The sequence below is a fragment of the Ranitomeya imitator genome, chromosome 9 (genome assembly GCF_032444005.1).
Source record: "Ranitomeya imitator isolate aRanImi1 chromosome 9, aRanImi1.pri, whole genome shotgun sequence".
NCBI classification, from domain to species: Eukaryota; Metazoa; Chordata; class Amphibia; order Anura; family Dendrobatidae; genus Ranitomeya; species Ranitomeya imitator.
The window spans coordinates 8,614,549-8,902,060 of NC_091290.1; the positions used below are offsets into that span (position 1 = coordinate 8,614,549).

General features: G+C 47.7%; 8 protein-coding genes and 2 non-coding genes across 39 annotated transcripts; 6 read left to right on the forward strand and 4 right to left on the reverse strand.

The window, feature by feature from the left end:
• The first annotated feature begins 23,229 nt into the window (after positions 1–23,229).
• On the forward strand, positions 23,230–78,009 carry LRP4 (LDL receptor related protein 4). Its single transcript, XM_069738839.1, has 38 exons — positions 23,230–23,699; positions 56,890–57,036; positions 57,190–57,306; positions 57,538–57,651; positions 58,722–58,838; positions 59,777–59,905; positions 60,056–60,175; positions 61,278–61,403; positions 61,737–61,862; positions 61,939–62,073; positions 62,647–62,772; positions 63,260–63,490; positions 63,999–64,155; positions 64,263–64,480; positions 64,568–64,744; positions 64,845–64,967; positions 65,708–65,916; positions 66,227–66,308; positions 66,533–66,638; positions 66,750–66,951; positions 67,054–67,243; positions 68,079–68,210; positions 68,303–68,443; positions 68,541–68,627; positions 68,731–68,902; positions 69,018–69,180; positions 69,565–69,790; positions 69,889–70,192; positions 71,145–71,363; positions 71,455–71,589; positions 71,692–71,800; positions 71,922–72,066; positions 72,147–72,260; positions 73,027–73,147; positions 73,245–73,309; positions 73,398–73,485; positions 73,845–73,986; positions 76,934–78,009. Exons 1-38 carry the CDS (start codon positions 23,648–23,650, stop codon positions 77,264–77,266), a joined length of 5,700 nt encoding a protein of 1,899 aa, XP_069594940.1. The 5' UTR covers positions 23,230–23,647; the 3' UTR covers positions 77,267–78,009.
• A 21,805-nt stretch (positions 78,010–99,814) lies between these two features.
• Positions 99,815–144,955, forward strand: CKAP5 (cytoskeleton associated protein 5). Of its 9 annotated transcripts, none has more exons than XM_069738921.1 (45): positions 99,815–99,931; positions 122,728–122,817; positions 123,786–123,979; positions 124,191–124,397; positions 124,478–124,649; positions 125,237–125,363; positions 125,445–125,548; positions 125,641–125,754; positions 125,834–125,938; positions 127,525–127,614; positions 128,109–128,273; positions 128,365–128,493; positions 128,700–128,882; positions 128,956–129,060; positions 129,139–129,249; positions 129,406–129,498; positions 129,597–129,782; positions 129,855–129,949; positions 130,046–130,103; positions 130,175–130,300; positions 132,688–132,827; positions 132,923–133,097; positions 133,169–133,282; positions 133,630–133,758; positions 133,842–134,036; positions 134,144–134,279; positions 136,034–136,119; positions 136,249–136,338; positions 136,688–136,813; positions 136,945–137,094; positions 137,634–137,837; positions 138,513–138,648; positions 138,724–138,917; positions 139,043–139,212; positions 139,547–139,720; positions 140,393–140,513; positions 140,590–140,769; positions 140,854–141,041; positions 141,144–141,219; positions 141,437–141,625; positions 141,701–141,838; positions 141,951–142,034; positions 142,809–142,968; positions 143,041–143,195; positions 144,294–144,955. In XM_069738921.1, exons 2-45 carry the CDS (start codon positions 122,761–122,763, stop codon positions 144,540–144,542), a joined length of 6,180 nt encoding a protein of 2,059 aa, XP_069595022.1. In that variant the 5' UTR covers positions 99,815–99,931; positions 122,728–122,760; the 3' UTR covers positions 144,543–144,955. The 9 variants fall into 9 exon arrangements, with proteins under 9 accessions (XP_069595022.1, XP_069595024.1, XP_069595025.1 ...); XM_069738923.1 differs by having other exon boundaries at positions 144,297–144,955; XM_069738924.1 differs by having other exon boundaries at positions 141,954–142,034.
• On the forward strand, positions 136,457–136,563 carry LOC138649895 (small nucleolar RNA SNORD67). Its single transcript, XR_011315400.1, has one exon. It is a non-coding gene; the product is annotated as a small nucleolar RNA SNORD67 (small nucleolar RNA).
• Positions 137,876–137,983, forward strand: LOC138649896 (small nucleolar RNA SNORD67). Its single transcript, XR_011315401.1, has one exon. It is a non-coding gene; the product is annotated as a small nucleolar RNA SNORD67 (small nucleolar RNA).
• A 1,686-nt stretch (positions 144,956–146,641) lies between the features above and the next one.
• Positions 146,642–176,325, reverse strand: F2 (coagulation factor II, thrombin). Its single transcript, XM_069738959.1, has 14 exons — positions 176,198–176,325; positions 168,318–168,478; positions 167,697–167,721; positions 166,682–166,735; positions 160,599–160,704; positions 159,856–159,992; positions 158,693–158,995; positions 155,377–155,481; positions 154,853–154,979; positions 154,208–154,375; positions 150,739–150,912; positions 150,465–150,643; positions 147,091–147,161; positions 146,642–146,878 (listed from the first exon to the last, which is right to left on the reverse strand). The coding sequence occupies exons 1-14, from the start codon at positions 176,292–176,294 to the stop codon at positions 146,744–146,746; spliced, it is 1,842 nt and encodes a 613-aa protein (XP_069595060.1). The 5' UTR covers positions 176,295–176,325; the 3' UTR covers positions 146,642–146,743.
• Positions 176,326–182,562: 6,237 nt separating this feature from the next.
• ZNF408 (zinc finger protein 408) lies at positions 182,563–234,048 on the reverse strand. 3 transcript variants are annotated; one of them, XM_069740128.1, is made up of 6 exons: positions 233,913–234,048; positions 202,068–202,134; positions 191,648–191,846; positions 191,517–191,563; positions 189,402–189,871; positions 182,563–184,152 (listed from the first exon to the last, which is right to left on the reverse strand). In XM_069740128.1, the coding sequence occupies exons 3-6, from the start codon at positions 191,840–191,842 to the stop codon at positions 182,606–182,608; spliced, it is 2,259 nt and encodes a 752-aa protein (XP_069596229.1). In that variant the 5' UTR covers positions 191,843–191,846; positions 202,068–202,134; positions 233,913–234,048; the 3' UTR covers positions 182,563–182,605. The 3 variants fall into 3 exon arrangements, with proteins under 3 accessions (XP_069596229.1, XP_069596228.1, XP_069596231.1); XM_069740127.1 differs by lacking the exon at positions 202,068–202,134 and having other exon boundaries at positions 233,913–234,046; XM_069740130.1 differs by lacking the exons at positions 202,068–202,134; positions 233,913–234,048 and adding an exon at positions 195,722–195,834.
• ARHGAP1 (Rho GTPase activating protein 1) lies at positions 195,951–228,629 on the forward strand. Of its 2 annotated transcripts, none has more exons than XM_069740132.1 (13): positions 195,951–196,019; positions 202,777–202,923; positions 203,758–203,850; positions 212,220–212,307; positions 213,042–213,173; positions 214,727–214,813; positions 215,566–215,664; positions 222,232–222,339; positions 222,416–222,495; positions 223,743–223,820; positions 224,267–224,395; positions 226,782–226,885; positions 226,967–228,629. In XM_069740132.1, exons 2-13 carry the CDS (start codon positions 202,785–202,787, stop codon positions 227,144–227,146), a joined length of 1,317 nt encoding a protein of 438 aa, XP_069596233.1. In that variant the 5' UTR covers positions 195,951–196,019; positions 202,777–202,784; the 3' UTR covers positions 227,147–228,629. The 2 variants fall into 2 exon arrangements, with proteins under 2 accessions (XP_069596233.1, XP_069596232.1); XM_069740131.1 differs by lacking the exon at positions 195,951–196,019 and adding an exon at positions 196,058–196,146.
• Positions 232,777–239,400, reverse strand: LOC138649599 (SPRY domain-containing SOCS box protein 3-like). Its single transcript, XM_069740133.1, has 5 exons — positions 239,143–239,400; positions 237,862–238,034; positions 236,307–236,438; positions 235,972–236,162; positions 232,777–234,950 (listed from the first exon to the last, which is right to left on the reverse strand). The coding sequence occupies exons 1-5, from the start codon at positions 239,178–239,180 to the stop codon at positions 234,750–234,752; spliced, it is 735 nt and encodes a 244-aa protein (XP_069596234.1). The 5' UTR covers positions 239,181–239,400; the 3' UTR covers positions 232,777–234,749.
• A 9,187-nt stretch (positions 239,401–248,587) lies between these two features.
• ATG13 (autophagy related 13) lies at positions 248,588–267,603 on the reverse strand. Of its 16 annotated transcripts, none has more exons than XM_069739179.1 (19): positions 267,461–267,568; positions 262,250–262,331; positions 260,812–260,892; positions 260,605–260,724; positions 259,658–259,704; positions 259,049–259,189; positions 258,824–258,864; positions 257,722–257,818; positions 257,431–257,529; positions 255,715–255,805; positions 254,601–254,699; positions 253,291–253,401; positions 252,774–252,901; positions 252,580–252,700; positions 252,159–252,236; positions 251,699–251,806; positions 250,646–250,771; positions 250,312–250,350; positions 248,588–249,553 (listed from the first exon to the last, which is right to left on the reverse strand). In XM_069739179.1, the coding sequence occupies exons 2-19, from the start codon at positions 262,316–262,318 to the stop codon at positions 249,476–249,478; spliced, it is 1,674 nt and encodes a 557-aa protein (XP_069595280.1). In that variant the 5' UTR covers positions 262,319–262,331; positions 267,461–267,568; the 3' UTR covers positions 248,588–249,475. The 16 variants fall into 16 exon arrangements, with proteins under 16 accessions (XP_069595280.1, XP_069595285.1, XP_069595282.1 ...); XM_069739194.1 differs by having other exon boundaries at positions 249,327–249,553; positions 251,699–251,821; positions 267,461–267,546; XM_069739184.1 differs by lacking the exon at positions 254,601–254,699 and having other exon boundaries at positions 267,461–267,597.
• Positions 267,604–268,411: 808 nt separating this feature from the next.
• HARBI1 (harbinger transposase derived 1) lies at positions 268,412–273,067 on the forward strand. Of its 4 annotated transcripts, XM_069739196.1 has the most exons (4): positions 268,412–268,534; positions 269,174–269,395; positions 271,334–272,065; positions 272,659–273,067. In XM_069739196.1, the coding sequence occupies exons 3-4, from the start codon at positions 271,396–271,398 to the stop codon at positions 273,030–273,032; spliced, it is 1,044 nt and encodes a 347-aa protein (XP_069595297.1). In that variant the 5' UTR covers positions 268,412–268,534; positions 269,174–269,395; positions 271,334–271,395; the 3' UTR covers positions 273,033–273,067. The 4 variants fall into 4 exon arrangements, with proteins under 4 accessions (XP_069595297.1, XP_069595298.1, XP_069595301.1 ...); XM_069739197.1 differs by lacking the exon at positions 269,174–269,395 and having other exon boundaries at positions 268,426–268,534; XM_069739200.1 differs by lacking the exons at positions 268,412–268,534; positions 269,174–269,395 and adding an exon at positions 270,148–270,275.
• Positions 273,068–287,512: the final 14,445 nt, after the last annotated feature.

Here is a 287,512-nt window from a genome sequence, read left to right on the forward strand (position 1 = left end):
GTAATTTTTATCGTACGTAGACTTCACCTGCGAGAGACAGAATCTAACAATAAAACCATTAAATCACATTGTAGGATTGTTACATAATTAAATTGCATTTTATTGCATGAAATAAGTATTTGACCTCCGACCGACCAACAAGAATTCTGTCTCTCACAGACCTGATAGTTTTCCTGTAATAAGCCTCCTACTCTGCACTCATTACCTGTATAAAAGACACCTGTCCACACAATCAATCACACTCCAACCTCTCTACCATGGTCAACACCAAAGAGCTGTCTAAGGACAACAGGGACAAAATTGTAGACCTGCACAAGGCTGAGATGGGCTACAGGACAATAGGGAAGCAGCTTGGTGAGAAGCAACAACTGTTGGTGCAATTATTAGAAAATGGAGGAAACAAGATGACTGTCATTCTTCCTCAATCTAGGGATCCATGCAAGATCTCGCCTCGTGGGGTAAGGATGATTCTGAGAAAGGTCAAGAATCAGCCCAGAACTACACCTGGAGCAGCCAGTGCCAGGCAGCAGCTGCCAAGGCAATCAGGATCATGGGGTGCATTAAAAGAGGTCTGGATACACATGATGAGAGCATTATACTGCCTCTGTACAAATCCCTAGTTAGACCGCACATGGAGTACTGTGTCCAGTTTTGGGCACCGGTGCTCAGGAAGGATATAATGGAACTAGAGAGAGTACAAAGGAGGGCAACAAAATTAATAAAGGGGATGAGAGAACTACAATACCCAGATAGATTAGCGAAATTAGGATTATTTAGTCTAGAAAAAAGACGACTGAGGGGCGATCTAATAACCATGTATAAGTATATACGGGGACAATACAAATATCTCGCTGAGGATCTGTTTATACCAAGGAAGGTGACGGGCACAAGGGGGCTGTTGTGAGTTCTGTTTTTGGGCTCCCTCTGGTGGTTACTGATGGTACTGGGTGATTTGTGTTCTGCTGTCTCTGGTGTCCACCTGTTCTATTAGGATTTGGGAGTTTCCTATTTAATCGGGCTTTCTTGTCATTTCCCCGCCGGCTATCAAGGTTATCAGAGTGTTTTGTTACCTCAGCTTCTGGCTTCAGTAATCTTCAGGACAAGCTAAGTTTTTGATTTTCTTGTTTCACGTTTTGCTTTATTTTTGTCTTGTCCAGCTTGCATGTAATTGTTTCTTTGCTGCTGGTTGCTCTAGTGGGCTGTAATTGCTCCTCATGTTCCATGAGTTGGAACATGAGTTCAAGTAATTACAGGATGGTTTTTTGAAGGGTTTTTTGCTGACCGCGCAGTTTTCTTTTGTATCCTCTGCTATCTAGTTTTAGCGGGCCTCATTTTGCTAAATCTGTTTTCATACTGTGTATGTGCCTTCCTCTCATTTCACCGTCATTATATGTGGGGGGCTGCTATTCCTGTGGGGTATTTCTCTGGAGGCAAGAGAGGTCTGTGTTTCTTCTAATAGGGGAAGTTAGATCTTCGGCTGGTTCGAGACGTCTAGGATCAACGTAGGCACGTTCCCCGGCTATTGTTATTTGTGTGTTCAGGTTTAGGGTCGCGGTCAGCTCAGGTTCCATCACCCTAGAGCTCGTTGGTGCTTGTCCTTTTGTGATTCCCTGCCACTGGAATCATGACAGTATAGCCGGCCCAAAAATGTTTGGGCTGAAGTAGGAGGAAAAGTAGTCTGAGGAAGTTTTTTTTTTTTTTTTTTTCTCTCCTCTGAGGTTGCTGCCTAGCCTTAATTGCAGCCTGGCTGATTTTTTTTTTTCCTCCTCTTAATCTTTGAATGGCTCTGACCTTAGCTGTTTATCATGGACGTCCAGAGTTTAGCTTCCAGCTTGAATAATCTTGCTGCTAAGGTTCAAAATATACAAGATTTTGTTGTACATGCTCCTATGTCTGAACCTAGAATTCCTATTCCAGAGTTCTTTGCTGGAGATAGATCTAGTTTTCTGAATTTTAGGAACAATTGCAAGCTGTTCCTTTCTTTGAAATCTCGCTCTCCTGGAGACCCTGCTCAGCAGGTTAAGATTATTATATCTTTCCTGCGGGGTGACCCTCAAAATTGGGCATTTGCATTGGCACCAGGGGATCCTGCGTTGCTTAATGTGGATGCGTTTTTTCTGGCATTGGGTTTGCTCTATGAGGAACCTAACCAGGAGATTCAGGCTGAAAAAGCTTTATTAGCTCTCTCTCAGGGGCAAGATGAAGCAGAAATATATTGTCAAAAATTTCGGAAATGGTCAGTGCTTACTCAGTGGAATGAGTGCGCCCTGGCTGCAAAGTTCAGAGATGGCCTTTCTGAGGCCATTAAAGATGTTATGGTGGGGTTCCCTGCGCCTACGGGTCTGAATGAGTCTATGACTATGGCTATTCAGATTGATCGGCGTTTACGGGAGCGCAAACCTGTGCACCATTTGGCGGTGTCTTCTGAACAGGCACTTGAGACAATGCAATGTGATAGAGTTCAGTCTAGAAGTGAACGGCAAAACTATAGGCGGAAAAATGGGTTGTGCTTTTATTGTGGTGATTCAGCTCATGTTATATCAGCATGCTCTAAACGCACAAAAAAGGTTGATAAGTCTGTTGCCATTAGTACGTTACAGTCTAAGTTCATTCTGTCTGTGACTCTGATTTGCTCATTATCATCCATTTCCGTCGATGCCTATGTGGATTCAGGCGCTGCCCTGAGTCTTATGGATTGGTCATTTGCCAAGCGATGTGGGTTTAGTCTTGAGCCTCTGGAAGTCCCTATTCCTTTGAAGGGAATTGACTCTACACCTTTGGCTATGAATAAACCTCAGTACTGGACACAAGTGACCATGCGTATGACTCCCGTTCATCAGGAGGTGATTCGCTTCCTGGTATTGTATAATTTACATGATGTTCTAGTACTTGGTCTGCTGTTATGTTTGCTAATGACAGGTGTTATGAAGGCAATCCAGAAACACAGTGTGCTTAGCGATCAGAGCGCACACAGTGATCTGACAAATACCCAAAAATACAAGAACGAGCTCTGAGACGTGGAAACTCTGTAGACTGCACACCTGATCCTATCCTAAACACAACTAAAAGCGGCTGTGGATTGCGCCTAACAACTACCTAGGCAACTCGGCACAGCCTAAGAAACTAGCTAGCCTGAAGATAGAAAAATAGGCCTGACTTGCCCCAGAGAAATTCCCCAAAGGAAAAGGCAGCCCCCCACATATAATGACTGTGAGTAAGATGAAAAGACAAAACGTAGGGATGAAATAGATTCAGCAAAGTGGGGCCCGATATTCTAGGACAGAGCGAGGACAGTAAAGCGAACTTTGCAGTCTACAAAAAACCCTAAAGCAAAACCACGCAAAGGGGGCAAAAAAAAAACCCACCGTGCCGAACTAACGGCACGGCGGTACACCCTTTGCGTCTCAGAGCTTCCAGCAAAACAAAAGACAAGCTGGACAGAAAAAAAGCAACAAAAAAACAAAAGTCACTTAGCTATACAGAGCAGCAGGTCACAGGAACAATCAGGAGAAGCTCAGATCCAACACTGAAACATTGACAAGGAGCAAGGATAGCAGCATCAGGCGGAGTTAAGTAATGAAGCAGTTAACGAGCTCACCAGAACACCTGAGGGAGGAAGCTCAGAAGCTGCAGTACCACTTGTGACCACAGGAGTGAATTCAGCCACAGAATTCACAACAGTACCCCCCCCTTGAGGAGGGGTCACCGAACCCTCACCAGAGCCCCCAGGCCGACCAGGATGAGCCGCATGAAAGGCATGAACAAGATCGGAAGCATGAACATCAGAGGCAAAAACCCAGGAATTATCTTCCTGAGCATAACCCTTCCATTTAACCAGATACTGGAGTTTCCGTCTAGAAACACGAGAATCCAAAATCTTCTCCACAATATACTCCAATTCCCCCTCCACCAAAACCGGGGCAGGAGGCTCAACAGATGGAACCATAGGTGCCACGTATCTCCGCAACAACGACCTATGGAATACATTATGTATGGAAAAGGAGTCTGGGAGGGTCAAACGAAAAGACACAGGATTGAGAACCTCAGAAATCCTATACGGACCAATAAAACGAGGTTTAAATTTAGGAGAGGAAACCTTCATAGGAATATGACGAGAAGATAACCAAACCAGATCCCCAACACGAAGTCGGGGACCCACACGGCGTCTGCGATTAGCGAAACGTTGAGCCTTCTCCTGGGAAAAGGTCAAATTGTCCACTACATGAGTCCAAATCTGCTGCAACCTGTCCACCACAGTATCCACACCAGGACAGTCCGAAGACTCAACCTGTCCTGAAGAGAAACGAGGATGGAACCCAGAATTGCAAAAAAATGGAGAAACCAAGGTAGCCGAGCTGGCCCGATTATTAAGGGCGAACTCAGCCAACGGCAAAAAGGACACCCAATCATCCTGGTCTGCAGAAACAAAACATCTCAGATATGTTTCCAAGGTCTGATTGGTTCGTTCGGTCTGGCCATTAGTCTGAGGATGGAAAGCCGAGGAAAAGGATAGGTCAATGCCCATCCTACCACAAAAGGCTCGCCAAAACCTTGAAACAAACTGGGAACCTCTGTCAGAAACAATATTCTCAGGAATGCCATGCAACCGAACCACATGCTGAAAGAACAAAGGTACCAAATCAGAGGAGGAAGGCAATTTAGCCAAGGGCACCAGATGGACCATTTTAGAAAAGCGATCACAGACCACCCAAATGACTGACATCTTTTGAGAAACGGGAAGGTCAGAAATGAAATCCATCGAAATATGTGTCCAAGGCCTCTTTGGGACCGGCAAGGCCAAAAGCAACCCACTGGCACGAGAACAGCAGGGCTTAGCCCTAGCACAAATCCCACAGGACTGCACAAAAGTACGTACATCCCGTGACAGAGATGGCCACCAGAAGGATCTAGCCACTAACTCTCTGGTACCAAAGATTCCAGGATGACCAGCCAACACCGAACAATGAAGTTCAGAGATAAGTTTATTAGTCCACCTATCAGGGACGAACAGTTTCTCTGCTGGACAACGATCAGGTTTATTCGCCTGAAATTTTTGCAGCACCCGCCGCAAATCAGGGGAGATGGCAGACACAATGACTCCTTCCTTGAGGATACCCGCTGGCTCAGATAAACCCGGAGAGTCGGGCACAAAACTCCTAGACAGAGCATCCGCCTTCACATTTTTAGAGCCCGGAAGGTACGAAATCACAAAGTCGAAGCGGGCAAAAAATAACGACCAACGGGCCTGTCTAGGATTCAAGCGCTTGGCAGACTCGAGATAAGTCAAGTTCTTATGATCAGTCAATACCACCACGCGATGCTTAGCTCCTTCAAGCCAATGACGCCACTCCTCGAATGCCCACTTCATGGCCAGCAACTCTCGATTGCCCACATCATAATTATGCTCAGCGGGCGAAAACTTCCTGGAAAAGAAAGCGCATGGTTTCATCACAGAACAATCAGAACCTCTCTGTGACAAAACCGCCCCTGCTCCAATCTCAGAAGCATCAACCTCGACCTGGAACGGAAGAGAAACATCTGGCTGACACAACACAGGGGCAGAACAAAAACGACGCTTCAACTCCTGAAAAGCTTCCACAGCAGCAGAAGACCAATTAACCAAATCAGCACCCTTCTTGGTCAAATCGGTCAATGGTTTGGCAATGCTAGAAAAATTACAGATGAAGCGACGATAAAAATTAGCAAAGCCCAGGAACTTTTGCAGACTTTTCAGAGATGTCGGCTGAATCCAATCCTGGATGGCTTGGACCTTAACTGGATCCATCTCGATAGTAGAAGGGGTAAAGATGAACCCTAAAAATGAAACTTTCTGCACACCGAAGAGACACTTTGATCCCTTCACAAACAAAGAGTTAGCACGCAGGACCTGAAAAACCATTCTGACCTGCTTCACATGAGACTCCCAATCATCTGAGAAGATCAAAATGTCATCCAAGTAAACAATCAGGAATTTATCCAGATACTCACGGAAGATGTCATGCATAAAAGACTGAAACACAGATGGAGCATTGGCAAGTCCGAACGGCATCACTAGATACTCAAAATGACCCTCGGGCGTATTGAATGCAGTTTTCCATTCATCTCCTTGCCTGATTCTCACCAGATTATACGCACCACGAAGATCTATCTTAGTGAACCAACTAGCCCCCTTAATCCGAGCAAACAAGTCAGATAACAATGGCAAGGGATACTGAAATTTAACAGTGATCTTATTAAGAAGGCGGTAATCAATACACGGTCTCAGCGAACCATCCTTCTTGGCTACAAAGAAGAACCCTGCTCCCAGTGGTGATGACGATGGGCGAATATGTCCCTTCTCCAGGGATTCCTTCACATAACTGCGCATAGCGGCGTGTTCGGGCACGGATAAATTAAATAATCGACCTTTAGGGAATTTACTACCAGGAATCAAATTGATAGCACAATCACAATCCCTATGCGGAGGTAGAGCATCGGACTTGGGCTCCTCAAATACATCCTGATAATCAGACAAGAACTCTGGGACCTCAGAAGGGGTGGATGACGAAATCGACAAAAATGGAACATCACCATGTACCCCTTGACAACCCCAGCTGGATACCGACATGGAATTCCAATCCAATACTGGATTATGGGTTTGTAGCCATGGCAACCCCAACACGACCACATCATGCAGATTATGCAACACCAGAAAGCGAATAACTTCCTGATGTGCAGGAGCCATGCACATGGTCAGCTGGGCCCAGTATTGAGGTTTATTCTTGGCCAAAGGTGTAGCATCAATTCCTCTCAATGGAATAGGACACCGCAAAGGCTCCAAGAAAAACCCACAACGTTTAGCATAATCCAAATCCATCAGATTCAGGGCAGCGCCCGAATCCACAAACGCCATGACAGAAAACGACGACAAAGAGCATATCAAGGTAATGGACAGAAGGAATTTGGACTGTACAGTACCAATGACGGCAGACCTAGCGGACCGCTTAGTGCGCTTAGGACAATCAGAAATAGCATGAGTGGAATCACCACAGTAGAAACACAGACCATTCAGACGTCTGTATTCCTGCCGTTCAACTCTAGTCATAGTCCTATCGCACTGCATAGGCTCAGGTTTAACCTCAGGCAGTACCGCCAAATGGTGCACAGATTTACGCTCGCGCAAGCGTCGACCGATCTGAATGGCCAAAGACAAAGACTCATTCAAACCAGCAGGCATAGGAAATCCCACCATGACATCCTTAAGAGCCTCAGAGAGACCCTTTCTGAACAAAGCTGCCAGCGCAGATTCATTCCACTGAGTGAGTACTGACCATTTCCTAAATTTCTGACAATATACTTCTATATCATCCTGACCCTGGCACAAAGCCAGCAAATTTTTCTCAGCCTGATCCACTGAATTAGGCTCATCGTACAGCAATCCGAGCGCCAGGAAAAACACATCGACACTACTCAATGCAGGGTCTCCTGGCGCAAGAGAAAATGCCCAGTCTTGAGGGTCGCCGCGCAAAAAAGAAATAATAATCAAAACCTGTTGAATAGGATTACCAGAAGAATGAGGTTTCAAGGCCAGAAATAGCTTACAATTATTTTTGAAACTTAGAAACTTAGTTCTATCTCCAAAAAACAAATCAGGAATAGGAATTCTTGGTTCTAACATAGATTTCTGATCAATAGTATCTTGAATTTTTTGTACATTTATAACTAGATTATCCATTGAAGAGCACAGACCCTGAATATCCATGTCCACACCTGTGTCCAGAATCACCCAAATGTCTAGGGGAAAAAAAAAAAGTGAACACAGAGCAGAAAAAAAAAAAAATGATGTCAGAACTTTTTCTTTCCCTCTATTGAGAATCATTAGTTTGGCTCCTTGTACTGTTATGTTTGCTAATGACAGGTGTTATGAAGGCAATCCAGAAACACAGTGTGCTTAGCGATCAGAGCGCACACAGTGATCTGACAAATACCCAAAAATACAAGAACGAGCTCTGAGACGTGGAAACTCTGTAGACTGCACACCTGATCCTATCCTAAACACAACTAAAAGCGGCTGTGGATTGCGCCTAACAACTACCTAGGCAACTCGGCACAGCCTAAGAAACTAGCTAGCCTGAAGATAGAAAAATAGGCCTGACTTGCCCCAGAGAAATTCCCCAAAGGAAAAGGCAGCCCCCCACATATAATGACTGTGAGTAAGATGAAAAGACAAAACGTAGGGATGAAATAGATTCAGCAAAGTGGGGCCCGATATTCTAGGACAGAGCGAGGACAGTAAAGCGAACTTTGCAGTCTACAAAAAACCCTAAAGCAAAACCACGCAAAGGGGGCAAAAAAAAAAACCACCGTGCCGAACTAACGGCACGGCGGTACACCCTCTGCGTCTCAGAGCTTCCAGCAAAACAAAAGACAAGCTGGACAGAAAAAAAGCAACAAAAAAACAAAAGGCACTTAGCTATACAGAGCAGCAGGTCACAGGAACAATCAGGAGAAGCTCAGATCCAACACTGAAACATTGACAAGGAGCAAGGATAGCAGCATCAGGCGGAGTTAAGTAATGAAGCAGTTAACGAGCTCACCAGAACACCTGAGGGAGGAAGCTCAGAAGCTGCAGTACCACTTGTGACCACAGGAGTGAATTCAGCCACAGAATTCACAACAGTCTGACATGGTTACAAACTCATAATCCAGTCCTTGACTGTAAAACAATGTCTGTGTTAAGCTGGGGATGTCAGGGGGTTCATGATGATGCACCTCCGATTTCTATCGCTTCATCTACTCCTTCTGAGGTTCCTGTATTTTTGTCTGATTATCGGGATGTTTTTGAGGAGCCTAAGCTCAGTTCGCTTCCTCCTCACAGGGATTGCGATTGTGCTATAGATTTAATTCCTGGTAGTAAATTTCCTAAAGGTCGTTTGTTCAATCTGTCAGTGCCAGAGCATACTGCTATGCGGGATTATGTTAAGGAGTCCTTGGAAAAGGGACATATCCGTCCATCTTCGTCCCCTTTGGGAGCAGGTTTTTTTTTTCGTGGCCAAAAAAAGATGGGTCTTTGAGGCCTTGTATAGATTATCGTCTTTTGAATAAGATTACCGTAAAATATCAGTATCCTTTGCCGTTGTTGACTGATTTGTTTGCTCGCATTAAGGGGGCTAAATGGTTCACTAAGATTGATCTTCGGGGTGCGTATAATCTTATACGAATAAAGCAAGGTGATGAGTGGAAAACCGCATTTAATACGCCTGAGGGCCATTTTGAGTATTTGGTAATGCCTTTCGGACTTTCTAATGCTCCTTCAGTCTTCCAGTCCTTTATGCACGATATTTTCCGTGAATATCTGGATAAATTTATGATTGTGTATTTGGATGATATTTTGTTTTTTTTCTGATGACTGGGAGTCTCATGTTCAGCAGGTCAGGAAGGTGTTTCAGGTCCTGCGGGCTAATTCCTTGTTTGTAAAGGGCTCAAAGTGTCTCTTTGGAGTCCAGAAGATTTCTTTCTTGGGGTATATTTTTTCCCCTTCTACTATTGAGATGGATCCCGTCAAGGTTCGGGCTATTTGTGACTGGACGCAGCCTGCATCTCTTAAGAGTCTGCAGAAGTTCTTGGGCTTTGCTAATTTCTATCGTCGTTTTATAACTAATTTTTCTAGTGTTGTTAAGCCTTTGACGGATTTGACTAAGAAGGGTGCTGATGTTGGTGATTGGTCTCCTGCGGCTGTGGAGGCCTTTCAGGAACTTAAACGCCGGTTTTCTTCTGCTCCTGTGTTGCGTCAGCCTGATGTTTCGCTTCCTTTCCAAGTTGAGGTTGATGCTTCCGAGATTGGAGCGGGGGCGGTTTTGTCACAGAGAAGCTCCGATTGCTCGGTGATGAAGCCATGTGCGTTCTTTTCTAGAAAATTTTCGCCCGCTGAGCGGAATTATGATGTGGGTAATCGGGAACTTTTGGCCATGAAGTGGGCATTTGAGGAGTGGCATCATTGGCTGGAGGGCGCTAGACATCGTGTGGTGGTCTTGACTGATCACAAAAATCTGATTTACCTTGAGTCTGCCAGGCGTCTGAATCCTAGACAGGCTCGTTGGTCACTGTTTTTCTCTCGTTTCAATTTTGTGGTTTCATACCTGCCAGGTTCAAAGAATGTGAAGGCGGATGCTCTTTCTAGGAGTTTTGTGCCTGACTCCCCTGGAAATTCTGAGCCCACTGGTATCCTTAGGGATGGGGTGATTTTGTCGGCCGTCTTCCCAGACTTGCGACGTGCTTTGCAGGAATTTCAGGCGGGTAAACCTGATCGTTGTCCGCCTGAGAGACTGTTTGTTCCGGATAGTTGGACCAGTAGAGTCATCTCCGAGGTCCATTCTTCTGCGTTGGCAGGTCATCCTGGAATATTTGGTACTAGAGACTTGGTGGCCAGGTCTTTTTGGTGGCCTTCCTTGTCGAGGGATGTGCGTTCTTTTGTGCAGTCTTGTGAAGTTTGTGCTCGGGCTAAGCCTTGCTGTTCTCGGGCCAGTGGATTGTTGTCACCTTTGCCTATCCCGAAGAGGCCTTGGACGCACATTTCCATGGACTTTATTTCGGATCTCCCTGTCTCTCAAAAAATGTCCGTCATCTGGGTTGTGTGTGACTGCTTTTCTAAAATGGTTCATCTTGTACCCTTGCCTAAGTTGCCTTCCTCCTCTGAGTTGGTCCCTCTGTTTTTCCAGAACGTGGTTCGTTTGCATGGGATTCCGGAGAACATCGTTTCTGACAGGGGATCCCAGTTTGTGTCTAGATTTTGGCGGACGTTCTGTGCTAAGATGGGCATTGATTTGTCCTTTTCGTCTGCATTCCACCCTCAGACGAATGGCCAGACGGAACGAACTAATCAGACCTTGGAAACTTATTTGAGGTGTTTTGTTTCTGCTGATCAGGATGACTGGGTTACCTTTTTGCCGCTGGCTGAGTTTGCCCTTAATAATCGGGCTAGTTCTGCTACCTTGGTTTCTCCTTTCTTTTGTAATTCGGGGTTTCATCCTCGTTTTTCCTCTGGTCAGGTGGAGCCTTCTGATTGTCCTGGAGTGGACATGGTGGTGGATGGGTTGCATCGGATTTGGAGTCATGTGGTGGACAATTTGAAGTTGTCCCAGGAGAAGGCTCAGCAGTTTGCTAATCGCCGTCGCCGCGTGGGTCCTCGACTTCGTGTTGGGGACTTGGTGTGGTTGTCTTCTCGTTTTGTTCCTATGAAGGTCTCTTCTCCTAAGTTCAAGCCTCGGTTCATCGGTCCTTATAGGATCTTGGAAATTCTTAACCCTGTGTCGTTTCGTTTGGATCTCCCGGCATCGTTTGCTATTCATAATGTGTTCCATCGGTCGTTGTTGCGGAGGTATGAGGTACCTGTTGTTCCTTCGCTTGAGCCTCCTGCTCCGGTGCTGTTGGAGGGAGAATTGGAGTATGTTGTGGAGAAGATCTTGGATTCTCGTGTTTCCAGACAGAAACTCCAGTATTTGGTCAAGTGGAAGGGTTATGGTCAGGAGGATAATTCTTGGGTGGTTGCCTCTGATGTTCATGCTGATGATTTGGTCCGCGCTTTTCATAGGGCTCATCCTGGTCGCCCTGGTGGTTCTCGTGAGGGTTCGGTGACCCCTCCTCAAGGGGGGGTACTGTTGTGAGTTCTGTTTTTGGGCTCCCTCTGGTGGTTACTGATGGTACTGGGTGATTTGTGTTCTGCTGTCTCTGGTGTCCACCTGTTCTATTAGGATTTGGGAGTTTCCTATTTAACCGGGCTTTCTTGTCATTTCCCCGCCGGCTATCAAGGTTATCAGAGTGTTTTGTTACCTCAGCTTCTGGCTTCAGTAATCTTCAGGACAAGCTAAGTTTTTGATTTTCTTGTTTCACGTTTTGCTTTATTTTTGTCTTGTCCAGCTTGCATGTAATTGTTTCTTTGCTGCTGGTTGCTCTAGTGGGCTGTAATTGCTCCTCATGTTCCATGAGTTGGAACATGAGTTCAAGTAATTACAGGATGGTTTTTTTAAGGGTTTTTTGCTGACCACGCAGTTTTCTTTTGTATCCTCTGCTATCTAGTTATAGCGGGCCTCATTTTGCTAAATCTGTTTTCATACTGTGTATGTGCCTTCCTCTCATTTCACCGTCATTATATGTGGGGGGCTGCTATTCCTGTGGGGTATTTCTATGGAGGCAAGAGAGGTCTGTGTTTCTTCTAATAGGGGAAGTTAGATCTTCGGCTGGTGCGAGACGTCTAGGATCAACGTAGGCACGTTCCCCGGCTATTGTTATTTGTGTGTTCAGGTTTAGGGTCGCGGTCAGCTCAGGTTCCATCACCCTAGAGCTCGTTGGTGCTTGTCCTTTTGTGATTCCCTGCCATTGGAATCATGACAGGGGGCATTCTTTGCGTCTGGAGGAGAGAAGGGTTTTCCACCAACATAGAAGAGGATTCTTTACTGTTAGGGCAGTGAGAATCTGGAATTGCTTGCCTGAGGAGGTGGTGATGGCGAACTCAGTCGAGAGGTTCAAGAGAGGCCTGGATGTCTTCCTGGAGCAGAACAATATTGTATCATACAATTATTAGGTTCTGTAGAAGGACGTAGATCTGGGGATTTATTATGATGAAATATAGGCTGAACTGGATGGACAAAAGTCTTTTTTTCGGCCTTACTATGTTACTATGTTACTATGTTACACGGGAGGACCTGGTCAATGACCTGAAGAGAGCTGGGACCACAGTCTCAAACATTACTGTTAGTAACACAATGCCGTCATGGACTAAAATCCTGCAGGGCCCACAAGGTCTCCCTGCTCACACCAGCACATGTCCAGGCCCTTTTGAAGTTCGCCAATGACCAACTGGATGATACAAAAGAGACATGGGAGAAGATCATGTGGTCAGAAGAGACCAAAATATAACTTTTTGGTATTGACTTCGCTCGCCGTGTTTGGAGGAAGAAAAAGGGTGAGTACAATTCCAAAAACACCGACCCAACCGTAAAGCATGGTGGAGGTAATATCATACTTTGGGGGTGATTTTCTGCAAAGGGGACAGGACTGTACTATATTGAAGAGAGCATGGATGGGGTCATGTATCGCACGATTTTGGCCAACAACTTCCTTCTGGATCTGTGGATTCTACGCACTTCACCACCGGAACGATCATTGGTTCCTTTCTCCAAGTGCACGTCCATGTCCACATCTCCAGTAATATGCACACATCTCATGTCGAGGGCATGCATGTACCCGAGACCGGCAGCAGATACCATCCCCATTTGGCACCCACAGAAATATTGCTTCCCCCATTATATCACGGCCGTCTATGCTGAAGGCAGTTATTCTCCCTGTTCCTTATCTTAGTTCTCTTCATTTTGTGGCATTTACCTTTTCGGATTCCCCCAAAACGATCCCTGTGCACTCCGCTAATTAATATTAGGAGGGCATGAATACTTTTGTAACGGATTGCTTCAATGCATAAAGAGACCACAGCTTATCTGCGTGTAACGAGCATGAGAAAATTGGTGTCTGCCGGATTGGAATGTGGTCACCAGAGAGTGGAATGGGCAGCTGTGGGCAATAAATGGGCCGATGTAGATGAGTGACAGGGCGAGGGACTGACAGGGCGGGGGGGCTCCCACGGCAGTGGGGGCTACAATGACAAACAACTGTTTTCTCCTGATCTCTTTGCGTTTTGATCTTTGTGGATCATTTACAGAAATCATCTCCGCTCACAATCACTATTAGAGACAGGAGTAGGATTCCATTTTTTAACAGTTTCCCTGTTTGTGTTAAAACGCCCATATTAAAAGCTACACCCGTTTTTACTCATATTTTACTCAACCACAAAATGCAAGTAACAGTAATGGAAAGTAAAGGCGTTTTCCCCTTCTTGCCCCACCCGTAGATTCATTTCAGGTCTTACTGCCTCCTGTCCAGCACAATTTGTCCCAGTCGCTGACAGTCACTTCTTTGTATGGTGGAGGGTTTAAAGGATTTTTTACAAGTTTTGAAAATTAGCACTAAAGAAACCTGCTCAAATTGGAAAGGACGAGCACCCATCCATCTGTCACCTCAACTGTCTACTGGACCTAATCTCTGGCCTCAGCAGCAAAATAACACCCCACCAACACAATACTAATAACACTAATATTATCAGAAGTGCATAGGAGCCCTGTATATAGTATACAGGGTACAGGTAAAATAGTAACTCACCAGTGACATTATACAGCAGCTCTGTATATAGTGTCATTGTACAGGTAATACAGTGATCACCAGTGATGTTATGCAGAGGAGCTCTGTATATAGCATACAGGGTACAGGTAAAATAGTGACTCACCAGTGACATTATACAGCACCTCTGTATATATTGTCATTGTACAGGTAATACAGTGATCACCAGTGACATTATACACAGGAGCTCTGTATATAGTATACAGGGTACGGTAAAATAGTGACTCACCAGTGACATTATACACAGGAGCTCTGTATATAGTATACAGGGTACAGTAAAATAATGACTCATCAGTGACATTATACATAGGAGCTCTATATATAGTGTATAGTGTACAGGTAATTCAGTGATCATCTGTGACATTATACACAGGAGCTCTGTATATAGTGTCAGTGTACAGGTAATACAGTGATCACCAGTGACATTATACACATGAGCTCTGTATATAGTGTACAGGTAATACAGGGATCACCAGTGACATTATACACAGGAGCTCTGTATATAGTGTCAGTGTACAGGTAATACAGTGATCACCAGTGACATTATACTCAGGAGCCCTGTATATAGTATACTGTTATGATCTGGTGGCCTTGGAGCAGCATGAGACGTACTCTGGAGAAGGTGGTCCCTGTACTGACCGCAAACCCTGAACCTAGCAGCGCAACTAAAAGCAGCTGTGGGGGGTACCTAACACTCCCTAGACCCCTCGGCACAGCCTAAGATCTAACTACCCCTAAAGACAGAAACAGGAAACCTATCTTGCCTCAGAGAAAATCCCCAAAGGATAGATAGCCCCCCACAAATATTGACTATGAGAGGAGAGGGAAATAACATACGCAGATATGAATAGGAGGCCATACTAGCTAAAAAGAAAGGATAGAACAGAGTACTATGCGGTCAGTATAAAAACATTATACAATATCCACCGCAGAAAATACGGATCACCACATCTGACTAAAGACATGGGGGGTATATCTGCATCTCCAGAGAAATAGCTAGGCTGCAAAAAATCCTTCACAGACCAAGCTGGACAAGACAAAAACATGAAAATGCACAGAACTATAAGGTCCACTGCAGGTGGACAGCAAAAACAAAGCCAGGACTTATCTTTGTAGAAAAGCACAGCAAACTGGAAAGACCAGCAGGGAAGTGAATCCTTCAAGAACAATGGACAACTGGCACTGACTAAAGGATCCTGCAAAGCTATATACCCCAGTCAGTCCTGCAATTAGTAGATACACATGTCCACTCCTGCAATCCAGGCACAACTGCATTACCCTCTACAACCACCGGAGGGAGCCCAAAAGCTGAATTCACAACAGTATACAGGGTACAGGTAAAATAGTGACTCACCAGTGACATTATACACAAGAACTCTGTATACAATTTCATTGAACAGGTAATACAGTGATCAGCAGTGACATTATACACAGGAGCTCTGTATATAGTATTCTGGGTACAGGTAAAATAGTGACTCAACAGTGACATTATACAGCAGCTCTTTATATAGTGTCATTGTACAGGTAATACAGTGATCACCAGTGACATTATACACAGGAGCTCTGTATATAGTATACTGGGTACTGTAAAATAGTGACTCACCAGTGAAATTATACACAGGAGCTCTGTATATAGTATACAGGGTACGGTAAAATAGTGACTCATCAGTGACATTATACACAGGCGCTCTATATATAGTGTATAGTGTACAGGTAATTCAGTGATCACCTGTGACATTATACACAGGAGCTCTGCATATAGTGTATAGTCTACAGGTAATACAGGGATCACCAGTAACATTATACACAGGAGCTCTGTATACAGTGTCAGTGTACAGGTAATACAGTGATCACCAGTGACATTATACACATCAGCTCTCTATATAGTGTCAGTATACTATACAGGTAATACAGTGACCACCGGTGACACTATACACAGAAGCTCTGTATATAGTGTCAGTGTACAAGTAAAACAGTGATCACCAGTGACACTATACACAGGAGCTCTGTATATAGTGTCAGTATACAGGTAACACACTGACTTACCAGTGATGTATGTAGTTTACATGATTCTTTTCACTTTTCTTCTTCATCCAGCACAGAAAGCTTATCGCTTCAACATCACATTCTCCACTTTTCCCCGATTTCTAAACTTGATGAAAAAAAAAAAACGATATAGCGCCATCCTGCACAGTAACAGGACCCCCTCTCATTGAAAACAGCATCCTCAAAAAAACAAAACTACAGTACATCACAGCAGTAATAATATCCTTTAATTAGTCACTAAAGTACAGTAATGTCCCTCATACTGGCACCTTCCTGTAATAATGTCTCTCATCCTGGGCCACTTTTTTAATAATGTCCCCTATCCTGACCCCTTTATGTAATAATGTCTCCCATCCTAGTCCCTTGTGCCTCCAATCCTGGCCAACATATATCTTTTATCCTGGACCCCACGTCTTCCATCCTGGTCCCCATGTTTCCTCCATCCTTGTCCACATGTGTCCTCCATCCTGGTCCCCATGTGTTCTCCATCTTGTTCTCCATATGCTCTCCCATATTGGTCCCCATGTGTTGTCCATCCTGGTCCCCATGTGATCTCCTTATGTTCTGCCATCCTGGTCCACATATATCTCCATCCTGGTTCCCATTTGTTCTTCATCCTGATGCGCATATATCTCCATCTTTGTCCCCATATGTCTCCATCCTGATCCCCATATGTCTTCACCCTCGTCCCCATTAATCTCCATCTTGGCCCCATAAATCTCCATCCTGACCCCATATAGCTCCATCTTGGTCCCCATATGTTCTCTCATCTTGGTCCCATATACAGGTGCTTCTCACAAAATTAGAATATCATCAAAAAGTTAAGTTATTTAAGTTCTTGAATACAAAAACTGAAACTCATACATTATATAGAGTCATTACACACAGAGTGATCTATTTCACGTGTTTATTTCTGTTAATGTTGATGATTATGGCTTACAGCCAATGAAAACCCAAAATTCATTATCTCAGTAAATTAAAATACTTTATAACACCAGCTTGAAAAATTATTTAAAAATTTGATATGTTGGCCTACTGAAACCATCACTGATTGTGGAGACTTCACACTAGACCTCCAGCAGCTTGGATTGTGGCCTCTCCACTCTTCCTCCAGACTCTGGGACCTTGATGTCCAAATGAAATTCAAAATAATAATAATCTTTATTTTTATATAGCGCTAACATATTCTGCAGCGCTTTACAGTTTGCACACATTATCATCGCTGTCCCCGTTGGGGCTCACAATCTAGAATCCATATCAGTATGTCTTTGGAATGTGGGAGGAAACCGGAGAACCCGGAGGAAACCCACACAAACACGGAGAGAACATGCAAACTCTTTGCAGATTTACTTTCATCTGAAAGCAACACCTTGGAGCACTGACAACAGTCCAGATCTTCTTCTCCTTGGCCCAGGTAAGACGCTTCTGGCGTTGTCTATTGGTTATGAGTGGCCTGACACAAGGAATGTGACACTTCTAGCCCATGTTCTGGACACGTCTGTGTGTGGTGGCTCTTGAAGCAATTACTCCGGCAGCAGTCCGCTCCTTGTGAGTCTCCCCAAAATTTTTGAATGGCCTTTTCTTAACAATCCTTTCCAGGCTGCGGTTATCCCGGTTGCTTGTGCACCTTTTTCTACCACACTTTTCCTTCCACTCAACTTCGCCGGCTTCTTTAGCAATGACCTCTTGTGGCTTCCCCTCCTTGTGGAGTGTGTCAGTGACGCCTTCTGGACATCTGTCAGGTCAGCAGTCTTCCCCATGGTTGTGGAGCTACTGAAACAGACTAAGGGACCTCTGTAAACGCTTAGGAACCCTTTGCAGTTGTTTTTTGATAATTATTCTAATTTACTGAGATAATTACTTTTGGGTTTTCATTGGCTGTAAGCCATAATCATCAACATTAACAGGAATAAACACGTGAAATAGATCACTCTGTATGTAATGACTCTATATAATGTATGAGTTTCACTTTTTGTATTGAAGAACTGAAATAAATTCACTTTTTGATGATATTCTAATTTTGTGAGAAGCCCCTCTAGAGTATTGTCCAGTGTGCCCTTAAGGCGATTAAATATATAATTTAACTTTGGGCTACTCTTTTATCTCGATCCATGAACACACGTCCGTTTCTCGGTTTAACTCTCTATGCTAACTGGGCTGGTTTCTGGCCCGACATAATCATGTTAACGGACCAGGTGTATATCTAATGAGGAACTGGTACCAGGCTGGCAGCTCTCTGTTTCACTGGGGCTAGTGAAAGAGGCCTCTCAGCCTGTCAGGGTTGTGAGCGAGTATGAGCCTCGTCAGTGACTGTGTGGGCCACATCCTCTCACTCTCCGTGCCTCCCTGGACCCATGTGGACAGGATGCGTGTGTGTGTAAAACTGCGCCAGGCTGACCTTACGTGCGCCCAGGGGGTGCGGAACGTCACGTTGGTGCAAGTGAGGAGACCATACCACATGATCTTGCTGACGTAAGAGTGATGTCAGGCGGGGTGGCGAGGTGCGGGTTCGTCACATGTGGTTTCAGCAGAGGGATTGTGCGTGATCTCTCTGGTGTCATTCTTCACAGTCAGCATCTTCAAAAGCAGAAATATCACGTTGATAAACAGAACAAAGAACAAGATGGTGAAGGAAGTGAAGTCCTTCCTCATATCTATTTGAAGGATCCTTTGGACAGAAATCAATTCTAGGTTTCATCTGCCAGCCCTTTTTATATCTCTGTGGGAATAACATCTGACAGCATGGCGACAGATAAAACAAAGGCTATAAAGATATTTGATCCGATTTCACTTTGACATTCCGCATTGATTGTTTATTATGTGACAGTAAAGTTAATTCTTACAGGTTAAAGATTAAGCGCAATATAAAAGTTATAGAAACTTAATTCCAGTTCACCTAGTTGCTCTATGCTCATACCTCTGGGGCTCAGACACCCGCCTCACCCTGGCCTCACATCAAGGAAAATAGAAAAAAATTGGAGTCCAGCTCAACAGGACTGGATTTTCCTTTTCTTTTTCAAAAGAAAATATGGTGCATACAAAAGAAAAATTTACATGGTCAACATGACCCAGTCGACGCGGTTTGACTGCACTAGACAGTCTTACTCATGACTCTTTTTCTTTTGTATGCAAAATATTTTCTTTTGAAAAATAAAAAGAAAAGGAAAATCGAGTCCGGTTGAGCCAGACTCCAATTTTTTCTATTTTACACAATATAAAAGGTCTGTGTTCATTATACTGCGGATTGCATGACCTGTATTAGAGAACTACCAGGACAGAGAGCGGCGCGTCTTTTATTGTAGAGCCATCTGCAAGACTGGATCAGTGCCCGTGACTATGCGTGGCACCAAACTGAGATGTGGCGCTACATAGTGTGCCATATCTGGCGGCAGGAAGTCTATGGGATGTCACATTGTAGTTACGTCAGGTACACCCCAGCATTGCGGTCGTCCTAGTCATTAAGAAGATAAAAAGGCTGTGACAATCCGTCAGCTGCATTTCCATGGTCAGGCTGGCGATGGTCACTCCACCTAGGGGCATACTGGTTTTCACACTTATACTGGGATCTGCTGAGTAGCTTCTAGCCGATGACTGGTGGAAGAAATTAAACAAGCCGGGATTAGCACCAGAGTGTTGGGGACAATGACAAAATCAGATCCTAATGCCTTCAGGTCTTGCCAGATCCGATCGTTGCTGGATCGCGGACAGGTGATTATTTGACATAAAGGGATCAAAACGCACTTTACAAACGTGTCACCGTCCGGCTTCATCCACCGGCTCATGCAGAACAATGGCTGAATTGATTTGCAGGTTATGTCCTATTAGTTGAAGGTGAATCTCAATCATGTTATATTGATTCATTCAGTGCAATCAAATAATAGGAAAACAACAAATCGATCCAGAACTTAAATGGAGCGATGACCCCAAGAGTCGTTGTAGCCTGGCTGCTTCCTAGCAGTTATAGATTACCTTCATTTACTAAGCAACAGAGATGAGCAAATCGATTTGCAGCAGCTTCGTCAATATACCGTGGCAATGGATGGGATGGGAGTCTTGACTGTTCTGGATCAAAGTCATCGATAAGATTGCAATACAGATCAAAAGAGGTAGCGCTCCCGTCCCTGCGGCCCCAGACTATTGACATGGCTGCTGGACCAGGATCCTGTGAAGCAATTTGCTCATCTCTACTAAATCGTGTACAACTTTCATTCTGAAGATGCGTTTATAGCAGAGAGATGTCATATATCACATCATACAATGCGTGACTACACGGACACATTCCCTGAACAGTGTGAGGACAACAACGAAACATCCGGCTTTACACACCTACAAGACGTTTACTCGACAACCAGGAAGAAACTTCTATAATTGTGGACACAACACTAATAAAAATAACTGTAGAAAAGCAACAACAAATGAACAATACAAGCAGTTAGGTTTGGTGCAGTGACACTAACATTTTTCCTTTTTCAGGTCTATGAGAATACAAGAGGATATATAGTTACACGGTCAGCACTGGACTCTGGGGGAGCCGTGTTCTGTGCAGTGACGGATCACACTTCTCTATCTGCGTCTGATGGAGGAGGCTGGGTTTGGTGATTCCAGGAGGACGTTCCCCCCTGACTGCATTGTGCCCCCTGTACAGATGGTGGAGGGGGATAATGCTATGGCCTGTTATATTTGAATAAAAGAATAATCATTTTCACCAACCTTGGAGGGCCTGAGAAATCCTGTGATCCTTGATTTTCTATGTATCTCCCCAGGCAGGTGTTCGCCATGTTCTGGGGATCTCGGAAATATACGTGATGTACGGTTAGGAATAGTATCTCCATAACCCCTTATGGAATGATGTTTCTAGAATGTTTTTTGGCAGCTTCCATATGACTCTATATTGCAAGCCAGCCTTTGTCCTGCTCCGAGCTGATCAAGGTGTGATATCTGTCACTCACAGCCTTTGAGGCTTGGCCCCCCTGAGGCAGCTAGCTGCAAACTGAATGGGGGTTTATAATCTCATGCCACATAGGATGCAAATGATATCTCCAATATTCTTCACACTGACTGACCCTAAAGAAAATGTTGTTTATGTGCACAGTTTAGAGAGGGGATATTTTCTCTTAATGAATTAAATAAATAAATAAATAAATCAACAACCATACTCTCCATGGAAATGGGAACTGACCCTGGAGCCTTTTCCAAGGATGGTGGAGTTGCTAAAAAAACACCAGTAAAACTGCTTCAATAACAGGATTGCCGGCTTTTTCCTGATGCAACTTCACCTATGAAAACCTCAGGGAGTGCGCTGGCGTCTTAAAGACTTAGAGGAATACCCTTAGAGGAATTTCGAAGTCAGATTTGCTTCTGGCTGCGTTGTTGTTATAAAAGTCTTGTGCGATATTTGATAAATATGGGAAATCTTTAAGACATAACACTTCCTGCCTAGAACTAGTTTTCCGATTTTTTAACGCCACCTCTCTTCTGGAATAATTATATGACATTTTGATCGCCGTTTAAAAAAAAAGTTGCAGAAACATGAGTGAAAGTATAAGAATCCCGGGATCCACATCTTCTCATTCCTCAAAATAAAAGTGATCAACTTGGCACAAAATGTTTTAAAAATGGCGCAGAATTGTTATTGGTGTGACTACAAAATAAAAAAAAATAACTGAGAGGGGATTTATTCTTTCCCTCAATACCAAAAAACTGTTGTTTGAGGCTACGTTCACATTAGCGTTTTGCGTGTTTGCGTTGGGCGACGCAGCGGCGACGTATGCGTCATGCGCCCCTATATTTAACATGGGGGACGCATGGACATGCGTTGTGCTGCGTTGTGCGACGCATGCGTTTTGTTTGCCGCAAGCGTCGGGCGCAGAAAACGCAACAAGTTGCATTTTTCTTGCGTCCAAATTTCAGCAAAAAACGACGCATGCGTTGCAAAACGCAGCGTTTTTGCATGCGTTTTGGTGCGTTTTTATTTGCGTTGTGCGTTGCGTCGCCGACGCAGCGGCGCACAACGCAAATGTGAACGTAGCCTAAGAATAATAAAATGAGTTGGCAGTGGCATTGGCGCCTCTTTGCCCTTTTGGTGCCGGCCCAGTGGATTTTCCATCAGCATAATCTGCAGTGCATGCGCCGAGGGTGCACGATCCCTTAGGACAGTTATGACCCTCGGATTAGGCTGAGGATGTGGCCGCAGATTTGTATTCTTTCTCGCGCCCGTATACCCAAAGTCTGATGGAACATGATGCTACTTATCTTTTGGTGGATTTTCGTGGAATCTGGGTATAACAGGAGGATATGGTGGGGGCTTATAAAATGTAAGTAGCACTATTATTACAACCAGGGGTCTAGTGATAGTGGATGCAGGGGTTGCAGTCGTACCTGTGACCTGGGTCTAGGGGCTATTGGGGGCCCAATCTATTAAAGACCTGTGATAGTTGAGGGCCTCCTCCTTTGCAGCAGTGCACAAGCCCTTACTTTTGCTCACATCCATAGGTGGCTGTGCTTTTGGAGACAACAACTCTTGATCTGTGTCTGTCAGGACATGCTGGGGGTTGTAGTTTCCAGCCATCACATATGTGCCTCCAGTGTGTCGGATTTCATTGCTCTGCCTCTGCTGCAGTTATGGGCTGGTTCTTTACATGGCCCCAGTATGTTTTTCATTATTACAAGCCATTGTGTCCCATTCACCTAGTCTTTACAAGTTTGTAAAAAGATCCAACAGGAGGCTGTGGCACTTCAGCCTCAGGTGAGTGAGCACTCACCCTGCCAGCATGGCACAGCCCCTCTATTGTGAGACCCCTTCCCTTATTATTCCAACCACTGAGCTGTCACTCATAACTTCCCTGGAAACCCACCAGCCACTTGGTGCTGACTCCAGGGTTCATTTAGGAAACGAATGGGAAGTGATCCCCCCCCTGCTGTTGTCTCAGTTGGTTTGTTCCACAAGAGGCTTGGGAGGCAGTGAGGGTAGAAGGACACAGAATAAAGTGAAGCACAGAGGGGGAGAGACAGTGCAGCAGCAGAGTCAGGGCAGGCAGTAAATCAGGGGGACAGCAGAGAGGGGGCTGAGACCGGGGAAACAGCAGCAGCAGCAGAGCCAATCATTGCAGCAAGGTACAGGGGGATCCTGCAGTGATCCTTGGCCAAACTGGGGGATTCAGGACTCCAGCAGCCAAAACTGCAGGGCACTGAGGACAAGGGAGCAGGCAAGGCAACTACTACCATACTACATGTGCACTGGAGACACTGGGAGCTGCTGGCAATGAGAGATCCAGGAGGATCGCTGGTCTGTGGGATCACCCGGTAATCACTTCATGCATCCTTGGATCTGAGAGAGTCACCTGCAGCAGAAAGGATCAGGGTCTTCTGAGAGGACAAGTTCTGGGGGGCATTGGGAATGAGGCTGCTGGAGAGCTCTTATCTGGCTCTGCTGCTTCTCTATCTGCCAGGTGAGCGCATTGATACATTGTTGCCATGTTTATTTATAAGTTCTGTGTATTGTGCTACATTGTCGCCATAGCAAAAACCCTTTGTATTCCCCCCCCCCCCTTACAATATGTTCTTATTTGTGAGTGGTACAATTTATGATGGGATGGAACATTTAACCCCTTGTGTGCTCGCGTACTGGTCATGGACATGACATTGTTTACTTCGTTATTTATTAAAGAGGTCCTCGCTGCGGTTAAATCCGGATACAAGGTTAAGGGTATGTGCACACGATGCGGATTTTGCTGCGGATCCGCAGCGGTTTCCCATGAGTTTACAGTACAATGTAAACCTATGGGAAACGAAATCCGCGGTGCACATGCTGCGGAAAAAAAACCGCGCGGAAACGCAGCGTTTTATTCTCCACAGCATGTCAATTCTTTGTGCGGAATCCGCAGCGTTTTTACACCTGCTCAAACAGAAAACTGCAGATGTAAAAAACGCAGCGGAATCCACAATAGAAACCGCGATAAATCCGCAGGAAAAAAGGCAGCGGTTTTGCCCTGCGGATTTATCAAATCCGCTGCGGAAAAATCCGCAGAGGAGCTTTCTACGTGTGCACATACATAAAGATGAAGCCTGCGTTTCTGTTAGGCCAGATACTATCTGCATGGAGGTTGGTGTTGCTCATGCATCGCTGCGCTATTGCCTATGCAGGTACCTGCGGAGTCTGTAACCGGTGGGACCTGACTGTTTACATTGACCATTGTGATGAGAAATGAGCGTCTTTCTCATTTTGTTCCTGACCAGTAGTGTTCGTCCCTATACCCGGCTTCAGCCCTTGCTCTTGAATCCAATGTGGGTGTCAATATCCCCCTTCCCTTTAAATAGGACTTTGTGTATAAGAATTGGGATTCCACTTGTTGACGCACCGCTGTGCCTATTTTTCTGTTCCCAGTATATCTGTAGATCTACTTGGTGCTTTTTGCATTCGGATCTGCTGTATTATGGCTTTCCATGTGCGTAGATACCTGATGTTTATTATTTCTGTACCAGCACGACTGTAGATCTCCTCTCCTACGTACGGTGCCCGTATTTGCAGGTCTCATCACTAGACTGTCCAGTGCCGGGCGAGTTCCTCTGAGCTGGACAAGTGCTATAGACTTGAATTGACTTCATTATTTTGTGCATTTACCCCGTGGGACTCGGACGCGTGCAGGATTACTTCTGAATGATATTATGTAGTATTGATAAGGAAATCATATTTTCCCTGCAATCGTAGCTTTTATTTTGGGGGGAAGGGGGGGGGGTGAGAAATGCCCCTGGGCATTTTTGCTGCAGTGAGAATGATTCTGATTTGTGGCAAACAACATTTTTGTTCATGTTGTGACTTATGGTAACAGTTGGTGACTAATGGAGAGGACGCACTTGTCTTCTGAGCCATCGCAAGGTGTCGATTACTGAGGAGCTAATTTTCATCTGTCAGATTAGACCTACATGACCTTCCTGTAGATTTCCCACCAAGGTGCCAAGATCTGTTTTACTCCACAGTCCTAATCAGAAGCCATTGATTGACTTTTCTATTTAATTTTTTTTGCATCATTAAGGCAAACGATAAGTAATAAGCGGCAACTCAATCTGTCGCACTGTAGCAGGATTGTCTTGGATCATCAGTCCTATATCTCTTATACACATTGAGCCATTTTCTAAGACTCCACTTAGGTGTGTATATGACGTATGAGAGAAAATGGGATACCTGGTGGAAACCTGCAAACATGGGAAACTCCGTACAGATGGTTGGCTTTGGACCAAAGAACCAAGAGCAACAGTGCGAGCCACTGAGTCAAACTGGTGCTTCTTGACAATCTTTCCATCAGTCAAATGTCTAAGGTCCAGACTTAATTATTATTTAAGGGCCTTAGGCTTGATCTCGAGCCATGGCAACTTGATAGATCAGGGGTCCCCAACTCCAGGCCTCGAGGGCCGCCAACAGTGCAGGTTTTCAGGATTTCTTTAGTATTGCATCGGTGGTAATGTGATCATCTGCACAGGTGATGATTCCAACCCCTGTGCGATACTAAGGAAATCCTGAAAACCTGCACTGTTGGCGGCCCTCGAGGCCTGGAGTTGGGGACCACTGTGATAGATGATCGATCTTCCTACAGATAGGTCCACCAGGGTCTTCCCCACGGTTATCTTAACTGTACAGAGCCATCAGGTTGCTGGTCTTCCTCTTCGCCTTATTCCTTCTATTCTCCCAACCTTGATGTCCTTCTCCAGGGATTGATCTCTTCGTATGATGTGTCCAAAGTAGACAAGTCGTAGCTTGGTGATCATTTCTAGTGACATGTCTGACTTGATTTGTTCCAAACTTGATTTGTTTTTTTTCTTCTTGCCATCCTTGATATTGATAACATCCTTCTCCAGCACCACATTTCGAAGACGTCGATTCTCCTGTCTCGTTTCTTAGCGCCCAGGTTTCGCATCCGTATGTTACCAGAGAAAAGACCAAACTATGTACAAGCCGTGCCTTCATCGCCAGTGAAATGTTCCTCGATTTGAAGACCTGTACTAATAAAGTGAACGAGATTTCTGAGAAAAAAAAACAAAAACGCATATTTTACGCTGGAGGTAACCTGATTTTTGGTGCCGCAAATACTGTGTGCACAGACCCTTCAGCTCCCAATGACCTATTAACCCTGTATCTGACCACCAAATGGTGTCGAGGACTTCACAGGATGCTGTAGCCCGTTGATTTTTGTAATTGTTGGAGGGATCATCTTGTCACTGGTGGACACAGACAGGAGAGGGCCTCTGTGCAAGAGTAATACCAGGGCCCTTTGCAGTCCAATAGCCCCCAACCTACTGTCTCCTTCCCCATAATCCTGTAGAATGTAAGCTCGCAAGGGCAGGGTCCTCTCCCCTCCGTATCAGTCCGTCATTGTTAGTTTGTTTACTGTAAGTGATATCTGTAACTCGTATATAACCCCTTCTCATGTAAAACACCATGGAATCAATGGTGCTATATAAATAAATAATAATAGTGCACAATAGTGGAGGTGGTAGTGGCCCCATAACGACTTAAGCCCTGGTGCGGCGGCACAGATGTCACCGATGATCTGTCCGCCCCTGCGTCTCATGCCCCTCTATGTCCTATAGCTTCATGCTGATGGATTCTGCTGTAATCTTTTCTCTTCTTGGCTCAGCTGATAAATCAAATATATTTTTTTGCAATAGATGACCTTTTCTTTTTGGGTCCTAATGGCGTCAGTCGACACTTCTCCTTATATCTCGTTCACTATAGGGATGATAAGGAGCTCGCCAGTGGGACACTGCTTGGTTTCTGAATTGAATCGCTCTACAGTGCATAGATTGCCCTTCGGCAACCTTGAAAATTCCCAAGCCTCCGTCCTGCGTTAGCGAGAAACAAAACCGGCTATTGAAAGTCCACGTAATGGGGAACGTTATGAGAATGAACAATTCTCACATCTCTTTGGGCACAATGGTCAAACATAAGATGTCAGTGAGTTATGTGCCATCCAAAGCATAGAAAAGAAAGCCAAAATTGTGTGGTGCCACTTTGGGCTGATGGGCATCTGACTCCTCGGTCTGTTGGGCCAATGAGCAGCTTATCTGTATAGCGCCCAGAGCATCTACCGTACCCGATACATGGTGCAGGCCTCCATCACATGCCAAGTTATAGCGGTATTTACTCCTAATAATACTTCTCAGGGAAGCGCCATATGGCGACACAAAATGCCTACAGGTTTGTGTAATGCGCCTTAGGGGGCGCGGATTGAAATTGTCGAGGGTGAGGCCTTCTGCACCTTCTCGCAGTGATGACTGATGATTCAGACCTTCAACGTTCGGATGATTTCATTTAATAACGTGGCTTTCTTCACAAGTTTTAGTTGACATTCTTACAAAATCTAATTCCTAATACTGTAGGCAATCCCGTGTGCACGTCCTACAGGCAGGATTACGGCAGCCGCCCCATGATGTGACCGTCCATCGGCTACATGTTTGGCGGTTGTTTCATAGTCTGTGTACTTCCAATGTAACAGATCGTTCTGTGCGCAGACCGTGATGGTTCTCGACAGCACACACTGATGTGCTGTCGAAAACAATGAAACTTAAGCAAATGTAAAAATAATTTCACCCTCAGAATCAGGGCTGTGGAGTCGGTAGGCCAAACCTTCAACTCTCACTCCGACTCCTCAATTTCCATGACACTGACTCCGACTCCACCAAAATGGGCTGTGACTCCGACTCCACGGCCCTGCTAAGAACTGAGTGTTTTGCTTGTTCATCAGGTGATTGTCAGTCTCTTTACACTGGACAATTAGGGTAAAACCACTGAAAGACAATTCTTATAATAAGAGATTGTGTCTGTCCAATACTGGTCCTGTGGGTTCCAGGCCCTTACTGTATAGACCTGATACTGTTCGTCATAGCTGAGATTTTGCTCCACTTGCATGCAGTTTGGGCAGGGCTCCGCAGGGTTATGGGTTCCCCCATGGCCGTATGATGGCTACCTGCTCCCTCCCTAGTAGTTCTATGGGGCCGTACTGTACCATGTATGCCTCCAAATCCACACGGGAGCTTATGGAAGTTTTTGTTAACCTGTTGTTTCCACCTGGAGTCTGACAATAAATTATGGCTCATTCTTTATTACTGCGGTAAGGAGAATACTTCTGTATGACATGAGGACTTGTAGTATCGGGATGTTGTGAGTTTTTGTGTACTTTTCTATCAGAAAAATTCACATGTGAGTAAAAAAAAACCCAAAACAAACTAAAACATCACGAGAATGCCCGGTCCTTAGCCCTGCTTGTGTGTTTTTTTGTTTTACACTGATTTTTACAGTTGATCTGCTTCAAAACCTCTCATCAGATCAGCTGTGAATCCTTTTAAGTGTGAACTTTGAAGCTGATCCACATCAAAATGTGTGTTAAGACTCCATGTAAAAACTCCCTCATACGGGATGTTACTATGACGTGAGTTTCTGCTGAGAAAAATCATCAAAAACCTCTGCCAAAATTCTGTTTACATCTGAAAAAAAAAAAAGATCAAATACCTGACATGATGGCACTAAATAAGAAAGCAGAAGAAAAAAAAATGCAACGTGCACTATGGGGACAATGTCTAATTTTAAATGAGTGAGAAATTGTTGGTGGTTTTTATTTTTATTCTCGTTTTTTTTTCCTTTTTAAATGTGGATTTTGCCTCAAATCTGTTACGAAAACCACGTGAGTAATGCTCCACGTGAACATACGCTTACACTGGCTCTCCAGACACATAAGTGGCAATAGACGTGCCTGGCCGCCGCTTTATTCGCCATTGTGAGCCTTGATGATGGTCAGTGGACCGTTAGAGGATTGGTTTTGATCTCGTCAGATCCTTGAAACCATCTGAAGCTTTAAAGCTGATTGATAAATGAATATCCATAATCGCTGACCGAGTGCAGCCGTCCACGTGTGTGATGGCAGTGATTCCGTGGGGTTTGGTGTCACGTTGTTGGTTCTGAGTGCCCGCTACGTTCCAATTGATTCAGGTCTAGTCTGAAGGAGGCCGGATTACCCGTGTAACGTGGGATTGTTAATTTGCTGGCTGTATAGGTAAGCACATTAAACGTCCCTGATCCCCCGTCAGATGGCTAATTACGCCATTTCATAATTAATGCGAAGATCTGGAAGCCGCTTAGTCTCTCTGCACTGCGAAAACCTCTTTAATTGACCAGATCTGGCCACTAAATTCAGGAGCTTTCGCTCCAATCCCGAGGGAACCTTGGCAAGGCGACATTTTGGGAATTCCCCAAACCGATATATTCCATTGATATGTAAAGCGGGCACATTGTCCTGTGGACTAATTGGTTATTCCTGAAATCTGGATGCCCTCAGGGTTGGGAACGGAGGATGTGGCTTCTGTTATTGAAGGGTGGAATCCATTCTTAATCCGTTTAGTGCCTGAGGGTAGAAGGCGTCTAAACTGGGCTGAAGCACAAAGGGTTAATGGGCTCCGGTGTTTCTGAGTGACAGGTGGGGGGCACTTGTTTAGGATCAAAATGAGGGGGGGGGGTGTCTTTTTTGGGACAGATGGTTTAGCTCCTTTGACGCATGCTAGAAATGGCTCTTAAAGGACCGACCTGTGTGCGAGGACGGTGGTCAAGAGCAAGGTTAATTATATATCCGATAAAGGTCTATGGCAAGCGACATAGCTAATCAGGGGAACTACACTACATTTCTAATTGGAGGTATTTGCTGTTATTATTCTTTGCTTATACAGCACTATCATATTCCACAGTGCTTTAGATATTATCACTGTCCCCATTGGGGCTCACAATTTACATTCTTTAGCAGTATGTGTTCTGGTGTGTGAAGGAAACCGGAGAACCCGGAGGAAACCCACGCAAATATGGGGAGAACATACAAACTCTTTGCAGATGTTGTACTTAGTGGGATTTGAACCCAGGACCCCAGTGCTATCCACTGAGCCACCATACGGTGCTAACCACTGAGACACCGTGCTGTCATAATAATAATAATAATAATAAATAATTAACATAATCCTAAAGCACCAGCATACACTGCGGCCGAGAGCGAACATAGAAAGCTCTCCCAAAACACCCCAAAAGTGTCAAGTCAACCAGACAACTCCCAAAGAGAGAGCCAAGAAAAAATGGAGCACGGATGTCCCAAACAATGTATAATGTATAAGAATCCGGAGATAAAACAGAGGAGACATGACGGTATGCCGGGTTAGGGGAGGACGACAAAGTTCATCCCCGGGATCCAAGCATCTAATGCACCATTCATAAATTCTCCCACAGGCCTTCAATAGTAAAAATCACAATACATCAATATAATTTTAGCCCAATAAACCCCCAAATACTTTCAGAGATGAATGCTTACTAATGATGAGTGAATATACTCGTTACTCGAGATTTCTCCAGCACGCTCGGGGGTCCTCCGAGTATTTTTTTTTTTTAGTGCTCGGAGTTTTAGTTTTTAGCGCCGCAGCTGAATGATTTACATCTGTTAGCCAGCATAAGTACATGTGGGGATTCCCTGGCAACCCCCACATGTACTTATGCTGGCTAACAGATGTAAATCATTCAGCTGCGGCGCTAAAAACTAAAACTCCGAGCACTAAAAAAATACTCGAAGGATCCCCGAGCGTGCTCAGGAAATCTCGAGTAACGAGTATATTCGCGCATCACTAATGCTTACCCATTAAAATATCAGCGGAGCGTCCCTACCTCGCCCGGCAGCCCCTGACGCGCGTTTCGCGGTACAGCTTTTTCTTTAATAATAAGAACATAATATTACACCGTCTACATATTGCTATTATCCAGGGAGATAGTGGATTATATCCGAGCTGCCAGACAACCATATTTTGTATTCTGAGTTAACGGATGATGGTGGTTTATTCTACGCATTTCAAAGTCATCGGGACTTCTTCTGCAGGAATTACCACAAAGACAGACATTTGCGCTCCTTGTTTTCCTACAGTTTGCACTACCGTCTACATATTGGGATAGGATCTCAGAGATGGGAATACCCCCTTTAAGTCATGAAAATAAGAGCAGGAACGTGACCCACCTTTGAGATGGGGCCTTTGCAAAATCTATAGGAAGGCCTCAATCTACTATGTGCCACTTACAATACTGATGTTCATATGTGACGAGTCGGAGTCCCAACTGGGGTCTATATCTAGAGGACCATCCTGCCGGCCGATTTCAGCCCATCTATTTTTATATATTAATTATCTGGCGCTTATTTACTGACCAGTTCACATTTGGGCTGCAAAAAAAAAAAGAAAAACCAACTACTGGGTTTACCACATTCTGTACCAGGTAGCTCGCCACCTGCAGTGCAACTATAGTGGTTCAATGGTTTGTTCCTGGAACCTACGAGGTCCAAAAAGTCTTTTTGGCCCAAATGAGAAAATCAATACTGTTAAAGACTAGAACTGTTGGAGATTTTCCATCCATTAGACTCCAAATACGCCACTGGCAGCATCAGCTCTGCTCATCCGTCAACACACTGTCTGCTATGTCATGGGGCGATCAGTGGTATCTTCACATGGTCCGATAATGGTGAATTAAAGGGCCTTAAGGTTGTCCATGTAAGGCCCAATATCTCACCATAGTTGTGTCACGTGAGGGGTCAGGATTGGGAGGCGACATACTTACCCTCACCCCATAAATCTTTGGGAGTATCTGCAAATGGCAGCAATCTCCCTGACCCCCTAAGAAGTTGGGAGATCTCAACGTCTCAGAGGCTTCAGGAGATCCACAACATTCATTCATGTGCATGTGATAGAGATATGGAAGGCGCACGGCTAAAAGGAGAACGATTTGCACGGGATCACTTCCCTCCTGAATGGGAAGGTTGTTGTTTTTATCATCCCTCAGCATTTCTATTTAAGGTTGCAGGCTCATGTATACATATTGTGAATTTTATTTTTTTTTTTCACTATATTTTGCAAAATATCAAATTTTTATGAAAATCATGGAAAACAAAATCACAATCTGGCCATAATACAGACGCATGTACTAAACCTGTATTCTGCTAATGGCGTAGACACCGGATTACTGGGAAATGACTGTCAATCAATATCATTGTATTAGAAAATTGCTTATAATGCACTTCCCTCATAAAAACCCGCTGTGTTGATGCCATGAGATACGAGAGACAATGGCGCGGAGCGATGGTTTCCATCCGTTGTACTTCTTTCTTTTTTCTACTTTTGTGCCGTCGGTCTTGACGACTCGGTGACAGTAATTATTGGTTCGGCTTTTTGTTTCTATAGTAATTATGGCGGCTCCTTTAGTTAAACAAGTAGGTAATTAGCCGAGTTCTTGCATTTTTGACACTCCTAGCTTTATGGGAACGCATCCCTGCTTGTTTTTCCACCATAAACAATTCGGATGTTTCGTAGCACTCGGCTTTCTCATTGTTCAGGTGCTCGGGGTCAGAGGTTTGGCTGCAGTAGGTGCCGTCAATCCTGGGGGGCACAGAGGACCATCTGCCCAGTAAGAAGACACATGATGGTCTGAGCTCCTGTTGGGTTCTGTTCATATGTTGTTGTTTTTCTTAGCAAATCTACTTACTTTAAAAAAAAAAAAAACTGGAAACGTTTTCCTGAAGAGGTTTTTTTTTCAAAAGTGCTTGTCTGAACTCTGCAGCGGATCCTGGTGTACCGGTAATTCTCTCCTAAAGACCAAGAGTCCAATCAGAAAGTTGCAACAGACACTAGAAATGGAGATTCTTCTAGGATTTTGGAAGCGTGTCTTGCTGCATTCTGCAGTTACACCGCTCCCATTATGGCTGAGGTTGTACACCTGTGATTCTTACCCATCTGTTGGGGTTTAGTGCATATTTGAAGACCAAAAAACAGCTCTGTCTCCATCTTTTATGCCTTAAAATCCATGACGTCTGTCAGGATCTAGTAACAAGAAGATCCGGCATGCCTGCCTTGGCTCCGTATGACGTAAGTGTGAACAGAGCCCTACGATCACACTTGCCCTAATGCCTCCCTTCCGTCAGGTGTATGGAGGTACTCTCCTCTAGAAGCATTGGTCCCAGGGTATCTCTGTACATACGGCGCCTCGCTGAGCCTGTACGGCCTCCACGTCGGGCGCATAGGACCTAAGGTTATGATACTTGTGGGTCTAGTCATGGTCAAATCTATTACCTTCCCAAAGAGGCCACCAAATGTGGACTCACCAATAAGGGGTCTCTGATCATACTGGATCTGATGGTCCTCTCATATTAAATGGGCTATCCAGGATCCGAAACCCCCCGCTATGTCCATAGGATGTCTGGTTTTAGTGCTCGGCTACATTTACTGGAATAGTATGAAATGAAACCTGTGGACTGTGATGTAAGGCAAGAAAGCCACCATGTTGTTCTAATCCCAGGCACCCTGCTGTGCCTTGGCCAGGGCTGGACGGGAAAGGTCATGTCCAGAGGATCTGTTGTACCCCACCCTCTCGGTCCTCGGGCACAATGTGGGGTTCCGTTTTGCCCGACGAGTTGGCGCACGGGTGTTCTATTCTAGAACTTGTAGTTTGGCTTCTGCTGGAAAGATGCCACAGTGCTATCCGGATATTTGTGGAGATGTAAGAAGTCATGTAAGGACTTCTTTTAATCAATGTAACTAATGTTATAACGTTTTTTGAAGTGCTCCTTGAAATGTTAATTTAATTAAATCCGAGGCCTCCGGCATATTCTGCTGATATAATTAAAAGCAAGTGTTCGGTGGGCACTCCCTCCGCTAGGAGTCTTGTTCGGTAGATTGGGAGGTGTTTAGAAGTTTGCAAAAATCAGAACAAGCTGTAGATGTTGTAGATATCGGGGTATAGCCGGCCGTTGATATATCAGGGGGCATAGTTGGCGCATTCGCCTCGGCGGGGGATGATTTTCTCTGTAATCCCTTTTGCTATGAATGTGTATGCAGATGTTGGATCTGAACGTGGAAGCACAGACTTATTATGGCTGTTGTGTCCAGCACTCGTCACATCTGATGTTGGCGGTGGAAGTATGGACCACGGTGCCCTGGATATGCCTTTTGAGGCTTGTTGGATTTGGGTCAGGAGACCTTCCGTTCCCCCACCCCAGGGCCAGCACTGGACCCCATGGCACCAAAAAGGCGCTGCCACTCGGCATTGTGACACAGCTGCTGTCCATGTATAGCCAATGCTGGTATGGCGTGGCAGTGTGTGCCAGGGTGCTGGGGTATGTCACTGGGGTATGTGCCCCTGACATCTCTTACAGGTGGGTCCGCTCCATAACCTGCCTGGGGAAAAAAAGCTCAAAATAAATGCTAAAAAGAAAAAGTAAATTGACACGCTCTTCATGTTCAGATTTCCAAAGAGGTTGACAGAAGTCACCCTGACCATTCTTGGGGCGGCGCTAAAAAAAACGACCAAAAAGACTCTTCAGAAAAAAAACAACAACATTGGAACCTTTTGAATCTTCTTCCTCCGCAAAAACAGGCCAGGTGGACACGCATCTAAAAGATCTGGTGGGCACATACCCCCCCCAATGCCCGGGTCTGAGTGCTCTGATCACAGCAATGTAACTCTAAGGTTCAGCGTCATTTAAGAGTCTGGAAATGGGGAAAGATCCTGACGGACGTCGCCCCCACCTCCACAAAGTTACTACCACCCCACTTTTTTTTTTCTATAACATCAAATCTTAAAGTAACTTATTTTTTCTAGTTGAGCGGGTAACGACTAAACTAATATTTATCCCATAGGGTGAACGCCAAAATGAAGAATGGAGGTTAAGAGGGAAATCTGCTGCCTGAGGGGCTGCATGCACCTGGATCCCCCAATATAAAGGACACTGTATTCCGGTGATAAAATAGAACTATACTTTTTTTTCTTTGCCTTGAGTGCGGTAACAGGCGGCTGGTGCCCCAGGACCCGGCGGCTTTTGGACCGATTGTGTAATAACTTTTGGAAAGTTCTGTAGTAATTGCATCCGATGGTGTTGCCAGCAGCGGGCATTGTCCTCCCACTGCCATGTGTGACATTCACAGTTCAGGTTTTCACGTCTGGAGGTCTGAATTTAACAGGAAACATGTAAATATTTTTACTTTAACTTTTTTTTTTTTTTTTTTAGAAAAATGTGGCTGCCTTGTATAAGGCTATGTGCACATGTTGCGGATTTGACGCTGCGGATCTGCAGCTGTTTTCCCTGCGTTGTACAATACCATGTAAACCTATGGAAAACAAAATCCGCCGTGCACATGCTGCGGGAAAAAACGTGGGGTAACGCAGAAATGTTTTTTCCGCAGCATGTCAATTCTTTCTGCGGATTCCGCAGCGGTTTACACCTGCTCCATAATAGGAATCCGCAGGTGTAAAACCGCAGGTGGAATCCGCACAAAAACCGCGGCAAATGCGCAGTGCGGTTTACCCTGCAGATTTTGCGAAAACAGTGCAGTAAAATCCGCAGTGTCTGCACATAGCCTAATAAAAAATAAACACCTCGCTGGTCTGAGGGATGGCTAGTATTTCTGCTCCTGCAATATCATATAGAACCCATGGACGGGCGAGCTGTGGTTTTCCGGTTTTTAGAAGAAACCAGCCATGTTTAGTTCTTTCCTATGTTCAGAGTTTTTTTTTAGAGGTGTTCAAAACCACGAGTGGAAACTTTTATTTTTTTTATTTTTTCTGAAGAGCTCTTAGAAGCTTCTCTGTGATTGGACAGCACGTAGTTTGGAGCAGATTCCATCGCGATCTGCTTCATACATGTAACCTGCAATATTCAAAAACTATTTATAGGGGAGAAAAAAAGGCTTTAAGAAGATCCTCACATTAACAACTTGGTGGTTTTCCTATTGAAATTAATAGGAATAGATTGCAGCGCATTTTTAAAGTAGTTTTTGGAGCAGATTTGCCAAAAAACAAAGTCTGAACATCTCGTGATCCCGACGGAGACTATGATCCCTCTACCGTGGATCCATATTCCCTATGGCCTGAGGTTATCTAATGGGACTATCCGTTTTTGGCGCTAATCAGATGACTGCGTTTTACTTTCCTCCCTCCATAAATCCGCCAGCTGATTGGTTAGTATTAGCGGCACGTCTGCCATTTGTCTGTCCTGGCTATAAATGAGGTCCGCTATGTTCATCGCTGTCGTCCCTGGTAATGTTGGAGAAGTGACAGAATACAGCAGGCAGTGTCCTCATTATTGCCGCTCGTGTACCAGTTCCCATGGAAACCATAATTGGCCGCAGTTTTTGAATCTATTAATATGAGTCAGAGGGAAGCAGGATGGAGGAAAAAATAGCAAAAATAGAGATTGCTGCTGCTTCTTCTGTATGTGGAATTTTCCACAGCGGACTGAGAATTATCGTGCAACATTCTGGGCCGCTTTATGGCGGCGTGGACCGACCGGCCGGCCACATCGCTCCAGGAGCAAAGTTTATAGCACAACCTAAAGTTTGGTGTCTGTGCTAAAGTTCTTGGTCAACCTGCGCTAGAAATCCAACTTGTCGGGAACGAGTCTACAGTCCGGCTTCTTAAAGCTGCCGGTGAGATCGAGCACATGGCAGAACTATGTGTCCGGTGCGGCCCGTATGGGAGCGGCGGCCACAGATTACATGGGGCCCAGACTACCAATGGGCGGAAAAGCCGTGTATTCTGCCCCATATAATGGCACATGGGCAGCCGAAGGGCCCACAATACTCCAGCCGCTGTGTATTTTTTGGAGCAATTTGTAACAGAATTTTGGAACCAAACTTCTTAGATCGTCTTTCTAACTAAACTTTTTGTTGAAAAGCCCAAAAGTGTATTTTGTCATTCCTGATGCATGATCTGTTTTGTTTTGTTTTTTTGTTAGCTTTTTATTGTGTTGATAGGAATTATGATAATCTAATAGAATTACCAGAAGGAAGAGCTTTTGAATTTGGCAAGAATGGGACCTGACGCATTTTTGGGCATAGAACGGTCATAAAAAAAAATAAAAAAAAAAGCCTAAAAAAACGCTACTTGAACAAAGGGCCATATTGTTACTGTATCACTGTCGAACCACAAGATTGCATAACCTTAGGTATCTATGGTTACGACCACTCCTATAGTGAGTCAGTTGCTAGTGGTCGTAACCATGGAGACCTGAGCTCCTGCGATTCCTTGCACACGGTTAATCAGGAGAACTATACTACATTACTAATTGGAGTTTTTTTGCTATTAATAATAATAATTATAATTCCTACTACATATTGGGATAGCACCGTGTAATTGAAGCCATATCAAACTCTGCATGCATGGTGACATGAAAAGAAGAAAAAATAATTACACACATAAAATACTACCGGTAATTTCTTTTATTTGATATATTTTCTGGTGCAGTCTATAGAAATAAGCCTTTGTTTTATTTTTCTTTCGTGCAGGTAATCCCACTTGTTGGTCAGTTGCTAGCTCATTACTACATTGTTTCTTTTTTTCCTACAGTGTTTTTTCCTATTTTATTGTTATTTAAAACTTCCTTTTTCCCTCTTTTGATCCTTTTGATGTGTGGACTTTTCATGGTGTGGGGGACTGACAAGTGTTGCATCTGTGGATGAGCAGAGCATTGTTCTCAGGGGGTCATTAGGAGTCAATTAGACCCTTTGTGTAAACACTAATAACCATTGATTATAGGGCCACTGGGGCCTTGGTCATTGTTTCTTGTAGACACTGGAGATTTGAGAGCCAGGACATAATTACACCTAATGGATCTCTAACCGATAGCGTTTACATTATTTTATTTTTTACATTTTTTTTTTTTTTTTTTTTTTCCAACTTCTTTCCGGATTATTTCCTCCGTGACAAATGGCCGCCAGGATAGGATTGAAAAGATTTCTGTTACATTAACCTAATTGTATACAAAATAGTCTTTTTTTTTTTTTTTTTTCTCTCGGCCTCCCGGATGTCTGGACACCCGGGGTACACCAACAATACGACTATGACCTGTTTTAAAAATGGAGGCACTCAATTACGGGAAAAGCAATGGAATCAGGGACCCGTCGCTCTTTGGAAAAAGATGAAATTAGGTTCTGGGACAACAAGGAGTCAGCATGGGCTGGCACAGGTGGTGGCTACAGGGGGAATAAAGGGGATTTCACGCCCTGGGAAGTTAAGGAGTACTGTGACTAAATGGGGGGGGGGGGGGGGATGGGAGGTAGGAATGTTATGGTGATGGGGGGAACAGAATGAGGAGACCCCATACTGAGTAGGGAATAGTTTCTGAAAATAGATTGCTTTCTGTGGAGACTGGTGACCCTCAGGGAGCCCCCTCTTTATTTCCTTTGGGCAATTACATTTATCTTATAAGTACTTTGACACTTGCTTCATTGAAAAGCACCCCCTTCCCAAGTCCGGAATTGTCTACTAGATGATAAATATCATTCCCCCCTCCTTCTTATAAAGTATCTGAAGAATATTGCAGCTGTCTTAGGATATACGAGTTAACTAGGTATATGTCCCTTCAACGAGTCTGGGAAAGCTGGGTGAGAACGGTGTCAGCTCCCATGCCGTACATCACTTGGCTTTCCCAGGAAAGGATTAACAAAAGTCATTCTACATAGATCCATCACCAGCAGTACATTTTATTTTTTTTCTGGTTTATAAAACCCATTTTTAATTTTTTTTTTTTAATTATAGAATTTTTCCATAAAATAGAGGGTCTCCCATTCAGGGCCATTCTTTACTCTGTTGCCTGAGGAATAACTAGAAAGTGTCGCTTTATGTGAAGACTTGACAGATCAAGTCCGCCCATTGGTGTTAAAGTGTCATTTGTCACCTCTTCTCCCCATGGTGGTGCTCCAGGGCAATGAAATCACTGGTCAGAGATCCCAACAGTAAGGCCGTGTTCACATGTCCAGTAATCCTCCGTTAGAACCGATCCAGCAGCAATCTGTTGGTGAAGAGGTTCTACAGGCACAACTTTTTTTTTTTTTTTACACTGAAGTCTATGGAAAACAGATCTGTTAAATACCGTAGCCATGTGTTCTTCCATTTATAACTGATCCTGTAAGCAAAAAAATTGATCCTTTTCAAATAAAATAAAAACATTTTCCATAGACTTTAATGTAAAAAAAAAAATGGAACCAGTTGAAATCCAGTTTGAAAAAATAAATAAATTGACAAAGTTGTGTCTGTAGAACTTTTGTCAACGGATGATCATTGGACATGTGAACATGGGCTGAGAGAGTTTGGACAAGTAATTTTACACTTGAACATAAGAAGTTGGAAACGATGACCTCAGTCCGAGGCCACTTTGACCAGTGCTGTGGAGTCAGTCGGAGCCCGGACTGACTGGGTCATACTTCTCTTCATCTTTATTTTTCAAGAATGGGAACAGATATATTCTTAAAGGAAAGCTGCAAAGCAATGAATCCAATTGAAAGGCAATGATACAAAATATATATACATGAAAATTGTACAATCACACTGAAGGCATCAAAACTGTGAATTAACACGTGTGGAATTATACACTTAATTTCAGTTGTTTCACACTTTTTTGTTATGTCTTATATTCTAGGTTCTTCAAAGTAGCCACCTTTTGCTTTGATGACTGCTTTGCACACTCTTGGCATTCTCTTGATGAGCTTCAAGAGGTAGATGGATATATTTTTATTTGAACTTTATAGTGCGTAGTGTCCCAGCACCTAGCACAAGTCATCTCTTATCCCGGCCAGTGGAGGCATGGGGCATGAAGATCTCCTGGCTCGGTGATGTCCTAAGTATTTTGGCCTAGGTTACAGTATGGCAGCATGTAGGTGACGAGGATTCAGTACATGCCTTGCTCATCTCGTTGATGGCGCCCTCTTGTTCTGATGCAGCGTGCCATCTGCAGTCATCGGTCCCCGTCAGGCTTCAGGTTATATTTGGAAATGACTGTCTCCGCAGACATGTACGGGTCTATTACTCTCCCCCTGGCAGCCTGCCATTTAGGAACATTCCTACATTGAAGAGCTTTGTCAACAGCCCTCTGTGTTCTGTCCTTCAATCTTTCATTGCTTTGTGCGCTTGAAAAACAAATGATGGAGCGAGACACCGGGCCCAATTGACATCTCTGAAAATGCATTGGAAAAGAGGGGGGAATATTTCTGGAGAAATACCAAGAATGTGATAAGGTCGTTTATTATGAGCTTCATTAGACCCTCAGACATTACCTAAGAGCTAACAATCCCTCCTCGGAGACCATGAAAGGTTACAGATCCTTCTGTGCCCATTGATAACTTCTGAAAAGAGAGAGCGATGGCAAATCTCCTGGGCACCACCCAATCGTCCTAAACCCTACCAGATGGTCGCGCTCCTGAAGTCTCCCATGCTCCATCAACAGAACGTTCATGGGATGAGAATGGCCTTTAAACATGGAGTGTGGGTTTGACAAATTTGGACTGTCCGGCGCTGCCTCTGATGAACACTAATGTTTCAGTCGTTTTCTTTTTTCATTTGGCTGTTGGGCTACAAGATGCTTGGTTTATTAGTCTTACCGTTTTGTGCCTCCATTTCCTACGGGCACCGGTGTGTCTATGTGATCCTGCAGTCGTAAAGCCCTATATCAATATATCAGTCTTTCTCCAGTTCCTTCTAATCTTCATTTAGTAGGTAAAGAAGCAGAGGACAGATGGAAGCAATGTGACCGGAGGATCAGACTACAGCCGGTTTATTTGTTGTCTGGTACCACGGTAACCTAAATCTGCGTAAGAGTTTTTGGATTCCAGACAAACTTTTTAAATGGAGGATTTTTGGAAAGTTGTTTCCTTTTATAAATTGATGTATCAACTGATTGGACATAGCCCAGGGCCTCTTAAGAGGATATCGTGGCGGGCAAGCCATTGGGGCAAGGGCCTTTCCATAAGTCTAAAATAGTCTGAAAGTGAATTTACAAGTACACTCGATTGTGATTTTTGACATGTGTAAACCTGGCTGTTCTGGGTCGATAAATAAGGAAACGGTCCAGACGCTCAGCTGAGGATCCTGAAGACTCGAACACCGTTTGGTCGCTGGATAGACATTAGGGTACGTTCACATTTGTGTCTTTGGACGCAGCGTCGTCGGCGCAAAACAACGCATGCGTCATGCGTCCCTATCTTTAACATTGGGGACGCATGGACATGCATTGTCATGCGTTTTGTTTCGCGACGCATGCGTCGTTTCGACGCACCTGCGACGCAACATGTTGTATTTTTTCTGCGTCCAAAATTTTTTAAAAAACGCATGCGTCGCACTTGCGTTGCACTTGCGTCGTTGATGCGCCAAAAACCCCATTGAAGTGTATTGGCAACGCAGAAGACGCAAGTACTTGCGTTGTTGTGCGTTGTATGACGCATGCGTTCTTGTATAGACGGTGTCTAGACACTGAAAAGACTATATATATATATATATATATATATATATATATATATATTTATATTTGAACGCATGCGTCAAAAAAGCCTGCGTTTTACATGCGTCTTTCGTGCGTTGCGTCCAAAGACGCGAATGTGAACGTAGCCTTAGTCTGCCGGTTCTGGTGATCCAGTGTGCGTGCAGTACAATGCGGCCTGCATGCTCGCATGTCTCGCAGGACTCGATTGTGTTGTATCCTTTGTGGTTTTCTGTAAACATTGTGTGCACATACCTGCTGGCCGTGCCCTCGGGTATCCGGATGTTTGGCACAGGGTGGATTTATTTGGTTATTTACTAATTGGGCAGAGCCATGTGAATCGAGTGATGGGGTTAAGGATGGTACGCCGGCCCGGTGCCAGGTTCTGGAAGGTCTCTATACTCCATATTTGTATTACTTGAGTCTTTTTAATTTTTTTTTTAAACGGGCCGACCTGAGGCAGTAAATGGCTGCTGATCATCTGCTTGTTTGCTGGTCGGCCTGTTCACCCATCACAACCGCACTTCAGCTGTGCACCGAAAAATCTGTAATGGATCATTCAATGCCCATAGACTATCATTGTTCTTGGTCGCACGAGTCCTATGTACACCAGACCGATTCCTTCCAACGACGACGATCTTTTGTGCAGCACAAATGAGCATTGTGCTTGTGTGACGAGCATGCAGCAGCACGATTATCCTGCAACAAACTTTTCTAGGAAAGCTGCTTTACGATCATATTGCAGTGTAAATGGACCTTTTAAGCAATTTGGCACATCTTTAAAAGGATTGTCCAGTATTGAATATAAGATCTCTGGTGTTTCCAGAAACAACGCCACCTGTGGTAACTGTCTGACATTGCAGCTTATCTGTAGTGATTGGGGCTGATCCTCCTGGGGTGGGGGAGTTATCAGGATGTATCTACCTAATACTGGCCAACCTTGGCATAATATTGGTGTCAAACTGTATGTTGCTTGCTAAAGGTACAGAGGGACTCCCTAGTTCCGATTTTTCTCTAGCTAGTGGCTCTATTGATCTCCCGTATCTTTCGCTTTTTACATATTTGGGTGCTGTCAGGAGAACTCTGAATTATAGCAGAAAAGTTTAGAAGTTATTTTGGATTTTAAGTTCCAAAGAGAGTGTAACTTGTTCTCCCATTTAAAAAAAAAAAATAAACAAAAAAAATACAAACCAACATTTAGTCCATATTATATGTATGTGATGGAATTCGCCACAGAAATAAGGTTGCGGCCTCATTCGGGGTGTCTCTTGTTCATGAACATCTGTGTTTTTAGAACGAAATGAGTGTCTGCAAAATAAATAAATGCAGGGTGTCAGGGCTGTTTTTGTTTCCAGTCACTGATCAAACTCGCCCATTCAAATTAATGGATCCGTGGGAAAAACTGACGGCGCACGGATGTCATCTGTGTTTCATGCACCTGCTTCCAGGTTTTTGGGGTTGGAAGAAGCTTGGCTTTTTTTTTTTTTTTTGGCATATGACCGCTTTCATATAGATGACAAGTGAATCCAGCACATCAACAGAAAAGGTTTTTTTTTTATTTACATATCAGAAGCCTTACACTCACTCTCATTTTTTGCACGGATGTGCAATATGAGGTCGTGCTTTGGCCTCAGTCTGTGTGTGTGGCTACTACTGGCCACGGCTTGCACTTAAGTCAGTGGATTTAAAGCCTTTCCCATCCATGGCCGTATGAATGGCATCAGCAGATTCCCCATCAAAAGACAATGAGAGGCGGTGGTGTTCACACGGATATTGGCACGGAGAACAAGCCAGAAGCCATGTGGATGAGACTGAGAACTTACTGGTGGTCTTCAGGTCTTGAAGTGATGACCCTCTAGCCAAGACTAATGTTGGCGCTGGTGATTATTAGAGGTGGGGTCGGGCTCCAGGTCTCATACACGTGGTTCTAGTGTTTTGGAGTCATAATACTGCCCCTATAAAGGTCTTCTGAGCCGCACCGTACCGGCATCTGTCTCTAATTTTCACACTTTGGCCCTGTACCACACAGATCTTTCAGAGGCTTTCACATGGACTGCCATAGGCTTTGTAGTACAGAGATGCGGGGTCCCGCATGCACGGTCCGGACTCAATCTGCTCGGCCATGGTTTTTATCCATTTTCTCTCCTGCTCTTCGTTCTTATTAGTATTTTGTGGATCCACCATCGTCGCAGATTTATCTCGTGTTTCTCGATGGCAGGGCAGCACGTCTAGCATGTGCCTCAGCGGGCCAGCTGAAGACTGGTATGCTTGCAAATACTTGTTCTTCTGTAGACAATGATCCTGGCCTCCCCTCCCCCGCCATACATAACTTTAAAGGGAGGGAGTGTAGACACATCTGGAAAACTCTTAGATGTATTATTTTAAAGATGTCAGATGAACAATACGCTCAGGATCCCAGGAGTCCTGCCTGTCAGAGCGTATGCCCTGTGTCGGCTCGGATAGACTTTCCGTACAATGGAATGGATGGTTCCCTTTGCTTTGCATTTGTGTGAAATCTAAGATCCCGATCATTATTTCTGCAGACTCGTCCTTGTCTCGTATGGCTAATGACGTGGGCAGTATGGAAACTTTGTCGATTAGTGGTGGCCTTCCAATATGAGGCTGGATGGCAAAGCTGGTGGTCCGCGGCCCACTCTCCGACACCGTAACGGGTAACAGCTGCTCTGTAAACTGAACTCTTACATGGCTTTTGTTTTCCTGGAAATGAACGTTCTTCATCCAGGAATGAATTGTGACTTACATTATAAACTGCAGGAACTGTCCCACAACGGTCTCCAAAGACCCCAGACAGGCACCATTGGCCACTTTCGTATTTTCATCACCATAAAAAGTAGCGTAAACTTGAAAGACCCTTTGTAAAGTGAATGGGGCCCCGCTGTATCAGGATGCATTCAAAGATGGGTCCATCATGACTTGGTCCAAATGGATGCCGTGATTTGGCTGGTGTGAACAGTGGCTGTAATGATTGCCAAGTGATGAGAGCTTGTACATGGAGGTAAGTGATCAGCATCATCCTGGCCATCGGTTTGGGCGGCATCCCAAAGTGGGCACTGAATACAGACGTCATGTTTGCAGCTGGACAATTTATTCCAAACTGAGACGGCTTCTACATCGCACATACGTCATGAAATTATCGCTCCAGCGTCGTACATTGTAAAGTGTGACAGCAGTCTACGATGCTGGAGCGATATTGTTACGACGCTGGAGCGTCACGGATCGTGCCATCGTAGCGATCAAATTGCCACTGTGTGACGGTACCCTAAGTCTCAAATCCAATCAAGTACAAAGTGGGTTTCCTTCCACACTGCAATGATAGACTGATGCAAACGGAACTGTGACTGTAGCCTCTAGATCTTCTGCATTCCGTAGAAATTTACTAATTTAAGTCACATGCAAATTAGTTGTTAGGTGCTCTCACACCCAGTGCACTTAAAGGGGTTGTTCACTACTCGGACAACACCTTCTTCTCAATCCCAATGTTTTCCCCCTCCGTAAAAGAAGCACCTATAATCCCCCCTCCGGGGGTGTTCCAGCGGTGTCGAAACTTTGGCTTTTGCTAGACATAATCAGTGCTGGCTTCACTCTCCCATCGGACATATGAAAAAAGTTGGCTATGTACCTGGGGAAGTGGACAGGACGTCTATGAAACGCGTAGTTTTGTATCCATGAATAAAGTATGCAACTCTTCTGAACTCTGTGATTCCCTTACCTGATTTTTGGAGAACTGTGGAATTGTCGGCATCTCGAATATTCAATCCAGAATGTCCGTAGAGGAGAAGAGTGAAGTGTGTTGTGCGGCAATCGCTGTGGATTTCAGGTTGAGGCAACCTGCCGTGATCACCCAGTTGTGGCCCTGCACAGACTGGTCGGCTGGAGGAATCTGCCACTAGAGGGAGCTGCTTACTTCATAGCCCGTCTGCAGGAAGCTCTTGAGCCCCCCATAGTGGTGGCGGTAGTCGGCTTGTTTTTATAATTGGGTCTATGCTCGGAATGTGGAGCTATAAATGAGAATAATTGAGCTCTAACAGCTGGTATTAAAGAAGTATATACCAGTTTGGTAGTGGAGGATGTCTTACTGTGTTGTGTGGCAACCACTATGGTTTACAGGCTGAGGCAACCTGCTAAGATCACCCATTTGTGGAACTACAATTACCAGAAAATCGGCTTTGCTGAGACTTCTTAGTAAGCGGTTGTCTTATTCAGTGTCCTTGTGTGGAGACTTGTGAACACTGCGGCTGTTGGCTGACGGGAACGTGTGTGACTCCTGACTGTGCTGGGGTGAATCGATAGTGCGCATTTCTCTGACGTGGGCCGCCTGATTATCTTTTTAGTCGTAGATGACAGTGCAGAGCTTCATACACTCCTCACTTGTCTCTCTCCTGGGCGTTGTATGTCAATACCTTAGTTAACCAGCAAGGCAAGATGGATATTTCTGCAATCCAGCCCCCTCCAGCTTTCTTGTGACCCTGTACGGCAGTTCTGCATAGTGCCACCATATACATCCCTGTATGACCTGGCACATTTCCATTCAGGGATGTGTAGCGATTGGTGACAATCCATGCTTCATACGTTGCTGATCGTTACGGAATTTATGTGCGGAGTCTGCAAGAACAATGAATAATGATAAATTCATGTAAAAGGGGTTTTACAAAACTCTCAATGTGTCCGCTCTACCACAAACCATCTTCAGTAGCCAGTCCAGAACATGAAAAGATTACTACTATTTTTGGTTTTTAATGTCCCTTTGCATACTCTGAACTTGGATCTGATGTTTAGAACCAGTTCATTCATTAGTTTTCTGGCTGTACAGTTAAATATACTGTACAAGTTGGGCGAGTCGGTAACTTGCTGCCCCACTGACCACTTACAATTGGGTCCTGATCAATGGTTACAGACGTACCTGCTGTTCCTGTGCGGTCACCTCCACATTATTCTCACTGGTGCGCAGCCGTATGTACAGAAATAAGTCAATGATGGGAGTATTGACTCGGAAATCAACTATTAGATTTCTGCTTGAGATTTACTATAAATGTAGAATCTACAGTATCTGCATCTGTCTTAGGTCAGGCAGTGACTGTTTTTCTGCAAACATTGACTGTCATTTGTAAACTGCATTACTTTATGTGGCCTACACTTATGAGCTATTTGGGGTACAAATTGGCCCATTTGTGAGCCCTCCAGCCACGGGAAGGCTTGTAATTAGAGAAGTGTCAGACAGCCATATAACACGGACGACGATCGCAGCGCAATCTCGGACTGGCCGTTGGCTTTCCTGACCTGACCGTGACACCGAACTGTGAAGCTCTGGTCGGGAGAGCTGCCGGACAGTCCGTTGGGATCCTCATCAGAGTTATACGGCCGTCTGACTCTTCCCTTAGGGTCCAATCACAGAAGGGTATCTCACTTGCCCCTCCTGAGATGAGGCCTACAAATTTAAGGGGGCAGGTAGGATCCACCATAACCTAAAATGGGTTTAGGCCAAATTCAGACGTCTGACACAGTCCGAGTCCGGACCTGCGAACTCAACAGCCTCCTAAAGGCCTATGAGACCGAGCTCAGGTCTGGAGACTTGCGTCCAGTCCGGAAATCATGGTCCTCATTTGGACAGTTTGTTGTTGATGTCTGATGGGAGGAGTGCACAGCCAAATCTTGCGGTCCTTACCGGTCCTTACTCCCCAAACAAATGCAACAAATCTACATCCTTTCTTGGCCCAGGAGAGGTAAAATTGAAAGACTCGTTTACCATCGACAGGGTTCGCCTTGTCTGCAGCTGGTTGGCCAATTTCTGTGCAGTTTCGGTCTATGTAGCAGTAATGCAAGTTCAGCGCACGCTGCTGCTTTCTATAATCTGAGTGTATGGCCGTACAGCACCTCTTGGGGGGCTGCCTATATATGTGTGACCCTATACTGTAACCTTCTCATGGAGGGACTCGCCCGCAGAGCTCGCAATCTGATTGCAGCGACCCGGATAGAACGCCCCCTCCCGACTAGATACATTTTACGTTCTTTTAGACTCTCCTTTGTTTCATCCCATTCACAATCTGTTACTTTATGGTTTTGTCTCTAGTTTATTTGTATCCTTTTGTTAACCCCGCGTTGGGGATGACAGTATTATATGGGTGACCGCTTTTGCCTTTGTATGGAGGTGGTTGGGGATTGGTAAACTTTCCGTCTGGACAGACCAGTCTCCCAAGTAATTCTTTTATTTCTATTTATTGCACAAACATGCAGCCCCCCCCTCCTTCCATGGCCATGTAATTCCCCCTCTGCTCTCTTTTTGTCCCCCCCCCGCTGTGTATTGGGGCGAATCTTCCCCTGCAGGGGATTGTGGGAATGTTTCAGTCCTCGCTCACCCCTGGAGCCGGATAATAAGCGGCTTCAGAAAGCAGACCCCAGGAGCTTGGCTATGTAGGGCCGGGAACAGTAGGGGATTCCTTGTGTTTCTAAAGGGGCCTTGCACAATTCTTCCTTATTTTCTTCTCTCGGGAGGGGGTTCGGCTGAGGGTTGGGGGGATCGTTGACATTCATGGATGAAAACAAGAAACACTTTTTGCTTTGTGCGTGTTGTGCGCGGCGATGCCGCCCCTGTTGTGTGTTTTTATTTTTGGGGTTAGGTTGTGTTGTCCATCTAGTGCGCCTCGTTGTACAATGGGCTCTCGGCACCTGCGGCGCACTTTACAATGAGCGACCTTACAACCCCTATATCTCGCTGGGGGCCCCTGCTGGTTTTTTTAGAACCCCAGCTCCTTGCAACAATAATTTAGCCCAAGGACTGGCACTGGTTTTTGGGCAAATATTTCAAACCTTTTTTTTTCTTTCTCTAATCCATTCTTTCTAGGCCAGAATGAGGCTTTTATGTTGTGTTTTTGTGCTGTTTTTTTTTTTTCTTGTTCATCCCGATAATGGGGAACTTTAAATGCACAGTAAAACCTGCAGCGCCACCATCGGCTTCAGATTCCTGCTCACCGTGCTGTGAATAATTTGAGGGATTATTTTGGGTGTCACCAAATGAAATGTCTTTTTTTTTAATCATTTTCACTAAGTTTGGGTGAATGTTCTATACATGCAATTACCATCTGTGCCCCGACGTACTCGGGATTAAGCTTATGTTGTGGACAGGATGCATTGCACGGGTTTTGTACGGAAATTCTGGCAAGAAAATTACCGTAGCTGGAAATCTCTGCAGAATCCCCTACCCCCAGAAAATGATCTGTGGTTTTAAATCCTGAGCAGGCAATTTTATTTTCAGAGCATTTGCAAATCATGGGGTGGAATCCACAAAATCTGCCTGATGCGGCATAATTCGGAGATTTCGATATTGAGGCGTCGCAGACTTCACCCTTTGCAAATTCCGAAACAAAAATTGATCTATTTGCAGATATTACAATTCACCTCACTCTATTTCCACCTGGAAAATATCCACAATATGTAGATTGAAGTTACCGTAATTTTTTTTAAAAATCTCATTTTAGCCGCCATTATATTCCACTCCGCATGTGGAGAATTCACAGCAAATCTGCTGTGCGCAGGCACACAGCCCGCCAAACCCCACCGATATTGTCGGAATTGTCCAACCGTCTAATGTGCGGGGGGCTTCCTCTGTCTTTGGGGGGGGGGGGGGGAAGAAGGATTCAGCATGTTGGATTTCCAATGATGGACCCCTTTATTCTCTGGAAGGCAAGCTGCTGACAGAAGTCTGAGGGTCTATCTTCACGAAGACTTCCGCACTTAGATGAGCCGTTCCTGTATATGCGGGTATCGGGATCTATCTGCTATCCAATATGTCTGGGGGTCCTTATCGGGACCTTAAGGCGATCTGTATTTCTGCAGTGGACCTCCCTCCGCAGAAATGTAAGTGAGATTTCATGACATCGCACTCACAATTCTGCTGCTGTAACGCTGCGCATTCGGACTGTGTATTGAGAGAGATTTCAAGAGAGAAATTGCATTGAAAAGAAAAAAAGATTTTGTTTTTAAGGACTTTGGGTTATAAGTTTTATTTTGTTTTATCTGAACTTCTAAATGATAAAAAAAAACAAAAAAACCCTGAGGTCTAAAATGTCTGCGACTGTTGTGGAAATCTCTGGGCTACTGAGTGATTCTTCCCTTTTCACATAGTAAACAGGGCTGAGCCCCCCGCTGTGCCTGTGTGCAGCCCTCCTGGCACAATGTGAGGGTGCGGACGTCTGAGAATGAGGTGTCTGGGACCAGGTGCCTGGGGTTTGTGGTTCACATCCGCATTGCACCCTCAGTCCTGGAAGAGAGGTCGCTGGGGGGGAGACTGAGCATGGGGTGAAATTGCCCCAACAACTTGTGGCCTATTAAGGCATTTCACAGATACATTGCGTAAAGGGGCAGCTCCTGGCGACATGTTACTGCTTTGTGTATGTAATATATAAGCGTTTCTCCTAATCTCCAACTTGGGGCCCTGGAAGGTCAGGTCTATATAAAGTTGGGTACTGTAGGGTTGGAATTGTCTAGAATTGTAGAACAATGGTTCATCCTGATCTTTTTAATTTGTGGTTATTGGAGGCAGCTATTGGGATATTGGCAGAGCAACACTAACAAAAAAAGGCTCCAAACAATGCAGCACTTCAGCCTAAAGTACCTTTCATCAGAATCTCATTTATTGCATCTGACAATGGGCCAGAACTTGTGCTGAGCAGTGATACGGAGAGTTGCAACATTATATCCCAGATCCTCCCGAGTTACACCAATATGACCAGTAGGAACCGGTTGGTCACTGGATCCAAGGCCGGCTGAAACCACAGACACCCCCTCCTCCTGCCAGAGGGCATTACTCGCCCATAAGGGGTCAGATCTTCCTCCTCTTCACCACTTTCCATTTTTCAAGAGTGTGACTGTTGATATTTTGCCTGTGATCAAACTTTTTTATGAAGACCACTCAGGGTACCCGTACCGCTTCAATGGTGGTCAGCCGACACGTATTCCTCCAGAATCCCCCCCCATGCAAGCATTAATGTGTCCAGTGGTGGAAGAGAAGTAAGTTAATCCAGACCCTTTTCTTTTGCCCCCCTCCCATCTAAGCCGATCTGTACTCTTGCTCCCCCTTGTACCCCAGGCCCCTCTGGTTCTTTTTCCGCCCTTGTATCCGCACCCACCTTCCTTCACATCCATACCCCGCTTGTACTACAGTGTGGCCTGTGACTGGCCTAGGTTTCTCTTTCACTATCTCTTGCATACTTGCCAGCAATCTTCTTCTTTTTTAAAAAATAAATAAAAAAAAAATCCCACTGCCGATCCATAAAAGATGCAGATTTTATAAAAAGTGGGTTTTCCTATGGCTTTGGGGTGATGCGTTAATAAATAAATGGGGGCATTGAACTGTTGGTAAGTTTAATGTCTCTTGTCAAGGTGCGATGTAGTTTGGCTTTAGGTGTAAAGTGGAGATGAGCCCCCTGACACAGAATGATCTGGCGAGACGTCCTGGTGATGATCCTCCTCTGATCACCAGCTATGTCTATTACGTTCCCACGATTTCTGAGCATCTATAATTTACCAAATACGATTCGTCCTAATTTGCTTTGTACAAACATTTGTGATTTATCTTTAGTACTTGCCTAATTAGAGCGTTACATTATTAAAAAATGTGTCAATGTGCCGATCACAAGAGCTTGCAATCTACAGATGCTGCAACTGCGTTCATATGTAATTACTGTTTCACAGTGATGAGCGGTTTGTCGGCATTTTGCTTATTTTGTATTGATTTTTTTTGAGTTTTTATTTCTTTTCTACATTTAGATTTTGTCTTTTTTTTTTTTTTTCACCATTTATTGAGATTTTCCTAATGAAGGGCTCAAATCCTGGATCGTTGACCCTTCCCATAGTTACCAAAATTAGTGCTGGTGATTTGGGGATGTTCTGAGTCCTTCGCTTGGCACCACCCCCACCAGAACTTTCCACCAGGTTCTGTACGGTTTGTATAAATCCCCTCCATCTTGGCTCAGGATGCTGGTGATTTTGCCAATGTTCCCCAAAAACTGTGACACACTGGCTGATTCGAGACGTATGGCACAGACGGTATGGCACAGTGCTGCCAATCATCAGATCAAGGGGGCAGCGTGCTTCAACTGAGTGGGGCTGAGTTGCACCAGCGGCAGAGCTGTATGTATGAGCAAAGCATTGCGATAGGGGTAATTGGGTTGATCATGACTTGGTGGAATAATTGTATTTATTTTTAATTATATATTAATATTGTCTAAAAGTAAACCTGTCATTGTCCTTAGTGCAGCAATCCTTTTTTTCTTTACACCACTCCGGTAAACAGTGATTGGTTGTTATAGGCCAGTTGCAGTTGTACTAAATATGCCCAAGTGTTAGTGCCAGCGTGTTTTTTGTTTGTTTTGGGTTTTTTTTTTTTTTTTTTTTTTTTTTGCAGCGGTCATTCATTTTTTTTTTTTTTTTTTTTATTTTATGTTCCTCATTGTTGCTGTGGTTTGGGTGTTTGCAGATGTTTTCAGCTGATCCACCTGTGTAAATGTGCTCCAGCCGCTCCCAAAGAAATGTTACATATGCCTAAATCTGTTGTGCAGAGTTTGCAACATTTTTAGTAGAATATGACCTAAAAAGATGTAAAGGTAAAAAAAATCATATATATTTATTTAGGTCAAAACTCATGAACCACAAACCATATTGGTCCTCTGTACAGTATAGTTGCACCCATCTGGTCCTCCGTGTAGTATAGCTGGACCCACCTGGTCCTCTGTGCAGTATAGTTGGACCCACCTGGTCCTCTGTGCTGTATAGTTGGACCCACCTGGTCCTCTGTACAGTATAGTTGGACCCACCTGGTCCTCCGTGTAGTATAGCTGGACCCACCTGGTCCTCTGTACAGTATAGTTGGACCCACCTGGTCCTCTGTGCTGTATAGTTGGACCCACCTGGTCCTCTGTACAGTATAGTTGGACCCACCTGGTCCTCCGTGCAGTATAGTTGGACCCACCTGGTCCTCCGTGCAGTATAGTTGGACCCACCTGGTCCTCTGTGCTGTATAGTTGGACCCACCTGGTCCTCTGTACAGTATAGTTGGACCCACCTGGTCCTCTGTGCAGTATAGTTGGACCCACCTGGTCCTCTGTGCAGTATAGTTGGACCCACCTGGTCCTCCGTACAGTATAGTTGGACCCACCTGGTCCTCCGTACAGTATAGTTGGACCCACCTGGTCCTCTGTGCAGTATAGTTGGACCCACCTGGTCCTCTGTGCTGTATAGTTGGACCCACCTGGTCCTCTGTACAGTATAGTAGGACCCACCTGGTCCTCCGTGCAGTATAGTTGGACCCACCTGGTCCTCTGTACAGTATAGTGGGACCCACATTATAAATAAGCAGATACCTCTCCCCGGGTGTCCCACTGCTCAGGTCTCTGAAGCGCGTCTTCCGACCCTCTGCAATGCTCAGCACATTTTGTCCAAAATGCACAAACTCTCCATGCACGTCAAGGGCCTTTACAGTCTTGAGTCACTACACAAAGATCAAAAGCAAAAGGATGTTAAAAAATAAACCACTTTTTATCGTGGGTTTCGTGTGACTCGGGGACTTTGCACTTTTTTGACCCATCATTGAGGTGCGAAAACTACTGGATTCTTTTTATGGAGGTTCTGCTGTTATTGGACGATAACTTCTAATCAAGAGTAAGGCGGAAAGGTTGGAGTCTCGAACCATAAACTGCCGGCGGCGTTGTCGCCTTTCTATCTCCGCTTTCATTCACCGCTTTCTGTTGTCTGTATTGTTTGCCAGTGGAAATAATTAACCCCGTATAACGCAGAACGCCTGTTTCTCCGTCCCTCCCTGTCACTGTGATCGGGCCGGATGGAGGTTGAATATAAACGGGTCATTGTCTCTGGAGAACAATATGTGAGTGTGCGACGTGTGGGGGGAGGGGAGTTTGCGTGATACGGGGTGAAAGAACGGAACGGATGGACACGTGAAGTGGGTCACTCTCCGATGTGGACGGTTTGATATAAATGGACACAACCAATGGGCAGACGGGGCGCTGTTTATGGAGGAAAGCAGCCGTGCTTTTACATTTTGGTCTGTTCCTGACAGTTGGTTTGTTTGAGGCTTTAACAATTTGGTGTCGTTTTCATGGTTTCCTGTTCTGTAAGGTGGTTTTGTTTTTTTTTCTTTTGTCCTTTTACATTGTTTTCATACAACTTTTCTGGAAGAACTGATGTTTGGTAGAAGCTTTTATCCTCTGAACAGCTTAAGTTCCTCATTGCCCAAATCGTCCCTAATCTCTCCTGTATCTAATTATTTATTCTCTGCGTCATTGGCGAGGAAAAGTAGGAATTAATAATTATTATTTTTTTTTTTACCCAGAACATAGATCAGACAAACCGCTTGTGTTAGTGACTATCTTGTTCCTCCTATCTGAAACTTCTCTGAAGAGCATCTACAGCCCCCAAAATGACATTTGTTAAGTCTTTGTTTCATGCCGTGGTATCCTCTGGTCATGCAAGGAATTCTTGTTTAGTTGGATTTTCTTCCGTTTTGTGTATTTTTATCTTAAGTCTATAACTGTGCAGGCAACAGACAAAATACTTTATAGTTTTGGCATGGCCCTGCAAGTGGTGCAGCAGAATTTTGGGGCAAATTCTGAGGACTCCTCTACAATTGTATGCGGGCAGCCTAGTTCTTCTGATATTGTAAAGGATCTCACTCCGTTTTTTTTTTCTTATAGTATCATCCTCAAAAATAGATTTTGTTGACTATATATACATGCAAATTCTATAGTCGAGATTGGTTTGTCAGAAAAGTCTCTATCTTTCTGATGAAAATCCGATGCGTTTGCACCCTTATTTGTTACTTATGTGATCATCTGTTCCATGAATGTGGGGATGGCTCATCAACCATTGTTGTCCATGAGATCAGCACAGCGCAAAGTATTTTTCCTTTTAAACCCTACTGGTAATAATCCTTTACTTGACTCCCGAGACCAGCACGGTGATAAAGTAATCACTTTTCTATTTATTTAACTGCCTTCGGCTCAATCTCGATCCATGGTGACGTGATGGATGAACGCTCTGTAAAAAGATCGATCTTGTACAAGCCTATATAGGTCCACCAGGGTCCGTCGTAGTCAGTGGGTATAGAAATTGATGAGGGTGTCTATTTTGTGTTAGGACGACAAATGTACTTATGTTGACCAGTAAGAGCCAAAGCTTCTGCAGTCCTTTTGGCTTACACAAATTTTGTCCGTTTTGGTTAAAAATATATTTGACTTTTTTTTTTTTTCCAATCTTGATTGGATCCATCAACAATTGGGGATTCGGTATCTGAGTCCTTGGTGTGGATTTCTTCTTCTAGTCCCCAGACTGGCCGTTTTTAGGGATGAGTTTAGATGTTTGGTGACACGCAGTGCACATGGTGGATTATTAGATGTTTCCCCCAGCGAATATCTGATGTCACTGACTGGGTGTAGTCTTACAATAAGAGTATCTTACTAAGAACCTTAATAGAGGATGAATCCAGAAGGAGATCTTGTAGAAAATCTGGATTGATTACATTTTTTCTCATGGACCTGCTCGTTATTGGAAGACTCTTTCCAAAAATTGTCATAGCATAAATAGTCCAGATAACTATTACCCCAATTAATGGCAAAAGATAAGGAGACCCAGTTGTCCGTAGTTCAGTGTGCTACAATCAACTTTGATTGGGATCAGTCATCTCATCACTAGTGATGGACGAAGGTGCTCGCTATTTGAGTTTGCATCGGTGCTCGGGTCCGCACCGAGTATCGCAGGTGCTCGCATTTTTCATGGCTGTTACAGCAAAAAACAAAACAAAACAGGGATTACCTGCCATACACAAAAAATGCCCGCGTGTTTTTCGGCTAACAGCTCCAAAACATACGGGGCAGGGACTCGAGCATGTTGACCGAACACCCACGATACTCTGTGCGTACCCAAGCATTCGATGCAAACTCGAGTAGTGAGCCCTTCCACTTATCACTAGTCATCACGTTATATGTGTGTGTATATCTCTATCTGTCTATCATGGCCGAAAGTGTTGGCACCATTGACTTTGTTCCAGAAATTGAAGTATTTCTCCCAGAAAATTTATTGCAATTACACATGTTTGTTATACATGTGTTTATTTCCTTTTTGTGTGTAATGGAAAAACACAAAATAAAAACATGAACAGGCAAATTGGACATAATTTCAACACCAAAATTGTTGGCAGCTTTCCAAAATTGTGGGTAAACATTGTTTCCAGCATGTGATGCTCATTCAGACTCACCTGTGGCAAGCAACAGGTGTGGGCAATATGAAAGTCACACCTGAAACCAGACAAAAAGGGTGATGTTGACTTAATATTTGCATTGTGTGTCTGCCACACTAAGCATGGAGAACAGAAAGGGAAGAAGAGAACTGTCTGAGGACTTGAGAACCAAAATTGTTGAAAAATATCAATCTCAAGGTTACAAGTCTATGTCCAGAGATCTGCAGATGGACTTTTTTATTTTTTTAAAATATATTTTTCCAGAATAGAGCTAATGTCTATCTTTTGGCCTTGAAATGACCGCAATCCATGACGGCTATAGTGAGCATACACAGGCAGATTTTTTTTTTCTCCCCATAACAAGTACTGATTGGCACTTGTCTAATTCTTAGTACAATGCCCAATGCAAATTATATGGGAACGCACCCTTTACTTGTTTTGTCCAGTTTACAAAAATGTGGTGTGCTCTCCAGAACAATACTAGGTCTCATAGACCAGGGGTCCCCAATTCCAGTCCTCAAGGCCCACCAACAGGTCATGTTTTCAGGATTTCCTTTGCATTGCACAGGTGATGCAATTATTACCTGGGCAAGACTAAGGAAATCCTGAAAACATGACATGTTGGTGGGCCTTGAGGACTGGAGTTGGGGACCCCTGTCATAGACAATCTGGCCAGTTAACAAAAAAAATTTGTATTGCTCCTATATTTTGATAAGTGTCATGTCCTCACTAATTGAGTGTCTGCCAAAGGGGATTTATCTGAACCCACTGGTTTTGGTGGGTTGCGCTGACCTATTTAGTGGCCTCCTAGCTGTCCCCCCGATGATGGGCACACATTGGATTTCTACTTGCATTCATGTTATTGGAATTAGTATTGGAGGAACGGTTGTTGGCTGACCACCCGTCCCATGATTTTGGCTAGCGTTTTTCGATAGACTACTTAGAATCCCACTAACACAGAACATTGAAGTGTACGGTACGACTTGGATATCCAACTTATGATTTGCTACTCTTATTACCAGCTGAACATTTGAGAGTTTTCCTCCTTTTTTTTTTTTTTTTTTTTCTTTCCTTCAGGGTTTTCCAGTACCTCAGAGTGTGCGTGTGGACGAAACCACTTCACGTGTGCGGTCAGTGCGTTTGGAGAATGCACGTGTATCCCCGCACAATGGCAATGTGATGGCGATAATGACTGTGGCGACCACAGCGACGAAGATGGCTGCAGTAAGTAGTATGACTGTGGAGTAAAGAGTCCGGCTCGGTCACAGCTTTACTCCTGTGATTGAGGCTCCTGAATGACAAGTGGCCATCATGGACTTTCCTGTACGGCGATCTGTTGGACATAGATGATCTATTCTGCATTTTTTACCCTTCCAGTGCTTCCCACCTGCTCTCCTCTGGACTTTCACTGCGATAATGGAAAGTGTATCCGACGCTCTTGGGTGTGTGATGGGGACAACGACTGCGAGGATGACTCCGACGAGCAGGACTGTCGTAAGTATTCTTTGTGAAGGCTCCATTCTTTATCTGGTTCTAATATTTTTTTTGATCAGTTCAACCAGGTCTTTTAGGAAATACATTCAACATTGTGTATTCTTTTCTTTGGTTGCCTTTAGTTCTATGTTGGATAGGCTTGTTGGCCATGTCTTGTTGGATGATCCATGTTGACCATGATGTGATCTAGGATATAACTGTGCATATTTATAGTGGTGTCTGTCTTTGCAGCTCCCCGTGAATGTGAAGAAGATGAATTCTCCTGCCAAAATGGCTACTGTATCCGAAGCCTGTGGCACTGCGATGGGGACAATGACTGTGGAGACAACAGCGATGAGCAGTGTGGTAAGTCTGTGCCGGAAGATCTATATGGTCTGTCTCCATTATGTAAATTCGACCTTCGGCACAGGTGATGCAAGAATGACAGATTGGTGGTCGCTCACGTAACGGTGGCGGAAAATACTTTTAATTCAACACTTGGTCCATATTTATAGAATACCATTGAATTTCTTAGTGTAGGAGTCATCAGATCTGATATACACGTAAGAGGTCCTGGGATCAACCAACATATTCCTAAAATGAATGGTCACGAAAGTAGCTAGAGAATGGTAAAATCTCCCGAACGTCTGATTACCTGAAAGCTTTTCTTCCCAACTATGAGATTCAGAAACATGGGTTCCTAATGAGAAGAATAAGCCACATTTCTCACAGCAGATTAAGAATTGGGCATACGTAAAGTCAATATGCCTTATCCCTCTTTCCCCCAACATCTGCCTTAAAGGGAGAGTGGAATATTTGTTTGGCCGGCGTTCCTCTGTTTGCGGGCACCTTACATTTTTCTCCGACAGCGCATTAAATAAGTGCAGTCGAGAGCAAATAGGTTGTCAACTTTATCACCAGCATGATACAGGCTTAGTTAATGAAATGTTCGGGAAGTAATGGAGTGTTATCCAAATATTTGCTTACCATTCAAACTAAATTTTAAGGTCATTCAGTCTGTTTTCCGGCTTTTGTAACTCAATGCAGGTAATGAGAAGACCTTCACATGTGTAATATTACAACCACCGCTCTATTACTATGGTGTTTCTTGTTTGCCGTCTGGCATATTTTTCCATTGACCTGGCATCTGGTTGTTGCTTTTAGTCTCCTTTGGTTAAAGAGTAACAGTCGTCTTAATTTTTATTTCATTAAAAAATGTACTTCTTTTTCTGCCAAAATTGATCAGTCGTTATCCAAATTCTCAATCTTGAAGTAAAATCTAGATTCCGTGACTCCCATTACTGAGACAGGAGATGGCGCATGTAGCTCTACCTCCTCCGTCTACATAGAAGCTCATCAGTACGACCTTCCATCTCCTGTCTCAGTAATGGCAAAGTCTTAAATTTTTTCTTCACCCCGTCTTCTCTTCTTTATAGATATGAGGAAATGCTCAGAGAAGGAGTTCGGTTGCTCTGATGGAAGTTGTATTGCTGAACATTGGTTTTGTGATGGAGACACCGACTGTAAGGATGGATCCGATGAGGAATCTTGCCGTAAGTATTTGCGGACATCTGGCAAATTATTACCGGGGAGAGCTGTAATGGCGTCAGGTGGTGATGAAGACTTGTACTAGGCCCATCAAGAGAATACATGTGCTTTCTACAAAATTGGAATTTAGGTTGAGTCTTCAGGAAATCTCGCCATGAGGAGTCAAAATAAAAGTGCAACATATTTTTCATGTTGCATTGCAAATTGTCTCTTCAGAGAGGAAGAGAGCTAAAACTCTAGTGCCACCTATTGGAAGGTAGCAATCCTACAAGTCAATGTCGACCCTTTAACGAGCCTTGTCGCATGACTTAGGATAATAGCCAAACCAGAATCTCAGTTTTCAGACACTGTGTTTCGGGGTACTGCCCCTCGTCGGTGCAAATCGGAGATCTGGTTTGGCTGTGTGAGAGGCGTCCGACTGATATCCAAGAAGTATTGTTTGTCCTTGCGGCTTTAAGTCTCCTCATCTCGGCATGCTTAGCATGTCCATCTCCGCAAGGAGAAACCATACTTCTTGGATATCGGTCGGATGCCTATCACACAGCCAAACCAGATCTCCACTTTGCACTGACGAGGGGCAGTACCCTGAAACAGTGTCTGGAAATTGAGATTCTGGTTTGGCTATTATCCCAAGTCATGCGACAAGGCTCGTTAAAGGGTCGACATTGACTTGTAGGATTGCTACCTTCCGATAGGTGGCGCTAGAGTTCTAGTTCTCTTCCTCTCTGAAGAGACAATTTGCAGTATTAGCATATTACCCAGAGGAGCATTGCGGCTTTAAGTCTCCTCATCTTGGCATGCTTAGCATGTCAATCTCCGCAAGGAGAAACAATACGCATTGGATGTTGACACGTTTCCTCCCTGAGGTGCAGTAGACATTTGTGGTACCACCATGGGGAAATGGTTTGGTGCTGCCACTGATTTCTTGTGTCTTCCCCAAAAGCCTCTGATGTTCCAGCACCCAGCTGCGGCTCGGAAGAATTTCAGTGTGCCTATGGACGCTGCATCTTGGACATCTACCACTGCGATGGTGACGATGACTGCGGAGACTGGTCGGATGAATCAGACTGCTGTGAGTACAACCGCCTCTCCTGTCATGTCCTCCCAGTTGTCTCTGCTTTCTTCTCATGCCATGTGTTTCGTCTTGTGCCTGTTCTTTGCCCTGACCCTCCCTTACCTACGCTGCTCTTTTCTCACAAACCCTTTTATAATAACTTTGCAGCATCCCACCAACCGTGCCGCTCCGGAGAGTTTATGTGCAACAGTGGACTGTGTATCAACTCCGGCTGGCGCTGCGATGGAGACGCCGACTGTGACGATCAGTCAGATGAGAGGAACTGCAGTGAGTATATGGAATCCGTCCTGGGCATTGTTGGATTATTTGTACATTTCGAAGGGGTTCTCCGCTGTTTGCAAACTTTTGTCATTCGAGTCTCCTTAAATTAAGTGTACGGTCCTAGGTTGACTATCTGTTCGGCCATCAGCTGAAATCCGTGACGGAAATTGTAAGCCTGTGTTTAATGGGAAAATTGAGAATTGCATGGTGCCCATTAAAATCCATGTCATGTCTAAGGGCGCACTTTGTTTGCCTGATGCGGATACGTGCTTTCTAGCAGATCTTCACTAAGCTCATTGGTAAAAATGACAGATGAGGGATCGGGTTTTATAAATCCTACAACTGCATTGTTTGCCATGGACATCCAGTGTTCGCATCCCCCTTTATTGAAGGACGTTCCTCTGTAATTTAACAGTGAGGTTTTGCAGTTTTCTAATCCACTGCTCCCATTAACTCCATATTTCAAGATCTGCAGTTGCCGTCAGTAAATGAGAATAATGATTCCAATTTATTGTCCTGCTGATATTCGTGAACGGCTCGTTAGTCACCGATATAATCTTTATAAATAAAAACTAATATTAAAAGAAACCCGTCAGCATGTTTTATACATATGGAACTGGTGTTGGCTCTTGTCCCCCAATAAAATTACTTTTTTTGTTGTTGTTGTTGTTTAGATGTTAATGAAGAAATATGCAAATCAGGTTGGATGTCCGCTGGTGGCACGTCAGTGCCCTTAGACCAAGGGCCCCCAATGTAGCCAAAGCATGATCTCCATATGGCTTCCTCACTAGATTTCTCACGATTTTCACATTGGATCTATTCTGTACACACTAGCTCAGAGACAACTGAAAACTAAAGCCTCCAGAGGGGAAAACTAGGGAAAAATGCACTGGCCAGAAATGGTGGTACCATACTCCTCATGTTCACACGTGACGGCTTATTATGAAAAGTTGGATACTTTAGTGTATCTGAGCGCTCTAGTTACAGCCCCGTAACGATGTGAGCTGGATTAGCTGGCATATCGACCTCGTAGGTTCGGCGTGGGCTTGTTGAACCATTAGTATTGTGTCCACTGTAATGGGAGTCACATTGTGTGTAACCCTCACAGCGACCTCGGTGTGCACAGCTGACCAGTTTCGGTGCGGCACCGGCCGGTGTGTACGACTTTCCTGGAGATGTGACGGTGAAGATGACTGCTCGGATAACAGTGATGAGATGGGATGTGAAAAAACTGGTAAGTTCTAAAGCGACATAAAAATACTGGGGAAAAGTGTGTGGAATTATGTGGTTTAGGGTCGGAATGAGAATGTAAGGGGTCAGATAGAAGAATGCTGCAAATGTGAAAACTAGGGTCACGGCAGCCATTGAAGGTCAGTGTGAATGGTCCGGTCAGACATGGAAGGCAAATGCAAGAGGTCAGGCCATGCTGGGAAGGTGAGTGTGAACAAGGGTTACTATGATGCATACTCTCACCATTAGCAACATTATTTATGTCCGGATTTAATTGCAGTTATAAACCCTTCCCCACCAGGCGGCTCATTCGTATGTAATGTCTCCTCCATGACAGGAGCTCCACAATGTGCTCCGGATCAGTTCTTGTGCAGTAATGGCCGCTGCATCGGGCAACGCAAACTGTGCAATGGAGCCAATGACTGTGGTGACGGCAGTGACGAGAGCCCACATCAAAACTGCCGTGAGTATCGCTCTGCCAAACTCCTAACTTTCCAGATCAGCGATACATTCTCTGAGAATGTCTGTTGCTTTCTCAGGACCCCGCACGGGAGAAGAGAACTGCAACCACAACAACGGGGGCTGTGCCCAAAAGTGCCAGACGGTGCGGGGGCTCGTACAGTGCACTTGTCAGACTGGTTACAAGCTTATGATGGATGGTCGATCGTGCCAAGGTAAAGAAGTGAGACTTGTATATGGCATGTGCCTGTTTTTTTTTTTTTTTTTTCTATTATTGAAATGGCTGAGTTTTAACAAGAGAACAGGGGTAGAATTGATTGGGAGAATGTTACAGGTGGTTTTTCTGGACATGCAGGTGTATTCCAGCTTCAAAACAATGATTCCATCCAGTGGATAGGTGATTACTTCTGGGTCCCACAAACGCTGGCGGCAATACTGAGGCTGGGAGGACTTGATTGAGGAGTAAAGTCACTTGTGCGGTGGTGTGACGCTCTCGACAGGCCTGATACCTTGTGATGAAACCCTAAATAGTGGAATGAGTCGATCATCAAACTTTTTTTTTTTTTCCCCCCATACCACCTTTTTAGACACTACCACTCTTTCCCATGCCTCAACTGCAATACCAGAGAAAAGCTCATGGACGAGGAGGCGCTCTCTCAGGGAAAACGAACCCTAATCCAAGCCTGTTCTTAGCGTGGCAATAAATAGAACTCATAGCAAATAATAATCTACCTGTAATGTGAAAGATTAAAAAAAATGCTGTATTGTTGTATTTCTGTACCGCACAGATGTAAATGAATGTGCAGAGGAAGGATATTGTAGCCAAGGCTGCAGCAACACAGAGGGCGGCTTCCAGTGCTTCTGTGAGTCGGGATATCAACTACGACCAGACAAACGGAGCTGCAAGGCTCTGGGTAAGATCCTTGCCCCTAATCTGTAAACCCCGCTGCCTCCGGAGCTCATAATTTACTCTGAACAACTGCTAAAATTTATCTTGGCCTAAACATAATAAGCTGCAGGTGTCTGAGGTGGTGGAGGAAGGAGCTGGGCACAGACACACACTCAGCTGCTCCTTTCTGGTGTTTTGTTTCTCAAGTCAGAGCTGGATTCACAGCTACACTGCTCAGTACGGCTCTTTAATGTTTTACATGCTGCTTCTGGACATGCGCTACAAAGACAGGAATCCCTTATGGCTGTGTATAGAAGTCATCATAGCAGCTAATTACCAATTAGCCCAGAGACAACAGAAAATTAGAGATGTAGTCTGCACTTTTCCTCTCCGCAGACCCTAAATCCTGATATTCCTCACATACACGCATGACTACATATTCTGACCAGTCACCTGAAATGACAGCCATTGGTGCTCATGACCTATATTGTTTTTTTTTTTTCTTTCTTTAGGGCCAGAACCAGTTCTGCTATTTGCCAATAGGATCGACATTCGCCAAGTTCTGCCTCATCGTTCTGAGTATACTCTTCTCCTTAATAATCTTGAGAACGCCATTGCCTTGGATTTTCACCATCAACACGAATTAGTCTTCTGGTCCGATGTCACTCTGGATCGTATCATGAGCGCCAACCTGAATGGCAGCAATGTGCAGGAGGTGGTGTCCACCGGGCTCGAGAGTCCAGGTGAGTTCTGCAGACTTTGTAATGAATGTTAATTGGGTCAGGGAACTTCTTATATGTCCTCGATTTAATTGCTGGAGAACATTTTTTTTATGTGCATTTTGGCAGTAGTGAGATCCAATATGAAACTTAAGAAAAAAAACCCAAAATGTGCATATACCCTGTAGTAAGTAATTAGTAGTAATACACTAACATGGGGGATTTGGTAACACTATTTTGATCAAAAAAGCAGAAAAGGTATCCCACCGCAACGGGGTGTACCAAATCATGAGGGTCTTATCCTGTCTCTAGTATTAAAACCTCACATATTGGCAGCCGACCTCAATGTGAATAAGAGCCGAGCCGGACGGGGCCCCGACTGTTCAGACGCCTGTCCATGAGAAGCTATGGATGACATGCTTATCTCAGAAACTTGTAGCTTTCTTGTGGTCCGAGAAGTTGGTGACCACTTGTATACGCTCCTATACAGTTAACTGTATATAGTTTATACATGGTTCTGTTTTTCATTTAGGGGGTCTGGCAATTGATTGGATCCATGACAAGTTGTTCTGGACGGACTCGGGAACATCTCGTATTGAGGTGTCTAATCTAGACGGGACTCATCGTAGGGTCATCCTCTGGAACAACCTGGAGAAGCCTCGAGCCATAGCTCTCAACCCAATGGAAGGGTACGTGGATGGTATTTAGTGATCCCAATGTGCCATATAATTCACCCATTTATGTAATTTGCGAATCTTAATACTTTGTCATTTAATCCGCTTATTTGTTACTTTAGCACCATCTACTGGACAGACTGGGGTAATACGCCACGTATTGAATATGCCAGCATGGACGGCTCCAACCGAAGCGTGATCGCCGATACTCATCTCTTCTGGCCTAATGGACTGACCATTGATTACGCTGGGAAACGAATGTACTGGGTTGATGCCAAACACCATGTCATTGAAAGAGCAGATCTTGATGGGTCCAACCGCAAAGCTGTAATTAACCAAGGTTGGAAGCGCATTATTATCTTGTTTCTGTTTTGAACTATTGGCCCCCAACTTGTCCACTTGCTCATATTCGTCCTGTGCTCTGCAGGTCTCCCGCACCCGTTTGCCATCACCGTTTTTGAGGACAGTCTTTACTGGACCGACTGGCACACTAAAAGTATAAACAGCGCCAATAAGTTCACGGGCAAGAACCAAGAGGTGATCCGGAGCAAGCTGCACTTTCCTATGGACATCCACACATTGCATCCACAGAGGCAACCTGCAGGTGAGCAAATTTAGCCTGGATCCTTCATGGTGTTTTTTTTTTTTTTTTTTTTTTTCCAGATTTGTTATGTTAGTGGTTGATTTACTTTGATTTCCCGCAGGGAAGAACCGTTGCGGTACCGATAATGGGGGCTGCTCGCATTTGTGTTTACCTAGCGGAAACTCTTTTGCTTGTGCTTGCCCTACTGGCTTCCGAAAGACCGGATCCAAGACGTGTGCATTAAGTAAGTACTATTATAATGTATACGCGATGAATAAATATATGACCCCCGTGCCCTGTTTATTACGTTGAAGAATCGTGAATTGTTGAAAGCTCTGATTTCTAGCTGTGTTGCATGCCCTACATATTAATGAATATGCCCAACTTTCCAACCAATTCTTATGGCCCCAATGCATTTAAATAATTAATCAACTTTATAAAGTAAATACTGTAGTCAAATTTTCCTCCTTATGTCTATTTAAATAAATGTTAGCAAGATGTAGTGGCTAGGGGGAAAGGAGTGTGACTGCAAGATTAAATAACCTGGGGTTCGTTTGTAGTCTGTTGCCATGGAGAAACATAGATCTGCATAGGAGTTCTATACACAAATCTGTATTTCCAAAATTGTGCTTTAGTATTTTAGATGGCTTATATACCCTTTTAATGCTGAATATTAAGTTTATTTGATTTTAGCTTGCTTCCTACCCACCAGATTCTCTGTCCTCCAGTCACTGTGGGTAGGATCCTCGAGGGTTGGGTGATGGCATTTTGATGAATGTAGACTTTTGTATAGCCAAGAGAGACTTGTAAATGTGATCCACTTGTGGAAATCCCAAGAAGGGTCCAAGCAGATCATTTAGTGCACTAATATGTGAATCCCGTAGTTTAGTTCCCACCTTAGCTATGAGCTCAAATTCCTGCATTTGCTCTTTATGCCATTTTGAAGCTGAAGAATTAAGATGATGACCTTTGACCTTCGATCAGGTCTTGACAAGTTCCTGCTTTTTGCCCGAAGGACGGACATCCGGAGGATCAGTTTCGACACCAGTGACTTTTCCGATTTTGTCATCCCGCTATCCAATGTACGCAGCGCCGTCGCTCTGGACTGGGATTCTGCAAATGACTACATGTACTGGACAGACACCAATTCGGACTCCATCAACCGTGCAAAGTCTGATGGCAGCGGCCAGGAGGTGAGGAGGCAGACTGTATTCTGTAGAACGGATTGTCCTCTGCACTACCATTAATCCAGAAATGATGCTCGCCCACTTCCAGCACAGATTTGTACCTACTGCTTTAAGCAAAGTGAACAGATTACGATCTTGTACTAAGTAAAGTTTTAGATTAATCCTTTGATATTTGCTCATTTGTTACTAATTAGCTCCCATAAATAACAGATCAAAGGCATTTTGCTGTAATGCACGCTCACAATCCAGTGTCTGCCTATTGTCTTGTAAGCTACAACATTAAATAATGAATCGTTAATGATTTATTTTCCACCAGGTCGTTATAGAGACCAGCTTAGAAAGTCCTGCTGGGTTGGCTATAGACTGGGTGACACGGAAGCTATATTGGACGGATGCAGGTATTGTCATTTTATTATTGTTAAAGGTCTTTGAAAGTTGTCATTCAGTACATTAGTAGGACGCTAAAACGTTTAGAACTCATCCTAAATTGTGGTGCGGACGCTCGATACGATTCCGCTGCGGTTATTGTGGCATTTGGTCTAGAACTTGCCAAAATGTTAGTTTTGCTCTGAAAGGATCAGTCCTGCCCCCACATTTGTGGCATCTTGTGTCTCTAATCCAGGGACTGACCGCATAGAGGTTTCTAATACGGACGGCTCGCTGCGCAGTGTGCTCATCTGGGAGAACCTGGACCGACCAAGGGATATCGTGGTGGATCCAATAGGGGGGTGAGAACTTTTCCTGTTATTTGCATCCAGTTTTAATATTTTAGGTAAACCCCAAAAGAGTAAAGATGCCTGTATTTTATTTTTAAAAATACAAGCTATTCTCCACCGTAGGTTCATGTACTGGACCGACTGGGGAGCCAATCCTAAGATCGAGCGTGCCGGGATGGACGCTTCCGGACGTATGGTCATAATCTCCTCCAACCTTACTTGGCCTAATGGACTGGCAATTGATTACGAATCTGAGAGACTTTACTGGGCAGATGCCGGAATGAAAACCATAGAAACGGCAAAACTCGATGGCGCCGACCGCACGGTGAGTAGTCGCTGAAGCACCTTTCTTTACAGACGCTTTTCACGGATGGAAATAAGTTATTATTGATGGGTTGGTTGTTTTTTTTTGTTTTGTTTTTTTTAGGTCCTTATTGGTACAGAGCTTCCTCACCCATTTGGTCTGACCCTATATGAAGACCGAATTTACTGGACGGACTGGCAATCTAAGAGCATTGAGAGTGCAGATCGAAAGAGCGGTCTGGAACGGAAAACGGTGAGGGAGAATTTGGAGAATCTTATGGATATTCACGTGTTCCACCGCCAACGTCCCAAAGGTAAAAAAAATGACAACAGATATTTGTGCTGTTTTATTGTTTGTTGGAAGAGTCTACAAATATTCTGCCTTCTGGTGCGGGAATTAAAAAGGCACCAAAGAAAGGATCCTTATGTGCTGCTTAACCCACTTAGGTCATGAACCTGGCATAACAATTTGTCCACTTTGTTTGGGGTGTTGGCGAGCTAAGCAAGTAGTGTATGGATTTATGCAAGTCCATGCTCCTTAGTTTCTGCTCGGCTTTCCCCGGCGAGCAGACCGAGCAGGGTACAGATTAATAGAAAATATAACCTTTCCATAAATTGGTAAACCAACCACATAGCTATAAAGACACTGCTCTCAACCGAGCATTTCTGACCTTACGTTTCATCAGTCTTTGAAAGTCTCAACGTTGTGATACTTGTCGATCGAAACTTCTGACTTGTCTTTTTTTTTCCTAATTCAAAAGTTAAAATCCAGAGTTTTTGATGACCCTGCAATCTTCATAAACTCTAAGTATAATTTACCTATGATCAGTTGTATTGGGTTTCCCTTCTTTGGCCTCTAATTTAAATAAACTTTCATTTTTCATAAAATTGGTTGTTTGTTGCTGCTCACTTCTGCATCTGGAGGTCGGCAGATGATCCTTCTTCCTTTCTTGTCCTGCTGTGCATTGAACGCTGCAATGTCTGGTTTTCCATATTCTTATGAAAGTTCCATTGGCTTGTCATGAAATTAGCCAATGTGTATTGGATGGAGAAATTAGATTAGGACCTGGGGATGGGGCCTAAGTTGGTGACTACATCTTATGCATCAGAACCTAATGTGGGACATAACTTGCTTTTTTTTTTCCATAGTTCACTCAGTTTGCTCCATAGACAATGGAGGCTGCAGCCATATCTGCCTCCTCTCTCCACACCCAAAAGGCCACAGCTGTGCCTGTCCCACTGGCGTAAACCTGCAAGCAGACGGCAGAACCTGTTCATCAGGTGAATTACAAATCTTTGCTTCATTTTTGGGTAACGTATCCCATAGGATATTATGTTTTTTAAACCATTTCTCCTATCACGTATATTTTCAGGCATGGACCGGTTTCTCATTTTTGCCAGGAGGACCGACATCCGCTCTGTTTCTCTGGATATTCCGTATTTTGCCGATGTTGTGCTTCCCATAAATGTGACCATGAAGAATACAATAGCTGTTGGGGTGGATCCTGTTGATGGTGAGTTATCCAAGAGGTTATCCATGGATCAATAGGATGATGGAAATTAGTCGAAATATGAGTGATCTACTTTGCTTAGGATCCTTTCTGTTTGCAGGGTTGGCGTATTGGGCGGACAGTACTCTTCGTAAAATTAGCAGAGCCGCACTGGATGGATCTAATCACCAAGATATAATGACCACTGGTAATAAACCACCCAGTCGCATGTGTTTAAATAGTGTGCCTAAAAATGCATCCAACTAATCATTTCATCCACTCATAATAATGGAAAGTTTCTTATATCCCAGGTCTGGTAACCACAGATGGTCTCGCAGTGGATGCCATAGGTCGCAAAATATACTGGACAGACACTGGGACTAATAGGATCGAAGTGGGAAATTTGGATGGCTCCATGAGGAAGGTGCTTGTCTGGCACAATCTTGGAAGCCCACGAGCAATTGCATTGTATCATGAGATGGGGTAAGGAAACAAACAAAAAAAAATGCAATATTTTTTTTTTTTTTTAAATTTAATCTCTCAAAACAGGGGAACGGTACCCCATAATTGTTTTACATTTATTCTTTTTTTCTGGTAGATATATGTACTGGTCAGACTGGGGAGAGAATGCCAAGTTGGAAAGAGCAGGAATGGATGGTTCCGACCGTAAACTGTTGATCAATATGAACTTGGGTTGGCCCAATGGACTGGCAGTGGACAAAGCCGGTTCTCAACTTTTGTGGGCTGATGCGCATACAGAGGTATGTGGCGTCCGTGTCGGTAGGCTGCTTTTTAGGCATATTACCGTACTTATGTTGTGTGTTAAGAGTTGCCACCGTAGGTGAAATCTTCTCCAAGCGCTGCTGCTTGTTGAACCCTAATGGTAATTTATATACCTGTGATTACGTGCCGCATAGTCTCATCTGAGCTTCTCAATAGAACCTTTCAAAATACCTCTGAGACTGTAGTCGGCACATGCCTCATTTAACAACTTTTTAGGGTTGAGCAAGCTGTAGCACCTAATAAAGATGTCTCCAGGTGTGGACAACCCCTTAAACAATTGCCATTATGGAAGTATTCACAATCTCTGTATAGGTGTCTTCTATCCTCATTCCTAAATGCTTTTTTTTTGTTTTTTTGTTCAGAGGATAGAGGCGTCTGATCTGATGGGAAGGAACCGACGGATCTTGGTGTCTCCAGTCCAGCATCCATATGGCTTAACGCTCCTTGGGGCTCATATTTATTGGACAGACTGGCAGACGCGCAAAATCCAAAGGGCAGATAAAGACACTGGAGCAAATGTTATTGTGGTCAGAGACAATCTGCCAGGGCTGATGGACATACAAGCAGTGGACCGCACTCATGCTTTAGGTTAGTTGCAGACTTCTAGCTCTTTAAAGTACATCATTGTCATCCGTCATCTTTATTTTGTGTGTGGCGCCTCATTTGTCCCTATTTATTTTTTATAGGATACAACAAGTGTGGGAACAAAAATGGTGGGTGCTCCCACCTCTGCCTGCCAAACCCTGTGAGTTACTCTTGTGCCTGTCCCACGGGCATTCTGCTGAAGGATGATGGCAGAACGTGCGACCCGTCTCCCGATACCTACCTGCTCTTCTCCAGCCGTGATTCCATTCGTCGTATCTCTCTGGACACCGATGATTACACCGATGTCTATGTTCCCATTAAAGAACTGAACAATGTAATCTCCTTGGATTATGACAGCGTAGAAGGCAAAATCTACTACACAGATGTCTTCCTGGATGTAATCAGGTGCTGAGATAGGGTGGACTTTGGGTTTTTTTTTTTCTCTTATATCAATATGTTTAGCAGTTGTTCTTGCAAGAATTCAGTGAATAATCTCATAGGATGTTCATCTCCGTACTCATGAGGATGGTCCTCAGATTCAGCACCCCCTTTTATACAAGCCACTGACCCAACCCGTCACTGTATCAGATGGTCAATCATTCATCCAAATGACCCACTTCTTCAGGAGTGGTCGGCCTGGCGTGGGTTGGAGAAACCAGACCCATGACAAACTACAGTTTTCTACTGCACTCCTTTAATGATGGTCAGATGGCTGTTTGATTAGCGCCAATTACTTTAAAATAGAAAAAAAATACTATTCTTCATTGCTCCTCAAAGGTTGTCTCAAGTTGCTAACCACATGGGGGCCAACCTTTGGGACCCGCAACGATCCCAAAACAGGGCTCTGTCTGAAGAGAAAGGTCAACCATGCACAGTTGATTCATGTTGTCCAAACCACGTGCAGCATCATTCTGAACCCGGCTCCATGATTGCAGCCAGGCATCCTTTTCTCTGCTAGTGACCTTGTGACTATTGCAAAAAATTTCTAACATGGTTAATATTTTTTTGCAATCATCACGAAGTACCGTACCTCTGGAGCTATTTAGAGAAGCGTCAGTAATGAACCGTTATTAACTTGCCGCTTTGTGGTTCTGTACCCGGAAAGAGCAAAACAAGAAAAGTACTACTATTCTCCATCTGCTCCCTCTGATGTTGCAGCTTGTCCTCATGGGTAGGGGTCTGGATTACAATGGCTAACAACAAAGCCAAGCTGCTTCTGGAAAAGAAGCGGGAGCGCTTTTTTTTTTTTTTTTTCTGGCCTGACGTTCATTTGCCAACTCTATGCGGCCAAGCCTGAAAATAAAGAAGCTTTGCCTTTGTTTTGCTTTGTGCTGAACTTTTACATTTGCCCCATTAGGAGAGTGGACCTTGATGGAAATGGTATGGAGACAATTATTGGTGAGGGCCTGAAGACTACAGATGGTTTGGCTGTGGATTGGGTAGCAAGAAACCTATATTGGACAGACACTGGCGCTAACACCATCGAGGTGGCACGTCTGGACGGAAGATACCGGAAAGTTCTGATCAACAATAGCCTAGACGAGCCTCGAGCCATTGCTGTGTTCCCAAGAAAAGGGTGAGAATATATGTCCACTCTCTAGATGTACTCCTTGTTGGCCGATGACCTCCTGTAGAATACATTGTTTAACTGAATTTCCCTCTTGCAGCTATCTATTCTGGACCGACTGGGGTCTTGTTGCCAAAATTGAGAGGTCTCACTTGGATGGTTCTGATCGCAAAGTCCTCATTAATACAGATCTTGGGTGGCCCAATGGACTGACTTTGGACTATGACACCCGTAGGTCAGTAGTCATCTAAAACCGCATAGGTTCATTAAAAGCTTCTCGTACGTCATATGTAGATTTGACATTCATGTATTTGCCTATGAATTTTTTTTTTCCCAGAATTTTTTGGGTGGATGCTCACTTGGATCGCATAGAGAATGCTGATCTGAATGGCAAAACCCGCCAGGTGCTCATCAACCAGGTGTCTCACCCATTCGCGCTCACTCAGGTAAACATTTTGGGAAATCCTCTCACATAAAAATGAGCACAAGGAATATTTTGAGTTTTTGGTTGTTTTTTTTTTTTTTAAATCCAATGATTTTATTTTTCTTATTGGTTTTACCAAACAGGAGGGCCGCTGGATCTACTGGACTGATTGGCAGACAAAGTCTATTCAGAGGGTGGACAAATACTCTGGAAAAATCCCAGAAAGCGTTTTGGGTAACATGGAAGGATTAATGGATATCATTGTGGTGTCTCCATTAAGACAGACAGGTAGGAGACGGGCCAACTCTTGCACTTACTTTACTGAAACTAGTTGTAAACTAAGCACATCCCTTTCTCCCGTCGCGCAGGCAGCAACCTGTGTGGCGTCAATAATGGGGGTTGCTCCCATCTTTGCTTCGCCCGAAGTTATGACTTTGTGTGTGCCTGTCCAGATGACCTGGCGAACGAGGTCTGCTCCACCAGTGAGTACCCAGCTTCCTACTAAAGTGCTGTTAAAACCTCTTGTGACCTGTCATAGAGACCCCCCCCCCCCCAGCAGTATGGCTGAAAAGTTCATTGCTTTATTTTGTTTCGGAGTTACGTTGACTGACCGGAGCTGAATTCAGGGGAGCTACAATGCCCAAGGGTACTTTCCGTGAGTGATCTATTGACATAATGCCGAGATACAGGAATAGCTGTGTTAATGGTGGCCCGGAAGAGATCTTTGGATAGTTTGCTTTGATAAGGGACAAGACCCCCCCCCCATTCATGTCTGAGGTCTGGATGTATTTGTAGACCCTTCATCTTTCCTAACATGTCAATTTTAGTTAACCCTTTTATTGCACATAATATAGAAGATCATTTCTTTGAACTCTGCATTTTGGCATTTCTGTTCCCCTCAAAAAATGAATGAGTAACTTGACAAATGGACACTTCCATTTTCCTTATTCTAGAGACATGCCCCTACGTAGTCCAAATTCTAGAGACATGCCCCTACGTAGTCCAAACATTGCTGATACTATTGGACAATGTCAGATGCTTCTGACACCATCAGCCACCATGACTTGACCTCAAGATCGTGATGGGTTTCAATTGCAGTGTGATAAATCCACAATCTTACCTTTATAATAGAACTCTTATGTAAACCCCTTTAAAAACTAGACCCCAATTTCTGAGTTCTTGGGTATCTCGTATATATACTGACTTCCTATTTTGGTGTCAAATAATAATTTCCATTTTATTTTTCAGCTCCTGGATTTCTACCATCACCTCCGCATCCAACAAACATTAGCGAGAAGATCTCTGGCCCTTCCAGTCCTAACATACAGGGCGAAGGAGCAGACAGTACACCTGGGGTGACAGCGGGAAGGTAGGAGTACGGTGTGCTATATGGCAGATGATTTTAATAAGGTGATTAAAGGCTTCAGTATCTCCATCAATCCTTATTTGTCACATTTATCTTTCAGTTGCTCAGCTGTGGAGGCAACAAAAGGACTGTGCACCCACAATGGAGCGATCCCAGCCAGTGCAGGTACGGGGAGGGCCTAGGCCATAGCAATGTACATATTTACATGTATGATAAAATGTGTCCTTATTGAGATTTTTTCCTATGCACCCAGGAGATAAACTGCGTGTACCTCACATAATTGCTGGATCGCTGTCTCTCTTGTGCCTGCTTCTTCTGATCTGTGCTCTGCTGATTTACAGGTGAGCGCATAGGTTTGAAGGGGTGATGAGGACGGGGCACATATACAGACGGATTCATGGTGTTTTTATACTCTGTCTCTTATAGTTGTCTGATTCAGAGGGACAATGAGATGTAGGGTCAGCGGTCTAATGCAAAACCTGGAGTGGGCTGCAGGCTAATCTGTATGGACTCTGTAATTTAAGTCCCTGGACAGTAAATCTATGTAATGGTAGCTCATGTATAGAGACTGAAAGGTTAGGATGGATAGCAGAAGCGTCTGCCAACCGCTCATATGGCCCATAAAGATCCCGTGTTTAAAATGCAAATACATTTAATTTCCAAATGTGAGGATTTCATACACATTTCTTTTTTTCCCAAGGCATCGTCGGGCAAAGCTGTCAGACCCAGCAATGGGAACATTGACCTACAGCAACCCATCCTACCGCACGTCCACCCAGGAGGTGAAGATTGAGGCCGTGCACCGGCCAGTAGCTTGTCACCTGCAACGGCATCGCAAGGAGGTGAGCATTAAATAAAGGGCGTCCTGAAATGATGGATCCATGGGGTCCCTTTGCCATTTGTTACAAGTATGCCTCTGACCTATTCCATGTCGCCCATCTCATCCCCCGCAGCACTCTTCTCCCTCTGAAAGTCTCTCTCCTTTCCTCTTCTGAGGTCTTCTGCTACCTGCAGGTATTGGTGGCTGATGCACGTGGTTGACTCTTTACATTGGTTTTAGCTTTTGTGGACTTGTTTATCAGATTTATGAAGGATTCGCGTGTATAGGGGTTCACAATATGGATGGCATGACTCCTTAGTACAGCCCTCTATTATGTGCATCTATGTAGTAACTGGTAATGCTCTTCTCTGGGCTGAGGTATGTCTGGAAACCATTGCTTTAACCGTGTGGGCATGCTCTGTAACTAACACGTTATTTGCCCCCTTATTGAGCACTATCTAAGTGAGAGGAGGACCATCATAGAATTTAACTTGCAGCCATCATGGTCTGTTTGTTTTCTTTTTTTTTTTTTTCTTAGTTTAATCTAGCAATATTAAATTTACGATAAGATGCTATGAGAAATTCTATAGAAACTAGCAGCTATATATCATAGACCAGCAGATCACACTGGTGTTAATGGTTTCCTTTTGCTAAGAAGGAAGGATCCTTATAGCATATTTGTCACACAAAGGGGCTTAGTAGGTGAGGTGGATCCTCTAAGCACAAGGTCCGGGTGGGCACGCTGTTGTTCATGCACCAGATGGGTGAGGCAGACAAGACAGTTAGCAGAGGTACCGAAGGCCTTCGGTAGACAGGTGACGTCCTGAAGACTGCAAACAGAGCTCCGATGTAACTAGAATGTCTCCATACCATGGAAGTGGCAGACAGCTAGAAGACCAGGAACCAGTAGAAGACAGAACTCTGTAGTAAATGGAAAGTCTCAATACCATGGAAGCTGCATGCAGACAAGAAACATCCTGGAGACTGCAGACCGAGAACCATGACGCTGGAAACTGCAGACCGACATGAGATGTCCTGGAGACCACGGGCTGTTAGCGGTGGTACTGAAAGCCGCAGATGGGTAATTGAGTGACTGGTAACCATAGGCAGCCAGGAGACGTCCTGGACACTGAAGACCGGAATTGTGCACAGACAGTCTTTCTAGAAAGTCTTAAAACCAAGACACAGGTTCGTGTCATAGGAGGCCTTATACAGGCCTAGAAAGATCAACACATGGGAGCACACCGGGCAACTTACAAAGTCTCACATTGAGCACCGCAAAGTTTAGCAGACTGGGGTGTAGGGAGCAGAGCCCAGACCCAGAACAGGTGTGTAACTATATTTCGCAATGTGGAGCCTCTCTTAGCAGTTTGTTCAGCTGATTTGCTATCTTTCCTAATTCCCCCCCCATGCACCTGAATGTTCCTAAGAAGAAAACAGTTAGCCTTTTAAATTCAGTAAGCCCAGGCCCGTCTATATACTGACATCTGTTGGGGGGAAAAGTCAGGAGTCCCTCATGTACATCAGCTTCCGGCTCCTGCCAATACCAGCAGATGTTAATGCATATGGAGGCCTGTATCAGCTCAGGCCCGGGGAATGGCCAGTTACTCTTCATGGTCAGTATAAAGTGAATTCTGTCTTCTAAACACAGCAGATAAAGAAGTCTAGATTTCTTTAATTTATCGTACAAGATTTTTTTTAGTTTTAATTTCTTTTTACCCTGTATCATTTGTTGTCGATTATGTTATAACACCGTCTTCTGCGTTTCATATTGAAGTTTTTGATTGTTTTCTCTTTAACGACCTTATTGCTTGAGTTATGTTTTTTTTTAAAAGGGGTCGCGTTAAACGTCCCCGCTCTCGCAGATCTCTGATCTGCGAGAGCGGGGAACGGACCTCGGGCGCGCCTTGGACGCTGCAAGCAGCGTCCACGGCGCGCCAAAAAACACCGGCACATCGCTAGCGCGTGCTGAAAATGGCGTGTCCCCATTGCTGTTAATGGGCGCGCTAACGGACGCGTTGCACGGCGTTAATTTTGCCGTGCAATGCTGTCCGTTAGCGCGGTCCCTTTAACGCAATGGGAACCTAGCCTAAGGTCCCGGGCCCTGACTGACAGCCAGCCTCAGTCAGTCTGGGATGGTCTTGCGCTTACAATAGCCGCTCTGTATACTCTGAGCTAGCAGTAACTGAACCGCCACCGCCCCATGACTGAAACAGAATGCTTGCGGGTAGAATAAAGTTTATTTTTTTTCTCAGCTGGGTGCAGGTTTCGGGCAGCATAATAACACAGTTAAGCTGCAGGTTAACCGCTTTATTTCTGGTGACAGGTTCCCTTTAAGCTGAAGGAATGAAGGCTAGCAGCAAAATCTTATGAGGCTACTAAAGTAGAACGGCATGTTTTTGTACAGCGTGTCAGCCTTTCATACAAAGTGCATGCAACATGGGGGAAAGTGACCTAAGAGGTCAGGTTCTCGTCCTAGGTAATACATACCAAAGAAACGGACCAGCACAAGAAATGACCTGAAGAAAGGAGCAGGAGGTTCGGTTTATGAATGAGGTTATGTTTGGATTTTAGCAGTCTGATACTTCTGTTGACTGGGAGATGAGCTGCAGCTGGATGGTCAGGCAGTAATTTACACCCCACTTTCTTTGCTTGTAAATTGAATGTGTGTGTATAGAGGGGTTCAAAAAGTTGGGTGACCGCTAACTAATGCATGTGGCCGGCTTTAAATAGTTGGCAAACTATAGTGCCTTGGTAGAGTGGAAGACAGTAATACTGGGTGGGTTGTAACACTGTGGATAGCATGGTATAATTGGGAAATCTATCTGTGCCTGGCCCAAGGTTGGTATAAGACATTGGTGAAGCCGATACATCATTTCACATTATACCATGGATGCCTCATCTTCTACAAAAAGGACTGTGCTTTGTCTTCCTTCTCAGCCATTCTCCATCTCTTTTCATTTTTGCAGGCTCTCCCTGACAATGGATTTACCAAAGAGAAAATCCGAATCTTGGAGGGCTTTGGCTTACTGTCCGGGGATGAGAATGAGTGGGACGATCTCAAGCAGGTGAAGCCATCTCGAGGCAGCATTCTCCGGGACCATGTGTGCATCAAGACCGACACTGTCTCCTTACAAGCGAGCACGGCCTCTCTTGACCTGACAGAAACACAACAACTGCTTCAAGAAGAGCAGTCTGAGACGGGCAGTGTCACTCTTCCACCCAGCCCTGAACGAAGAGTCTCCTTACCAGATACCGGCTGGAGGGGAAGACACTTACCTTCCACTGAGAGCGAGGTGTGAGGCACCATAGAACATGAGAAATGGAACTGGAGGGACATAGGTTCTATGTACCCCTCCCCAGTACTACTCAACTAATCAGGAGTCTACGTATCTTCCTTGAGCACTCGACTCTGCTTCCTTAGACTTGGACAAAACTGGACTCTTCCAAGGTCTGACTGAACACACGTGAAGGGCAAAACTTATGGTTACTTGGTACATACCCTCCTGCATGTGTCGGTTTTTGGCTGCTGCATTCATCTTGTCCAATAGAAGGGTGAAGAGTACACAGATCAAATGTCATGTACCAGTGGTATTCGTGTAGCTGGAAACACAAAAGTCATCTCCACAACATCCACGCTTAGTGATTTATGGACGCATAGCATTGCCTAGCATTCATGATTTGGACAATACTACTGTGGTTTTGCCAAATATCGTCCTCCATCGTCTGTGCCAAGATGACCCAGGAGCATAAGATAATGACTAATTTCTTCTCTCGTGACCAGTGAATTCAGGAGAAGTGAACCTGGCTCTGCAGGCCCTGTCGGCACAGGAAGGGTTGCGCACTGATGCTCTTGTGGGGTTTTAAAGATAAAATTCTAATTTTTTTTTTTTATACTAAGTCGGAATAAATGAAACTCTCCACAGCAAGTTGTTTATTTTATAATCTTTTTAACAAGGATTTCTGGATGTTATTTTCCCCTATTTTATTTAACCTCTGTATTTTAGACTTGTTGTGATAACTTAATATAAAATAGATTTTCTTACCTGGTGTTTTTTTTTGTGTGGTTTAAATAACTTTCTTACATGGGTGCTGTCACTTCTTCACCAAACGTTGCATAAAGCAATAGTACAAGAAAATATTCCCCAAATAGGTGTCAATAGAGTTCAAATCATCGTCACCGCGGAAAAGCTATTTGGGTAAAAAACTTCTCAGAGAAATCTGTTTCTTTTAAGACTTATGAGTCAGTTCTACCACCCAGACTTCTGAACTCCTCATTTACTCTGAAAAAACTGCTAAAATCTGTCTTTGTAAAGACCAGGTGGACTACCAGCTCACCGAGAGGTCAGTTTATAGCTGCTTATTGAAGTCTATGGATGGAGGTGCAGACAGATTTATTGCTTTCTAGTAAGCATTTATCTCACTTTAATGCTGGATTTACAGCTACACTTCTCGGCGTGTTTGTTAAATCTCTTCCATGCTGCTGCTTTTTTTTTTTTTTTTAGTTAGTGTTTTCTCGTACCAGAACTGGACTCGCAGCTACACTGCTCAGAACTGCTTTATAATGTCCTCCATGCTGCTTCTATTCCTGTGTTTCATAGAGGCAGGGATCCTGGTCAACGCATCCTCCATATAACTCTACTGATCATAAAACACCCAATGCAATGACAGCGTCCAGAGCTGGCATGATCACATCGGCCCAAACTATTCCCTGATGAGCATAGCGAAACGCGTCGGGAGTGAGGGATAAGAGTCCACCGTTGTTTGGATCTAAGGTCGTGTTTGTGACAGTATCCAGGCAGGTGAGATTGTTTCAATATGTGCAATATGCCAAACGTATATGTTGTCAATCCCCTTATAACTCAATGAGTAAGTGAAAAGGTTTGCCTTAAAGGTGCATGATGATTGTGAGTGTTTGCATCAATGAGTTAATACCTAGGGATTGATATTTTTAACACTGTTGACCTCTGAAAATCTGCTATATACTAGTCCTTTTGGACGTACAGGTTCAGTGAAGGTCGTATGTGTGGCAAATATCCAGACCTAATAAATATTATTTGGGTTCTGGTATATGGTCAGACCCACCGCTCTGATATGATGCTCTATATATAAAATCTGTACCCTATTGAGGGTTAATACAGTGGGTGTTTTATGACCCGTAGAGTTATATGAAGGATGCGCTGACCAGGCATGACCATAATTGAGGACTGTCAGAAAGATTTGTTTCCGCAGTAAATTTATACACACACCGTATACTAAAAGCAAAAAAGTTTGGGGGTAGTGTGGTAATCAAGTAGCGGTTTATCTGTACCCTTTACCCTATAGGGTCATGTGCACCCGATAAGTCTTTAGTGTTGTCTGATTCTTACACTTTTGTTTTGTTCTTATACCCTTTAAAGGGTTTTAGTAAATTTAATTAAAGGTTATATCTTAATCCAGTACGCAAATACCTTATAACTTTTGGATTTTACCACTGGCTAAATTTTGCTGCAGTATTGATATGTTTTATCTGCTGAAAATCTAGCAGTTCTTTGAATGCTGGCTTGGTGTCACATGGCCACTTATTAGCAGCCAGGTATACTGTGCGTAGGGAGAAAGCTGCTAATCGGGGGTGGGTTTATATAAAGCTTATGAATACATAGCAGCAGGTTTACTAGTCCTCTAGTGATAAAATCACTTAGCAGGAGGGTCACGGATCCCTTCTCCGTGGTGTCACTAATTCGTCACGTGCCTGCTCACGTGACTTGGGGTTGTGCCTGCAAGGGTCAATCTATCTCCCCACTATCAGTCCAGCTCTCAACCTCTGTCCTATGCTGTAATGGGAGCATAAATCACACACCGACCCAGGCCACACACCTTTTGGCTATGGATTCCTTTAGAACATTCAAGGTTCAACTTGTTAAAGTTTTATACTTTAATAGCAAAAAGTTCAATGCTTACAATAAGAAAAGGTATAAAAATACGATAATAAAAAGACATACAACTTATGCAAACAATGTCAAAATAAACAGGAGAAAACTTACAGAAATTATCTAACTGGTAGTTGCTTTTCTGCTCCCTGAGGGAAGGAAGAAGGTAGATTGGATCACATCAGCTTCTCAGGCTGCCATCATCATGTGAACACAATTCTCTGTCTGCAGCCTAAATTTATAACTTTGGTCTGAGGTCAGGTTTCTAGACTGGCCTCCCAGGTTAATATCATAATTGCGATCTGTTTGGGCACTGCTGCTCTACTAATGAATATATATTATTTTCCTCTGGAGACACGTGTGAGATGGTTCACAGGGATGGCTTCCCTCAGGCCGCAATTTAGCATCTCCCCTCCAAGACCTAGAAGGTGCCAAATGTTGCTTTTCTTTTCGGCCCTAGCTAGACCTCCTGGTGAGATCTGGAGACACAATTTCTACTATTCCTAAGGAACTGCCTAGTAACACCTAGGTGCGACTTGCCTTCAGGACAGATATTACATTATCACCAGTCACACATGTCTAGGGTTATATGTCCCTACACACATATAGATATATATTCATATTTCACCACAAGGAGATTATCAAAACTAAATATACGTATACAGAAATGATTACTCTAATAAAAAGTTTTCAAAGCTAAATAATCAGTATAGTGCATTGTGTTTTCCAAGCACAAATTGCTAGAAGAATTCCTTTAAGCATTTGGCGTTTTATAGAAACCAGAAGCTGTTAAAGGGACTCTGTCACCTGAATTTGGCGGGACAGGTTTTGGGTCATATGGGCGGAGTTTTCAGGTGTTTGATTCACCCTTTCCTTACCCGCTGGCTGCATGCCGGATGCAATATTGGATTGAAGTTCATTCCTGTCCTCCATAGCACACGCCTGCGCAAAACAATCTTGCCTTGTGCAGGCGTGTACTATGGAGGACAGAGAATGAACTTCAATCCAATATTGCAGCCAGCATGCAGCCAGCGGGTAAGGAAAGGGTGAATCAAACACCTGAAAACTCCGCCCATATGACCCAAAACCAGTCCCGCCAAATACAGGTGACAGGTTCCCTTTAAAGATCTTCAAAAGCCCGAACAAAACATGAAGTAATTTCACAGACATTTAAATTAACAATTTGAGCATTTTCTGACCCGCATAGGGCGTTAGGGGAGATTAGGAGGTGTCCCATCCCTCGTACCCTACTATTAGGGCCTTCCTCCCCTTTTCCCGTCCTGTTGTTGGGGTTTGTTTGTGCCGTCCGCTGGACCGACCCTGGTGGTTGTGACAGGCAAAATGTCATTTCAAAGTCAGCACAGATCCTTGTAAGTGATCTTTCCAAGAAGCTTAAAGGGAACCTGTCACACCCTCCCAGGCGTTTGTAACTAAAAGAGCCATCTTGTGCAGCACTAATGCCCTTCTCGCAGAGTGACGGCTGGGAGGGGTTTAAATGAGGGGGGAAATACCTGCCTCCCTGGCGATTTCACAGGTATGAGGGACCAAATTCAAGAGTGATTGTTCGTTGCACTGCAGAAATAACTAAAAGAGCCACCTTGTCAGAAATGCAGCATTAGTGCTGCACAAGATGGCTCTTTTAGTTACAAACACCTGGGGGTGTGTGACAGGTTCCCTTTAAAGTGAACCTGTCACCAGGCTTGGCTGATATGATTTACGGCCACCCTCTTTCAGGGCTTATATACAGCGTTCTACTGTATAATCCTGTATATAAGCCCCTGATCCGACCTCTAAGAGAAGAAAAATAACTTATTATACTCACCTAGGGGCCGGTCCGGTCCGATGGGTGTTGCTCTTCCTGGCGCCTTCCATCTTTTTTTGCTGCCGGGCTCCCGCTTGCTGCGTGTCGATGACACATCCCTGCATCCTCCACACAGGCTCCCTGGAACATCGTGCTCCTACGCAGGCATATTTATCTGCCCAGCTGAGAGCAGAGCAAAGTCCTGCAGTGCACAAGTGTGGGGCCTATCTGACCTTTCCCGGCGCCTGCGCACTACAGTACTTTGCTCTGCCCTCAACAGGGGCAGATAGGTACGCCAGCGTGGATGATGCAGGGATGCGTCATCCACATGAAGCAAGCGGGAGGACGGCATTGTAAGAAGATGGGAAGTGCCAGACCAAGAAGAGCAACGCCCATCGGACCAGACCGCCCCCCAGGTGAGTATAATAAAGGTTATTTTTCTTCTCTTACAGGTCAGATCGGGGGCTTTATACAGCATTATAGAATGCTGTATATAAGCCCTGAAAGGGGACGACTGTAACTCATCGGCAAAACCTGGTGACAGGTTCCCTTAAAGGGAACCTGTCAGCAGGATTGTGCACAGTAACCTACAGACAGTTATACTGATTAAAATGTTATCTGGGATAATGAAATCTGTCTTGTGGTTGTTAATCTTTATTTTCAGTTAAAGAGATTCTTGTGCTGGGGGGTGGGGGGGTGGCCTTCATCTGGTGCTCTGCTAATGTATTCATACTGATGGCCTATGACTGGTCACTGATCCTTCAGTGACCTGCCCCCTATTTTGCATACTAAATATATGTATTGAAAAAATAATTCTGTCTCAAAATGGCGCCGGCTGAGCCTATATCGGCGATCCGATAGATACTACTGCGCAGGCGACGCCATCTTACTAGAGGGAAAAAATGTCTCCACCAAGATGGCACCACCGGCGCAGTAGCATCTATTGGATCGCCGATAGATGCTACGGCGCAGGCACGGCTGGAGCAAGTTTTTTTTTTTCTTTCTAAATTTATACAAGCAAATAAAATAATTAAATGCACATTATACATGTGATCATGCTGCAGTGCAAGCGCCTGCCTCCTGAAGGTGATTTTTTTTTTTTTTTTTAATTCAATACATATAATAATCATTATGTAAAATAGGGGGCAGGTCACTGAGGGATCGGTGACCTGTCATAAGCCATACTGATGAATACCTAATAAAAGAACCACATGAAGACCCCCTCACAAGCTGCCCTGGAGCACAAACATATCATTAACTGAAAATAAAGAATAAATAACAACCACAAGACTGATTTCATCATCCCATGTATGATGGTAATCAGTATAACAACACTAAGGCTACTTTCACACTAGCGTCGGATTCGGCCCGTCGCATTGCGTCGGGCTGAGATTCCAACGCTAGCGTTTGATGCGCCGCACAACGGGTGCAGCGGATGCATTTCTCCGGCATATTCGCTGCCCCATTGTGAGGTGCGGGGAGGTGGGGGTGGAGTTCCGGCCGCGCATGCGCGGTCGGAAAAAGCGGTCCGTCGGCAGCAAAATAACGTTACATTTAACGTTTTTTGCTCCCGGCGGTCCGCCAAAACACGGCTCAACCGTCGCACGACGGATGCGACGTGTGTCAATACGTCGCAATGCGTCGGTAATGTTACTCTATGGGGCAAAAACGCATCCTGCAAACAACTTTGCAGGATGTGTTTTTTCCCCTAAACAACGCATTGCGACGTATTCTAAAAAACGCCAGTGTGAAATTAGCCTAACCTGGCACTGCGTGTAGGTTACTGAGCACAATCCAGCCGACAGGGTCACTTTAAGAAGAATCATACATTTACTTGAAAATTCTAGTAGTTTTCTGAAATTTGTACTTTAGTTTATATGCAAATGTGGTGCTCAGATCTCCATTGGTGGGGCTGAGTAGTCAGGAGCATCTATCCTCTGCCAGTTTTGATGGCTAGCTTTAGTGTTACCTCTGCTGAAATCCTATGCCTGCATTTATTGTGACAGGAGTCATGTACTTGGTTATATAAAGGGGTGAAGTAAATGAATCATCCAACAATTTTAATAACACAATTACAAATGATTCTTAGAGAAAAATATAATCTATAGTATCAATTTGTTTCTACTCAATTGCATATAGATACAGTATCATAAGTGGCATTTATCATAGATATAGCAACAAGCCAAGTACAATGGTGAGATATGGCACCTGAACTACGCCCAGGACATAAATAAAAATACCAGAACCAGGCACAGTAAACAGCTACAGTAATTGAACAACGCTTGTAAACAGGGCTGTGGAGTAGGCAAGTCAAACCTCTGACGCCGACATTTCCGTGACTTCCAATTCCACAGCCCCGGTCACTACTGAGAATGTACATAAAGTGCAGCACAGATTCATCTCAACTAAAAGCCGAGATCAGGAACAGAACAAACATTTATAGAACATTTCATAACTTTCACAAATTATGATAAATTAAATCACATACTGCATTATACTACTGTACCAATTTATTATGTATTTTAGGAGTCTGTCCAGTTTATACTGACTCCACCAAAGTGGACACAGACTCCACAGCCCTGCTTATAACAGAAAACAAAAACTGATACTCAGTGCATCATTAGAGTATTATAGAATGATCATACATAAAGACAATGCCAAAAAGTGTGAGGCTGAGTCACTTCTCAAGGACAAGCTGTGAGTCGGGACAGTCAAGGAGTCCAAGATCAAAAGCCAGGAGGGTACGTCAAACTGAAGGAAGAGAAAAGTGTAGTTGGGTAACGGTCCGAGATCAAAATACCAGGAAGATAGCGAATCAGAGAAAAGGGGTTAAACAAAGTCCAAGGTCATGCAACGTAAGATCAACAAAGAACACAAGGCACAGAGATACAAACCACACAAAAGATGAACGTCCCAGACCTCTGCCAGACATACAGACAGCCCAGTTAAGTATATATTTTCAATATTATGTCCACAAAATTACCATATGGCACTTCAAATACTAGATGCAACAACAATATGGATAAACAGTGGCATTAACCTCTGATTCCAAAGAAGAGAACCATAAGAATATCGTTAAAATACCATTTATTAATAATATTAAAAAAGTTACAGAACATAAATTTACAAAAAATACCCCAGGGGGCCGAAACAACACCTTATAGAAGAATATGCATAGCAATCCGACTGCAAACTGAAAAATCCACCAAAGATTCAATAAATCCGTAAATATATAATGTATATCCAGATCCACCTGATGCCTGTCATTGCGCCTATATAATCATATATTGCATCCCTACGGGGAATACTTAGTATAAAGTGCAGACAGGTAGATAGTAGATAGTACAAGTAGATAGTACAATTAATTACAAAGTACAAAAGCTCTCACCGCAGTAGTAAATTCGTGGATAGAGGCTGCAAATCCTTACAACGGGTGATATCGGCGTTCCCCTCTCGCCCCGACGCGCATTTCGCCCTTAGCTTCTTCCGGGGGCGTTAAGTAGCCTGACAATCGCCTGAGACAATGAACACCTGGAGCCGGCAGACACCTCCCAGTCTCAGATTGGACGGCTAAAGGCCCCTTCACATTTAGCGACGCTGCAGCGATACCGACAACGATCCGAATCGCTGCAGCGTCGCTGTTTGGTCGCTGGAGAGCTGTCACACAGACCGCCCTCCAGCGACCAACGATGCCGGTAACCAGGGTAAACATCGGGTAACTAAGCGCAGGGCCGCGCTTAGTAACCCGATGTTTACCCTGGTTACCATGCTAAAAGTAAAAAAAAACAAACAGTACATACTTACCTACCGCTGTCTGTCCTCCAGCGCTGCGCTCTGCTTCTCTGCTCTCCTCCTGTACTGTCTGGAAGCCGGAAAGCAGAGCAGTGACGTCACCGCTCTGCTTTCCGGCTCACAGCCAGTACAGGAAGAGTGCAGAGCACAGCGCTGGAGGACAGACGGCTGTAGGTAAGTATCTAGTGTTTGTTTTTTTTTACTTTTAGCATGGTAACCAGGGTAAACATCGGGTTACTAAGCGCGGCCCTGCGCTTAGTTACCCGATGTTTACCCTGGTTACCAGTGAAGACATCGCTGGATCGGTGTCACACACGCCGATCCAGCGATGTCTGCAGGGAGTCCAGCGACGAAATAAAGTTCTGGACTTTATTCAGCGACCAACGATCTCCCAGCAGGGGCCTGATCGTTGGTCGCTGTCACACATAACGATTTAATTAACGATATTGTTGCTACGTCACAAATAGCAACGATATCGTTAACAATATCGTTATGTGTGAAGGTACCTTAAGCTGTCAGTCAAAACACTGACAGCTCCTGCACCAGACTGGACAACTGAGCTGTCAAAGTACTGAAAATTTCAGCATGGCGCTGTACCAGAATGGACAGCTGAGTAGTCCGCAACTGCATCCTAGATACATTTACTACACTGAGGGGTAGAATTGTGACACATAGTTTACAGATACAGAACCAGACTCACGATGCTGAAGTTGGTTTCTTATTCGTTCAGTTTCTTATTCGGGCTGAAGTTGGTTTCTTATTCAGCAGTTTCTTATTCGGCTATTTTTTATTTTCTGTTTTTTTCAGGTTTTGGTATAAAAATAAACCATTCTGAGTATATAATAATATGCGGTCATGTGTCCTTTTGTGAATACACTTAAAAACAGATACAAAATTTAGAAGGCTGGCACAAAAATGGGCATCAAAGTGGGCACTGAGGTATGGTATTGAAGGGGTTAAATGCCTTTGTGCCACTGATTTAACACCTGATTTACATATTTACTGATGCCCCACATGAAATGCATGTCACTCCAGCCTGGCACAAATGGGTTCTGGGCATCAAAACTGGCATCAAAGTGGGCAGAGAACCAATTTTCACACATGCGAATAAGTAACAGCTATTTTTAAGGGGTTAAATGCCTTTGTGCCACTAATCTAACACCTGATTTACATACCTACTGATGCCCCACATGAAATCCATGTCACTCCAGCCTGGCACAAATGGTTTCTGGGCATCAGAACTGGCATCAAAGTGGGCAAATCACCCATTTTCACAGATTTGAATAAGTAACAGCTATTTTTAAGGAGTTAAATGCCTTTGTGCCACTGATTTAACACCTGATTTACATACCTACTGATGCCCCACATGAAATCCATGTCACTCCAGCCTGGCACAAATGGGTTCTGGGCATCAGAACTGGCATCAAAGTGGGCAAATCACCCATTTTCACAGATTTGAATAAGTAACAGCTATTTTTAAGGGGTTAAATGCCTTTGTGCCACTGATATAACACCTGATTTACATACCTACTGATGCCCCACATGAAATCCATGTCACTCCAGCCTGGCACAAATGGGTTCTGGGCATCAGAACTGGCATCAAAGTGGGCAAATCACCCATTTTCACAGATTTGAATAAGTAACAGCTATTTTTAAGGGGTTAAATGCCTTTGTGCCACTGATCTAACACCTGATTTACATACCTACTGATGCCCCACATGAAATCCATGTCACTCCAGCCTGGCACAAATGGGTTCTGGGCATCAGAACTGGCATCAAAGTGGGCAAATCACCCATTTTCACAGATTTGAATAAGTAACAGCTATTTTTAAGGGGTTAAATGCCTTTGTGCCACTGATCTAACACCTGATTTACATACCTACTGATGCCCCACATGAAATCCATGTCACTCCAGCCTGGCACAAATGGGTTCTGGGCATCAAAACTGGCATCAAAGTACTCAAATCACCAATTTTCATAGATTTGAATAAGTAACAGCTATTTTTGAGGGGTTAAATGCCTTTGTGCCACTAATCTAACACCTGATTTACATACCTACTGATGCCCCACATGAAATGCATGTCAATACAGCCTGGCACAAATGGGTTCTGGGCATCAGAACTGGCATCAAAGTGGGCAAATTGCGATAAGACAGCGGGTTGTGCCCACATCGCTGCAATATTCTGCCCAATAGGTTACATGGGAGACTGTAGTCTTTGGCTGGCTTCAGACCAGTGCTCGCATCACCAGTGTTCTGTGGATGAATTTAAATCAGACCGGTGCCGCTTCTCTCATTGGTCGAGCACCGGGAGGCGCTCAACCAATCAGAGAGGTGGCTCCAGTCAGAATTAAATTTATGCGCCAAAGCCGAGTGCCTTCAAACCACGCGCTAAGAGTGCAGAATGTTTGGTGCGGTCGACGGTGATCAATCAGCGCTCTTGGCGCATGGTTTGAATGCCGCGCACCACTTCACGGATCGGTTGCCGGAGACCTGGACCAATCGGATTGGCGACCTGTGTTTACAACACAGGGGCAAATCCGCTCCCTCCCCACAGGTCACATGTGTGACCAAGGGGAGGGGGAGCGCTGTCTCTGTCCAGAGGCTGCCTGCTCGCTGCGATCCGGCGGCGTGTGACGCACATCGCCCATTCGCGGGGCGATGATAGCAGCGTATCACAGGGCACTTAGACTTACAGGGGTGTTGCGCCGAAATTTTGGCCGCGGCGTTCATGGGACGCCTATTCGCTGCCGAATCACGGCATGTGACAGCCGTCGCCACCCAGTGGCGATCGCGGGATCGCCGGACGACCCATAGTGGGGAATGCTCCGGATTCCCCGCAATTTGGCGTCGTTTTTGCTGGGCGGCTTTGCCATGTGACGGCGCGGGCGATGTGATGGGCGGGGCTGCGGCCTGGCTGCGGGGGCTGATTGGCCGCCACCGCTGCCCCCGCTCCCGGATTGGCTGCTGTGTTGTAAACACAGGGCGCCAATCTGATTGGTCCAGGTCACCGAGACCTGGCCAAACGGATTTGGCCCCTGTGTTTACAACACAGCGGCTAATCCATTCCCTCCCCTCAGGTCACATGTGTGGCATTCTGGGATATCAACATAAGGCCCCGACGTCTGTGACACATATTATTTGTGATGAAATAGTAGACTAGATGGTGGCCCGATTTTAAAGCATCGTGTAGTCTAGAATATGTAGGCAATTACTGTATATAGTAGGATACAGCTACAGCAAGGTAGAAAGAAGCGGCACTCACCAGGCAAGATTCATGTCTTTATTCGATATCCAATATCATCATCACATGGAGCGATATATTCAGGGGAGGGGGAGTGCTGGGACGGCCGACGATGGCCCGCCATTTTGCAGCAACTGCTGCTTCTTCAGGTCCTTGATTATGGCGTCTGGCGCCATGTCTCAGTCTTAAAAAGACCAGACATGCGCGCCATTACCGCAAGGAGCGGAGCAGAATAGAGTGGGGCAGGATGGAGCAGGGCAGGATAGAGTGGTGCAGGATGGAGCGGGGCAGGATGGAGCGGAGCAGGAAGGAGCGGAGCCGGAAGGACCAGGGCAGAATAGAGAGGGGCATATTACAGCGGGGCAGGATGGAGCAGAGACATTATGGAGTAGGGACATAATGGAGTCGGGCCTGGCCGGCTCATCCCTCACCCCGCTCTGCTCTTACCTGGTGCCTACCTTTACTGTGGTGTCACATGGCACCATATCGCGCCGCGATTTGCTGCTGCTGCGGCGATCGCAGCCAGATCGCGGCGTGTGACGGTGGCGGACGCCTGGCCTCCATTGCCCGATTGCTGGACGCCGCATCTCGGGTGCATGCACCCGATTTGACGTGATGCGGTGTCCAGCGATCAGCCCTGTCACGCCTTGTGACAGGGCTGGCGGTGTAGCGGCGCCGCAGTGACGTCAGGGCCGCCCTGTGTACCTAGCGTCATGCTAGGCACACAGGGTGTCACAAAAGGAAAGCACCTTCGCGTCCTATTGGACGTCGCTGCCGCGCCCCTGCTCCAGGATTGGCCCCTGTGTATGTACACATAGTGCGCTAATCCTATTGGGCCAGGTCTCCGTGACATGGCCAAACGGATTAGCACCCTGTGTTGACATACACAGGGGCCAATCCGCGCTCTCCCCTAGGTCACATGCTGACCTAGGGGAGGGGGAGCTCGCTCCATCCTGTCATCACAGCCGCTCTGACAGAGCGGCGTGTGACAGGGAGATGGGAGCAGCGTCACACTGCTCCCATCTCGCGGGCCCGATGAAGGTCACGCCTACTCGCGGTACCGCTCGCCAAGATCCAGCGGCGCGTGACGCCGCTGTGATCGCAGCGATTCTCGTGACCGAGCACGCCGCCTATCACCCCATCGTGGGGCGATATGGTGGCATGGAACAGAGCACTCGGTCATGGCGGCTGCTGAAGCCTCTCAGGAGCACTCTGTAGAGGGGCCATGTAACAGGGCGGGCTGTGTTACTTATTCAAATCTGTAAAAATGTGCGATTTGCCCACTTTGATGCCAGTTCTGATGCCCAGAACCCATTTGTGCCAGGCTCGAGTGACATGGATTTCATGTGGGGCATCAATAGGTATGTAAATCAGGTGTTATATCAGTGGCACAAAGGCATTTAACCATTCAAAAATAGCTGTTACTTATTCAAATCTATGAAAATGGGTGATTTGAGTACTTTGATGCCAGTTTTCATGCCCAAACCCCATTTGTGCCAGGCTGGATTGACATGCATTTAATGAGGGGCATCAGTAGGTATGTAAATCAGGTGTTAGATCAGTGGCACAAAGGCATTTAACCCCTTAAAAATAGCTGTTACTTATTCAAATCTGTGAAAATGGGCGATTTGCCCCCTTTGATGCCAGTTTTGATGCCCAGAACCCATTTGTGCCAGGCTGAAGTGATTTGACTTTGATGTGGGGCATCACTAGGTATGTAAATCAGGTGTTAGATTAGTGGCACAAAGGCATTTAACCCCTTAAAAATTGCTGTTACTTATTCAAATCTGTGAAAATGTACGATTTGCCCACTTTGATGCCAGTTCTGATGCCCAGAACCCATTTGTGCCAGGCTGCAGTGACATGGATTTCATGTGGGGCATCAGTAGGTATGTAAATCAGGTGTTAGATTAGTGGCACAAAGGCATTTAACCCCTTAAAAATAGCTGTTACTTATTCGCATGTGTGAAAATTGGTTCTCTGCCCACTTTGATGCCAGTTTTGATGCCCAGAACCCATTTGTGCCAGGCTGGAGTGACATGCATTTCATTTGGGGCATCAGTAAATATGTAAATCAGGTGTTAAATCAGTGGCACAAAGGCATTTAACCCCTTCAATACCATACCTCAGTGCCCACTTTGATGGCCATTTTTGTGCCAGCCTTCTAAATTTTGTATCTGTTTTTAAGTGTATTCACAAAAGGACACATGACCGCATATTATTATATACTCAGAATGGTTTATTTTTATACCAAAACCTGAAAAAAACAGAAAATAAAAAATAGCCGAATAAGAAACTGCTGAATAAGAAACCAACTTCAGCCCGAATAAGAAACTGAACGAATAAGAAACCAACTTCAGCATCGTACCAGACTCAAGCTCAGTACAGAAATACAATCTGAAAACCATGCTCGCTGCATAGATGCCGAATCAAGGTTAACGCATAGAAATTATATCAAAATCAAGATTACCTTATAAATATGTTATGAGAACTAACCTCAGTCCAAAACAGAATCTATTATTCTATCCCGTGACTCACAAATGGAATTTCTCAGTTTAGAGTCGTTCTCTTTCTAATTTTTCATCTCCGTCCAACCCAGACCTGTTGACTTTCCTCAGCCTTGAATTTGGAGACTATGTCCTCACTCTTCATTGGATTCACTGTCAGGAGGGTAAGGAACAAGAGAGAATATGATGAGGAACCTAGTAGAAGGAATGCATCAGGGACGGTAAGGCACTTTATGGGACAGCAAAGACTGTAAAACACTTTTTTGGAGGATTTAGCAGCAGAAGTAAGTCACCTTGTGGGAGGGGGTAGCAGCAGAGACAGACAGTACCTTGTGGGAGGAGCGCAGCAGGAAATGTAAATTACCTTGTAGATGGCAGAAGGGACATTGTGGGAGGCAGCAAGGATTGTAAGGCTCATTGCAGAAAGGGGATAGTAAGGCACCTTCTGAGAGTGGACATCAGAGTGTGATGCACCTTGTGTGGGGGGGCAAGGACATTATAGGGGGACCAGTAACTTTAGAAGACATAGCAAAATGACAGTATTTCAGGAGCAGTTGAGTAATCAAATCCGATTCAAGTCCAAGAGGAGGATAAAAAAAAATGGAAAAAAAATGTTTTTCCCCTTAAAGATGCAGTTTTCATTTTTGCGCTTTTTTTTCTCCCTCCCTTTCTTCAAAGAGACATAACTTAATTTTTCGGCCAATATCGCTACATCAGGGCTTGGTGTTTTTCAGGACGACTTGCAGTTTTGATTGACACTACTCAGTTTATCGTATAATGGACTGAAAAATAGGAAAAAAAATTCCAAGCAAAGAGAAATGATTAAAAAAAAAACAAAAACAATGAAGTCCACCATTTATTTTTTTTGTGACCTGGAATCATGAATCTCCGTGTCAGTACAATGGTGAAAGCAAACCTGCATACCGTATATGTGACTTAAAGAAAATAAAGTAGTAATTGCTTTATGTCGTTATTTAGTAATTTTGATTTTTTTTTTCCCATGGAGGTTAAACATGCATATTTTGATAGACTGGACCTTCATTTGCTCTGTGATACCTAAAGTGGTTACTTTTAATGTAGGAAGAGGGGGATTCAAAACATATATATATATATATTGTAGGGGTTTCACTCACTCAGCTGCGACGGCTGACACTCAGGAGACATGTTCCTTTAAAGTTCACTGGGTTTATTGCTTCATAAACCATGTGGCAAAACAACAGAAAACAAAATAGCCTTTGGTTCAGGCAAAGAAAAACAAGTGTCCAGTTCTTCCGGCTCAGTCCTGAAGCCGTAACACACTCAGGAGGGTTTCACCTCCACACATATCTGCTGTGTAAAGCATTAGCCAGTCTTAAATAGAGCTAACCACACCCAGTAACCCATCACATGATTAGCCATGTGGTCTGACATTACCACAGGTCCTGAAACACATATATATATATATACATGGTTATGTGCAAGACAGAAATACCCCTGGGCTACCAAACAGTAACAAGGCACTTATGTGGCACATACCTCCCATCGACTACACACCCTTTAGCCATGCTACATACCTCCCCCCTCTGCCTAAAGCCATGGGGCTTGGCACTTTCCCCCACTAAACAAGAGATTCTTGATAGGGCATCCGCATTACCATGCAGCTTTCCGGCCCTATGTTCCACATGGAAACTGAAGTCCTGCAGGGCTAAGAACCAATGGGTGACTGGCATTTCACCCTTTCGTTTCCCTCATCCACCTAAGTGGGGCATGGTCAGATACCAGTCTAAATTTACGTCCCAGCAGATAGTACCGTAATGTGTCCACTGCCCATTTTATGGCCAAGCACTCCTTCTCAACGACTGAGTAGTTCTTTTCAGATGAGGACAGCTTCCTACTCAGATAGAGAACAGGATGCTCCTCCCCATGTAGTTCTTGGGAAAGGACTGCTCCCACCCCAACATCTGAGGCATCTGTCTGAAGAATAAACTCTTTCTTGAAGTTTGGGGCCATCAGAACGGGTTGCTTACACAAAGCGTTTTTCATTTCTTGGAAAGCTGACTCTGTTTCTTCGGACCACTTAACCATTACTGGTTTTGTCCCTTTTAGCAGGTCAGTCAGAGGCGCAGCCATCGTGGCGAAGTTTGGGATGAACCTCCTGTAATATCCCACGATTCCCAGGAAGGCTTTAACTTGCTTCTTGGAAACTGGTTTTGGCCATGTTTGAATTGCCTCCACTTTACTGATTTGGGGTTTTATTTCTCCATGACCCACTATGTATCCAAGGTACTTAGCTTCTTCTTTACCCAAGGCACACTTCTTCGGGTTTATCGTAAATCCGGCCTCTCTTATAGCATCAAATACCGCTTGGACTTTCTCCAGATGACTCTCCCAGTCCGGGCTAAAGATGACGATATCATCTAGGTACGCAGCAGCGTAGGCCTTATGGGGTGCAAGGACTCTATCCATAGCCCTCTGGAAGGTCGCCGGAGCTCCCTGTAGGCCAAACGGCATCCGGGCATACTGGAAGCATCCATCAGGTGTCGAAAAGGCTGTCTTCTCCTTGGCTTCCTGTGCCATGGGGATCTGCCAATACCCCTTTGTCAAATCCAAGGTGGATATATATCTGGCGTGCCCAAGCCTTTCGATGAGCTCATCAATACGGGGCATGGGATAAGCGTCGAACTTGGAGACCTCATTCAACTTCCGATAGTCATTGCAAAACCCACACTCTCCATCAGGTTTTGGGACCAGGACAATTGGGCTCGACCAACCGCTCTTGGATTCCTCAATGACTCCAAGCCTCAACATACGCTCCACTTCCTTGGAGATAACTTCTCAACGAGCCTCAGGAATACGATAAGGTTTCACATTCACCCGCACATGTGGCTCTGTTAGGACCTCGTGCTCTATGACCTTCGTGTATCCTGGCAATTCTGAAAACAGGTCCCTGTTTTTCTGGAGTAACTCCCGGCACTGCTGTTTCTGGGTCTTTGATAGCGTCTCTGCTATAGTAACCGCTCCAACCTCACCTTCTGGGTTGCTTAACAATGACGGAGTTACTGTCGGCTCTCTATCTTGCCATGGCTTGATGAGGTTGACATGGTAAACTTGGAATGGTTTCCGTCTTCCTGGTTGGTGAATTTTATAATTTACCTCACCAAGTTTCTCGACAACCTCATATGGCCCTTGCCATTTGGCCAAGAACTTGCTTTCCACCGTTGGAACTAACACAAGAACTCGGTCTCCCGGATTGAACTGCCTCACTCTTGCAGACCGGTTGTAGACCCTGGCTTGAGCTTCTTGTGCTTGGAGAAGGTGTTCTTTCACGATAGGCATCACCTTTGCAATCCTCTGCTGCATCAGGGCCACATGCTCAATGACGCTTCTGTGGGGCGTGACTTCGGCCTCCCAGGTTTCCTTGGCTATATCCAGGAGTCCTCGTGGATGTCGGCCATATAGAAGCTCAAACGGTGAGAACCCTGTGGAGGCCTGTGGAACTTCACGAATGGAAAACATCAGATAGGGTAAGAGACAATCCCAGTCTCTACCGTCTTTCTCTATAGCTTTTCTCAGCATGCTCTTTAGTGTCTTGTTAAACCTCTCAACAAGGCCATCTGACTGGGGATGGTACACCGAGGTCCTCAACTGGGAGATCTTCAGGGCTTTGCACAACTCCCTCATCACCTTGCTCATGAAAGGTGTACCCTGGTCAGTCAGGATCTCCTTTGGCAGACCTGTCCGGGAAAAGACATGGACCAACTCGCGGGCTATGCTTTTTGAGGAAGAATTTCTCAAGGGAATTGCCTCAGGATAGCGTGTGGCATAGTCCAGGATGACTAATATATACTGATGGCCCCGAGCTGATTTAACTAAGGGACCGACCAAGTCCATGGCAATTCTCTCGAACGGTACCTCAATAATGGGCAGTGGCACAAGGGGGTTCCGGAAATGAGGAGTGGGAGCAGTTAGCTGACATGTAGGGCAGGACCTGCAATAGTTCACTATTTCCCGGTGACACCCAGGCCAATAGAACCTCTGCACAACCCGTTCCTGCGTTTTTTCCACCCCCAGGTGTCCACCCAAGATGTGTGAATGGGCCATGTCCAACACTTTCCGTCTATACGGACCCGGCACTATCAACTGCTCTACCAACTCCTCCCTTATTTTCGTGACCCGGTACAACAACTCCCCCCTCAACAGAAAATGGGGAAATCTTGTGTCTGCCCCCGGCTCCTGTACCACCCCGTCAATAACTGTGACATTATTAAAGGCTTCCCTCAGAGTGGGGTCCCTATGTTGGGCAGTCCCAAAATTTTCACCGGTAACTTCTAACTCCAAAATGTCAGATGTAGGGGATACTTCCTCCTCATCCCCAACCAGAACACAAAAAGGAAAGCTGTCTGCCTCTGGGTGTGGCAATACCCTTCCAGGGTTCACTGGTTCCCTGCCAGGGAGCTCAGAACCTTTTCCCCACAAATCCCAAAACAAACAGAAATCTCGGCCAATAATTATAGGGTGCAACAAGTCCTGAACTACGCCGACTATGTGGGACTCAGTGCCACATGCCGTTTCAATGTCCACCCTGGCCATAGGGTAGTCCTTTGCATCACCATGTATGCACCGCACTCCGACCTTCTTTCCTGGGAGCAGGTGGAGAGGAAAAGTGGCCCTCACCAGGGTCACTAGGCTCCCCGAGTCTAACAGTGCCGTTACTGCTCGACCGTTCACCTTTACGGGACACGCTTGAGGTCCCTCGTTAGATGGAGAGTTCACACTACAGGCTGGATACGCATAGTATGAACAACGGCGTCCCATGCTGCAGTCCATCTGCTCAGTGGTTTGGGAACAACGGGCAGCTATATGTCCTGGCTTGTGGCACCTCCAACAAATAATATCACCCGTGGGGACCTTGGGCACCACCTCCCCCGCCCTTTGTGACCTTGGACGCACCACCCCTTTTTGGGACTCAGCTGCCTTCTGGGACCCCCAGTACGGCATGGGCTGCCTCCCGAAGGAGCCTTCCAACCCTTGGTATCTCTCAACCAGTCCGATCAGCTCGTCGGCATTCTGGGGATCACCCTGGGCAACCCAAGACTGTATAGGCCTCGGGAGGGAATGGACAAACCGATCCATCATCACCCGTTCTACCATCTGTGCAGGCGCAGAGGATTCTGGCTGCAGCCATTTCTGGACCAGGTGCAACAGATCAAACATTTGGGAACGAGGTGGTTTGTCCCGGTGATAGCCCCAGGAGTGAACTCGCTGTGCCCTGACAGTCAGTGTCACCCCCAAACGTGCGAGAATCTCGGCTTTCAATTTGTGATACTCTTTGGCATCCTGCAAGGTCAAATCATAGTACGCCTTCTGGGGTTCTCCTGTCAGGTATGGCGCAAGTACCTCTGCCCACTGCTCTGGCGGAAGTTTTTCCCTCTCAGCGACCCTCTCAAACACCGTCAGGAAGGCCTCAACATCATCCCCGGGAGTCATTTTCTGCAATGCGCGTCTTACCGTCTTCCGGACGTGGGTGTCATCAGCCAAACCTGGGGTTGGGGCGCTCGCCTTGCCCTGGATGGTGGTTGCCAGAAGCTGCATCTGCTGCTGCTGATGCTCCTGCTGGCTCTGCTGCATCTGCTGCCGTTGCTCCTGCTGGTTTTGCTGCATCTGCTGCCGTTGCTCCTGCTGGCTCTGTTGTATCTGCTGCATCAACAGCCTGTTGGTCTCTTGCTGCCTTTGCTCCTGCTGGACCAAGTGTTTCAGCAGGTCCTCCATTTTCTCCGGCAATGCTTGCAACAGCCTTGACCCAGGACATTCAAAAATAAACTCACGTCTCCGCTGGGAACGCTGCTCGCATGTCTACCACCAATTGTAGGGGTTTCACTCACTCAGCTGCGACGGCTGACACTCAGGAGACGTGTTCCTTTAAAGTTCACTGGGTTTATTGCTTCATAAACCATGTGGCAAAACAACAGAAAACAAAATAGCCTTTGGTTCAGGCAAAGAAAAACAAGTGTCCAGTTCTTCCGGCTCAGTCCTGAAGCCGTAACACACTCAGGAGGGTTTCACCTCCACACATATCTGTTGTGTAAAGCATTAGCCAGTCTTAAATAGAGCTAACCACACCCAGTAACCCATCACATGATTAGCCATGTGGTCTGACATTACCACAGGTCCTGAAACACATATATATACATGGTTATGTGCAAGACAGAAATACCCCTGGGCTACCATACAGTAACAAGGCACTTATGTGGCACATACCTCCCATCGACTACACACCCTTTAGCCATGCTACAATATATATATATATATATATATATATATACACACACATACATATATACATACACACACACTACTGTTCCAAAGTTTAGGGTCACTTAGAAATTTCCTTATTTTTGAAAGAAAAGCACAGTTTTTCCAATAAAGCTAACATAAAATGATTCAGAAATACACTCTATACATTGTTAATGTGGTGACTATTCTAGCTGCAGATGTCTGGTTTGTAATGCAATATCTTCATAAGTGTATAGAGGCCCATTTCCAACAACCATCACTGCAGTTTTCTTATGGTACTTTGTGTTTGCTAACTGTGTAAGAAGACTAATAGATGGTTAGAATAGCCTTGAAAATCCTTGTGCAAGTATGTCAGCACAGCTGAAAACAGTTTGGCTGATTAGAGAAGCTATAAACCTGACCTTCCTTTGAGCTAGTTGAGAATCTGGAGCATTACATTTGTTGGTTCCATTAAACTCTCAAAATGGCCAGAAAAAAAAGAACTTTCATGTGAAACTCGACAGTCTATTCTTGTTCTTAGAAATGAAGGCCATTCCATGTGAGAAATTGCCAAGAAACTTAAGATTTCCTACAACGGTGTGTACTACTCCCTTCAGAGGAGAGCACAAACAGGCTCTAACCAGAGTAGAAAGATAAGTGGGAGGCCTCGCTGCACAACTGAATAACAAGACAAGTACATTAGTGTCTGTAGTTTGAGAAATCGATGCCTCAAGGGTCCTCAACTGGTAGCTTCATTAAATAGTACATACAAAACGCCAGTGTCAACGTCTACAGTGAAGAGGCGACTCCAGGATGCTGACCTTCAGGGTGGATCGGCAAAGAAAAAAGCCGTATCTGAGACTGGCTAATAAAAGGAAAAGATTAATATGGGCAAAAGAGCACAGACATTGGACAGAGAAAGACTGGAAAAAGTGTTATGGACGGACGAATCCAAGTTTGAGGTGTTTGGATCACGCAGAAGAACATTTGTGAGACGCAGAACAATTGAAAAGATGCTGGAAGAGTGTGACGCCATCTGTCAAGCATGGTGGAGGTAATGTGATGGTCGGGGGTTACTTCGGTGCTGGTAAAGTGAGAGATTTGTAAAAGGGATTTTGAATAAGGAAGGCTATCACTCCATTTTGCAGCGCCATGCCATACCCTGTGGACAGCGCTTGATTGGAGCCAATTTCATCCTACAACAGGACAATGACCCAAAGCCACCTCCTAATGATACAAGAACTATTTAGGGAAGAAGCAGCAGCTGGTATCTATCTGTAATGGAGCGGCCAGCGCAGTCACCAGATCTCAGCACCATTGAGCTGTTGTGGGAGCAGCTTGTCCGTATGGTGCAAAAAAAAGTGCCAGCAAGCCAAACCGACTTGTGGAGGGGCTTCTGGAAGCATGGGGGGGAATGTCTCCAGATTACCTCCGCAAATTAACTGCTAGAATGACAGAGGTCTGCAATGCTGGAACTGCTGCAAAGGGAGAAAAGATTGAAGAAAATTATTATTTCAAATAAAAATCTTTTTTCTCGCGCCTTGTCAACGTCTGGACTAGATTTCAATTCATGTGGCGGCTCATCTGATTAATAAAAGTATGAGTTTCACGGAAAACAAAATTATCTGGGTGACCCTAAACTTTTGCACGGTAGTGTGTATATATATAATTTTTTATTATTTACGGAACCTGCGATCACTTGTTATCCACCCTTCCGTCCACTGATGGGTGGGCTTCACACAGGCACCACTATGGCAGTGACGGGGACCCTCAGCAGTAGCTGGTTGCCATGGCAAAGCACCAGTATCTGGCGGGGGCTGATAGGCGCCTGTGATGGAGGCCCGAGGCAGAATAGTGCAGGTGAAATAACGCTGTCAACCGCCAGAGTGTCAACAGCCGATGTCCAGAGCGCTAACGCTGCGCCATGGAGCGTGAAGGGATAAATCATCCCAAGACTTAAAAAAAACCTAAAGAAAACAAAAAAAGTCACATATTTGGCGCCATCCGGTGAACACTATGGTGAAGAAAGGTAAAATGTCCAATTCAATCAACCAAGAAATAATAATAATAATAAAGAGTTCTCTCTCTTGGAAGATGAAAAGTGAAGCTCAGAGGGACACAATAAAAGTAAGTAGAGGGCGCTGGGGCGAGAACCTGTCTGTGCTGAGGGTCTGAGGTAAAGCAAACCTACCGCCAGCGACACACACCCTGCCTCACCGCAGCCCTGACAGGACTGAGCTCCCGCCAAGGGCGACACAGCAAAACCTTTACCAACGCCCCGCCCACCGCGTTCGAACTGCCCAATCGAACAGCAGCCGCCGCCGTCGCGCCCTCGTCCAATCCGGTTGAAGGATACTGCGCAGTCAGACAGTTCAAACGGGCAGCACAAACGGCGGAGGATCCTGGGAGGCCCCGGAGCGCCGGGAATATCGCGACACATCGCGGAGGCAGCGCGAGGAAGCAGGTTAGGGGCCGGTCGTGACTATTGTGGAGCGGGGAGATGGGGGCGTCCTGACATGGTCGACATAGGGGGCTGCAGGCCTGGGGTGACCGCTGATACTGGGGAGATGCGGCAGGTGAGGGGCTCTGCGGGCGGCGGCTCCGCTGTGATCTGGGCCGCTGTCTGCTGCTTACTCCGAATCCGGGGTCCAGGGATTGTGAGGGCTGCGAGACCAGATCCCCCTCAGGTGCAGGGATCTGCTGGCTGTCATCGCAGATCCACCATAAGGTGCAGGGATCTACTGGCTGTGTTCTCAGATCCCACTGCAAGGTGTAGGGATCCACTGGCTGTCATCTCAAATCCGCCCCCATAAGGTGCAGGGATCTACTGGCTGATCTCAGATCCCCCTCCCTCAATAAGGTGCAGGGATCTACTGGCTGTGATCTCAGATCCCCCTCCCTCAATAAGGTGCAGGGATCTACTGGCTGTGATCTCAGATCCCCCTCCCTCAATAAGGTGCAGGGATCTACTGGCTGTGATCTCAGATCCCCCTCCCTCAATAAGGTGCAGGGATCTACTGGCTGTGATCTCAGATCCCCCTCCCTCAATAAGGTGCAGGGATCTACTGGCTGTGATCTCAAATCCGCCCCCCATAAGGTGCAGGGATCTATTGGCTGTGATCTCAGATCCCCCTCCCTCAATACAGTGCAGGGATCTACTGGCTGTGTTCTCAGATCCCACTGCAAGGTGTAGGGATCCACTGGCTGTCATCTCAAATCCGCCCCCATAAGGTGCAGGGATCTACTGGCTATGATCTCAGATCCCCCTCCCTCAATAAGGTGCAGGGATCTACTGGCTGTGATCTCAGATCCCCCTCCCTCATTAAGGTGCAGGGATCTACTGGCTGTGATCTCAAATCCGCCCCCCATAAGGTGCAGGGATCTACTGGGTGTGATCTCAGATCCCCCTCCCTCAATAAAGTGCAGGGATCTATTGGCTGTGATCTCAGATCCCCCTCCCTCAATAAAGTGCAGGGATCTACTGGCTGTGTTCTCAGATCCCACTGCAAGGTGTAGGGATCCACTGGCTGTCATCTCAAATCCGCCCCCCCATAAGGTGCAGGGATCTACTGGCTGTGATCTCAGATCCCCCTCCCTCAATAAGGTGCAGGGATCTACTGGCTGTGATCTCAGATCCCCCTCCCTCAATAAGGTGCAGGGATCTACTGGCTGTGATCTCAAATCCGCCCCCCATAAGGTACAGGGATCTACTGGGTGTGATCTCAGATCCCCCTCCCTCAATAAAGTGCAGGGATCTATTGGCTGTGATCTCAGATCCCGGTCCCTCAATAAAGTGCAGGGATCTACTGGCTGTGATCTCAGACCCCCCTCCCTCAATAAGGTGCAGGGATCTACTGGCTGTGACCCTGCCGACATTTTGTGAAAGGCCAGAGCCCCCCGTAATTCCATGGTTTCCTGTGCGGGGGACTTGGGGATAATGGCTGACAGGGGGGGTGGGGGGCGGTGCATGCGCAGATGGAGATCTCAGGAGATGAGATTTCAGCGCTAAGATCTTGTTGCCGAGATCTCCACCCGCAGCAGCGTCTGACACCCCTTCATCCCACCCTGCAGCAATGTTACCCGTAAGGTATATCCGCATTATGAGACGCACCCCCATTTTCTCCCCAAATTGGGGGGGGGGGGGGGGGGCGCTGCGTTTCTGAAAAAAAAAAAGTAATATGCAAATGAGGCTGAAGAGCTATGATAGATCTGAAGCTTCTGTCACTCGAGCTCTATTCCCCACCGCCTCCTGCTTGACTGCCAGTTTTGTTGCCTAAATTCACACTATAACACTTTAGAGGCCTCTGTGCTCAGTAAAAGGGAGCCTGTCAGCAGGATTGTGCTTAGTGGCTACAGGCAGGGTCAGGTCGGCGCAGTTATACTGATTACACTGATACCTGTCAGCAGGATTGTGCTCGGTGACTACAGACAGTGTCAGGTCGGCGCAGTTATACTGATTACACTGATATCTGTCAGCAGGATTGTGCTCGGTGACTACAGGCAGTGTCAGGTCGGTGCAGTTATACTGATTACACTGATATCTGTCAGCAGGATTGTGCTCCGTGACTACAGACAGTGTCAGGTCGGCGAAGTTATACTGATTACACTGATACCTGGTGATGAATCCGTCTTGTGGTTGTTTCATCTTTTCAGCTGTGAGTTAAAGGGAATCTGTGTGTCTACCCCCTGAGACGTGTATGACCTATTAATATGGGCATACAGGTGATAGAAATGTTACAGTGCTCCTACCTGTATCCTCATATTAATGGTCTTGATACCGAGAAATGCTATATTGTCTTTGTTCTAATTATTTATTCCAGGATCCATTGTGCACTGCTGTAATGTGCACACGTAGGAAAAAGAGGTGCAGAATTTTCTGCACAAAATTCGCATCTCCTGCCAGAATCTGCAGCCGCGGATTTGCCGCGTTATTATGCGGATTTTGTGCGGTTTCTATGCGGAATTGCAGCGGATTTTTCTGCGTTTTTTTGCCACTGTGGATTTTTATAATGGAAGGATGCAGAAATGCTGCAGATCCGCACAAAAGAAGTGACATGCACTTCTTTGAAATCTGCAGCAATTCCGCACTGATTTTTCTGCACATTTTTTTTTTTTTTTTTCCCCCCATTAACTAACATTGTACTGTACATCACAGTGCGGATCTGCAGCAAATCTGCATCGTGTGCACATACCCTAAGAAATCAGGATCAGTGAGGCCAGGTTCACACTGCGTTGCAGGCGTCAGTTAACGCCGCCATTAATTCCTATGTCGGACGCATCGCTAGCGCACGCCTACAATGGGCGTGTGCTAGCGATGCGCCGTCATTGAGTGACGGACCCTGGGACGCGGGCTGCAGCGTTTCCGGGTCCGTCACTGCTAGCACAGAGCATCTGCTAGCGCGCTGACATACCGGCACTTGCGTTAACGCAATGTGAACCTAGCCTGAAGTATGTACACAGTGACTGCACCAGCAGAATAGTGAGTGCAGCTCTGGAGTATAATACAGGACGTAACTCAGGATCAGTAATGTATGTATGTACACAGTGACTGAACCAGCAGAATAGTGAGTGCAGCTCTGGAGTATAATACAGGATGTAACTCAGGATCAGTAATGTATGTACACAGTGACTGAACCAGCAGAATAGTGAGTGCAGCTCTGGAGTAATATACAGGATGTAACTCAGGATCAGTAATGTAATATATGTACGCAGTGACTGCACCAGCAGAATAGTGAGTGCAGCTCTGGAGTATAATACAGGATGTAACTCAGGATCAGTAATGTAATGTATGTACACAGTGACTGCACCAGCAGAATAGTGAGTGCAGCTCTGGGGTATAATATAGGATGTAACTCAGGATCAGTAATGTAATGTATGTACACAGTGACTGCACCAGCAGAATAGTGAGTGCAGCTCTGGAGTATAATACAGGATGTAACTCAGGATCAGTAATGTAATATATGTACGCAGTGACTGCACCAGCAGAATAGTGAGTGCAGCTCTGGAGTATAATACAGGATGTAACTCAGGATCAGTAATGTAATGTATGTACACAGTGACTGCACCAGCAGAATAGTGAGTGCAGCTCTGGGGTATAATACAGGAGGTAACTCAGGATCAGTAATGTATGTACACAGTGACTGCACCAGCAGAATAGTGAGTGCAGCTCTGGAGTATAATACAGGAGGTAACTCAGGATCAGTAATGTATTGTATGTACACAGTGACTGCACCAGCAGAATAGTGAGTATAGCTCTGGGGTATAATACAGGATGTAACTCAGGATCAGTAATGTAATGTATGTACACAGTGACTGCACCAGCAGAATAGTGAGTGCAGCTCTGGAGTATAATACAGGAGGTAACTCAGGATCAGTAATGTATTGTATGTACACAGTGACTGCACCAGCAGAATAGTGAGTATAGCTCTGGGGTATAATACAGGAGGTAACTCAGGATCAGTAATGTATGTACACAGTGACTGCACCAGCAGAATAGTGAGTGCAGCTCTGGAGTATAATACAGGATGTAACTCGGGATCAGTAATGTATGTACACAGTGACTGCACCAGCAGAATAGTGAGCGCAGCTCTGGAGTATAATACAGGATGTAACTGTAAATTCTGTGTAGTTACTCCATGTTAAAGTTCTGCCTGGAGTGGAGAAGTCGGTGATCAGTTTCTATTTCCGCCTCTCTGCGGTGTTTGTACTCAGCTATTAACCATGAGGGATGTCCTGTGTCCTGGATTTGTTGCGGTCTATACTTTGCTTTGTGCCTGCAGTCATTTTCTCCTGCCCTGTGTGTGGTTCTACCTGTTCCTTGTACAGCTGTATTATATGTTGTTACTGGGCCTTATTATTTAAAGGGATCCTGTCATTAGCACTGGCCCCTATAGACTCCTATTAACAATTTCAATCGTCCCCTTAGTAACATTGAAGCTTTGTCCCGATATTGTGAAATGTATCTCTAACATATAACATGGCGCGCCACCCCTCAACGGAAAACAAAGCAAGGTGACCCCTCTATAGTCAACGGGGTCTATCTGGTGCAATTTGTCACAATGGACAATTATTAGCAATCCTAAAAATAATAGACTAGGACCTTATGCAAACTACTCATCCAAAGGTAAAACCCCCTAAACACACACAATGACGCAGTGGTCCGGTGACGATGCAGGAACAGTGCTGTATGTGCCCCCCACATCCACCTCCGGGGGCTTCTCTGTCCTCATCCACATCCATAGACATTAATATGGAGAAAGTATGTGCCCCCCACATCCTCCTCCGGGGGCTTCTCTCCTCATCTACATCCATAGACATTAATATGGAGAAAGTATGTGCCCCCCACATCCTCCTCCGGGGGCTTCTCTGTCCTCATCCACATCCATAGACATTAATATGGAGAAAGTATGTGCCCCCCACATCCTCCTCCGGGAGCTTCTCTCCTCATCTACATCCATAGACATTAATATAGAGAAAGTATGTGCCCTGTTATGACCTGGTGGTTAAGAGCACACGGAATGACCTGATAGTTACTGATAATATAGGACGAGCTCTGGGACGTGGGAACTCTGCTGACCGCAAAAAGACCCTCCGCACCAACTCACGGTGCGGAGGCGCTCCCTCTGCGTCCCAGAGCTTCCAGCAAGCAAGACAACAATAAAAATAGCAAGCTGGACAGAAAAATAGCAAACCAAAGAAAATACAAGAAGGAACTTAGCTTCTGCTGGGAAGACAGGTCACAAGAACGATCCAGGAGTGAACTAGACCAATACTGGAACATTGACAGGTGGCATGGAGCAAAGATCTAAGTGGAGTTAAATAGAGCAGCCAGCTAACGAATCAACCTCGTCACCTGTGGAAGGAAACTCAGAAACACCCACCAGAGGAAGTCCATGGACAGAACCAGCCGAAGTACCATTCATGACCACAGGAGGGAGCCCGACAACAGAATTCACAACAGTGCCCCCCACATCCTCCTCCGGGGGCTTCTCTGTCCTCCTCTACATCCATAGACCTTAATATGGAGACAGTATGTGCCCCCCACATCCTCCGAGGGCTTCTCTGTACTCATCTACATCCATAGACATTAATATGGAGACAGTATGTGCCCCCCACATCCACCTCCGGGGGCTTCTCTGTCCTCATCTACATCCATAGACATTAATATGGAGAAAGTATGTGCCCCCCCACATCCTCCTCCGGGGGCTTCTCTGTCCTCATCTACATCCATAGACATTAATATGGAGAAAGTATGTGCCCCCCCACATCATCCTCCGGGGGCTTCACTGTCCTCATCTACATCCATAGACATTAATATGGAGAAAGTATGTGCCCCCCACATCCTCCTCCGGGGGTTTCACTGTCCTCATCTACATCCATAGACATTAATATGGAGACAGTATGTGCCCCCCACATCCTCCTCCGGGGGCTTCTCTGTCCTCACCTACATCCATAGACATTAATATGGAGAAAGTATGTGCCCCCCACATCCTCCTCCGGGGGCTTCTCTGTCCTCATCTACATCCATAGACATTAATATGGAGAAAGTATGTGCCCCCCACATCCTCCGGGGGCTTCTCTGTCCTCACCTACATCCATAGACATTAATATGGAGAAAGTATGTGCCCCCCACATCCTCCTCCGGGGGCTTCTCTGTCCTCACCTACATCCATAGACATTAATATGGAGAAAGTATGTGCCCCCCACATCCTCCTCCGGGGGCTTCTCTGTCCTCATCTACATCCATAGACATTAATATGGAGAAAGTATGTGCCCCCCACATCCTCCTCCGGGGGCTTCTCTGTCCTCATCTACATCCATAGACATTAATATGGAGTAAGTATGTGCCCCCCACATCGTCCTCCGGGGGCTTCTGTCCTCATCTACATCTATAGACATTAAAGGGGTTGTCCACTACTAGGACATCCCCCTACTCGCCTCCCATGCCGATGCCATTCCCGCGGTGTTGTGACATGTGACCCCGGCGCCCAATCAGCACTGCTGTCACTGTTCCGGCCTTTGTATTTGCTACACATGACGTCAGAGATTGGCTGCAGCCCAGGCTTCCTCTTCATGTTCAGTCTCTATGTAGGCTGGGACAGTGACGCCAGTTCTGATTGGGCGCCGGGGTCACATGTGACATCACAGCCCCGTGGAGAGTAAGTGCTGATACCGCAGGAATGGCGCTGGCACGGGAGGAGAGTATAAGTTTTATTATTTTAATTGGGGCCAGACATTTAGTTAAAGGGCTTGTGCTAGTCGTAGACAACCCCTTTAAGCTCCAATTGTCCACAATGTCTTGTGCTGAAGATGATTTCCCATCACTGGAGCTGAGGGTCCGAGGCCGCCCCCTGATAACAGCCCATAGCATTATTCTCCTCCACCATCTGTACAGGGGGCACAATGCAGTCAGGGGGTAACGTCCTCCTGGAATCACCAAACCCAGCCTCCTCCATCAGATAGAGAAGTGCGATCCGTCACTGCACAGGACACGTCTCCTCCAGAGTCCAGTGGTGGCGGCTTTACACCACTCCATCCGACGCTCGGCATTGTGCTTGGTGATGTACGGCTGTGAGCAGCTGCTCGGCCATGATGCTCCCGGCGGGGGTGCAGTATTTGTGCTGATGTCAATACCAAACTTATAAATTCTCACCGTACATTGGACATGGTGGTCTGACTGCTGGGACCCCCACTGATCCCAAGAATATGGCTCTGCAGAGCTCCGTCCGGATGGAGCAGAGGCGCAGCATGGACGGTCCATAGACAATGAGTGCAGTGATGGTGAAGATGCTCGACCTCTGCAGAGCCGGAGCTGACTGGGGTGGCTGGTGATCAGTGGGGGTCCCATATTGACTTGTTTAACCCGTTAATGACCGCCGATACAACTTTTAATGATGGCAGTTAAGGGTACTTACTCTTCAGTGCCACTTTTTTAACAGCGCTGAGAATTAAGGTAATAGCGCCCCCCAGCGTCAGAGAATCTCCGGGGTCTCGGCTACCGAGACCCCAGAAAACATAATTTGGGTCGGTTTGTACCGTCCCCAGTGTTGCAATTGCCGTTCACTGAATTCCCATTTATTTCTCTTCTCTGATATGATCTAGCACATCAGAGGAGAGAGAATGGGGTCCCCCGAGCCCCCCAACACCTCCTGGCATCTTCTTCTGGGAAGAAAATGGCGGGCGCAAGCGCAGTGCACCTGCCGAGATCTGGCAACAATAGATTTTTTTTTTTTCCCCCTATTGGTGCATCTTGATCACTGTGGGGTCTCAGTGATCAAAATAATAAAAAAAAAAAAAATAGTAAATCAAACCCCCTTTAAGTAAAAATAAAAAAAACTTTTTTTTTTTTTTTTTTCCCGAATTGGGGGATTTAAACACTGTTTAGGTACATTAGGGTGGTCTCCAAACGTGACATGGCTCCACCATTGATTCCAGACAATTTTGTTTCAAAAAATCAAATGGCGCTCCCTCCTGTTTGAGCCCTGCCATGCACCCAAACAGTGGTTTGCCCCCACATATGGGCCTTCAGCGCACTCAGGACAAATTGGAACCAAACTTTTATTTTCACAAGGGTGTCAGGAGAAAATGGGCCACAAAACTCGTTGTTCAAAATAGTTTTTGTTTTAAGGGAAAAAAAAACGAAAAATTTATTTTTTTTCTTTCCACGTTGCTTTAGTTCTCGTGAAGCGCCTGAAGGGTTAATAAACCTCTCGAATGTGGTTCTGTGCACCTTGAGGGGAGTAGATTTTAGAATGGTGTCACTTCTGGGTATTTTCAAAGTTTTGAATGTTGTTGGAAAAATTAAAAATCGCTGGTCAACTCCTAAGTGTCCTAACGAAAAATGTTTCCAAAATTGCGCTGATGTAAAGTAGACATGTGGGAAGTGTGATTGTGTGACACCACTGTCTGAATAATGCCGGAGTCACACTTCCGTCTTTTAACTTCCGTCGATTTTATTATTTCTTTTAAACAGGATCCAGCAAATTTTCCTGCAGGATCCTGTTTTTTTTTCCCATAGACTTGTATTAGCGGCGGATTGTGACGGACGGCCACATGCTTCATCCGTCGTGCACTGGATCCGTCGGATAATTGCTGTCCGTCATGCGGAGACAACGCAGAGGAACGTTTTTTTTTTATGTACGTCCGAAAATCGCTTAGGCTAGTTTCACATTTGCGTTAAAAAACGCAGCGTTAAAAACGCATCTGCAGGTGGTGAAAAAACGCATGTAAACGCGTTAAAACGCATGTAAACGCGTTCAAACGCTCAGTTTTTTTAGACGCATGCGTTTTCGTATGCGGTAAAAAATAGCCACGTTTTTACGCGTTTACATGAGTTTTTTACCGCGTTTGCGTTTTTTTAAAAGCATGATGAGAAATTTCACAAGAGAAAAATCAAGATCCAGACACCGCCAATGGGACTACAGAGGGCGTGTGTCATGACTCTGTGGACCAAAATATGGAAAAATTATAGCTCTCAAAATGTGGTAACGCAAAAAATATTTTTTGGGAATAAAAAGCGTCTTTAGTGTGTGACAGCTGCCAATCATAAAAATCAACTAGAAAACCCCCTATAAATAGAAATGGTTAGGGTTTTGGTTTGGATCCCTAGGGTTGGGGTTTGGATCCCTAGGGTTAGGATCCATAGGGTTAGGGTTGGGATTCCTTTATCACCTTGATGGTGGGGGGTGGCTTATCAGTGTGTAGACTTGTTTTTCCTCTATGGAAACACATGCGTTAAAAAAACGCAACCAAAAGCATGTGCTTAAACGCATGCGTTTACATAGTCAGCAATATGTTTTTTTGCGGCAAAAAACGCATGCTTTTTTTTGCGGCAAAAAAACGCCTCTAGAAATTACATGTTGCATTTCCACAACAAAACGCAAGCATAGAAACGACGCATGCGTCGGCAAATGCGGCAAAACACATACAAAAAAAACGCATGCGTTTTTAATGTTAAATATAGGAAAAAAACACATGCTTTTTTTGCGTTAAAACGCAGCGGCAAAAAACGCAAATGTGAAACCAGCCATAGCGACGGATCCTGCGCTGCCCATCGTTGGCTATAATGGAAGCCTATGGGCGCAGGATCTATCGCTGACCGTCACACACAGGAATCCAGCGACTGGTTCCATCTTTAGAAACTGAGCATGCCCGGAAATGTCAGGGAAATTAATTCTCCCTCTCCCGCCTATGCAGCATCAATAGTAACAAGATATAATGTTAAAAATAAAAAATCGCAATACACACCTTCCAGCGTCCCGTGCAGCGTTACCGGTGCTCCCGGCAGCTGGCGTTCCCAGTGACGTTACTGGGAACGCCAGCTGCCGGGAGCATCGGTAACGCTGCACGGGACGCTGGAAGGTGAGTATTGCGATTTTTATTTATTTTATTTTTTTTAACATTTTATCTGCCAGAGGGGCAGTGTGTCTGGTGGGCGCGATGTCTCCGGCCCGGAGGGGCAGTGTCTCTGGTGGGCGCGATGTCCCCGGCCCGGAGGGGCAGTGTGTCTGGTGGGCGCGATGTCCCCGGCCCGGAGGGGCAGTGTGTCTGGTGGGCGCGATGTCCCCGGCCCGGAGGGGCAGTGTCTCTGGTGGGCGCGATGTCTCCGGAGGGGCAGTGTGTCTGGTGGGCGCGATGTCTCCGGAGGGGCAGTGTCTCTGGTGGGCGCGATGTCCCCGGCCCGGAGGGGCAGTGTCTCTGGTGGGCGCGATGTCTCCGGCCCGGAGGGGCAGTGTCTCTGGTGGGCGCGATGTCCCCGGCCCGGAGGGGCAGTGTCTCTGGTGGGCGCGATGTCCCTGGCCCGGAGGGGCAGTGTGTCTGGTGGGCGCGATGTCCCCGGCCCGGAGGGGCAGTGTGTCTGGTGGGCGCGATGTCTCCGGCCCGGAGGGGCAGTGTGTCTGGTGGGCGCGATGTCTCCGGCCCGGAGGGGCAGTGTGTCTGGTGGGCGCGATGTCCCCGGCCCGGAGGGGCAGTGTCTCTGGTGGGTGCGATGTCTCCGGCCCGGAGGGGCAGTGTGTCTGGTGGGCGCGATGTCCCCGGCCCGGAGGGGCAGTGTGTCTGGTGGGCGCGATGTCTCCGGCCCGGAGGGGCAGTGTCTCTGGTGGGCGCGATGTCCCCGGCCCGGAGGGGCAGTGTCTCTGGTGGGCGCGATGTCTCCGGCCCGGAGGGGCAGTGTCTCTGGTGGGCGCGATGTCCCCGGCCCGGAGGGGCAGTGTGTCTGGTGGGCGCGATGTCCCCGGCCCGGAGGGGCAGTGTGTCTGGTGGGCGCGATGTCCCCGGCCCGGAGGGGCAGTGTCTGGTGGGCGCGATGTCTCCGGAGGGGCAGTGTGTCTGGTGGGCGCGATGTCCCCGGCCCGGAGGGGCAGTGTCTCTGGTGGGCGCGATGTCTCCGGCCCGGAGGGGCAGTGTGTCTGGTGGGCGCGATGTCCCCGGCCCGGAGGGGCAGTGTGTCTGGTGGGCGCGATGTCCCCGGCCCGGAGGGGCAGTGTGTCTGGTGGGCGCGATGTCTCCGGCCCGGAGGGGCAGTGTGTCTGGTGGGCGCGATGTCCCCGGCCCGGAGGGGCAGTGTCTCTGGTGGGCAGTGTCTCTGGTGGGCGCGATGTCTCCGGCCCGGAGGGGCAGTGTGTCTGGTGGGCGCGATGTCTCTGGCCCGGAGGGGCAGTGTGTCCGGTGGGCGCGATGTCTCCGGCCCGGAGGGGCAGTGTCTCTGGTGGGCGCGATGTCCCCGGCCCGGAGGGGCAGTGTGTCTGGTGGGCGCGATGTCTCCGGAGGGGCAGTGTCTCTGGTGGGCGCGATGTCCCCGGCCCGGAGGGGCAGTGTGTCTGGTGGGCGCGATGTCTCCGGAGGGGCAGTGTGTCTGGTGGGCGCGATGTCTCCGGAGGGGCAGTGTCTCTGGTGGGCGCGATGTCCCCGGCCCGGAGGGGCAGTGTGTCTGGTGGGCGCGATGTCTCCGGAGGGGCAGTGTCTGGTGGGCGCGATGTCTCCGGAGGGGCAGTGTCTCTGGTGGGCGCGATGTCCCCGGCCCGGAGGGGCAGTGTCTCTGGTGGGCGCGATGTCCCCGGCCCGGAGGGGCAGTGTCTCTGGTGGGCGCGATGTCCCCGGCCCGGAGGGGCAGTGTGTCTGGTGGGCGCGATGTCTCCGGAGGGGCAGTGTGTCTGGTGGGCGCGATGTCTCCGGAGGGGCAGTGTCTCTGGTGGGCGCGATGTCTCCGGAGGGGCAGTGTCTCTGGTGGGCGCGATGTCCCCGGCCCGGAGGGGCAGTGTCTCTGGTGGGCGCGATGTCCCCGGCCCGGAGGGGCAGTGTCTCTGGTGGGCGCGATGTCCCCGGCCCGGAGGGGCAGTGTCTCTGGTGGGCGCGATGTCTCCGGAGGTGCAGTGTGTCTGGTGGGCGCGATGTCTCCGGCCCGGAGGGGCAGTGTGTCTGGTGGGCGCGATGTCTCCGGCCCGGAGGGGCAGTGTGTCTGGTGGGCGCGATGTCTCCGGAGGGGCAGTGTGTCTGGTGGGCGCGATGTCTCCGGAGGGGCAGTGTCTCTGGTGGGCGCGATGTCCCCGGCCCGGAGGGGCAGTGTGTCTGGTGGGCGCGATGTCCCCGGCCCGGAGGGGCAGTGTGTCTGGTGGGCGCGATGTCTCCGGCCCGGAGGGGCAGTGTGTCTGGTGGGCGCGATGTCCCCGGCCCGGAGGGGCAGTGTCTCTGGTGGGCGCGATGTCTCCGGAGGGGCAGTGTCTCTGGTGGGCGCGATGTCTCCGGCCCGGAGGGGCAGTGTGTCTGGTGGGCGCGATGTCTCTGGCCCGGAGGGGCAGTGTGTCCGGTGGGCGCGATGTCTCCGGCCCGGAGGGGCAGTGTCTCTGGTGGGCGCGATGTCTCCGGCCCGGAGGGGCAGTGTGTCTGGTGGGCGCGATGTCTCTGGCCCGGAGGGGCAGTGTGTCCGGTGGGCGCGATGTCTCCGGCCCGGAGGGGCAGTGTCTCTGGTGGGCGCGATGTCCCCGGCCCGGAGGGGCAGTGTGTCTGGTGGGCGCGATGTCTCCGGAGGGGCAGTGTCTCTGGTGGGCGCGATGTCCCCGGCCCGGAGGGGCAGTGTGTCTGGTGGGCGCGATGTCCCCGGCCCGGAGGGGCAGTGTGTCTGGTGGGCGCGATGTCTCCGGCCCGGAGGGGCAGTGTGTCTGGTGGGCGCGATGTCCCCGGCCCGGAGGGGCAGTGTCTCTGGTGGGCGCGATGTCTCCGGAGGGGCAGTGTCTCTGGTGGGCGCGATGTCTCCGGCCCGGAGGGGCAGTGTGTCTGGTGGGCGCGATGTCTCTGGCCCGGAGGGGCAGTGTGTCCGGTGGGCGCGATGTCTCCGGCCCGGAGGGGCAGTGTCTCTGGTGGGCGCGATGTCCCCGGCCCGGAGGGGCAGTGTGTCTGGTGGGCGCGATGTCTCCGGAGGGGCAGTGTCTCTGGTGGGCGCGATGTCCCCGGCCCGGAGGGGCAGTGTGTCTGGTGGGCGCGATGTCTCCGGAGGGGCAGTGTGTCTGGTGGGCGCGATGTCTCCGGAGGGGCAGTGTCTCTGGTGGGCGCGATGTCCCCGGCCCGGAGGGGCAGTGTGTCTGGTGGGCGCGATGTCTCTGGAGGGGCAGTGTGTCTGGTGGGCGCGATGTCTCCGGAGGGGCAGTGTCTCTGGTGGGCGCGATGTCCCCGGCCCGGAGGGGCAGTGTCTCTGGTGGGCGCGATGTCCCCGACCCGGAGGGGCAGTGTCTCTGGTGGGCGCGATGTCCCCGGCCCGGAGGGGCAGTGTGTCTGGTGGGCGCGATGTCTCCGGAGGGGCAGTGTGTCTGGTGGGCGCGATGTCTCCGGAGGGGCAGTGTCTCTGGTGGGCGCGATGTCTCCGGAGGGGCAGTGTCTCTGGTGGGCGCGATGTCCCCGGCCCGGAGGGGCAGTGTCTCTGGTGGGCGCGATGTCCCCGGCCCGGAGGGGCAGTGTCTCTGGTGGGCGCGATGTCTCCGGAGGTGCAGTGTGTCTGGTGGGCGCGATGTCTCCGGCCCGGAGGGGCAGTGTGTCTGGTGGGCGCGATGTCTCCGGCCCGGAGGGGCAGTGTGTCTGGTGGGCGCGATGTCTCCGGAGGTGCAGTGTGTCTGGTGGGCGCGATGTCTCCGGCCCGGAGGGGCAGTGTGTCTGGTGGGCGCGATGTCTCCGGCCCGGAGGGGCAGTGTGTCTGGTGGGCGCGATGTCCCCGGCCCGGAGGGGCAGTGTGTCTGGTGGGCGCGATGTCTCCGGCCCGGAGGGGCAGTGTCTGGTGGGCGCGATGTCTCCGGAGGGGCAGTGTCTCTGGTGGGCGCGATGTCCCCGGCCCGGAGGGGCAGTGTCTCTGGTGGGCGCGATGTCTCCGGAGGGGCAGTGTCTCTGGTGGGCGCGATGTCTCCGGCCCGGAGGGGCAGTGTCTCTGGTGGGCGCGATGTCCCCGGCCCGGAGGGGCAGTGTCTCTGGTGGGCGCGATGTCTCCGGCCCGGAGGGACAGTGTGTCTGGTGGGCGCGATGTCCCCGGCCCGGAGGGGCAGTGTCTCTGGTGGGCGCGATGTCTCCGGAGGGGCAGTGTCTCTGGTGGGCGCGATGTCTCCGGCCCGGAGGGGCAGTGTCTCTGGTGGGCGCGATGTCCCCGGCCCGGAGGGGCAGTGTCTCTGGTGGGCGCGATGTCTCCGGCCCGGAGGGGCAGTGTCTCTGGTGGGCGCGATGTCCCCGGCCCGGAGGGGCAGTGTCTCTGGTGGGCGCGATGTTTCCGGCCCGGAGGGGCAGTGTCTCTGGTGGGCGCGATGTCTCCGGAGGGGCAGTGTGTCTGGTGGGCGCGATGTCTCCGGAGGGGCAGTGTGTCTGGTGGGCGCGATGTCTCCGGAGGGGCAGTGTGTCTGGTGGGCGCGATGTCTCCGGAGGGGCAGTGTGTCTGGTGGGCGCGATGTCTCCGGAGGGGCAGTGTGTCTGGTGGGCGCGATGTCCCCGGCCCGGAGGGGCAGTGTCTCTGGTGGGCGCGATGTTTCCGGCCCGGAGGGGCAGTGTCTCTGGTGGGCGCGATGTTTCCGGCCCGGAGGGGCAGTGTCTCTGGTGGGCGCGATGTCTCCGGCCCGGAGGGGCAGTGTCTCTGGTGGGCGCGATGTTTCCGGCCCGGAGGGGCAGTGTCTCTGGTGGGCGCGATGTCTCCGGAGGGGCAGTGTCTCTGGTGGGCGCGATGTTTCCGGCCCGGAGGGGCAGTGTCTCTGGTGGGCGCGATGTCTCCGGAGGGGCAGTGTGTCTGGTGGGCGCGATGTCTCCGGAGGGGCAGTGTGTCTGGTGGGCGCGATGTCTCCGGAGGGGCAGTGTCTCTGGTGGGCGCGATGTCTCCGGAGGGGCAGTGTGTCTGGTGGGCGCGATGTCTCCGGAGGGGCAGTGTGTCTGGTGGGCGTGCCGCTGGCTGGGCTGCTGTGGGCGGGCACTGATGCTGAGGTTGGCACCGCGCTGTTGTGATTGGCTGGCGGCGCCGGAAGGGGCTGGCTCCGGTCTGAGTGACGTCATAGCCGCCGTGATCCCGGGCCGGCGCCGCCGCTGAGCTCAGTGTGAGGAGCCGCTGCAGGTAACGGGCCGGAGCCGTGAACCTGCGGGGTGAGCTGCTCCCAGGAGGACGGGGCTGTACCGTGGATGCGGAGGTCAGTGGTGCCGGAGATGAAGGCTCCTGTAGCCGTCACCTGACAGCCGTCCATCCTCCGCCGCCTCAGACCTGCGTGTATGAGGGGGGGGGAGCGTGCGTGTATGTGGGGGGGGGGGGGAGCGTGCGTGTATGTGGGGGGGGGGGAGCGTGCGTGTATGTGGGGGGGGGGGAGCGTGCGTGTATGTGGGGGGGGGGGAGCGTGCGTGTATGTGGGGGGGGGGGAGCGTGCGTGTATGTGGGGGGGGGGGAGCGTGCGTGTATGTGGGGGGGGGGGAGCGTGCGTGTATGTGGGGGGGGGGGGGAGCGTGCGTGTATGTGGGGGGGGGGGGAGCGTGCGTGTATGTGGGGGGGGGGGAGCGTGCGTGTATGTGGGGGGGGGGGAGCGTGCGTGTATGTGGGGGGGGGGGAGCGTGCGTGTATGTGGGGGGGGGGAGCGTGCGTGTATGTGGGGGGGGGGAGCGTGCGTGTATGTGGGGGGGGGGAGCGTGCGTGTATGTGGGGGGGGGGAGCGTGCGTGTATGTGGGGGGGGGGGAGCGTGCGTGTATGGGGGGGGCAGGAGGGGAGCGTGCGTGTATGTGGGGGGGGAGCGTGCGTGTATGTGGGGGGGGAGCGTGCGTGTATGTGGGGGGGAGCGTGCGTGTATGGGGGGGAGCGTGCGTGTATGTGGGGGGGGGCAGGAGGGGAGCGTGCGTGTATGTGGGGGGGGAGCGTGCGTGTATGGGGGGGGAGCGTGCGTGTATGTGGGGGGGGGGCAGGAGGGGAGCGTGCGTGTATGTGGGGGGGGGGAGCGTGCGTGTATGTGGGGGGGGGCAGGAGGGGAGCGTGCGTGTATGTGGGGGGGGAGCGTGCGTGTATGTGGGGGGGGCAGGAGGGGAGCGTGCGTGTATGTGGGGGGGGGCAGGAGGGGAGCGTGCGTGTATGTGGGGGGGGGGGAGCGTGCGTGTATGTGGGGGGGAGCGTGCGTGTATGTGTGTGGGGGGGAGCGTGCGTGTATGTGTGGGGGGGGAGCGTGCGTGTATGTGGGGGGGAGGGAGCGTGCGTGTATGTGGGAGGGAGCGTGCGTGTATGTGGGGGGGGGGAGCGTGCGTGTATGTGGGGGGGGGGAGCGTGCGTGTATGTGGGGGGGGAGCGTGCGTGTATGTGGGGGGGGGCAGGAGGGGAGCGTGCGTGTATGTGGGGGGGGCAGGAGGGGAGCGTGCGTGTATGTGGGGGGGGGCAGGAGGGGAGCGTGCGTGTATGTGGGGGGGCAGGAGGGGAGCGTGCGTGTATGTGGGGGGGGCAGGAGGGGAGCGTGCGTGTATGTGGGGGGGGGGGCAGGAGGGGAGCGTGCGTGTATGTGGGGGGGGCAGGAGGGGAGCGTGCGTATATGTGGGGGGGGGGCAGGAGGGGAGCGTGCGTGTATGTGGGGGGGCAGGAGGGAGAGGGGTGTGTATGAGGGGGTGGGATGCATGCGTGTATGAGGGGGTGGGCAGCGTGTGTCTGGGGGCAGGAGTGGAGCGTGTATGTGGGGGGGGCAGGAGGGGAGCGTGCGTGTATGTGGGGGGGGGGGCAGGAGGGGAGCGTGCGTGTATGTGGGGGGGGCAGGAGGGGAGCGTGCGTGTATGTGGGGGGGCAGGAGGGGAGCGTGCGCGTGTATGTGGGGGGGGGCAGGAGGGGAGCGTGCGTGTATGTGGGGGAGCAGGAGGGGAGCGTGCGTGTATGTGGGGGGGGCAGGCGGGGGGCACCGTGTGTGTATTTTTGGAGCAGCAGGAATTGTTCTAGTCCCATGGATGACGTTACATCCGTTTAGTTCTGTCTTTTTTTCCTTCATTATTTATTCGGCAGGAGCCTCTGGGAGCAGAATCTTCCGCATGTTGTATACGGCACCGTGCTGTGTACACCGCACAGGCGGACGGTCGATAAGACTAATGCATCCGGCCACATTATGTAGATCTCCGCAGCCTAGATGGGGGGGGGATTAGCGTTCTCTAGAGGTTCCCCCTGTAGCCAGACTGGAGCTCCCCTCGGTAGTTACAGTTGTGCCGCCAGGTCCCTGCAGACTGTAGCGTTGGGGCTGATTGGTGGCAGCGCCTGCTCCGGGCATTATGTGGCTCTGAGCTGTGTATCCAGTGCAGTTTTTCGCTCTTTTAGTTTCTACGGTTACTGACGGGCAATTATAAACATTTCAGAAGTTGTTTTTTTTTTTTTTTTTTTAAATTGCAAAATCCGTGCTCCCTGCCCCTCGGTCCTCTGCGCTCCCTGCCCCTCGGTCCTCTGCGCTCCCTGCCCCTCGGTCCTCTGCGCTCCCTGCCCCTCGGTCCTCTGCGCTCCCTGCCCCTCGGTCCTCTGCGCTCCCTGCCCCTCGGTCCTCTGCGCTCCCTGCCCCTCGGTCCTCTGCGCTCCCTGCCCCTCGGTCCTCTGCGCTCCCTGCCCCTCTGTCCTCTGCGCTCCCTGCCCCTCGGTCCTCTGCGCTCCCTGCCCCTCGGTCCTCTGCGCTCCCTGCCCCTCGGTCCTCTGCGCTCCCTGCCCCTCGGTCCTCTGCGCTCCCTGCCCCTCGGTCCTCTGCGCTCCCTGCCCCTCGGTCCTCTGCGCTCCCTGCCCCTCGGTCCTCTGCGCTCCCTGCCCCTCGGTCCTCTGCGCTCCCTGCCCCTCGGTCCTCTGCGCTCCCTGCCCCTCGGTCCTCTGCGCTCCCTGCCCCTCGGTCCTCTGCGCTCCCTGCCCCTCGGTCCTCTGCGCTCCCTGCCCCTCGGTCCTCTGCGCTCCCTGCCCCTCGGTCCTCTGCGCTCCCTGCCCCTCGGTCCTCTGCGCTCCCTGCCCCTCGGTCCTCTGCGCTCCCTGCCCCTCGGTCCTCTGCGCTCCCTGCCCCTCGGTCCTCTGCGCTCCCTGCCCCTCGGTCCTCTGCGCTCCCTGCCCCTCGGTCCTCTGCGCTCCCTGCCCCTCGGTCCTCTGCGCTCCCTGCCCCTCGGTCCTCTGCGCTCCCTGCCCCTCGGTCCTCTGCGCTCCCTGCCCCTCGGTCCTCTGCGCTCCCTGCCCCTCGGTCCTCTGCGCTCCCTGCCCCTCGGTCCTCTGCGCTCCCTGCCCCTCGGTCCTCTGCGCTCCCTGCCCCTCGGTCCTCTGCGCTCCCTGCCCCTCGGTCCTCTGCGCTCCCTGCCCCTCGGTCCTCTGCGCTCCCTGCCCCTCGGTCCTCTGCGCTCCCTGCCCCTCGGTCCTCTGCGCTCCCTGCCCCTCGGTCCTCTGCGCTCCCTGCCCCTCGGTCCTCTGCGCTCCCTGCCCCTCGGTCCTCTGCGCTCCCTGCCCCTCGGTCCTCTGCGCTCCCTGCCCCTCGGTCCTCTGCGCTCCCTGCCCCTCGGTCCTCTGCGCTCCCTGCCCCTCGGTCCTCTGCGCTCCCTGCCCCTCGGTCCTCTGCGCTCCCTGCCCCTCGGTCCTCTGCGCTCCCTGCCCCTCGGTCCTCTGCGCTCCCTGCCCCTCGGTCCTCTGCGCTCCCTGCCCCTCGGTCCTCTGCGCTCCCTGCCCCTCGGTCCTCTGCGCTCCCTGCCCCTCGGTCCTCTGCGCTCCCTGCCCCTCGGTCCTCTGCGCTCCCTGCCCCTCGGTCCTCTGCGCTCCCTGCCCCTCGGTCCTCTGCGCTCCCTGCCCCTCGGTCCTCTGCGCTCCCTGCCCCTCGGTCCTCTGCGCTCCCTGCCCCTCGGTCCTCTGCGCTCCCTGCCCCTCGGTCCTCTGCGCTCCCTGCCCCTCGGTCCTCTGCGCTCCGCTGAGATCTGGGGAGCTTCTGGCCGTGGACTCTAAGCTTGAATGTTTTTTGTTTCGGGAGCCTCTTGCTTAACACAATTTTTTTTTTTTTTTTTGTATTATTTTTTTATTTTTTTTGTGACCTGGTGTCCATTACGGGGAGGGGGTAACCACACTGTTATAAAACCAGCAGTCGGCTCTTATTAATCAGCACATCAGGGCGACATTAGCTCTTTGTCCTCATTACCACTTTATCATGAGATAACGAGAGATCACTGCAGTCGCCTAGAGGCAGGGGGCCGACGGTCCCTAAATCCTCTTCATTTTTGCAGTAAGGAATGACCACTTCTCATAATCTAGAGTTGATGTTCCTCTTTGCTCCCGCTCTGATCCTATCTGTCCCCCAGTGACTAGCTGCAGCGGTCACTTGTCCCTTAAACAAGACTTAATAGCTGCAGAAACATGAGCTGTGTGTGGATCTGGAGTGCTGGGGGTGCGTAATTGTTGCAGTTCTTTTCTTTTTTTTTTTTTTTCTTTCTAACCCTCTCTGAACCTCTGCAACAAATGTGGACGTCTTTTTTTTTTTTTTCTTTTCTTTTCTTAAAAGGAGAAATCTATTGAAGTTCAAATTGACGTTCAGTCCTGGTTTTTCTGCCAGGAATTATAGATCACTAAAGGTGAAGTGGCAGCTATACCAGGAGTCCCGGGTGACAGCTGAGCGTGCGTGTATATAGGGGTTGTGGAAGGGCCTAGCTGAGCGTGCGTGTATATAGGGGTTGTGGAAGGTCCTAGCTGAGCGTGCGTGTGTATAGGGGGTTGGGTTAGGGCCTAGCTGAGCGTGCGTGTATATAGGGGGTTGGGTTAGGGCCTAGCTGAGCGTGTGTGTATATAGGGGGTTGGGTTAGGGCCTAGCTGAGCGTGCGTGTATATAGGGGGTTGGGTTAGGGCCTAGCTGAGCGTGCGTGTATGTAGGGGGTTGGGTTAGGGCCTAGCTGAGCGTGTGTGTATGTAGGGGGTTGGGGCCTAGCTGAGTGTGTGTGTGTATGTAGGGGGTTGGGTTAGGGCCTAGCTGAGTGTGTGTGTGTATGTAGGGGGTTGGGTTAGGGCCTAGCTGAGTGTGTGTGTATGTAGGGGGTTGGGTTAAGGCCTAGCTGAGTGTGTGTGTATGTAGGGGGTTGGGTTAGGGCCTAGCTGAGCGTGCGTGTATGTAGGGGGTTGGGTTAGGGCCTAGCTGAGCGTGCGTGTATGTAGGGGGTTGGGTTAGGGCCTAGCTGAGTGTGTGTGTGTATGTAGGGGGTTGGGTTAGGGCCTAGCTGAGTGTGTGTGTGTGTGTGTGTGTGTATGTAGGGGGTTGGGTTAGGGCCTAGCTGAGTGTGTGTGTATGTAGGGGGTTGGGTTAAGGCCTAGCTGAGTGTGTGTGTATGTAGGGGGTTGGGTTAGGGCCTAGCTGAGTGTGTGTGTGTGTGTGTATGTAGGGGGTTGGGTTAGGGCCTAGCTGAGTGTGTGTGTGTATGTAGGGGGTTGGGTTAAGGCCTAGCTGAGTGTGTGTGTATGTAGGGGGTTGAGTTAGGGCCTAGCTGAGTGTGTGTGTATGTAGGGGGTTGGGTTAAGGCCTAGCTGAGTGTGTGTGTATGTAGGGGGTTGGGTTAGGGCCTAGCTGAGTGTGTGTGTGTATGTAGGGGGTTGGGTTAGGGCCTAGCTGAGTGTGTGTGTGTATGTAGGGGGTTGGGTTAAGGCCTAGCTGAGTGTGTGTGTATGTAGGGGGTTGGGTTAGGGCCTAGCTGAGTGTGTGTGTATGTAGGGGGTTGGGTTAAGGCCTAGCTGAGTGTGTGTGTATGTAGGGGGTTGGGTTAGGGCTTAGCTGAGCGTGCGTGTATGTAGGGGGTTGGGTTAGGGCCTAGCTGAGCGTGCGTGTATGTAGGGGGTTGGTTTAGGGCCTAGCTGAGCGTGCGTGTATGTAGGGGGTTGGGTTAGGGCCTAGCTGAGTGTGTGTGTGTATGTAGGGGGTTGGGTTAAGGCCTAGCTGAGTGTGTGTGTATGTAGGGGGTTGGGTTAGGGCTTAGCTGAGCGTGCGTGTATGTAGGGGGTTGGGTTAGGGCCTAGCTGAGCGTGCGTGTATGTAGGGGGTTGGTTTAGGGCCTAGCTGAGCGTGCGTGTATGTAGGGGGTTGGGTTAGGGCCTAGCTGAGTGTGTGTGTGTATGTAGGGGGTTGGGTTAGGGCCTAGCTGAGCGTGCGTGTATGTAGGGGGTTGGGGCCTAGCTGAGCGTGCGTGTATGTAGGGGGTTGGGTTTGGGCCTAGCTGAGTGTGTGTGTATGTAGGGGGTTGGGTTAGGGCCTAGCTGAGCGTGCGTGTATGTAGGGGGTTGGGGCCTAGCTGAGCGTGCGTGTATGTAGGGGGTTGGGTTGGGGCCTAGCTGAGCATATCTGTGTATATAGGGGCAGGAGGTTTAGGTGTCATCTGAGCATGCTCTGATCTAGTCTGCTTTTCTCTGCAGGTTTTCAGCATTTGAATTACCTAAAATGTGTGTTTGGGTCGTGAGACTAACCCCTCTGACCACGCTGCCCCCAGCATCCATTATAGTGACTTGACCCCTTGGCGCGTGTTCACACGTCATGGATTTGCCAAACATCATTCCTCCTGTATGTTATTGGAGGTGACGTGTCGTCCGCTGGGTCCAGTCCGCAGCTTTTCCGTGCAGTATCCATGTAGATGGCGCACTCGCTCACTTGTCCTGTGGATTGGTTTTCTTTTTAGTTGTGTGGACACATCTTCTAGAATGTTTTTCCTGAGGATTTCTAAAATCCCTGTGTGGGGGCGTTGGATGCGGAGTGTCTGCTGACTCTGCACCTCTTGCTGTGACTATTCCTGCAGACATGAATATCTGGTGGGTTGTAGTCTGGCACTGGCGCCCCCTAATGATCGGCAGGAGCCCCTGCGGCCGGATGTGCGCAGAGATGTGTAGTGACCGGTCTTGGTACTGCAGATCCCATACACTTCCATAGGAACTGAGCTGCAGATCCGGGGAATGTCCACCAGTGTATAGGATGTGTATACCATCTCATGTGTACATCTGGCCCCCACGGAAACTGAACAGCTGACTGAGGTTGTTCGACATCGGATCCCTGGACAACCCCTTTAAGGTGATCAGTAACGACGTACCTACTCCTCCATAGGCGGAGCGCTGGTTACATGCCAGTGTCTGGGGGGGGGGGGGGGGGAGGGGGGACCCCCACTACTGTGTGTGTGTGGGGGTGATCCCCCCCCCTCCATTGTCCATCGTCGCTACCTGCAGGTTACAGGTGATGGGGGAATTCTCATGAGTGAGAAAGAAATTCCCCCCCTATTGTGCCTCCGTTGTTCCTGTTGGAAATGTATGGAAGAAGTTGTCCATACAGTTTGTCCTGGATTATTCATTTCCCCCATTTGTAGGAGGAACAACAGAGGGACGACAGAAGTTTATGGTTCAGGTAGACGATGCCTCTCCAGACTTGTATTACTGAGGAGTGAGAGATCCTGCAGCGCCTCTTGTGCAGCTTCTCTGGCTAATACTCCTGTAACTCTGTGAATAAAATGACAACTGGGTGTTACTAGTGCTGGGGGGAGGGGCTTGTCTACACACTGCTGACTAATCAGTACTGACTGTAGGACACGCCCCTCTCGTGCCAATGCCCCATTGTCCGTTCTGACAGCCGCTCCACAGTAGTTGTGTTTTGCAGCGTTGTACAGCGAGGATGGCGGCCGCCTGCTGGTGGCGGATGTGCTGTAATTCTACAGGCGATCACAAGGGTGTAGGGGGATGATGACCATTTGCCCCGCACCCCCACCCAGACCCGTTAACCCACTGTGGAGTGGAAACCGCCCCTATGTTCTGTTCTGCTAACTCCTATGTCCTCTTTCCTTCCTCGCAGATCTCATTAGTGCCCTGACAGACGCCGGCCATCATGGGGGACGACAGCGAGTGGATCAAGCTTCCTATCGACCAGAAATGTGAACACAAGGTACGTGCCGGCCTCCTGCCGCCATATTAATGCCGCCATGACCTGGATGAGTTGGCGTCTCTGCAGCTCCGTCTCGCGCTCTTGTTTTGGTCCCTCTCGCCCGCTCCTTTTTGTTTTGGTTCCTCTCGCCCGCTCCTTTTTGTTTTGGTTCCTCTCGCCCGCTCCTTTTTGTTTTGGTTCCTCTCGCCCGATCCTTCTTGTTTTGGTCCCTCTCGCCCGATCCTTCTTGTTTTGGTCCCTCTCGCCCGATCCTTCTTGTTTTGGTCCCTCTCGCCCGATCCTTCTTGTTTTGGTCCCTCTCGCCCGATCCTTCTTGTTTTGGTCCCTCTCGCCCGATCCTTCTTGTTTTGGTCCCTCTCGCCCGATCCTTCTTGTTTTGGTCCCTCTCGCCCGATCCTTCTTGTTTTGGTCCCTCTCGCCCGTAGTGGGAAGAGCTCGATGCTCGGCTTCTATTTTTACCTCTTCTTCCTGCGTTTCTAGGAATATCGCTCCGTCATCACTTTCCCCGGATGTCGCGCGGCTCCGCTCAGGAATCTAATGGCCGTAAAGGCTGCTCTGTCCTATATGGATGATCGATCAGGACCCCACTGATCACAGGAGAGAGCATTTGTGTCCCCCGTTCTTCTCTGCGTACCACGGCCGGTCGTTCGCTACCATTTATATTCTAAGTTTTGGCTCTCCATTTCTCCAGCAGGAGAGCAGATAAGTATGTGGTTACCGGGGGGTCCGACCGCCGGGACCCCACACAATCCTGAGACTGGAGGGGAGCGATGGTGAACGTTCTCAATCTGCTCCACTTACTTTTTGGGGATAAACAGACATGGTGCTTGGCTTTGACCCCAAAAAATGAGGAGAATGGGACAGGAAACCCACCAGCACAAACCCTCGTTCCTACCGACCCCGAGCTATGCATGACGGTGATGGAACGCAGTTCATGGCCACTTGATTGTTGGTTGCCTTTTCCGCAGGTGTGGAAAGCCAGATTAAATGGCTACGAAGAAGCGATGAAGCTGTTCCAAAAGATCGTGGATGAGAAGAGCCCGGAGTGGTCCAAATATCTGGGATTAATCAAGAAGTTCGTCACCGAATCCAACGCAGTCGCTCAGTTAAAAGGCCTGGAGGCTGCGCTGGTGTACATCGAAAGTGCACACGTCGCGGGAAAGTAAGTGGCCTCATATGTCCCATTCACACGACCTGATGGCGGCCACCTGCCCTGATGGCGGCCACCTGCCGACGGGCTGGGACTTGTGGCCAAAATATGGATGAGATAATTCGTCCGCTGTGAGACTCTGCCTCATACATTGATGGTGTGTGTGGGTTTTTTTTTATATTATACAGTGTCGGTGTTTTCTAATGTAAGCTCCTGTTTTTAGGACCACGGGGGAGGTGGTGTCGGGAGTGGTGAACAAAGTATTTAATCAGCCAAAAGCCAGAGCGAAGGAGCTGGGGTCCGACATCTGCTTGATGTACATAGAAATTGAGAAGGGGGAAGCGGTGCAGGAGGAGCTGCTGAAAGGCCTGGACAACAAGAACCCCAAGATTGTGGTGGCCTGCGTGGAGACCCTGCGGAGAGCGCTGAGGTGGGCCCTCGCTGACTGCGCCGTGTACCAATCCTTCGTCGTACTACTCCGCACTCTTAGGTCATGTCTTGTCTTCACAGTGAGTTCGGATCAAAAATCATGTCCCTGAAGCCAATCATTAAAGTGTTGCCAAAACTTTTCGAGTCCCGAGAGAAGGCGGTGCGAGATGAAGCCAAGCTGCTCGCTGTGGAGATCTTCCGCTGGATCAGAGATGCTCTGCGGCCGCCCCTGCAGAATATCAATCCCGTGCAGGTGAGACGCGCACTTTATCCAGGGGTTTATAAAAGGATTTAAGCTACTGTATTTACCGTCCACAAGGACTTCACTTCCTCGGACCAAAGCAATGGCTGCTTGATGGCTGCTTTCATCGGTTTTACTTTCACCCTAGAATACCGCTTGCTCATGAATATGCTGTAGGGAAGAGGTGGGCGGATGGTAACTCGGACGAGGGTTGCAATGCTTGGACTGGCCGTCACCCGACACTGACAGCACGTATTTCCAGACGGTCAGTCCGAGCTTTGCGTTGCAGTCCTCGTCCAAGTTATAGGCCACCTGATTCCTTTAGGGCAAAGGTGTCAAACTGCATTCCTCGAGGGCCGCAAACAGGTCATGTTTTCAGGATTTCCTTGTATTGCACAGGTGATAATTTAATCACCTGCACATAATGATTCCAGCACCTTGTGTAATGCAAAGGAAATCTTGAAAACACGCATGGTCTGAGGCCCTCGAGGAATGCAGTTTGACACCCCTGCTTTAGGGTATTCTCGCCCCAAGGTAATATTTTGCTTCTTTGTTATTGTCCATTTTATTGTAATTATTTTTTTTTTTTACTTTTGCAGCTTAAAGAACTAGAGGAGGAATGGGTGAAGATGCCGTTGTCCGCTCCTAAACAGACGCGCTTCCTGCGCTCGCAGCAGGACCTGAAGGCGAAGTTTGAGCAGCAGCAAGCGAGCGGCGATGCTGAAGGTGGGTCCTGTAAATCCCATGGATGATAAATGACGGCGTCTCATCTCTGTACCGTTACTGATCACTGGGGTCTCTTCTCAGGAGAGGAAGGTGAAGATGAAGTCGTGCCGCAGGTGGACGCTTATGAGCTGCTTGAAGCTGTCGAAATTCTCGCAAAGCTGCCGAAAGATTTCTATGATAAAATTGTAAGCGATGGACGATCCTCTGGATGACATCTGTAAGATCTGATCATCTCTCTGATGTGAAGTTCTGATGTATTTGGTGCATTATGTAATAGGAGGCCAAAAAGTGGCAGGAAAGAAAGGAGGCTCTGGAAGCCGTGGAGATCCTGGTGAAAAACCCCAAACTTGAGGCTGGGGACTACGGCGATCTAGTGAGGGCTCTGAAGAAGGTAAATGGTGTCGCGAGCTCGTATCTGAACCTGACAACGTCTCAAGGCATTAAATAATAACAATATATTTTTATTCCAGGTGATTGGTAAAGACACCAATGTGATGCTCGTAGCCCTGGCTGCCAAATGCCTGGCCGGGCTAGCCGCGGGCCTCAGGAAGAAGTTTGGCTCCTACGCCGGCCATGTGAGTGCGGTTTGCTTGCCGGTGACTCAGTGTGCTCGGCATTGTATTTCTGGTGCAGACGCTGGTTGTGGTCCACACCCTGTGACTACTGTATTACCCGGCTTGTTAAACTTCTACTACTGACTGACACATTCAAAACTCATTGCAGGCTTTGTATGTTGTCTGTGGAACGGCCGTGGGTAGTGATCGCCGAACAGTGAAGTTCGGGGTCCGTGCACAGACCCCCAAACAGTGACTTCTCCAGGAAGTGCTTGTTACTGTTGGGGTTCCGCAGCCCGAATATCTGGTGTTTCCCACACGGTCATCTGTGTGACAGTGGGAGAAACACCGGCGGCTCTGATCAGCGGCAAGTTCATTATCGCTAGTCAGAACGCTGCGGTTCTTATACTCAGCCAGCAGCTGTGCCCAGCGGGAAAAGGGTTACCACTGGTCACAGGCGTCGGCTGATGAGTACTACTCTCATCCTCCTACACCTGCTCTCACTGATGGCAGCAAATCTGATGAGTGTATTCATCAGCCGGTACCTGTGCAGTAAATATGTAAAAAAATAAAAAATAATGGCGTGGGTTCCCCTCCTTTAGATGCAATAATTTTGGCACTTTGCCTTTTTACTTGCATTCTTTTGTTTTAAATACAAACTCCCCACCATCTTTTACCCATTCACTAAAAATAAAAAGCAAACTTTATGCTCACCTTTCCACCCATAATCCATTGATGCCCATGTCCCACTGTAAAAGACCAAAAAATAAAAACTCCATATTCGTCACCTGTCTGATAATCCATTCATGTCTTTGTCCCACGATGATTTGGAGAGCAGTCGTGTCAGTGATGCGGTGACTGTCCTCGCCAGCCAGATCAGACCGGAGCGTGATTATCACCTGACGGCGTGGGAACCGCGGCGTTCTTACTGCCAATCAGAGCCAGTGTTTCTCACGCTGTTAAACAGATGACAGCGTTGGAAATATCGGATGTTTGGTTTTGGCCCTTATTCATCTGAATGGGGTCCGTCCAGGTTTGGGTACCGTTCTGGTGTCCGAACCAAACTTTTTTTTTTTATTTTTTTTTTTGTCAAACCCGAACATCCACAGGTTCGCCCATCACTGGTCGTGGGCCATTAGGTCCCCTTACAATGAGATGTAAAGTGATTCATGTTTAACCCCTTAATGTAACTGGGACTTGGACATGCAGAATAGTTACCTGTCCCCCAGAAGATATCTGGTTACAGCATTGCTCCATGGGAGATTCTCCTCTTTCCGGTGAGTACAGAGGTCTGTAGGAGCAAAAGCTCCAGGTAGAAATGAACGTCTGATTTGGGGTGTAGTGGCGACATCTGAGCCGTATTGTGGGGCTTCGTCTGCCCCTCGTTACACTTGTAATATATACTGTAATGTCTTAGGCATTTTCCATCTTACAATTGATGGGTAAAGGGGGTCGCCCACTATAAACCTCCAGACCGTCGCGGTGCCAGGTCCTGTGCCACCACTGAGCATTCACGTCCTAGTCCACGAACAGGTCAATTCTTCCGCACGGATTCATTTTGAGTCGTTTTTATTAAATTTTTAATATTTTCTTTCTTTCTTTCCAAGGTTGTGCCAACTATATTGGAGAAGTTTAAGGAAAAGAAGCCACAAGTAGTACAAGCCCTACAGGAGGCCATAGACGCCATATTTCTCACGGTAAGTGATCATGGCCGGGGGATGTGTATCTGAACGCCGGGACCCCCACAATCAAGGGAATGGAGGTCCTGTGTCGCTGACATATATGATGTGTCCTATTCATCAGGGGTGTCAAACTGCATTCCTCGAGGGCTGCAAACAGGTCATGTTTTCAGGATTTCCTTGTACTGCACAGGTGATAACTTAATCACCAACTCATTATTTGTGTAGTTGATTAAATTATCTGTGCAGTACAAGGAAATCCTGAAAACATGACCTGTTTGCAGCCCTCGAGGAATGACGTTTGACACCCCTGCTATCCATTGTCCACAATACAATGGTTGCTGGGCATGAAAGTTGGGCACAGAACCTCCTTGTCTTGGCTGGTGGTCCCAGTGTTGGGCAGGGGGGTCTTATCACCTATTGAGTGTATGGAAGAGTCATTCTACAATGATGTCCCAACTACAAGGGTCCAGATTGTACTAATGTTCACGTCTGACACCTTCTCCTCTCAGACCACGCTACAGAACATAAGTGAAGACGTCCTCGCTGTCATGGATAACAAGAACCCAACCATAAAGCAGCAGACGTCTCTGTTCCTGGCCAGAAGCTTCCGCCACTGCACGCCCTCCACCCTGCCCAAAAGTTTACTGAAGCCATTCTGCGCGGCGCTCCTGAAGGTGACAGTCCTAACTCTGCATGGTCTACAGAATTATTTATGCTTTTAAATTGGGAGCATAAAAATGATTTCCTCGTCTGGTCGCTCCACAGCAAATCAACGACTCTGCCCCTGAAGTCAGAGATGCCGCCTTTGAGGCCCTGGGTACTGCGCAAAAAGTTGTTGGGGAGAAAGCGGTTAACCCATTCCTTAGCGAAGTGGACAAGCTGAAGCTTGATCGGGTAGGTTGCTGTAATAAAGGTGTTTGGTGGCGTCTGTCGCTCCCATATTACAGCTGCACCTGGATAGTGGTGGTGTGAATGGGGTTCTATGGATATGGTGACGTGTTGGCAGCTTTCCTCTGACTTACTGCAAAATTACAGGATTGCAGAATATTAATCTTGGTATTTAAAAAATTGCTCTCCCCAACCCCCACCCCTATACCCAGATCAAAGAGTGTGCCGACAAGGTGGAACTAGCTGGTGGCAAGAAGGCCGGATCTGGAGAGAAGAAAGAAGCCAAAGCGACTACTTCAGCTCCCGGGAAAGCAGCGCCTCCACCGAGTGCAGCGAATGAAGCAAAGGAGGCGGCCAAACCTGGAATGGCCTCGAAAAAGCCAGCACCCTCCAAGGCATGTAACCTCACCAGGCCTGCAGCAGCTGGGGCACCAGGGTACGGTCTTGTAACAGTTCATTATTTTATAGGCTGGAGGTCCTGTGAAGAAGGGTAAAGCCCCGGCGTCGGGGGCCGGCGCTTCCAAGGGAAAGAAGGCTGCAGATGCCAGGGAGGTGTTTGAACAGGAGCTCTCGGTGGGTATCATGGAAGCTCCTGGTATAACGGGTACTGTCCTGGGGTTTGCCACGTCTAAGCCGTCAATCTTCTTGTAGCCCGAGGCCTGTGAAGAGAAGGCGGCTGCGGTTCTCCCTGCATCTTGCATGCAGCAGCTGGACAGTGGCAACTGGAAGGAGAGATTGGCAAGCATGGAGGAGTTCCAGAATGTAAGCGACCATCCCATAATGGCGGGATGGGAGAGGGTAGAATAGAAGGGTGTGATGGGGCCGAGTCGCTGTCATCCTGAAGAGCAGGGGGTTTGTGGTGTCGCTGCAGTCTGTGATCCTTTTTGATGTACATACGAGGTTTTCTTCCTTTTTTAGGCTGTTGAAACAATGGAAAGGAGCGAAATTCCTTGCCAAGCACTGGTCAAAATGTTGGCCAAGAAACCAGGTTTTAAAGAAACCAACTTCCAAGTAAGTCGCTCATTCACCCCCTCGTGGACTCGCTTGCTGCAATCACTGATCATGCAGTGTGGATGGTTTTGCCGTGTAACAAGTATGTACGCCCCTAGGTCATGCAGATGAAGTTGCACATTGTGGCGCTCATTGCGCAAAAAGGAAACTTTTCAAAAACCTCCGCCAATGTGGTCCTTGACGGACTTGTCGACAAAGTTGGAGATGTAAAATGTGGAGGAAATGCCAAGGAAGCTCTGAGTGCGATCGCGGAGGCCTGCATGCTGCCCTGGACAGCAGAGCAGGTGAGGGGCTGGTGGGGATGTCTGTCGCTGGGCCCCGAGCTGCAGTCTCATCACTGCTTTGTGCATTTCTAGGTCGTCTCTCTGGCTTTTGCACAGAAAAATCCTAAGAACCAATCAGAAACCCTGAACTGGCTGTCAAATGCGATCAAAGAGTTTGGTTTTACAGGGTAAGTCTTGTTTTACCTTCCGTTGTGCAGATTTGGGAGAAGGGTCAGCGCCGACATGTAGAGATCTGATCAGACTTGGTCTTTGTGCTTTTTCAGGCTGAACGTCAAGGCCTTCATCAGCAATGTGAAGACCGCACTCGCTGCCACAAACCCCGTAAGTTTTGTGCCGTTGACTTTGGCTGTTGTACCGATGCGCGCGCCCCTAACCCTGACATGTGATCGTAGGCGATCAGGACCTCCGCCATCACGCTGCTGGGCGTCATGTTCTTGTACATGGGAGCTCCGCTCAGAATGTTTTTTGAAGAAGAAAAGCCGGCGCTCCTCTCTCAGATTGACGCAGAGTTTGAGAAGGTGAGTGGGTTCTTTTCTTTGGGGGGTTTAGTTCTGCGTCTTGGGTCATGTGACCCGCAGGGAGGATTAAGCTCCCCAGCTGGTGTTGGCGTCCTTCATCATCCTCTGCTTCTTGCAGTCTATGTTGGGGATGAGCAGGAGAAGCTGCAGAGTAAAGTGCCGGCTCGACACTCTCCTCGTGCATCCTGTCACTTTATGCTGCAGATATTCAGCTCCAATTTCACCCTTGATTAAGTCTGCAGAAGATCACCACAAATGGGTCCCATGTGGCTGTGACCAAGGACGTCCTACACCAGATGCATCTCTGCAAGAAAACCCCGGTACCTTGCAAGAGCAGTCAGCCGGCAGCTACTGTCCGGAGAGGAGCAGCAACTCCCAACTGTGCAGTCTGCAGTCCGGAGGTCTCTGGTTCGGCTGCTTTACGTTGGCCACAAATGGTCGGCTGACTACTACGGTTTTCTCCATCGCCACATTGGGCGACACAGGACCGTGGGTGTATGCTGCTGCCACTAGGAGGCTGACACTGAGTAAATACAGAAAGGGTTAGCTCCTCTGCAGTATACACCGCCCACTGGCTCCGGATAATACCAGTTCTTGCTTAGTATCCGTAGGAGGAACACTGCGTCTGTTTTTCTCCATACGTTCTTACTTTTATTTTTGTATTTTATTTTTAACTTTGAGCAAGAGGATGATGGGGTGATGGACCCTTTAAAGGGGGCCGATCTCCCCCAAAACATCAACAGGCGAGCACGGCGAGTTTACTCACCATACCCTCTCCTGCGACGTGGGATGTTCGGCCGTGGACATGCCCTGTGAAATCCTAGGGGAGGGAACCCTTAAGATACACAGAGGCCACCTTCCCTTTAGCACAGTCCGGCCGCCCTCCCTCTGCACCATCACTGAAGAACAGCGGTGCTGCATGGAGCGTCCCAGTCCCTCTCCACCCCCTCATCAAAAAGGCGGCGGATTGAAGTTGACTGCAACCCCCCCCCCCCCCCCGTCCCCTCCCCCTCCCCATACCTCACCAGAAGAGGACCACAAGCGGTGAGTCTGGCGGGGGTGGGAGGGGGGTTTGGGTGCGGCCGGGCACCACTAATTTACACCCCAGCTAGGCCGCGGCTACGCGTGTGAGGCCCCGCCCACCAGTTTAGCGCTTCTCGCACAGTGCGAGAAGCGCTCCACATACTCTCGGCGCCCATCTTGGATACCGGGGATTTCTGGACGCCAGGCTGCACCTCTCCTCCCGGTCACAGCGCTGCGACAGGACCTGGGTGGGTGCGCTGCACACTGACACAGGCCCTCCTACTCCTGCACACAGTGCTCCGCTTTATTAGCTGCACAAGTGCCCCACATCAGCCCTGCACGGAGGTTAGCAGCACAACATGTCTCTGCTTAAACCCTCCAAAAAAATCTGCAAAAACACGGTGTTCTTCACTTCTTGCACCTCCTGTCAGACTGCGCTACCAAGCGGGCATACCGCTCCGCTCTGTAATGCTTGTGACCCTAAATGCGCTCAGGAGCCCCCCGCCGCAATCGAGCCTGCGGTGACCAGTCCCCCTGAGTGAGCTTTGTCACTTTTGCAATCTATGGCTTCTTTGACTAACGCTATTCAGTCCCTCCAGGATCCAACCAGGAGCAGGACCGCTAATCCGCCTATTCAGGATGTCTCCCCTATGGCTGCGGAATCTTCAGCCTGCAGGGGCCATCTAGGAAGCGCGTCCGTAGCTCGTCCCCAGGCTCTCTGGTGCCTCGGCGTCCGTTATCTCCACTTCCCGCTCTGAAAACCAGAGTATCAGGAGTTGGGAGTCTAAATCCTTGTCCATCATCTGGAGACTTGGGTGCCCATTCAGACCTTCTGCCTTTTGTTCTGAAATCTGTGCTTTGGTCAATTTTCATCTAGGTGTATGGCGGCCTTTAGTCATGTGTCAGGGCCAGACGTTTACTTCTCAGTAGCTCCTTAGGCTAAGTTCACACTGCGTTAGTGCAGTCCGTTACATTAAACGGACACATCCGTTAAACGGACTGCACTAGCGCAAGTGCCGACGTCTGCTAGCTCCATCTGCGCTAGCAGTGACGGACCCGGAAACGCTGCAGCCCGCGTCTCGCGTCCGTCACTCAATGACGGCACATCGCTAGTGCACGCCCATTGTGGGCATGCGCTAGCGATGCGTCTGCCATTGAAAGTAATGGCGGCGTTAACGGACTACGTTACACCGCGTTATGCAGTGTGAACCCTGCCTTATCGGTGGCTCGAAGTTTTCTTCTCTTTGGAGGAGAGCGGTTTATCTGATGTATAATGATTCAGAAACTTGTGATGCTCCTTACAAGAACGTTTTCCAGATCCGTCTTGATTGAGACACTTAAATCATTAATGTTCAATTGAACAGATGAAAGGACAGACTCCGCCAGCATCATCCCGGGGGTCTACCAAGTCTGGTGCAGGAGGAGGAGGAGATGATGAGGGTGAGGACCAGGAGGACGACGCTCCTGCTGACGTCATGGATCTTCTGCCACGGGCTGAGATCAGGTGATTGGTTACCCTCGCTCTGTCAGGTTGTGAAACGCGTCGAGTGCTTGTACATTTGGGTGACGCATTTATAACCACGTGTATCTTCCCTCTAGTGATAAAATCAGTTCTGACCTCGTGTCCAAGATCGGAGACAAGAACTGGAAAATCCGCAAGGAAGGTCTAGATGAAGTGACTACGATCCTGAACGAGGCCAAGTTCATCCTTCCCAACATCGGAGAACTTCCAAGTGCCCTGAAGGCTCGTCTGAATGACTCCAATAAGATCCTGGTATGTAATGTCGCCATGTTATGTTGTTCCTATAACCTGTGCGGTTTTCCTTATCGGACTTTCTTTCTCAGGTTCAGCAGACGTTGGGCATCTTGCAGCAGCTCGCCTCCGCCATGGGTCCCAGTATTAAGCAGCATGTGAAGAACTTGGGGATGGCCATTATAACCGTCCTGGGGGACAGCAAGGTGAGCGCCCCATGTAATACGGGTAAACCTTGCATTTTGCACCAATTTTAAAGGGGCTGGCAAACATGGCTGCTTTCACATGCGCCATCATCCACTGCACCTTTTCAGGGGTTTTGCTGCTCAATGCTGTGACGAGAGCGGAGCTGCTGTTCCAAACTTAACCATTGTGTAAGTGTGGACCTGTTCTTGGAGGAAAGCAGATATTTTTCGAATCTTAAGGGCCCCATTTAAATTGATGGCCTGCCGCACAGCAATGCAAAGTGCTGATCACACATGCATGATCGTTCGCCATCATTACTTGAAGGTTTTTTTTTTTTTTTTTTTAAATTTCTCCTCTCCTCATTAAGGCAAATGTCAGAGCGGCAGCGCTGGTAACACTAAACTCTTGGGTGGAGCAGACCACTATGAAGGAATGGTTAGAAGGGGAAGATCTGTCCGAGGAGCTGAAAAAAGAAAACCCTTTCCTAAGACAAGAGGTAACGCTTTATGGCCGTTTTCCGTTTCTGCCACCTTCTCTGTAGCGATCACCTTGATGCTAAGAGACTATGCTTCTTCATAGATCCTTGGCTGGCTGGCAGAGAAGCTGCCCACCCTCCGCGCCGTCCCCTCCGATCTGCAGCTCTGCGTCCCGTACCTCTACGCCTGCCTGGAAGACCGGAACTGTGATGTGCGGAAGAAAGCGCAGGAGGCTCTGCCCACGTTCATGATGCATATTGGGTTCGAGAAGATGTCAAAGGCGACAGGAAAACTCAAGGTGAGACCCCCGATTCACAGACATGTGATTGGCGAGCTTGCTGACCTCGATAGTTCGCCAATGATTCTCCAGCACATTACTAGTCTCACGCTGTTCTCTATCATTAGCCGGCATCGAAGGACCAGGTCATGGCTTTACTGGAAAAGGCTAAAACCAGCATGCCGGCTAAGCCAGCTCCACCACCAGGCAAGGTTTCCTCCAAACCAGCCCCAGCGTCAGCGGCCGCTCCTGCCTCTGTGGCTGGTACGTATGTCGGGACCACCTTCAGTGACGCATATATTGGGCTGGTGAGCATTTACACTGGTCGGTGCTCTTTACATGAGCCGTGCTTCATCGGTGCACAGAAAGGTCACTAATAGATCGGTGCACACAGGCCGCCATTGTTCTTGGCTGCTCTGGTCCCATTACACAGGACGGTGGCTGCTCTGGTCCCGTTACACGGGGCGATGATCTGCCCAGAACAATCTTATTAGACAAATGAAAAGATGATTTCAGCCGACAAGCATCTTGCTCGTTTGGTTCAGATGCTCGGCCGCCTGTTTACAGCACAGGGTTATCGGGACCCTAGCGTTCCCAGGGATGATCTCGATAATCTGCTCTGTAAATGCATGTTCCCATATAGAGTATATAGTATATACGTTCTGTTGACGTTCCCATAGGTCATCACTTACACGTTGCGCTCCCTTGGCCTCCACATTGCTGCACCTTACTTTATGAAAGCTGTGCAGACTGCGCTGTTTCATACATGTCTTCCTGGTGGCTGGGCGTCCATTCTGACTGTCTCCTATACATGAGGTCTCCCTGGTGGCTGGGCGTTCATTCTGACTGTGTCCTATACATGATGTCTCCCTGGTGGCTGGGCGTCCATTCTGACTGTGTCCTATACATGATGTCTCCCTGGTGGCTGGGTGTCCATTCTGACTGTCTCCTATACATGTCTCCCTGGTGGCTGGGCGTTCATTCTGACTGTGTCCTATACATGATGTCTCCCTGGTGGCTGGGCGTCCATTCTGACTGTGTCCTATACATGATGTCTCCCTGGTGGCTGGGCGTCCATTCTGACTGTCTCCTATACATGTCTCCCTGGTGGCTGGGCGTCCATTCTGACACTCTCCTATACATGAGGTCTCCCTGGTGGCTGGGCGTTCATTCTGACTGTGTCCTATACATGATGTCTCCCTGGTGGCTGGGCGTCCATTCTGACTGTGTCCTATACATGATGTCTCCCTGGTGGCTGGGCGTTCATTCTGACTGTGTCCTATACATGATGTCTCCCTGGTGGCTGGGCGTCCATTCTGACTGTGTCCTATACATGATGTCTCCCTGGTGGCTGGGCGTCCATTCTGACTGTCTCCTATACATGTCTCCCTGGTGGCTGGGCGTCCATTCTGACACTCTCCTATACATGATGTCTCCCTGGTGGCTGGGCGTTCATTCTGACTGTGTCCTATACATGATGTCTCCCTGGTGGCTGGGCGTCCATTCTGACTGTGTCCTATACATGATGTCTCCCTGGTGGCTGGGCGTTCATTCTGACTGTGTCCTATACATGATGTCTCCCTGGTGGCTGGGCGTCCATTCTGACTGTGTCCTATACATGATGTCTCCCTGGTGGCTGGGCGTTCATTCTGACGGTGTCCTATACATGATGTCTCCCTGGTGGCTGGGCGTCCATTCTGACTGTGTCCTATACATGATGTCTCCCTGGTGGCTGGGCGTCCATTCTGACTGTCTCCTATACATGTCTCCCTGGTGGCTGGGCGTCCATTCTGACTGTCTCCTATACATGATGTCTCCCTGGTGGCTGGGCGTCCATTCTGACTGTCTTCTATACATGATGTCTCCCTGGTGGCTGGGCGTCCATTCTGACGGTCTCCTGTTGAGTTTATACCTTCTGGGCCCATACGCCGGGCAGTGAGCGCACAGCGTAGCATGGCGGCAGTAATGTTGGTATTTCATGGCTGTCGTTGTCTTCACCAGTTTTCCTCCTTCTTCAGCTATGTGCGATTCTGGGCCTTCTGCTGCCGAGAGCAAGTCGGACTCCAAGAAGACGAAGCCTGGTGCCCCGGCCTCTAAAGGAAAAGTATGTGCCCCCTCAATTTACAACACGTTAGAGATCACATTATGGCAGGGATCGGTGATATGTCCAGGATTGCGTATGTTGTTAAAGGCATCATCTTGCTGCTCTTTAAAGCCCGTCCTCTCTCTGTAGACCCCATCTCTGTCATCAGATGGTAATACCAGTATGACCCCAACGAAGGCCAATACCAGCATGTCCAAAGCCAAGCAGACTAAGCCGGCGGTAACAGCGGCAGCTCTGGGGATGATGGGTCTTGTTGCACGTGCGTGCACGCTCTCTTTGCACCCTTGGTGTGTGTGACGCACAGACTGCGTACGTGTAGGGCACCGGGTGACGCTCCTTGGAGGATGATGAGTTGCACCCCGGGTGCTGTAGTGCCGAGCGCTGCATGCGCCTCAGACCGACGCTGGTGACACGACCACGTGCACAGGGGCCAGCTGACTCCATAACGCTCACTGCACTTTTTCCCTTTCTGTCTTGATGCACCAGAGATTAACCCATTAACGGATGTCACAATGTCCTCCCTGTGTGGCAGTGCGCGCCCTTTGATCCGTTTTGTTCTTGTACCTAGGTTGGGCCTGCCAAAAAGGTGCCAAGCAAGCCATCGACGAAAGACGAGGAGGATAGGTCCGGTCCCATTTACATAATCGTTCCCAATGGGAAGGAGCAGAGGGTGAAGGAGGAGAAGGGCCTGAAGGTGAGGGTCCTGGGGGTGAGGGTCCCGGGGGATGGCCGCCTGTTCTGGATCTGCTTTCCCTTCAGTACGGGGTTGTGCTGATTCTTCCCCAAGTCTCGGCCATTGCTTTCTGTAATGGTCTTGTGTTCCAGGTCTTGAAGTGGAATTTCCCGGCCCCCCGTGACGAGTACATCGAGCAGCTGAAAACTCAGATGTCGGCTTGTCTGGCCAGGTGGCTGCAGGATGAGTTATTCCACGCTGACTTCCAGCGCCATATTAAGGCCATGGCTGTAATGACTGATGTGAGTGAGAGGCCCTAATTGTACATGCGGCTTATTACGGTGATTCGGCTCAGGGTCTCCTGCCCACAGCTTGCTGGGATATTGCCGAATTAATGTCCTATAGTTACATGCCGAAGACCCAAAGTTTAAGGGCTAAAACACACCGCCTTATAGTGGCCACATTCCCTCTATTACTGTACGTCTGCAATTCCCATTCCCGTTTTCTGACGTGACGGATGGGAAAAGATGGCCACTGTGTGGTCTGCGGTTCGTTACTCGCTCATTGCCCTTCTGAGCACCGTGTAATGATGGCCGAGCGATGTCCTTATACCCTTCTATGGCGCACGCATGGGGCATCTAGTGTCTGCCTTCATACCGTTAATGTGCAGGCGCTTGTAGGGCGTCCGGTGCTGGTCACCTCCACGTTGGAGGTGCAGGACACCTGCTGATCATGCACATGTCTCTAGGTACGTGGGCTTGTAACGTGGTCTGCTCGCCCTATGCGGCCATAGGTGGCGTCTCATGCCCGCTCTTCACGCCTGATGTCTCCTTATTTTTAGCACCTGGAGTCTGAGAAGGAAGGAGTCATGAGCTGCCTGGACCTCATTCTTAAATGGTTCACCTTGCGCTTCTTTGACACCAATACCAGCGTCCTGATGAAGGTGCTGGAGTACCTGAAGCTGCTGTTCTCCATGCTCAGCCAAGAGGAGTACCACCTCACAGAGCTGGAGGCCACGTCCTTCATACCCTACCTGCTGCTGAAGGTGAGCGTTGATCCCGTAGACTTCAGTGGGAGTCGCTGCTGGAGGATGATGAGTTGCACTAAGGGGTCCACAGTGCGGTGTACTGTGGTACCCCACAGAATCTGTGTGGTGACGCCACCATGTGCACAGGGGCCAGCTGACTCTATCGCGCTCCCACCACAGGTCATCCCATCTTTGTGTATTGTGGGTCTTGGGGTACGGACCCCCAGAGACTTACCTCGCTGCACATGATCTGTCCCATTGTTTGTCAATGTAGAAGCTGCCCCTGGGCTAAGCTGCTCATGGCCACTGGCTGGGGAGGACGGTGGCAAGTGGTGACGCCAGTCGGGGACAACCCTTTTATAGCTCTTACAAGAGCTCGGCTGCCTGATGGGGGACACACGGGGAAGTGCGCAGCAACGTGAGGGGGTATGAAGATGAGGGGGTATGATGAAGAGCTGACTTATTGACCTGGAGCAGTTTTGTAGAAATCTATGTGCCTGGGATCGTAGAGGGCTCTCAAGATCCGGCCGGCCGCAGTTTGGCCTCTCACCGACGGCAGCCATTTCTGCTCCTTTTGTCATCTGGTTTTGTTCTTGAGCCAGACACCGGGCGATCACTTCTCCTATAAATATTTATTAAGTTTGGTTTTTGGGATTGTGGTAACCATTCCTTTTCATCTGGTCTCTTCCACAGGTCGGCGAGCCAAAAGATATTGTACGAAAGGACGTGCGTGCCATTCTAAACAAGATGTGCCAGGTGTACCCGGCTAGCAAGATGTTCAACTTCATAATGGAAGGCATCAAGTCTAAGAACTCCAAGCAGCGAGCTGGTGAGTCGGGCCGCGCCGCGCTGGGTCACACCGGAGAGTCCCCAGCTCCTTCACTAACGTCTTGTCCGTCCTCAGAGTGTCTGGAGGAGCTCGGCTGCCTGGTCGAATCCTACGGCATGAACGTCTGCCAGCCGACACCCGCCAAAGCTCTGAAGGAGATCGCGGTGCACATTGGGGATAGAGACACCACCGTGCGCAACGCTGCTCTCAACACTATCGTCACGGTGTACAACGTGCACGGAGAGCAAGTCTTCAAACTCATAGGCAATGTAAGCACATCCCCCCCCCCCCCCCCAAAAAAAAATAAATAAAAAATAAACACACACACGACTCCCGATTGTTTTCTATGTCCATTCATCATAACTGGTGGTATCCATCTTTCCTCCACCATCAGCTGTCTGAGAAAGACATGAGCATGCTGGAGGAAAGGATAAAACGTGCCGGTAAGAAGCAGACGGTGGCCGCCCCCGCCAAACAACCTGAGGAGAAACCGCAGCGTGTACAGAATGCCAATTCCAGTCTGCTGCGGAAAGCGCCCCCTGAAGACATGTCTTCCAAACTGAAGTAGGTCCCGCGCCCCCCTGGCATTGCTGTGCATCTTGTCGTACTCCTGTGCCATGTCTGTAGCTAGAAAAGCACTAAATGTTCTGTTCTTCTGTCAATGCCTTTCCTTGGACAGAATCATGTACCGCACTTATCGGATGTAAGTATTGGCCTCCGGACGCATGCGTTCCCCCTCCCCGATGGGGGTCCGACCTGTCTGATTACTTGTAGACTTGCTTCCATAGCGTATTCTCGTTCAATATTAATGTTGTCCGGTGCCTCTGCAGTCCAGACTCCTGTTTCATGAAAACCTTGCTTTCAGCTCGTATTAAAGTCGCTCTTGTTCTTCCTACAGTCAAGCCCGAAACATGGGAGGACACCCAGAGCCGGCTCACACCGTTCCCCGAGAATTCCAGCTGGATTTGGATGAAATTGAGAATGACAACGGCACGGTGAGGTGCGAGATGCCAGCGCTGGTGCAGCACAAACTCGATGAGATCTTCGAGCCAGTCCTCATTCCAGAACCAAAGTAAGTGGCAGTGAAGGAGCGGAGCTTTGGCCGCCTCTGCGGAGCTTTGGCCGCCTCTGCGGAGCTTTGGCCGCCTCTGCGGAGCTTTGGCCGCCTCTGCGGAGCTTTGGCCGCCTCTGCGGAGCTTTGGCCGCCTCTGCGGAGCTTTGGCCGCCTCTGCGGAGCTTTGGCCGCCTCTGCGGAGCTTTGGCCGCCTCTGCGGAGCTTTGGCCGCCTCTGCGGAGCTTTGGCCGCCTCTGCGGAGCTTTGGCCGCCTCTGCGGAGCTTTGGCCGCCTCTGCGGAGCTTTGGCCGCCTCTGCGGAGCTTTGGCCGCCTCTGCGGAGCTTTGGCCGCCTCTTCTATTCGAGCTTGGTCTTTCACTCCAGCAGCAATTTTTGTGTCGAGTACCTGAACGATCCTCCGGGCCAAGTCCTGCACTTTTTTTTTTTTCTTTTTAGAAGAATTGAGGGGCTTTAATGCTGATTTTTGATCCTCTGAGCGCTGGTGTACAAGGAAACCACCTTGATTACCCTATCAATATGGACCCATCCTTAGAATAAGGGCATGCTCTCCCCACCTCGATATCTGCTGCTTTTTTTTTATGCCGACATTTATAGCAGCCACATCTCCAGAGTTGATGGCTGAGGACGGGACCCCCGATTTGCTCTGATTGTGGCCATTGTACCCTGCAGGATTCGGGCCGTGTCCCCGCACTTTGACGACATGCACAGTAACACCGCTTCTACCATCAACTTCGTGATCTCACAAGTGGCCAGCGGTGACATTAACACCAGTATACAAGCCTTGGCGCAGGTAACCGCGGCCGGACATCTCTCTTCTGACGGAGCAGAACTTTACGTTTTTGTCTGATTGCGATAAATGTTTTCAGATTGATGAAGTTCTGCGTCAGGAGGACAAGGCGGAAGCCATGTCGGGTCACATCGATCAGTTCTTGATCGCCACCTTCATGCAGCTGCGTCTGGTGTACAACACGCACATGGCGGATGAGCGGCTGGACAAGGAGGATATCGTCCGTCTGTACAGCTGCATCATCGGCAACATGATATCGGTATAGAATAATGAGGGCCCTTTGTGGGATTTCTCATCAGTTGCAGCTCTGTGACGCATTTTGACTTTTTTTTATTTCTTCTAGCTTTTTCAGATGGAAAGTCTGGCCCGGGAAGCGTCCACCGGAGTCCTGAAGGACTTGATGCATGGTCTCATCACCCTAATGCTCGACTCCAGGGTGGAGGATCTAGAAGAAGGGCAACAAGTGGTGCGTTCAGTCAACCTCCTGGTGGTGAAAGTGCTGGAGAAGTCGGACCAGACTAATATATTGAGGTAAGTTTTCAGGATTGATTTTATATTGGTGGTCTGCAGCTTGTATTTGGGGGGGAGGGGGGGGACTTTCTACAGACTTTAACCTTGTACCTGTCTCTGCAGCGCTCTTCTGGTGCTCCTTCAGGACAGTCTGCTTGCGACCGCCAGCTCGCCCAAGTTCTCGGAGCTCGTTATGAAGGTAACGTTCCTGATTTCAGATTATTGTTTTCTAAGGATTTCCAGGATTTCGCCAGAATATTTTGGGGGTTGTGCAGCCCCTCCCAATATGACCATTGCCAAGTGACGGTCCCATCTGAGGCTTTGCGTATCCAGCTGAAGAGGAAGGCGCTGCGCAGGCTCTCAGATTCTCCCACTGATGTCGCAGAAGTCATGTTCCTCTGTGGTTTTGCTTGCAGTGCTTATGGCGGATGATTCGACTTCTTCCCGAAGCCATCAATAATATAAATCTGGACCGAATTCTGCTGGACATCCATAACTTCATGAGGGTCCTGCCCAAAGAGAAGCTGAAGCAGCACAAGAGTGAGCTGCCCATGCGGACCCTGAAAACTCTGCTGCACACCCTGTGCAAGCTGAAGGGCCTGAAGGTAAGCGGATAATCCGGGACCCTGACGAGGGCCGGTGTGGCCGCACGATGTCTGCAATGTCCGTCGTGTTTGCAGATCATGGATCACCTGAGCATGATCGAGAACAAGCACGAGTCTGAGCTGGAGGCCCATCTCCTGAGGGTAATGAAGCACTCCATGGATGGCAGCGGCTCAAAGTCCGACAAGGAGACGGAGAAGGGGGCGTTCCGCACGGTGAGTGGCGCTCTACTATTATATGGTGGGGTGGGTGTCAGAACTGTGTGTCGACGAACGCGCTCTCTACCAGAGATTTGCAGACTTAGCGTCTGGTTTGTGTTTTCTCGAGGAGGAAAAAGTTTCAAAAGCGAATGTTAGCGACTTCCTGGCTGAGATCTTCAAAAAGATTGGCTCCAAAGAGAACACAAAGGAGGTAAGAGCGGCGTCAAGTAGTGGCGGATATCCTGGTTTAAGGGGTCGTCACATGGAGATGGTAGTGCCCCGTGACAGCGATGGGCACGATGTGGCACACTTTTCCCCATTACAGTGAACAAATGGAGGGAAATAAAGCCATTTTAAAGGCACAGACAAGGTGCAGCGCACACACCCCCGAACATACATAGAACTACACCCCAGTAGTAGCAGGCGGTATATCATGCCATGACCATTCTAAGTGTAATGCCAATGTATAATGATCACTGAGATGTATAATCCCTACAAGAGAACTAGGGTGAGTGTTATAGAAGGGAAATCTGACCGACAGATGCCCCAATAATAAGACACTGGGTCGTATAGCGGTCAGTAAATGCTGTTGTGTTAATAAAGCTGGTATTGTTATTGATCAGGGGTGCGCGTCTTGGATATAGATTGGTCTTTCTTTCCCCTTGATACAATGTTTCCCATACATAATGCTGCTCCCTTTAGTATTGTTATTGATCAGGGGTGCGCTGCTTTTTGTATATCTTGGTCTTTCTCTCCTCTTGATACGTTGTTTCCCATACATGACGCTGCCCCCTTTAGTATTGTTATTGATCAGGGGTGCGCTGCTTTTTGTATATCTTGGTCTTTCTCTCCTCTTGATACGTTGTTTCCCATACATGACGCTGCCCCCTTTAGTATTTTTGTTCACAATCTCGCGCGCCCCTCTTATGATTGTTGTTCCCCACTGATAAGTTATTTCCTTTCTTTATTCCATCCACCTCGTTAGGGTTTGGCGGAGCTGTACGAGTACAAGAAAAAGTATTCTGACGCCGACATTGAACCGTTCCTGAAGAATTCCTCCCAGTTCTTCCAGAGCTATGTGGAGCGCGGTCTCCGTCTGATTGAGATGGAGCGGGAAGGAAAGGCTCGCATTACCTCCTCCACAGGTGAGGACCTGAGACCGGTCTGCGGTCCCGTGCGCTTACCGCTCTGATCTCACCGGCTGCCGTGTCTGACAGGTATCTCCCCGAACATGACGGAGATCAGTGCTCCACCGGCCGTCACCACCGCCGCTCCCCTCACTACAAATTCTAATGGAGAGGAGGTCGGACCGTCCGTCTACCTGGAGAGGCTGAAGATACTGCGCCAGAGGTGTGGGCTCGACAACGCAAAGGTAAAGTGGGATATGTCCTGTACATCGGCGATGCCCACTGGTCTGAACGCTTGCACCATCGGTCTGTATAGGCCGACGCTTTATACATGCACATAATGGCCGTTCTCAGTGCTGCAACTCTTACACCATTGGTCTATATAGGCCGACGCTTTATACGTGCACATAATGGCCGTTCTCAGTGCTGCAGCTCTTGCACCATCGGTCTGTATAGGCCAGCGCTGTATACATGCACATAATGGCGGTTCTCAGTCCTGCAGCTCTTACACCATTGGTCTATATAAGCCAACGCTATATACATGCACATAATGGCCGTTCTCAGTCCTGTAGCTCTTACACCATTGGTCTATATAGGCCGACGCTTTATACGTGCACATAATGGCCGTTCTCAGTGCTGCAACTCTTACACCATTGGTCTATATAGGCCGACGCTTTATACGTGCACATAATGGCCGTTCTCAGTGCTGCAGCTCTTGCACCATCGGTCTGTATAGGCCAGCGCTGTATACATGCACATAATGGCGGTTCTCAGTGCTGCAGCTCTTGCACCATCGGTCTGTATTGGCCAGCGCTGTATACATGCACATAATGGCGGTTCTCAGTCCTGCAGCTCTTACACCATTGGTCTATATAAGCCAACGCTATATACATGCACATAATGGCCGTTCTCAGTCCTGTAGCTCTTACACCATTGGTCTATATAGGCCGACGCTTTATACGTGCACATAATGGCCGTTCTCAGTGCTGCAGCTCTTGCACCATCGGTCTGTATAGACCAGCGCTGTATACATGCACATAGTGGCTGTTCTCAGTGCTGCAGCTCTTGCACCATTGTCTGTATAGGCCGACGCTATATACATTCACGTAGTAGCCGTTCTCAGTCCTGCAGCTCAGCTCCTATTGCAGTGAATGTGATCTGAGCCGCAGTACTGTCACTGGCCACTACACGGTGTATGGAGTTCTGCTGATCAGTGGGGGTGTCTGATCCTCCATGGGGGGGGGGTGGGGTGTCGGATCCTCCATTGTGGGGGGGTGTCGGATCCTCCATGGGGGTCTACGTCTTGGATAAACCCCTCTAACGTGTAATATGTTGTCTTCCAGCAGGATGAGAGGCCTCCCCTCAGCTCCTTGCTCTCGAAGACCTCTACTCCATCGGTGGTATCATCCACAGACATGTTGCACAGCAAACTCTCCCAGCTTCGGGAATCGCGTGAACAGTTCCAGCACTTGGATCTAGACTCCAACCAGACTCACGCCAACACCACCTCGTCCACCTCTTCCTCGTCCACCGCTTCCAACATTGACGACTTGAAAAAGAGACTGGAGCGAATTAAAAGCAGTCGAAAGTGATTTCCTGGCTCGTGCTAATCTCTTCCGTCTGCGCACTCTCGGGGGTCTCGTCTCGAGGGGGGCTACATCTAGGCCTATTGTAAACTATTGTTTTATGTATCATACTGTGCATTTCTCTGTTTGGGGGGAGGCGAGCGACATTAGTGGCTGAGTATTGTACATATCTATTGCTGTTCTGACTCCCTGTGTGTTTTAGTGTACAGACGTCTCATTCTGTTCCAGAACGGTTTTCTTTTTTTCCCCGTCTGGTTTTAATCGTCCATTTCCGTGGCTCTTATACTTGTCGCTCCGTGGCTGTTTTTTGACTTGCTTTTAATTTAACATAAAGCAGTGGATCGCTGATTCTGTATGGAATCGTCCGGCATGGCATGAAATGTTTTTTTTTTTTTTTGTAAATAAAGTTTGAAACGAGATATTGCGTTGAGTAAATGGCGCTGGTTTCCAGTTGCACCAATGTATTTGGACCTGTACATTACAGTACCTCACCCCCAAGGCCCGGTGCCGCCACCGCCCGGCCTCTTCAGCCCTCGCTCTGAGCCGTAACATTTGGCTTTTCATTTTCATGGGCCATTAAATAAAAAAACAATTCTCATTTTAAAAGTTTTCACTCCGGAATAAATTCTTGTGTGCGAGGGATCGATGTGCCGATGGCAAGAACACTAGTTACCTGCAATGTAAGGGACGTCTGTAACTTCTTCTTAAAGTTTTGTGGACTTTGTCTTGTTCGGGAACGCCACGACATTCGGATGTATAGGATCAGTCGTCTGTATCTCGGCTTTGCAGGAATGGCTTCTGCAAGGGTCGTGTGGTGCCATCGCTCCATTTAAGTGCTGCTGTCAGAATTGAGTGGCATTTAAATGGTTAAACAGCAGCGATCTGAGCTGCAGCCGATCGCTGACATTGGATACTGGTGCTGGCTGTGTAATACAGCCGGAACCCACTAAGCCCACGACTGACATCATCCGTAGATGAACGTCGTAATTGTATTTTCAGTAGGTAAAATGGTGCATTGCCTCAAGGACCAACATACAGGGCAGGTACCTCCTAGGTGGCCCTAGAGAACCATCTTGCCTTCCATCCAGAAGGGGAATGGTCTTCAGGTACCGACATTTCGATCGGAAGGTTTGCGTCCTTGGTGGACGGCAGATTCCTCATACATCTGATTCTCTGGCAAAAAATGAAACCAAATATGAAGTTGCCAGGTGCCAATGATTGATGGGGTTATTGGGTGATGGATTAATGCTGGGACCACCAAGGATAAAGGGGCCGCGGCGCATCTTGTGCATGACCTGATCATAAACTGCTTTATGGCGGAGTTTAGACGGCCTGAAAACCCTTCCTGCCAGTTGTGTGTCTCCGCAAGAGTTCCTGCCGATACACGCCTTTGTCGACTAATTTTTGGTTCATGGTGGAGAACAACTTGTGCGCTGTCACATAGGTCCATGTGCTGCTCGGCGATACGGTCTTAATGGTGGTGCCTTCTCAGGAAAGTCCCAACATCTCCCACTGTTGGTGATCCCTAATCAACGGTAACCGTGGAAGAACCCGGCAATCAGTGTTCAATTTCCCTACAGCGCCTCCAGAGGGGAATTCGAGTATTACAATATAACCAATGCAATGCCTTTTACATCATGGGCTTTGGAGCTGCTCTTGCCTAATAGGATGGATGTAGGGTGGTATTTTTGAGACAAGATGATCCCTTTTAAACAGCTCACACAACAGGTTGAGGGTGAATGTATAACGGGATCTGCTGTCGTATCCGGGCAGTCGCTTCATGTCTGGATGTCTCCTCCATGTAGGGGGATGTACGGCGTAACGTTACGCCCTAATGCTGAATTGAGACATCCGTACGTCACGGCCCGGACTGGCCACGGGTCTCCAGACCTGAAGTCACTACAGGATATAAGGCGTTCAGCTCCGGAGCCCCGTGGGCCATCTGAGCATCGTCCTCCGGACTTAGGACTGTCATACACGAGACGTCTGGTTGTTCCCTTGGAGTAATGGGGTCCGGCAGGAGCGTCCAGGCCTCGCCTACGAGGTGCACACCGACGTGCTTAGCACTTAGGAAAAATTTACATGAATCTACGATGACACAAAATGTTTAAAAATATTTTACTGACGAGCAGAAATACATAATCTGGGGGTGTTGCGCTTTCAGAAGCCAAAGGGTTAAAACCTGATGCTGGACGGGTATTACGGGGTTATTGCTCTGTGACTTTCATAACCCATTTCCGCAAGCGATGTACATGAGTGTAGACGCCGTACTTTCCATCTCGGTCACATCCCTCGCCCCAAGACACGATGCCCATCTGGTACCAACGTTTGCTTATAGGATCCTAGAAAGAAAAAGGACATGAGACCATCAGGTTCAGCATCGCACCCACAAACGCCCTCCTTATGGGGAGAAAAGAACAGGGAAGATCGGGTGGTCCGGAAACCAGTGCGGATTAAAAAAAAAAAAAATAATCCCATTTTTTAGTCTTCTCCCCAGTGTAGGAGAAGCGGTTGTCAATCACAATGGTAGAAAATGTCATCGATAAACACCGACCTTCATGACAAAGGGGCCTCCGCTGTCTCCTTCACAGGCGTCTCCTCTCTTGCTTTCTTCCGGACTGTAACCTAGAACAATGGGTAAGATGTCAAGACGAAACATCACCTTCATGAGTACCGGCCACTTCAGGTTCAGAATAAGCTGCTGTGTGTACACAAGTCAATACTTTGTGGCTATTATGTGACTTGTATCCTGTTTTTTTCACTATTTTTCCTTTCTGCAGGATCTTATTTTCTGTTCTCTGCGCTATTGGGCGGAGATTAACTGCTGTGATGTCTCCTAAACACAGACATGACAGATCCACGATTGCCTCTCTCTGTGTAGCACATGTGCAGCAGCAGCTTGGAGGACAATATGCAGTAGTACTGAGCAGCATAGCTGTGAATCCAGCACTGGAGTAAGCAAAAACACTAGAAAGTGGCAGCATGGAGGATAATATACAGCAGTAATGAGCAGTGAATACAGTTGTGCGTTGAGAAAAAGCTAGAAGGTAGCAGTGTAGCTGTGAATCCAGCACTAGTATTAAATTAAACATTAGGAAGATGAGATTACTGCTGTATAATGAGTAGTGAATGCAGTTATGGGTTGAGAAAAAGCTAGATGGCAGCAGTAATGAGCAGTGTAGCTGTGAATCCAGTTATGGAGTGAGAAAACAGCGTGGAGGATATTATACAGCAGTACTGAGCAGTGTAGCTGTGAATCCAGCACTGGAGTGAGATAAAATACTAGAAAGTAGTAGTATGGAGGACATTATACAGTAGTAATTAGTGAAGCTGTGGATATAGTTATGTGGTGAGAATAAACTAGAAGGCAGTAGCATGGAGGATATTATACAGCAGTGTAGCTGTGAGTACAGTTATGAGTTGAGAAAATACTAGAAATCAGCATGCGAGGATTTTACACAGAAGTAATGAGCAGTGTAGCTGTAAATTCAGATTTGAGGGTGAGAAAAAAAAGCTGCAGCACCATTTGTGCTTATCTCTACTTGCTCTCTCATTTCTCCTCCCTCCATCTCCATATACTTCATTACACAGCTGCAATTTGGGTGGGTGAAGTGGTTCGTAAGTGGGGAAAAAAGCAGATTTCTCTGCTAGGACCCCTTTGTATGCCAGATCAATGACCTAACCCAGAACCGGACTGGCCATCTGGCAATTGCCAGAAGGGCCTGTCTGGTCATGAGCCGCCTTGTCTGCTACATTGTTAACAGAATCGGTGTTCTTGAGAGAGTCATACTGTTAAGACTTGTGATGAACAACAAAGTAGGTGACAGTCAATTACCACAGTAGGCCCCTGGCATCATTACAAATATTGGTCTAGTGGTAAATCTTCCTTTCCTCAGTCCAGGGTAATATTAGTAATATATCCCATCCGGGGCTTGGGGACAGTGACAGTATGGGCCTGTGTGATTCAAATGGCAGGGCTGAATTTAAGCCCCAGTCTGTACCTGCCCTAACCATATAACTTCCCTCTCTGAAATCTCTGAAGGACAGCTTGCTCCTCTTCTCTCCAAATCAAACCTCACCACTTGTGCACTCGACCCCATCCCACCTCCTCACCACCACACTAATCCCACCCCTAACCCACCTCTTCAACCTATCACTACTGGTACCTTCCCCACTGCTTTCCAACAGGCCACAATCACACCTATCCTCAAAAAGCCAACCCTTGACCCAGCGCTATGTCCAGCTATCGCCCCATATCTTTGCTCCCATTTGCTTCCAAACTCCTGGAGCGGCATGTCCATGCTGAACTTTCCTCTCACTTTGCAGCTAACTCTCTCTTCGACAACCTACAATCTGGCTTCCGTCCCCACCATTCCACTGAGACTGCCCTGACCAAAATTACTAACAACTTACAGCCAAAGCTAACAGACAATTCTCTATACTCCTCCTTCTAGACCTGTCCTCTGCCTTCGGCACAGTTGACCACTGCCTCCTACTACAGATCCTCTCTTCCTTTGCGGTCAAAGACCTCGCCCTATCTTGTATCTCCTCATACCTCACCAACCGTACATTTAGCGTTTCCTACTCCCATACTACCTCCTCATCTCGCCCCCTCTCTGTTGGAGTCCCTCAAGGCTCTGTCCTAGGACCCCTACTCTTCTCAATCTATACACTCGGCCTGGGACAACTCCTAAGGTCCTATGGTTTCCAGTACCACCTCTATGCTGATGACACTCAGATCTACCTCTCTGGCCCAGACGTCACCTCTCTGCTGTCCAGAATCCCGCAGTGTCTATCAGCCATATCCTCCTTCTCCTCTCGCTTCCTCAAACTCAATGTGGACAAATCTGAACTAATTATCTTTCCTCCATCTCACATATCTTCCCTACCTGATCTATCTATCAAAATAAATGAAATCACACTTTCCCCTGTCCACAAAATCCGCTGCCTCAGAGTAACCCTGGACTCTGCCCTGTCCTTCAAACCGCACATCCAAGCTTTCGCCACCTCCTGTCGCCTCCAGCTCAAAAATATCTCCAGAATCCGTCCTTTCCTCAACCCTCAGTCTACCAAAATGCTTGTGCATGCCCTCATCATCTCCCGCCTCAACTACTGCAACATCCTCCTCTGTGGCCTCCCTGCTAACACTCTCGCACCCCTCCAGTCCATCCTTAACTCTCCTCGCTACACTCCTGCTTCACCTCTTTGCAAATCCCTTCACTGGCTCCCAATTTCCCAGCGTATTCAGTTTAAATTACTAACACTGACCTACAAAGCCCTCCATAACTTTTCTCCTCCATATATTTCCAAACTAATCTCCTGATATCTTCCCTCACGTAATCTCCGGTCCTCCCAAGACCTTCTTCTCTCCTCCACACTTATTTGCTTCTCACCCAATCGCCTCCAAGATTTCTCCCGAATATCCCCCATCCTCTGGAATTCAGTGCCCCAACACGTCCGGTTATCCACCACATTTGGATCTTTCAACAGAAACCTGAAAACCTAACTCTTCAGGAAAGCCTACAGCCTGTAATGACCACACGGCCACCTCAACACAACACCATTGGAGCTACTGCAGCCCCCGTCCTACTGTCTCCTTCCCCACCATCCTGTAGAATGTAAGCCCGCGGGGGCAGGGTCCTCGCCCCTCTGTACCAGTCTGTCATTGTTAGTTTTGTTAAGTGATATTTGTATTTTGATGTAACCCCTTCTCATGTACAGCACCATGGAATTAATGGTGCTATATAAATAATAAGAAGAAATGTTACAGAGTTTCTTATACTCACCCATATGATTGATTTATAGAAAATTTGTTGAAACGACAGTGATAGTTTAATTTTGCAAACGTGCATCATATCAAGAAGAATGACGGACAGTCTGTCGTAGAAAGGTGGCACATGAAGTGGTCGTTGGTGAAAAGCTACTTACCGGCACAGAACATGTTATCGGTCATCTTAATCTTGGTGGATGCCTTGCATTTCTCCTGTTCAACCACAGGAAGGTTTATCTGCTGAAGGGCCGTAGGTAACTGTGGTCCTCCTGTGCTCCACGTCTCCTGAAGGTTCCCCCAACCTGAAACCCGACCTTTGAAGCCTGACTGCAGAAACCTGTAAGACATCATTGATGTAGAGCAGGTCAGATACTAGGACCTCAGACAGAGCTTGGAGACCATTGGCTGGTTGGTAGATGCGGGGGTCCTTACTTCTGTACAATCTCCTTGGTGGGGAGACATACTGGATGGATATAATTCGTGAAGGTCAGAGGCTTCCTCAGTTGCATGAGTGCGATATCTCGGTCAAGATTTTCCTTCCAGTTGTATTTAGGGTGGACAATGATCCGTTCCAGCTGAAGAATCTTCTCTGTTGTCCTCTCGTATCTGGATGGAGAAGAGAAAACAGATGGTCACAACAATGGCTTTCTCCAAAAAACGTTTCTTGACCTTTCTATACAATTCTGTGCATTTCTATTGGCTGTAACATTATGTGCTGAACTTTGGGCAACAAGAAATGTAGCCCCATTTGTAGCAATTTCAGATGCCATATAGTACCAATATAATACTCCATTATACATTTCATCATATAGTACCAATATAATACTCCAATATACATCCCATCACATAGTACCAATATAATACTGCCATATAAATTCCATCACATAGTACCAATATAATACTACCATATAAATCCCATCCCATAGTACCAAATACTGCCATACACATCTCATCACATAGTACCAATATAATGCGGCCATATACATCCCATCACATAGTACCAAATACTGCCATATACATCCCATCATATAGTACCAATATAATATTGCCATATACATCCCATCATATAGTACCAATATAACACTGCCATATACATCCCATCATATAGTACAAATATAACACTGCCCTATGCATCCCATCATATAGTACCAATATAACACTGCCCTATGCATCCCATCATATAGTACCAATATAACACTGCCATATGCATCCCATCATATAGTACCAATATAACACTGCCATATGCATCCCATCATATAGTACCAATATAATACTGCCATATAAATCCCATCATATAGTACCAATATAATACTGCCATATAAATCCCATCCCATAGTACCAAATACCGCCATACACATCTCATCACATAGTACCAATATAATGCGGCCATATACATCCCATCACATAGTACCAAATACTGCCATATACATCCCATCATATAGTACCAATATAATATTGCCATATACATCCCATCATATAGTACCAATATAACACTGCCATATACATCCCATCATATAGTACCAATATAACACTGCCATATACATCCCATCATATAGTACCAATATAACACTGCCCTATGCATCCCATCATATAGTACCAATATAACACTGCCATATACATCCCATCATATAGTACCAATATAATACTGCCATATACATCCCATCACATAGTACCAATATAACACTGCCATATGCATCCCATCATATAGTACCAATATAACACTGCCATATGCATCCCATCATATAGTACCAATATAATACTGCCATATGCATCCCATCATATAGTACCAATATAATACTGCCATATGCATCCCATCATATAGTACTAATATAACACTGCCATATACATCCCATCATATAGTACCTGTTATGACCTGGTGGTAAGGACAATAATGGACCTGGTGGTTAAGAACACACGGAATGACCTGATAGTTACTAATAATATAGGACGAGCTCTGAGACGTGGGAACTCTGCTGACCGCAATCCCTAATCCTATCACACACACTAGAAATAGCCGTGGATTGCGCCTAACGCTCCCTATGCAACTCGACACAGCCTAAGAAACTAGCTAGCCCTAAAGATAGAAAAATAAAGCCTACCTTGCCTCAGAGAAATTTCCCAAAGGAAAAGGCAGCCCCCCACATATAATGACTGTGAGTAAAGATGAAAATTACAAACACAGAGATGAAATAGATTTAGCAAAGTGAGGCCCGACTTACTGAACAGACAGAGGATAGGAAAGGTAACTTTGCGGTCAGCACAAAAAACTACAAAAAGACCACGCAGAGGGCGCAAAAAGACCCTCCGCACCGACTCACGGTGCGGAGGCGCTCCCTCTGCGTCCCAGAGCTTCCAGCAAGCAAGACAAAAAATCAAAATAGCAAGTTGGACAGAAAAATAGCAAACCAGAGAAAAACAAGCAGGAACTTAGCATCTGCTGGGAAGACAGGTCACAAGAACGATCCAGGAGAGAACTAGACCAATACTGGAACATTGACAGGTGGCATGGAGCAATGATCTAAGTGGAGTTAAATAGAGCAGCCAGCTAACGAATTAACCTCGTCACCTGTGGAAGGAAACTCAGAAGCCGCAGCTCCACTCACAACCACCAGAGGAAGCCCATGGACAGAACCAGCCGAAGTACCATTCATGACCACAGGAGGGAGCTTGCCAACAGAATTCACAACAAGTACCAATATAACACTGCCATATACATCCCATCATACAGTACCAATATAACACTGCCATATACATCCCATCATACAGTACCAATATAACACTGCCATATACATCCCATCATACAGTACCAATATAACACTGCCATATACATCCCATCATACAGTACCAATATAACACTGCCATATACATCCCATCATATAGTACCAATATAACACTGCCATATACATCCCATCATATAGTACCAATATAACACTGCCATATACATCCCATCATACAGTACCAATATAACACTGCCATATACATCCCATCATACAGTACCAATATAACACTGCCATATACATCCCATCATACAGTACCAATATAACACTGCCATATACATCCCATCATACAGTACCAATATAACACTGCCATATACATCCCATCATACAGTACCAATATAACACTGCCATATACATCCCATCATATAGTACCAATATAACACTGCCATATACATCCCATCATATAGTACCAATATAACACTGCCATATACATCCCATCATATAGTACTAATATAACACTGCCATATACATCCCATCATATAGTACCAATATAACACTGCCATATACATCCCATCATATAGTACCAATATAACACTGCCATATACATCCCATCATATAGTACCAATATAATACTGCCATATACATCCCATCATATAGTACCAATATAACACTGCCATATACATCCCATCATATAGTACCAATATAACACTGCCATATACATCCCATCATATAGTACCAATATAACACTGCCATATACATCCCATCATATAGTACCAATATAACACTGCCATATACATCCCATCATATAGTACTAATATAACACTGCCCTATACATCCCATCATATAGTACTAATATAACACTGCCATATACATCCCATCATATAGTACCAATATAACACTGCCATATACATCCCATCATATAGTACCAATATAACACTGCCATATACATCCCATCATATAGTACCAATATAACACTGCCATATACATCCCATCATATAGTACCAATATAACACTGCCATATACATCCCATCATATAGTACCAATATAATACTGCCATATACATCCCATCATATAGTACCAATATAATACATTTAGTAAATCTAAAAATGCCACACCATATTCCCCATAACTACGACCGCTCTGGTTTAGCTCTCGCCCTGTGTGTGGTCACGCCGTGCTCTTACTTGGCTCGGTAATGTTTTCCGATCCGGACCAGGAGGTCGTCAGAGGTGAAGTTTTTATCCCATGGAGGATAGAAGATGCAGTGAGCAGCGGTCAGCACCCAGCGGTCACTGATCAGACTGGCCCCGCACAGCAGCTCCTGGGGGCTCTTCTTGAACAGCATCACCTGCCTGGGAGCAGAAATAACCAAGATAGAAGTTTCATCTGGTCATCAGAAGATAAAGGATGAGGGAAACCATCAGCAAGGTGAAACAACACTGGAGCGCCACCTACACTTCTTCTCACGCTGCTGTAACTTGTTTTCATACTATCTGGAAACAATCAGAAGTGGTTACCTTGACATCTGTCAACAAGCAGGATAACCATTTTTTACCTGTTATGTCCCCCCACCATTGTTCCGGTGGTCTCATGATGTGCAGTACAATGAGACACGTACGTCTCTGCAGTTTAACCCCTTAGATGCCACAGCCAATAACCACTGCAGCATCTAAGCAGTAAGACAGGAGGGGACAGGGACACGAATAACAGATTGTTACCTACTTGTTGACGGTTTCCTCTGAAAAAAAAAAAAAAAACCAAAACATGCTGACTATGGAGGAGCTTAAGATGGGATGCCAATCAGCGCGGTGTGGCCCCCGCAGAGTTACCATGGGGAGCTGCCTTGCTCGGCCTCCTCTCCCTTCACGATCCGGCCCTGGATGTAGGATTCCAGCAGCTCCGCTTCGCTCTTATCAGCGATTTTCTTCTGTTCAAAGAGCGGCCTCAATCCACAAACTGCAGAGGAAATAGAACGCGATGATCAGTGAAAATACCGGCCCCCAAGCCATCCCCCCCAAAAAAGCCGCATCCCCTGTAGGCACCTTCTCATAGCATAACAGGTGGGCAGAGGCAGGACGCGCGGCACAGGCTGCGCTGCTCTCCATGGGGTCTGGCGGTCTCTTCCTTGTCATGGCACTCTGAGTGAAGGGGACTGCCAGGGTGTACTTATTTACAGAGAGTCCAATCTAGTCGCCAGGGATCAGCTCAAAAATTTTTTTATAGGATACCAAAGAATTTAACAAAAGTGAGGAATATGGGACCAAACTTCTCTGGGCAGGTAGGGGCCCCTGGAATGGTGGAGGCCCAGCGGTGTCGCCCCCTTGTGGTCGGCCACACACCGCTCTCTACTCACCGCCTTCTCCTTGGCCAAATGTCTTCTCATTAAAAAATATCTGAGGTTGTGCCGCGTCCGTCCGGCCCGCTTGGACAGTAACGGGTTCTTCATCTAGGGGTCTGTCTGCCAGCGACAGGGGTCAGCCGGCGACACAGGCAAAGTCCGAGATGGCGGAGACGGATCCACGAGTCACATGAGAAAGAAGCAAATACGTGAGAACAAACCCAAATATTAACAACCTTCCTCCCGGACACATTCTGGGACACGACAATCGTTCTAATTTTTTTTTTTTTTGCTTGGGCAGGAAAAATGTCTTTGATCTATTTTTTTTTTTCATATTCTCTAGATTATTAAACTATTTATTTTTATTTGTATTTTTGGTCACAAATACACCGATATTTCACCATGTTCGTCTATACACATATCATTCTAATTGCAATTCTGATCTCGAGTGAAAAAAAAGATTCAATTTTTTTTTACAATATTTAAATGAACTTTTCTATTAGAGTAAAGTAACAAAAAAAAGTAAAAGATTTTTTCAAAATTTTTTTTTTCACTCTTATGCTACAGGTTTTTTTTTTTTAAATAATTGCTATAGTTTGGTTATGCTTTGCCAGCAATTTTTTTTTTTATAATTTATCTATAAATAAGTATATACACTGTATATTTCTAGTTCTTTTATGTTACCTTATTATTTGAATTATTTTTAACAAATACTTATTTGCTTTACTACTGGATTTTACTCTATCTCTTTAGCCCCAGCCCATTGGCCACGTGACCCTGTCGATCATGTGATTATTATTCTGACACAAAGTATTTGAGGTAAAAAAATTAATTTACCATTTATTATTGTTATATATATATATATATATATATATATATATATATATATATATATATATATATATACAGTGGGGCAAAAAAGTATTTAGTCAGTCAGCAATAGTGCAAGTTCCACCACTTAAAAAGATGAGAGGCGTCTGTAATTTACATCATAGGTAGACCTCAACTATGGGAGACAAACTGAGAAAAAAAAATCCAGAAAATCACATTGTCTGTTTTTTTATCATTTTTTTTGCATGTTATGGTGGAAAATAAGTATTTGGTCAGAAACAAACAATCAAGATTTCTGGCTCTCACAGACCTGTAACTTCTTCTTTAAGAGTCTCCTCTTTCCTCCACTCATTACCTGTAGTAATGGCACCTGTTTAAACTTGTTATCAGTATAAAAAGACACCTGTGCACACCCTCAAACAGTCTGACTCCAAACTCCACTATGGTGAAGACCAAAGAGCTGTCAAAGGACACCAGAAACAAAATTGTAGCCCTGCACCAGGCTGGGAAGACTGAATCTGCAATAGCCAACCAGCTTGGAGTGAAGAAATCAACAGTGGGAGCAATAATTAGAAAATGGAAGACATACAAGACCACTGATAATCTCCCTCGATCTGGGGCTCCACGCAAAATCCCACCCCGTGGGGTCAGAATGATCACAAGAACGGTGAGCAAAAATCCCAGAACCATGCGGGGGGACCTAGTGAATGAACTGCAGAGAGCTGGGACCAATGTAACAAGGCCTACCATAAGTAACACACTACGCCACCATGGACTCAGATCCTGCAGTGCCAGACGTGTCCCACTGCTTAAGCCAGTACATGTCCGGGCCCGTCTGAAGTTTGCTAGAGAGCATTTGGATGATCCAGAGGAGTTTTGGGAGAATGTCCTATGGTCTGATGAAACCAAACTGGAACTGTTTGGTAGAAACACAACTTGTCGTGTTTGGAGGAAAAAGAATACTGAGTTGCATCCATCAAACACCATACCTACTGTAAAGCATGGTGGTGGAAACATCATGCTTTGGGGCTGTTTCTCTGCAAAGGGGCCAGGACGACTGATCCGGGTACATGAAAGAATGAATGGGGCCATGTATCGTGAGATTTTGAGTGCAAACCTCCTTCCATCAGCAAGGGCATTGAAGATGAAACGTGGCTGGGTCTTTCAACATGACAATGATCCAAAGCACACCGCCAGGGCAACGAAGGAGTGGCTTCGTAAGAAGCATTTCAAGGTCCTGGAGTGGCCTAGCCAGTCTCCAGATCTCAACCCTATAGAAAACCTTTGGAGGGAGTTGAAAGTCCGTGTTGCCAAGCGAAAAGCCAAAAACATCACTGCTCTAGAGGAGATCTGCATGGAGGAATGGGCCAACATACCAACAACAGTGTGTGACAACCTTGTGAAGACTTACAGAAAACGTTTGACCTCTGTCATTGCCAACAAAGGATATATTACAAAGTATTGAGATGAAATTTTGTTTCTGACCAAATACTTATTTTCCACCATACTATGCAAATAAAATGTTAAAAAAACAGACAATGTGATTTTCTGGATTTTTTTTTCTCAGTTTGTCTCCCATAGTTGAGGTCTACCTATGATGTAAATTACAGATGCCTCTCATCTTTTTAAGTGGTGGAACTTGCACTATTGCTGACTGACTAAATACTTTTTTGCCCCACTGTATATATATATATATATATAATTTTTTTTCCTATTGTACAATTTTTACTTTTATTTAATTTCCATTTATTAGTATTTGTTAGAATTTTTATATATTTTTTTAATATTTTTGAATCATATATATAACAGGGGTGTCAAACTGCATTCCTCGAGGGCTGCAAACAGGTCATGTTTTCAGGATTTCCTTGTACTGCACAGGTGATAATTTAATCACCAACTCATTATTTGTATAGGTGATTAAATTATCATCTGTGCAGTACAAGGAAATCCTGAAAACATGACCTGTTTGCAGCCCTCGAGGAATGCAGTTTGACACCCCTGATATATAATGTACACACACGCGCGCGTGTATATATATATATATATATATATATATATATATATATATATATTTACCGTAGATATTTATTTTTTTATTATTTTTTAAAATTATTCTTAAAATGTTATATATTGTATATTTTAGTTCTTTTATGTTGTCTTATTATTTTAATTATTTTTTACTTATTTTTTTTTAAAGTAAAATATTTATTTGCTTTTTTACTGGATTGCGTTCGATCTCTTTAGTCCCAGCCGTCTGGGCACGTGACCCCGTCGATCATGTGATTGTTTTTCTGACACAAAGTTCCAAATCTTCTGCATAAACATACACTCGGTTGTTAATACAATGGCTGACTTCTGCCACCACTGGGGGACGCTCACTGCACGTTGCAGTGGGCAGCTGTCTAGGGCTCCCTTTAGAGAAGGAGCAGTGGGAACTAAGAATCACGTAGTGGACTGGGCGATGGTGGCCGGAGGGAGGACATCACAGGAGGTCACTTACCACAATAATTGAGGGTGCAATACTCGAAGGTCTTGTTGGTGTGAGACACGTAGCACCACACGCCCTCATCGTCATCGTCGGGGTTCCTGCAGTAATTCTCCTTCAGGACTACGTCTTTCCTGAACTCTTTGCGGCTGTACATCTCCACCGATGGCGAGTCCCAGGGGAGGCACGGAAGCCCTGACACGGTGACCGCCAGGGTGCCCTCATACTCTAAGCCATGGTTCGGCACGCAGGGGGTCTCCTCTTTCGGATCAGTTTTTGACACTTTCACAATTGTCTCCACTGTGAAGCCACTTTGGCCTATAGGGACAAAAACTGGGAGTAAACGACCCCCAACCTGCCACTGTCCGTGCATGCTGAGGGTTGTAGTACGATATCATAACGGATGGGACGCCAAAGGTTGGAGATCATTGGTCCACGAAAACCGTGTCCAAACCTAGTGGGCAGCACATGAGCCCTGTGCCGGCTCCATCGTGGTCTGCGCTGCATGATAGCTGAACAAATTATTCATCAGCTGCTGCAGAACTTCTTTTCCAAGAGGCTTAATTTTAATCATTCATATCATGTGTGGTCATTAAGAATGCAAAAAAAAGGAGACCCCGTGGAATACACAGAGACCCCCCTGAATTCACCAAACCTAAATCATGGCCAGAGGGAAGTGATTACTACTTGGTGGCCTCCTGTTTTATGCACCGTTCCTGCAGCTTGTGGTTCCCCTACTCTGAGCATCTCCTGATGATGGGAGTAGTAGTTCTCTGACCGCTGGAGCCGCAGAATCTGACGTAAGGATCGCCAACCTGAAGCTAAGTCTGTACGGGCCATTTATAATCCCGGGGTCTACGGCAGAGGGTCGATGAGCCCCCTCCAGTCATCGGAGATGGGGGGTGACTGGTGGTCTGCGCCACCTGTGGTCATGACCCTGGAGGTTACACAAGCCTGTAGTATAGGGTGACTTTTCGGCCATATTTGTACGGTGCAGGATTCGCTGCAGAAATGGAGCACAATCTGCAGAAAAAACTGCCACGATCAGGACGTGAAATACTCAGCGACATTCACTTTACTCTGCAGATTTTCTCTCATTGGCAGAAACTTTTGGAAAAGTTGGTGCTGTGTCTCCGTCTCGGGTGGACGGACCTTGTGGAAGACTTGGCCCCACTTACCACATAGAGGCACTGAACATTCCTCCCTGGGTTTCTCGGGGTCCTTGGTGTAGCACCAGGGCCCCAGGTTGTTGTCATCCGGGTTTCGGCAGTAGTTCTCCGTCAGGTTGTAGTGCGGGTGGGTGACCGGGTTTATCCTGGTAAACAGAGAGGGGACAACCGAACAGCTCTTCTTTAGGGTCGCTCTCTTGGAATAAACTCGAGGATTTGTCCGACCCTCCCGGACCCCTGCACTGACCATAAGGTCGGTGTCACACAACCGCGTTTTGCCGTCAGTACTTTGACCGCGATGCACGGACTGGCCGGGGGCCGCCTCATCCCAGCGTGACAACTTCCTTCATTGCTATGAGGCTGCCCAGTTCAGGTTAGGAGACCCCCGGCCAGTCCGTAAGGCCCGGATACTTTTGCAGCCCCCTATTTTAACAGCTTCAATGTAACTAAAATAAAGAAATAAGAAACTTGGCAAACAGTTTTCATTAAAGAAAAAAAACACCCGTTGTGTGTATACAGCTCCAATGCAAACCTATGCGTGTTCATGGTCAGTGACTGCTCTCCACCTTCTGCACATGTAAGTGACCAGACTGTTGGATCAGATTAGTTTGTCTGCTGTCGGCATCTATGGAGACACATATCCCTGCATAGGAGCTGTGTGCACAAAATGGTAGTTTTGTTTTTTTTTAAATAATGGTATTTATGCACTTGGAGATGAGGCAATGTACAAGTAATGTGAACCCAACACTTACTTAGTCTTATGAGGAAAGTTACTGGCCCAGTACTGACATTCTCGCCCCGACCTGGTGACGCTGATGGTTCCTAAGTAATTCTGACCCATTCCTTCCGCACAGTTACCTGGCAATCAGGAACAGAGGGAGGTTACAGAGCAGCGATCCCTGGTGTACGGACATCTGTGTGAGGTCTACCATTATCACTAGTAGTGAGTTATAACCACGTGCAGCGAGGACTGCGGAGAAGAGACAGTCTGCAGAGGAGAAATGGCCTGCAGAGAAGAGGACTACAGAGAAGAGACAGTCTGCAGAGGAGAAATGGCCTGCAGAGAAGAGGACTACAGAGAAGAGACAGTCTGCAGAGGAGAAATGGCCTGCAGAGAAGAGAAGGACTACAGAGAAGAGACAGCCTGCAGAGAAGAGAAGGACTACAGAGAAGGGACAGTCTGCAGAGGATAAATGGCCTGCGGAGAAGAGTCAGCCTGCAGAGAAGAGACAGCCTGCAGAGAAGAGACAGTCTGCAGAGGAGAAATGGCCTGCAGAGAAGAGAAGGACTACAGAGAGGAGACAGTCTGCAGAGAAGAGTCAGCTTGCAGAGGAGAGAAGGACTGCAGAGAAGAGACAGTCTGCAGAGGAAAAATGGCCTGCAGAAAAGAGACAGTCTGCAGAGAAGAGACAGCCTGCAGAGGAGAAATGGCCTGCAGAGAAGAGACAGCCTGCAGAGGAGAAATGGCCTGCAGAGAAGAGACAGTCTGCAGAGGAGAGAAGGCCTATAGAGGAAAGACAAACTGTAAAGGAAATATGGCATAGAGAAAAGAGACGGCCTACTACAGAAGAGAGACGGCCTAGAGAAGAGAAAAGGCCTAAAGAGGATAGACAACTTGTAAAGGAGAGACGGCCTACATAGCAGAAATGGCCTGCAGAGGAAAGAAGGCCTGTAAAGGAAAGATGGCATAGATATGAGAGAAGGCCTACAGAAAAGAGAAGGCCTAGAGAAGAGAGACGACCTAGAGAAGGCCTAGAGAAGAGAGACAGCCTACAGAAGAGAGAAGGACTACAGAATAGAGACGGCCTAGAAGAGAGAGAAGGCCTAGAGAAGAGAGAAGGCGTACAGAAGAGAGAAGGCCTACAGAAGAGAGAAGGCCTACAGAAGAGAGAAGGCCTACAGAAGAGAGAAGGCCTACAGAAGAGAGGACTACAGAATAGAGATGGCCCAGAGAAGAGAGAAGGCCTACAGAAGAGATGAGGCCTACAGAAGAGAGAAGGCCTAGAGAAGAGAGAAGGCCTACAAAAGAGATGAGGACTACAGAAGAGAGAAGGCCTACAGAAGAGAGAAAGCCTACAGAAGAGATAAGGTCTACAGAAGAGAGAAGGCCTAGAGAAGAGAGAAGGCCTACAGAAGAGAAAACGCCTACAGAAGAGAGAAAGCCTACAGATGAGAGAAGGCCTACAGAAGAGAGAAAGCCTACAGAAGAAATGAGGCCTACAGAAGAGAGAAGGCCTACAGAAGAGAGGACTACAGAATAGAGATGGACCAGAGAAGAGAGAAGGCCTACAGAAGAGATGAGGCCTACAGAAGAGAGAAGGCCTACAGAAGAGAGGACTACAGAATAGAGATGGCCCAGAGAAGAGAGAAGGCCTACAAAAGAGATGAGGCCTACAGAAGAGAGAAAGCCTACAGAAGAGATGAGGTCTACAGAAGAGAGAAGGCCTAGAGAAGAGAGAAAGCCTACAGAAGAGAGAAAGCCTACAGAAGAGAGAAGGCCTACAGAAGAGAGAATGGATACAGAAGAGAGAAAGTCTACAGAAGAGAGAAAGCCTACAGAAGAGAGAAGGCCTACAGAAGAGAGAAAGCCTACAGAAGAGATGAGGCCTACAGAAGGGAGAAAGCCTAGAGAAGAGAGAAGGCCTACAGACGAGAGAAAGCCTACAGAAGAAAGCCTACAGAAGAGAGAAAGCCAAGAGAAGAGAGAAGGCCTAGAGAAGAGAGAAGGCCTAGAGAAGAGAGAAGGCCTACAGAAGAGAGAAAGCCTAGAGAAGAGAGAAGGCCTACAGAAGAGAGAAGGCCTACAGAAGAGAGAGGGACTACAGAAGAGAGAAGGCCTAGAGAAGAGATGAGGCCTACAGAAGAGAGAAAACCTTCAGAAGAGATGAGGCCTACAGAAGAGAGAAGGCCTACAGAAGAGAGAAGGCAAAGAGAAGAGAGAAGGCCTACAGAAGAAAGAAAGCCTGCAGAAGAGAGAAGGCTTACAGAAGAGAGAAAGCCGGCAGAAGAGAGAAAGCCTTCAGAAGAGACAGCCTGCAAAGAGACAGTCTAGAGAAGAGAGACGGCCTATAGAAGAGAGAAGGACTACAGAAGAGAGAATGCCTAGAGAAGAGAGAAGGCCTACAGAAGAGAGAAGGCCTACAGAAGAGAGAAAGCCTAGAGAAGAGAGAAGGCCTACAGAAGAAAGAAGGCCTACAGAAGAGAGAAGGCCTAGAGAAGAGATGAGGCCTACAGAAGAGAGAAAACCTACAGAAGAGATGAGGCCTACAGAAGAGAGAAGGCCTACAGAAGAGAGAAAGCAAAGAGAAGAGAGAAGGCCTACAGAAGAGAGAAGGCCTACAGAAGAGAGAAGGCCTACAGAAGAGAGAAAGCCTACAGAAGAGATGAGGCCTACAGAAGGGAGAAAGCCTAGAGAAGAGAGAAGGCCTACAGAAGAGAGAAAGCCTACAGAAGAAAGCCTACAGAAGAGAGAAAGCCTAGAGAAGAGAGAAGGCCTACAGAAGAGAGAAGGCCTAGAGAAGAGAGAAGGCCTGCAGAAGAGAGAAAGCCTACAGAAGAAATGAGGCCTACAGAAGAGAGAAGGCCTACAGAAGAGAGGACTACAGAATAGAGATGGACCAGAGAAGAGAGAAGGCCTACAGAAGAGATGAGGCCTACAGAAGAGAGAAGGCCTACAGAAGAGAGAAGGCCTACAGAAGAGAGAAGGCCTACAGAAGAGAGAAGGCCTACAGAAGAGAGGACTACAGAATAGAGATGGCCCAGAGAAGAGAGAAGGCCTACAAAAGAGATGAGGCCTACAGAAGAGAGAAAGCCTACAGAAGAGATGAGGTCTACATAAGAGAGAAGGCCTAGAGAAGAGAGAAAGCCTACAGAAGAGAGAAAGCCTACAGAAGAGAGAAGGCCTACAGAAGAGAGAATGGATACAGAAGAGAGAAAGTCTACAGAAGAGAGAAAGCCTACAGAAGAGAGAAGGCCTACAGAAGAGAGAAAGCCTACAGAAGAGATGAGGCCTACAGAAGGGAGAAAGCCTAGAGAAGAGAGAAGGCCTACAGAAGAGAGAAAGCCTACAGAAGAAAGCCTACAGAAGAGAGAAAGCCTAGAGAAGAGAGAAGGCCTAGAGAAGAGAGAAGGCCTAGAGAAGAGAGAAGGCCTACAGAAGAGAGAAAGCCTAGAGAAGAGAGAAGGCCTACAGAAGAGAGAAGGCCTACAGAAGAGAGAGGGACTACAGAAGAGGGAAGGCCTAGAGAAGAGATGAGGCCTACAGAAGAGAGAAAACCTACAGAAGAGATGAGGCCTACAGAAGAGAGAAGGCCTACAGAAGAGAGAAGGCAAAGAGAAGAGAGAAGGCCTACAGAAGAAAGAAAGCCTGCAGAAGAGAGAAGGCTTACAGAAGAGAGAAAGCCGGCAGAAGAGAGAAAGCCTTCAGAAGAGACAGCCTGCAAAGAGACAGTCTAGAGAAGAGAGACGGCCTATAGAAGAGAGAAGGACTACAGAAGAGAGAAGGCCTAGAGAAGAGAGAAGGCCTACAGAAGAGAGAAGGCCTACAGAAGAGAGAAAGCCTAGAGAAGAGAGAAGGCCTACAGAAGAGAGAAGGCCTACAGAAGAGAGAAGGCCTAGAGAAGAGATGAGGCCTACAGAAGAGAGAAAACCTACAGAAGAGATGAGGCCTACAGAAGAGAGAAGGCCTACAGAAGAGAGAAAGCAAAGAGAAGAGAGAAGGCCTACAGAAGAGAGAAGGCCTACAGAAGAGAGAAAGCCTACAGAAGAGATGAGGCCTACAGAAGGGAGAAAGCCTAGAGAAGAGAGAAGGCCTACAGAAGAGAGAAAGCCTACAGAAGAAAGCCTACAGAAGAGAGAAAGCCTAGAGAAGAGAGAAGGCCTACAGAAGAGAGAAGGCCTAGAGAAGAGAGAAGGCCTGCAGAAGAGAGAAAGCCTACAGAAGAAATGAGGCCTACAGAAGAGAGAAGGCCTACAGAAGAGAGGACTACAGAATAGAGATGGACCAGAGAAGAGAGAAGGCCTACAGAAGAGATGAGGCCTACAGAAGAGAGAAGGCCTACAGAAGAGAGGACTACAGAATAGAGATGGCCCAGAGAAGAGAGAAGGCCTACAAAAGAGATGAGGCCTACAGAAGAGAGAAAGCCTACAGAAGAGATGAGGTCTACATAAGAGAGAAGGCCTAGAGAAGAGAGAAAGCCTACAGAAGAGAGAAAGCCTACAGAAGAGAGAAAGCCTACAGAAGAGAGAAGGCCTACAGAAGAGAGAATGGATACAGAAGAGAGAAAGTCTACAGAAGAGAGAAAGCCTACAGAAGAGAGAAGGCCTACAGAAGAGAGAAAGCCTACAGAAGAGATGAGGCCTACAGAAGGGAGAAAGCCTAGAGAAGAGAGAAGGCCTACAGAAGAGAGAAAGCCTACAGAAGAAAGCCTACAGAAGAGAGAAAGCCTAGAGAAGAGAGAAGGCCTAGAGAAGAGAGAAGGCCTAGAGAAGAGAGAAGGCCTACAGAAGAGAGAAAGCCTAGAGAAGAGAGAAGGCCTACAGAAGAGAGAAGGCCTACAGAAGAGAGAGGGACTACAGAAGAGAGAAGGCCTAGAGAAGAGATGAGGCCTACAGAAGAGAGAAAACCTACAGAAGAGATGAGGCCTACAGAAGAGAGAAGGCCTACAGAAGAGAGAAGGCAAAGAGAAGAGAGAAGGCCTACAGAAGATAGAAAGCCTGCAGAAGAGAGAAGGCTTACAGAAGAGAGAAAGCCGGCAGAAGAGAGAAAGCCTTCAGAAGAGACAGCCTGCAAAGAGACAGTCTAGAGAAGAGAGACGGCCTATAGAAGAGAGAAGGACTACAGAAGAGAGAAGGCCTAGAGAAGAGAGAAGGCCTACAGAAGAGAGAAGGCCTACAGAAGAGAGAAAGCCTAGAGAAGAGAGAAGGCCTACAGAAGAGAGAAGGCCTACAGAAGAGAGAAGGCCTAGAGAAGAGATGAGGCCTACAGAAGAGAGAAAACCTACAGAAGAGATGAGGCCTACAGAAGAGAGAAAACCTACAGAAGAGATGAGGCCTACAGAAGAGAGAAGGCCTACAGAAGAGAGAAAGCAAAGAGAAGAGAGAAGGCCTACAGAAGAAAGAAAGCCTGCAGAAGAGAGAAGGCTTACAGAAGAGAGAAAGCCGGCAGAAGAGAGAAAGCCTTCAGAAGAGACAGCCTGCAAAGAGACAGTCTAGAGAAGAGAGACGGCCTATAGAAGAGAGAAGGACTACAGAAGAGAGAAGGCCTAGAGAAGAGAGAAGGCCTACAGAAGAGAGGCCTACAGAAGAGAGAAGGCCTACAGAAGAGATGAGGCCTACAGAAGGGAGAAAGCCTAGAGAAGAGAGAAGGCCTACAGAAGAGAGAAAGCCTACAGAAGAGATGAGGCCTACAGAGGAGAGAAGGCCTAGAGAAGAGAGAAGGACTACAGAAGAGACAGCCTGCTAAGAGATGCAAGTATAGAGTCTCCTTCCCGCCTGAGTGCTGTTCTGAATAGAACAAGGTCAGGTGAACAATGCAGCAGCAGCCGGAGGCTGGAGACCGTGGGCGCTAATGGCTGATGTTATGGGTAGGGTGCCACAGAGATCAGTGGGTGGGTGTAAGGAACATCTCTGCCACCTGAGTTAGCTGCCACCCGCCCTGCGCCCCCGTACAGCGGCAGAAACCTGTCTGCCATATGTGATATGTCCTCACATGAAGAGACTATAGAAGTAAGTCATGTGCGCCCGCCGCGCCCGAGTGCCAGTGAACACGCAGGTGACGTAAGATCGTCGTTCGCTGCTTCACCTGGAGAACATGAACAGACGGACGTCTCCTCACCTGACATACACTGGTCCAGGTTCTCCCTTGGCTGCTTCTTTTCAGGATGACAAGCTGTAGACGAGCAGGAAGAGACCATTTATTTGAGAGTCGACATTTATAGAAAGTAACGACGATCACCTTGGATCCTGCTGCGAATTCTACAAGATCACTTGGAATCTGCTGCAGATTTACCCCAAAGTTCAACCTCTGCATTGCAAAGAGTTAAATCTGCGCCGAAGATCCACAGCGGAAAGTGATTCGCTGGTTCGGACACAAAGCGGATTTTACTTAAATCTGTGGAGGAAATCCGCAGTGCGAGTCCTGCAATCTTCCAGGCGCGGCGCGCCAATTTATGCAGCGCCGGACAATTTCCGCTGCACGTTTTCTCTGCAGCGTGCGGCGGTAGATTTTATGACATTAGATCCACATTGTTACACTCAAAGATTTTCTGTCTGGGGAACCTGGATGGAGAAAACCTTCAGTGTATCTGAATGGTGTGAACGAGCCCTAGAGGAACGTTCTCTTGGATTTTGAAAATAATGAGCGTTTTCTGCTCCAAAATCCTTATGAATTACACTCAGGATTTATCCCCCATTGACTTCAGTTGGAAAACACTGTTGCTGCTCACATGGGGCCATTTTTTCTGTGGCTTCTGTAATGCAGATTCTTTGGAGAGTCAGCAATAAAGTTTACACTGAAGTCATAAAGCTTTAGGGGATTTTGCACCAGAAATACTCTGATTATATTTTCTAATACATGGGAAATGTTCCTATACGGATTGTGATGTTCACGCTACAAATATGACAGGTGAAGACTGCGGAACACACAAAAAAACCACTCTGAAACGTGTTTTCTGTGGTTAATGTTTGTGTATCTGTGTGGAGGATCCTGCGCCCCAGGACACGCTGTGCCAGTATATACTCATCTGCATTGCTTCATGTCGGGCCCCCGGTGACCCCTGAACTATGGGGAAATCAGCAAACACACAGACACAAGTGCACCGAGATGAATGATGTCTTTCTTCACTACTCACATTGATAATGTCGCCAGAACGCGTCCTGAAATACAGAAAACACAGGGCTGTAAAGATATAGGACCTCTATACTGAAGGGTTTCCTCCAGGTCATCACCGCCATAATGCAACGTTATGGAATCCTTGGTATCCAGGGGATAAGTGACAGGACCCCCATTCTCCTCGGTCCGCAAGAATGATAACAATGGAGCTGCAGGTTCAGCCTTGCCGCTAGATTCATCTGTATGGCACTGAAGATACCCTGCACTCCGGTATCGGTGCCAGTGTCATAGATTTGGATCGATCGATAGCGATAATATCTGACCTCCCGCTACATTCAACCCCTCCGGGATGTGACCTTCAGAGGACCATGGTGGACACAAGTCTAGTTCTGGAAATTCATGGGGGTCCCGGAGATGGGACCCTCACTGATCAAACAGGTGGATCAGTGATTGGGATCTCCAAGGATTGGATTGGCCAATCAGAGGGCCAAAGGATCCTCACAAGGGGCCAAAAGCAGAAGACAACATTGCAGCAGCTTTGTATTGAAGGTGGACGGTCCCTCACAATCATAAACTCCGGCCTCAGCAGAAGACTCACATACATATAAACATCACATGGGCGATCATCCGATAATCTCACCGTGGCGGAATTTGACTCCTTTATCTCCCGGGCTTCCTCATAGTTACATATCTCCTCCATACATTCCCGTTCCATATTTCCCTGCTTCAGCTCCTCGAATAATGAATTAGCTCTGCGGGAACGTTTCAGGACAGACATGGCCTCCTGGTCACCGATGAACACTGGCAGGAGATAGGAGATGGATCACAATATGGACAATGAGACCATGACATGAACTAGTGCATTGTCTGCCACCCAATAGTCCACAGCGTCCAGTTATTGGACTGGAGCTTCGGGTGCTCGTTGTTTAGCTTTCTACAGAATGGTATAATTAGGAAAGTCCAACAATACAGAATACCTAATTGTAAACCATGACAGCGCCGTGATATGTCCCTGGCTCCTCTGGGAAGGTGTTATGTGCTGTTCTGTGCTATGTCTCTGGCTCCTCTGGGGAGGTGTTATGTGCTGCTCTGTGATGTCTCTGGCTCCTCTGGGAAGGTGTTATGTGCTGCACTGTGAGAGGTCTCTGGCTCCTCTGGGGAGGTGTTATGTGCTGTTCTGTGATATGTCTCTGGCTCCTCTGGGGAGGTGTTATGTGCTGCACTGTGATAGGTCTCTGGCTCCTCTGGGGAGGTATTATGTGCTGTTCTGTGATATGTCTCTGGCTCCTCTGGGGAGGTATTATGTGCTGCACTGTGATAGGTCTCTGGCTCCTCTGGGAAGGTGTTATGTGCTGTTCTGTGATAGGTCTCTGGCTCCTCTGGGGAGGTGTTATGTGCTGTTCTGTGTTATGTCTCTGGCTCCTCTGGGGAGGTGTTATGTGCTAGGTCTCTGGCTCCTCTGGGGAGGTGTTATGTGCTGCTCTGTGATGTCTCTAGCTCCTCTGGGGAGGTGTTATGTGCTGTTCTGTGCTAGGTCTCTGGCTCCTCTGGGGAGGTGTTATGTGCTGCTCTGTGCTATGTCTCTGGCTCCTCTGGGGAGGTGTTATGTGCTGCTCTGTGCTATGTCTCTGGCTCCTCTGGGGAGGTGTTATGTGCTGCACTGTGATAGGTCTCTGGCTCCTCTGGGGAGGTGTTATGTGCTGTTCTGTGATGTCTCTGGCTCCTCTGGGGAGGTGTTATGTGCTGCTCTGTGATAGGTCTCTGGCTCCTCTGGGAAGGTGTTATGTGCTGTTCTGTGCTATGTCTCTGGCTCCTCTGGGGAGGTGTTATGTGCTGCACTGTGATAGGTCTCTGGCCCCTCTGGGGAGGTGTTATGTGCTGCTCTGTGATGTCTCTGGCTCCTCTGGGGAGGTGTTATGTGCTGTTCTGTGCTATGTCTCTGGCTCCTCTGGGAAGGTGTTATGTGCTGTTCTGTGCTATGTCTCTGGCTCCTCTGGGGAGGTGTTATGTGCTGCTCTGTGATGTCTCTGGCTCCTCTGGGGAGGTATTATGTGCTGCTCTGTGATGTCTCTGGCTCCTCTGGGGAGGTGTTATGTGCTGCACTGTGATAGGTCTCTGGCTCCTCTGGGGAGGTGTTATGTGCTGTTCTGTGCTATGTCTCTGGCTCCTCTGGGAAGGTGTTATGTGCTGTTCTGTGCTATGTCTCTGGCTCCTCTGGGAAGGTGTTATGTGCTGCACTGTGATATGTCTCTGGCTCCTCTGGGAGGTGTTATGTGCTGCTCTGTGATAGGTCTCTGGCTCCTCTGGGGAGGTGTTATGTGCTGTTATGTGCTATGTCTCTGGCTCCTCTGGGGAGGTGTTATGTGCTGCTCTGTGCTATGTCTCTGGCTCCTCTGGGGAGGTGTTATGTGCTGCTCTGTGCTATGTCTCTGACTCCTCTGGGGAGGTGTTATGTGCTGCACTGTGATAGGTCTCTGGCTCCTCTGGGGAGGTGTTATGTGCTGTTCTGTGCTATGTCTCTGGCTCCTCTGGGAAGGTGTTATGTGCTGCTCTGTGCTATGTCTCTGGCTCCTCTGGGAAGCTGTTATGTGCTGCTCTGTGCTATGTGTCTGGCTCCTCTGGGGAGGTGTTATGTGCTGCTCTGTGCTATGTCTCTGGCTCCTCTGGGGAGGTGTCATGTGCTGCACTGTGATAGGTCTCTGGCTCCTCTGGGAAGGTGTTATGTGCTGCTCTGTGATAGGTCTCTGGCTCCTCTGGGGAGGTGTTATGTGCTGCACTGTGATATGTCTCTGGCTCCTCTGGGGAGGTGTTATGTGCTGCTCTGTGATAGGTCTCTGGCTCCTCTGGGGAGGTGTTATGTGCTGATCTGTGCTATGTGTCTGGCTCCTCTGGGGAGGTGTTATGTGCTGCTCTGTGCTATGTCTCTGGCTCCTCTGGGAAGGTGTTATGTGCTGCACTGTGCTATGTGTCTGGCTCCTCTGGGGAGGTGTTATGTGCTGCTCTGTGCTATGTCTCTGGCTCCTCTGGGGAGGTGTTATGTGCTGCTCTGTGCTATGTCTCTGGCTCCTCTGGGGAGGTGTTATGTGCTGCTCTGTGCTATGTCTCTGGCTCCTCTGGGGAGGTGTTATGTGCTGCTCTGTGCTATGTCTCTGGCTCCTCTGGGGAGGTGTTATGTGCTGCTCTGTGATATGTCTCTGGCTCCTCTGGGGAGGTGTTATGTGCTGCTCTGTGATAGGTCTCTGGCTCCTCTGGGGAGGTGTTATGTGCTGCTCTGTGCTAGGTCTCTGGCTCCTCTGGGGAGGTGTTATGTGCTGCTCTGTGATAGGTCTCTGGCTCCTCTGGGGAGGTGTTATGTGCTGCACTGTGATAGGTCTCTGGCTCCTCTGGGGAGGTGTTATGTGCTGCACTGTGATAGGTCTCTGGCTCCTCTGGGGAGGTGTTATGTGCTGCACTGTGATAGGTCTCTGGCTCCTCTGGGGAGGTGGTATGTGCTGCTCTGTGATACGTCTCTGGCTCCTCTGGGGAGGTATTATGTGCTGCTCTGTGCTAGGTCTCTGGCTCCTCTGGGGAGGTGTTATGTGCTGTTCTGTGATAGGTCTCTGGCTCCTCTGGGGAGGTGTTATGTGCTGCTCTGTGCTATGTCTCTGGCTCCTCTGGGGAGGTGTTATGTGCTGCTCTGTGCTATGTCTCTGGCTCCTCTGGGAGGTGTTATGTGCTGCTCTGTGATATGTCTCTGGCTCCTCTGGGGAGGTAACATAGTAACATAGTTAGTAAGGCCGAAAAAAGACATTTGTCCATCCAGTTCAGCCTATATTCCATCATAATAAATACCCAGATCTACGTCCTTCTACAGAACCTAATAATTGTATGATACAATATTGTTCTGCTCCAGGAAGACATCCAGGCCTCTCTTGAACCCCTCGACTGAGTTCGCCATCACCACCTCCTCAGGCAAGCAATTCCAGATTCTCACTGCCCTAACAGTAAAGAATCCTCTTCTATGTTGGTGGAAAAACCTTCTCTCCTCCAGACGCAAAGAATGCCCCCTTGTGCCCGTCACCTTCCTTGGTATAAACAGATCCTCAGCGAGATATTTGTATTGTCCCCTTATATACTTATACATGGTTATTAGATCGCCCCTCAGTCGTCTTTTTTCTAGACTAAATAATCCTAATTTCGCTAATCTATCTGGGTATTGTAGTTCTCCCATCCCCTTTATTAATTTTGTTGCCCTCCTTTGTACTCTCTCTAGTTCCATTATATCCTTCCTGAGCACCGGTGCCCAAAACTGGACACAGTACTCCATGTGCGGTCTAACTAGGGATTTGTACAGAGGCAGTATAATGCTCTCATCATGTGTATCCAGACCTCTTTTAATGCACCCCATGATCCTGTTTGCCTTGGCAGCTGCTGCCTGGCACTGGCTGCTCCAGGTAAGTTTATCATTAACTAGGATCCCCAAGTCCTTCTCCCTGTCAGATTTACCCAGTGGTTTCCCGTTCAGTGTGTAATGGTGATATTGATTCCCTCTTCCCATGTGTATAACCTTACATTTATCATTGTTAAACCTCATCTGCCACCTTTCAGCCCAAGTTTCCAACTTATCCAGATCCATCTGTAGCAGAATACTATCTTCTCTTGTATTAACTGCTTTACATAGTTTTACAGGTGTTATGTGCTGTTCTGTGATAGGTCTTTGGCTCCTCTGGGGAGGTGTTATGTGCTGCTCTGTGCTAGGTCTCTGGCTCCTCTGGGGAGGTGTTATGTGCTGTTCTGTGATAGGTCTCTGGCTCCTCTGGGGAGGTGTTATGTGCTGCACTGTGATAGGTCTCTGGCTCCTCTGGGGAGGTGTTATGTGCTGCTCTGTGATAGGTCTCTGGCTCCTCTGGGGAGGTGTTATGTGCTGTTCTGTGATAGGTCTCTGGCTCCTCTGGGGAGGTGTTATGTGCTGCACTGTGATAGGTCTCTGGCTCCTCTGGGGAGGTGTTATGTGCTGCACTGTGATAGGTCTCTGGCTCCTCTGGGGAGGTGTTATGTGCTGCTCTGTGATATGTCTCTGGCTCCTCTGGGAAGGTGTTATGTGCTGCTCTGTGATATGTCTCTGGCTCCTCTGAGGAGGTGTTATGTGCTGTTCTGTGATAGGTCTCTGGCTCCTCTGGGGAGGTGTTATGTGCTGCTCTGTGCTATGTCTCTGGCTCCTCTGGGGAGGTGTTATGTGCTGCTCTGTGATGTCTCTGGCTCCTCTGGGGAGGTGTTATGTGCTGCTCTGTGATAGGTCTCTGGCTCCTCTGGGGAGGTGTTATGTGCTGCACTGTGATAGGTCTCTGGCTCCTCTGGGGAGGTGTTATGTGCTGCTCTGTGATAGGTCTCTGGCTCCTCTAGGGAGGTGTTATGTGCTGCACTGTGATAGGTCTCTGGTTCCTCTGGGGAGGTGTTATGTGCTGTTCTGTGATGTTTCTGGCTCCTCTGGGGAGGTGTTATGTACTGCTCTGTGCTATGTCTCTGGCTCCTCTGGGGAGATGTTATGTGCTGCTCTGTGATGTTTCTGGCTCCTCTGGGGAGGTGTTATGTGCTGTTCTGTGATAGGTCCCTGGCTCCTCTGGGGAGGTGTTACGTGCTGCTCTGTGCTATGTCTCTGGCTCCTCTGGGGAGGTGTTATGTGCTGCTCTGTGATGTCTCTGGCTCCTCTGGGGAGGTGTTATGTGCTGCTGTGATGTTTCTGGCTCCTCTGGGGAGGTGTTATGTGCTGTTCTGTGATAGGTCCCTGGCTCCTCTGGGGAGGTGTTATGTGCTGTTCTGTGATAGGTCCCTGGCTCCTCTGGGGAGGTGTTATGTGCTGTTCTGTGATAGGTCCCTGGCTCCTCTGGGGAGGTGTTATGTGCTGTTCTGTGATGTTTCTGGCTCCTGTGGGGAGGTGTTATGTGCTGCTCTGTGCTATGTCTCTGGCTCCTCTGGGGAGGTGTTATGTGCTGCTCTGTGCTAGGTCTCTGGCTCCTCTGGGGAGGTGTTATGTGCTGTTCTGTGATGTTTCTGGCTCCTGTGGGGAGGTGTTATGTGCTGTTCTGTGACAGGTCCCTGGCTCCTCTGGGGAGGTGTTATGTGCTGTTCTGTGATAGGTCCCTGGCTCCTCTGGGGAGGTGTTATGTGCTGTTCTGTGATAGGTCCCTGGCTCCTCTGGGGAGGTGTTATGTGCTGTTCTGTGATAGGTCCCTGGCTCCTCTGGGGAGGTGTTTCATGTTGCTCTGTGGCACTTGACACGGTTAGGGAGGTATTATAGCCTGTAGTGTGGCATTTGGTGCCACTGGGGGATGTTTTGTTGCCGTGCGCTGCCAGGATGCATTACGTGCGATGCATAGTGGTATTCCACTGGGGTTGCAGGAGGTAACATAAGTGCTTCACAGGGGTAATAGATCTGGCATGGTCACAAAGACCAAGTAAAAAATGTTTGCTATTTTGTGATCTATAACGCGCCCTAATATTTTTCCCTGTCTAGCTCATGTTTGGCTGTGGTGGAGCCGCTTGTTATTCCCACCTCGGTGTATACCCTCTATAATAATTCTGGATGTTTTGGGGATATAGATATAACGTTTCATTATAAAACAATGGTCGCCCGTAATGGATGAAATTGACTTTCATGAGTTTTACCAGCCCTACAGTAAGAAGAGCTCGGCTTCCTCTGATTATTATGGATGTATGCAGCAAAAATCACATTGTATCGTGCCCTGAGAAGACAAGAAGTGTCCTCGCTGTTCCTCAGTCCTTCCTGTTGGCAAACACATTGCCACATCGGCCAAGTGAATGCAAGTGGCCAATAGACGCCTCCATTATGGGCGGCCATTGTTGTTGATGCAGCACGGACAGTTAGTTAAGAGCAAGGACCTGGGAGCATTGGAGATCAGCGGCACAAAAAACTCATTTCATATGATCTCAATGTATACAGAGACCAAACATCACATAATTACACCAATCCAATGCCTCATCCCAGTCTTAAAGGTTTTGTTTTTTTTGCTCAGACAAAAGGTGCAATAACCATAGACTTATCACAAAGTGCCCCCTTTCCATGCTAGGATCACCAGCATTCAGCTGGGATCTGTAAGGAGGCCTAGCAGTAAGTGTCCAGTTTCCCTGCAGCTCCTCCGCAGGGGAAATTAAGTATTACACATGGAGCTGATTTTTCAAAATTCAAAGAGGGTTCTGTGCAACAAAGAAAGAAACCGGTTCTTCAGGGCAGGTCCTTACTCATTGTAACTAGTCTCCTTTTGGGTAAGGATCCCAAAAATGTGTCGCCTCTATAAAAAAAGAAACCGATGACAGCTGATTCATGGTGCCTGAGTGAATCAGAGTCCGGCTCAGTCATTTCAGCAGCGTCTGTTTTACTTTGAAACGCTGTGGTTTTTAAAAGGACAGCTGGTGGCCATGATACTTATGTGCCTAGCCAAAGAGGCAGGTCCAAGACAGGCTGTCCGCGCCACACTCCCTTTGAGTGACAGGTCTCTCCCTATACACACACACCTGTCAACCTAGGGTGGCAGAGCGGGGAGAAGCTGCCAGGGACACGGCCTCTTGGATTAAACATCTAAAATGAATGGATCCTGTCCGGAATTTAAAAACTACGTACATTTCAGCTCCATCAGTACCCAGAGTTCACTTAGCAATGCCCTAAAAAGAATCAACGACTAATGACATATAGGAAGCCATGATACTACTCCTTTCTCTATACCTATGTGGCAAATCAAAGCTTGGAAAACTGACGTACAAATCAGCGCCAAGAGGACCAATAGGCATGATGTGGATCTAGCAGGAAAAGAAGACGCCGTGGTCCTACACAAGTCTTATTCCTTCCAAATTCACTTCTGGATTGGGCCAAAACAATGGCACAAAACTGCAAATCGGGGCAAAAAAAAAATAACCTGTTGCACACTCCATACATCTGGTGCAGCACAGTTATTATACTTTTTGGAAACTTTTCTAAAAATTTCTGGTGCAAAGAAATAAATTTGTGGTGGAAGGTTAGAAATAAGGGACTATAGATGTCGCCAGATCTAAAAATGCAGCAATTCACTGGAAATAACAAAGAAGTTACAAATGTTCTAAAGAAATAGTAAGCACCGGCGGTGCGGAGACAGGTAATAGAGATTAGACCGCTCCATGGGTAGAGACGATATAGACAGCCATTTCCTTCGCCCTATACTTAAATACCGGGACCACGTCTCCGTTCTTTTGACCCTAGGTGTTGGTCCCTTTCCGGCCCCCAGGACACGTGCCCGGCCATTCACATTGGTGTAGATGGATAACACCATCGGAACCTTACGGTTGGTAACGTTTTCCTGGGTACGACCCCATAGTACGCTTACGTGAAGGTGCTGGGATTTCGGTAGAACTCCGCTGGTCCAGCATGGTCGCCCAGTTGGCCTCGTACAATACAGCATGGCGCTCACATCACACTGGGCTACTAATAAATGGCTGCGTTACACACAGTTCCCCATGTATGGTCCTGACGGCCACGACTGGCGTTCTTACCATTGTCGCCCAGGACTAGGGGCAGCAGGGAGGCCAAAATTAATCCACGGATGATGCTGGTTCGGTGCGGCATGGTGGGGAACAGGAGCCTTTGCATGGCAGCCCTGCAGCTGTGAGGCAACTGAGCCGTTATTGGGAAGATTCACCAGGGTCAGAAAACATAAGAGACCCTCCTCTCCCTCCCCCTCATTCAGCCTCTGGGGTCAGGACCGGTTACACATTGACCAGCAAACACTGAGACCTCTCTATGAACAGGGTATTACAAGCACAAAGTACCTGTCAGACCAGAGTGCTGGTGGAGCCCACCACCCTGCCGAGAGCCGAGATGCCCAATCTGTTCAATTTTTGTTACTTAAATGCATGTATTTTTTGCTAAAAATATTTTTTCTAATTGGGTTTCATTAAACATTTTGCACCGTTCGCACTGTCTACTGCTGGCTGCAGAATGAGTCATCTGAGAATCCATCAGTGAGCTCCTTCTGACGTTCCAATGGAAGAGTTTGTAACTTCTGCGCTCCTCGCTGCTGATTTATGACCACAGACATTATTAAAGACATTAATAATTATATATCAATAATGAGAACATGACAAAAATATTTTTGGAGATGGGACCTAGGGGGTCATAAATCGACCTGTGGATGGCATCCAGGCAAGCCATTGTGTGGCTCCTTGGTGAAGATAAACCATAGGTTCAGACTACATCATAGGGGGAGGAAGCTTTCCACTAATGACCTAAGAGGCCGGCGTGCCCGGTCGGCTTCGTGCCCACGTTCAGGAAAGTTTGCAGCATTTTCCTGAGCAAATCCGGACTACTTCCACAGGAATTCCGCACGCGAACTTTTCGCGTTTTTTTTTCCCGGTGGTTCCAAATACAATAATTTAGCAGCAAATTCGCAGATTTTCTGCAAAATTAATAAACATACCGCATTTTTTTCCCATGATGCGTTTTTTTTGCAGAAAAAAACGCAACATGGGCACAAAAATTGCGGAATGCATTAAATTGATGGGATGCTTAATGTAAGCGTTTTTTTGCAGTGGAGAACTGCCGAAAACACATGAAAAAAAAAACGAGAAAAATCCGGAACGTGTGCACATAACCTACAGCACCCTATATTCTAAGGATATGTCTGGTAGGTCTGCAGGGTCCGGGTCCTGAATGAAAATACGAGCACAGTGCGCTCTGTGGAGTGAGGCCCCTTTAAGCCTAAATGTCAGTTTAGAATCTTTACAAAAATATTGTTCAAAAATGTCAAAATGTTGCAACAATTTATACAATGTAACTGACAAAACCAGAAGGAAGAAGGAATAAAACCGCCTAATACTCGCACCGCAGATCATCAACACCACGGACTGAAGAACTTTAATAAAAAAAAGTTTCAAAATGTCGGTAATTGGATTGTAAAGTTTGGCTTTGATCCTTCCATGTCTCGCTGAATAAATATTTATTGTAGGACAAGAGGGAACTGACAGATGGGACAGAGGTCCAAAGAGCAGGGTCAGGACTGGGGGTGGGTGTTTACGGGATCCGAATGTTGAAAGACTGCGCTCATCCTAAATATTGCGCGGCTGCTCCTATAAGCAGGGAGGCGTCTTGGGTCTCGGAGAGAGAATGGATTCTGCGCATATTCACAAAGAAAAGAAAAATTCACATCAAATAAAATCGGCCCTAAAATATCGGCCTCTGATGTGCAGAATCCCAAGGGGGGCAATGTTAGTCTGGTTGGAAGCCCCCTGTATCAGCACTGTGCGATCATTGTCACTGTCCTGTTGAAAAATAAATGATGGTCCAACTAAACACAATCCGGATGGAATAGCATGCCGCTGCAAGATGCTGTGGTAGCCATGCTGGTTCAGTATGCCTTCAATTTTGAATAAATCCCCAACAATGTCACCAGCAAAGCCCCCCCACACCATCACACCTCCTCCTCCATGCTTCACGGTGGGAACCAGGCATGTAGAGTCCATCCGTTCACCTTTTCTGCATTGCACAAAGACACAGTGGTTGGAACCAAAGATCTCAAATTTGGACTCATCAGACCAAAGCACAGATTTCCACTGGTCTAATGTCCATTCCTTGTGTTCTTTATCCCAAACAAGTCTCTTCTGCTTGTTGCCTGTCCTTAGCAGTGGTTTCCTAGCAGCTATTTTACCATGAAGGCCTGCTGCACAAAGCCTCCTCTTAACAGTTGTTGTAGAGATGTGTCTGCTGCTAGAACTCTGTGCGGCATTGACCTGGTCTCTAATCTGAGCTGCTGTTAACCTGCGATTTCTGAGGCTGGTGACTCAGATAAACTTATCCTCAGAAGCAGAGGTGACTCTTGGTCTTCCTTTCCTGGGGCGGTCCTCATGTGAGCCAGTTTCTTTGTAGCGCTTGATGGTTTTTGCCACAGCACTTTGGGAAAACTTTGAAAGTGTCCCCATTTTTTGGACTGACTGACCTTCATTTCTTAAAGTAATGATGGCCACTCGTTTTTCGTAACTTAGAATTTGTATTATGGCAAGAAAAAAAGCAGCTAACAGTCTATTCAGTAGGACTATCAGCTGTGTATCCGCCAGACGTCTGCACAACACAACTGATGGTCCCAACCCCATTTATAAGGCAAGAAATCCCACTTATTAAACCTGACAGGGCACACCTGTGAAGTGAAAACCATTCCCGGTGACTACCTCTTGAAGCTCATCAAGAGAATGCTAAGAGTGTGCAAAGCAGTCATCAAAGCAAAAGGTGGCTACTTTGAAGAACCTAGAATATAGGACATAATTTCAGTTGTTTCACACTTTTTTGTTAAGTATATAATTCCACATGTGTTAATTCATAGTTTTGATGCCTTCAGTGTGAATGTACAATATTCAGCCATGAAAATACAGAGAAATCTTTAAATGAAATGTGTCCAAACTTTTGGTCTGTACTGTGTATATATATATTGTCTTGCTTCCCTCTTAACACAAGGGATAACTGCTTTAGATACAGAGTAATACATTTGGGAACTACACCCAGTTCTCTTATTCTTCCTCATTCTGCCAACACTATGAGTGCTGGAACCTCCTTTCCCCAAGGTTCCAGCATGCATTGCTCCGGACATTATCTTGCCTGCTATGAACTGACTGGCTCTCTTCTGGAAGTGTAGCTTTGCTATACAGTACCTCTGCAGCAGCCATTGAGGGGGGACAGGCCGGGTTCGCCAGAGCTCCCTGATCTGACTTGTTGGAAAAAGCTCAAACAAGACCCCGACTATGGATGACACATCAAGATATAAAAATGTGTCAGAAGATTGCAGAACTTTGTGGCCCCAATTTAGAACCCGAAACCGATTAATACAAGACCCAGATTATGACGCCATCATAGCAATGCCTGCACCGCTCCGGTCTCTGCGGCTGACCTGTTATTAATTACATAGTAGGAAAGGGCTGCGTTCATGGGACAGATAACAGCAATGGGCGGCAGCTCGTATAGGAGGCATTGTCACCTGTATCTTGCTGCTCCCAGACCCTTCTCAATTTCGGGATGACGCTTATCGAGCCCCATTCATTATAATGGTAGAAACCAACCTGAGCTCATTCATTCTCCTTCCGCTGCAATCTTTAGTAACAGAGCCCCTAAAATAAAAGGTGGTGAACGCAATGAGGGGCTTATAATGATACAGCTACAGTCCTGCAGTACATATAACGTCCACCAGAGGGAGCAGGGAAAAGCACCTGGACATGCAATAGCACATACATTAAATTCAGTGTTTCTCAACTCCGGTCCTCAAGAGCCACCAACAGGTCTTGTGTTCAGGATTTCCTTAGTATTGCACAGGCGATGGAATTAATGCTTGAGCAGGGGATGAAATTATCACGTGCAATACTGAGGATATCCTGAAAACCTGACCTGTCAGTGGGTCTTGAGGAATGGAGTTGAGAAACACTGCCCTAGAGCATATGGGGCCACATATTATTACACCCAGACCCTTCTCCACCAGTGACTCCCCTAGTTATACCCCCCTAGAGCACACGGGGCCACATATAACACCCCGACCCTTCTTCACCAGTGACTCCTCTAGTTATACCCCCCTAGAGCATACGGGACCACATATTACACCCAGACCTTTCTCCACCAGTGACCCTCCTAGTTATACCCCCCCTAGAGCATACGGGGCCACATTTTATTACACCCAGACCCTTCTCCACCAGTGACCCTCCTAGTTATACCCCTGGATCATATGGGACCACATATTATTACACCCAGACCTTTCTCCACCAGTGACCCCCCTAGTTATACCCCTAGAGCATACGGGACCACATATTACACCCAGACCTTTCTCCACCAGTGACCCCCCTAGTTATACCCCTAGAGCATACGGGGCCACATATTATTACACCCAGACCCTTCTCCACCAGTGACCCTCCTAGTTATACCCCTGGAGCATACGGGACCACATATTATTACACCCAGACCTTTCTCCACCAGTGACCCTCCTAGTTATACCCCCCTAGAGCATACGGGACCACATATTATTACACCCAGACCCTTCTCCACCAGTGACCCTCCTAGTTATACCCCTGGAGCATACGGGACCACATATTATTACACCCAGACCCTTCTCCACCAGTGACCCTCCTAGTTATACCCCTGGAGCATATGGGACCACATATTATTACACCCAGACCTTTCTCCACCAGTGACCCTCCTAGTTATACCCCTAGAGCATACGGGACCACATATTATTACACCCAGACCTTTCTCCACCAGTGACCCCCCCCCTAGTTATACCCCTAGAGCATACAGGGCCACATATTACACCCAGACCCTTCTCCACCAGTGACCCTCCTAGTTATACCCCCTAGAGCATACGGGGCCACATATTATTACACCCAGATCCTTCTCCACCAGTGACCCTCCTAGTTATACCGCTAGAGCATACGGGACCACATATTATTACACCCAGACCTTTCTCCACCAGTGACCCTCCTAGTTATACCCTTAAGTGATTTCTTGATTGACAACAGTGGCAGTAATCAGGAGTGCGGCCAGGGACTGTGACCTCAGATTCCCAAAGATGGGATAAACCAGTTAATTTATGTTTTAAGGAGGGCGGGGGCAATCACTTCCTCACACAGGACCCTGTAGGTTTGGATTTCTTTTCCCCTTAATAATAAAATGTTGTGATCACTTGTGTTATCTTTGCCTAATATTTACATTTGTTTGGTGATGTGAAACAGTTAAGTGTGACAAACATGCAAAAGAATAGGAAATCAGGAAGGGGGCAAACACTTTTTCAGACAATATACCGTATTATATACAGGTGCTTCTCACTAAATTGGAATATCATCAAAAATGTATTTCGGTTATTCAGTACAAAATGTGAAACTCATTTTATAGAGACATTAGAGTGATGTATTTCATGTGCTTATTTCTGCGATCACTCTTGATTATGGCTCACAGCCACAGGAGTTTCACTTTTTATATTAAAGAACTGAAATAAATTCACTTTTTGATGATGATCTCACTTTGTGAGAATCGCCGGTATACATTTCTGCTCACAAATGACCAGATGGTGCAGACAGGTGACTCCAGCAACTGATGGTGAATGGACCTCACATACACAGGAGGGTCCGGGTAGCGGGGGGCAGTGATACTTATCACAAAAGTTCAGGCAGTGGGGAACCAGCAAAGAAAGGTGCTTCTTACCAATGCTTGATGACTGCACAAAATAGTGATAAACTGGGCACTGATCAGGTCTATGGGGGGGCAATCTTTATACACTGGAGACTCCACTGACGTCAAATGCTTCCGCCCTTGGTATATATCATCCGGCCCCATTGCCCCCAGAATATAACCTCCGGCCCCCCGACATGCCGTCTACCATTACTACCATGTGACAGAGCAACCGGTGGTGCAGAGCTCCTGATACCAGCGCGGTCCTGTAATAGGACCACCAGGGTCACAAGTCCGTCCATGATATTTCTTCCTCCTGAATCTTCACCATCACCTGTGAGTGATATTATTGAGAAGTTGAAGGAACCGCAGCAACTCAGTCACGAAGGGGAGACCCCGTAATGTTACAGATCGGGGGGCCAAGCACTGAAGAGCAGAGGACAGAAAAGTCACCACCGCTCTGCCGACCCCATAACCTCTTCTAGTACATCAGAACCAACACTGCGCCCCCGCCAGGAGCCTCATGGCCGAGCAGCTGCACACAACCGTACATCACAAAGCACAATGCAGTGTCGGATGGAGTGGTGTAAAGCCGCCACCACTGGACTCTCAGTTGACACGTTCTGCGCAGTGACGGCCTGAGATGACAGGAGTTTCCCCGATTTATCCTTTACACCACTAATTGACAAAATAAAGATGGATTTAGTCAAATTACGAAACCAGCAAATCAGAGGTTAAACACTTTATACCGGCCGTTTAGAGGGTCACAATTACACCCCTATTTCCACCACCACCTCCGCTACTGTGCTGAACTCAAGAGTCTGGGAGACCAGTAATAGACTGGGGCTGTGCTCTTTTTGGAGGAGGCCGTCCTCATGGTCCCTAATGGTCGCCAATGTCTCTGATACGATGGGGAGTAATGGCCGGTGGGAGTTACCCAGCTCAGAGCCGTCTGCGCAGCCAGCAACCAAGATCTTTTCTGAGCTCTCATCTACTTGCACCAGCAGCAGTGTTTGCCCCAGCTCAGTGTCCTCCATTGCGACCTCTTTGGCACCCACAGCTACAGATGTCTGCCCTTCATCTCTATGACTGTGAAGATGGCGGTTTAGACTTTGCTGAAAAGAGTAGCCCATCCCGCACACATGGCAGCGGTACGGCTTCTCCTCCAGGTGAGATTTAAGATGTCGCCGGAGCTTGGTTGCTTGTGGGTAGGATTTGCCGCAGTACTTGCAGAGGAAGGGGCGATCGCCTGTGTGCAGCCGCTCATGGACGCGTAAAGTGTGAGGGTCTTTTAATGCTTTGCCGCAGACGGTACACAGATGCATTTCCCCCGTGTGTGTGATTAAATGACGTTTCAGTTCTGGCTGCTGCGGGAATGCATCGCCGCAGTACTGGCATTTATAAGGCCTCTCGCCGGTGTGCAGCCGCCGGTGGATCCGCAAACTTCCTCTGTGGCGGAAAGTGCCGCCGCACTCTGTACACGTGTACGGCTTCTCCCCGGTATGTATAAGCATGTGGTTACGCAGGGAGCAGACGTTGGCCAGCTGCTTATCACAGACGCCACATTGCAGGGCAGGCTTGGTCTCGTTGGTCCGGGGCGTGCAGTACTTCTTGCGGTGAATGCGTAAGGTCGGTCGACGGGCAAAGCTCTTTCCGCAGTCCTCGCAGCAGTAAGGCCGCTGTCCTGTGTGCAGCACAGCGTGCTCCTTCAGGTCGCGCTGGGTACCGTACGCTTTATCACACTGGGGACACTTGAAGGGACGCAGGCCTTGGTGACCTAGTAGGTGAGCCTTGAAGCTCTCCTCGGAGCAGTACTCCTTCCCGCACTCTGGGCACAGGAACGGTTTGAGCCCGGTGTGTGTGAAGCTGTGTCTCTTCAAATGACCCAGTTGGAAGAAGCTTTTGCTGCAATCATTACAATGAAATTTGCGTTGGGATGGGTCTTTCACTTTGGTCCCTTTAGTCTCAGTCTCCTTCTTGGCACTTTCTGGGGGATCTGTGTGTTCCTCCAGTTGGGGCACCTTACCCCGGCCTTCATCGCTTTCTCCTGGAGTCTCAGGACATTTCGTCTTGGAGTTTCTCCTTTCCCGGTGGTTAGATAGTGTTGCATCTTGGACCTCTGTCTCGCCACCTTTCACCGTACTCGCTCCTCCAGGTAAATACTCCACACTCCAGGATCCAGCAATGATCGCGTGAACCTGCCTGGTTACAGCTGCAGGAACATCGCATGTCTGAGTTACTGAGACATCTTGGGACTCTGCATTACTGGGCTTGTCAGACGTCAACTCCTTTACACAGCGCACGTCTTCTGAAGAACCTAAAAAATAGATAAATACATTAATAGAATTCGGCAGTGATCATGTGCTGAATGCCACATTTATGGTGAAGCTATAACCACTTGGCGACATTGGCTGCACATTCCCGGTGTTTGACACTGACTCCATAGATACCAGCAGCTTATATGCACAGATCTAAGGAGTTTCTAAAGCAAAGTCTACACGTGTGCAGCCCTGAAGTACTGAACGTACCTTACATGTACTCTGCGTTATCTGTTTTCTCATTTACAAATTGCCAATGGCAAATAGACCCCAACTAGAGTCTGCAACGTGACTAAACTTAACAATTTAATATAATCAAGTGCATTTATAAAACCACAAGGTTTGTATTGGTCGCTATATGAATTTCTATTGGTCTTGAAAAGTGATAAAGGGAATCACTAACCATCATTTTATAGGACCATTGATGAATTATTAATAAGCCACCAGTCGCCCGGTGGCCACTGCAGCCTCATTCCCCTGAAGATGTCAGTAATGGTGAAACATGTTGGGGAGGCAGCTGGTTATCTACTATATAATTGTCTAAGGGTCACTTCCGTCTGTCTTTCTGTCTGTCTGTCTGTCCTGGAAATCCCGGCTCTCTGATTGGTCGAGGCCGCCAGGCCTCGACCAATCAGAGACCGGCACAGCATCGACGTAGAAATCCTGCGTCTCTGATTGGTCGAGGCCGACAGGCCTCGACCAATCAGCAACGGGCACAGCGACGATGATGTCATAAAGGACGTAGACATCCTGCGTCTCTGATTGGTCGAGGCCGCCAGGCCTCGACCAATCAGCAACGGGCACAGCGACGATGATGTCATAATGGTTGCCATGGCGACGATAATGTCATAAAGGTTGCCTCGACCAATCAGCAACGGGCACAGTCTGCCGCGAATTCTGGAATCATCATTGTCCATATATTACAGGGACATGCATATTCTAGAATACCCGATGCGTTAGAATCGGGCCACAATCTAGTATATATATAATTGTCTAAGGGTTTTTCCGTCTGTCTGTCTTTCTGTCTGTCTGTCCTGGAAATCCCGGCTCTCTGATTCGGCCTCGACCAATCAGCAACGGGCACAGTATCGACGATGATGTCATAATGGTTGCCATGGTGACGATGATGTCATAAAGGTTGCCTCGACCAATCAGCGACGGGCACAGTCTGCCGCGAATTCTGGAATCATCATTGTCCATATACTACGGGGACATTGATCGAGGCAACCTTTATTGTGGCCCGATTCTAACGCATCGGGTATTCTAGAATATGCATGTCCCCGTAGTATATGGACAATGATGATTCCAGAATTCGCGGCAGACTGTGTCCGTCGCTGATTGATCGAGGCAACCTTTATGACATCATAGTCGCCATGGCAACCATTATGACATCATCATCGCTGTGCCCATCGCTGATTGGTTGAGGCCTAGTGGCCTCGACCAATCAGACGCAGGATGTCTACGTCCTTTATGACATCATCGTCGCTGTGCCCGTTGCTGATTGGTCGAGGCCGCGCGGCTTCGACCAATCAGAGACGCGGGATTTCCAGGACAGACAGACAGACAGACGGAAAAACCCTTAGACAATTATATATATAGATTGTCTAAGGGTTTTTCCGTCTGTCTGTCTTTCTTTCTGTCTGTCCTGGAAATCCCGCCTCTCTGATTGGTCGAGGCCGCCAGGCCTCGACCAATCAGCAACGGGCACAGCGACGATGATGTCATAATGGTTGCCATGGCGACAATGATGTCATAAAGGTTGCCTCGACCAATCAGCGACGGGCACAGTCTGCCGCGAATTCTGGAATCATCATTGTCCATATACTACGGGGATATGCATATTCTAGAATACCCGATACGTTAGAATCGGGCCACAATCTAGTCTACTATATAATTGTCTAGGGTCACTTCCGTCTTTCTGTCGGTCATAGATATTCATTGGTCGCGGCCTCTGTCTGTCATGGAATCCAAGTCGCTAATTGGTCTCACCAGCTGCCTGTCATGGCTGCCGCGACCAATCAGCAACGGGCACAGTCCGATTAGTCCCTCCCTACTCCCCCGCAGTCAGCGCCCGCTCCATACTCCCCACAGTCACCACTCACACAGGGTTAATGCCAGCGGTAACGGACCGCGTTATGCAGCGGGTAACTCACTGCGTTACCGCCGCTATTAACCCTGTGTGGCCAAGTTTTTACTATTGATGCTGCCTATGCAGCGTCAATAGTAAAAACATCTAATGTTAAAAATAATTTTAAAAAATCGTTATATATACACTCACCTTCCGCCGCCTTTCCCACTCCTTGCTACGCTCCAGTGACCGCTCCATGCAAGTGGCAGGTTCCGGTGGCAAGGATGGTATGCGACAAGGACCTAACATGACGTCACGGTCATGTGATCTCGACGTCATCACGGGTCCTGCGCTACCAACCCTGGGACTGGAAGCTGCCGAGTGCACCGCACCCAGGCGACCGGACTACAAGGGGCCCTCGGAAGGTATGTTTATTTTTTAACCTGTGACATACGTGGCTGGGCAATATACTACGTGACTCTGTGCTGTATACTACGTCACTGGGCAATATACTACGTGGCTGGGCAATAAACTACGTGGCTGGGCAATATACTACGTGGACATGCATATTCTAGAATACCCAATGCGTTAGAAGCGGGCCACCATCTAGTATATTATAAATAGCAAGGTGTTGTAGCAGTCATAACAAGCAATAAGTGATGGTCCGCGGCCACACAATGCAAGGGACATCAGAATAAAGCTATAAGCTGGAGAGCTATGAACGCTATAAAGATACTGGGAATTCCACATCAGCAAACCTACAATCAAAACAATAGCGCATGAGAATAATAACTACTAATACTATACCATGTAATGGATTTAATAGTATAGGTACAGTACAGACCAAAAGTTTGGACACATCTTCTCATTTAAAGATTTTTCTGCAATTTCATGACTATGAAAATTGTACATTCACACTGAAGGCATCAAAGCTATGAATTAACACATGTGGAATTATATACTTAACAAAAAAGTGTGAAACAACTGAAATTATGTCCTATATTCTAGGTTCTTCACAGTAGCCACCTTTTGCTTTGATGACTGCTTTGCACACTCTTGGCATTCTCTAGATGGGCTTCAAGAGGTAGTCACCAGAAATGGTCTTCCAACAATCTTGAAGGAGTTCCCAGAGATTCTCAGCACTTGTTGGCCCTTTTGCCTTCACTCTGCGGTCCAGCTCACCCCAAACCATCTCGATTGGGTTCAGGTCTGGTGACTGTGGAGGCCAGGTCATCTGGCGTAGCCCCCCATCACTCTCCTTCTTGGTCAAATAGCCCTTACACAGCCTGGAGGTGTTTGGGGTCATTGTCCTGTTGAAAAATAAATGATGGTCCAACTAAACACAAACCGGATGGAATAGCATGCCGCTGCAAGATGCTGTGGTAGCCATGCTGGTTCAGTATGCCTTCAATTTTGAATAAATCCCCCAACAATGTCACCAGCAAAGCACCCCCACACCATCACACCTCCTCCTCCATGCTTCACGGTGGGAACCAGGCATGTAAAGTCCATCCGTTCACCTTTTCTGCGTCGCACAAAGACACGGTGGTTGGAACCAAAGATCTCAAATTTGGACTCATCAGACCAAAGCACAGATTTCCACTGGTCTAATGTCCATTCCTTGTGTTCTTTAGCCCAAACAAGTCTCTTCTCTTGTTGCCTGTCCTTAGCAGTGGTTTCCTAGCAGCTATTTTACCATGAAGGCCTGCTGCACAAAGTCTTCTCTTAACAGTTGTTGTAGAGATGTGTCTGCTGCTAGAACTCTGTGTGGTATTGACCTGGTCTCTAATCTGAGCTGCTGTTAACCTGCGATTTCTGAGGTTGGTGACTCGGATAAACTTATCCTCAGAAGCAGAGGTGACTCTTGGTCTTCCTTTCCTGGGGCGGTCCTCATGTGAGCCAGTTTCTTTGTAGCGCTTGATGGTTTTTGCCACTGCACTTGGGGACACTTTCAAAGTTTTCCCAATTTTTCGGACTGACTGACCTTCATTTCTTAAAGTCATGATGGCCACTCGTTTTTCTTTACTTAGAATCTGTATTACGGCAAGAAAAAAAGCAGCTAACAGTCTATTCAGTAGGACTATCAGCTGTGTATCCACCAGACTTCTGCACAACACAACTGATGGTCCCAACCCTATTTATAAGGCAAGAAATCCCACTTATTAAACCTGACAGGGCACACCTGTGAAGTGAAAACCATTCCCGGTGACTACCTCTGGAAGCTCATAAAGAGAATGCCAAGAGTGTGCAAAGCAGTCATCAAAGCAAAAGGAGGCTACTTTGAAGAACCTAGAATATAAGACAATTTCAGTTGTTTCACGCTTTTTTGTTAAGTATATAATTCCACATGTGTTAATTCATAGTTTTGATGCCTTCAGTGTGAATGTACAATTTTCATAGTCATGAAAATACAAAAAAATCTTTAAATGAGAAGGTGTGTCCAAACTTTTGGTCTGTACTGTATATGTAATAGCTGCAAATCTGAAATCTCGGATGGTTGATGAATAATTATTTATCAATGGTCCTATAAAATGATGGTTACACTGATCCCCCTTATAACTTTTCAAGACCAACAGAAATTCATATAGTGACCAATACAAACCTTGTGGTTTTATAAAGCACTTGATTATATTAAATTGTGAAATAACTTTTAGCCACATTACAGAATCTTTAGTTAGGGTCTATTTGCCATTGGCAATTTGTGAATAAGCATGAAAACGCTCTACGCCGATTGTTTCTGAACAAGTGAAGGTGCAATTTTCCGTTATCCGCACTCACCCGATGGGTCTGTGCACACGGACAAATCTGCTGCAACGTGGATGAGATTTCACATGCGCTCATCTACACGGCATAAGGTGACATGCTTAGGATTTCACTTTATGAAAGGTAACAGCTGGAAGTTGCTGCAAATCTGCCGCATTTTTTTTATGCTACTTGTTTCGTAGCAAAACTACAGCAAAGTGATCTGTATTTTCAGCAGATTATTAAAGATATATCACCAGGGAATGCAGCAAATTTTTGACATCTTGTAGTCCCACTTCTACTGGGAGCAAGATGTGGCCGCCTTTACATGGCTGCTAGCAATTCCTTTATGAATGGAGCAAGAATGCAACATCACGGCGGCCTCCTCTCCAATGGCGGACTGTAAGTGGTGATATAGTGACAAGATGTAATACAGACCTGTGGTGTGCATGTGTTCTGCCTCCTCCATATTAATCGACAGCTTAGCCCCCTCTGGTTCTGGTATGAGAGGTGTCATGGCTTCTTCTTGCTCAGCGGTGACAGCCGTCGTCTCTAATCCAGACCCTCCCGTTGAGGTGCAGCACTTTGGTTGTGGAGTCGCAGCCAACTCTTCAGGTTGTTGAGATGATAAAGAACCTTCTGAATTGGCCAAAACCTCCTTGGTTTTCAGAGCCGGTCTGTTATTATCTGTCTCTGCTGCTAATGGCACGGAGTCACTGACAGAAGAGTCACTCATGGACTCCGGAGAGAGCGGAGATCCTTCATTATCATCATCACAGACCGTGTGCTCTTCTAAGGGAAGAAGCAGCTCAGACCCTGATGGGATCGACGCCGTGACCTGGAGATGGACAATTCCTCCAAGTCTGCAGAACTTCACATTTTGCTTCTTTGCATTTTTCCTTACAAACCTGCAAAACATTAGAAGTCGAAGGTCAGTACAGCCGAGCAAGACCTGAAAATCATCCCAGTATCCGCCATGCATCGCCTCCTTGGCCGTCTCCACAGGTGCTGATTGTGGAGAGTTACAGACGATTCTCTTGTCTGCGCTGGATCAAGTGCAGGATACAGGATAGGTCCTGTCTGCACAGAAGCTGAGGAGGAAACATGGTGTAGTGAATGGAGCACCTCCATCTTTACCGTCTGGACGCAAAGATGGCCGGGTCCATGGATTATATGGCATAAATATGGCCCAGGGCTAATTTTCTTTATTCCGCACATCACGATTTAATGTATTTTCAGCGTTTTTTCATAATGTAGACATCCCCCCAAATTCAGGGACATGTTAAAGGGCCACTGTCACCCCTTCCAGCCGTTATAAACTAAAAGAGCCACCTTGTGCAGCAGTAACGCTGCATTCTAACAAGGTGGCTCTTTTAGTTTTTGTTTCTGTTATTCCCACAATAAATGTATTTATAATTCTGCTGAAATACCTATCTTTGTCCATGGAGGCGGGACTGAAGCCTCCTCTTATAAGCGCCCAACTGCCGTCACTCATCTCTTGTGTAGATTTTCGCCGCCCCCTCAGCGCTGTTATTGTGTGAATTCTGGCGCCTGCGCTCTGCTCTTCTACCTAGCGCAGGCGCATAGAGCATTTGCCGTCTTAGCGCTGGTGCCGGGTTCCGTTCTGCGCCTGTGCGGGCAGTGCGGCCACCCTGTTATTGAATCCCCGCCCCGCACTGTGTTATGCATTATGCACAGTGCAGGGCTGGGATTCCTGGGCATGCGCACTGCGCTTCTCAGACGCTCCCCAGGTCCCCCGCCTTTCAGCGTTGCCGGAATATACAGGTATCCTTGCCGGCGTTTGGAACAGCCGCACAGAACAACGCTGGAAGGCGGGGGACCTGTGGAGCGTCTGACAAGCGCAGTGCGCATGCCCAGGAATCCCAGCCCCGCACTGTGCATACTGCATAACACAGTGCGGGGCGGGGATTCAGTAACAGGCTGGCCACACTGACCGCACAGGCGCAGAAAGGAACCTGGCACCAGCGCTCGGACGGATAATGCTCTATGCGCCTGCGCAAGGCAGAAGAGCAGAGCGCAGGCGCCGGAATTCACACAATAACAGCGCTGAGGGGGCGGCGAAAATCTACACAAGAGATGAGTGACGGCAGTTGGGCGCTTCTAAGAGGAGGCTTCAGTCCCGCCTCCATGGACAAAGACAGGTATTTCAGCAGAATTATAAATACATTTATTGTGGGAATAGCAGAAACAAAAACTAAAAGAGCCACCTTGTTAGAATGCAGCATTACTGCTGCACAAGGTGGCTCTTTTAGTTTATAACGGCTGGAGGGGGTGACAGTGGCCCTTTAAGTGAACAGGAGCGGTGGGCATCAGAGATGGCGAGTATCACATCTTACGTTTTTTTAACCGCTGTCATCCTTTTGCAAAACATATCCGGCTCCAGCTCATAGACCCCTGCACTAGGCATGGGGCAGTGGATTATGCTTTGGATGGAGCGTTCCTTTAAGTTTCTACACAATCTCAGAGGTAAACTAAGACGCCAAGAGCAAGGTAATAAGTATGATAGATATATAGGTACATAATGGTCCTTACCTGAGCCACCAGGTGTCCCCTGTATGTATTGTCAATGCGGGACCTTCCTATAAGGACATAAAAAGAGAGTGTCAATGGATCATAATATGAACTGTAGGGATACTGACCGCTGCTGCCCATAACTCACACACCTCAGCTGATTCCGATTCTGGACTGCAAGAAGGAATGAGAGCGCCATCAGGTAAATCTCGGCCAACACACCACAAACCCAGTCCCTCCCGCGACAGAGAGGGCCCGAGGGCCAGGCCGCAGGGGATATGGAGCAGGGCCTTATAAACTGCATCCTGTGTGCACCCCACAGGGGGCGAGGAGGTGGACGAACTCATAAATCTGCAGAGAGATGGGCAGAAAACACAGATTAGGACGGAACATGCACCGTTATTATGCAGCATCGGCACAAAGTGGACACATAGAAGGCGGCTTCACTCATACAGGAGTCCAGGATAAGTGCCTCAATCCTATGGAAACGGGATAAATATCCACTGTGGGAAAAACCCTGGAAATCGGCATTGTCTCACTGCACTGCTGAGGGTTTGTTACAATTGCATACAGTCTAGGAGATCCTCTGGGAGCCTAACAGCCTACATCTGACTGGGTGATCTCATCTAATGTGCGATAGGCAGGGATCCTATAACCTGAGCCCTGACCGGTGCTGCGGCCAAGAATGCACAGAGCCCTCCACTCACTTCTATAAGAGCTCTGCAAACAGCCGAGCAAAATGAGCATAGAAGTGAAAGGGGAAGCCGTCAAATGAGAAGAGTGGCGCAGAATGTCAGGCAGGGGGAGCGGAGGAGATACAAGGCTGAGAGAAAAGATTCAGCATAATTTGTGTTTTCATCCTTTAATCCTCGGCTCTTTCTGAGATTTTGGGTCCAGTGGGCGGTCCGATCAGTGACTGACAGCTGTCTAGGTAAATGTTTGCATACAGGGACAGCTATCAATCACTGATAAGGACTGCCTACTGGACCCCAAATCCCAGACAGAGCAGAAGATTAAAGAAGCGCTCCTCCTCCCATCAAAGTGTTAATTATCTTAATATATTGCAGTCATCTACTGTATAATTGTCTAAGGGTCACTTCCGTCTTTCTGTCTGTCCTTCTTTCTGTCATGGATATTCGTTGGTCGCGGCCTCTGTCTGTCATGGCATCCAAGTCGCTGATTGGTCTCGCCAGCTGCCTGTCATGGCTGCTGCGACCAATCAGCGACGGCCACAGTCCGATTAGTCCCTCCCTACTCCCCTGCAGTCAGCGCCTGGCGTCCGCTACATACTCCCCGCAGTCACCGCTCACACAGGGTTAATGTCAGTGGTAACAGACCGCGTTATGCCGCGGGTAACTCACTCCGTTACCGCCACTATTAACCCTGTGTGACCAAGTTTTTACTATTGATGCTGCCTATGCAGAGTCAATAGTAAAAGGATCTAATGTTAAAAATAATTAAAAAAATAAAAAATCATTATATACTCACCCTCCGCCGCCTTTCCCGCTCCTCGCAATGCTCCGGTAACCGCTCCATACATGCGGCAGGTTCCAGTGGCAAGGATGGTATGCGACAAGGACCTGCCATGACATCACGGTCATGTGACCGCGACGTCATTACAGGTCCTGCGCTACCAACACTGGGGCCGGAAGCTGCCGAGTGCACCACACACAGGCGACAGGACTACAAGGGGCCCTCGGAAGGTGAGTATATGTTTTTTTTTTAACCTGAGACATACGTGGCTGGGCAATATACTACGTCCATCATAGTAAAAAGCAAAGCCGCACAGCTGTCCAAGAATCCGAGACTAACTGCGGTATGTCCAGGCGTGTGAAAACAGGAGCCTGATATCCAGGTAGAGGTGCCCGCATGAAAAAGATATGCAACCAACAAAAATATACAGAGCAATGCGGCAACACTCACCGGTCCAGGTGTGGTTCAAATTCTTTATTGCAACATGTAAAACAAAGCCGTCATGTTCACGGCCCGGGATGGTAAGACGAAGAAGGAGGTGAGCAGGATGTGACGACGGCCGTTTCGCGCCTACGGTAGCGCTTCCATGGGTGACTGTATATTTTTGTTGGTTGCAATATACTACGTGGACATGCATATTCTACAATACCCGATGCGTTAGAATCGGGCCACCATCTAGTCATATTATATGGCACTGTGTACTTATAATTGTTCTCTTTGCCTTTCTACCCAGTTAATTCTTCTATATTCTCTGCTCTATGTACAAACAGGAAGTCTCTTGTCCCTGCAGAAATCATTCCCCTCTTCACAGTGATGACTCATGCAGGGAAAATTGACCTACTGTTTCTACATAGAGCTTAGATTCAGCTTGCCAGTTCTTAATCAGGTGATGTCATAGACCTAATGGAAAAGGGAAGAATTATCTGGGTAGAAAGGAAAATGAGCAATTGTAAGTGCACAGTGCTGTATAATATGATGACTGAATTGGAGATGGACAAGGACGACCGTGGCTTTAAATGACAAATTACACTGAATCTTTTCTTCCAAGGCCACATATTGGTCACTCTGCTCCCCCCGCTCTATAACCTGCACATTTTTCAGCATTTTCATGATGACAGGTTCCTTTCAAAATACAAAATGACCTTTGAGATTAATAACTTTTTATATTTACGTCGATGCTTCTGAACTTGCTTTTTTTTTTAAAAAAAAAAAATTTTTTATTTCTATAGTGATAACATATTCGGCAGCTCTCACAGGAGAAGCCGACACGGCGGCCGCGGGGCCTCCCAGGAGAGGGCCGACACGGCGGCCGCGGGGCCTCCCAGGAGAGGGCCGACACGGCGGCCGCGGGGCCTCCCAGGAGAGGGCCGACACGGCGGCCGCGGGGCCTCCCAGGAGAGGGCCCACACGGCGGCCGCGGGGCCTCCCAGGAGAGGGCACACACGGCGGCCGCGGGGCCTCCCAGGAGAAGCCCACACGGCGGCCGCGGGGCCTCCCAGGAGAAGCCCACACGGCGGCCGCGGGGCCTCCCAGGAGAAGCCCACACGGCGGCCGCGGGGCCTCCCAGGAGAAGCCCACACGGCGGCCGCGGGGCCTCCCAGGAGAAGCCCACACGGCGGCCGCGGGGCCTCCCAGGAGAAGCCCACACGGCGGCCGCGGGGCCTCCCAGGAGAAGCCCACACGGCGGCCGCGGGGCCTCCCAGGAGAAGCCCACACGGCGGCCGCGGGGCCTCCCAGGAGAAGCCCACACGGCGGCCGCGGGGCCTCCCAGGAGAAGCCCACACGGCGGCCGCGGGGCCTCCCAGGAGAAGCCCACACGGCGGCCGCGGGGCCTCCCAGGAGAAGCCCACACGGCGGCCGCGGGGCCTCCCAGGAGAAGCCCACACGGCGGCCGCGGGGCCTCCCAGGAGAAGCCCACACGGCGGCCGCGGGGCCTCCCAGGAGAAGCCCACACGGCGGCCGCGGGGCTTCCCAGGAGAAGCCCACACGGCGGCCGCGGGGCCTCACAGGAGAAGCCCACACGGCGACCGCGGGGCCTCACAGGAGAAGCCCACACGGCGGCCGCGGGGCCTCCCAGGAGAAGCCCACACGGCGGCCGCGGGGCCTCACAGGAGAAGCCCACACGGCGGCCGCGGGGCCTCACAGGAGAAGCCCACACGGCGGCCGCGGGGCCTCACAGGAGAAGCCCACACGGCGGCCGCGGGGCCTCCCAGGAGAAGCCCACACGGCGGCCGCGGGGCCTCCAAGGAGAAGCCCACACGGCGGCCGCGGGGCCTCACAGGAGAAGCCCACACGGTGGCCGCGGGGCCTCCAAGGAGAACCAATACATGGGCCCCCAGGTTACAGGGAGTGATGGCAGGGGCCGCGGAACAGATCTCATACAGAAATCACATTTATTGGCTTTTGTTTCTTTAAGTTCTGATTCTTTTATATTGCTATGACCCACACCCACCCCCAAAAAAAGCGGCTCAGACCGGGAAGGGTTAACAGCCACGGGCTCTCCCTGCACTGACACACTGTAGCAGTGGTCAGAGGTGAGCAGTCTCAGGGGAGTTCTCATTCACTGACAACAAGCAGAGGTCCTGCCACCGGTGAGAGGATAAAGCACAAAGTGGATTTAGAAGACGCACAACGTTCATGATGTGATGGGACTACATGTACCAGCAAGCCCTAGTAGCCCCAGCTCTGTTATCAGGCTATGTTGTGACTTGTAGTCCCCAGGAGCCGGGATTCACCTCCCACTCTCTCCTTACCGATCAGGAATCGCTCAACCGGAAGTCCATAAGCAACGGCTCCACAACCGGAAGTGCTCTCCACAAATACCTGTCCGGCAGGAAACGTTACTGTTGCATATTGGTTCCTGCACTCTAACGTTCCTAACATCGTGCTGTCACCTAGACCCGCCCACATGGGCGGAGAGAACAAGGAGACAGGACGGGCGGGGGAGGACTCGGTTCCTATGGAGACCTGGTTTCCCTTTCCGCCCAGAACCCGGATATCTGAGAGCAGGAGAAGATACGGGAGGAGCCGCCGGGAGCAGCGCGGACACCGGTGAGAGGCGGGGCGCGGTCACATGACCGGGGGGACCTGGTGTCTGTGGGGGAGGGGCTGTCGCCGGAGCTGGTGATGATGAACGACCACCCCATCATAACATTACAGGAGGAGTGACGTCTCTGAGGTGACGTCTGTGGGGTCTCTGCGGTGACGTCTGTGGGGTCTCTGCGGTGACGTCTGTGGGGTCTCTGCGGTGACGTCTGTGGGGTCTCTGCGGTGACGTCTCTGGTATCTGAAGTCTCTGCGGTGACGTCTGTGGGGTCTCTGCGGTGACGTCTGTGGGGTCTCTGCGGTGACGTCTCTGGTGTCTGAAGTCTCTGCGGTGACGTCTGTGGGGTCTCTGGTGACGTCTGTGGGGTCTCTGCGGTGACGTCTGTGGGGTCTCTGGTGACGTCTGTGGGGTCTCTGCGGTGACGTCTGTGGGGTCTCTGGTGACGTCTGTGGGGTCTCTGGTGACGTCTGTGGGGTCTCTGCGGTGACGTCTCTGGTATCTGAAGTCTCTGCGGTGACGTCTGTGGGGTCTCTGGTGACGTCTGTGGGGTCTCTGCGGTGACGTCTGTGGGGTCTCTGGTGACGTCTGTGGGGTCTCTGGTGACGTCTGTGGGGTCTCTGCGGTGACGTCTCTGAGGTCTCTTGCACGGCCGGTTGTCGATGGCTTACGATCCATTATTAACCGCGCTACCCTCCCTGTACCCGGCATTTACCCTGGAGAAGTAACGAGCAGCCTGAGGTCCCCAGTGACGGTAACGTCACGTATGACACAGTATCTCTTCGGACCCCTGTAACCGGCCTCCTGCTTTTCTCCATACCCCCCCTCCATCTCTTCGGACCCCTGTAACCGGCCTCCTGCTTTTCTCCATACTCCCCTATCTCTTCGGACCCCTGTAACCGGCCCCCTGCTTTTCTCCATGCCCCCCTATCTCTTTGTACCCCTGTAACCAGCCTCCTGCTTTTCTCCATACCCCCCCCCATCTCTTCGGACCCCTGTAACCAGCCTCCTGCTTTTCTCCATACCCCCCCCCATCTCTTCGGACCCCTGTAACCAGCCTCCTGCTTTTCGCCATACCCCCTATCTCTACGGACCCCTGTAACCAGCCTCCTGCTTTTCTCCATGCCCCCCTATCTCTTTGTACCCCTGTAACCAGCCTCCTGCTTTTCTCCATACCCCCCCCATCTCTTCGGACCCCTGTAACCAGCCTCCTGCTTTTCTCCATACCCCCCCCCATCTCTTCGGACCCCTGTAACCAGCCTCCTGCTTTTCGCCATACCCCCTATCTCTACGGACCCCTGTAACCAGCCTCCTGCTTTTCTCCATACCTCCCTATCTCTTCGGACCCCTGTAACCAGCCTCCTGCTTTTCTCCATACCCCCCTATCTCTTCGGACCCCTGTAACCAGCCTCCTGCTTTTCTCCATACCTCCCTATCTCTTCGGACCCCTGTAACCGGCCTCCTGCTTTTCTCCATACCTCCCCTATCTCTTCGGACCCCTGTAACCGGCCTCCTGCTTTTCTCCATGCCCCCCTATCTCTTTGTACCCCTGTAACCAGCCTCCTGCTTTTCTCCATACCCCCCCCCATCTCTTCGGACCCCTGTAACCAGCCTCCTGCTTTTCTCCATACCCCCCCCCCATCTTTTCGGACCCCTGTAACCAGCCTCCTGCTTTTCTCCATACCCCCCCCCATCTCTTCGGACCCCTGTAACCAGCCTCCTGCTTTTCTCCATCCCCCCCTATCTCTTCGGACCCCTGTAACCAGCCCCCTGCTTTTCTCCATGCCCCCCTATCTCTTTGTACCCCTGTAACCAGCCTCCTGCTTTTCTCCATACCCCCCCCCCCCATCTCTTCGGACCCCTGTAACCAGCCTCCTGCTTTTCGCCATACCCCCTATCTCTACGGACCCCTGTAACCAGCCTCCTGCTTTTCTCCATACCCCCCCCCCATCTCTTCGGACCCCTGTAACCAGCCTCCTGCTTTTCGCCATACCCCCTATCTCTTCGGACCCCTGTAACCAGCCTCCTGCTTTTCTCCATACCCCCCCTCCATCTCTTCGGACCCCTGTAACCGGCCTCCTGCTTTTCTCCATACCCCCCCTCCATCTCTTCGGACCCCTGTAACCGGCCTCCTGCTTTTCTCCATACTCCCCTATCTCTTCGGACCCCTGTAACCGGCCCCCTGCTTTTCTCCATGCCCCCCTATCTCTTTGTACCCCTGTAACCAGCCTCCTGCTTTTCTCCATACCCCCCCCCATCTCTTCGGACCCCTGTAACCAGCCTCCTGCTTTTCTCCATACCCCCCCCCATCTCTTCGGACCCCTGTAACCAGCCTCCTGCTTTTCGCCATACCCCCTATCTCTACGGACCCCTGTAACCAGCCTCCTGCTTTTCTCCATGCCCCCCTATCTCTTTGTACCCCTGTAACCAGCCTCCTGCTTTTCTCCATACCCCCCCCATCTCTTCGGACCCCTGTAACCAGCCTCCTGCTTTTCTCCATACCCCCCCCCATCTCTTCGGACCCCTGTAACCAGCCTCCTGCTTTTCGCCATACCCCCTATCTCTACGGACCCCTGTAACCAGCCTCCTGCTTTTCTCCATACCTCCCTATCTCTTCGGACCCCTGTAACCAGCCTCCTGCTTTTCTCCATACCCCCCTATCTCTTCGGACCCCTGTAACCAGCCTCCTGCTTTTCTCCATACCTCCCTATCTCTTCGGACCCCTGTAACCGGCCTCCTGCTTTTCTCCATACCTCCCCTATCTCTTCGGACCCCTGTAACCGGCCTCCTGCTTTTCTCCATGCCCCCCTATCTCTTTGTACCCCTGTAACCAGCCTCCTGCTTTTCTCCATACCCCCCCCATCTCTTCGGACCCCTGTAACCAGCCTCCTGCTTTTCTCCATACCCCCCCCCCATCTTTTCGGACCCCTGTAACCAGCCTCCTGCTTTTCTCCATACCCCCCCCCATCTCTTCGGACCCCTGTAACCAGCCTCCTGCTTTTCTCCATCCCCCCCTATCTCTTCGGACCCCTGTAACCAGCCCCCTGCTTTTCTCCATGCCCCCCTATCTCTTTGTACCCCTGTAACCAGCCTCCTGCTTTTCTCCATACCCCCCCCCCCATCTCTTCGGACCCCTGTAACCAGCCTCCTGCTTTTCGCCATACCCCCTATCTCTACGGACCCCTGTAACCAGCCTCCTGCTTTTCTCCATACCCCCCCCCCATCTCTTCGGACCCCTGTAACCAGCCTCCTGCTTTTCGCCATACCCCCTATCTCTTCGGACCCCTGTAACCAGCCTCCTGCTTTTCGCCATACCCCCTATCTCTTCGGACCCCTGTAACCAGCCTCCTGCTTTTCTCCATACCTCCCTCCGGTGTGTCTTCCTCCTTTTAGTATTAGGACTGGGGTCCTCCTATCTGGGCTTCGACCTCTGACCTCTGCCGTGTTTCCTTTCTGTCATTCTTTACCCTGGAGCCACTGTCTGATTTTTTTTTTTTTTTTTGTTTATTTTTGCTCAGAATTTCTCCAGTTTCCTCGGGGTCGCCTCCATGGACCCGCGATGCCTCCTTCCTCGGTGTTTCTCCTCTGATTGTTAGGGTTGGCATCATCCAATGTCTTTTGCTGTACGTTCGGTGGCATTTTCCTCAGAAGCTCCTGAGTTGGCATTCTTCTGGGTGCCCCCTTTGCCAGGTTCGCTCCTCACCCCGGTCCATGTATTGGTCAGTTCCGGTACTGTGCATTAGTCTGTGCCACTTGCTGCTTCTACTGATGGTGTCTGTGGGTGCAGAGACTGGCATGGATGGCACAAAACCTGATGTTAGGTTATCTCACACAAATGGTGACGGGTCCGCCCAGAGCATCAGCTCTGCATATGGGTGTCCAGATGGGCATTGGTATCCGTCAGCACCAGTGATGGGTGGTTGAGTGCTGGGGATGGGCCGTTCAATGTAGATGCCATTATTGACGCTGCTCTGTGGTCTGCACCCTGTGACAACACTACAACTCCCAGCATTTCCTGGCAACCCAAATAATGCTTGGAACTCAGTTTTATGCTATCCAGAGAGCAGTAGGCCCATAGTGACTTCTGGCCCGTAGTGCGACATCAGTGTTTCAGTTGTCAATTTGTGCAAGGTGTTACCACTGTCTGGGGTGAGGAGTGGGATTTATGAGATAGTGGCAAATCTGCCCTGGACCCTGAACGTCCAGTTCTGCCATACATAGCGGGGCAGAATGGGAATACTGCAGTCTGGGAAAGCAGGGGAGCGACCACGGAGATATCCTGGAGGCCAATGCTGCTCCAGTGATTCCATCAATGTGTCACTTACTGGGCTGCTTGCTGCAGTATTTATAATAATCCTTGTTTTATCTGCTGCAGACATAGCATTTCTTTAATGCTGAGCTCAGTATAACCCCGCCCACACCACTGATTGACAGCTCTGTGTTCACTGTGCATAGGCAGAAAGCTGTGTGTGAGTGGGGTTACACAGGGCTCAACTTTCAAGCTCTGCTAGAAATGCAGCAGAGAGAACAGGGATTTTATCAAAACTGCAGAGAGCAGCCCAGTAAGTGACAGATCTCTGGAATCAGGGTCTCTGTCTCTACCTTGTGCTGCAGCCCCATTGTGCTTCCTCCTGGAAATCTACAGTAGTCGGCGTTTTACAGCTTTTTTTTTTTTTAATGAGAAGCATCAGGAAGTTTCGGTTCTCGTGCCTGTTTCCTATCTCTGTGGAGACTGGAGGGCAATCTCTTGCCCCGTCCTCATTACCCGGCCCGTGGTTATAGAGTAATTTACGGAGGTGTAAGTCCCCGCAGGGTCGGGCATCGAGCCCTAGAATCGGCTACTTCACTAACTTCCTCCGTATATTCCGGCCCCGAGTATCGTGTCTGCGCTGTCTCTGCCCTCGTCGGCACAGATGGATGGCAGGATGAGGACCTAAATCAGGAAAACTCAGCGCTGCGCTGAAACTTTCTCCACCGACATGTGATAAAGATGATCTGTAACACAGAAGCTTGTCTGTTCTGTATCATTAAAGGAAAGAAAAATCATGGCTGCCTTCTTCCCAAAACAGCGCCACCCCTGTTTATAGGTTGTGTCTGGTATTGCGGCTTCACTCCATCAAGGTGAACGGTGCAGAGCTGCAATATTCCAAACTTACTCCTCCATGACGGTGACTACATGGAGCAGATGACAAAGAGGGAAACATTGAATATTCTGCTCTCTGAGCCCGGCAGACTTTGTGTTCATCCGCACAGGATTTTGCAGCATATTTGCAGCAGCCATGATGCTACCAAACGCTGCCGAAATTTCACCGACTTCACTCGTACCATTGCAGAAATCGGAAAATCTTCACATCTGACCCTTGTGAACAGATCCTTCCAGTAAACGCAGACGTAGCAGGTTTTCTGCAGAAAAATCAGCACCTGTTTAATGCGGCTTGTCAGCAGGTTTCAGTCTGCAAAGTTGAGATCAATGTTAAATTCTGCACCAAGAAGTGGCGCGCTGCGGACTCTAAAATCCGCAGCTAAAGCACATCTCCCGAGCGTGTAGATTTCTTGTGACTCCTTAACCTGCTCGTGTATTATGCTGCTGATTTTTCTCTTCATACCCTAAATTAGTAGCAGATTTGTGTGTGGAGGATCTGCAGCTGATTATTACACCATGGATGGGATTTTTATGATGTCTCATTCTCACGCTGGGAAGCAAATTATCCGGTGTTGTAATATTTTATCATGTTCTGGAGATATAGTCCTTTGCAAGTTTACATGAAGATCCGCAGAAAATCTGCTTGTAACACAGTGATGTGAATTTTGTGGCAGCTTTCGATAAGGATTTGCCATTGATCCCATCTCTAATTGTCAGTTGCCTCTTGGATGGTTGACGGAGACGAGCTGCTATGATGTGATGTCTCCTTTACACCGCACACACAGATATGAAGGATTGCTGCTCTCTTGTCTATGTAGCATATAAGCGGTAGCATGTAGGACATTATTCAGCAGTACTCTACTGAGCATTGTAACTGTACATCCAGCTCTTGAATAAGATAAACCGCACTTACCAGAAAGCAGCAGCAACATGGAGGTCATTATGCAACAGTACTGAGAAGTGTAGCTGTGAATCCAGCTCTGGAATGAGAGAAAACACTTAACAGAAAGCAGCAACAATAAGGGCATTATACAGCAGTTCTGAGAAGTGTAGCTGTGAATCCAGGTCTGAAGTACAATAAAACACTTTATAGATATTAGTGACAAAATGTACAATTGGTGGAGAAAGATTGAACTTGATGGACCTAGGTCTTTATTCAACCTACATAACTATGTAAGAAAGCAACAGCGGGTAGCACATTATATTGAAGTATTGAGCAGTGTGACTAGAAATCCAGCACTTAAATGGAATAAAACGCTTACTAGAGAGCAGCTGCACCATGAAGGGTTTTATACAGCAGTGTAGCTGTGAATCCACCTAAGGGGGTGCAGGTCACTACTTATTATTCATGCCCCCTCCGCTCTATAGACTTGAATCGTCGGCTATAACCTGGCTGCACGTCTATTGCTGCATAAGCAGGGGCCTGGCAGAGCTGGGTGACAATGCTTTTGGGAGATGTAGTGATGACCTTACCTGTTGTTACCCAGCGACAGGTTGTACGTGTAGTGGAACAGGTGTGACACTACAGCTCCCAGCATGTATGGCGGTGCTGATGGCCGTATTTATGACAGTAATTTGGCAGCGTTTATTAATGCTCTGCTCCGGTTTTCTGATTTTTACAGAGCACGTGATGACTTCAGAAGCTTTGTCAGATCTGCAGGACGACTTGGAGAGAGATGAAACCACCCACTCCCTGGATCAGCTGAAGCTGGCGTCTCTCGATGACAAGAACTGGCCTTCTGACGACGTGCAGGACTTCCCCAAGTCAGGTGATGGCCGGCACCCCTGCAGACAATCCTTACTTGTTACAAAGGTCTCTTCATTAAAGGGGTAGTCCAGGACCTTACAATGGGTCGTCTATATGAGACTGGTGGAATCGGACACCCAACGCTCCCACTGATCAGTGGGAAGTGCTCCTGCGTGACCTGAAATAAGCCACGTGCGGGGCAGAACATTGCTTAGTGACTGCTGGGGGTGACGGGTTCTCTCCGGCCGTCCCATCGGCAATCAAATGATGGATGCAGCTAATGGATCTGCTGCAAGAGTCCGCTTGGTCTCCATTGCAGGACTGTAGAGCAGCCGTCCCTTTTCTTAGGGCTTCTGCTTCACCTGCGTCAGCACTGGGGGGACGTAATGTACCAACAAGACTCTGTTCATACAGTTTATAAGAGACCATGAAAGTTATTTCTGTGGCGGCAGGGATGTCCCCGTGTGACGTCATTCCCTTCATTGCACACATCTGCACAGAAACAACGCCAGCTTTGTACATTCATTGTGGTCCCGTAGAGCGATTTCGGCAGCGTCTTGACCACTATATATACCACAATTACAGTTACTTTTATACTATTCTATACAGCAGTGATCTCCAGTCCTTGCAAGACTACAACTCCCAGCATGTCTTAACAGCTGCAGGTGCAGAATAGTCTCGGAGGTGTTAACTCCAGGGTCTCAGTCACATTGCATGTGGGAATTGGCTGGTGTTACTCGGCTTCTTGGAGTGTTCACTCTTTCCCCTGATCCCGTCTTGTGGGTGTAGCACTGTTCTTGTCCTGGGGGTTCTGGGACTTTATTATAACCAAAACATTTTCTTTTCTCCATTGCAGAGGACTCCAAAGTTTCCCCGGACCCCATCACTCACCTGCGCTGGGATGACCCTTACTACGACATTGCCCGACACCAGATTGTGGAAGTGGCAGGTACAGATGAGCATTTTCTGGATGAGTCCATGGGAGGGTTACGTCCTTGATTCGGTCCTATTCACACTGTTTTGCGATTTGCTGTGATAATGGATGGGCTATAGGCAGCGCTTATTTTGTGTCTTGTCGTCATGTGACGTGTATCTCTGATCAATACGGCTTTGCCCAATTTCACTTCTATTAGTTTGGGCGATATGACGGTCGTATTATGACATTGCATGTAGTGATTGTCCGTGGGTCATTCAATTCATGTGGGTTTGTAAGAACAAGTTACACACGGTCGCTGTCGTTACACCGATGACAAACCGCTGCCGGTAATGCTAACGCCGGCTGCCACCACGCTTGCAGTGCGACCACTTTCACGTTCGGTTGCTGCAACAGTTTGTAATCTTTGGCCGTGTGACAATTGTTGCAGATGAATTCACGGTGTAGCCCCAGCCGGTCTCTCCCTCACATAATCTGTGCTGTCAGCTGTATACGTGGCTGATTATGGTGAACGTGGGGAGTTCAGGGCACATTGCATCAGCTCCGAGTCCATACAGCTAAAATATAGTATGACGCTGTGGAATATGGAGTCGTGGCACAGCTCGGCATTGCTGCAACCTTTTGTGGGGGGCGTAATCTAGGGGGTGTCCAGGTCAGATTTGAATTCTCCATATGGCTTTAGTGTTGCAGGACATTAATACCATACCTGCCAATTTGGAGGATGGTATCTGGAAGGGAGTGGGTCTCCTGGTGCCCGGAGCTTTCTGCTGGGAATTTTGGTCCATAACCATTACTTTATTTCCACACCATGAGTGCATGTTCTCCACCTCTTCATGCACAGAAGCCATCTGGAATTCATGATTTCTGAAAGATTTGTCTACACTTGAAAAAGGTGAAACCTCTCATAGCTAAGTAATGCGAACTACCGTGACATGATTTATGGCTAACAGGGAAATTCTCAGTAGACGGTGGTACAGTGTACACTACCTCCATACCAAACTGTGTCCTGTGGAGTCTTCAGTCGTTGCCCCCACCGTGTCCTCCAGACTCCTCTCACTGTGTCCTCCGCCGCCCCGCGCCGTGTCCTCCAGACTCCTCTCACTGTGTCCTCTGCTGCCCCGTGCCACGTCCTCCAGACTCCTCTCGCTGTCCGCCGCCGCCCCGCGCCGTGTCCTCCAGACTCCTCTCACTGTGTCCTCTGCTGCCCCGTGCCACGTCCTCCAGACTCCTCTCACTGTCCTCCGCCGCCCGCGCCGTGTCCTCCAGAGGCCTCTGTGTCCTCCGCCGCGCCGTGTCCTCCCGAGTCCTCACTGTCCTCCGCTGCCCCGCATCCTCCAGACTCCTCTGTGTCCTCCGCCACCCTGCGCCGTGTCCTCCAGACTCCTCACTGTGTCCTCCGCTGCCCTGCGCCGTGTCCTCCAGAGTCCTCTCACTGTCCTCCGTCGCCCCGCGCTGTGTCCTCTAGACTCCTCTCACCGTGTCCTCCGCTGCCCCACACCGTGTCCTCCGCCGCCCCACACCGTGTCCTCCGCCGTTCTCGCCCCTTGCTCTCGTCTGCTGAACCGTAAGAGACTGTAGGACCATGTGCCCACTGCATTTCTGGTGCTTTTAAAAAAAAAAAAAAAGATCTGAGTTTTCTAATGGAAACGGCTTCAGGAATCGCTGCTTTTTTGGAGAGTTTTGGAAGAGGTTTATAAAGTTTTGATAACTTTTTACAGCCTTCTGATTGGACAGCAGCGTGTGTAGCATTTTTCATAAGGAGCTGCTTCAAAGAACTGACCGGCACTTTTTTTTTTTTTTTTTTTTTCACCGAGTTTTTCAAAACCTGGAATACCTTCAAAAACCTCTGTGCGCACCGAGCCTTAGATGGGTAAAATGGGCGACTAGTTTCTTGTTTTTGTGCTGGGTCTAATATTGTCACAATACCAGGCACAACCTGCGGATTGGGGCGGCGCTGTATATTTGGTATAAATGGGGGCCAGCTGGGTCCGGTTCTTGCCCTGCAGAGCGGATGTCGGGACCCCGGCTCGGTCTCCTGTGCCCCCAGGCTGCGGCCGGATCATGAGCAGCAGCTCTCAGACTTTCTGTCTTGCTCTGCAGACCAGGACATTTCTGGCATAGTTTGCATGGCGCCTCATGTTTACTGCGCCGCAGAACCCAGGATTCCTCCAGCTCTTCTCATGAGGATCCTGATGTTAGAAAAACAAAGTCTCGCTCCTCCCTCCCTGTTTTCTAGTTGATTATTATCTCTGCACGGAACATTTACCACCACGTCTGATGGAGAAATCTCCGCAATGTTTGAAGGAACAACAATTTTGAAGCCTCGTCTCTGCATTCATTTATGTCTCTCGGATAAACAGTGAGGTCCAGAAATATTTGGACAGTGACACAAGTTTTGGCAATTTATCTGTTCACCAAAATATATTCCAGATCCAGTTCTATAATCAGTATCGGCTGGAAGTGCCGACTCTCAACTGTAATCTGAGGGATTTCACGTCCAAATTAGAGGAAGGGTTTAGGAATTACAGTTCTTTAATATGGAGTTACCTCTTTTTCAAGGCACCAAACGTAATTGGACATTTATCTCAGAAGCGCTTTAATGAGCTGCATGGGCTATTCTCCATTAATCCATCATCAATTAAGCAGGTAAAAGGTCTGGAGCTGATTCCAGACTCGGCATTTGCATTTGGAAGCCGTTGCTGTGAACCCACAACAGGCGGTTATAGGAGCTCTCAATGGAAGAGAAACATACATCATTAAGCTGATAAACAAGGAGAAATCCACCAGAAAGATAACAGAAATGTGAGGAGCAGCCAAATCTTCAGTTCGTACATTTTGCTGCTCAGGAACTCGCGAAGGCCTGGTCATCTCCGGGAGACAACAGTGGTGGATGATCACAGAATTCTTCTTGTGGTGAAGAAAAAACCCTTCACAACATCCACCCGAGGGAAGAACACTCTCTGGGAAAGTGGTGTCTCAGTATCTAACCTCACCATAAAGAGAAGACTTCATGAAAGCAAATACCAAGGGGTCACCAAGGCGCAAACCATTAATCAACCTGAAAATAGGCCAGATTAGACTTTGCCAAAAAATCTGAAGAAGCCGCTCAGTTCTGGAAAAGAAAACTAAGATCAACCTGATCCAGAATGATGGGTAAAAAGTTGTCTGGAGGAGGCTTGAAGCGGCTTCTGATCCGCGGCACATCCTGTGTAACATGGTGAAGGCGGTATAATGGCGCGGGCATGCATGGCTGCCAGTGGCATCGGGCCACTAGTGGTTAGTGATGATGTGACTGAAGACAGAAGCAGCCGGATGAATCCTGTGTGAACAGATTCAGCCACATGCAGCAAGTTAGATTGGACGACGCTTCACAGGACAGACGGACAATGACCCAAAACATCCTGCCAAAGCAAAGAAGTGGAATATTCTGCAATGGCAGAGTCCTCATCAGATCTCAGCACCATTAAGCCGCACTTCACAGGATGAAGACAAAACTGAAGACAGAGCCACAAATAAGCGAGAACTGAAGTCACTGCCATAAAGGTGGCAAAGACTCACACCGGAGACCAGTAATGGTGACGTCCATGGCCTTCAGAATTCAGGCAGTCATTGCTGCAAAGCCTCACACAGGAGGAAACCAGCGATGGTGATGCCCATGGCCTCCAGACTTCAGGCCATCATTCCTGCAAAGCCTCACACAGGAAGAAACCAGGGATGGTGGCATCCATGGCCTCCAGAATTCAGGCCGTCATTGCTGCAAAACCTCAAACAGGAGGAAACCAGCGATGGTGACGTCCATGGCCTCCAGACTTCAGGCCGTCAGTGCTGCAAAGCCTCACACAGGATGAAACCAGCGATGGTGATGGCCATGACCTTCAGAATTCAGGCCGTCACTGCTGCAAAACCTCAAACAGGAGGAAACCAGCGATGGTTGACAGCCATGGCATCCAGGCTTCAGGCCATCAGTGCTGCAAAGCCTCACACAGGAGGAAACCAGTGATGGTGACGTCAATGGCCTCCATGTAGAAAAGCCGCGGAGACACCATCACTTGTTTCTCAGCGCAAGCAATAAATACCCAGGTCTTGATCTCCCTGAGGTCATTCATCCTTATGTTTATAGACTTTCTACTAGGCACTGCTCCTAATAGCCAGTTTCCTACTCCACACTGATGAGGGGCAAATACCCCGAAACAGCTGTCTGTGGATGGATACCATGTTTTGGCATATGTGGTTGTTCCTTCCCGGTGAAAGACCTGGCTATTTATTGCTTGCGTTGAGAAACAGGCGATGGTGTCTCCGCAGTGTTGGATGTTTTGATCTCCCCGATGTCATTCATCCTTATGTTTATAGTCAATGGCCTCCAGACTTCAGGCCGTCAACGCTGAAAAGCCTCACACTGGAGGAGACCAGAGATGGTGACGTCCATGGCCTCCAGACTTCAGACCGTCAGTGCTGCAAGGCCTCACAGAGGAGGAAACAAGCCACGGTGACGGCCATGGCCTGCAGACTTCAGTCCGTCATTGTGCAAAGCCTCAGACAAGAAGAAACCAGCAATGGTGATGTCCATGGCCTCCAGACTTCAGGTCGTCATTGCTGAAAATCCTCACACGGGAGGAAACCAGCAATGGTAACGACCATGGCCTCCCGACTTCAGGCCGTCATTGCTGCAAAGCCTCACACAGGAAAACCAGCGATGGCCTCCAGACTTTTGGCCGTCATTGCTGCAAAACCTCACACTGGTGACGTCCATGGCCTACAGACTTCAGTCCGTCATTGTGCAAAGCCTCAGACAAGAAGAAACCTGCAATGGTGATGTCCATGGTCTTCAGACTTCAGGCCGTCATTGCTGCAAAGCCTCACACAGGAGGAAACCAGCGATGGTGACGTCCATGGCCTCCAGAATTCAGGCCATCATTCCTGCAAAGCCTCACACAGGAGGAGACCAGTGAAGGTAACGACCATGACCCCAGACTTCAGGCCGTCATTGCTGCAAAGGATTCTCTACAAAGGACTAAATAACATTTTATTGTATGGTAACGTTTATTGTCCAATTACTTTTGAGCCCCTGAAATGAGGACAGGGCCCCCATATATCACGCAGTATAGAGGGCAGATCCCCTTATATAGCTCACAGTCGAGCGGACAGATCCCCCCATATAGCGGGCAGTAGAGCGGATGGATGCCTTTCTGCGGACATTCCCACTATCATCATGGGCGACTTCAACATCCCCATTGACACTTCCCTCTCAGCTGCCACTAAACTTCTATCTCTTGCTCCTTCGGCCTCACTCAATGGTCTTCTGCAGCCACTCACAAAGATGGTCACACACTGGACCTCATCTTCACCCACCTCTGCTCTCTATCTAACCTCTCTAACTCACCTCTTCCACTCTCTGACCACAACTTTCTCACATTCTCATCTCTCTCCACTCCATGTCTACAATCCCCACCCCACAAACTTTCACACCCTCGCAGAAATCTTAAACATCTTGACCTACATTCATTCTCTGAATCCCTCCTCCCTCTCACAGACATAAGTTCCATACACAATGCGGATGACGCTGCCGCTCTATATAACACCACAATAGCTGTAGCTTTGGAATCTGCTGCCCCTCTTACACATACCAAAGCTCGCAAAATCAACAGACAGCCCTGGCACACCAGCCTGACCAAAGAACTGAGGCGAGCTTCCAGGGCTGCTGAGCGCAGATGGAATAGATCCCACTCTAACGAGCACTTCATCACATTCAAACAGTCCCTCACTACTTTCAAGACCACACTCGCCACAGCTAAACAAACCTACTTCTCATCTCTCATATCCTCCCTGTCTCACAACCCTAAACAGTTATTCAACACCTTCAACTCTCTCCTCCGTCCCCCAGCACCTCCTCCCTCCCCACTTATCTCCGCTGAAGACTTTGCCTCATTTTTCAAGCAGAAGATTGATAGCATTAGAGACCGTTTTGGTCAACAACCCCCAGAGCCCTTCCTCCCGACTTCCCAGCCCTCCACCTCCAAAACCAACTTCTCCACCATTACAGAAGACGGACTCTCCACTCTACTCTCAAGATCGCATCTCACCACCTGTGCACTTGACCCGATCCCATCCCACCTCATCCCAAACCTCACCACAATCTTCATCCCAACCCTAACCCATCTCTTCAACCTATCACTAACAACTGGTGTTTTCCCCTCAAGCTTTAAACATGCCTCCATCACACCTATCCTCAAAAAGCCCTCTCTTGACCCATCCTCTATATCTAGCTATCGCCCTATATCACTTCTCCCTTGTGCCTCCAAACTACTGGAACAACACGTCCATCTTGAACTGTCCTCCCATCTCTCTTCTTGCTCCCTCTTTGACCGCCTACAATCTGGCTTCCGGTCACACCATTCCACCGAAACTGCCCTAACTAAAGTCACCAATGACCTCTTAACCGCCAAGAGCAAGCGACACTACTCTGTCCTCCTCCTCCTCGACCTATCGGCTGCCTTTGACACAGTGGACCATTCCCTATTACTACAGATCCTCTCATCCCTTGGCATCACAGACTTGGCCCTATCCTGGATCTCATCATACCTAACAGACCGGACATTCAGCGTCTCCCACTCACACACCACCTCCTCACCTCGCCCCCTATCTGTCGGAGTCCCACAAGGTTCAGTCCTAGGGCCCCTGCTCTTCTCCATATACACCTTTGGCCTGGGACAGCTCATAGAATCTCATGGCTTTCAGTATCACCTCTATGCTGACGACACACAGATCTACATCTCTGGACCAGATATCACCTCCCTACTAACCAGAATACCTCAATGTCTGTCCGCTATTTCATCCTTCTTCTCCGCTAGATTTCTAAAACTTAACATGGACAAAACAGAATTCATCATCTTTCCCCCATCTCACGTGACCCCCCCCCCCCCCCCCCCCCCCCCAACGAACCTATCCATTACAGTGCATGGCTGCCCACTCTCCCCAGTCCCACAAGCTCGCTGTCTTGGGGTAATCCTTGACGCTGATCTCCTTCAAACCCCCCCCCCTATATAGCGCGCGCGCAGTAGAGCGGACAGATCCCCCCATATAGCGCGCAGTAGAGCGGACAGATCCCCCTATATAGCGCACAGTAGAGCGGGCAGATCCCCTCTATAGCGCGCAGTAGAGCGGACAGACCCCCCCTATATAGTGCGCAGTAGAGCGGGCAGATCCCCCTCTATAGCACGCAGTTGAGTGGACAGATCCTCCTATATAGCGCACAGTACAGCGGGCAGATCCCCTATATAGCGCGCAGTACAGCGGGCAGATCCCCCTATATAGCACACAGTACAGCGGACAGATCCCCCCTATATAGCGCGCACGCAGTAGAGCGGACAGATCCCCCCCCCTATATAGCGCGCACACAGTAGAGCGGACAGATCCCCCCATATAGCGCGCAGTAGAGCGGACAGATCCCCCTATATAGCGCACAGTAGAGCGGGCAGATCCCCTCTATAGCGCGCAGTAGAGCGGACAGACCCCCCCTATATAGTGCGCAGTAGAGCGGACAGATCCCCCTCTATAGCACGCAGTTGAGTGGACAGATCCTCCTATATAGCGCACAGTACAGCGGGCAGATCCCCTATATAGCGCGCAGTACAGCGGGCAGATCCCCCTATATAGCGCGCAGTACAGCGGGCAGATCCCCCTATATAGCGCCCAGTACAGCAGACAGATCCCCCTATATAGCGCCCCGTCGAGCGGACCGATCCTCCTATATAGCAGACAGATCCCCTCTATAGCACACAGTAGTGCAGAGCTGCTGTACTGAGCACTATAGACCCCCTTCCCTATGTTATACCGGCGGGATATCAGGAGCCGCTCTTGCGTCATTGTCACGTGTGATTATTATTAGCGGCCGGTTTATTCTCCGGGGACGGCTGATGACTTTCCCACGGCCTCGCTGCGCTGTCTGGTTTCTGAAGGAGCAGGACTGCAGCCCGATCCGGTGACACTTCCCTCCATGCAGCGTCTTGTGCGTTTACGTCCCGTCCATTATCGCTGCTCCGCGTCATCGTGTCTTTCCAATCGCTGAGACTTTACTGCATTTCCAAACCAGGAAAGTGACCCCAGAAAACGGCAGAAGGGAGCCGTCTGTAGCCCCCCGGGTGGCAGAGTGTGGTCAGGGTAAATTTCCAGGTGGTCTTCTGTACATGGAAGGTTGCCAACAATAAGGTCCCCAGCATCTGCGGACATTACTGTGTGCACGTATCCGACTGGCCTGAATGTGCACGGATCTCTCCGCTGACGTCTGAAAGTTAAAGAAACAGTTGAGCGACGCGGTTCCTCCTCTATAATCGCCATTTTTGTTCCTTTTCTTTTAATTCTTCACATTTTGCCTTTTTCCTTCACAGGCGATGATAAATTTGGACGCAAGATTGTCATGTTCAGCGCCTGCCGCCTGCCCCCCTGTCACGAGCTCGATCATGTCAAACTCCTGCAGTAAGTGTGTGTCGTACGCCCGTCGTGTTGGGTGGTCTGCGCATCCCCCCGCACCGGCATCAGTAATCTGCCCCCTTATTGCAGGCCAGGAGTGCAGGGAGGCTGAGGGCGCAGCAGCCGGGCCGCTCCTCCATCCGATGCTTTCCTCCTCTCCATGTTTGGTGTTCGCCCGTCTGCATTCCTTCTAGTTTTATTGCTTTTTCCTGCCGTGTTTTTACCCCCTTCTGTGTTTTGGCTCCAGAAGAATCCAAATTCTAACTTTTATAGGAAGGTTCATCACCGCAGGCTTCCACAAAATCAGTCATGTCATGAAGCAGAAAGGAGCGAGCGGGCTGCACTGGGGCAAATCCTCCGCATGCAGACCCCTTATATATTAGTGGGACTGATCCGACGGGGAAACAAATGGGAGCTCAAGCATCAGCCCCTCCACTGTCAGCTAATGCCCAAACTGACTACTGCCTGTATACACTGAGGCCATGCGTGGCATACAGTGTTCCTGAAACGGCGCCACTACTGTCGGTGTCTGGTATTGCAGCTCCTCTTTTTTTTTTTTTTTCCCATCGGAGGAGCTGAGCTGCAGACGCACATCATGGACAGGTGGTAACGCACAGCCATGTGTTTCTAACCCGATGCAGGACCCCATCGCTCTCACAGATTATGACGATTTTTTTCTGGTACAGAAAATGTAAATCCGTCTTCTGTAACTTTTTCTTTTTCCCCCGTTTTTCCTGCAGGTATCTGAAGCACACGCTGGACCAGTACGTGGAGAGCGATTACACGCTGGTTTACCTGCACCACGGCCTGACCAGCGATAACAAGCCGTCTCTGGGATGGCTGAGAGACGCCTATCGAGAGTTCGATCGCAAGTGAGTGCGTGCACCATGTCGCCAACCGAGGAGACACCCGCACGCGGTTAGGTCCGCGATGGGAGGATTTCCTGCCTTATCCCTCGCCATTTTATAGGCACACAGTGACTCATGAAGTAAAGGAGTAGTAAATTTCTGACTGCAAAGAGGAAAGCTTAAACCAAGGAAAGGCCGCCGCGTGTCCTCCTCGCTATGTGCTGCAGACGGCACCACTAGAGATGTATCTGTAATCTCTAGTACTGGTGAATGGTGACTGATCTGCATCTTATTATCAAAGTATAGACTCTGACTTTAATCACACTTACATATGCAATGCAAGAAACTCGCGAATCAATACCCTGCACTTCCGGCGGCACTCGGGACCGCATGTATTTCTATTCAGCCGAACGCTACGGTCCTGAGTGCCGGGACTTGTTGTGAGAGACTCACACGAGTTTCTCGCATTGAACTCGCAAGTGTGACCCCGGCCTAAGTCTGTTTTCCACTGGATAAATGTATGATTGGTGGACGCCCACCGATCCTGCGTGGCTGTGGTGCACGACTCCCTCCTGTGGGCTGATAGGTGCAGTAATGGGCCTGTATGACCACGGCTCTCTCAGACAGTGATTGGGGAGATGAACCAGTAGTTCTGCAGCACCCACGTCCGTACTCTGACAGCCCTGCCACCCTCCTCCTAGGTACTGCTGTCCCAGACCCAGCGTGATGCGTCGAGCCTACTAATCAGAAGTGACTCTTGGGGTCCAGCAGGTAAGAGGAGGATCGCAGGGCTTCTATCTGGCAGCCACAGGTTACTGACATGACCGCAGAACCGGGGTCCTGGGAATCAAGACGCTCGTATCTTGTGTTTGCACTCGCAGTACATAGAGGACTGAATGTACTGCTCCATCCTCCCTGAGTCTTATCTTGGGGGGCTGCATCCGTGATAATCTATCAGCAGAACGTTGTCTATGGTTATTCTGCACGTGCCCCCCGAGCAGCACTGGGCTGGGGGGATGCAGCTGTGCTCGGTCTGGATTGCAGAGATCGCTGTCTGTAGTTTCTGCCTTTGATCTTTTCCGTGTCCATGGAGAAGGCTCAGCAGGGAACACGACCGCGGCTCTGCGCGATTTGTATATATCCCGCTGACGTCTGCAGGAGGGGAAATATTCCAAAGCGTGCGTCGTCTATCACTGTCCCCCTGATGCTCCTTTTCTCATTTTTTTTTTTTTTTTTTTTTTTAAATATACATGATACAATTCAGCATCTCCAAAGACCTCAATGCCACGCAGGTTGCAGGTGGCGTCATGGCTCAGTAATTTTCATCGCCCATTAACTTTTTGGTGTCCTGGGTTTTGATCAGACCAGGAAATGTCTGGGGGCAGGGAGACCATAGCTGCCATTGTATTGAGGACCTTGATATGGGTGAAAGCGGCAGATTTAGCCGTCTGACTCCTCCCCGTTGTATATGGCGGAACTGCCATACTTTTTTGATGTCACATTTACATATATTAGAGGATGCACTGTTATAGTCACTTAAGCGTTACATCTCCACCTATGCCTTCTTCTTCTTACAGGTACAAGAAGAACATCAAGGCTTTGTACATCGTGCACCCCACCATGTTCATCAAGACCTTACTGATCCTGTTCAAACCTATAATAAGGTAAAGGGAAGGTGGGCTGCCGGCTCCACTGACGGGTATTAAAGGGTTTGCCCTGCTCCTGTCACCTCCATGTTGTGAGCATAGCAAGTGACGTCACGTCTGCCGATACCGGCCAGTACAGGTGCACAATACCTGCCGCTCCCGCACCTGTCCCATCCGGCAGATGTAAACTATGTCACCTACCCTGCTCACCTCAATATGGAAGTGATAGGAGCAGGAAGAACCCTTTAAGACCCTTCCATATGGCTGTATTGTTGGCTCTGATAAACATGGCGGCGGTGGGCTGTGGGCACAAGTGTACGGAGCCGGTGCCAACTGTGTATACAGCTCGTGGCTCGTGCCATTGGAGGTAGCCCCCATCATGGAAGGTTATAAGCAGCTCAAAATCTAGAAAATGAATCAAAATCTTTTTCGGAAAAGTTAATAAAGAAAAATAAGTAACTTTAGTTTTGCTGCCGTCGCACTGACCTGCAGAATTGCGCTAATCCTGAATTTTTCCTGCAGATTGAATTTGGGGAAAAATAAAAATCCGAGCAATAACGGCGGCATTTCTTTATTCCTTCACTATTCCTCCCCTCAAATATTTTTTTCCTGTTTTCTAATACTTTGAATTAAATCTAAGAAAACAATGGGCACAATGGGAAGGGGTTAAATGATGAGTTGTTGTTTTCATTACCTATAAATGAACACAGTTTTGTGTTAAATTAATAATGATGGTGACGATCAGTTAATTATTTATTTTTATTTTTCAGCTTCAAGTTTGGCCGGAAAATTTTCTACGCAAATTATCTGAGTGAATTGGAGGAGATTGTGAAGTTGGATCAGTTGGGGATCCCGAAATCAGTCCTCAAGTAATCATCACTAAACGGGGTTTTGCAGGAATACAAACACATGATTGCCTCCCAGAAGCAGCGCCACCGTTGTCAACAGGTTGTGTCTGGTATTGCAGCTCAACACTGTTGAAGTGATTGGTGCAGAATTGCAATACCACACACAACCTGTAAACGGGGTGGCGCTGTGTTTGAAAGAAAGTAAGTGAGGGTCTCGCTGTGTAATGCCAGACACGCAGGCTCCTCTATATAGTGAGGGTCTCGCTGTGTAATGCCGGACACACGGCTCCTCTATATAGTGAGGGTCTCTCTGTGTAATGCCGGACACACGGCTCCTCTATATAGTGAGGGTCTCTCTGTGTAATGCCGGGCACACGGCTCCTCTATATAGTGAGGGTCTCTCTGTGTAATGCCGGACACACGGCTCCTCTATATAGTGAGGGGCTCTCTGTATAATGCCAGACACGCAGGCTCCTCTATATAGTGAGGGTCTCGCTGTGTAATGCCAGACACGCAGGCTCCTCTATATAGTGAGGGTCTCTCTGTGTAATGCCGGACACACGGCTCCTCTATATAGTGAGGGTCTCTCTGTGTAATGTCGGACACACGGCTCCTCTATATAGTGAGGGGCTCTCTGTATAATGTCGGACACACGGCTCCTCTATATAGTGAGGGGCTCTCTGTGTAATGCCGGGCACACGGCTCCTCTATATAGTGAGGGTCTCTGTGTAATGTCGGACACACGGCTCCTCTATATAGTGAGGGGCTCTCTGTATAATGTCGGACACACGGCTCCTCTATATAGTGAGGGGCTCTCTGTATAATGCCGGACACACGGCTCCTCTATATAGTGAGGGTCTCTGTGTAATGTCGGACACACGGCTCCTCTATATAGTGAGGGTCTCTCTGTGTAATGCCGGGCACACGGCTCCTCTATATAGTGAGGGTCTCTCTGTGTAATGCCGGGCACACGGCTCCTCTATATAGTGAGGGGCTCTCTGTGTAATGACAGACACGCAGGCTCCTCTATATAGTGAGGGGCTCTCTGTGTAATGTCGGACACACGGCTCCTCTATATAGTGAGGGGCTCTCTGTATAATGTCGGACACACGGCTCCTCTATATAGTGAGGGTCTCTGTGTAATGTCGGACACACGGCTCCTCTATATAGTGAGGGGCTCTCTGTATAATGTCGGACACACGGCTCCTCTATATAGTAAGGGTCTCTCTGTATAATGTCGGACACACGGCTCCTCTATATAGTGAGGGTCTCTCTGTGTAATGCCGGGCACACGGCTCCTCTATATAGTGAGGGGCTCTCTGTATAATGTCGGACACACGGCTCCTCTATATAGTGAGGGGCTCTCTGTATAATGTCGGACACACGGCTCCTCTATATAGTGAGGGGCTCTCTGTGTAATGACAGACACGCAGGCTCCTCTATATAGTGAGGGGCTCTCTGTGTAATGCCGGACACACGGCTCCTCTATATAGTGAGGGTCTCTCTGTGTAATGCCGGGCACACGGCTCCTCTATATAGTGAGGGGCTCGCTGTATAATGTCGGACACACGGCTCCTCTATATAGTGAGGGTCTCTCTGTGTAATGCCGGGCACACGGCTCCTCTATATAGTGAGGGGCTCTCTGTATAATGTCGGACACACGGCTCCTCTATATAGTAAGGGTCTCTCTGTATAATGTCGGACACACGGCTCCTCTATATAGTGAGGGTCTCTGTGTAATGACGGACACACGGCTCCTCTATATAGTGAGGGGCTCTCTGTATAATGTCGGACACACGGCTCCTCTATATAGTGAGGGTCTCTCTGTGTAATGCCGGGCACACGGCTCCTCTATATAGTGAGGGGCTCTCTGTGTAATGCCGGGCACACGGCTCCTCTATATAGTGAGGGGCTCTCTGTATAATGCCGGGCACACGGCTCCTCTATATAGTGAGGGGCTCTCTGTATAATGCCGGGCACACGGCTCCTCTATATAGTGAGGGGCTCTCTGTATAATGCCGGACACACGGCTCCTCTATATAGTGAGGGGCTCTCTGTGTAATGCCGGGCACACGGCTCCTCTATATAGTGAGGGGCTCTCTGTGTAATGCCGGGCACACGGCTCCTCTATATAGTGAGGGGCTCTCTGTGTAATGCCGGGCACACGGCTCCTCTATATAGTAAGGGTCTCTCTGTGTAATGACGGACACACGGCTCCTCTATATAGTGAGGGGCTCTCTGTGTAATGCCGGGCACACGGCTCCTCTATATAGTGAGGGGCTCTCTGTATAATGTCGGACACACGGCTCCTCTATATAGTGAGGGGCTCTCTGTATAATGTCGGACACACGGCTCCTCTATATAGTGAGGGGCTCTCTGTGTAATGACAGACACGCAGGCTCCTCTATATAGTGAGGGGCTCTCTGTGTAATGCCGGACACACGGCTCCTCTATATAGTGAGGGGCTCGCTGTATAATGCCGGGCACACGGCTCCTCTATATAGTGAGGGGCTCTCTGTATAATGTCGGACACACGGCTCCTCTATATAGTGAGGGGCTCTCTGTATAATGTCGGACACACGGCTCCTCTATATAGTAAGGGTCTCTCTGTGTAATGACGGACACGCAGGCTCCTCTATATAGTGAGGGGCTCTCTGTATAATGCCGGGCACACGGCTCCTCTATATAGTGAGGGGCTCTCTGTGTAATGCCGGACACACGGCTCCTCTATATAGTGAGGGGCTCTCTGTGTAATGCCGGGCACACGGCTCCTCTATATAGTGAGGGGCTCTCTGTATAATGCCGGACACACGGCTCCTCTATATAGTGAGGGGCTCTCTGTGTAATGCCGGGCACACGGCTCCTCTATATAGTGAGGGGCTCTCTGTGTAATGCCGGGCACACGGCTCCTCTATATAGTGAGGGGCTCTCTGTGTAATGACGGACACGCAGGCTCCTCTATATAGTGAGGGGCTCTCTGTATAATGCCGGGCACACGGCTCCTCTATATAGTGAGGGGCTCTCTGTATAATGTCGGACACACGGCTCCTCTATATAGTGAGGGGCTCTCTGTATAATGTCGGACACACGGCTCCTCTATATAGTGAGGGGCTCTCTGTATAATGTCGGACACACGGCTCCTCTATATAGTAAGGGTCTCTCTGTATAATGTCGGACACACGGCTCCTCTATATAGTGAGGGTCTCTCTGTGTAATGACGGACACGCAGGCTCCTCTATATAGTGAGGGGCTCTCTGTATAATGCCGGGCACACGGCTCCTCTATATAGTGAGGGGCTCTCTGTGTAATGCCGGACACACGGCTCCTCTATATAGTGAGGGGCTCTCTGTATAATGCCGGACACACGGCTCCTCTATATAGTGAGGGGCTCGCTGTGTAATGCCGGACACACGGCTCCTCTATATAGTGAGGGGCTCTCTGTGTAATGCCGGGCACACGGCTCCTCTATATAGTGAGGGGCTCTCTGTATAATGCCGGGCACACGGCTCCTCTATATAGTGAGGGGCTCTCTGTGTAATGCCGGACACACGGCTCCTCTATATAGTGAGGGGCTCTCTGTGTAATGCCGGGCACACGGCTCCTCTATATAGTGAGGGGCTCTCTGTATAATGTCAGACACACGGCTCCTCTATATAGTAAGGGTCTCTCTGTGTAATGCCGGGCACACGGCTCCTCTATATAGTGAGGGTCTCTCTGTATAATGCCGGGCACACGGCTCCTCTATATAGTGAGGGGCTCTCTGTATAATGTCGGACACACGGCTCCTCTATATAGTGAGGGGCTCTCTGTATAATGTCGGACACACGGCTCCTCTATATAGTAAGGGTCTCTCTGTGTAATGACGGACACGCAGGCTCCTCTATATAGTGAGGGTCTCTCTGTGTAATGCCGGGCACACGGCTCCTCTATATAGTGAGGGGCTCTCTGTATAATGTCGGACACACGGCTCCTCTATATAGTGAGGGGCTCTCTGTATAATGTCGGACACACGGCTCCTCTATATAGTGAGGGTCTCTGTATAATGTCGGACACACGGCTCCTCTATATAGTGAGGGTCTCTGTATAATGTCGGACACACGGCTCCTCTATATAGTGAGGGTCTCTGTATAATGTCGGACACACGGCTCCTCTATATAGTGAGGGGCTCTCTGTATAATGTCGGACACACGGCTCCTCTATATAGTAAGGGTCTCTCTGTGTAATGACGGACACGCAGGCTCCTCTATATAGTGAGGGGCTCTCTGTATAATGCCGGGCACACGGCTCCTCTATATAGTGAGGGGCTCTCTGTGTAATGCCGGGCACACGGCTCCTCTATATAGTGAGGGGCTCTCTGTATAATGCCGGACACACGGCTCCTCTATATAGTGAGGGGCTCTCTGTATAATGCCGGGCACACGGCTCCTCTATATAGTGAGGGGCTCTCTGTATAATGCCGGACACACGGCTCCTCTATATAGTGAGGGGCTCTCTGTATAATGCCGGACACACGGCTCCTCTATATAGTGAGGGGCTCGCTGTGTAATGTCGGACAAGCAGGCTCCTCTATATAGTGAGGGGCTCTCTGTATAATGCCGGGCACACGGCTCCTCTATATAGTGAGGGGCTCTCTGTGTAATGCCGGGCACACGGCTCCTCTATATAGTGAGGGGCTCTCTGTGTAATGCCGGACACACGGCTCCTCTACAGGTCCTTCTCAAAAAATTAGCATATAGTGTTAAATTTCATTATTTACCATAATGTAATGATTACAATTAAACTTTCATATATTATAGATTCATTATCCACCAACTGAAATTTGTCAGGTCTTTTATTGTTTTAATACTGATGATTTTGGCATACAACTCCTGATAACCCAAAAAACCTGTCTCAATAAATTAGCATATCAAGAAAAGGTTCTCTAAACGACCTATTACCCTAATCTTCTGAATCAACTAATTAACTCTAAACACATGCAAAAGATACCTGAGGCTTTTATAAACTCCCTGCCTGGTTCATTACTCAAAACCCCCATCATGGGTAAGACTAGCGACCTGACAGATGTCAAGAAGGCCATCATTGACACCCTCAAGCAAGAGGGTAAGACCCAGAAAGAAATTTCTCAACAAATACTCTGTTCCCAGAGTGCTGTATCAAGGCACCTCAATGGTAAGTCTGTTGGAAGGAAACAATGTGGCAGAAAACGCTGTACAACGAGAAGAGGAGACCGGACCCTGAGGAAGATTGTGGAGAAGGACCGATTCCAGACCTTGGGGAACCTGAGGAAGCAGTGGACTGAGTCTGGTGTGGAAACATCCAGAGCCACCGTGCACAGGCGTGTGCAGGAAATGGGCTACAGGTGCCGCATTCCCCAGGTAAAGCCACTTTTGAACCATAAACAGCGGCAGAGGCGCCTGACCTGGGCTACAGAGAAGCAGCACTGGACTGTTGCTAAGTGGTCCCAAGTACTTTTTTCTGATGAAAGCAAATTTTGCATGTCATTCGGAAATCAAGGTGCCAGAGTCTGGAGGAAGACTGGGGAGAAGGAAATGCCAAAATGCCTGAAGTCCAGTGTCAAGTACCCACAGTCAGTGATGGTGCGGGGTGCCATGTCAGCTGCTGGTGTTGGTCCACTGTGTTTCATCAAGGGCAGGGTCAATGCAGCTAGCTATCAGGAGATTTTGGAGCACTTCATGCTTCCATCGGCTGAAATGCTTTATGGAGATGAAGATTTCATTTTTCAGCACGACCTGGCACCTGCTCACAGTGCCAAAACCACTGGTAAATGGTTTACTGACCATGGTATTACTGTGCTCAATTGGCCTGCCAACTCTCCTGACCTGAACCCCATAGAGAATCTGTGGGATATTGTGAAGAGAAAGTTGAGAGACGCAAGACCCAACACTCTGGATGAGCTTAAGGCCGCTATTGAAGCATCCTGGGCCTCCATAACCTCTCAGCAGTGTCACAGGCTGATTGCCTCCATGCCACGCCGCATTGAAGCAGTCATTTCTGCCAAAGGATTCCCGACCAAGTATTGAGTGCATAACTGAACATTATTATTTGATGGTTTTTTTGTTTGTTATTAAAAAACACTTTTATTTGATTGAATGGGTAAAATATGCTAATTTATTGAGACTGGTTTTTTGGGTTATCAGGAGATGTATGCCAAAATCATCAGTATTAAAACAATAAAAGACCTGACAAATTTCAGTTGGTGGATAATGAATCTATAATATATGAAAGTTTAATTGTAATCATTACATTATGGTAAATAATGAAATTTAACACTATATGCTAATTTTTTGAGAAGGACCTGTATATAGTGAGGGGCTCTCTGTGTAATGTCGGACAAGCAGGCTCCTCTATATAGTGAGGGGCTCTCTGTGTAATGCCGGACACACGGCTCCTCTATATAGTGAGGGACTCGCTGTGTAGCTCCTCTGGTTGGTAGAAAAGGTTCCCAAATAAATGGAGGACCCCTTTTATTATTTTATTTATTTATTAGACATTTTTTAATTAGGTATTTTTCAGGCCGTCCCTTTAATGAGCGCTCCGGCCTTATAAGTCCTGACATCTTCTCCATAGATACGATGAGCTCATCCGCTCCACAATAAAGACGACACCGTCCAGCCAGAAGACCACCCCACCGCGGCCTCCCCTGCCAAACCAGCAGTTTGGGGTCTCCCTTCAGCAGTGAGTATTTAAGGGTTTACTTTTATTTGCTTTTCCTCTTTGTTTCGTTCCTTATATCACTTTGTGTTTTCTTCAGACTCAAAGACAAACGCTCCGAAAGCGACCAGAAGATTCCCCAAGTCGTGCAAGAGACCGTGGCCTATCTGAGGATGAACGGTCAGTGCCGGGAATATCGTGCAATCTCCTGATACACAGTACAGGGATAATGCACACAGTGATGTCACAGTACAGGGATAATACACACAGTGATGTCACAGTACAGGGATAATACACACAGTGATGTCACAGTACTGGGATAATACACACAGTGATGTCACAGTACTGGGATAATACACACAGTGATGTCACAGTACTGGGATAATACACACAGCGATGTCACAGTACAGGGATAATACACGCAGCGATGTCACAGTACAGGGATAATGCACACAGTGATGTTGCAGCAGAGGGATAATGCACACAGCAATGTTGCAGTAGAGGGATAATGCACACAGTGATGTTGCAGTAGAGGGATAATGCACACAGTGATGTCACAGTACAGGGATAATGCACACAGTGATGTTGCAGTAGAGAGATAATGCACACAGCAATGTTGCAGTAGAGGGATAATACACACAGTGATGTCACAGTACAGGGATAATACACACAGTGATGTCACAGTAGAGGGATAATGCACACAGTGATGTTGCAGTAGAGGGATAATACACGCAGCGATGTCACAGTACAGGGATAATGCACACAGTGATGTTGCAGTAGAGAGATAATGCACACAGCAATGTTGCAGTAGAGGGATAATACACACAGTGATGTCACAGTAGAGGGATAATGCACACAGTGATGTTGCAGTAGAGGGATAATACACACAGTGATGTCACAGTACAGGGATACTGCACGCAGTGATGTCGCAGAGTTCTGTTAATGTCCATTTACACTCGATGCTGATCAGGATTATTTTTGGTATCTTGTGGTCTCGCCAGACTGCCGAATATGCTGTGAATCTTAGTTCTTCTGTGACCTGTTCTTGATCGTGGTTTTCGGCAGCACATCATGTGATGTAAACAGGACTTGTGCTGCCAAGAACAATGGCAGCCTATAGGCCCTAGATGATCTGTCACAGATGCATTGCTGGTTGTTCGGCGCACACGTGGCCGGCTCTGCCTGTGTAGACGGGCTAATAAATGGCCGCTGACAGGTGGTCTATGACCCTGCGCATCGCTCTGCAGAGAATAAACCAAGAATAGTTGAAGCGAGACTGTAATGATGGATGCAGTGGCCGTGGTCTCTCCCGACAGCTCGGGCCTCGGCTTCCTGCTCCGTTATGACTTCTTGGTTGTTGTACACACATGCAGTATGGCCGTAGCGACTCGGGCAGGGTTTCACCTGTGACTTCTTTGGTCTTGCAGCGTTGAGTACAGAGGGAATTTTCCGGAGGTCGGCCAGCACCCAGGTGGTACGAGAAGTTCAGCAGAAGTATAATATTGGTGAGTATGAAAGCTGCTCCAAAGTGATCGGAGAGATCAGCTGTGATCACTGAGGATCCTGGTGGCGAGTGCTCAGTGTCTGTGCAGCGCCACCACAGGGGAAATGAGGTATTACACAATGTCCATATAGATAATGGGGTAACATATGGTCGTCGGATCCTCCCGATCCGCAGACGGTCTGTGTAGCTGCTTCGTCCTCAGGTGAGAAGGGCCCTAAACATCGCGCCCAATGTCACACTCACAAATCATTTCTGCATTTTTCCCAATTTTTTGTGTCCGTTCACCCAAAAACTGTGTGAAATCTTGTGCAGTGTGGTGTAGGAAGGCAGGACGCTGGCATGGGATGCTGGGAGTGGTAGTCTCGCAGCCTCAGGTTACAAACCACTGATGAGTGACAGATTGCTCATTGGTCCGTTCTAATGACGGCGTCTGTTCTGTCTCTCCAGGATCGCCGGTGGACTTCCAGCAGTACGACGACGTCCACCTGACCGCGGTCATCCTGAAGACCTTCCTCCGAGAGCTCCCGGACCCCCTGCTGACGTATAACCTGTACAATTACGTGGTCGGATTCTCCAGTAAGTGAAGATTGTGGCGCAATCAGATTACAGCCGACGGGGCGAAAAGATGGAGAATAGAGGCAGGGGCCCGAGTGGTCGCTGCAGGCAAATCTAGGGGAAGACGAGACCCGCGCTAAATCAAACAAGTAGCGCTGTCGCCTTTTTGCCCCTGCACAGCAGCGCTTCAGGCTCACGGTTTGTTTGTGTGTGTAGCATACATACATACATACATACATACATACATACATACATACATACATACCAAAAGTTTGGCCACACCTCATTTAAAGATTTTTCTGTATTTTCATGACTATGAAAATTGTACATTCACACTGAAGGCATCAAAACTATGAATGAACACATGTGGAATTATATACTTAACAAAAAAGTGTGAAACAACTGAAAATATGTCTTATATTCTAGGTTCTTCAAAGTAGCCACCTTTTGCTTTGATGACTGCTTTGCATTCTCCTGATGAGCTTCTAGAGGTAGTCACCGGGAATGGTTTTCACTTCACAGCTGTGCGCTGTCAGGTTTAATAAGTGGGATTTCTTGCCTTATAAATGGGGTTTGGACCATCAGTTGTGTTGTGCAGAAGTCTGGTGGATACACAGCTGATAGTCCTACTGAATAGACTGTTAGCTGCTTTTTTCTTGCCATAATACAAATTCTAAGTAACGAAAAACGAGTGGCCATCATGACTTTAAGAAATGAAGGTCAGTCAGTCCGAAAAATTGGGAAAACTTTGAAAGTGTCCCCAAGTGCAGTGGCAAAAACCATCAAGCGCTACAAAGAAACTGGCTCACATGAAGACCGCCCCAGGAAAGGAAGACCAAGAGTCACCTCTGCTTCTGAGGATAAGTTTATCCGAGTCACCAGCCTCAGAAATCGCAGGTTAACAGCAGCTCAGATTAGAGACCAGGTCAATGCCACACAGAGTTCTAGCAGCAGACACATCTCTACAACTGTTAAGAGGAGACTTTGTGCAGCAGGCCTTCATGGTAAAATAGCTGCTAGTAAACCACTGCTAAGGACAGGCAACAAGCAGAAGAGACTTGTTTGGGCTAAAGAACACAAGGAATGGACATTAGACCAGTGGAAATCTGTGCTTTGGTCGGATGAGTCCAAATTTGAGATCTTTGGTTCCTACCACCGTGTCTTTATGCGACGCAGAAAAGGTGAACGGATGGACTCTACATGCCTGGTTCCCACCGTGAAGCATGGAGGAGGAGGTGTGATGGTGTGGGGGGCTTTGCTGGTGACTGTTGGGGATTTATTCAAAATTGAAGGCATACTGAACCAGCATGGCTACCACAGCATCTTGCAGTGGCATGCTATTCCATCCGGTTTGCGTTTAGTTGGACCATCATTTATTTTTCAACAGGACAATGACCCCAAACACACCTCCAGGCTGTGTAAGGGCTATTTGACCAAGAAGGAGAGTGATGGGTGCTACGCCAGATGACTTGGCCTCCATAGTCACCAGACCTGAACCCAATCGAGATGGTTTGGGGTGAGCTGGACCGCAGAGTGAAGGCAAAAGCATCTCTGGGAACTCCTTCAAGATTGCTGGAAGACCATTCCCGGTGACTACCTCTTGAAGCTCATCAAGAGAATGCCAAGAGTGTGCAAAGCAGTCATCAAAGCAAAAGGTGGCTACTTTGAAGAACCTAGAATGTGAAACAACTGAAATTGTCTTATACTTTTTTTGTTAAGTACTGTATATAATTCCACATGTGTTAATTCATAGTTTTGATGCCTTCAGTGTGAATGTACAATTTTCATAGTCATGAAAATACAGAAAAAACTTTAACTGAGAATGTGTGTCCAAACTTTTGGTCTGTACTGTGTGTGTACATATATATAGTCGGACCCCTCTGATCATAGTGATATGGGCGAGACTGCATGGCTCAGTGAGTAGGAGCGCTGCTTTGCTGGTACGATCATTGCTGTAGGAATATGGGGGTCTGATGTCTGCCAATCATGAAGCAGAATGCCATCACTTTAATTCTCCCCGCGAATCTTTGATTTTTTTTTTTTACCACCCCCGCTGTATTCCTTCTCCGCCCCCCCCCCCCCCCCCCATGCCTCCTCGATACCCCACTGCAATGTCGGGGAGATTACGACGATGCGCTGGTTGCTGTGGACGGATATTCCCAGCAATCAGCTGCAATGATTTTATTAAAAGGTTATCCGGGATGTGTGGAGCTCCGGCCCTCTGTAACCGCTAAGGCCGGTGATTGACTATAGGCTGGCGGCCATAGACCAGCGGAGAGCGTGGTCCCCCTGAGCCAGAGCGGAGGGTCATTAATGGCCCCCACCAGCATCATCTTTGGTGATCTCTCCAGGCAGCCGTCCATGTTTGCAGTCCGGCTTTCAGTCTTCCCGTACTGATCTCTTGCAGATTTGGAGCCGGAGATGCGGGTGGAATCCACTCGAGAGACTCTGAAGACTTTGCCTCAAGAGAATTACGAAGTTCTGCGCTTCCTCCTCGCTTTTCTAGTTGAGGTAAGACGGCAGCTCCTCAGTAATGTGCCGGGTGTCCTCGTAGGTTCTCTCCCTCACCGATGGTCTCCGACTCTTCTTCAGGTGTCCGCCCGGAGCGACCAGAACAAGATGACAAACGCCAACCTGGCTGTGGTGTTCGGCCCCAACCTCCTCTGGGCAAAAGACGTGGCCATGACCCTGAAAGCCATAAATCCCATCAACACCTTCACAAAGTTCCTGCTCGACCGCCAGAAGGAGCTGTTCGAGGACATTCACTTGTAAATCTGACTGTTCCTGCTGCGACATGTCACCACTGCCAGCCGAATGCTGCCCGGCCCCTCCACCGCGTCACCGTTCGCCCTGCGTCTGCATGTGCCACGTTGGAGCAGCTTGTAGCACCGGGGTGCGTGCCAAATACAACGCCACCCGCATGGGGGCGACAGCCGGCACCTCTGGTACACACAGCAGCACTCCCGTGTGAGCGGTGTGGCATGTCGGGCGCGAGGCGGTGCACAAAATGATTGATGGAACCCCCCAAACAACGCCTCTGTCCGTATCCTCTCCTCCACATTCCTCCGAGCTTCTCTGTATTCACTGCCGGACGAGACCCGACCCCCATCCGTAGCTCCTGTGACGCCCAGAAGCTTTTTGGGAATTTTTTAGGGCGACTTTGTGGCACATCTCATTTTTCGCTCTGGAAGATTGGCACAAAGTTTTACTCCGGTGGTCCGGGATCTGTGTTGCCCCCTTCTCTTGCTTTTATCCCTTATGGTGGTTGTTTTTTTATGTTGTTTTATGAATATATTTTTATACACGTCGCTTGCTCTGCACAAAACCCCACAGCCGTCACGTATCTGTATATAAATGACATCCCGGGAGGGTGACCCTCAAGATTCGGCTTGTAAAAGGGAAGGAACGCCTTCAGCTAGTTCCCATAATGCATAATATCCATCAGAAAAACATGGCTGCTTCCTTCATAGAACATCGCCACATCTGGCCACAGGTTGAGCGTGGTATTGCAGGTCAGCCTCACTTATTTTAATGGGGCTGAGCTGCAATACTGCGTACAAACTGCGGACAGGTGTGGCGCTGTTTCTAGAAGGAAGCAGCCATGTTTTCCTCATCCTGTTTGAGGATTGGCCCGTGACTCGCACTTCTCGCCTGTCTACCGATGTGTGATGGGCGGGACCACAGCGACCAGAGGAATTAATAGGGGTCCTGTATCCCCCCCTGTAATGCGGGGGCACTACTGTGCTCGGCCACCAATCTTGTACACACTGATTGGAGTAGTAGTGATTGACCACCACAAGTTGGGTGCCTAAAACTAGCCTGAGCTCCTTGTCTCCCCCTAGTGGAGGCTGCAGGTACTTACATCTACATTGTTTTTCTCTTTGCTGAGGATTTGGAGCTTTGTATCAGAGATCAGACCGCGACACGGATATTATCAGAATCGGGCTGATCCACGATATGACAGGTGACGGCAGCAGTGATGCCGGGCAGTGCCACCTCTGTCTTGTCTGTTGCTTTGTGTGCCATGTCCTTATTTCTCCCCGGCCGTTCGGTGGTGACCGGTCACGACGGTGACGTTAATGCCCTCGATGTAGCTCGATGTTCTGTGGTCGTGTTCCTGCCCTTTGCACAATCCCGTCCTTTATAAAGTGCATTTATGAATACGGTTTTGTAACTTTTCATGCTATTTTATTGCCAAATGTTTGCCTTCTTGGATGTATTGTTTTCTACGCTTTAATGTATGATTATGGCTTTACCTCCACGTGAGCGGGTTCCTTTTTTTTTCTGTTTTTGGGAGAGTCCAATGGGCGTCATCAAAGGGATTTATAAGACCTGGAGGTGGGAAACGCTGCATGTCTCCTCTTGCCGGATTTCCCCGGGGGGGCGACATCATTGTTGTGATGTGACAAATGCATGACATCAGAGGGTCCTATAAATCCGGAGACTCTAGGGATGCTGGCAAGTAGGAGGAGGGTCGCAGGGACACTGTCCGGCGGCCATGGACTAGTGACAACGTGACTGCCGGCTCAGATTCCTGGGAATCGATCTACTCGTCTCTAGTGCGGATTCATCCTTCAGCCCCAATAACCTTTTACTCATCATCATCAAGGGGAACGATCCTACTCCTGCCGCAGATCGCTGCGTCCCCCCACAGAGCTGGAATATGGGGACGGATCCGCCACAACCCCCATCATGCCCCTATTGGAATGCATTACTGATATATTTGGGATCCACAGCTCCCATAGTGTGAATGAGCACCTATTTTAGGTACACAGCTCCCATGCAGACCTATGTGTCTCCATGGTTACAGTACTGTGCAGTCAGGTATAAGGGGCAGAAGGCATGGGGTAACACGTATGTGGATGTAACGTGCCGGTGGCGATTTCTCAGTCTGCAACATCAAATTATGCCGAGGATTCAGTCTCCAACACATATCGCCGGATCTAGCGCGGTTTTTGCTGCATCGTATCATTCCCTGATGTGGACGTGTCTGTGGCAGCCATGTTTTTCCATCGAATCCCCCCCGTAATCAGACGGAAATCATTGTTTTCGGTCGTCTCCTGCTTTGTGTGAATGGATGTAGTCTTTGCCTACATTGCTCACGTCCTGCCCTCGGGACACGAGCCGCCGGTGGGATCGACCCCCGCGACCAGACACCATGTAATGTGTTTTTGGTGCGGACCCCCGAGGATTTGCCTCTTCCTCCTTTTCTAGTTCCCGTGTGTCGTGGTTCTGATCCGATGGTTCCTGCCTCGCGTCACGTTTTTATTCTGCTTGTGATTTCATGTTTTGTACTTCAATTTCGAAGAGGAAAAAAAAAAAATCAGTCCGTGAGACGTAACTCGTGTCCTCGTCTTATTTCTGGGCGCGATTGTTTCAGATGGGAAAACTCTTGTTTTGTCCAAAGGGGGAATTATTAAAGCGGCTGCACACGGACATAATGTGGGGGCGATCATCTTTATTTGAAATGCATGTGTTTTGCGTTAAAAATAATTTTTGAGATTGGTTTTTTTCACGGTGCATTTCTATCTTTTGCATTTTGCACCAGTTTTGGCTTTTATTGCTAACTGCAAAATGAGGAAACTGCAGCTCCACCAGTGAGCTCGGCCTGACTGGGACTTTCATCTGTCTTTCTCTGAGGTTTGCTGAATTCATTTGACCACAGGCCAAATCAAGGTTGAGCTGAACTTTGATGTGGTCATAAATCGTCTGAGAGGAGCTCAGAAAATAAGACACAGATTCAGTATCTGCTCGTTTTTTTGGGCACTTTTTTTTTTTTTATCTTCAATAGTCATTGCTGGGTTTTTGTTTTGTTTTTTGTGGCAAATTTTTCAAAATGGTCACATGAGAATGAGCTCGCTGACGGATTCTTGGTTTTCTCCTGACAGCAATGTGCAGGAGAAAAAAAGCCAAACGGTGCAAAATGTTTAATCAAAGCTGATTGCAAAAATTATTAGCCCCAAATTCATGGATTTATGTAAAGAAATTTGTCCGTGGAGCTGTCTCTATACACACGACAGAGATGTGGGCCCTTGCAGGCGCCGCTCGTCTTTGGGGGTGCAACATATTTCTGCCTAAAACCAAAGTGTTTGGGGGATGGCGCCATCATGTGGCGTCTGACGGACGTATCGCCGGCCATGGAATACAATGTGGATCTGCTGCGTCCCCTCACTGCATATATCCTGCAAGGTCTGCGCCGTGTATTTACATCTTGGAAAAAAAGAAAAAACGTTTTCTATATTCCCAGCAAAGTGGAAAAGATCTGTATTTCTCATGCAGTAAATGTGCGTTTTATTTGCTGTTTTTTCCCCATTTTCTTAAAACAAGGTGTAGAAACGCCAAAGGTAAAAAAAAAAAAAAAGCGGCATATTCGATTTTATCGTAGTTCTGCTGCAGAAAAGCAATGAAAACGCAAGTAATCTGCACAAGACTAAAGTTTTATGACCGCTGGGGATGTCGGCAAACTGGAAAGATCCACAGCCAATTACGGTAGTTTTATTTAAGAGTTAACCTGACAAAAAGTGGGAAACTGCAGAGGAAAAAATCTGATAAGAATTCAGGTCACTTGTACGATCTGATTTGATGCGTTTTTGCGCAGCATTTCTGCACCAATCAGCAGCGTGGGAATTTATAAGCTGATGTGACGCTGTACCCAATGCTGCTCACCAGAGGGCGACATTGCGCTTAGAAGCAGCTGGGGGGGATGGAAACTTTCGCCTGCAGCCACCCCAACATAGAGAGCAGCCGATAAAAGCCGCGCAGAACTGTGGATATGAGCCATAATAATGTGCCGCCAACAACAAACTGCTTCTTTGACAACTGATATCACAAGACAATAGGAAAGTGATATAAAAAAAATATTGAATTGCAGCTGTTGTTTCCCCCCCCCCAAAGAAAATGTTTTTGCTTCACTTAACATGAAAAAAAACCGCAACACGTCAATTTTTTTTTTTGTAGCAGGAGCTATCAATACATTGCTAATTACAATACTTGATGTAACAAAACACAAATCTTTTAAATGTGGATTTTTCAGTCTTTTTACTGTACCTCTAGGAATCATTTATTGAGTTCAACAGCAGTGATTACTGTGCCCCCCAGTGAAGCCCCCAGAGAAAAACAACCTGTGTTGTCGGGATAAATAAATTAATGACAAATCTTCACCCGTTCATTGCAATATTAATCATGGACAGCGCTCAGATTACACGCTGATGCCCCCCGAGTGACGTCCGGACCCCATGGGCTTGTATTGATAATTCTGATCTGTGATGCGGCTCAAAAATGGACGTCGCCAGAAGCACAAGGACATGTGAACAGCCCCATAGACTACAATGAAAACCACGCACAGAACACAAATGTGAAAAGTGACCGTGTGAACGAGGCCTTAGGCTGCGGTAAAACTGCATTAGAAAACAGGAAAGATCTATATCTTGGTACAGTGTCAGCCAGTAGATAGAAAAATATTTAGAATTGAGAGTCCTCAGTGGTTGATACCTTTTAATGGCTAACTGAAAAGATGCATGTAAAGAAGCTGCGGAGACACCATCACGTGTTTCTCGACGCAAGCAGTGAATAGCCAGGCCTTTCCCCGGGAAGGAACAACCACGGGAAGGGCAGCATCCTATGAAGGAAAGCCACCTATGCCAAGCATGGTATCCATCCACAGACAGCTGTTTCGGGGTTTTTGCCCCTCATCAGTGTGGAGTAGGAATCTGGCTATATTTATATAACTGAAAAGATGGTAACAAATTGCAAGCTTTCGAGACTACACAGGTCTCTTTATCAGGCAAAGACTTTCAGTCTTTGCCTGATGAAGAGACCTGTGTAGTCTAGAAAGTTTCTTATATTGGCAAATATTTGCATTCCATGTATAAAGCAAAGTGTTTTGCAGCAGTTTACTTTGTTTCTGGCTATTTAATTGCACCCAGCGCCGCTCTATCCCATGCGGCCGTATTATGTCCGGTGCAGGAATCGCTGCGGCGCTCCCATCAGGCGTGCGTGCGTGCGTCCTGCCACCCGCAGCCTCTCCCCGTCAGTCTCATCACACCTGATCAGTTCGGCAGGACGCCACGGGCAAAGTTCACAGAACGTTCAGTGCCAGGATCGTTCCTGAGAGTTCACACCCCGGACAATTGCTGCTGCCAACAACACGCTCATGACGCGCTTCTTGCCCACAATTTTGCCCCGATGCCGACCGTGACGAAGTTTTCTACCCATAAACCTGAACTTGCAGACAGTTGTTGTTAAAGAAACTTCTGCAAAAAGTCCCAATTCTGCTATTTATTTACAGTCCTAGTTTTTTTAGGGGCGATAGGAAAAAGGGAAAAAAGTGGTCCGACCTTATGGATGACTCTTGGAAATTCTGCTTTCGGTAGTAAAAAAAACCCATTGCACTGAATTTTCCATTTTTCTTTGCCATTTTATACAGCGGACGCTGTTTTTCTCCACTTGGGATGTGTTCACACACAGCTGTGGATTTCCCTGGACCCCTGATTGGTTGTTTCAGAGACAAGCACATGAATTCCGCACATCTGAATATTACCTAAGGGTGTACTTACTTGTCTACTCTTGCAGAAGACGTTCCCTGCCAGTCGAGTTGGCAAATTCCCTGGGGGCTACCGAAACAGCCTGTGAAGCCGGATTCAGGAGGCTGCGGTGACCCCATAATGTCACGATTTGTACCCCGACCACAGCCGCTACGTGTGACTGCGCACTTAGGCCGCATTCACACATCTGTTTATCACGGACCTTCCACGCGTCTGCACCCTGGCCACTGCCACTTCATACATATATGTGAGCGCGGAAGCATCTACAGTTATATATACGCACTTGTGGATTTCTTTTTAAGTGCAGAATAAAATGTTTTTTTTCAGTACTAAAAAAAAACTCGCAATAAACAACGCAGCCAAGATAATGCAGCAAAGTGCAATAATCCGAGAGGAACATTGCGTGTTGTGCTGCAGAAAACGTGCGGCTACAAATCAGAAAATACTGTGTGAACTGACTCTTCTTCTGACACTGGTGCTATATTGGCCCAATACTGAAGTCTGTGAAACTTTGGGCACAGACCGGTCGGGGGTCTCCTGACACAACATGTGGGCATACATGAGGCTGTGGCGCTTGTGGCTGGAGCCTCGCGGCCGCTCGGGGCGGCGGTCGCGGTTCTGAATTCGCCCTTTCAGGATCATCAGTCCTTTTAATGGGATCAGTTCAGGTGATCAGACCCATAATTGCGACCATAACACCAGTGATGCCCGCCGCTCTCTACGTCTGCGCTGTGGATACTATCGTCTCTTGCAAATGCAAATCTGGTCAATTTCCACAACGGAAAGGTCCAAGGGGATTCAGCCTTTGTTTGTCCCGTGAACCCCAGACGCTCAGGGTGCAGCAGTATTTGGGGCCGTTGTTCTGCGACTTCGCCCTGATGGCGGCCACTGAGAAATGGATCGCAGAAAGGACTTGTACAAAGAATGACGCAACAGGATGAAAATCAAGATGCCTAAGGACAGGCACAGATAAGAATTAACTCTTTCAGCATCACCTCTGATGCATCTTCTGGAGGCTGTCGAGACCCCCTTCTTCTGGGTCGTTCACAGTAAGGATCTACTTCCGCTTTCAGGGTACAATGGGAGTGGTAGTTGGAGAGCCAGAGGATGTAGTTCAGTGGTCCTGGCTTGTAGCAGTCTAGTTGATGCAAAACTGCAACTCCCATCATGCCCTGACACCCGAAGGATAGGCTGTGACCTGCAATAAGACCAGACTATATTAACCCCCTGCAGGTTATTTGCTCTGCAATTAATGGGACCAAAGTACAGAACAAGAACCTATAAGAAAGTCCCATGTAATACGGAAGTGTTCGAGGATACGAAGGTCATAGTCTCATCTCCAAGATAAGGTAGAAGCGATCGCAGAGGACCAATCACCGGGAGGCTGCCGAGGTTGGTTGTACAATTAATAAACAATCTAATTGATTGCAACAAACAACACCTCAATTTAGTCTCTTGGTGCAAAACGCAAATGTCCAGACAGAGGAAGCAAAACAGTGAAGGCACTGATCCCCCGACTGTGGGGAATGTGATACCTTCCTGTGTGTTCCCTTTTCACATTGTCTCCGTGCCCTCCTGAGGGTCCTCACCCTTTACCCCCATCCTGGCATCAGCTGTGGGATGTACCACTGTGCCTATGGCTGCCAGGTTGGACTCTTCTGAGATGTTGGGTGGTCTTCTCTGTCCATACGCTTTACCCTTGTACCTGGTGGCTCCTCCTGGGATCTTCCAGCGAGTGGCTCCAGATGGGTCATACAAGGATGGTCTCAGCCTCGTGGGCATTCAGTGTCTGCCCGTGGCTCCGTACGTTACAGCCTGTGGCTCACAGCGTCTCAATTCTTCCAGCTTTTCAGCTTCCACCTGACAACTTCTGGTAGAGGGAGCAAATCAGCGCAGTCTTTCCTTGTCAGGTTACGAGCCAACGTACTGAGGCATCGCTCCTCCAGAGATGGCAAAGTGCAGCAGCGAAGACCCAGGGCCAACTCTGTGCCAGGGCTGGTGGAAGAAGCCATGGGAAATAATGGCAGCTGCACCTGCGAAGTGAGACAGCGGTCACACACCAGCATACAATCATGTCCTGACCATTTGTATCATAGCTGCAATGCTCTGCGTATCCTGACACCTTTCTATCACGGCTGTGATGCTCTGTGTGGTGTCCTGACACCTTTCTATCACAGCTGTGATGCTCTGTGTGGTGTCCTGACACCTTTCTATCACAGCTGCGATGCTCTGCGTGTCCTGACACCTTTCTATCACAGCTGTGATGCTCTGCGTGTCCTGACACCTTTCTATCACAGCTGTGATGCTCTGTGTGGTGTCCTGACACCTTTCTATCACAGCTGCGATGCTCTGCGTGTCCTGACACCTTTCTATCACAGCTGCGATGCTCTGCGTGTCCTGACACCTTTCTATCACAGCTGCGATGCTCTGGGTGTCCTGACACCTTTCTATCACAGCTGTGATGCTCTGTGTGGTGTCCTGACACCTTTCTATCACAGCTGCGATGCTCTGCGTGTCCTGACACCTTTCTATCACAGCTGCGATGCTCTGCGTGTCCTGACACCTTTCTATCACAGCTGCGATGCTCTGCGAGTCCTGACACCTTTCTATCACAGCTGCGATGCTCTGCGTGTCCTGACACCTATCACAGCTGCGATGCTCTGCGTGTCCTGACACCTTTCTATCACAGCTGCGATGCTCTTTGTGTCCTGACACCTTTCTATCACAGCTGTGATGCTCTGGGTGTCCTGACACCTATCACAGCTGCGATGCTCTGCGTGTCCTGACACCTTTCTATCACAGCTGCGATGCTCTTTGTGTCCTGACACCTTTCTATCACAGCTGCGATGCTCTGCGTAATTAGGCCAGGGTCACACTTGCGAGAAACTCGCATCAAAACCCGGCACTCGGGACCAGAGTGTGCGACTGCATGTATTTCTATGTCCTGAGTGCTGGCGGCAGTACCGGGTATTGATGCACCAGTTTCTCGCGTTGCACTCTTATGTGTGACCCCGGCCTTCTATTTACACTCCACACAGTGACCCATCACGTTACCTGGTGGAGTCCGGTGAAGGCCACCCCCAGACTCTGTCTGTCTTTGTAAAACGTCAGCGTCCCGTCCTCCATGTTCAGGTGCAGACCGATCAGCGTCCCCTCCTCGTAGAACGGCTCAGTGTACTGCCTGCTGCTGCCCCCGTGCCAGATGTTGCCTTTATAAGACAGACCCCAGCTGTCGGCATCCAGTCCTGGAAATAGTCACATGGATTATTGGTTGGGGGGAATAGAGGGGATCTTGCAATGGTCCCATCAGTAGGAGCCCTCTATTACTGATTGCGGGGGGGTCCTGATAGTTTTGTTAGCTGCCTGCACTTGGGAGGGCCCCATCTTACCCAGTAGGTTGATATACTGGAAGCTGCTGGCACAGAGAGCGGCTCTGCTGGTGCCAACACCGACCATGACGGACAGTCCAGATGGCGGCTCCAGGAATTCAATCTCCCAGAAATGTTCTCCTCGTAGGAAGCCTGGACGAGGAGAAGCGAAAAATGTAAGAAAATGGGAAGAAGTGATAAGAGACTCAGACACATAAGTAGCAAAACCTAGGAATGACCTTGTACGATTCCACTTATCAGACGATCGGCCACGGGTCGCTGAAAGGAGACGTCTGCTCTCAGAACACCTGCGTCCTCCGGCCCAGTTTAATATTCAAAACCCCCCAAATCTGTGCCTCGCTCCCCTTCCCCGGTCCAGGATTGAGTCTCCTCCGCTGCTCCCGGTGTCTGTTATTGTCTGCAGCGCTGCGGTCACATTGACAGCACTGCAGGCAATCAGTGGCTTGTGCCGTCTATGGTCAATTAATAATTTTCACTTTTTTTTTTCCCCTCTCTTCCAAGAACCACAAATTTATATATTCTATCGACGTACCCACAAGAGGGCAGGAAAAAAAAAAATAAAATGAAAATGCAATTCTGTCTTTGTTTTTTGGATTTCTTTTTTTCCTGTGTTCATTGTGCAGTAAGAATGATGTTGCCATAAAAGTTAAACAATGTTACATTTTGATAGATCGACTGTTTTGCGGATGTGGAAATACACAATTTATTTTTGTTTTGCTAAAGTTCTTATTTTTTCATCTGGGAAAAGAAGAATGAATCACGATTATATTATAAATATAATATATTGTATATTCTCCTCTGGAATCAGAGGGCAGCACAGCTAAACTCTCCTTCTCTGAGGTTGTGGGTACATTTAGTGCAGCAGGGAACAATTATCAGTGTTTTGGGTGCAACACACAATGTTTCTCTGATATATTGTAACAGAATTGTGTTCTCCCTTTTGTTGGTTAAGTATTATTACACAATAGTACAGCGCATAAAAAAAATACAAAAATGGTGAAATAGGACATATAAAAGGCCGAACAGGGCAAGACACAGGGCTAGAATATGGAGACCTCATACTGATCGGGTCAGCGAGATCCTGCTCATCTCCTGGGTCGGACCCTCGGTGTTTGGGGATGAGAGATATTAAAGGGTCCCTCCCAGCAAACCCTTCCTCCTGGTCACCTCCATGCTGGCGATTGCTCACGGTTTTGCAGTGATATTTAGTTTGACGTTTTATTCACATTTTTGTTTCATTTTTCACTATTTTTTACTCAGTCCCCATAGGGAACATGAACCTGTGTTGATTTGTTCCATACACTGCCATACCACAGGCTCAGATACATAGGGGGATAATGGAGGCCTTCAGTGGGCTCCCACCTGCCATCACAACCCACCAGCTCCCCGCGATTATACAAGCCGATGCCTGAGGAGTCCATGAGTGGCGTTCGCTCTGCTCCTTGGCCGAGCTGAACGTTCAGGGTGTGGGGAGGTTGGGAAAGATGGCTGTCGTCTATCCTACAAGCATGGGATAGTAACAATTGAAGCCGATTACCCTCGTGCTTCCTCTCACCTGCATCCCCCCGCACTCCGGCGGTACCGCCACTCTCCGACACAGGATCCGTGTGGAAATAAACTTCTTTGCGACCATGGGACAGCTCCACCGATGGGCACAGGTCATTTGCGTCCCACAACCAGTTTTCCTTCACAAAGCCACATGGCATGGGGGGCATCACCGGCCTGGCCCTACAATCACAAATAAAACATTTAAAGGGGCATTTGAGTTATAACTAGACAGGGGCTCACTATCAGATGGCTGCGCCCCCCACCGATGGTGGAACAGACAACATGTGAAAGCTGCGGCGGTTGTGCTTGTGACCTACAGGTCGACATGAGGGTGCAGCGCTGGTGATCATTGGGGGTCTTCGGCCACACCTGCCCTGGTTTAGTCGTCATCACCTATATTGTTAGAGCTGGAATCCCCCTTAATCTCCCCATCTCCCTTTTCGACATCACACATACAGGGTCTCCTTTATACATATAGGTGTTTTCGGCTGGGGCTTCACAGGGACATGTGTCACATGCGATTTGCTGTTGTGTGACTATTTAAGGCTGCGACTTTGGCCACTACACAGGTCGCATTGTGCTGTCACAGCAGCAACGTAGTACAACACAGGCGAGTCGCGTCACATTGCAACCTGTGAGGCACAGCCACGAGAAAGTCACCAGAAATCGAATTTGCTCTTTTTGCAACTTTCTTGTCACGGTCGCAGTAGCTATGGGGCAGCACGGTGGCTCAGTGGTTAGCATAGCAGCCTTGCAGCGCTGGAGTCCTGGGTTCAAATCCCACCAAGGACAACATCTGCAAGGAGTTTGTATGGTCTCCCTGTGTTTGGTGGGTTTCCTCCAGTTTCCTCCCACATTCCAAAGACATACTGATAGGGAATGTAGATTGTGAGCCCCAACGGGGACAGCAATGATAATGTGTGCAACCTGTAAAGCGCTGCGGAATATGTTGGCGCTATATAATTTTATTATTAGCTCACAGTTTGCAATGTGACGCGACTCGCCTGTATTACACCACAATGCAAGAGCGACCTGTGGAAGACGTCGCAGACTGTCCCCAGTATTGGTCACGATTTTATTATATAAAAAATTTACACCAGCAACAGAAAATCCGACACATGGAAACATTTGCGATTCCGAGAAGCAGTCGGTCACAATGTGACACCATAGGAAATAGATGTGATGTCGTAATGCGGCGCCGAGTCTTATCTGTCCTTAATAACACCCTAGCGAAGACTCATCAAACAGCGCCCCAGATCTCAGCGTCCTGTGCGGCTGACATCCTCACCTGGTGTCCGTGTGCTGCCGGCCTCGACCACCTCTCATGGTCCTCCGCCTCTCATGGTCGTCCACTTCTCATGGTCCTCCGCCTCTCATGGTCGTCCGCCTCTCATGGTCGTCCACTTCTCATGGTCCTCCGCCTCTCATGGTAGTCCACTTCTCATGGTCCTCCGCCTCTCATGGTCGTCCACTTCTCATGGTCCTCCGCCTCTCATGGTCGTCCACCTCTCATGGTTATCGCTCTGGTGACAGCTTCTGCTGCTTTGTTTTTCTCAAAAGTTGCGCCCATCACTCCCAAAGGCGTTTCTGACTCCACCAATAGGAAGCAGATATGATTCCAGCTCCTGAAAGGCAACTCGGTGATTGGCTGCAGCGTCTAAAAACAACACAACACTCCCTGGTGCATTGTCCCATTAACCTTTGGAGCACCACATGGAGAGGAACCTGCCTGCCCCTCATAGTACTGCTAACATTAACCCTTCCTCTCCTGCAGAGCACAGCACAGAGGATCACGGCCAGGTCCGGATCAGTGCTCTCCGCTTTTACATAGGAACCCAATCCTGAAATTACAGAACATTTATAATCAATCTGGTTAGTATCCACGCTGCTGAAGAGAGGAATGTCCGGCCGGATTGAAGATAAAGATTATTATTATTATTGTTTATTATTATAGCACCATTTATTCCATGGCGCTTTACATGTGAGGAGGGGTATACATAATAAAAACAAGTACAATAATCTTAAACAATACAAGTCACAACTGGAACAGGAGGAGAGAGGAACCTGCCCGCGATGGCTCACAGTCTACAAGGGATGGGTGAGGATACAGGAGGAGAGAGGACCCTGCCCGCGAGGGCTCACAATCTACAAGGGATGGGTGAGGATACAGGAGGAGTGAGGACCCTGCCCGCGAGGGCTCACAATCTACACGGGATGGGTGAGGATACAGGAGGAGAGAGGACCCTGCCCGCGAGGGCTCACAATCTACAAGGGATGGGTGAGGATACAGGAGGAGAGAGGACCCTGCCCGCGAGGGCTCACAGTCTACAAGGGATGGGTGAGGATACAGGAGGAGAGAGGACCCTGCCCGCGAGGGCTCACAATCTACAAGGGATGGGTGAGGATACAGGAGGAGAGAGGACCCTGCCCGCGAGGGCTCACAATCTACAAGGGATGGGTGAGGATACAGGAGGAGAGAGGACCCTGCCCGCGAGGGCTCACAATCTACAAGGGATGGGTGAGGATACAGGAGGAGAGAGGACCCTGCCCGCGAGGGCTCACAATCTACAAGGGATGGGTGAGGATACAGTAGGTGAGGGTAGAGATGGTCATGCAGCGGTTTGGTCGATCGGTGGTTACTGCAGGTTGTAGCTTTGTCGGAAGAGGTGGGTCTTCAGGTTCTTTTTGAAGGTTTCGATGGTAGGCGAGAGTCTGATGTGTTGTGGTAGAGGGTTCCAGAGTAGGGGTGATACGCGAGAGAAATCTTGTACACGATTGTGGGAAGAGGAGATAAGAGGGGAGTAGAGAAGGAGATCTTGTGAGGATCGGAGGTTGCGTCCGGTAAGTACCGGGAGACGAGGTCACAGATGTATGGAGGAGACAGGTTGTGGATGGCTTTGTACGTCATGGTTAGGGCTTTGTAGTGGAGTCTCTGGGCAATGGGGAGCCAGTGAAGGGATTGACAGAGGGGAGAGGCCGGGGAATAGCGGGGGGACAGGTGGATTAGTCGGGCAGCAGAGTTTAGAATAGATTGGAGGGGTGCAAGAGTGTTAGAGGGGAGGCCACAGAGCAGGAGGTTGCAGTAGTCAAGGCGGGAGATGATGAGGGCATGGACTAGGGTTTTTGCAGATTCTTGGTTGAGGAATGAACGGATTTGTGAAATATTTTTGAGTTGAAGTCAGCAGGAAGTGGAAAGGGCTTGGATATGTGGTTTGAAGGAGAGATCAGCGTCAAGGATTACCCCGAGGCAGCGAGCTTGTGGGACTGGGGAGAGTGGGCAGCCATGCACTGTAATGGATAGGTTCGTTGGGGGGGTCACGTGAGATGGGGGAAAGATGATGAATCCTGTTTTGTCCATGTTAGGTTTCAGAAATCTAGCGGAGAAGAAAGATGAAATAGTGGACAGACATTGAGGGATTCTGGTTAGTAGGGAGGTGATATCTGGTCCAGAGATGTAGATCTGTGTGTCGTCAGCATAGAGGTGATACTGAAAGCCATGAGATTCTATGAGCTGTCCCAGGCCAAAGGTGTAAATGGAGATGAGCAGGGGCCCATGGACTGAACCTTGCGGGACTCCGACAGATAGGGGGCGAGGTGAGGAGGTGGTGTGTGAGTGGGAGACGCTGAATGTCCGGTCTGTTAGGTATGATGAGATCCAGGATAGGGCCAAGTCTGTGATGCCAAGGGATGAGAGGGTCTGTAATAATAGGGAATGGTCCACTGTGTCAAAGGCAGCCGACAGGTCGAGGAGGAGGAGGACAGAGTAGTGTCGCTTGGTCTTGGTGGTTAAGAGGTCATTGGTGACCTTAGTTAGGGCAGTTTCAGTGGAGTGGTGTGACTGGAAGCCTGATTGTAAGCGGTCAAAGAGGGAGCAGGAAGATAGATGGGAGGACAGTTCAAGATGGACGTGTTGTTCCAGTAGTTTTGAGGCACAAGGGAGAAGTGATATAGGGCGATAGCTAGATACAGAGGATGGGTCAAGAGAGGGCTTTTTGAGGATAGGTGTGATGGAGGCATGTTTAAAGCTTGAGGGGAAAACACCAGTTGTTAGTGATAGGTTGAAGAGATGGGTTAGGGTTGGGATGAAGACTGTGGTGAGGTTTGGGATGAAGTGGGATGGGATCGGGTCAAGTGCACAGGTGGTGAGATGCGATCTTGAGAGTAGGGTGGAGAGTCGATCTTCTGTAATGGTGGAGAAGTTGGTTTTGGAGGTGGGGGGCTGGGAAGTCGGGAGGAAGGGCTCTGGGGGTTGTTGACCAAAACTGTCTCTGATGCTATCGATCTTCTGCTTGAAAAATTAGGCAAAGTCTTCAGCTGAGATGAGTGGGGAGGGAGGAGGTGCTGGGGGACGGAGGAGAGAGTTGAAGGTGTTGAATAACTGTTTAAGGTTGTGAGACAGGGAGGATATGAGAGATGAGAAGTAGGTTTGTTTAGCTGTGGCGAGTGTGGTCTTGAAAGTAGTGAGGGACTGTTTGAATGCGATGAAATGCTCGTTGGTGATGATGGTTTATTGTCAACGCGTTTCGAAGTCACTAGGACTTCTTCCTCAGGAGATGCTTTGACAAAGGAAGAAGTCCTAGTGACTTTGAAACGCGTTGACAATAAACCATCATCCTTATCTACAATACGCACAGTGGTGACTACGGTCACAACATGGCGGCTGTCACTACACACGACTCAGACGCGACAGTTGCAAAAGCTCCGGACCCCTTGGTTTGTGGTCACAGAAACTCGCTAGATTATGCCTGACGGCAAAAACCTGATGTGTGAAAGTAGCCTTACTATCCATATATCTATCTTATTCCATCTGTCTGTCTGTGTGTGTAATGGAGTGTCGGTTGGACAAATGTAAAAGAGGTGGTTGGACAAGACATGACATCACAAATCTTTTTTTTTGTTGTTCAATAATACATGTTTATTTAACTTTCAAAAACGCATACAAAACCGCGCAAAAAAGCATCAAAACCGCGCAAAAAACGAATCAAAAACGCACCTGCGTTTTCTGCCAAGAGCAATGAATCTGCAGGCACATCTGCAACGTGTGCACATAGCCTTTATCTAATGCAACTTTGCTCAACTGAAACAGTCCTGCGACTTCAATGCAACAAGTTACAGATAAAATTGCGCGTCTTGTCTGTGTCTTCATGTGATCGCAAACTGTAAGTGCAAAGTGTCGCGCACAATAGGTTGCGCTGGAATATTTGTGCCAATGGTTTGATACTGAGAGGGGCAGAGACTGACGTTATGGCTGAGGGCAGTTTACTACGACCACCTTCTCCCTCCAGTCACAGAAGTCAGTTCGTATCCCCCCCTTATAGGGCAGAGAGAAGACAACAGGCACAATCACCTGCGGTGGAGCCCCCCAAAATGATCATTCAGCGCCGCTACAGAAGTAGCTGTTTGCCGCCATCACGTCACCATGAAACAGCTGCTGTGACTATGGCATCATGGTGGCACTGAGGACGGCATAATATGGGAGGAATAGCACAGGTGTGTGCCAATATAGGAAAGCATTATAGTGGGGACCCTGAGCATCAAACATACAACTCCGAGGACACAGCCGAGTAAAATATCCAAAGTGCTGAATCGCTTGCAAACAGCGGCCAACAGACTGCTCGGACCCCCTTATTACAGGACATGCCACTAAGACCCCCTTATTACAGGACACGCCACTCAGACCCCTTATTAAAGGACACGCCGCTCGGACCCCTTATTGCATGACTGGGCGCTCGGACCCCTTTACAACAGGACATGCAGCTCAGACCCCTTATTATAGGACACGCCGCTCGGACCCCTTATTACAGGACACGCCGCTCGGACCCCTTATTACAGGACACGCTGCTCAGACCCCTTATTACAGGACACGCCGCTCAGACCCCTTATTACAGGACATGCCGCTAAGACCCCCTTATTAAAGGACATGCCGCTCAGACCCCTTATTGCATGACTCGGCGCTCGGACCCCCTTATTACAGGACACGCCGCTCAGACCCCTTATTAAAGGACACGCCGCTCGGACCCCTTATTGCATGACTGGGCGCTCGGACCCCTTATTACAGGACACGCCGCTCAGACCCCTTATTACAGGACATGCCACTAAGACCCCCTTATTAAAGGACATGCCACTAAGACCCCCTTATTAAAGGACATGCCGCTCGGACCCCTTATTGCATGACTCGGCGCTCGGACCCCCTTATTACAGGACACAGCGATCAGACCTCCTTATTACAGGACGCGGCGATAGGACCCCTTATTACAGGACGCGCCGCTCAGATCCTTATTACAGGACACGCCGCTAGGACCCCTTATTAAAGGATACGCCGCTAAGACCCCCTTATTACAGGACACGCCACTAAGACCCCTTTATTAAAGGACATGCTGCTCGGACCCCTTATTGCATGACTCAGCGCTCGGACCCCTTTATTACAGGACACGGCGATCAGACCTCCTTATTACAGGACGCGCCGCTCGGACCCCTTATTACAGGACACGCCGCTCGGATCCCTTATTACAGGACGCGCCCCTCGGACCCCTTATTACAGGACACACTGCTCGGACCCCCTTATTACAGGACACGCCGCTCAGACCCCTTATTAAAGGACACGCCGCTCGGACCCCTTATTGCATGACTGGGCGCTCGGACCCCTTTACAACAGGACATGCAGCTCAGACCCCTTATTATAGGACACGCCGCTCGGACCCCTTATTACAGGACACGCCGCTCGGACCCATTATTACAGGACACGCCGCTCGGACCCCTTATTACAGGACACGCCGCTCAGACCCCTTATTACAGGACATGCCACTAAGACCCCCTTATTAAAGGACATGCCGCTCGGACCCCTTATTGCATGACTCGGCGCTCGGACCCCCTTATTACAGGACACGGCGATCAGACCTCCTTATTACAGGACGCGCCGCTCGGCCCCTTATTACAGGATGCGCCCCTCGGACCCTTATTACAGGACACGCCGCTCAGATCCCTTATTACAGGACATGCCACTAAGACCCCCTTATTAAAGGACATGCCGCTCGGACCCCTTATTGCATGACTCGGCGCTCGGACCCCCTTATTACAGGACACGGCGATCAGACCTCCTTATTACAGGACGCGCCGCTCGGCCCCTTATTACAGGACACGCCGCTCAGATCCCTTATTACAGGACACACTGCTCAGACCCCTTATTAAAAGGACACGCCGCTAAGACCCCCTTATTACAGGACACGCCACTAAGACCCCCTTATTAAAGGACATGCTGCTCGGACCCCTTATTGCATGACTCGGCGCTCGGACCCCCTTATTACAGGACGCGCCGCTCGGACCCTTATTACAGGACACGCCGCTCAGATCCCTTATTACAGGACACGCCGCTCGGACCCCTTATTAAAGGATACGCCGCTAAGACCCCCTTATTACAGGACACGCCACTAAGACCCCTTTATTAAAGGACATGCCGCTCGGACCCCTTATTGCATGACTCAGCGCTCGGACCCCCTTATTACAGGACACGGCGATCAGACCTCCTTATTACAGGACGCGCCCCTCGGACCCCTTATTACAGGACGCGCCCCTCGGACCCCTTATTACAGGACACACTGCTCGGACCCCCTTATTACAGGACACACTGCTCGGACCCCTTATTACAGGACACACTGCTCGGAACCTTATTACAGGACGCGCCGCTCGGACCCCTTATTACAGGACACACTGCTCAAACCCCTTATTACAGGACACACCGCTCGGATCCCTTATTACAGGACGCGCCCCTCGGACCCCTTATTACAGGACACATTGCTCAGACCCCTTTTTACAGGACACACTGCTCGGATCCCTTATTACAGGACACACTGCTCGGATCCCTTATTACAAGACGCGCCCCTCGGACCCCTTATTGCAGGACACAGCGCTCAGACCCTTATTACAGGACACACCGCTCGGACCCCTTATTACAGGACGCGCCGCTCGGACCCTTATTGCAGGACACACTGCTCGGACCCCTTATTACAGGACACATTGCACATCTCCATCCAGATGTCAACCCTTTTTCTCACCTTCTTCCCAGAACCAGAACTTTTGTGAGGCCGCTTCAGTGGAGATCTAGTTCTGGTTTTGGATGGCACCATATAAATTACTGTAAAATGGGAAAAGCATTTCTTGGTCCCGTTTTGTGGCATTTAATGCATTTTGATCACTTTTTTATAGTTTTAGTGATTTAAAAATGGTAATTCTGGCATTTATATTTTTTATTTCTTTGTGGAGAATTTTATATTTTCATAGATTGCACTTTTACAGGCGCAGCAATACCGAAAGTCTTTATTTTTTTAGAATGGATTTATTTTTTGATCTGGAACAGGAGGCGATTCCAACTTCCATTATTTTATTTTTCGGCCTATGATTGTTTTTCCCATAAGCCTCAATATTTCAATATAGTAATATATGGTAAAAACTAGAAGATGTTGGCGATTGGGGTCTTTGCGGGTCCCCGACTGCAATAGAAAAAAAATCAGCACAATCACAATTGTGTGGGAAGGCGATGCACCATATTTTGTGCTGCTTACATGCTGATTTCAGACTGACATTAGCATTTAAGTGGTTAAACAGCTTTGATAGCTGCAGCCTGTATAACACAGCTGGATCCAGCCCTGTGCGGCGTTGGTACGGAGGACAGGACATATACAGACACCCGCCCCATTATACATACAGAGGGGACACTGCCGACTTTGCATGTTTTCCCCCCTACCACAGAATGGAGAGGTCTGTAATTGTTATCATGGGTACACGTCACCTGTGAGACAGAATCTAAAAATATAATCAAGAAAAATCACATTGTAGGATTTGTACATATTTCATGCAACAAAATGCAAATAAATTAAGTATTTGATACGCTAGAAAAACAGAACTTAATATTTGGTGCAGAAACCTTTATTTGCAATTACAGAGGTTTCCTGTAGTTCTTGACCAGGTTTGCACACACTGCGGCAGGGATTTTGGCCCCCTCCTCTATACAGATCTTCTCTAGATCTTTCAGGTTTCGGGCTGTTGCTAGACAACACTGAGTTTCAGCTCCTCCAAAGATTGTCTATTGGGTTCAGGTCTGGAGACTGGCTAGGCCACTCCAGGACCTTGAAATTGCTTCTTATGGAGCCACTCCTTAGTTGCCCTGGTTGTGTGTTTTGGGTCATTGTCATGCTGGAAGACCCGGCCACAATCCATCTTCAATGCTCTGAGGGAAGGAGGTTGTTGGCCCAGATCTTGCGATACATGACCCCATCCATCCTCCGTTTAATACGGTGCCGTCGTCCTGTCCCCTTTGCAGAAAAGCATCCCCAATGTATGAAGTTTCCCCCACCATGCTTCATGGTTGGGACCGTGTTCTTGGGGTTGTACTCATCCTTCTTCCTCCAAACACGGCGAGTGGAGTTGATACCAAATAGTTCTATTTTCGTCTCAATTGACCACATGATCTTCTCCCATGTCTCCTCTGGATCATCCAGATGGTCATTGGCGAACTTCAAACCGGCCTGGACATGTGCTGGTGTGAGCAGGTGGACCTTACGTGTCCTGCAGGATTTTAATCCATGACGGTGTAGTGTTACCAACAGTAATGCTTGAGACTGCGGTCCCAGCTCTCTTCAGGTCCTCCCATGTACTCCAGGGCTGATTCCTGATCTTTTTCAGAATCATCCTTACCCCACGAGGTGATATATTGCATAAAGCCATAGATATAGGAAGAATGACAGTCATCTTGTGTTTCCTCCATTTTCTAATGATTGTGCCATCAATTGTCGCTTTCTCACCAAGCTGCTTGCCTATTGTCCTGTAGCTCATCCCAGCCTTGTGCAGGTCTACAAAATGTGTCCCCAGTGTCCTTAGACAGCTCTTTGGTCTTGGCCATGGTGGAGAGGTTGGAGTGTGATTGAGTGTGTGCACAAGTGCCTTTTATACAGGTAACGAGCTCATAGAGGTGCAATTAATACAGGTTATGGACGCAGAGTAGGAGGCTTCTAAAGAAAAACTAACGGGTCTGTGGTTGATCAAATACTTATTTCATGCAAGAAAATGCAAATTAATTATGTAAAAAATCATATAAAGTTATTTTCTGGATTTCTTTTTAGAATTTGTCTCTCGCAGGTGAAGTGTACCTACGATAAAAATTACAGATGTCTCCATTCTTTGTAGGAGGGAAAACTTGCAAAAATCGGCACAGTATTGAATACTTACCGTATTTTCCCCACTGTAAAACGTCATGGAGAGAGAAGGGGCTAAAGAACATGATGATTTTGAAAAATGACACAGGAGTGACCCAACATCACCGGATGGCATATGTTGGGCGATTTGGAGGTCACTGCGCCCGATCCTTTGTTCTCACTGAAGCTGGCAGTGACTTATTCCCTCTCCCCATGAAGATCAGAGCGTGCACGGGTACGAGGGAGGGTCAGTACAAATAGCTGAGGACCAAAGGAGTGTATCCCATATGGCCACCTATATCCTGCTAACCGGGACGCAATAAACCTTCCCTTACTGCTCTGGCTGCAATTCACACAAAGCAAGACTGACCCGCATCTCTACTGCTTAATAACCGGCCCTTATGTCACAGCCAAAAACAATGACGTCGTGAACCATCTCTTAGGTCGGATTAGTTCTTCACTGAAAAATAGAAGAATCATACCTTGTCTCTCCTGGAAAGGCCAAAACAGAAAAAGATGGAGTCCTACAAAACACAAAGACAGCGCTATCCTTGGAAATACATATATTTTATAATACACATCTGGATCTCATCTTTCATTAGTGCTGGATTTCCTTCTGGGGGATGCGACGGGCGTATTGGGAAGGGGTGGGGTAGCAGCAATAAACCCTCTGCAGATTACTACTAGACATCATCACCTAACGCCTGCAGACATTACCTACGGAGGACCCAAGAGCCTCCTACTATGCCGATATGAAGCGTCCTGCTTAGTGTTAGAACATACAATGTTGTTGAGGAGCAGGTCGGAGCCGTCTGCAGAGCCCATTTACATAGATGCGGATCATGGTTCTGCGGCACTTACACCCTTTTCACCACTCGGGGGCAGCAGTGAGTTAAAGCGTGGAGGCCAGCTGATTGGAGGCTGGCTGATTGGAGGCCGCATGGCGTCCATGAAGATTTGTGACCATTACACAATGGCGGCTACAAAGTAACGTAAAGAAACCCTATAAGGTGATGACAGGCGAGACGTGCGGGGGTAACCGTATGACGGTGGTGCTGAACTTACGAGCGCACGTAGCCCACACGGGGCATAGAAGGTGCAGGGTGACCAGGCAGTCTCTACCCTGGAATACAGCATTATATTTACAGTCAGTCTCAACACCTCGCTTTACCATCGTTCTCAGAGACGTTCAAGTCCACATGTATAAAACCAAGTCCCTGATCAAAGGACAAGCACACCCATCATCCCCAAAGTACTGTACAGATAGCAAGCTGTTCTACAAGAGTGCCTGACAGAAGTCCGCAGACAAAGTGCTTCTGCAAATGAGAATTACAAGTAGGGTCACACAAAAAAAAAAATGGCCTGAGTTTAGAAAGAGCAGGACTGGGCGAACTGGAGACACTCCGAATCCTACAGGCAGAGAGCTCCGGCATCTTACTGCAGGGAATCAACGAAGGCATCAAATTCCTCCATGTTTTTTTCATGCATGGCCAACTTTTCTGGCAGTGAATCCTATGGAGAGGAGATAGAGGGTAGATTTAGGGCACCGAATAAAGGAAACCGGCTAAGACATTGGTAGACAATTTTTTTATATATATATTTTTTTATTTGAAGACAATTTTGGGCCCGTTTTTAATGTAAAAAAAAAAAAAAAGTGGACAATGGCTCTAGTGCATCCCCCGATTACTTTTGAATCCTACTGAGGCTAAGCTCCCATGATGTTTTGGCCTGATAAAACGTCACAAATGTCTGATCACGGCACATGACTACATTCACACCAATATATTTCCAGTCGGTCAATGAACGTGCATGAGGGATTTCTCACACTGATTGTCAAAAAAAAAAATTGCAGCCTGCGCTAGTTCTGTGCATTTTGCACCACTTTTATTCGCAATTCTGTCCGTGATGCAACTTGACGCGTGCAGTGTATGATGCAATTATTTACACCAAATGTGGATCCCGCAGGATGGAAACGCAAAAGTCCATTTCCTATTTCTTTTGACTCTACAGCGCCTTTGGCTTAAAAAAAATACATAAACTACAACAAAAATTGTGTATGATTCCAGGGATAAAATCTACCATATTTGCCAACACTACGTAGCTGACATGTTGGAGGATTATTTTGGTGTAAGTGCGCTCATATGTGGAGTCACCTATGCTTTTTAGTAACTTTGTAAGTATACACTTTGGCATACGTCTGTCTCAGAGAAACCCATGGGGACAATGTACGTCCTACACGGGTAAAAACGTGAGTAGGAACAGGGCCTTACTTGTGCATCGGTTGTGATCAGTTGCTGGTGAGGTCTGCCCTATAGTAAAAGTAACACCATATGTTAAATCATCATGGAGATAAGGACCTTTACCGTGTAAGACGAACACCACTCAATAATTGTACCAGCAGTTACATCTGATACGTGATGACACTAATAAAAGCCGATTCACAATGTGCCTCCGATAATCTGAGCTGTACCCCCTCATTGCTGCAGGGCAGTCTCTCTGCCCAGACACCAGATCCTGACCACTCAGCCATGTGTCAGGAAAAAACAACCCTTAATAAAATGTCCTCTGCGTAACATGCATGACCTTAAGAAAACCATAGCTCACCAAGTCTTCAGCCATGGACTGGACAGCAATGTCGATAGAAAGGCTGCTCAGCTGAGGGGGGTTCTGAAACTCCCGGTAGAAGGTCCCCACGTCCATTGGAAGATCATCTTTAGAAAAGGCCGGCCGCTACAAGAAAAACAAAACAATTTGCGTTATCATAAATGGGATTTGTTATAGTTGATCCGCTGGACAGAGGATGAAGATCCCCAATGATCACTGGTATGGCAGCGCTGAGCACACTGGTTCTTCTCCTGGCACAATTGCAGTGAGGAGACGATTGAGGGCACAGTGTCATCTAAATCTATTAATAGACAGAGACCGCCAGTAATCAATGGGATCTCGGCGGACTGGACCTCCAGTTATTTGCAAGTGATCCACTATTTGTGAGAACAAACGGCAATTAAGGACTAAGTCATCAATAAAAGATCGCTTGGAGTCCGACACCCGGCAGCCCCACTATTAGCGGTTTGCTGGTCATGCGATGGCCGTAAGTACAGAATGTATGGAGACAGAACAGCACAGCTGCTCACACCGTGTCATGGCCGCTCTACAGTATCAGGAGCTGTACATTGTCTACATCTGGCTGCTGCAGATGGGGATATTGATTGTCAGACCCCCACCGATCTCACAATGATGACCTACCCTAAGGGCGTAGTCAGACAACAATGCATAGATTGGCCGGCCGGTCTCCCAACCCGAGTGTTACAGGTGCATAGAAATATATGAAGCCGTCAAGCTCTGGTCGGGAGAGCCGCCGGCCAGTCCGTGCGTTGTGGTCAGTTTTATATGGTAGTCTGACTGCGTCCTGAAGGTAAGTCATTAATATCACAGACCTGGAATAAATATTAAATATTCATCTGACACATTACAATTTACTGTGCCGCAGTGACTAGATACTTGAAGCTGCACATAGCAGCGGGCACGCAGTGTAGGGGATGGTCGTGCCAATATCAACCAGTAGTGATCTAGTTAGTAACAGATGTGAGTGGAGAATATGGACTCACGGATGACTTGCATTCGTTTAATTTTACTTTTCAGGCAAGGGCCACTTACAAAGTCCACCATAACAAAATCATCCTGGGGCACGTCATTGCTGGAGCAGGAGCTCTGCAGGCTGCGGGCATCTGGCGACACCTCCACCGGCGTCTCAGGACAGATCACCTGCAACGGAAACACCTAGTGTATCAGGACAAAACATTTACATAGATTAATGTGCTATTCAAAATGTTGTTCATATGTATCCTTATTGTGCTCTCTAAATTTTAATTTCCCTCGCTTTAGCCCCCCATCACCCCATGTTACCCCTCCCACTCGATTATGCCCTTTTTCTGTTATGTTAAAACCAATGAATATACTCGAAAAAAAGAAAAAAAAGAAAAAAAAAAAAAGAGAATGAATCGAGAGGTTGAACAGTAAAAAAAAAACAACAACAACAAAAAAAACATTTACACCCGTCCTCATCAGGTGGCATAATGGCAGGACTAAGCGACACGGGTCAGGGTTGCAGACGTACCATGGGGTCGGTGTCCTCTGCATCAGTCTGTCTGGGTGCAAACACAGCAAATGGTATATCTGTACTGGCGTACGTGACCTGGGAATAGAGCAAAACAGTTCATGCTTCATTATAGCGATGGCATGTGATCTAAAGGGATTGTCCGGTATAACTAATACTCGCCCCTTTAAGCCTTTGTCCCAGTCCCTGCTGGTCTCGTTTACTTACGGGCAGCTGATCACAATGTCCAGGCATATGACCGCTGCTGACAATCTCTGTCCAGAGAGGTCATGTGCTTAGGCATGGTAAGAAAAAATGCATGCACTAGAGAGGAGGCGGCTTAAAGGGGATGAATCCTTTCGAGAGAAAAACAAAATTCATATACCAGGCACCCCCCTTAAGACCAGCACATGCGCCATCTTTTAAACGTGCATTCACTCACCTGAGGGGAAGGTTTGTCCACAAAGGCCCCAACTTTGCGTGTGAATAGGATATGTGGAGACTTATTTGGGGAGGCGCTCCTCCCTGCGGTGCTGCTGCCGGATGGGATGTCGGCTTCCTCACTGTGTAGAAGAACAAGAAGAGATGTGAAATCTGGGATAGGAAGGTCTGTGGGCATACAGGCCGAGGACTTACCTGCTGGAGGTGGTGCCAGTTGCGTGTGATGGCGAGGTCAGAGGCGCTCGGTCATGATCTGCTTGGGTGCCGTGTGCAGGGTGGGCCGTAATATTGGGCAATCCCCCGTCCTTTCCAGGCACCATCATCTATGAAGAGAATCAGCATCGGAGTTAAATGCCAGGACCTCGGCGTCACATCCTCAGCATTAACCATAGCTCAGTCAGCTGTGAACCACCACACACCACTGAGAACATACAGAATGGGGACCCCTGGGAATTGGGTACCCCTGGGAATGAGGGTTACTAGCGGAGGCCAGAATCAATACAAGGTTCTTATAGAAATGTATTAACCCCTCAGACTTGGATTTACCAGAGTACTGGCCTTACAGAAAGAAAATCTCCATGTAATACAGATTGTCCCGTATACTGGTACGAGTAACCACATCAGGTTCCCCTCCTCCCTAGAACCCTGCGCGGCCGAGCATCCTCGAGTCTTACTCCCGTGCACTACGCCCGCTCCTCTTGTAGAGGAGTACCTGATGAGGGAGGGTAGCACTCACTCCAGCCGCCAAGGCCACAGGGTAGCCCAGGTCCGAGGATCCAGCTCCAAGGACAGCTGGCTGGTAAGAAAGGCGAGAGCTGTACAGCTGGAAAGCGAGAGAAAGTAAGAAACGGAAACAAAGGAAATGCAAGATTAATAAGCAATGACCGCCCTCCATTAGCTCGGATTTAGGTAGCGATTATGGGTAGGACACTCAAGCTAAAGAAACAGCAGTGGAGGATGTTAGCTCAGCGCGGGTCCTACACTCAGGCCCCCTACTAATCACCAGAACATAGGACTTGTATACCTGTTATGGCGATGGGTCGGGGATTCAGGAGGAGTTGAATGTTGGGCCAAGTCGTGCCCGCATTGTTCATGCCTATGACCTGAACAGGGTGATCGGCGACCTTTGCCAGTGTTGGAGACTTGATTGGCGCGGCAAGACGCATGCATGACCTGCCACAACATTCACCTCCTCCTGGCGGTCCTGCAGACGAGGTAGAACCAGTGGCAGCACCGACACCAGTCGCCTATCCAGTGATACAATGGACAGGAATTCCCTTTTAACCTCAAAAGTTTAGATTCAAAGAAGTTTTTAAGAATTTTACCAATATGCTTCATTCCTATTTCTACCCCTGTCCAAAGCTACAAGGAAACAAATTGGCTAAACTGTCATGGGCGAGGGGCTAGAGATAAACCGACCTCCTCTCTGACCCAGCTTATGTAACCAGCTATAAGGCCGCTCAGGTAGTGGATCTGTGAGGATGAGGGGGCACAGCTGAGCCCCTACGGAAATGTCTGCATCACTGACCTATGGTGACAGTCCTCGGTATGGCTGCAGATTAACACAGGCGTGCGGTGTTACCACAATTCATTGCCGTATGCTAAGTGACTGTTAATAGCTGCGCAATTTTGCAAGTAAAACAGATGCAGATTTATCTGTAAAAGTCATGATCAACTTTAAAACAGAAACATGTTGCAGTAAAACTGCATGCCAGCCATATTTTTTACTGCAACGTGACCATGCATTGGTTGCGCGGCTGTGTCCTAAATTCATGAAACTTGTCGACCGTCTGCAGATAAATTTGAGATATGAGATGAAAGAGGAATGTGCAATGGGGCCAGATCCGCCATCATAGGACATCTCCATCCCCCACATTAGGGAATCGCATCCTATGGGCAGTCGCCATTACTTTTACCATCTGTTATTCTGCTATACCTCGACGGTTATTATTTCCCCTATTCTCGCTGCCCATTACGCTGACACACAGGCTCACACAATACACATGCCTATATTGGACTCACTTGGTGAGGGAAGGTCAGTCCCACCGTCAGGACCCTGTGGGAGTCCGTAACCACCGGAGTGGCTGTCTGACACTGTGCCTTACTGAGAGTGAACACACACTACGCACAATGAGCCAGAGACAGACAGAAAGAGAGAGCAGACAGGTGAGATTTGACTGCAGATATCAGGCTTCATTTTACTGAACCCGTAGAGTAAATGCCCGTCTTTTAACATACCATTTTTAGGTCCAAAACCTTGTGGCGATTATAGATAGATAGATAGATAGATATATCTTCACTGCATTCAACACTCCATTTTTGTGATGCAGAGCTCCAAACTCCCTGCATATATTTAGTTTTAAGAAACATTTTGGCTGCTGCAGTCACCACTAGGGGGAGCTCCCTGCACATGGTGCAATATATAAAACATTATGCAGGAAGCTGCCCCTAGTGGTGCCTGCTGGAAGTCAGCATGTCACCCTTAAAGGTGTTGTCCATGACTTATATACTGATGATCTATCCTACCCAATCCTTAGGATAGATCATTAATATCAGATTGGTGGGGGGCCGACACCAGGCACCACTCAGCTGTACAGAGCACAGCTTCGCACACTGTGCAGTGGTCGTTCTCAGTACTGCTGCTCAGATCCTATTACAGTGAATGTGATCTCAGCTGTTGTAGTGAGAATGGCCACATCACAGTGTGCGGAGCTCTGCTGTTCCCGTTCATCCACTGGGGACCCTGCAAACAGCATATCAGTGGAAATGCTGAGTGTCGGACTCCCGCTGGTCTAATATTGACGAACGATCATCTAAGTCCTGGACATCTCCTTTAAATCGGAGTCCATACAGGGGATTTGGAGCGGTGTATCAGGAAAACTGAGCTCCGACAACAATCAAGATTTATTAAGAAATTAGTTTACAACAGAATTTTGAACCTATTTAGATAAATCATAACGAAGGTTGGACATTCACTTCTTCACGCTGGCTTAAAACACCTCCCTGAAGAAATATATTTATTAAAAAGACACCATGTATTGCAGTGAAATTAAGTCTTCCCCTTTGTTTTGTGGGTAATGCAATTGTATAATGAGCACCTGCCCGTGGTGCAATGCAACATGTGCTTAGTGCTTACTTGTGACGGAGGGGACGTAGAGAAGGACGTGGCACAGACATCCTGTGAATCCTCCACAGATGGGTTTACAGCTCCTGGCTCCTCCGTTGCCCTGTAAGGAAATATTAAAACAAAACTCAAAAGAATGATCACAGGCTAGTATATAGAATAGGGCATCCCATATCAACAAGACGCGTGCGAAGACAGAAATGTCTCAAACATGGGGGGGGACCTATGCGAAAATCAATGAATCAATCTGTAGCTTCTGCAGTGTTCTAACAGCCTTAGACTTTTATGACGAGATATGCCAAACACCGGTCCTGTCTACCGAGCCGCGTACTTGCCAGGTGGAGCATGAAAAGAGGTGGCCGATAATGGGCAGAGCTCCCCTCATTCACTTCGATGGAGATCTTAGAAACAGGCATATTTGCTAGCTCTCATAGAAGAAAAGTTAAGAAAACCGTGCAGATGTGCAGCGATTAGTTCAATACTGCACCTGCAGCCACCTCACCAGGCTGGATGGGAGTTGGAGGATCTGTGATGTGATTACCTAGGGTTTAGTTTACCAGCTTTCTCCTGATGGAATTGATCCCATTTTTGCCTATATATGCAATAATGGGATTAGATACCCTGAGAAGAAAGCTGGTAAGCTAAACTTAAGCCAGACTTTTGTGAAAAATTCCCAAACTACATAGAACCCCTAATGAAGCCTTGATACAAGTATATTAGACTGGCCTACCGCCTCAATACATTAACCTAACGATCCCTGTGTGGCCTATTTATAAAAAAAAAAAAAAAAAAAATAGGTTCCTCGCATTATGTTCTCATTCACTTTATGCAGTTATTAGCCCTCGGTGTCTGTACTGCTACATACTTAGGCAGTTAACTGGTTCATGCAGCTTTACATGAACTCCCGATCCTTACACTATGGCTGGTCCGAATAACTAAAGCAATTGTTACCATCCACCTCTCGTGTCTCCACTCTTCCTCATAGTTTGTAGCTTGCGAGCAGGGCCCTCACTCCTCCTGGTATCTGTTTTGAACTGTATTTCTGTTATGCTGTAATGTCTATTGTCTGTACAAGTCCCCTCTATAATTTGTAAAGCACTGCGGAATATGTTGGCGCTATATAAATAAAAATTATTATATTATATTAATAGAGCAGGGGCAAACCTATTTATTTATGCAAAGCAAAAGTAAACTTTGTGACAGAGGTCCCAATTTTAAATAGACACACGCATATTTCCACAAGAAAAAAAAATGTCTAGCACTTGCATGTTTCAGTGTAGATAAAGTGAAGGGTCTATCAGGAGCTCTGGAAAGTTAGCGTAAATTACAACACATGTCCTAATGGTTATCGTGTGTTTACAAGATGTGTGTCCTCCGCAGAGACTGAGCCGAGGTCCTCCGCAGAGACTGAGCCGAGGTCCTCCGCAGAGACTGAGCCGAGGTCCTCCGCAGAGACTGAGCCGAGGTCCTCCGCAGAGACTGAGCCGAGGTCCTCCGCAGAGACTGAGCCGAGGTCCTCCGCAGAGACTGAGCCGAGGTCCTCCGCAGAGACTGAGCCGAGGTCCTCCGCAGAGACTGAGCCGAGGTCCTCCGCAGAGACTGAGCCGAGGTCCTCCGCAGAGACTGAGCCGAGGTCCTCCGCAGAGACTGAGCTGAGGTCCTCCGCAGAGACTGAGCTGAGGTCCTCTGTGGCTATAGGCGGTGTGTGCATGCTGTCTGTGTCCTCACCTGTAGTTGCAGGGATGCATGTGTGATGTGCTGGGGAAAGGTCGGTCAACAAAATGATCAATAATAATCCCCATGATGGGCTGGGTCCTTTCATACTGCCTGAAATGCAACAAACACATTGATGTTATTGAGCTGCTAGGCCTAGATGTCCTATAGGATGTGTTCTTCAGTGTAGGGGTATTGGTGTAATAATGAGAATAATGAAGGTATAATAGAGGTGTATGACAGGGCACTGAGCTGGTTTATAAGAATGCCTCCAGATAACTCCATATCTTTAGTGCTCACACTTACCGAGTGGACATGAAGGCCAGATTAGTTCTGTAAGCACAAGTCAAAGTCAGCGTCCCTATGGGCGTCCCCACCGTGCCGACACGTACTGCCTGAAACCCTGCAAAAGGCAGACAGAAATGAGAAGTGATCGACCCAAATACTGACGATTACATACCGGGATAATCACAGAAAACACCAATATCGCATATAATAATATATATATATATATATATATATATATATATATATATATATATATATATATATATATATACATATATACATATATACATATATATATATATATATATATATATATATATATATATATATATATATATATATATATATCTATATCCAGTACCCTTTACATACAGCTCCAGTCACATGCCATTACAGGAAAGGCTGTCTAGTGCTGGATGAAAATCGTATGAAGATCTGCTGAGACCCAAGTCAGCAGATGAAGGCTGAGGCATTAAGGATGCATTTTCAAGAGCTCAAACGATCATTGATCAGGTACAGAGAAGATGATTGTCACTTGTGCACAGAATGATCAGTAATAGAATGGACGGTCATCAAGCTCGTCAGCACATGCCCTGTTTATAAAGGACGATGAAGTGCCGAGAAGTTGGATTTTTAAGTAAGCTTAAAGATCATTTACTCTGACAATCATTTTGCTCATTTGTCCGGTGATTAGTGGCTTATTTATACTGCCTGATTATCGGGAAATGAGCTTTCCCAGGAACGATAATCATCTAGTGTAAATGCACACGAAAAAGTACGTTGCACAACTTGCTCATTTAACTTCATTTTTTGCAGTAAAATATGGAAAGCCTCAAATTGTACCATCCTGCGCTAAAGTTTTGGCACAAGATCTGTGTACATAGTAAGCCAAGAGGTGCCATAAAGAGGTGGTAAGTGTCACTTATAAATTTGACGTCTGGTCTAGTTCAGGACAATCATAGTGAATCTGCTTCCATGTGACTATTTTGTATTTATTAATCCTTCAAGACAAGTGATCCAGCTTCACTGTGAATTTTACAATCATACAAAGAGGAAATGTTTGACCAGATCTGCTCGAGGGTCGGCGCTTGCCGTTGCGACACAGCAGCTGACATATTACCTTCTTTAAGTCCTAAGAGCTGGACGTCTCCAAAATAAATCCTGAAAGAATTAAAGAAAAATATGTTAAAACACTTGAAATATAAGAAAACTACACAGTGTCATTGGGAGGATAGACTGGGGAGGTTCAGATGGATGTCGCTGATAGATAAATTTGCAGTTGAGAAGTAGGTATTATAATAATAATAATAATAATAATCTAGTCTAATAGATCAGCAATACAGACCTGTAGAGAATGACATATTCATGTCCTTGCTTCCTGGACAACCTGTAAGCGGGGGTGACCCGAGTGACGGCAAGTAATGACTTCAGCAGTAATGACAGCCGATTATATACAGTATAGGAGACTTTGATATCCCGGTCACACCTACGACCCAGATAGAAAAATATATATATATTTTACAAAACAAAACAGATAACAGAATGACGAAGTTATTGCTAGTGCTTAGCCCATGTACCGGATGAGAACGTTCTACTTCAGTGACTATCTGTGCACATCTGCTTCACAGCGATGCTACAATCATCTCCCCCTATAGATGCAAATCAATCCTACATATAGTCAGGATATGACACACTGCTACTGTCTCACTGAGCCATCTGCTGAGGACTTGTCATATCTAATAATGCTGCAAACGCTTGATTTAATTTCCCAATACATTGTCACAGGATTAGGAGTATTTTTTTTTCACTCCACAAACACCGAGCTAAATGATAAAGTTCTGGTTCAGGTATATAAAAAAAAAATAGAAATAAATAACTGGTGCAAATTATATAGTAGAGGAATACATTTTCACACGTCTCAAGATCAGGAAAAATTAAAAAGGTTTACACTAACTTTTCGTTCATTTCCAGACACCAGACTTCCAGCTCCATGGAGTCTCCCTGCAAAATAAAAGCCAGAAGTGAGCCGAGAAAGTGGACAGGCCTGAGCCCTAGGACTATTTGGAGGGTTTTCTACATCTGCACCCAATCTAGACCATCATTGTCCACTCCACAGCGAGGACTTCAGGCACCGCGGTACCTTACAACCAACCCTCAGGAGGACGACACATTAATATGGATGATGCGTAACTGACTTTACTGGATGCTCAGTAGCAAGTGCTGAGTTATGAGGTTTTTTCCTAAACTAAACTTTAAGGGGTTTTCCTGTAGGAAGATGATATCAACCATCTACAGGACAGGTGATACCTTCTAGATCGCGCTCTGAGATCTTCCCAGATTCAGTCCTGTGTGAATGGAGCAGAGGTTGAGGGTACGCACTGACACTCCAGACATTTTCTATATGTTTGACCTCCGTTCCATTCAAGTGAAGGACATAAGCTCCAGGAGTCTCAGTGGTCAATCCCTCACCAATCTAAAAGGTATCACCTACACTGTGGATAGGGTCTAACTTTTAACCAGAATACCCCTCTATGTTACAGCGGAGAGAAAAGCAGTAGGGTGCAATTTTTTTCTCTGCTCCCCAAAACTTCTTGTTAGTATAAACCTGTGATATGAGCAATTCAGGGGTGTAATTAAAGGGGGTTTTCCTATATCAGACACATATCTCTAAATGTCATAAACACCTGATCCTACCTCTGGGTCTGCCACCGATTTTGGGGGAAGATTTTCACATGTAGACATAGTGGTGGTCCTAGAGGTGGGATCTGAACCTCTATGACATACTGAATATGTGCCATCAGACAATAAAAATAATTAAAAGGGTAAAAGAGAATGTTCCGTTTTATTAATTTTCGCTCGGATGAAGCCATCCCTTGTGCCTCATACACATTAGTCTCCTACCTCGGAGGTCTTCAGGGAGATCTCCACACACATGGAGCGCCCCACGGCTGGCAGCTGTCCAGAAAGCGCTTTCTTGGCTTCTTGCGTCACCTCGGGGATGTCTTTTATCGCCAAATTAAACTGCAAAAAACAGGACAGTTAATGCATATCCACATATAAAATATGTATGTGATGAGACGCCGCAGTAAAAAAAGAAAAATCTCTTACCCAGTCTGAACCTGTTGGAGAGGAAGACGAACGAGTGCAAATCTTATCTCCGAGCCGGGCTTGTACGATGACCTGCACTGCCTGTCGAATGAAGACATTGCTAATGAAGGTTAAGAACGTTGCCGCAAGAAAAGTGAAGATTATATTTCCCATTATATGTTACACAGCAATCAAAATGTTTAACTCTTATTAACATTTCTGTCTATGATCAGATCCAAACAGATCTAGAAACCTGTGGAGATTACATAGATATGAGGAGCCGCATGATCGTGTCCGCACACAGAAGACGTGGTCGAGATTCTCTAAGTGAATCTGCGAGGTACCCGGAAAACCAATTTTAACACTTCTAACCCCTTCCTTAAGCCCCTGTCGCTGCCATCTTTGTATGTGTTCAACAACCAGCCTGTGGTTAGGCTTCAAATGAGATGATTAACTTCCCAATATACGGTACTATAACATATATTGCAGTATGGCATAGCAGGTTCCAGTTCTCTGGGAAGACGACAAACCAAGTACAAAATAGCTAAATAAAATTTTTTAAAAAGTCCACATAAAAGTTTTAATTTCTCGAATGCAAAAAAAAGAGCATATTTAACATAGCCATGTGCTTAAATAGTTCGATCTCCAAAAATATCAAATTAATGAACCAAAACTGTGAATGTAGTGAAGTTAAAAAAAAAAAAAAAAGCACTAAAAATTGTTGGTTTTCAGTGATTTTGCATAAAAAGTGTTCAAAATTCTGTATGTATCCACAATTAGGACCGATAGAAATGAATGCTCGACACACAAGAACAGTTATGTGGCACCATTGCAGAAGAATAAAGATGGCAGTAAAAAGAAGACAATCTGAAAATGCACCAAAAATACCATAGTGTGTATTGCTGGATGACGAACTGGATGCATCTTTACACTAAGTGATAATTGAGAAACAAGATACTCATTTCCTAAAAACTGGGCAGTCTCAAAAGGCTGCGAATCACCCGACGAACAAGAAGAATGCTTGTTTGTCAAGTGAAATGATTATTAAGCTTGTTTAAAAACCAACGATCTAAGCAGCACATCACTGTGTAAACAGAATGTGCTGCCGAGGACTATGGCATTTCATGAGCCCACAACAATCGTATTAGCGATCATTCTGTGCGTATGGATGTGCGTCGGCCAGTCTAAACAGCTTATTAAAAGATCAGCCGATTGACCACGATTGTTTAGTGTAAATGCAAGTTTACATTACCTATGGTTGGCTTATCCTGCACCAAAAATTTGGAATAGTATTAAGCCGCCCGATTTCAAGCCATATTTCAAGACCACACCAAGAAAAAAAAATGTGTCGAAAACGCAAAACTAATCTAGGACAAAGAATGTCAGGGTTTTGTTTTTTTATCCCAAAATTCTGGGCCATTCATCAGCATAAATATCCCCCACTTAGTTTTGCTCCTACCTTTAATGCAAAGAATTTGACAAACTTGTCCAAGTCCTTCCGGTCCTGAGGGCTGAGGTCGGAATCCATTGTGTCTGGAGACCTGCAGAAATGAGAATAAATGATTAATAAAGTGCAAGGAAGAAAGGCGGCAGAGCAAACAAGAGATGCCGGGTCTGACCTGTGCCACACGGCATCACGGCTCGGTTACTTCAGGAAAAATTAATCATTTCACAGAATCAAACACCAACAGTTCTAATTTTCTGGTTGATGAGAAAGAAAAACAACCAAAGTTGTCATGGGGTAAAAGTTTCTTGCAGGCAGCATTTTATCACCAATTCACCGGGTAGAAGAGAAATGTCTGATCACTGGGGGAAGCAAACACTTAGATTTTTTATGCCAGAGCAACGAAAAGAAAAGTGGTATCAGAGTCTTGCAGTAATAAAACTGGGGGATTGAGACCCTTTCAGTGGTGTGGCCTCAGATCAGACATGGTCTGTAACTAGGATTCGGGGATAAAAAAACAAAGGTCACTTTGGCAAAACATAGTGGCCATGATCCAACATGCAATAACTCGGCTTTTTTTCTGTTGTGTTTTTCTGCGGGCACGGTCAATGATGCTACCATTAGGAGATAGACGCTAAGCAAAAAAATTGTTAGCTCCTCCATTCAGCCATACCCTTCCCGCAGGCAGAAAGCTAGTCGGTTTTAGCCCAGTGTCTAGAGGAGGTAGACCTCCCTGCTTAGCTGGCACAACTAGGACTGTATAACCTTTCTTTCCCTTTAGAGATTGGAAATACAGGGATGACAAGATCTCCCAATATCCCACTCAGAGGAGGCCGAACCGCACTGCCGACTGCCCTAAATTAGGAAGACGCAGAGGTCCAGCAGAGCCCAAACCTCCAGCAATCCGTCATCTATAGAGGCAGCAATCAATGATCCCTGGAATGCCCCACCACCGAGACAAGAGACATCCAAGGGTGGAAGACATTGCAAGGAGCAAAGGCCGGAAGTCACCGCATCCTCTACCCCGTTCCAGGAAAAGCACTGGCAAACCTACCACTCTGGTAGAAAGTAACCACAGAGAATCCCTATCTGCTGCATATGATGAAAAACTGGTTAAAAAAAGGATTCTTACTGTTCATGACAGAATGAAGGATTGAGACTAGAACAGACTTGGGGGCAGGGGGTGTCTGCAGTCACTAATTAAAGGTAAGTGGCGCCTAAGGGTCACTTTTCATGATACGTACTAACTAGAGCATTACACGGAGGGACTGAGAACAAGACGGCAGCTCAAAGGCAGACGCTTTCCTTCCAAGGGGGATATAGGATGCCATGCTCAGCTTTTTGAAGCCAACTCTGCCCTCCTCAGCAGTTTCTCGAAGTGTACCCCTGGGGAGCAGCAGAATCTGAATATTCAGTTATATAAGCTCAGAGTCATCTCCCTGAAGGCACCTGAGATATTAATGAATGCTTATGAATCCCCTATACTTGCAGTACTGAAAACTTCACCTATATCTGGAGGCCGTACAGACTGCACCCACGGTCGATCAGGAGGAGCAGCTCTGCACCCATTTTATTAACTGAAATTCATTTTCTTCTGCATCTAGAGCAGATTCAGCTCCAGAGTCTGCATCAAGAACCACTTCAGATACTCTTGAATGTCTATTGATCTCAATGGGAAACCGTCCCCAAAGTGCACAAGGTGCCATTCTCATCCCCCCAAACTTTTTTTTTTTTAAATCAATAATTGGAAGATAAATTAAAGATTATTCAAAGAGGTTTTTGGGCAGAAACAGCTCCAAAATCCTCATAAATCCCCCTCCATATGAACATCCCCTGATCAATGTATAAAAATGTATAATAATAATAATAATAAATAATACACAGTACAATGGCGAGCAGCAGTATGGACTCTGCTTTGGTGGCCGTAGTATGTGTCATATTTGGAAACTTTGCTTCTTTATGTGCACCGGAAACAAGGAGACTCGGATAATTTCACAGCCATGCTTAGATTTATGAAGCGAAACGGGTATTTTCATCTTAGACTATTATAGATATTACTAGATGGTGGTCCGATTCTAACGCATCAGGTATTCTAGAATATGCATGTCCACGTAGTATATTGCCCAGCCACGCAGCATATTGCCCAGCCACGTAGTATATTGCAGTCACGTAGTATATTGCAGCCACGTAGCATATTGCCCAGCCACGTAGTATATTGCCCAGTCACGTAGTATATTGCCCAGCCACGTAGTATATTGCCCAGTCACGTAGTATATTGCACAGTCACGTAGTATCTTGCCCAGCCACGTAGTATATTGCCCAGCCACGTAGCATATTGCCCAGTCACGTAGCATATTGCCCAGTCACGTAGTATATTGCACAGTCACGTAGTATATTGCACAGTCACGTAGTATATTGCCCAGCCACGTAGTATATTGCAGTCACGTAGTATATTGCCCAGTCACGTAGTATATTGCAGTCACGTAGTATATTGCACAGTCACGTAGTATATTGCCCAGTCACGTAGTATATTGCAGTCACGTAGTATATTGCACAGTCACGTAGTATATTGCCCAGCCACGTAGCATATTGCACAGTCACGTAGTATATTGCACAGTCACGTAGTATATTGCCCAGCCACGTAGTATATTGCCCAGCCACGTAGTATATTGCCCAGCCACGTAGTATATTGCCCAGTCACGTAGTATATTGCACAGTCACGCAGCATATTGCCCAGTCACGCAGCATATTGCCCAGTCACGCAGCATATTGCACAGCCACGTAGCATATTGCACAGCCACGTAGCATATTGCACAGTCACGTAGTATATTGCACAGTCACGTAGTATATTGCACAGTCACGTAGTATATTGCCCAGTCACGTAGTATATTGCCCAGTCACGTAGCATATTGCCCAGTCACGTAGTATATTACCCAGCCACGTAGCATATTGCCCAGCCACGTAGCATATTGCCCAGCCACGTAGCATATTGCCCAGTCACGTAGCATATTGCCCAGTCACGTAGCATATTGCACAGTCACGTAGTATATTGCCCAGTCACGTAGTATATTGCCCAGCCACGTAGTATATTGCCCAGTCACGTAGTATATTGCCCAGTCACGCAGCATATTGCCCAGTCACGTAGTATATTACCCAGCCACGTAGCATATTGCCCAGCCACGTAGCATATTGCCCAGCCACGTAGCATATTGCCCAGCCACGTAGCATATTGCCCAGTCACGTAGTATATTGCCCAGTCACATAGTATACTGCCCAGTCACATAGTATATTGCCCAGCCACATAGTATATTGACCAGCGACGTAGTATATTGCCCAGCCACGTAGTATATTGCCCAGCCACGCAGCATATTGCCCAGTCACGTAGTATATTACCCAGCCACGTAGCATATTGCCCAGCCACGTAGCATATTGCCCAGCCACGTAGCATATTGCCCAGCCACGTAGCATATTGCCCAGTCACGTAGTATATTGCCCAGTCACATAGTATACTGCCCAGTCACATAGTATATTGCCCAGCCACATAGTATATTGACCAGCGACGTAGTATATTGCCCAGCCACGTAGTATATTGCCCAGCCACGTAGTATATAGCAGAGCCACGTAGTGCGGTATATTGCCCAGTCACGGAGTATATTGCCCAGCACAATAGCAGCGGTAACGGAGTGCGTTACACCGCGGGCCGTTACCGCTGCCAAGGCTATGACCATCCATGAGGAGCATGACAATCGGGCAGGGCCATGGCCATCCAGGAGGAGCATGATGATCGGGCAAGGCTATGACCATACATGAGGAGCAAGACGATCGGGCAGGTCCATGGCCAACTAGAAGGACCATGATGATCGGGCAAGGCCATCCAGGAGAACCATATTGAACTTTTGAGGTCACCCAATATGTGATTGTTTTGCAACAGATTACAGCAGATCTTAAAAGTGTTATCCAGTGTCTCACTTCCGCTTCAGGAGATCAGCTGTTCTTGTGATGTGCCATGGCATCTGCTCACTCCTGAGAAAGTGAGCAGCACTGTATTACCCTTTCAAAGGAATATTCCCTATAAAACACGTTACAGTATTCCCTATACACTGTACAGGATAACTTACTGATTGCTGTGGATCCCAGCACACAGACCCCCAGAGATCCCAAGCTCTGCAGCCTCGTCTTGAACGCAGTGTAGGTGTCTATGCTCGACCTCTGCTCCATTCATTGTCTATGGGAGTGTCGATGTAATACAAATTGTATTCTAGGATTGATCCCTTTATTGGCTAACCAGAAGAATGATGTTTGCAGCTTTCAGAGCACAGAGGTTCCTTCTTTATGCAGGTTTATGGGAGTGTTGTCAGCTGAGTGCAGCGTTCGCTCCACTGTTTCCTGCGGTCTCATAGACAATGATTATGTCTGCACCTCCGCTGCAGTCAGAAGGGGTCTGCAGAGCTCGGACCTCGGGATCGCTCCGGGGCCCAGCGCTCCGACCTCGGGATCGCTCCGGGGCCCAGCGCTCCGACCTCGGGATCGCTCCGGGGCCCAGCGCTCCGACCTCGGGATCGCTCCGGGGCCCAGCGCTCCGACCTCGGGATCGCTCCGGGGCCCAGCGCTCCGACCTCGGGATCGCTCCGGGGCCCAGCGCTCCGACCTCGGGATCGCTCCGGGGCCCAGCGCTCCGACCTCGGGATCGCTCCGGGGCCCAGCGCTCCGACCTCGGGATCGCTCCGGGGCCCAGCGCTCCGACCTCGGGATCGCTCCGGGGCCCAGCGCTCCGACCTCGGGATCGCTCCGGGGCCCAGCGCTCCGACCTCGGGATCGCTCCGGGGCCCAGCGCTCCGACCTCGGGATCGCTCCGGGGCCCAGCGCTCCGACCTCGGGATCGCTCCGGGGCCCAGCGCTCCGACCTCGGGATCGCTCCGGGGCCCAGCGCTCGGCCTCCCAGCATATTTCACCAAGTTATTCAAGCAATAACCTTTCCAAATAATCAGCACCGACTTACAAGGTTAAACAGTATAAGAAGCCCCCCACCACCACATCACGGAGCCCCCCGTAGGGCTGTACACAAGGACGCACCGTCTCCAGGCCAATCACAGCATATATTCTATGTATCGTACAGTATTGAGTGAGGCCATAATACAGAGGACCCTCATATAATAGCTGTGGTACTGTATGTATATAGTGCCACTTTGTATCTGGGCACCTCTGGTCAGCACGTTCCCTGCTCACCTCCGGCTGACGCTTCTTCTGAGGGCAGCTGCAGTCCCTTGTCTCCCCGGTGCCGGCTCTCCTCCTCCCCTCACGTCCCCGGTGCCGGCTCTCCTCCTCCCCTCACGTCCCCGGCTCTCCTTCTCCCCTCACGTCCCCGGTGCCGGCTCTCCTCCTCCCCTCACGTCCCCGGCTCTCCTTCTCCCCTCACGTCCCCGGTGCCGGCTCTCCTCCTCCCCTCACGTCCCCGGTGCCGGCTCTCCTCCTCCCCTCACGTCCCCGGTGCCGGCTCTCCTTCTCCCCTTCCCTCACGTCCCCGGCTCTCCTTCTCCCCTCACGTCCCCGGTGCCGGCTCTCCTCCTCCCCTCACGTCCCCGGTGCCGGCTCTCCTTCTCCCCTCACGTCCCCGGTGCCGGCTCTCCTCCTCCCCTCACGTCCCCGGTGCCGGCTCTCCGTCTCCCCTCACGTCCCCGGTGCCGGCTCTCCTTCTCCCCTCACGTCCCCGGCTCTCCTTCTCCCCTCACGTCCCCGGCTCTCCTTCTCCCCTCACGTCCCCGGTGCCGGCTCTCCTCCTCCCCTCACGTCCCCGGTGCCGGCTCTCCTTCTCCCCTCACGTCCCCGGTGCCGGCTCTCCTTCTCCCCTCACGTCCCCGGCTCTCCTTCTCCCCTCACGTCCCCGGTGCCGGCTCTCCTCCTCCCCTCACGTCCCCGGTGCCGGCTCTCCTCCTCCCCTCACGTCCCCGGTGCCGGCTCTCCTTCTCCCCTCACGTCCCCGGCTCTCCTTCTCCCCTTCCCTCACGTCCCCGGTCCGCCGCTCGGAGCCGCCATTACTGTTTGTGTTTTGCTCTGTCTGTGTGGAAAGCTCATCCGCGATTTCTCAGCCGCACATTCTACACACAGAAAAACCTTCCCCTAGGCCCCGGTTCCCCCTCACCGCCGCAGCACCATCACCGCCTTATTTCTGCCAGGAGGGAGGATATTTTTTTTTTTCCAAGCTGCGTCATGTTCTGGAGATGTGGAATCTGCAGCCGCCAACAACAAGACTGACTGCAGAGACTGCACTGGGCGCTGAGCTCCGGAGAGCCCGGAAATTCGGTAAATGTACTGATTGTGTGGGTCTGTGGGACTCGGGGCCGCTGCGGCTGCTTCACCGGAGGGGGCTGCTCAGCTCTGCTACATAGTTTCTGTGGGAGAATTCTAAAAAAAACTAGAGACCATGGAAAGAATAATCCACAGCAACCAATCACAATGCAGCTTTCATTTTTCAGAAGCTTTATGGAGACTGAAAACTGCAACCTGATTGGTTGCTATTGGTAACAGCACCATTTACCTTTTGCTCTCCCCATTGAGGCTCATTTTCATTTTTTCCTCCTCTTCTTCCACACGCAGGGCTTGTTTATTACGAGTCGTAGTTGTCAATGATACCTTTCACTTTACTATATAATGTGAAAAATGGGAAAGCCTGATTGCACGGGCGGTAGGACTGTCCCGATCAGAGTTACCGTGACGTGGTGGGATGGCTTTTGTGCTCTTTTTTGATGAAAAAACAGTATTACTAAAAACTCTGTGTTATTTAAATGCACTTTTGATTTTTTACTTAGTTACATCAGGGTTTTTGCTTACTTTTTTCTCTTGTAGGTTTTAATGTTTTGTGGCCAGTGTGAACATGCGTTTAACCTCTGCATGTATACCACTTCAAGTTAAGCTCAATTTTTGTGTTTTTTTTTACTGCAGAACAGGCTGTCAGTCAATGTGCCGAGGAGAGATCACATTGGATAGTGATCGGTGACTGCAACCGCCCCGATGACTGGAAGCGAGCGGCTGCAGGGAAGATACAACTTTTACATTCCTCCCTGCAGCTTAAACTGAATAACAGAAAAGACAGGATTCCTGTGCAAGGACCATAAATGGACCCATATTTCCCAATATCTTCCCCCTATCTCTCAGAATCCTCCGGTAATTAAATTCCTTAGGCCCCTGACACACATCAGTTTTTTGCCGTCAGTCACAATCCGTTGGCTCGACGGATCGACGAATCTGTCACAGATTGTGAAAACCTGATGCGACGGATCCGACTAGGGGGGCTGAGTAAAGGATCCTACAAAAATCAGAGCATGCTCAGTTAAAAAAAAAAAGCGGAATTCGTCACAGAATTCCGTCATTTGATGGATGCGGCCCCCATAGGCTTCCATTCTAGCAAACGACGGACGGCGACAGATCCATCCCTGTCGGTTTTTTTGACGGAGACAAAAAAAACGTTACTTTGTCGTCTCCGGCCGCCGGACAAACAATTTTCGACAGATCTGGCGAACCACAGATGAAACATGAGGCCATCCGTCGCTAATACAAGTCTATGAGCACGGTGGGCAGCACGGTGGCGCAGTGGTTAGCACTGCAGCGCTGGAGTCCTGGGTTCTAATCCCACTCAGGACAACATCTGCAAAGAGTTTGTATGTTCTCTCCGTGTTTGCGTGGGTTTCCTCCGTGCACTCCGGTTTCCTCCCACATTCCAAAGACATACTGATAGGGAACCTAGATTGTGAGCCCCATCAGGGACAGTGATCATAATGTGTGCAAAACTGTAAAGCGCTGCGGAATATGTTAGCGCTATATAAAAATAAAGATTATTATTATGAGAAAAAAACGGATCCGGCGGCATTAGTCGCCGGATCCGTTTTTTTTTCAAAATTCAACGGATTGCGACTGATAGCAAAAAACAGATGTGTGAAAGGGGCCTAACGTTCCACCTCTGGGACCCGCATCTATCACTTTCCATTCACTTTTATGGCAGTTCCTAAATTAGCCATGTATGGCTGGCCATCCGGGGAATCGCTGGGTAAGATTAGTACTTTTTTCATGCCGAATCAAGTCACATGATCAAAACTGCGCATTTTGTCTTAGATTTCCTCACTTTTTGGGCTGTGACAGCTCCAGAGACACTGCTGCATAGTGCAAGCGAATGGGGTCGCATGGTGATCACCAAGATACTGTGGCAAGCAAGTAAAAAATAATCCAACTGGTTCCAACTCTTAGCAATTTGCTTGTCGTGGTTCCTTTCGGGTCACAATATGACCCCATTCGTTTGCACCATGCTGTGAACTTTCCAAGTGCCGTGAAATTGCTAAATGCCGTCTTTACATCATTCATTCATATTGTAAAGGTGAGAAAATATTCTGAAATTTGTAAAAAAAAAAAAAGGAAAAATTGTGTCGCCATTTTTAGATATTACTACCATGTATTGATATTGATTTTGGGGTAGTATGACAATTTGATCGCTTTTTATTGCGATTTTGTTTGGAGGGAGAGGTTGGCGATGATGAAATAGCCTTCCAGGCATTCCAAATTTTTTTTTCTTCAGCATTGAACTTATACTTTTAATAATTTTATAGTTCGATGTATTTTTTGGACACAATGATAATAAATATGATTTTTTTTTTTTTACTTTAATTATTGTGGAAGCGACATGATCAAAATTTTTATATTTTTTCAAACATTTTAATTTCATTTTTATTTTATTTTCAATTCCCCTAGAAGACTTAAACCTGCGATTTTTCCACCTCTACTATATACTGCAGTTCTCATACGAAGCTCAGCCTGTGGCTCCGTAGTTATGTCATGGTAACTCATCGGTTCCCTACGATCGCGCCAATGGTGTTATTTAATATTTAAATGGTTGGACTCTGGTGATCGGAGGGCGCTCCTGTGGCTGCTGGTACAGGTGGATGTCGGCTGTGTAACGCTGCCAGTATCTGCCTGGTAAGAAGCAGGATCAGCGCCTGAGCTGGATTCTCCCTTTCGATTACGTCTCGACCACATTGACCATTGTTAGATGTAAATTGTAGATGGATGGTTCCTGAGTGATGATCGTCTCCTCCTTTCTCTTCTTTTTTCCAGATATCGTCCTTATGACGTAGCTCAGGATACTCGTGACAGCAGCTGCTCTTTGTAGCTTGACTATGGCTATTCCGATAACTGTCCTAGATTGCGACCTCCTGTTATACGGCCGCGGACACCGCACCCTGGACCGGTTTCGCCTGGATGACGTTTCCAATGAGTACTTGGTTACTACGTATGGCTTCCCCCGGCCATTCATCGACTACCTGGTTGAGCTTCTGGGTGCCAGCCTATCCCGGCCGACTCAGCGATCCCGTGCCATCAGCCCTGAGACTCAGATCATGGCCGCTCTTGGATTTTACACCTCCGGTTCATTCCAGACCCGTATGGGAGACACGATTGGAATCAGCCAGGCTTCCATGAGTCGATGTGTGACCAATGTCACGGACGCCCTGGTGGAGAGAGCCTCGCAGTTCATCTGTTTTCCCCAGGAGGAAGAGTCAGTGCAGAAGCTGAAGGATGACTTTTACGGCCTAGCGGGGGTCCCAGGTGTGCTGGGAGTGGTGGACTGCATGCATGTGACCATTAAAGCCCCTAATGCAGAGGACTTGTCATATATAAACAGGAAGGGCTTGCACTCCTTAAATTGCCTTCTGGTGTGTGACACTCAGGGGGTCCTTCTCTGGGCTGAAACCCACCGACCCGGCAGCACCCAGGATGATATGGTTCTCCACCAGTCCAACCTTTCCTGTCTGTTTGAGACGAAAATGCACAAAGAAGGTTGGATGCTGGGTATGTTCCCATCATGTGTCTGCAGCTATGCATCATATACCATATATACTGTAACAGCAGCGACCTGATCCAGCGCTGATCCCTTCTGTTTAACCATTTAAATGCAGCTGTCAATCCCTAAATGTCACAATAGCTGGTGCATACGGAGCAATTAATGGGCCAACGGGTCACAATGCCAGCTTAGACATAGCTGGGGACCCCCATCGCTGCCCTATTTACCCCTTTGTGATGCCCAGCCTGCCTGGAATTTCCTAGAAAACGTTAATTTAACTATATACTGACTTCAATTAGACAAAGGCAGGATCACGTTCCCTAAGGGGGCTACAAAAGAAAAGTAAAAAATAAATAAATAAATTACACATATAGATAATTTTAGATAATTTTTGTAACTAATATAAAATATATATAGTAAAAAAATTATGTATGTTTTAGTCAACCACCTTTGCTCAGGTTAACTTGTATGATAAAACCCATATTTGCAATTTTTTTTTTTTTTTACAAAGTTCAGAATTTTTTTTTTTATACCTCAGTATAAATAATTGAGTTTGTGATGTATTCTGAGAGATAAGGTTCTCGTATTTTGTCTTAATTAGCGGACGGCGCGCTTCATCTACAGCCGTGGCTAATGACGCCGGTGCAAATCCCCGAGAGCCCCCAGGAGTACAGATACAACATGGCGCACTCCGCCACTCACAGCGTCATGGAGCGCGCTCAGCAGGCGCTTCGTCACCGCTTCCGCTGCCTGGATGGATCGCGCGCCACCTTGCAATACTCCCCCGAGAAGTCGGCGCAGATCATCCTGGCCTGCTGCATCCTGCACAACATCGCGCTGCAGCACGGCCTGGATATTTGGTGTGATCCTGGAACTTCTGCCATGGAGACTGAAGAGGACTGTAATAACATGGAGGCGGTGGAGACGGAAGCTTATCGAATGAGGCACGAACTAGTCCAGAATCATTTCACCTAGAGAATAAATATCAAATTAAAATACACCTTTACCTATGGAAATATGTGGCTCCTCTTCTTTATTGTCCCCATGACAACACTTCCTGTCCTGTCAGATATTTGCCCTGTCATATGGTCATTATGTGCATCCATGTCACCATTCACATCCTGAGAGTAGATATTAATATCAATGCTCTAGAATGACTGATAACACCTCTGTATATAGTAGATAACACAGGATCCATCATTCACAATAGGTGATATCACAACTCACCTCCTCCTCCTGTAGAATGACTGATAACACCTCTATATATAGTAGATAGCACAGGATCCACCATTCACAATAGGTGATGTCACAGCTCACCTCCTACTCCTGTACAATGACTGATAACACCTCTATATACAGTAGATAACACAGGATCCACCATTCACAATAGGTGATGTCACAGCTCACCACCTCCTCCTGTACAATGACTGATAACACCTCTATATACAGCAGATAATACAGGATTCACCATTCACAATAGGGGATGTCACAGCTCACCTCCTCCTCCTGTACAATGACTGATAACACCTCTATATACAGTAGATAACACAGGATCCACCATTCACAATATGTGATGTCACAGCTCACCTCCTCCTGTATAATAACTGATAACACCTCTATATACAGCAGATAATACAGGATCCACCATTCACAATAGGTGATGTCACAGCTCACCTCCTCCCCCTACTGTACAATGACATACCATTTCTATATACAGTAGATAACACAGGATCCACCATTCACAATAGGTGATGTCACAGCTCACCTCATCCTCCTGTACAATGACTGATAGCACCTCTATATACAGTAGATAACACAGGATCCACCATTCACTATAGGTGATGTCACAGCTCACCTCCTCCTCCTGTACAATGACTGATAACACCTCTATATACAGCAGATAATACAGGATCCACCATTCACAATAGGTGATGTCACAGCTCACCTCCTCCTCCTGTACAATGACTGATAACACCTCTATATACAGTAGATAACAGGATCCACCATTCACAAAAGGTGATGTCACAGCTCACCTCCTCCTCCTGTACAATGACTGATAACATGTCTATATACAGCAGATAATACAGGATCCACCATTCACAATAGGGGATGTCACAGCTCACCTCCTCCTCACTGTACAATGACTGATATCACCTCTACATACAGTAGATAACACAGAATCCACCATTCACAATAGATGTCACAGCTCACCTCCTCCTGTAGACTGATAACACCTCTATATACAGTAGATAACACAGGATCCACCATTCACAATAGGTGATGTCACAGCTCACCTCCTCCTCACTGTACAATGACTGATAGCACCTCTACATACAGTAGATAACACAGAATCCACCATTCACAATAGATGTCACAGCTCACCTCCTCCTCCTGTAGACTGATAACACCTCTATATACAGTAGATAACACTGGATCCACCATTCACAATAGGTGATGTCACAGCTCACCTTCTCCTCCTGTACAATGACTGATATCACCTCTATATACAGTAGATAACACGGGATCCACCATTCACAATAGGTGATGTCACAGCTCACCTCCTCCTCCTGTACAATGACTGATAACACCTCTATATAAAGTAGATAACACAGGATCCACCATTCACAGTAGGTGATGTCACAGCTCACCTCCTCCCCCTACTGTACAATGACTGATACCATTTCTATATACAGTAGATAACACAGGATCCACCATTCACAATAGGTGATATCACAGCTCACCACCTCCTCCTGTACAATGACTGATAACACCTCTATATACAGCAGATAACACAGGATCCACCAATCACAATAGGTGATGTCACAGCTCACCTCCTCCTCACTGTACAATGACTGATAGCACCTCTATATAAAGTAGATAACACAGGATCCACCATTCACAATAGATGTCACAGCTCACCTCCTCCTGTAGACTGATAACACTTCTATATACAGTAGATAACACTGGATCCACCATTCACAATAGGTGATGTCACATCTCACCTTCTCCTCCTGTACAATGACTGATATCACCTCTATATACAGTAGATAACAGGGGATCCACCATTCACAATAGGTGATGTCAAAGCTCACCTCCTCCTGTACAATGACTGATAACACCTCTATATACTGTAGATAACACAGGATCCACCATTGACAATAGGTGATGTCACAGCTCACCTCGTGTACAATGTCTGATAACACCTCTATATACAGTAGATAACACAGGATCCACCATTCACAATAGGTGATGTCACAGCTCACCTCCTCCTCCTGTACAATGACTGATAACACCTCTATATACAGTAGATAACACTGGATCCACCATTCACAATAGGTGATGTCACAGCTCACCTTCTCCTGTACAATGACTGATATCACCTCTACATACAGCAGATAACACAGGATCCACCATACACAATAGGTTATGTCACAGCTCACCTCCTCCTCCTGTACAATGACTGATAACATGTCTATATACAGCAGTGTCGGGATCACACTCAGTCGGAGCAGCCTTTGGAAGTGGAGAATCACCAGAAATAATACACAAGACACGTCTTGTATAGTGTATCACTGGGAAGTCTCTGAAGCACGCCTGCCTTCAATGTGCTATCCCTTCTTTATATAGTTGTTAGTGGTTATACAAGTTTTGCATGTTTAAACAAAGAGACAAAACAGGAAAGAAAGAAAAGAAAACAGTTTCGTGGGCGGCAGTTTCACAACAAACAGTACAAAGGCAATTCCACAGACAAGAAAAACAGGATTTCATACTATAGCTAAAATGTCCTTGAATGGACAGGTCAATATTTATCACAAATTCCTTTTTTTATTTTTGTTCATTGAGGTAATCATTTTTGTTCTGCTCTTCACAATCCCCCCTTTGACATATTCCATTCAAAACCTTGTCGATCATTTTAGTCATTCTTTTTGTGATATTACAAAAAAAAACTTTATATTCTCGCATCCATTACACAAAATTTATTTGTGCATACCGAGATACCCTTGAGTACAACCTTGAATAATACATATATAATTACAATAACCATAACTGTATGTATTAGGCTTTGCATAATCCCGGTAACCCACCCACCGATCCCTCTGAACCAATTGGCCGGGTTAAGAAAAGAAAAGGTATCTGACCACCAGCTATCCTTATTCTGGTCATTGTCTTTGTCATACTGATCCCTGAGTCGTTGTACGTCCTTTAATTTAAATGTCATACTCATAGTACTATTCGGGTCTATATAATGACAGCAGGTGGGTCCGATGATTTGACACATACCCCCTTGTGAGGCAGTTAGGTAATCCAATACCAGGGTATGTTGGTTAGTGACTATTATAAGCTGATTCTGTACAGCTATACTAGTATTTAATATGTCCAATATATCCCAAATCTGATCATCTAGATAATCCGTGGCTCTAACTAATTTATCCCACATTTGTGTTAACATAGGATAAATAAAAATGGTACTAGCAATTTTGTTGGGAATTCCCATTTGTACTATATGCGGCCTCCCCGAGGGACGTGGTGAGTTATCTGCAGCTCTTTTATACAGTGTGTGCTTGGGCACGGCTTGCATATTCACTTGTTTATTTGAAATTATGAAAGTAGCCGGGGTTAGGCGTCCTAATGTACAAGTACCCTTTATACCTACGGGAAGCCATTTATATGCTCCTTCTCCGCATATGCAAAATGTACCCTCAGGCAGATCCCACAAAGCTGAGTGCTGCAATACCAATCTGTGAGCCAAATCCACAAAACTAGATACATTCTGAAGCATACACCAAGAGGGTTTTTGTCCCAAGGGGCTAGAGAATTCAGTCTTTCCCATGCCTCCGTTGAGGTTAACATTATTAACATCAATATCATGAGTCTTATACTGCTTTTTTGCAATGGCTTGCATGTATCCATGATGCCGTTCCTTCAAGCTTGACTGCTGTTGGAGTTGTTAACAGGACTTGGAAAGGTCCGTCAAATCTCGGTTCCAGAGTCTTTCTGGTGTGTCTTTTCACGTAGACTTGATCACCAGGTTCCAACTTGTGGCCTCCTTCGAGATTTTCTGGATCTGGAAGGGAAGCAAAAACTTGCGAATGCACTTTAGTTAAACGTTTTTGTAATTCTTGTACATAAGCAGTTAAAGTCTCAGTATTCAACATCAGTTGTTGTGGAAAATAACAACCCAAATTTGCTGCTCTACCAAAAAGAATCTCATGTGGTGACAGCTTAGCCTTCCCCCTTGGGGTGTTTCGGATGGAATACAGGGCAAGTGGTAGACACTCGGTCCAAGGCTTTCCTGTTTCTGCCATGGCCTTCTGGATTTTTAATTTTATTGTCCCATTTAATCTTTCCACTTTACCTGAACTCTGTGGATGATATGGAGTGTGAAACTGGTCTTCTACTCCCAACATTTTCATAACATTCTGGAATATTTCCCCAGTAAAATGGGTACCTCTATCTGACTCGATCACCTCAGGCATGCCGTAACGGGGTATCAGTTCATGTGCTATTTTAATGGCAGTAGTTTTTGCTCAGGCTCTACGAACTGGATAAGCCTCTGGCCACCCTGAGAACATGTCCACACACACAAGCACATATTCGTATCCATTGTACCTAGGAAGTTGGATGTAGTCGATCTGGAGTCTTTGAAAGGGATACAGTGGTCTTACATGATGCTTGGTTGGGGTTTTAATGGCCTGACCTGGATTGTGTGCCAGGCATATAGCGCATGCAGCACACATGTTCCGAGCAAAATTACCAAAGCCTGGAGCCAACCACCTTTCTTTTACCTTGAGCGTCATACCATTTGCCGACACATGCGTGGGTAGGTGGAGGTCACTTGCCACTGCGGGGTACCAGGCTCTGGGTAAACACAACAAAGTTCCTTTTTTCCATAATCCTTGCTGATCTTCTGCCCCTTTTTTCTGCCACTGCCCTCGTTCTTCGTCGTCTACCTGTTTCTGAGCTTCCTTCAATCTTTCCTCATCATCTTCAGAGCTATCTAGTGTGTGGGCATGATGTAAGGGTTTACGTGCTGCCTGTTTTGCTGCCTTATCGGCTTTATCGTTACCCCTGGCTTCCTCGGTGTCGAGTCTCACATGTGCAGCTACCTTTATCACCGCTATTTCTTTAGTTTCTTGTGCTGCCTCCAGAATCTGTCTAATGAGGGAGGCATGTTTAACAGGTTGGCCTGAAGCAGTCATATAACCTCTGGCTCTCCATATTACGCCAAAATCGAAAATAATGCCATGTACATATCTAGAATCAGTGTATATGTTTGCTGTCTGATCTTTGGCTATTTTTAGAGCTTCAACTAATGCCGTAAGTTCTGCTTCTTGTGCAGACTGATTAGCAGGGAGAGGTTCTGCTTTCAGCACTTCATGCTGAGTTACTACCGCATAACCTGTATGAAATTGTCCATTCATATCTGCATATCTACTGCCATCTATGAAAAGTTCAAATGTAGCATTACAGAGTGGCTTGTCACGTACATTACATAAGCCCTGAGTCTCTTGTTCCATTAATTGTGCACAATCATGCATTGACTTTGATGGGTCAAAGGAGTTGGAGAGTGCAGTTTCCTCAGGTATGGTACCCCCCTCAGACTCTAAAGGGAGCAAAGACGCGAGATTAAGAGTCTGAATCCTGGCAAAGGAAATGTTGGGCGGCAGTAGTAGGGAACATTGGAGACGGAGGTGTCTGGCCATTGAAATATGTTTAGGTTGGACCTGGTTAAGAATGCCATGTACATCATGAGTGGTCTGAACTAGAAGTGGGTGATCAAGAACAATCTCAGAAGCTTTATCTAATAACATTGCGGCTACTACTCTTACACAAGAAGGTGCGGCTCTAGCTACAGGGTCCAGATGAGCTGATATGTATGCCACAGGTCTCTGTTTGTTTCCATGTTTTTGTGTGAGCACCCCTGTAGCATGTGAGGATATCTCAGCTGCCATCAATTGAAAAGGTTTAGTGTAGTCTGGGAGTCCCAAAGCCGGAGCTGATACCAGTGCTGTTTTCAAAGAGGAAAATGACTGTTTAGCCTCTTCACTGAGTGAATATGGTGTGTTGGCAATACAGTCATATAAAGGCTGCATGAGTTGACTTGCATGTATGATCCACTGTCTACAGTGTGAAACAATACCTAGGAAAGCACGCAGCTGTTTGTGATTCCTGGGTTCAAGCATGTTACGTATGGCTTCCGTACGTTGAGGTGTGAGGTGTCTGATGCCCTGTGATATGCAGTGACCTAAAAACACGACTGTTTGTTGACAAGCCTGGAGTTTCTGTCTATTTACTTAACAGCCTTCTTGCGCTAGGAAAATTAAGAAATTAACAGTTGAGGTAACTGCCGTCTGCTCATCAGGGCAACAAATAAGTAAGTCATCTACATACTGTAGAATGACTACTCCTGGTTCTGGGATGACATTTTTTGGCACGGTCTGCATTGCTTCAGAGTACAAAGTTGGTGAGTGTACCATACCTTGTGGCAATCTTGTCCATGCTAATTGTTTACCCTTGAATGTAAAGGCAAACAAATGCTAACAGTTCTTATGTAGTGGCACAGAAAAAAATGCGTTTGATAAGTCAATTACCGTAAAATATGCAGCAGTGCTGGGAACTTGAGACAGTAAGGTATGAGGATTCGGTACCACAGGGGTGACCGGTGCCAAAACCTTATTGATTTCCCGTAAGTCGTGCACCATGCGATATTTCACCATAGTTTCTTTGGAGGACACTTTCTTTTTAACAGGATATAAGGGTGTATTGGCGGGTGACCTGATTTCTACCAAAACACCTTGTAACACATAATCCTGAATTTGTTGAGAAATCGCCTGTTCTTGCTGGGCGCTGATGGGGTATTGCCTAAGCTGAGGTAATATGGTTCCCGGGGCAGTTTCTAACAGTATAGGAGCTACTGATAAAAATCCTACATCAGTGTCTCCTTTTGCCCATAGGCTGTCAGGAACCCGAGACAAGTCAATTTTTGCTTGTTGAGTGTAAATTTCGGGAAAATCCTCCATTGCCTGTATTCTAACATATGGTTCCAGAGTTTCTGCATCTTCAGGGATGGTCAGCATAACTGTGCCATCTTCTCTAAAATGGATGTAACATAGTAACATAGTTAGTAAGGCCGAAAAAAGACATTTGTCCATCCAGTTCAGCCTATATTCCATCATAATAAGTCCCCAGATCTACGTCCTTCTACAGAACCTAATTGTATGATACAATATTGTTCTGCTCCAGGAAGACATCCAGGCCTCTCTTGAACCCCTCGACTGAGTTCGCCATCACCACCTCCTCAGGCAAGCAATTCCAGATTCTCACTGCCCTAACAGTAAAGAATCCTCTTCTATGTTGGTGGAAAAACCTTCTCTCCTCCAGACGCAAAGAATGCCCCCTTGTGCCCGTCACCTTCCTTGGTATAAACAGATCCTCAGCGAGATATTTGTATTGTCCCCTTATATACTTATACATGGTTATTAGATCGCCCCTCAGTCGTCTTTTTTCTAGACTAAATAATCCTAATTTCGCTAATCTATCTGGGTATTGTAGTTCTCCCATCCCCTTTATTAATTTTGTTGCCCTCCTTTGTACTCTCTCTAGTTCCATTATATCCTTCCTGAGCACCGGTGCCCAAAACTGGACACAGTACTCCATGTGCGGTCTAACTAGGGATTTGTACAGAGGCAGTATAATGCTCTCATCATGTGTATCCAGACCTCTTTTAATGCACCCCATGATCCTGTTTGCCTTGGCAGCTGCTGCCTGGCACTGGCTGCTCCAGGTAAGTTTATCATTAACTAGGATCCCCAAGTCCTTCTCCCTGTCAGATTTACCCAGTGGTTTCCCATTCAGTGTGTAATGGTGACATTGATTCCTTCTTCCCATGTGTATAACCTTACATTTATCATTGTTAAACCTCATCTGCCACCTTTCAGCCCAAGTTTCCAACTTATCCAGATCCATCTGTAGCAGAATACTATCTTCTCTTGTATTAACTGCTTTACATAGTTTTGTATCATCTGCAAATATCGATATTTTACTGTGTAAACCTTCTACCAGATCATTAATGAATATGTTGAAGAGAACAGGTCCCAATACCGACCCCTGCGGTACCCCACTGGTCACAGCGACCCAGTTAAAGACTATACCATTTATAACCACCCTCTGCTTTCTATCACTAAGCCAGTTACTAACCCATTTACACACAATTTCCCCCAGACCAAGCATTCTCATTTTGTGTACCAACCTCTTGTGCGGCACGGTATCAAACGCTTTGGAAAAATCGAGATATACCACGTCCAATGACTCACCGTGGTCCAGCCTATAGCTTACCTCTTCATAAAAACTGATTAGATTGGTTTGACAGGAGCGATTTCTCATAAACCCATGCTGATATGGAGTTAAACAGTTATTCTCATTGAGATAATCCAGAATAACATCCCTCAGAAACCCTTCAAATATTTTACCAACAATAGAGGTTAGACTTACTGGCCTATAATTTCCAGGTTCACTTTTAGAGCCCTTTTTGAATATTGGCACCACATTTGCTATGCGCCAGTCCTGCGGAACAGACCCTGTCGCTATAGAGTCCCTAAAAATAAGAAATAATGGTTTATCTATTACATTACTTAGTTCTCTTAGTACTCGTGGGTGTATGCCATCCGGACCCGGAGATTTATCTATTTTAATCTTATTTAGCCGGTTTCGCACCTCTTCTTGGGTTAGATTGGTGACCCTTAATATAGGGTTTTCATTGTTTCTTGGGATTTCACCTAGCATTTCATTTTCCACCGTGAATACCGTGGAGAAGAAGGTGTTTAATATGTTAGCTTTTTCCTCGTCATCTACAACCATTCTTTCCTCACTATTTTTTAAGGGGCCTACATTTTCAGTTTTTATTCTTTTACTATTGATATAGTTGAAGAACAGTTTGGGATTAGTTTTACTCTCCTTAGCAATGTGCTTCTCTGTTTCCTTTTTGGCAGCTTTAATTAGTTTTTTAGATAAAGTATTTTTCTCCCTATAGTTTTTTAGAGCTTCAATGGTGCCATCCTGCTTTAGTAGTGCAAATGCTTTCTTTTTACTGTTAATTGCCTGTCTTACTTCTTTGTTTAGCCACATTGGGTTTTTCCTATTTCTAGTCCTTTTATTCCCACAAGGTATAAACCGCTTACACTGCCTATTTAGGATGTTCTTAAACATTTCCCATTTATTATCTGTATTCTTATTTCTGAGGATATTGTCCCAGTCTACCAGATTAAGGGCATCTCTAAGCTGTTCAAACTTTGCCTTCCTAAAGTTCAATGTTTTTGTGACTCCCTGACAAGTCCCCCTAGTGAAAGACAGGTGAAACTGCACAATATTGTGGTCGCTATTTCCTAGATGCCCGACCACCTGCAGATTTGTTATTCTGTCAGGTCTATTAGATTGTATTAGGTCTAAAAGTGCTGCTCCTCTGGTTGGATTCTGCACCAATTGTGAAAGATAATTTTTCTTGGTTATTAGTAGAAACCTGTTGCCTTTATGGGTTTCACAGGTTTCTGTTTCCCAGTTAATATCCGGGTAGTTAAAGTCCCCCATAACCAGGACCTCATTATGGGTTGCAGCTTCATCTATCTGCTTTAGAAGTAGACTTTCCATGGTTTCTGTTATATTTGGGGGTTTGTAACAGACCCCAATGAGAATTTTGTTACCATTTTTCCCTCCATGAATTTCGACCCATATGGACTCGACATCCTCATTTCCTTCGCTAATATCCTCCCTTAAAGTGGACTTTAGACAAGACTTTACATAGAGACAAACCCCTCTTCCTCTCCGATTGTTACGATCCTTTCTAAACAGACTGTAACCCTGTAAGTTAACTGCCCAGTCATAGCTTTCATCTAACCATGTCTCGGTTATTCCCACTATGTCAAAGTTACCTGTAGATATTTCTGCTTCTAGTTCTTCCATCTTGTTTGTCAGGCTTCTGGCGTTTGCAAGCATGCAGTTTAGAGGATTTTGTTTTGTTCCAATCTCCTCGCTGTGGATTGTTTTAGAAATGTTCTTACCTCCCTTCTGAGTTTGTTTTCCTGGATCTTCTTTGTTCAAGTCTAATGTTTTTCTTCCCGTCCCCTCTTCTTCTAGTTTAACGCCCTCCTGATGAGTGTAGCGAGTCTTCTGGCGAATGTGTGTTTCCCAGGTTTGTTGAGGTGTAGTCCGTCTCTGGCGAGGAGTCCATCGTACAAGTAATTCACACCGTGGTCCAGGAATCCGAATCCTTGTTGTCTGCACCATCGTCTTAGCCAGTTGTTTGCATCAAGGATCCTGTTCCATCTCCTGGTGCCATGCCCGTCTAATGGAAGGATAGAAGAAAAAACTACCTGTGCATCCAGTTCCTTTACTTTCTTCCCCAACTCTTCAAAGTCTTTGCAGATTGTCGGTAGGTCCTTCCTTGCCGTGTCATTGGTGCCAACATGTATCAGAAGAAATGGGTGGACGTCCTTGGAGCTGAAGAGCTTTGGTATCCTATCGGTCACATCCTTGATCATCGCACCTGGAAGGCAGCATACTTCTCTTGCAGTTATGTCCGGTCTGCAGATGGCTGCTTCTGTGCCTCTCAGTAGTGAGTCTCCCACCACCACCACTCTTCGTTGCTTCTTGGCTGTACTTTTTGCTGTCACTTGTTGCTGTGTGCCCTTTTCTTTTTTGCTTGCAGGTATTGCTTCATCCTTAGGTGTGCCATCTTCATCCTCTACAAAGATTTGATATCGGTTCTTCAGTTGTGTGGTTGGTGATTTCTCTATGGTCTTCTTGCTTCTTTTGGTCACATGCTTCCACTCATCTGCTTTTGGAGGTTCTCTGACACTTTTTTCATGCATTTTGCATGCATTTTACTTAAGACATCAGTACCCAACAAGCAGGTAGGTGCACCTTTAGCAAATAAAAATTTGGATACAAAAGTTTTAGGGCCAAAGCTCACATTTAAAGGTTTTGTAAAGGGCAACGCCTGAATTTTACCATCATACCCTTCTGCATATGTAACCTTTGAGGATATATTGTCAGGATATGGTAAAAAGTCCTGATTTAAAATGGAGGATGTTGCTCCCGTATCTATCAGAAAAGGTACATTTTTACCCTCAACTTCAACTTGTATTATTGGTCTTCTAGAAGGAAGAGAGACCTGCCTAACTTTCAGTCATTCTGAGCTGTCTGTTTGATCAGGCACTGGGTTATTTATCCTATTTTTGGGTACAAAGGTTCCTGAATCTATATCTGTTTTTCTCTTCCTACATTCCCTTTGGAAATGTCCTGGCTTCTTACAGTAATGACAAGTAAACTTTTGATTAGCAGAGCCAGTATTAGCCTGTGCAATTCTTACTGGCTTAGAATTTTCTCTTAAGCCCATTTCTATCCCTACAGCTTTCTGTCTAGCCAGGTGTGGGTCTTCCAAGGTTCTCCAATCAGGGGTTGCGGCCTTAAGCTTTTCCTTCACTTTTGGAGACAATCCATCTATAAAGGTTTTTGTAACTAACCTCATCATTCCTGGAGCGGTTAGATCCATGCCTTCATCTCTGAAATTATTTTCTACACTTAGATAATATTCGTCTACTGATTGTCCAGATTTCTGAGCCACCACTCCCGTTGTTCCTCTCTGCCTCTGTCTCTCCCTCATGAAAACCATTAAGTGATCTACAAATTGTGTACCTGATTCTATCGTTTGTAAGGCACCATCTCCTGCTTGGGGCCTATGTACCTGTAGATTTGCTAATAGCTCCTGGAAGAGTCCAGGAGTCATTTTCATTCTACATAATTCTTCTCCATCTGCCCAAACTCCAGCGTGAGTCTGCATAATTTGCTGTATATATTGTGCAAATCTAACTGGACACTGGGTGGGATCTGGTGCGTTATGCAAGAGAGACATGCCTTCAGCGGGGGACCAAGGGAAATATTGTCGAGTTTGGTGATATCTAGTTCCCATTACTCCGTCAGCACCAGGTTCCCTAAAGGGTCTTGGTACTACCCTAACAGGGGCAAGTACAGCGCCATGTCTAGGTGTACCACAGGCTAGGCAATCATTTCTCCAGTCTGGATTTTGTTGTCCACAGTGCGGACATACCCATCCTCCTGGTCCGGCTAAACTTTGAGGTGGTGTTTGGAGAAAAGATGGGGCATGTGGGTTAAGGTATGGGGGTGGGGTATTTTTAGATTCCACATTTTGTTTTTCTCCACAGCCTGTGGGTCTAATACACCACTTTTTACTCTGTTGATTATATGTCCATCCCTCATTTTCTGCTACCCTAGAGACATCAATCAATGCTTGGATCTGATCTATCCATTTCTTGTCTCTGATTATGCCTTTTTTCCTTTCCTGAATTCCTTCCCATAGTTTTCTACTAAAAGCTTCTTCCCTAGTAACTCCAAACTTACTAAAAATCTTTTTCAGCCCCTTAGTGGCATCTTCACCACTTCTCTCCTTTATGATAGTATAGATATCTAATTCTTCTGGTTCCGACTTTGTTTGCTTATTCCCCATTTTCTTATCCTGAGCTTTCTTGCCCTAGGTGGCGTTTGGGTATGAGAATACCTCGTTACCTTCTTCCTAAGGAGCTAGGATGTCTTTTTCTTGCCCTAGGTGGCGTTTGGGTATGAGAATACCTCGTTACCTTCTTCCTAAGGAGCTAGGATGTTTAAACTGTGTTGATGTAAGAAAATCCTGATTCCTACACCTATAGCAAACAACACAAATGCAACCAGACAGAAAAAGAAAAAGAACATACAACGTATCTTGTCCCAGGCTAATTTATCTGTCCTGGGCTTATACTATCACATACAACGTATTCTTGTCCCAGGCTAATTTATCTGTCCTGGGCTCATACTATCACATACAACGTATTCTTGTCCCAGGCTAATTTATCTGTCCTGGGCTCATACTATCACATACAACGTATTCTTGTCCCAGGCTAATTTATCTGTCCTGGGCTCATACTATCATACACTTATCCGTCACCAGGTTTTTGTCAAAGACAGGATCAGAGATTGAACATAGGCGCGGAGGTCTCCCCGAAAGGACGCAACCACGTTGCCCAGTGGGACAGTCACTTCTTCTGTTTCAACCCCCTGGGCGGCTTATAGGGCTATTCCCAACTTCCACACACCTTCTATTCACATTCACTCTCATTCAATGCCGTACTCCGTGAGGTGATCAATTCCTAAATAGTTCAAGAACCCGAGCTATAGGTATCCTCCTCTACTAGAACTACCCGCTAAAGAACACGACACAGAAAATCTTACGGACAGTGCAGGGCAGATATAAGAGATCTAACAGTGTCTCTTACCTGGCCAGGTTTTTGTTCATCTGCCGTCCATTATCCCAGATTCTCTTTTCGTTCGTATTCTGCCGGTGTTCTTGAAGGAATACACAGACCTCGGGTCCCTGTTCGGGCGCCAGGAAATGTCGGGATCACACTCAGTCGGAGCAGCCTTTGGAAGTGGAGAATCACCAGAAATAATACACAAGACACGTCTTGTATAGTGTATCACTGGGAAGTCTCTGAAGCACGCCTGCCTTCAATGTGCTATCCCTTCTTTATATAGTTGTTAGTGGTTATACAAGTTTTGCATGTTTAAACAAAGAGACAAAACAGGAAAGAAAGAAAAGAAAACAGTTTCGTGGGCGGCAGTTTCACAACAAACAGTACAAAGGCAATTCCACAGACAAGAAAAACAGGATTTCATACTATAGCTAAAATGTCCTTGAATGGACAGGTCAATATTTATCACAAATTCCTTTTTTTATTTTTGTTCATTGAGGTAATCATTTTTGTCCTGCTCTTCACAAGCAGATAATACAGGATCCACCATTCACAATAGGGGATGTCACAGCTCACCTCCTCCTCACTGTACAATGACTGATAGCACCTCTACATACAGTAGATAACACAGAATCCACCATTCACAATAGATGTCACAGCTCACCTCCTCCTCCTGTAGACTGATAACACCTCTATATACAGTAGATAACACAGGATCCACCATTCACAATAGGTGATGTCACAGCTCACCTCCTCCTCACTGTACAATGACTGATAGCACCTCTACATACAGTAGATAACACAGAATCCACCATTCACAATAGATGTCACAGCTCACCTCCTCCTCCTGTAGACTGATAACACCTCTATATACAGTAGATAACACAGGATCCACCATTCACAATAGGTGATGTCACAGCTCACCTCCTCCTCACTGTACAATGACTGATAACACCTCTATATAGTAGATAACAGGATCCACCATTCACAAAAGGTGATGTCACAGCTCACCTCCTCCTCCTGTACAATGACTGATAACATGTCTATATATAGCAGATAATACAGGATCCACCATTCACAATAGGGGATGTCACAGCTCACCTCCTCCTCACTGTACAATGACTGATAGCACCTCTGCATACAGTAGATAACACAGAA

Bases quoted from the DNA above. Each gene is read 5' to 3' on its own strand.
- ARHGAP1 (XM_069740132.1), top strand. From the start codon at position 202,785: ATGACTTCAGAAGCTTTGTCAGATCTGCAGGACGACTTGGAGAGAGAT. The intron at 202,924-203,757 runs GTGATGGCCGGC...TCTCCATTGCAG, and splicing joins GCAGGACTTCCCCAAGTCAG to AGGACTCCAAAGTTTCCCCG. The intron at 222,340-222,415 runs GTGAGTATTTAA...TGTTTTCTTCAG, and splicing joins TTTGGGGTCTCCCTTCAGCA to ACTCAAAGACAAACGCTCCG.
- LOC138649599 (XM_069740133.1), bottom strand. From the start codon at position 239,180: ATGAGAGGTGGTCGAGGCCGGCAGCACACGGACACCAG. The intron at 236,439-237,861 runs GTGAGAGGAAGC...CTCCTCGTCCAG, and splicing joins CGGAGTGCGGGGGGATGCAG to GCTTCCTACGAGGAGAACAT. The intron at 236,163-236,306 runs GTAAGATGGGGC...GACTATTTCCAG, and splicing joins CCAGTATATCAACCTACTGG to GACTGGATGCCGACAGCTGG.
- ZNF408 (XM_069740127.1), bottom strand. The intron at 191,564-191,647 runs GTGTGTGAGTTA...ATGTCCTTATAG, and splicing joins CAGAATCGGAATCAGCTGAG to GAAGGTCCCGCATTGACAAT. The intron at 189,872-191,516 runs GTAAGGACCATT...AATGTTTTGCAG, and splicing joins GGGGACACCTGGTGGCTCAG to GTTTGTAAGGAAAAATGCAA.
- LRP4 (XM_069738839.1), top strand. From the start codon at position 23,648: ATGAGGCTGCTGGAGAGCTCTTATCTGGCTCTGCTGCTTCTCTATCTG. The intron at 64,481-64,567 runs GTTGGAAGCGCA...TGTGCTCTGCAG, and splicing joins CAAAGCTGTAATTAACCAAG to GTCTCCCGCACCCGTTTGCC. The intron at 69,181-69,564 runs GTATGTGGCGTC...TTTTTTGTTCAG, and splicing joins GGGCTGATGCGCATACAGAG to AGGATAGAGGCGTCTGATCT.
- F2 (XM_069738959.1), bottom strand. From the start codon at position 176,294: ATGCAAAGGCTCCTGTTCCCCACCATGCCGCACCGAACCAGCATCATC. The intron at 160,705-166,681 runs GTGAGGAGACGT...CCTGATTGCCAG, and splicing joins CCTGGACCAGTGTATGTCAG to GTAACTGTGCGGAAGGAATG. The intron at 158,996-159,855 runs GTAAGTGGGGCC...TTGTCCCTATAG, and splicing joins ATGTTCAGTGCCTCTATGTG to GCCAAAGTGGCTTCACAGTG.
- CKAP5 (XM_069738921.1), top strand. From the start codon at position 122,761: ATGGGGGACGACAGCGAGTGGATCAAGCTTCCTATCGACCAGAAATGT. The intron at 124,398-124,477 runs GTGGGCCCTCGC...TTGTCTTCACAG, and splicing joins ACCCTGCGGAGAGCGCTGAG to TGAGTTCGGATCAAAAATCA. The intron at 134,037-134,143 runs GTGAGACCCCCG...CTCTATCATTAG, and splicing joins AGGCGACAGGAAAACTCAAG to CCGGCATCGAAGGACCAGGT.
- HARBI1 (XM_069739196.1), top strand. From the start codon at position 271,396: ATGGCTATTCCGATAACTGTCCTAGATTGCGACCTCCTGTTATACGGC. The intron at 272,066-272,658 runs GTATGTTCCCAT...TGTCTTAATTAG, and splicing joins CAAAGAAGGTTGGATGCTGG to CGGACGGCGCGCTTCATCTA.
- ATG13 (XM_069739194.1), bottom strand. From the start codon at position 262,318: ATGGATTCCGACCTCAGCCCTCAGGACCGGAAGGACTTGGACAAGTTT. The intron at 257,530-257,721 runs GTAAGTGTGAGC...GTTGCATTTCAG, and splicing joins CTGGCCTTCATGTCCACTCG to GCAGTATGAAAGGACCCAGC. The intron at 253,402-254,600 runs GTGAGTCCAATA...CTCGCTTTCCAG, and splicing joins GACTGACCTTCCCTCACCAA to CTGTACAGCTCTCGCCTTTC.